The sequence below is a fragment of the Megalops cyprinoides genome, chromosome 3, assembly GCF_013368585.1.
Source record: "Megalops cyprinoides isolate fMegCyp1 chromosome 3, fMegCyp1.pri, whole genome shotgun sequence".
Taxonomy (NCBI): domain Eukaryota; kingdom Metazoa; phylum Chordata; class Actinopteri; order Elopiformes; family Megalopidae; genus Megalops; species Megalops cyprinoides.
The window spans coordinates 41,747,386-42,020,468 of NC_050585.1; the positions used below are offsets into that span (position 1 = coordinate 41,747,386).

General features: G+C 45.7%; 13 protein-coding genes, 1 long non-coding RNA gene and 1 other non-coding gene across 19 annotated transcripts in view; 4 read left to right on the top strand and 11 right to left on the bottom strand.

Moving 5' to 3' along the window:
* Positions 1 to 63,242: 63,242 nt before the first annotated feature.
* On the bottom strand, positions 63,243 to 70,281 carry LOC118775543 (receptor expression-enhancing protein 2-like). 2 transcript variants are annotated; one of them, XM_036525513.1, is made up of 8 exons: positions 69,799 to 70,281; positions 67,589 to 67,661; positions 66,826 to 66,902; positions 66,113 to 66,233; positions 65,898 to 66,011; positions 65,416 to 65,611; positions 64,182 to 64,339; positions 63,243 to 63,415 (listed from the first exon to the last, which is right to left on the bottom strand). In XM_036525513.1, exons 1-8 carry the CDS (start codon positions 69,828 to 69,830, stop codon positions 63,350 to 63,352), a joined length of 837 nt encoding a protein of 278 aa, XP_036381406.1. In that variant the 5' UTR covers positions 69,831 to 70,281; the 3' UTR covers positions 63,243 to 63,349. The 2 variants fall into 2 exon arrangements, with proteins under 2 accessions (XP_036381406.1, XP_036381407.1); XM_036525514.1 differs by having other exon boundaries at positions 64,182 to 64,306; positions 69,799 to 69,830.
* A 2,131-nt stretch (positions 70,282 to 72,412) lies between these two features.
* Positions 72,413 to 93,226, bottom strand: LOC118774537 (lysine-specific demethylase 3B-like). The gene is made up of 25 exons (XM_036523885.1): positions 92,847 to 93,226; positions 91,184 to 91,351; positions 90,679 to 90,792; positions 89,868 to 89,973; positions 89,302 to 89,426; positions 88,670 to 88,738; positions 87,949 to 88,158; positions 85,995 to 87,384; positions 85,578 to 85,785; positions 85,126 to 85,340; positions 84,632 to 84,784; positions 84,209 to 84,316; positions 83,951 to 84,078; positions 82,801 to 83,071; positions 82,024 to 82,298; positions 81,029 to 81,331; positions 80,230 to 80,401; positions 79,976 to 80,066; positions 79,515 to 79,645; positions 78,846 to 78,965; positions 76,628 to 76,651; positions 75,180 to 75,319; positions 74,521 to 74,697; positions 73,755 to 73,889; positions 72,413 to 73,215 (listed from the first exon to the last, which is right to left on the bottom strand). The coding sequence occupies exons 1-25, from the start codon at positions 93,012 to 93,014 to the stop codon at positions 73,138 to 73,140; spliced, it is 5,079 nt and encodes a 1,692-aa protein (XP_036379778.1). The 5' UTR covers positions 93,015 to 93,226; the 3' UTR covers positions 72,413 to 73,137.
* Positions 93,227 to 94,793: 1,567 nt separating this feature from the next.
* Positions 94,794 to 98,403, bottom strand: LOC118774538 (spondin-2-like). The gene is made up of 5 exons (XM_036523886.1): positions 98,382 to 98,403; positions 97,526 to 97,746; positions 95,850 to 96,041; positions 95,171 to 95,342; positions 94,794 to 94,981 (listed from the first exon to the last, which is right to left on the bottom strand). Exons 1-5 carry the CDS (start codon positions 98,401 to 98,403, stop codon positions 94,794 to 94,796), a joined length of 795 nt encoding a protein of 264 aa, XP_036379779.1.
* Positions 98,404 to 112,157: 13,754 nt separating this feature from the next.
* On the bottom strand, positions 112,158 to 130,766 carry LOC118775084 (C-terminal-binding protein 1-like). Of its 2 annotated transcripts, XM_036524797.1 has the most exons (11): positions 130,686 to 130,766; positions 129,176 to 129,264; positions 128,896 to 129,067; positions 118,028 to 118,182; positions 117,352 to 117,496; positions 116,773 to 116,979; positions 116,091 to 116,305; positions 115,292 to 115,422; positions 113,852 to 113,979; positions 112,784 to 112,904; positions 112,158 to 112,549 (listed from the first exon to the last, which is right to left on the bottom strand). In XM_036524797.1, exons 3-11 carry the CDS (start codon positions 128,951 to 128,953, stop codon positions 112,360 to 112,362), a joined length of 1,350 nt encoding a protein of 449 aa, XP_036380690.1. In that variant the 5' UTR covers positions 128,954 to 129,067; positions 129,176 to 129,264; positions 130,686 to 130,766; the 3' UTR covers positions 112,158 to 112,359. The 2 variants fall into 2 exon arrangements, with proteins under 2 accessions (XP_036380690.1, XP_036380691.1); XM_036524798.1 differs by lacking the exons at positions 128,896 to 129,067; positions 129,176 to 129,264; positions 130,686 to 130,766 and adding an exon at positions 123,350 to 123,399.
* Positions 130,767 to 132,440: 1,674 nt separating this feature from the next.
* Positions 132,441 to 141,227, bottom strand: LOC118775434 (protein FAM53C-like). The gene is made up of 4 exons (XM_036525348.1): positions 141,147 to 141,227; positions 140,826 to 140,883; positions 137,881 to 138,746; positions 132,441 to 133,175 (listed from the first exon to the last, which is right to left on the bottom strand). The coding sequence occupies exons 1-4, from the start codon at positions 141,225 to 141,227 to the stop codon at positions 132,888 to 132,890; spliced, it is 1,293 nt and encodes a 430-aa protein (XP_036381241.1). The 3' UTR covers positions 132,441 to 132,887.
* Positions 141,228 to 141,308: 81 nt separating this feature from the next.
* On the bottom strand, positions 141,309 to 144,172 carry LOC118774090. Its single transcript, XR_005004807.1, has 3 exons — positions 144,137 to 144,172; positions 143,205 to 143,263; positions 141,309 to 141,460 (listed from the first exon to the last, which is right to left on the bottom strand). It is a non-coding gene; the product is annotated as an uncharacterized LOC118774090 (long non-coding RNA).
* Positions 144,173 to 147,732: 3,560 nt separating this feature from the next.
* Positions 147,733 to 152,764, top strand: zmat2 (zinc finger, matrin-type 2). The gene is made up of 6 exons (XM_036525116.1): positions 147,733 to 147,770; positions 148,372 to 148,462; positions 151,057 to 151,180; positions 151,686 to 151,759; positions 151,855 to 152,000; positions 152,415 to 152,764. Exons 1-6 carry the CDS (start codon positions 147,753 to 147,755, stop codon positions 152,556 to 152,558), a joined length of 597 nt encoding a protein of 198 aa, XP_036381009.1. The 5' UTR covers positions 147,733 to 147,752; the 3' UTR covers positions 152,559 to 152,764.
* A 6,969-nt stretch (positions 152,765 to 159,733) lies between these two features.
* Positions 159,734 to 173,113, top strand: lcp2a (lymphocyte cytosolic protein 2a). Its single transcript, XM_036523887.1, has 21 exons — positions 159,734 to 160,436; positions 161,618 to 161,680; positions 162,292 to 162,338; positions 164,498 to 164,563; positions 164,705 to 164,733; positions 164,837 to 164,877; positions 165,308 to 165,527; positions 165,952 to 166,061; positions 166,624 to 166,687; positions 166,803 to 166,904; positions 167,690 to 167,715; positions 168,706 to 168,725; positions 169,303 to 169,419; positions 169,856 to 169,877; positions 170,160 to 170,172; positions 170,324 to 170,432; positions 170,602 to 170,675; positions 170,834 to 170,943; positions 171,076 to 171,150; positions 171,766 to 171,921; positions 172,469 to 173,113. The coding sequence occupies exons 1-21, from the start codon at positions 160,359 to 160,361 to the stop codon at positions 172,592 to 172,594; spliced, it is 1,668 nt and encodes a 555-aa protein (XP_036379780.1). The 5' UTR covers positions 159,734 to 160,358; the 3' UTR covers positions 172,595 to 173,113.
* Positions 173,114 to 176,319: 3,206 nt separating this feature from the next.
* syce3 (synaptonemal complex central element protein 3) lies at positions 176,320 to 177,605 on the bottom strand. Its single transcript, XM_036523889.1, has 3 exons — positions 177,552 to 177,605; positions 177,072 to 177,192; positions 176,320 to 176,477 (listed from the first exon to the last, which is right to left on the bottom strand). The coding sequence occupies exons 2-3, from the start codon at positions 177,181 to 177,183 to the stop codon at positions 176,320 to 176,322; spliced, it is 270 nt and encodes an 89-aa protein (XP_036379782.1). The 5' UTR covers positions 177,184 to 177,192; positions 177,552 to 177,605.
* Positions 177,606 to 179,522: 1,917 nt separating this feature from the next.
* On the top strand, positions 179,523 to 181,940 carry LOC118775255 (forkhead box protein I1-like). Its single transcript, XM_036525077.1, has 2 exons — positions 179,523 to 180,275; positions 180,814 to 181,940. The coding sequence occupies exons 1-2, from the start codon at positions 179,681 to 179,683 to the stop codon at positions 181,380 to 181,382; spliced, it is 1,164 nt and encodes a 387-aa protein (XP_036380970.1). The 5' UTR covers positions 179,523 to 179,680; the 3' UTR covers positions 181,383 to 181,940.
* Positions 181,941 to 199,552: 17,612 nt separating this feature from the next.
* On the top strand, positions 199,553 to 199,625 carry trnav-aac. Its single transcript has one exon. It is a non-coding gene; the product is annotated as a tRNA-Val (tRNA).
* Positions 199,626 to 200,554: 929 nt separating this feature from the next.
* Positions 200,555 to 202,796, bottom strand: LOC118775445 (H/ACA ribonucleoprotein complex subunit 2-like protein). Its single transcript, XM_036525373.1, has 4 exons — positions 202,609 to 202,796; positions 202,217 to 202,286; positions 201,902 to 202,007; positions 200,555 to 201,393 (listed from the first exon to the last, which is right to left on the bottom strand). The coding sequence occupies exons 1-4, from the start codon at positions 202,760 to 202,762 to the stop codon at positions 201,268 to 201,270; spliced, it is 456 nt and encodes a 151-aa protein (XP_036381266.1). The 5' UTR covers positions 202,763 to 202,796; the 3' UTR covers positions 200,555 to 201,267.
* Positions 202,797 to 203,415: 619 nt separating this feature from the next.
* grpel2 (GrpE-like 2, mitochondrial) lies at positions 203,416 to 208,060 on the bottom strand. Its single transcript, XM_036523890.1, has 4 exons — positions 208,056 to 208,060; positions 205,605 to 205,764; positions 204,873 to 204,954; positions 203,416 to 204,603 (listed from the first exon to the last, which is right to left on the bottom strand). The coding sequence occupies exons 1-4, from the start codon at positions 208,058 to 208,060 to the stop codon at positions 204,269 to 204,271; spliced, it is 582 nt and encodes a 193-aa protein (XP_036379783.1). The 3' UTR covers positions 203,416 to 204,268.
* Positions 208,061 to 210,649: 2,589 nt separating this feature from the next.
* On the bottom strand, positions 210,650 to 243,269 carry LOC118774357 (actin filament-associated protein 1-like 1). The gene is made up of 19 exons (XM_036523683.1): positions 243,189 to 243,269; positions 224,773 to 224,898; positions 224,063 to 224,146; positions 223,699 to 223,787; positions 223,460 to 223,571; positions 222,950 to 223,048; positions 222,623 to 222,834; positions 222,024 to 222,203; positions 221,489 to 221,581; positions 220,354 to 220,438; positions 218,538 to 218,693; positions 217,889 to 218,100; positions 217,058 to 217,203; positions 216,593 to 216,665; positions 213,333 to 213,447; positions 212,541 to 212,708; positions 211,836 to 212,011; positions 211,248 to 211,379; positions 210,650 to 210,734 (listed from the first exon to the last, which is right to left on the bottom strand). Exons 1-19 carry the CDS (start codon positions 243,208 to 243,210, stop codon positions 210,708 to 210,710), a joined length of 2,307 nt encoding a protein of 768 aa, XP_036379576.1. The 5' UTR covers positions 243,211 to 243,269; the 3' UTR covers positions 210,650 to 210,707.
* A 1,777-nt stretch (positions 243,270 to 245,046) lies between these two features.
* LOC118774805 (actin-binding LIM protein 3-like) overlaps positions 245,047 to 273,083 on the bottom strand; it is an 84,450-nt gene continuing 56,413 nt past the window's right edge. For 2 of the 3 annotated variants that reach the window (XM_036524323.1, XM_036524320.1), the window contains exons 6-22: positions 272,436 to 272,529; positions 267,803 to 267,890; positions 263,101 to 263,159; positions 262,338 to 262,409; positions 259,985 to 260,014; positions 259,011 to 259,146; positions 258,337 to 258,435; positions 256,777 to 256,827; positions 253,165 to 253,284; positions 252,603 to 252,667; positions 250,571 to 250,712; positions 248,981 to 249,010; positions 247,912 to 247,970; positions 247,302 to 247,362; positions 247,020 to 247,027; positions 246,164 to 246,244; positions 245,047 to 245,906 (exon numbers count right to left, since the gene is read on the bottom strand). In XM_036524323.1, the coding sequence (XP_036380216.1) occupies positions 245,793 to 245,906; positions 246,164 to 246,244; positions 247,020 to 247,027; positions 247,302 to 247,362; positions 247,912 to 247,970; positions 248,981 to 249,010; positions 250,571 to 250,712; positions 252,603 to 252,667; positions 253,165 to 253,284; positions 256,777 to 256,827; positions 258,337 to 258,435; positions 259,011 to 259,146; positions 259,985 to 260,014; positions 262,338 to 262,409; positions 263,101 to 263,159; positions 267,803 to 267,890; positions 272,436 to 272,529 (1,309 nt within the window). In that variant the 3' untranslated portion in view covers positions 245,047 to 245,792. Of the gene's footprint in view, positions 245,907 to 246,163; positions 246,245 to 247,019; positions 247,028 to 247,301; positions 247,363 to 247,911; positions 247,971 to 248,980; positions 249,011 to 250,570; positions 250,713 to 252,602; positions 252,668 to 253,164; positions 253,306 to 256,776; positions 256,828 to 258,336; positions 258,436 to 259,010; positions 259,147 to 259,984; positions 260,015 to 262,337; positions 262,410 to 263,100; positions 263,160 to 267,802; positions 267,891 to 272,435; positions 272,530 to 273,083 lie in introns of all 3 variants that reach the window. The other variant, XM_036524324.1, reaches the window with a different exon arrangement.

Here is a 273,083-nt window from a genome sequence, read left to right on the forward strand (position 1 = left end):
CAGGCAAGCTGCCACTGTGTCAGCCTGCTTGCCAAGTTTATTTCAATACACAAAAAAGGCATACCACTGTAAACTCATAGTATGACTCAACCTCACCCTTGTTCTGCCATGACCACGCTGTGACTTCACTGCTGTGAGACCCAGCGGACATGTGTAGATGAATGGATGCTTGACTGTTGATGTCACCCCATTAGCATGGCCTAATTTACTCATAATTATTGCATCTCAGTGTTTGAGATGGATTCAGAGATGTAGTGTTTACAGAGGGTGGGGATAGGGGCAGGGGCAAATCAGTATTTGGGGACTGGGTCTCTGAGGTTGAGCTGTGAAAGCTCTCTCAGTGCCACACTCTCCATTCATTTCTCCAGTCAAGGGTATTTGCTCTCCATCTGAGGCACCACACCCTCTATGGGTGGCACAGGGTATTGCAATGCAAGTCAAGCTGAACCCATGGAGTAGCAACAAATAAAGAGTTTGCACTATCAGCAAGTATGTAAATGTACCTCTGTGTGCATGTAGATATCTGTTGATACATCTATATGTGTTCATCTTTCTCTCCAATTAACCATTTGCCAATGTATCCAACTATCCACTTCATCTCTATCGACATATTTTGCAATGTTTGGTCAGTTTCAGTAAATGTGTATGGTCCCTTGCATAAAGTTTTAAATTAAGTTTAATGCAGAGAATGAAGTTTGAGAGAGAGCAAAGATGCTCTCCTCCTCCTGTGTTTATAGAGACAGGCATGGGGATACCAGCACCTGTTAAACCCAGCAAACTGGTGGGGGAAGAGACAAGAAGAAATAGGCATGTATCCACAGGGATGGCCGTGGGGGGGGGGGGGGGGGGGGGGGGTGCCAGTGACAGCACAGGAGGGAGAATAATTGGCCAACCATTGAAACCTGGCCATGCAGCACTTCTAATATTGTTGACTCCTTATGGTTTTTTTTGCTTGTGTTGTACTCTGCCTCACTTGTAAGTCACTTTGGATGAAAGTGTCAAATGAATAAATGTGAATGTAAATGTAAAGATGGGGAGGGGATCCCGGCCCCTCCCTGCCAGCACTCTGGGTCAGGGCACATCGGCACCTCTTCCTTTCTCTCCCTCTCTCTCTCCTTCCACCTTCAGTTCTGCAGATCTTTGCATTGAAGGTACCAGTGACACCAGCACACTCCTTCAGCTCGCCTCCCAAGGGAAACATTCTGTGAAACTTTTCAGAATTTAGGTGTCTATATGGAGCAGGCCAGTTTTATCTGGCCTGTGGTTTCAAGGGTACCTCCATCCCTTTGGATACCACCTGGCAGTGGTGCATGCATGTTTAGGATTTACCCATTTCAGTGGAAGGAAAGACTGTGCTGTACCAAAACTTAATTTTTCTTCTCAGTGCTCCAATATTTTGCAATTTCAGATGATCAGTAAAAACAAAAAGGAAGAGACATTTACATTCTAATGATGCCAAGACCATGCAATTATATGGTCACGGATCTACAGTGCACGTTTAAGTTTCCAAGAATAATATTACTGCACAATGCATATTCATTACAATTCATTTCAACCCAACCTTATCATAAAGATGTTTACAGAGGGTGCACATAATTTCAGAGCTCTAACGTAAAATGAAGAGACATGATTGCACTGCAGTCTCATTCGTACAAAAAGCTGTAATTACTTGACACTCCCTGTAATTAATCACAGGTAAGCAACGTAAAGAGCTTTTGGAAGCATATAGAAAAGAGCATTTCAGCATGGGGGTCATAAATAAACATGAGGGAGTGAGAAGGAAAGAGAGAGTCTGGCAGAGAGAGACAGCTGTGCTCAGAACTGAGCGCACCTTTGGGACTCACATCATAGAGCAATTATTTAACCTAGAAGGGGTGTCAAAAACAGAGCAGCGCATGCGATTGTTGAAAACATCCTTATAGTTCCATCTTTTTTTTTCCAGCATATTTTTGTTGAGTTTTTGTTGGCTTTTTTAAACAATGCAAACAAGAAGAAATCACAAAGGGGGCACAAATAAAATAAAAATGATAAAAATAGAGATACCTCCCATTGTGTTTAACATGACCACTGTCTCTGTGAAGCAGAGTACCTCCCAGGTAGCTGAGGAATGGAGTCTAAATTCAGAGAAAGGTTTTCTCTCTTAATTTGGAGCTTTTGTGTGTGTGTGTGTGTGTGTGTGTGTCTGTGTGAGTGAGTGAAAAAGAAGAAAACACAGAGGGGGCACAAATAAAATCAAAAAGATAAAATCAATAAATAGACCACAGTGTTTCACATAATCATCTGGCGTCACAGAGAAGCAGAGGCCAAACTCCGTCCCAGGTAGCTGAGAAATTGAATCTAATTTCCATGAAATGTTCTCGTTTTGCTGCTTAATTTGGGTCTTGTGTATCTGTGCATCTGTTTCTGGAGCAGTGCATGTGTGTGTGTGCCTGCGTGTGTTTGTGTGAGCCCTGCTCCCTCCTCACCTCTCGAGCACCTCTGTGTGTGTGTGTGTGGGTGTGCGCGCGTGTATGTGTGTGCGTATGCGTGTGTGAGTGTGCTGTGTAAGCCCCACCCCCCCCTCACCTCTCGAGCAGGGAGACACCTGTATGGGTGTTCTCCGCAGCAAGGTCAGCGGCTCCCCGGTGGCCTCCCTCACGCGCTGGCAGGCTGGGCGGGCATCCAAGGGCTTTCCCAGCGCGACAGGTGCGTGCTGGGAAATTACGCACAGCCCTGTCCACCCGGGAGATCAGCTGAGGAGTCACCTTGCACTCATCCTCCAGTGGGGAATACGGAGTCTTCTGCTTTTTTCTTTCTTCTTTGCTTTTTTGTTTCTGTGATGATTTCAGAGGTCAAAGATTAACTCCCTCCGGGTCCCCAGGAAGCAGAGAGAGTTCCAATCTCCCCCACCAATCAGATCGCATCGTCCCACATCGCCTAGTATCACTACGTTACATTAGTCAACTGTTAAGCGTACGCCCCTATCCCTGACCACTTACATGGATTACATTTAACATCTAGCTGGATGTCTTCTGAGGTAAATCAGGTTTGATGTGTTTGCACAGGCAGGACCAGAACTGCAACACTGGAGTTTGCCAAGGCCTGGCCTCCCCTCTCCCCCACACATGGCACACGGCCCAGGAGGAGCAGCATCTGAATCACACTCTGCCTTCATCCACACCTTTGTTTCCATTTTTTTTTCCCGTTGCATTGAACCTCTGCTTCCCTGTCTAGTTATAGCTGGTGGCACAGTGACAGGGATGGCTTTTGATCGGACAAGAACACTGCCACCGGAGGGTCGATTTGTCCACAAGCCATTTCTTTCCCCTGCTCTGGGATTACAGAAAACAAAACCACATGACACAAACTTGCATCCTTAATCAGAGCAACATTTTCAGCTCAGTGCAACCGCAGACACAACCAACAATAAAACAAAAACAAGCCCCAGCTACCAGCACCCTACTACTGCAGCCTGGCTGGATTCATCACAGGAACAACAAAGACAACAAGCTACACCTGGATTGATTAGCAATCAACCTCAGGTGCACAGGTGCCCACCTGTAAGGTTGCTGCTTTCCCAGGTCCTAAAGCCTCTCAGACTGTGGGACACCGACAGCAGCCCATTAAAACTGTGGGAGCAGCCCTCCGTACTCCCACTCCACCCTGTCTGACATCACATAGCTTTTAAATGTTGCCTTTTCTTAGATCTTGCTTTGGAATACTATTGTGCTTTGATGCTAGTTTTTGCATTACCACAGCTCTGGAGTCTGTTTTCTGTATGGCACCGTGTAACAGACTGTGTGGAGGGCACTGATTCTCAATCCTGCTCCTGTGGGCCCCATGGTCCGCACGTTTTGCATCTTTCCCTGCTCTACCTACCTGACTGAACTCATCAGTGGCACTTTTGACTAGCTGAGCACACCTGATGAGAGCATGTTAATCACACTAATTTCAATCAGATGCGTTTGGAGCAAGGATAGATAGAAGATATGCAGGACAGCGGACCTCCAGGAGTAGGATTGAGAAACACTGGCATATACCTTTGCCTCTCTACATGTGAGAATCTGGCATATGACTGAATATATGGTAAATATAAATATTTGTGCATGCATATGTTTGTTGATTATGGTTTCTCATTGTTTTGGATATGTATGTATGTATTCATCTGTGTGTGTGTGTGTGTGTGTGTGTATGTATGTAGACATGCGTGTGTGTGTGTGTGTGTGTGACTGTAGATTAAATCTATCTGTGTGGGATGGTGTATCCAGGGGAACCCCAACCTATCTGCGCTGTAATTGGAGAATCCCTCCCACTCACTTCATCAGAGTTTGGCCGGGGATCTCTCTCCCTCTCTCTCCCCCGCTCTTGCTGTCTCTCTCTCTCTCCTTCCGTCTCAGTCTTTTTCTATCCTTCTTTCTCCCTCTGCTCTCAGTGACTGGCATGCTGCCCAGCCTCCCCCTTTCATTTTACAGAATACTCCTAATTGCACTTTTAATTTACCTCATCATTTATGTATGTTCTACTTTGCCTCGGATGAAAGGAAATTTCTCCCTCTGTCTGAGACTCTTTCACTCCTCCGATTGCAGACCTCACCCCTCCCTGCTATCTCTCCTTTCATAGCCATGAAACAGGCAGATGCCTCTGGGATCAATTTGTATCACACAGAGAAATCCTGTATGAGCAAGTCCAATACATCATACCTCAATTAATTATTAAACTGATAGAATAATGAATGAGGCAGACAATCTGCAGAGAGCCGAGACACCAGAAACTGAGGACATGACAGAAGAAGTTTGGCCAAGTCTTTCTGTTTGGGGTAGCATTCAACAGGCTGTGAGTTCCTTCAGGGAGATATCCTGCACTCATTGGTAATGAAGCTGACCCCTCGTTAGGGCGAAGAGAAACTGACATAAAATTAAGAAAAAAATTACAAACCTACAGAAGCTGATCTGTTCTCTAAATTTCAATACACACAAGTCTACTTGTAAAATACATCCCCACATCAATTCTAGGTTGGTATTGTTTCCTCCAGAACTTTGTTTTTCCTTTAAGTTCTCTAGCAGCATGCAACACATTTAGGGATTAGTAAACACAACAAAGAAAGGGCATGCACATTCAAAAAATGCCCCTCAGTTTCCCTAATAAGACCAGAACGCAGTGAGCATCCATAGCTTTTGGGTCAGAGGGGTGTACTGTATTACTGTACATTATTCCACTTCTAAATGCAGTGTTTTAGAATACTGTATAAAATGGAAAAAAAGTGTTCTGAAACGGAACACTGTTGCTGGCCTTTGTCCCTCTTATAATTCTTCCTCCCTGTGGTGTTAAAAATGGGAGGCATATCTGACATAGCTGAAATTCTACAGTGGAAGAATGACCAGGAAGCTGACACATGAGCCAAGTGTGAGGATGGAAATGAAGGGGGCTATCAATGTCACTGAAGAAGAGAGGGAGGTGAGGAGAGATGGCAGGCAGAGCTAACAGGAGAGAGTGCAGGTATGTATGTGGGATGATTTTTATTGTGGAGGGAAAAAAAAAAAGAAAACTGGTACATAAAGTCAAGGTTATTCTCGTAAATTCTTGCCTTGAATCTTTGTATAAAATTGTGTGTAAAAATAATATGAAGCAAGGCAAGAAGCATCACTGAAATTAATAAATGAAAAAATAAAAGTGTCATGGGTAATGTTTACTGTTTCTGGTTAATATACTGCTACTCTGTTAGGCACTATGGGAAATACAATTGCAACTACAATCCATTTTTGTTTTATGTAACACTCCTCACAAAGAAATTGCCAGGGAGTACTTTGGAGAGGTGTGGCATGAAAGGACAATCTAAGTATTATTTAAGCGTATACACTTCTGTTCTTTTGCCCTGGACACCACTCTGGATAAGGGCACCTGCTAAATGAATGTAATGTAAGGTCTGTCTGTCTGTCACTCACTGTCTCCCCCCCTACACCTCTCTTTCTCCCTCCCTCTCCCTCTCTCTCTGTCTCCCTCCCTCTCTCTCAGCGAGAGACTGCCCTTTGAAAAGGTTAGATGTAGCAATTATGCAGGTGCAGTTTGAATAGACGTGAAATGATTCCGCTTTGAGGATCCAGATTGAACAGGATGTGCTGTCCAGCTGCACACAGTCTCAAGAACGGCGAATATCTCAATCAATTTGCCTTTGTCATCGAGACTCGGACAAAACGTTCCAAAACAAAGGAATTTCTGGTTCAGATGCTCTGCATTCATGCAAACACAGACACACACGAAACAAACATGCATACATTCAGTGAACTTTGAAATTAAATCATTTCATATTAAATAGCTTGGAGTTCTCTTTCTTTGGGGATGAAATCGTTCATGAATGTTGCACATACCAACATTCCGTAAACACATTCCAGCACTTTCTCTGCTGATTGCTCTCAGATTGAGAGACACAAATTAAATACTTTGCTGTACTTTGATGAAAGTGTATAAATGTAAACCATTTCATTAAATTCAGAAAGCCAAAAAATCATTGACAAGTAGTTCTACCAATCTCTCACAGCGGGCAGTGAATTCTAAGCCACTGACAGAGGAGTCCAATAACACGAATCGTTTTCACCAACTTCTTCATATACGTCTGTTGTCTGAGAGTTTCATTATTATTGATTCACATTCTCATAAGAAGAGCCCTGCCAAGTTCATAACTAGCAACAACAGTTTTTTGTCTGATTCATCGACAGAAGTCCTTAAGGCTCTCAAAGTTATTGGCCCTGGACGACCCATCGGACTCGGCAACTTGGCAAATTTTTTATAGCTTGCACTCCGACTTTAATGTGGAACCTCTGAGCCATGTTTCACCCGACACTTCGCAATTCCTAGTATATGGAAAGCAAACTATGTCCTTCCTCCTTTCAAAGGAAGGCATCCTACCAATTTAGATTACTAGTGTTTCATGTGCACACTGTCAGAACTCGCAAAAATTTATTGGAATCTCAATTCAATGCTCGATCTGTACAGCAACTGCGTGGCAACAACATTTTAAGTGCGATGCAGTTGGATCACAACAGCTGCAGCGGTAACAAGCACCGTAAGTACCATAAGTACTGTGGACAATAAACACTGTTATGTAGTATGTGTTGATCTCTTCAAAAGAATGTGAAACAGTTCACAACCTTTACAGCTATTCTTCCACGGCTGTGCTTTTTATCAGAAAGTGTGTTTAACATCATTGACATTCCGTGGATTCCTATCCAAAAATGTTTTTACTGTCATTTAACAGATGCTCTTATCCAGAGCAATTTACACAGGTTTTTTGCATGTTATCCATTTATACAGCTGGGTATTTAAGTGTGGTAATTATGGGTTTGATAGCCTTTGGGTTATGAGCCCTGCTCCTTATCACTGTGCCACACTGTCCCCCACACAAATTTAAAGGAGAATAGTACTGATGCTCAGTCAGAGGAATATGCATCAAGTTTCTGTATGGGCGTAAAGCAAGGTAACTGGAAGGACGCTGACCACACATTGCAACAAAAACAAAGACTTTGATGTCTTATCAAAAATGTTTTATTTAGTCAACTTACACTTAAGTGCAAAAAGTTGTTAGGTGAAAATATGTTCTGGGTTTTTTGTGTTCTGTTACTTTGCTGTTATCTGGAATGTGTTCACTTCTGAGTGCTCATTATTTTAATGAGAGTGGAGAGCCATGTATGACAGTCTCGAATTAATAGACATCACTACTTATGAATTATATATAAGATGGTGGCTTAATGATCTGGAAACACAAAGGCTGAATATTCAAATGATCCCAGGGCAAGGACCTTGGCTGATTTTTCATGTTATCTTTCAGGTGGCAGGTGAAAAGGTTTCTTAAGTACGGATACACCCTTCACAATTTTCATTTTCTGGGGACGAAAGAAGTTCTTGACTCTGTTGTGCAAAAGCGCTGTGCTTCAGAAGGACAGGAAATCCGTGATGGGACTGGCATTTGAGTTCCACTCTGCCTCCATCAGAAGAGTGCTCCATTCCTCGCTGGCATCTGGCAGGGGCTGGAAAATGGATGAGTGATTCACTTAACTGATCGTTAATTACTATTCTGTAAGGCAAAGTCGCTTCTTTGAGTGGCATTAAAAGTAGTGACACATCAAAAAAACCTATATGTAAAGGAAAGTGTGGCCTTCAGCCTTAAAATCATAGCTTGCCCCCAGAACATAATAATTTCTTCCTTGTCCCTAAAGGCAGTCATTTCACTGAAATTTTGTCAAAATCCACTCAAAACCCTCTTCAGCCATCCCATTCACAGGGAGACAGACAGAGAGACTGACACAGACACGTAAGGGGGATCACATATCTCCGGTTGTGCTGATCAGTGTTGGAGCTTATAAAATAATATACTTCAATTTTCCTGTGATGGTCTAAAATAAGGGTTTACATTATCTATCTTGGGGCGCCAAGATCCAGCAGGTCTGTTTGACACCCAAACAATTAATTAAGCACTCAATGCAATTAAGCATGTGATGCAAATAATTACTACTGTAGTGGAAGCAGTTTAACCCCTCCTGCAAGGTTTTACTGCTTGAATCTGGCCCTACAGCAAGTTTGTTGATCCCTGGTCAAAAGAGAGGAGGCTGGAGGGACAACGATCAGTTTGAGGCATTTATTATCTTACCTCATACAAAATTTCCCTCTAGAATAGCTCCACTACACTGCAAAAAATAGCCCTTCAAAAATAAGAAATAAAATAATTAATACAAGGTGTTTCTTGCTAGTAATAAGTGAAAAAATCTGCCAATGGAACTAGTGGAAATACACAGATATTCAAGATGCACCATCTAAAAACAAGTCCTTGTAGCTCAAGGAAAATTTGCTTGTTTGGTGACTGTGTCTTATATTAAGTGTAAAGAGATATTTTGACTTGAAAAGAGACAAATATGCTTGGTGAGATTTGGATTTTTCGCAGTGTAGGCACAGAAGATCATGTTGCGATCATGTTTGTGACTTAATGGTGTAGGTACTCCTGTGTACATGAGTTACATTTCACTTTTTTGACTTTTTATTTTTCTTCATGGTCTTCATGGAGGGCAGAGCACAGGGGGGGGGGGATAACAAGACTAGTTCCAGGTCCTTAACAGCTGACATATGACAAGAGGTTTAACGCTTTAAATGTCAAATGCAGGGATTGGCAAGTGGGACTAAGGGAGCTGCAGTGTTTTAAATTTAGTTCTGACAACAGAACCAGAAATGTGTTTAAAAGTTCATCTAATCAAAAGTGAATTTTAAACTGACTCCAAAAAGCATTTATTTGCACTGAGAGTGATAATCATGCAGAATAACCTGCCAGGATATATATCAGAGTCAGAAGCTCCTAGAGCTTCCCTCAAGACCAATAACAATAAATCAATGCAAGGTCACAGGTAAATGATGAGCTAAGACAGGCTAAATACGCTGTTCTCTTAATTATGTTGTCTGATGTTCTTCTGTTTTTTTTTTTTTCTAGCCATGAGGAAATCATTGGCCTGCAGGCAGTACTCTGGGGTTTGGATTTGGAGCAGTTTCCGAAATAGCAGAGAGGTGAGGTGGAATTGTACTGAGGTAACAGATGCTCGTTCTGCGGCCTCCAGATCTCCATGAGCAGGAGCTTTATATCCTCCAAACATGGCAGCTGGCCAAGACAACCAGGACAGTGGTGACAGAAAAACAGGCAGAAGAGGAATAGAGGGAGGGAAGGAAGTGAGAAAGGAGGGCTGGAGGGAGGGAGGGCTTTTTGCTCAAGGCGTGAATGTGAAACGATGGAGTGTGATGTGGAAGAATGCCAAAGCGTGGATCAAAAACTGTCCTCATCTATCACAGACCAAAAACTCACTCAGTCAATTGCATGTTTTTAGACCTTTGCAGCCGTGGCCTTTGTTGAAATGCAAGTTTTCTTTGGTCGTGTCAACGTATATTTATGATGAAGAGATTTTGCGGGTCTCTTGCCTTTGGTGCCTGTTTTGTACGTGAATGACAATTGCTGTTCGCTTTGAAGACGAAGCATGGCAAATTGTAATCACAGCTGTGTTAACCCCCCCCCCCCCCCCCACACACACACACACACACACACACACACACACAGGAATTTGATGCCAATTGCAATTGTTCTTTGAGAGAGCAGGGAATCTACCAGAAACATTCCTGCATTTCTTTGTTTTGCTTTGTGTTTGTTTGTGTTGCATTAAGGGGCAGGGATTATACCTGGCCACCTCTGCTGGCGAGGCTTGTGCAAATAGCCCCGTGGAATGCCATATCCTTGCCAACTCTCTGCCTGAGCTGAGGGGAAGGGAGGCCGTGCCTGTGCGGGCAAACACAGATGGCCTCTGAATAAATACCCTTGGAGGGGAGAACCTGTGGCAGCGACAGGTAGCCGCATCGTGTTAGCAGCTTGAATTCAGCCTGCGCCTTGAGACTTATTAGCAATGAGGATGTAATTAATACCACCGATGCTAATACTAAACTAATGCTGATGCTACTATTATTAGTGATGATGTTACATCTGCTGTATGCTAATGCTAAAGCTAATGCTACTGCCACTACTGGTGATGCTAGGTCTACTGTATGCTATTGCTAATGCTCCGACCACCAGTGGTAATGATGTGTCAGCCACATACTAATGCTAATGTTACTACCACTAATGGTAATGCTATGTGTGCTGTACGCTAATGCCAATGCTACTACCCTTAATGGTAATGCTGTGAGCTAATGCTTTCTCTCCTAGTAGGATTACAGTCTACATCATAAAATTACAGTGAAATGACAAGGTGTTATCACAATCACAACAAGGAGCTATCATTAAAAAATCTACAGTTTACAGAGACAAATTACCTGATCTGCTTGCATAGTGCTATATTACAGGTTGTCAAGAATTTGTAAATGTGAAATCATGGTAAAATTAGGAGAAGGACCTGGGTGTTGACACCCCATCATCACTGCGTAGTCTGGGCCAGGCAGCAGATGTGTCTAGTGACAGCTCAGAGGCGTGCTGTGTGGAACGGTGAAGGGCATTGTGGGTAAACGGTTGAAGGAGCCTCTTCCTGCAGCCTGCTCACAGATGTCCCTCCACTGAGCCCCTCCATCTGAAGCTGCTGAGGTAAGAAGATCGAGTTTTCCACTCGGCGGAGCGAGACAGCTCCCTCCTCCTCCTCCCCCCTGCTCTCCCATCAGCCCTTGAGCCGGGCATGTGTTAAAGGGACAGGAGGCCACACCCAATGAAGTGTGTGCGTGCATGTGTACTCATATTTGTGCTTGTGTGCATGCGTGCTTGTGTGTGTGTGTGTGTATGTGTGTGTGTGTGTGTGTGTGTATGTGTGTGTGGGTGTGTATGTGTTTGTGTGTGTGTGTGTGTGCATATTGTTTGCCTGTCAGTAGGTGTGTGTGTAGGTGTGTGTCTATGCCTACACATATATGCGGTTGTGTGTGGGTGGGGAGGAGGAGATGTTTGTGTGCATGTGTGCACATATTTTTTGCCTGTGTGCAGGTGTGTGTATGTGTGTGTGCGCGCGTGTGTATGTGTGTGTGTGTGTGTGTGTTCTTGTACCATTGTATTTGTGCAAGTGTGCGCACGTGTTTAAATTACAGTCCCAGCCAAAGAGACCTTTGTGGCAGTGAATGTTGAATTCCAGTAGAAGGGAGATGCTTTTACTGAAGATATGCGGGTGGAGTGGATTTTGGAGTGGCCATCCACGAGTCAGTGGGAATCAGGGCACTTCCTGTGAGTGTTATCTCTGTGACAGCAGTGCTCCACCCACCAGAATTCCACTGTGCAGCATAGCTCTCAAGCAGACAGAGAGCGACTTGGAACTCAGCGTCTAAATATGGAATAAACAAGTAAACAGGCCAAATGGACTTTAATGAAGATGGCTGAATGTGCACTGTGGCTCCTCACCATGACAGAATTTGATCCAATTTTACAAATACTGTGGATGTCATAACATACAAAAAAGCAAGATGGGAGCGACATTCATATATGCAGTAGGCGCACACTTCAATTCTTCATTGCCAATCGTACGGCTTCACTTTTCCCTCACCTTGACATTACAGAACAGCTTCTCACATTATACACTACATCATTGTCATTTAACAGATGCTCTTATCCAGAGCAATCTGCATAGGTTACAGTTTTATCCATTCATACAGCTGTACGTTTAGTGAGACAATTGTGGGTTCAGTACCTTTCCCGACAGCAGTGCCCCAACAGTGAATTAAACCAAAACCCTTTAGTTTATGAGCCCTGCTCCTTATCACTACACCACATTGCTGCCACACTTCAGTATCTCCTTATTTGTTTAAAAGCCTTTCGGGATGTCTTCTGTTTTATTCCCTGATCTCTGGCTGTGCATTTTTTTGCCAAGCCGCCAGGTTCTCTGCGGGTTCCCTGCGGGTTCCCTGCACCCTGTGTTCTGCCGTATGCGTGGAGCCCAGGAAATAAAGAGCCAGAGCGGCAGATTATGTTTGTTTGTTTCGAACAGCAGAAAAGAAGACATCGAGGGCGAGTCAAGAGGCTCTTCATGCTCGACAATGGCTGTGTTTTCCGCCGAGTTGACTCTCAGCAAGAGTGAGGCGAGAGGAGTGGAAACAGGTGTAGTTTGCGTTTGACACTCACGCAGCGTCTGCTCCCTACACTCTTCTCGCTGAGAGCTAAATGGAGGCGTGTTTGTCTGCCTTCCTGCGCAGTTAATGTAACGGAAATGCAAACAATGAGCGCTGCCCTCTGCAGTGAGTTTGTCACGCAAAGGCAGGCATTATGGCATGAGAAACTACATTGTGTCAAGGGGGTGAGATTGTTTAATCCAATCATGTGAGAGAGACACAGATTCAACCTGAAGGCATGTCTTACACTGACCCCACCCTCTTTCACTCATTGGTGTGCGTGCATCCCTCATATTTGTGACTTACAGATAAATAATAATAATCACTGTTATTGTAGTTATTATTTTACTGATGTTGGGCACCTTTATCCAGGGCAAATTACATAGCAGACATTTTGTCTATGTGCAATGTTTTATGATGTTTGACAAAGCATTTCAGGTTGACCCCTTTGTTCAAGGGCACAGCAGCCAGCCAGCTGAGCAAACCTGAAACCCTGAAGGCAGGTACCATTCCAGTGAGGCATCCAGAATTTGAACCTGCAACCTTTTGGTCATGCGCAAAGCTCCACAGACCTAACCATGACATCACACCGCCACTCGCAAGGTGAAGGGGTGAGATTCGTACCTCGGCTCCCTCGGCTGGGGTGTTCATCTCTTACCTCTCTAGTGGCTCACAGGGCAATGCGATGGTGCCTGTCCGCAGCTCTCAGAGATACACTGCTGCAGGCTGATCGTGTCTGTGACCAATCCCCGCATGCTCAGCTACTCTCATTTACAACTAAAAGCCTGTCTCGCTCGTTTGCGTTCACCGCACGCTGAGCTCCCTGCTTCTCTGCCTCCACTGTGTTTCTGGCCTTCCCTAAAGGGATGTGGTGTTTGCACAGCACCCAAATAACCCTCAGTCCCCCCCCCATACCACCCCCAGTCCCCTTGTCCTGCTCATGGACACACAGGTAATAGATCTTCCAGGTATCGTCGTGTTTTCGTGCAGATCTGGGCTCGGGGGTTGGGCATACAGGAGCCCCAAGCCAAATCATATGGCTTTACACACGCCATGTGTTTGCGGTTATGCCCGATTGCCTATTTAGCCATCATTGCCAATTGCTTGTTTGCCTCCCTCATATAACTCTGTGAGCACAACAGCTGCCATGCCTGAACCTGGCTGCATCCATGATCAAGGGCGTAATATTGCATATGGACGGTAGGGACATGTCCCTACCAATATTTGAGAGAACTCGTTCGCATTATCTTTGGAGTGAAGTCATACTACATAATTCCAATGTCCCCTCGGTTGTTGTGTCCCTACCAATGTTGAGACCAAAACTACACCCTTGTCCATGATATACTGTATTCAGGTCGGCCCGGGTTAATTCAGCTCTGAATTTAAACTCGTGGACATCTCAGTTTCCTTTTAGTTTCACTCTCCTTTTCTTAGACGGCAGTGACAGACTCATCCAATCAAATGAGTAATTGGGTGTAGTTCAGCTATGATTAGAGTTTAAGTTCTTTTGCATCATTCAGGAGAGGCATTTGATCGTTGGTGAACAGAGATTCTGTACTTCTTATTTTGATAAAGATACAGCATACAACATGTTTCAGCAATGTTTTACATGGAGGTTACAGTTAAATAAACAGATAAACAATATACAATAAAAATAATCATGCTCTTTAACTGAGTCATAACTTATTAGGTAAACAAATTCAAACACTCATTTTAAATGTATCTGGGACTTTGATTAACTGATCATGATTATGAGATGTCTGGTTAGAATGATTCCTTTTTTAAAAAATGATTCATTTTTAATTGTATTTCAGCTAGAAAAAAAGCTGATGTTGCCAGTAAAGAAATGTTACCCTATACTGAAAGAACTTTGAGAAATTAAATATTACTCATAAGATCATTACATGGTAGCATGCTGTAAAGGATTAACAGCAGTATTAGATTTTGCTGAATTGAGGCATTCTCTATGCTTCAGCAGTGGTATGATTGTGATAAAATTGTGATGAAAGCTTTTTTCTTCCATATTATGTAAGAAATTTATACCAGTAGGATGGACCACCTGGCTGCTGTTTGCCGAAGTCTGTTGTGTTAAATCATCGAGCACTCTCCTTCAGTCTTGGACAGCGATGGAGCGTGATGATGAATACCAGGGTGATGGAGGTGATTCCAGCTTAATACCCATAAGACTTATGACTGATTGCAATATCGATACCCCTTATTTAGAATTCAGCCCTTCGCCAGAGTCCAATTCAGGTTGGGCAGAATAGTCAGAGCAGGATAATAATTCAAAAATTGCTGTGCTGATGTTGCCGTTTACGATTCAGAGGATTAATTTGAGGTGCTTGTCGCCATCGTCCTGATCTTCTTCTCTCCCAACGGGTGGCTGGGGGTGGGACATCACACTGACAAAATTACAAGAAATTCAGCTCAGCTCAGATGACTTTGTTTTTTTTTTTCCCCTGAAGAAACTTATTGTGGGGCATACTCAAAGTCAACAGAGACAGCAGTGTGGTGTAGCGGTAAGGCTCAAGGCTGGTAACTGAAAGGTTGCAGGTTTAGTTTTCCACAGTGCTGGCAATGCTGTTGTACCCTTGGGCAAAGTGCTCAACCCACAATTGCCTCAGTAAATATCCAGCTGTATAAGTAGATAAAATTGTAAAATACATGTATGTAGGTCAATTTGGATAAGAGTGTCTGCTAAATGATAATGACCTATGCAGATGTATATAGGGAATCAATAAATATCATAAGAATATAAGAAGTTTAGAAGTTTACTGATGAGAAAGGGCCAACTTGGCGATGCATTCTGCCTGAAGTCTACAGTGTATAGCAATTTCTCAAGTCTGGTCTATGGTGACAATCGGAAGTGATGTAGGAACTGGATTTCTCAGGTTTGCAGCGTTGATTATCAGGTTGGACACTGGCAGTGTTCGTTTTTAGCAACATTCATGACCTGCATTACTCCAGTAAGTATCCAGCTGTACTGTGTAGGTAAGGATAATGCATATACTGTAATTTGCCCTAGACAGGGGTGCCTGCTCTGCAAACAAGCGAAGTGTGGCACAGTGTTTATTGTGGGTATTCATTAAAGAGTTGCATTGTGGGAAATGTCCAGGGTTCTGTCTCATTTGCGTTAAAACCACTGCAGGCTTTGCATTTTATTCGTCTCCAAATACTTCTTCCCAGCCGCATTAACAGTATTATCTACAGCATAATAATACTTTCAAAAAGAAAAAAAAAACTTTTTTTCTGGGTTGTTGATTTTTTGTTATCATAATTGGATTATTTTAATGGTCTCGTTCCCAGCACACCCTGGAGGACGCCGCAGCTGAATGCGTTATGTAAACTTTCATCCAGACGCCACGTTCGCATTGTTTGCAGAGCCAAACTCACGGAGCCCGTGACCCTTTTCAGAGGGCACGGGCCCTTATGTAAAGGCTCTTATTATCATAGAATATTTCAGCAGGCTGTCGGTTCAGTGCCCAAGCCCCGAGGCGCATCATTACCCTTGTTTAGCTTCCCTTGCGTGTCATTTACTTTTTCACTTCATACATGTGTATATGTTCCTATTTTTGAAGCGTGTTTCATTAGTTGATAGCTGTGCTTTTTTCCTGTTGATCCTGTTACTGTTTTATTCACATCCATGTCTGTGTGTGGAGGTTTCCAAAAAAGTGATATTGCAGAATCAGGTGGAAGTGTTTGGAACCTGGAAGCAGCTGTTTTGCGTGATCACCAAGGTGTGAAACAGAATATTTTCAGTCCTTCCTTTTGCCTAGCTCACTTTGTTAGAGCGTGCCCCCCCCCCCCCTTCTGTGAACGACACCATGTGATGACATCATGGGATCACCGCGGAGGACAGGTGTTTGCTTGGGGGAGGGGGTGGTGGGTGATTTTCGGAGATGAGGAACTGCAAACAGGTCTGTATTATAAATGGGGAGCACTTCTGTCTGCAACAAGGGAAAAAGGCCCGTACCCAAGTGTGCTTGGGGTGAGGATATTGGACTCAGTGTGGAACTGTGGATCTGATCTGGTAAATCAAAGGCCCCAAGTGTGTTTTGTAATATTTGAGTCCCTTCATTGACCATTGTAATTAACATGCCCAAAATCTCTTTCTCTCTTTCTCTCTCTCTCTCTATCTATCTATCTATCTATACATATACTACCATACACTGCCATATTTAACAGGTCAACAATGCAGTCTACGTCAAATGAGTGCTAAAGAAAGCAATGGAAAGAATCTATTTTTAACTGGTGAGGCCCCACTACGCTTTTGTGCCGTCCACACTGAGCACAGCGAAGAGAGTAACTGGGCGAAAAGGTATGCAATGGAAGATCAACAGGGGAACTTCTGTTCCTCTTTGTCATTGTTCGACAATTTTTTTTTTCCAAACAGCAAGGCCATGTGGGAAAACAAAAAAAATGCTCCAAAGGAAAGTCATTTGTCAGCTTGTTAGCGCATCGGTTAATTGGTGTGTAATTAATCTCCAAGGCTCTTTTGTGGAGATTCCCGGAAAGCAGAACCGACAGGCCTGCCTCTCTCTGGGCATCACTCACCGAGAGATGGACACGTCAGGGACTCTTACAGGTAATGATCTGGGGCAGAGCAAATCGACCAATCTGTTCTGTGTGAGCTTTAGACTATTCTCACTTTGCCCTGAAGGAATAATTTATGTATTGTTGTATTCTGTTTCGCTTAGCGGGAAGCTTCACACAGGGCAAATTATATAGCTGAATGTAAAAGAATCTTGCTCAAGGGTGTCAGACCTGGGAGTGAAGCCTGCAACCCCCGGCATTAAGCCAAGTTTTCCTGATAATGACTCCATGCTATTTCCTCAAGACACAAGGATATGAGGATGAGTATACTGGGAGAGACAGGGAAATAAAATAATGAATAATAAATGACTATAAAAGACGTGTTTAATTTTGAACATATAAAATCAATGGTCACAACATAGTGCATCATTTTACAGCTACAATGGTTAATCAGTGTAAATATACATGATTTAAAATGATTCATTTGTTATTGATTCACTGTTGTATTATGTGTCACACTTTGGTAATATTTAAAAAATGTATTTCATCCAATTAAAGCAAATTGACTTGACCTGTAATTGAATTGCATTGACCTGAAGTGAACTGAATCGAGCTGAGACGAAAGGAGAGGACAAGGGAGTATCTCAGAATGTTTTCTCGTTTTCCTATCTGCATGCAGCTCTGCGCGGTCGAAACGGCTCTATTCACACGGCAGCAGCGCTCTGAATAGAACACGACCCCTGACACCTTTGTTCTGCATTTCCTTATTCAACAGCTCAGGTGCACTGTGTGACTGAATGCCTTATGACTCCTCTGGGTGCTTTGCTTCTTTGCCTTTCCTTGATTTATGTTATATTTTCCCCCTGCGGCTCTATGCATGTGCTGTATTATCGCTCCACCGCTACTGTGCACCGTCCCCAGTTTGCAGTGTCCCCGTGGCGCTGTTAAGACCTGGCACAAAGAGAAACATGAACCTGTCAAGGATAAAGGAAAAAAAATGGAAACATGAATATTACACAATCCCTAAAGATGATCCTCTAGAGGTCTAGGACATTTAACAAGACATTTAGTAATTGAACAGTGGTGAAAAGCCAGCATCCAGCTGTTGTTCAAAAGTTCATTAAGTCGTTTAGTTCATTGGTTCATTGGTTTAAGTTCAAAAATCCCTTACTGTCAACGCTGGTGTTAATTTGGAGAGTGTGCACGTCCAAGGAAGGCTTAGAAAGGAATTATCTTTAAATAGCTGCACAGCCAAAGAATTCTCCCAGATCCCTCTGAGGTTGTGAACTTTGTACCACGATGGGCCCTCTCCCTCACACTTGCCTCTATCAGACTGAGGAATCATTTGTTCTTGACATAGCTGGAAGTTAGGGGGTGAAAAAAGAAATTTAGTTCACGTTTACTGTGCCAGACTCAAGCTCTTTTCACTAACTTTCCCTTCCGTCTCACTTTATTTTTCTTTTTTCTTTTTTTTTTTGTTTTAGAAACTCACCCATAAATAATTCAGGACCTGCCACATGTGGGACTGTACTTTGTTAAAAAGTAATGAGGCAGTTCAATAATAAAAGGTTACCTTGTGTTGTTCAACTAAGTGTCTCTCACAGTGAAGGGTGTTTCCTAGCCCTGGGTTCTGAAAAGGCTGTGGGGGGGGGGGGGGGGGGGGGGGCAAAACGCACCCAGGGAAAGGAAATAAAAAGAGATGGGAAAGAGGAAAGAGCAAAAATGACAAACAAGCACAGGAGTCGTTTTCAGCCGCAGAAATTAAAGGCCTGAAAGCTAAGATGGATTTTCATATTCATAAACAGGGGCATGTGTGCTGCCACTCCAATGGTACACAGAGCCCTTTGAAAGCAGACAGCATAGATGAATGGATCTGAAGATGGGGCAACAAACACCTGGCCCCAGTAATTAGAAGAAAATATGTAACTGTTATGAATATATCATTTATTCTGTGTTTGTCTTAAACATGTAGAAACATTCAAACCTCAAGCACATGAATAGCAGAGTATTATATATAAATCTGGCCTTCAATAAGTTACTAAGGAGGTGTTTTTTCCTGGTTGACCATCTTACGACCAAGGTCATTACTGCTCAACAGGACCTCATGCGAAAGCATCATGCTTAATTTTTACTTTTATTTCACTGATTTAATCTGTAATATGAAACATTTGAGTAATGATCATTACATCATAATCATTAATATTGATGAACTTAACATGTCACATGGGGCCAGTTGAAATGATCTTAAAAAAGGGTTTAAACAGTTTTGACCAATACATCACTGTACTGTCCTAGAATAATCAGTATGGAATCTGAGTTCAGACACAGCCATTCCAGGTCTGATACAGATCTGTGTTATGTGTTCAGTTCTGATAGTGTCCAGTGGTCTAGTGGTCCCAACACAAAGACTGAATGTCTGCTGTGTCACTGCGGCTGCATCTTGTCCGCTTATTTTACAGAGCTGTGATGCTACACTGCTACATTATGGTCCTTTTCACAGAAAGAAAAATCCTTTGAATTAAAAAGAGAGAGGATACTTAAAAATGTGTTCTTTCTGCTGAATAGAAAGACAGCGGGACCAAAAGAGGCAATAGGAAAAGAAAACACAGAAAGGAAATAGAAAGAGTTCCTCTTACTGTGCACCCCCCCCCCCCCCCCCCCCCCCCCAAAAAAAAAAAAAAAAAAAATTACGGACATAATAGTAATAATAACAAAAAGCCTTTGATCCCAGTAAAATTGCTGTCAGGACCATTGTTATGAGGCAGACACACATGTATGAATAACGCTGATGACCTGATGTCATCTCACTTAACAAGTCGGTGAGGGCAAGCAACAACAATCATTCATTCAGTGCTTTTTGAAAGGAGAAATAGAAATACAGCAATACCATGCTTTATCAAATAAACCACAATCCAGACATATGCAACAGTGGATTTTCAAGTACTAATGACTGATAGTAAACTGCTAATAAAATAAAAATGGAAAAAAATAATGCATATGTAATCTCTTTGAGTGAGTTTACTGACAGCAATCTGATGAACTGCATTAGATCCAGTTACAATATCCATGCTTGTGTAAAACCTGAAAGTGTATTTCATAGGTTTTTCCACAACTATAGGATTTAAAGGACTTCCATTTGAATGGATATGTTCGCAGGGTGAGTCAATGGTGAGGACACTGGTTTCTTTTACTATCAAATAATCTAATACATTTAATTGCATATATCTATGAAACAATCCTCTGTCTTGTCATGTGGTAAGATATATATTATACGAGCTACCAGTGTGCAGACTTCCATGGCCTCTCTAAAGGTCTTTTCTGAGCCATGCACCTCATTAGACCTGGATTTGCATGTGCTTTCTGATTGGCTGGCAGAAAACCTGATGTCCATCTGTCCATCCCTTACCTTCACTCTCCGAACTGCAGGTATGCCGTAGGACAACTCTTTTCAAGGTTGAAGCTGACTGAAGACCTCCTACAACTTACACACCAGCATTTCACCATTGAAAAACATTGTCATGAAATGATAATGAAGTGGCCTCTGATCTCTACTTATGCTCAAACTGGCATATTCAATGTATATCTCATAAATAATTTATATTGCTACGAGCACTAGATCATCAAAACTGACAGAATTGTGAGGAGACAAGGCATTAATGTCTTTGGGTTTCCCGCAGACCCGAGTGGGAAATGTTTCAGGAATACCCTTCTACAGATACCAGGTGATGGTATTCCCCAACCCTCCCCCGCCTCACCTATTGATTCATATCTTCCCGCCCCCTCAGCTCGTTAAGTATTAATTAAATCCAGATGGCATCTGAACCTCCAGAGACACAGAGAGATGGAGAATGAGAGAGAGAAAGAGATGGAGGGTAGGAAGGTCTCTGTGACTGCCCAGCACTATTTGTAATAATGTTCAGCCATGATCCTGGGGAAAAGGGTAAGGTTGTACCACTTGAAATTGAATCGAAACGACCTTGTCTCAAATTGAATGAGTCACGACTGTCCGGAAGTGGAAGAAAAAAAAATGTATTAAAACTTCTTGCACAAGAAACAATAACGCCGCAGACAAATGATATAAAAAGGCATACAGTTTGACAAAAGAAGATCTTGAGAGTGGGCCGTGAGACGAGATGAATTTAAAAAAAAAAAACAGAAGCTGAATAAGACCCAGGAATAAAAGAGAGGAGATGAACATGAAGACACAGAGAGACAGAGAGACTCAGAGTTTTGATTAAACCCTCTGAAGGTTGCCTTGTATTTTCAGAATGACTCCTCTGACACATGAGTTGGGGCAGGGGGGTTGGTGATGACTCACTGTCAAGAATGCCACACATTCCGTATCTCTTGTACATCTGTATGTTGTTTACCCCCCCCCCCCCCCAACATGTGCACACACACACACACACACACACACACACACACACACATGTTCACTCATCCTTGACCTTATAACATGCTAACACAGATGAGCTACCACAATGTAAATAATAAGCACACAAAGGAAGTCACACAAATAGAAGGAACAGTAATTACAGAAAGAGACAGAGGGTAGAACAGAATAGAATAGAAAGATACACAATGTCAAGAACTGGTGAGCAATGATAACCTTCAAAAGAAGAGTTGTGGACAGATTTTAATTGGTGGAAGCAAATTGGCTCACAATTGCTCAGCAAAAAAGTGTAAACAGCGAAGGTGTGTGAACAACATCAATTTGTTTGTGTTTTTGAGAGAGCATTTTGTAAGATTATAGTGCTTCTAACTTCTGACCAGACGTGGTTCAGAATCAGAGAACTGTTAACCTGATAGCCTTATTATCATAGTTACAAAGGAAGCTCCACACCTTGGTGCCACGCTACAGTTGGAGCCAAGAGCAATTGATTAAGGCAGGCAGCAGCCATCAAGTCTAGCATACAACCGGGAGTGGGCAATTGGCAACCATCACCACACAAAGACGCGGTCAGCATCAAAGGATCCCGCTTTGCATTGGGAACATAGGTTGATGCTGCAACAGTGTAAAACCTATTGTTTGTTGCCATTTGTCTCATGGTATAAAAGGCCGATCACGGTAACAGTTCTCTGAGTTAAAGCTTCGCAGGCAGAGATGCTGCCGGATTCCATCGCCGAATAAAGCTTTTTCTCCAAGCGCGCTTTTGGTCCGGTTCGTTTACTTTTAAAATTAGAACAAAATCCAACAATTTAAACTGTAGAGTAACAGCATAGGTTAACTGATGTTCAACATGTTCTGGGTAAGGGCATGGAGAACAAGGAGTAAGCCCATTCCACATTGTCAGACAGTTTGTGAATATGAAAATGCAGCACAGCTTTGTAACATAAGAGAAATGAGAACACAACCTTGTTGGAATTAGGGCTACACATTACATTACATTCATTTACCACACACTCTTAACCAGAGTGAGCTCCAGCACAAGAGAACAGAAGTGTATCCATCCAAGTGAAATGAGCAACAGTGTCAGACCAGGCTAACGACACTCCTAGACCGGTGAGTGTGAGCACAACACCATTCAAGCACTACCACAAGTTAAATTGTGCTAATCTGGAACTAGTCAGCCTAGATAACTATGGGAAGTCAAGTACATACACTACCATACATTTATGTCGGTGTTACTAGATCACGATATCCACAATGTACACACATTCCTCGCACCTTCACTTTTGCATAGGTTTATTTTTTTTTTTTGACTTGGCTGGCACTGCTCATGTCATTGTGTCATTAAGCAGCCCCCCCCCCCCAGTGATGTTAAAAGTGGGCCCTTCTGCTGACACAAGAAGGGAGAAAGATGCATGACAGAAAGGAACTGACTTCGGGCTACTGTGTTTTGGAATGCATTTTTTTTCGGAGGAGTATCACAGACCATTCGCTGTGGGGCTGTAAATCACTGTAGCCCTGATGGGTTCTGCAGAACTATGGGTTCTGAACCCAGCGGCACACCGTCCAGGTACTTAGTTATATGTTATTGATAATAGGTTACCGTGGTTTTACAGTGGAAAACACCATGATATAGGGTCACGCTACACGGTGAGCCCTTCTTATGGTTAGGACTAGTGGTCAGACAATAATATAAAATGCATTATGGGCATTCAGCAGATGCTCTTACACACAGCAACTTACATCAGTTACAATGTTATCCATTTATACACCTGGATATTTACCAAGGCAATTGTGAGTTAGGTACCCTGCACAGGGAATTGAACCAGCAACCTTGTGGTCACGAGTCTTGTTCCTTAGCTACTCTGCTATACTGCTTCCCCTGTAATGGACAAGGGTAATGCATCCACATACTTTCATAACAAGTATAAAAATGGCACCTGCTGTGCCACATTCCTTTTACATGCCAATCTAAGCACACATTTGTGATCTCAGCACTGTATTTAGTGCTGATGCTCATTCATGTGCGGCTAGAAGTGTCCTGTTTGTGCAACTTTTCATGCCACTTTCTTATATGCACTGTGTAAGTCCCTCTGGATAACAGCGTCTGCTAAATGACAATAATGCAATGTAATGTACTGACTGTTACTGTTTCATAATGAGTCTGTGCGTGTGGGTGTGTGTCTGTGTTGGTATTTCATCTTATTCTTTCAAAATGTCCTTTGGTAAGACTTCATCAAACTTCATCAAACCCAAACTTCATCATACGGTCCAGTAATCTGAGCCTAGAATCAACCTCTACCATGCAGAATTAAAAAGCTTTGAGTGTGGCTCCCGTTTCCTTCTTAGACCAGGACAAAGTCTGATCATCTCTCTTTAATGGAACAGACAGGAAATGACAAAAAAAAACTCCCATGGTCCTTTGTAATGCCACTACTCTTCAGTAGTCTCCCTTTGTGAAGGAGGGAGTCATCACTGAGACAAAAGAGACAGAATGTTTATGGTATTTTTTTCCTTCCAAATGAATAATTACTTAACTGGCTTGATAATTCTGCACATTTGACAAGAATGATTATCTAGTCTCCAGGCTAACCTATTGCTGAATTTAATGGACCTCGTCAATTCGCTCTCTGGAGGCAAAACCAAATTATTACAAAGAAAGTACAACTAATTGGATTTAAGATGAATTAGCATGAAATAAGAACAGATGAGGTCAACCAGGAGGTGATCTGTGTTTGAGATGTGCCTCACTGTGCTTTTCAGTAATCCTATCCGGCACAGTGTGCCACAGCAACAGCCAACTCTGCATATTTGCAAGAATTTCTCTAATCAGGAAGGCCTTTAGTGGCTGACTTGCCCGGTGTAACTCACCCATGGAAATTAGGGAACAGGGGAATTACTGAACTGTCTCTTTGTCCTTTTCTCCACCCAGGCGTGGTCTGTCCTCTCTTCCCACTCAATATTTCCTCAGGGTGCAGCAAATGAAACTTAAATTTGCATCTTCCGTTCCTCTAATTCTGCGTCCAGCCAGTTGTTGTAGATTTGTCCTGCCTGTGAAAGCCATGATAATATGAGTCTTCATCCTGTCTGGTGCCATTTGTACCTGAGGGGATAACAGTCATCACAGGACTTTTCTCGTCTCAGGATGCAGCAAATCAAAAATAAATTTGTGTCTCCGTTCTTCTGATTCCGTAAGCTGTTTCCAACCAGTTGTTTGGATTCCTACAGCCTGTGAAAACTGTGACAATATGTGTCTTCCTCCTGTTTGGTACCCTTTGTACCTGGGGGGGATGGTATTAGTCAATACCAGGGATTTCCTTGTCTGATTTGCACTTGTGTTGTGGATGAATTTGGGGCCTCCGGGGCCACACTTGCACACGGCTGTGTGACTGGCAGCCCCGCAGGAGCCCTGGATGGCCCTTTCACACTGCTGGCTGTGGTGGTGTCGGATCGCATCACTCACAGGACGGGGCAGTAGACTACAGTGACCAGCACCTTCCCATCTGAGCCCTAGGGGCGAACTCACAGAGGTGTTAGGTAAAAGGACAGGGGGTATCTGTGGGTTGAGGAGGGTGGGGGGGGGTCATTCACCCCCCCTGACAGTGACCTTTGACCTACATCCTCCTGTCAGCCACAGTTACATATAAGAAGTCATGCCCATGGAACATTGCATTCTGCATTGTTCTTCCCCCTGCTCACTCCTACTCATTTTATACATTTATTTCAATGTATTCTGCGTTCCCTGTCATAAATTTCTATGCATTCAGATGTGAGTTTGTCCTATTGTCCCCCTTGTGCATGTCACGTCTGCCTTCATCTGTTCAGAGCTGCGTTCGGCTGCTGCAGAGACTTTTGTCATTGGAGCAGAAGATGCAATCTTTTGTTTATCAAATGCATGCAAATTGCAATGGACCATCCATTCCCTGCTGTCCAGTAATCAGACCACAGAACCTCAAACCGCGATGGCCTGGGTCATGTAAGTACAGTGTGATGCCTCTTCGTGTTCAGACCAAGGGGAGGAATGAAACATCAAAAGGACAAATAGATACAAACAGGCCACATTAAGTTTTTCCCCTAATGTGACTTGACATCCTCTGACAGGAATGAAGCGGCTGAACTCTATACCCATAATTCTTAGCTAATGAATAAACAGGTCGATGAGTACAACTGCAATGCTCACTTCATGCGCGGGAAACTGTAACACAGATTATAGTGCTTTATCTCATACATGCTTCACAATAAAGTGCAAATGATGGAGCAGAACAATAACTTTGAATCGGATTGTGGATTCATTCCGGCCCATTGTACATCACATTAAGAGAACAGATTTCATCAAGTCAATGTGGAACATGCTGATTTGCACATTACGTTACATTACATTATTGTCATTTTAGCAGATGGTCTTATCCAGTGCGACTTACATAGATTACAATTATTGCCTATTACACAGGCAATTGTGGAGTAAGCACCTTTCCCAAGTTTACAGCCGCAGTGCCTGAGCAGGGAATCAAACCTACAACCTTTCCGTTAGGAGCCCTGCTCCTTATCACTACACCACACTGCCGCTTTTTTTTCCCTGTTCTGCACAACAGGGAAAAAAAGCTTTCCAGTGTTTTTGATTACTTTTTCTTCGCCTAAACCCTTTGTTGATAGATAACAAACTTCATGAAGAAAAGATGCTTGGTCAAACATACTCCTCAGCCATTCAACCTAAGGCCAGCACTTTAGCGCTCTGAAAAGCGCATAGTTTCCGTTTCCATGGTGACAGGGACCCCAAGGTCCAGGCAGTTAGGTGGATATTAATCTGGGCTAAAGGGAGAGCAGCATCAGAACATCCGCACTGATCTGCTCTCCATCTGACCGCTGACACACCGAGTCAACCCCTGAGGTCCACATGGGCGTTTGTGTCAGCGCTAATCGCAATGACATTTATCGTAACGGTGACGATAATGACTTTAAGTGAAAGACAATTTCTTTAGTATTCAGGATAAAACCTCAGGGATGTTTTATAACAGACAAAAAAATGGGATTTGACTATTCATTTGCTTGCAGGTTCATAAATCTCCTTGAGTCATTTTCAGCTGGGGTGAAGTGCTCAGCTGGGCCTGCTTCACACCGTTTTAGGTACATTTGGTGTGGAATATCCAGCCACTCTAAAAATGACTCGTGCCAAAGGAAAAGTGCCTAAAATTCAGTGGTCTGCATTGTTATTGGTTTTTAGGTTCAAAACTGTTTATGTTACACTAATCTACACCAAACTAATCAACTGTCTGTGTGAAGTTTGTAAATGTTTAAAAAAAACTCCAGGGAGAGCTGGGAGTTTTGGGTTAGTGGGTGTGAAAAAGTATTTCCAATAGACATTTCTCAGTATTTAGGCAAAAGAAGATATTCAATTTGTTAAAAAGACAGCATATCATCCACTGGCAAATAAGGTTTAGTTTTCTGAAATCCCATAAAGACTCATTCTCTGGATGCACAGTGAGTGATTCTGTTATCCCTTGGGTCGATTTGCAAAGGGAGCACCATGAAGTAAATGACATGAGGAAAATTAAATATGAAAAGAGAGAAAAAAAAACACAAAACAACAAAACTCACTGGCCCAGAACTAAATAAAAACACGGCCATCAGTCTCCCAATTAATCAGACACACAACTTTGTTAAAGGAAGAGACAATGAGCAAATCCGTGGCCTGGGGAAATGGAGTGCACAATTGCAGAAAACAGACAGAAAGACCAAACCAGGAAAATGAAACAGGCTTAATCCATAGAAACTAAAGGCCAACAGGATACAGAGGGAAGACATTTTCAACTGAGACACAATGACATAATGTATTATTCCTGGAATCACAGATCACTGATCACTGCTTGAAGTATGAGGCTGAGTTTTCATTTGACATTTAGTTTGGGTTTGTAAGTAACATATTCAAATTCAATTCAAATTAAAATGATCCTCCCTTGGCGTGGGCGTAACAGTACACTGTCACCAAACACATTAGTTGTGATACAGTCTTTCAGACTCCTCAGTTTATCCTCTTTAAGGTTAGCTAACTCATCTGGTCCTTCAGCCCTCACCTCAGGGGTTTGAATTTACATTACATTGCATTAATTTAGCAAATACTGTATCCAGAGCACAAAAGAACAGAAATGTATCCATTTAAGTTGGATAAGCAACCGTGTCAGGCCAGGCTAACAACACTCCCAGACCCGTGAGAGCGAGCACAACACCATTCAAGCCCTACCGCAAGTTAACCTGTGCTACTCTGAAGCTAGACATCCGAGAAAGTAAAGGAAGGCAAGTACACAGGCAAGAATTTGCTCACTGAATGCAACCCAGCAAGTCTCCAAGTGTGTCGCTCACTCTGAGACACAGACGAGGTTAAAGTGATCTAAACTGAATTGCACTCAGTGATTTTTGGTCAACTGCTTCCTGTAAGATGTGAACTACCTGTCATGTCTGTCAGCTCTGTCATCTGACTAGTTGAAAGGTCAGCTGCAGGGTAGGCAGACAGTGGGTATGTGTTCCATTGTTCCATACCTCAGATTGTAGCCAGCAACATCCTCCTACTGAAGCAAAGGCATCGTATTCAAACTGCTTGGAGGGTCGTGTGAACACTCCTTTTGGATCCTACTTCAGCTCTTATGAAATTCTTACGAACATCAGCCCCAAGCATCCAGTCAGCCTCTTGGCCTTTTTTCTCACAATTTTCATTTCTGTTTGTGATTAATCATGGCTGAGGGCTGTACATTTGCCATGTGTTCAAGGAATGGACTCGCTGTGGTTTATTTCTTGGGAAATGCAGGGGGCGTAAACGCATGCAGCTGTTGAGATGATTTTATCGAACATGTAGCAGTCACAGAGTTGAGTGCAAGGTCACGTCAGAGAAGCGGTAGCCTGCTCTGACAGAGAAGCTTCTCCTGATGGGTATGAAAGAGCTGCTGGCATTTCTTTGTGAAAACTCAAATTATACTGTATTTCATGGGCAGCAGTGTGGTTTGATGGAAAAGAGCAGGGCTCATTGCCGGTTCGATTCCTTGCTGGGGCACTGCTGCTGTACCCTTGGGAAACATGCATAGCCCAGAACTGCATCAGTAAATGTTCAGCTGTATAAATGGATAAAATGTGAACAATGTAAGTTGTTCTGGATAAGAGCGTCTGCTAAATAACAATAATGTAATGTAATTTTACTGGATGTTTAAACATAGGTTAAATGCTAAAACAGCAGAAGTCTCACATCTCTTAAAATGCTTCAAATCTCCTCTGAGAGAAAAAAAATGAGCTGATTGTCCATTTCAGAATCAGCAAGAGATGAATTTCTCAGGGTGTAGTTAAAATGGTGAAACTGGACATATGAGTGGTAATTGGGGAAATTTGTTATAAATAATTTGCTGCCATTTAACAAGGGTGTGTTGAAATTCTTAAGGGTCTGGAACGCCAAATAGGTTTATTAAAAATAGATTACATTTTTATAGACTCCATCTCATTCTTCAAACCTTTCCTGTACTGAGGGCAACGGCCAGCTCTCTAACAATAAGGGTTCAAAGGATGACCTTTAGTTCTACAGCTATGATTCATAAACTGATATGTATTGCTGCCACGTGTAAACAAAAGCTCAAAACACTTTCGGCAAAAGTTACTCACACCGGCTGACATTTGAACATACTTGTTGACATAGCGAAAGTTTTCAGAAACAGGATGTGTTTAAATCTTTGTTGAGACATGAAAGGAAATAATCTTTTTTTAATCTTTTTAAGCTTCTTTAAAAAAAAATAAACAAAAAAACAAATGAATAATCTAGATCCATGTGTTCTTCTTTAGATAAGAAATCCCCACCTGACTCTGACATAGCTGCTTGTGTTTCTTTGATTCTAGAAATATAAATGCTCAAATATTCATGTATATTTGTAAACTATATTTCTCCGCATACTTACCATTTAGTTGTAGACTGATGGAGAGGTTTCAGGCTTAGATCAAGGTATTGGTATTTGGTGTGACTTTTCTCATTTCTCTACCCTAGATTTAATCAGCACTCATCCTTAATTCTGATGCATAAGGAAATGCAATTGTTTTCTGTTTTTTTTTTCTTCAAAAACATAGCTTGGCCATCAACAGAAGTGAATGAAAAAAATACATTTGTACTGAAAAAGAGTAGCAATCACATTTATTTGCAGGTTAGAGTTATGGCCAAGTGTTGATTGAATTTGGGGGGGAAGTCTGTCACATTATGTTACATTGATGGTGAAATGGGGGGGGGGGGCTTTTAGCAGGGGAATTGTGGATGTCGCTGTTCTGTCCTTTCCCTGCGAAGCTGTTTCACAGATAATGAAGCCAGTCTGAACATAGCCACAAATAACACCTAATGCATTCTGCAGGGCTAGCGCGCATCGGCTGTCGCATTTACAGGGGATCGAACATGTGGAACTCCGCAATTCATCAGGAGTGGGCGCATTCATTATGCTAATGTGAGGCCAGGTCGGTAATCAGTGGCGGGAATGCATTGGGTGGGCAGGGTGCATTTAGCCTCTTCCACCAATTGCATTTGTAAAAGAAGTACAGACAGCCAAAAGGTGAGCTTGTCTTCCTCTGAAATGAGCATGCAGGCAAATGCCAGGGCTCCAGAGCTGTTCCCCAGCCCCATCTTTAAACCTGTGTGGACAGCAGCCTAGAATCAGAGCTACTGCTGAAAAGGAGAGAGTCAAAAGGTGTGACCTTTGAGACTACTGGGAAGAAACCATGCAACATATGTGTTAGGTGTGACATGAGATGTGTTCGTTTTTGTCACCAAACATTTGAGAGAACATGATACGTGATGTCGGGGGTCTCCTAGAAGCAAAAAGCAAGGTTCTGTCTGGGAAAATTACTATTGACGAATCTGCTACCAAAATGAGCTGGTGAACTCCAGCGGGGGATTCCGCATGTCATCGTTGCAGTCAATACCACAGTGAATCATTTTTACCCAATCATTGATAAAACTTGCCTGTTTTGTGATGTGGAGGTGAACTGTTGCCATTTATCTGGGGGAATGCCATAGGTTCATGTTACCCTTTAAAGCTGTAGATGATGGAATGTCAGGGTTTGGATAAAAAATAGTAAAATGAAAATAAATACTGTCATATGCTAATTATTACATTTACACTTCCGTTTGCGATCAAGCTAAATGTGCTGCTCCTCGTGCCTACTAAGATAAGCTAGCACACCACGGAACCCGGGATTCTGTGGCAACAATGAGAACACTGATCAATTTGCATTTAAATCTAGAGTCTGATTTCCATCAACTAAATGGCAAACGTTTTTGAGCTCTTTTAGATTAACATTTAAAAATTGCCAGCCTCTCTCTCTACCTCCTATCCCTCTACATTTCTGTCTCCCCCCTACTACTCCCTCCCTCTCCTGACCCTCGCGAACCCGCTCGAGGTGTCTTTCTTTTCTTTCTCAAACGACTCATTTAAGTCTTAAGCATTTCAGAGGGTGAGGAGAAAACACACGGTGAATTATTCATCCACATTGCAGAGAAGTTCTGACCCAGAGGGCCCCTGCCATGCTATATATAGTACCGTGTGCAAGAGAAATGCGTCCTGGGAGACCACACAGCCTATCCCCACTCCGTGGGCATGGGGGAATACCAGCGTGCTGAGCAAGCAGCTGACTGCCTGTGGAGACAGAGAGAGAGGAGGGGGGACATCCCATTTATTGGGATTCTACACAGCATCCTTTTTCACCTCATAACACCTCAGAGGTGCTTCGTATAGTTTAGTGGGTAACCTCTATCTCAGCACTGTAGGTTTCCTGAGGGAAGCAGGTTTCAGGTCAGGAGAGCCAATGAGAATTAGCAGTGGCCTTCGGACTGTGAAGTTAAATACACGGACGTGAATTCTGACCCAGTTCTGTTCAAAAGCTCCATTTACAAAACCGCCCTTTGATTTGAATGTGGTCACAAAGAATGGTGGAACTGCTTCCAGAGATGTTTGTGATAGCAGTTCCTTGGTTATATTATTCTATGATGTACACAGATTATTGGCTTAGCTCATCCATATAACATAAACAGCTGTGGATCTGCACAAGGGCAACTTAAAACCCATATCTGCGAAAACAAAAAAAGGTTAACTCTCACTCAGTTAATATGGGCTCACCCAAAATAACTCACTTTTGAAATTAAGGCATCATACATCAAATGGAATACCATCTTCTAATCTGAAATTGCCTTTCACATTTCTGTCTGCATTGATATGGTTGGGTGCTCAGAAACTGTAACATTCACAGAGGGTGTTGTTATCATGGCTGATTTTCCAAGAGTGCACTGTATGTGCATGCCCCCTTAGAGAGGACAGTCTAAGACTGTTGTCCACAGGCTCAGAAATACAACTGGCCCATAGCAACAGCTCACCGAGCCCACGGTTATGTCCCCATTAGAGGAATTACCCTGAGGGTCTCTGGAAATACCCAAAAGCATTGGTTTTCCTTCAGCAGCCCATCACTCTAATCTCTGCAGATCCTTTGAGAGAGAAACGGCAAGCCGATGGAAATGAGAAAAGCTCTGGTAATGAAGGGAAGGCTATGGGAGAGCACGACTCATAAAGTTAGAGAATCCTAGAGATGCAGTAGTGTGATGTGGTGGTAAGGTGCAGGGCTTGTAACAGCATGGGCGGTGCCAGGGAGGGGCTTGGGGGTGCTGTAGCTACCCCTAGGATAGCCATAGCACCCCCCTAGCACCCCCAAGAAATTTCTGTGGTTTATTTAGAATTTTTCATTTTTAATATGTGGCATTGTAACTGTCGCGGAGCGGGTACTGTGTATGTGCGTACATGTGTGTATGTGTGTCGGGGGTGTGGCAGTAGAAATTAAACTGTGGTGACTGACACATTAATGGGAAACCCCAAATTTCAAAGCACCCCTGCTGAAAAGTCAAACAACCCCATAGCACCAGCAAAAGAAAATCTCTGGCGCCGCCCCTGTGTAACAGGCAAGTTGCAGGTTCGATTCCCCACTGGGGCACTGCTGCTGTGCCCTTGGAAAAGGTACCCAGAATTACCTCAGTAAATATCCAGTTCTATAAATGGATAACATGTCAAAACTGTTACCTGTTTTGCTCTGGATAAGTGTGTCTGCTAAATAGCCATAATGTGATGTAAGTGGGGGTTTTGTTCTCAGAAGAGAAAGACCAGTTTGGCTGAAAGGCCAGTTTAAACTCTTGACTCCTCTCCTGACAGAACCAAAAAAAGCTCCCATGTTACTGAAGACACAAACAGAGCAGAGACCATGTCTGCATCTGGATGATTGCATCTGAGAGCTTATTTGGAGGCCCTCCTGTGCAGCAGTTATGACATTTGAGCTCCTAACTACATGGTCAGACCCTCATATCCAAGGAATGCTAATCTTTTAGAAATGGTCAATAGTGGTCAACAGTGGTCAAAATCTTGATTTCCAGTCTGTTCCCTGTTTTGGGTTAAATGTTTTTTTTTTCTTGTAATGAAGCCAATATGCTGAGTACCAGCAGACTTAGTTCTTTGCCAAAGGTAGATTCCTCATTAATCAAGAAAATGTCAGGCCAGCTACCCATACCAGTGTTTTGCCTGCACTCTGTCCCTTAGAGATTGGCTATGATTGGATATTTTCAGTAACTGGATACAGGTTGTGGCTGGGTATTGGCTGTGACTGGATGTTAGTTGTGATTGGCTTTTACCTGTGAGGGGCTGGCCTGTTACAGGGAGAAGTGTTCTCAGATACAGCTGGTACTTCTGATGCAAGGGTCTAAATTTAGGATCATTCCGAGAAATGAGCTGGGGCATCTATGAGAGATAGCCTCCACAGTGGAGGCTGGGGAGTGTTTGAACCAGGACAACAAGTGGTTCTCAGTCTTTTTTCACCATCTCTCCCTCATCCGCTTTTCCTTTCTTTCCCAACCCACAATCAAAACCTTCTGTAAGTGTCCCTGTGAACTCAATCCCCTGTCACCGTTCAAAACAAAAAAAACTTCTTTTCTTCTAATTGTTCAAGTATGGAACTCGCCTCCCCCTTTCTCCTCTCTTCCTCTCTTCCTCTGTCCTCTTTCTGTGTGCTTCTCTTCTTCACCGTAGAGCTCCTCTCCGCTCCACACACACCGTGTTTCTGCTCCCCGCCATCTCTGTGACTAAACTCCCGATAAAATCAATCTTTAATCGGGTTGCCGGAGGCCGCTGTCGGAAGCCATGGAAGCCTTTCATCTACAAAGGCACGCACTGGGACTCAAAGCGCGAAGAATCTTTCCCAGCTTTAATGGAATATTCCGGATCTGTCCCATTTACTATACAGTACGCACTCTCCTCCACACGGAAATTATAATAATGTCTGGGAATGGGATGGCCACTTCCTATATACATATACATTTACATTTGCATTTTGTCACTTAGCAGCACCCACAGCAACGTACAAGATGTGAGTTCATTTAACATCACATTTACAGTTTTGACATGCAGCAGATGCTCTTAGTACTTAGAAGTACTTAAAAGTGGTACGTAGTACATGCCATATGTACATACACACACACACACACACACACACACACACACACACACATATATATATATATATATATATATATATATATATATATATATATATATACATACATGTGTGTTTTATGTGCCTGCATAAGAGCAATCCTGATAAAATGAGAAAGGTTTTGCTGAGTACAGTGTCTGTTGGCGTGTGTCCATGTGTGCATGTCTTGATGAACAGTGTATTTTGTATCGCTTTGAGTGGTACGTGCCTCAAGAGACAAATCTCTTCTGTAAATGGAAACAATTCAGATAAAGCTGACCTTACGCAAGATTACTTCAGAAAACCTTGTGCAACAACACACTGTTAGACAACAGCCACATAGTTACTCATCTGGACCAGTGCTGTGAGTGACAGGTTTCCCCATGGAAAGTCCTGACAGCAAAGGATGATCTCACCTGCGCAGGTGTGAGCAGCCGCTCCCACCTTACCTGTCTCTTTCAGTGACATGTGAAAGCACAGGAGCAGCTATTCCATAGACCTGCGTCTCACAGAGTGCCAACCCCCTCCACCCCTCCCCTGCCGCCTCTCCTCATTAGACTGTAACGAAAACATCTCTCCATTAAAACTCTGGGAAGACGCTGAGAGGAATTCACTCTCTGCCTCGCTGTGACAGTTCTGAATAATAAAGCTTGCAGATATATTTGTGTCAGCCCCACCACCCCCCACCCCTGGCTCCCCAATCTGTCATTTCCTGTCCTGGCATTAAGCAGCTCCTGCCACACACAGACAACACCCCCCCCCCCCCCCCACCAACCCCCAAAAAAACGCATGATCAAATCACTAATTAAATTACACTTCCCTGTCACAACCAATTTCAGAAAAGCGTATTTATGAGTACTGGAATAATGTAACTGAATGTTTTCTGTTAGACTGTGTTCATTTTTTAATTTGAATTAACTGGCCACTGCTCTGTTCTACATCAGGCCAGTTTTTTTTTTTTTTTTGGTGCAAGGGACAAGTTGGGGAGTTCACCTGGCAACTGCCTGAGGACCTGCAGCTATTAGAACATAATGTTTGCAAAAACACTGTCCCTAAATGACTCAGAAATCAGAAGCAATTATCTTAATATGCTACCTCGAATGAGAGTGTGAGATGAGTGTGAATTTGCTCCCTCTAATTTGTTATGCATCATCATTTTAATTTGTTCTTTTAATTATGCATTTCATTCAGAAGGGACTCATAAAGATCGGGGCCTGAGCAGGGGAGATCACTGGCCTAATGAATAAAGCCAGCATCCCTGTTAAGAGGGGGTTTTTCTTTTGAAGTTCCAGGCCTGCGATTTACAGGGAGCCATTAGGCTGAATAAAACCTGGATGCATAATGACATTACATCAGCAGACAATCTTATCTAGAGACACTTATACAACTTACAATGTTGCCCGTTTACGCAGCCGGATATTTTTACGGAGGAAATTTGGGCAACTTGCCCAAAGAAACAACAGCATGGAAGAGAAGAGAAGAGGAAGGGACCAGGGAAGAGAATGGGAAACCATTGGGTTAAAAACCGAGCTCCTTACCACTGCACAATGCTACTGCTCCTCAGGGGCTCTTAGAAATTTCTGCATTGTTTTTATTCATTTGGCAGACGTTTTTATCCAAAGCGACTTACATTATTTGCCCCCTTATGAATTTGACACAGCTTTGTCACCTTTACATTTCCTTGAGAAAATAAAAGAATCAGTCAGACTTTTGACGCTTATTCCGCAAATTCCTATAACAGGTAACACATTGCTACTGAATTTACACGAGTTACATTACATTAGTAGTCATTTAGCAGGCACTCTTATCCAGAGCAGCGTCTAGTTTTATCCATTTATACAGCCTGATATTTACTGAGGCACCTCTAGATTAAGTACCTTGCTCAAGGGTACAGCAGCAGTGCCCCAGAAGGGAATTGAACAAGCAACCATTCGGTTAAGAACCCTGCTCCTTACCACTAAGCCACACTAAGCTGCTGCCACCATCAGCTGTCTATATCAAAGACACAATAGGCTTCCCTCATTTTCCTTTCCTGGCTTGACAAATGCTAACCCTAACCCAAACCCAAACCCTAACCCTAACCCTAATAAATAGCAGGCTTTTAATCTTTCGTGCCAACCCCAGGCTTTGGCTTTAGCCAGTGTCCCCTGCAAGCAATGCAAACATAACATGACTGTAACAGTTCTCTCCCAGCCACAGGCCAAACTCAGGTGAACAATAGCAGCAACCTGCTTGGGGTCTGTGTCACAGTCTGAGTCAGGGACCTCTGTGTCACAGTCTGAGTCAGGGGCCTCTGTGTCACAGTCTCTCTGCGAGCAATCGGAGATGCACGTGCAGACAAAATTCTTACTGTTAGCAATTAGAGCTATTGTAACGCAAGAGCTCAGAGCCCAATTACATCCAGGCGCTTTGTCGCCAATCAGGAAGGGGGTTCGACAATGGGGTAAAATGTGATTCAGAAATGTGCGTTCTAGCAATGTGTTATAGACGTGTAATGTGTTATTGATTTGCATGGCATTGGCATGAAACAAACTGAATTATGCATTTTGACAGGAGTGTCCCCCACTCGACAAAGGGGAGAGACTGACCATGAGGAGAGAGTGAAGGTGAGTGAAGGTCCTTTCTCCCTGACCTCTCCCCCCCACCCCTTCCCTGCACACCTGCCAGTGCGGGGTTTAGGGCAGAGCCCTGTCTTTGGTGGGGAGCATGACAAAGCAGGAGATTTCAGAGTGAAAGGCAGACACTGTCACGTAGCAATGGAACGGTTTAAACCAGGATGATGATCCGCAGTGGGAACCAGCCAGTACATCATACTGAGGGGAGATGCTGGTGATGGTGCAGAGAGTCAATGATGACAGATATATGAGACAACGAGACAAAATGAAGAAGAAGAAAAAGGAGAAGGAAAAAGAAGAAGAAGGAGAAGAAGAAGAAGAAGAAGAAGAAGATGACGATGATGAAAAAGAAGAAGGAAACATCTGAACTGGAGAAGCAATATTGTTGCCTGCACTTTCGTCAAGTAAGCATTCACACACCTTGAAAACTTTGAAAACCACAGCTTGTGGTTGTTTGCCTACACCTTATAGCACTGCATGATGTGCAGTATGGCTCAGACACATGTAATGAGCTGTAGCTGATTATTGCTGTTGGAATATTGGATTCAGCTAGCTGGGGTGTGATATTCATGATGACGGGGGATGGGGGCTGCCTTGGGGGGGGGCAGATGTATATTTAGAGGAACACCAGTGCTTTAATCGAGTCCCCAGGTATCGGGGGACTCTGACTCTGCTCTGGGGGCACACCACCTGGAGGATTTTTAGGAGAACGACCCTCACAATCTGTTCGTGTTCCCGTTCAGTATTTCAGCAGACCCCGCAGACCCGCACTGGATTAGCCCCGCCTCTCAGGCCCCTCCGGGCACGCTCCTTCTGCTCCGGTCACACGGTCCGGCTTTTTCCACGCCGGCCCACCCCGGCGGAGGATGCTGCCACGCTGGGGGCACAGTGACGCCCTCGCTGCGCTGGCACGGGCCGCGGAGCAGACGGCTTCCCTGATCTCGGCGGTCATTTCCACTCTCCCCGGGCGGGCCAGGGTGGAGTCCCGGCCCCGCGCTCCTCCCGCGGTCCCGACCATCTGTGGCGGGAACCTCACTGCCGGAGATGGCAGTGAGTCACTCAGTCACACACCTCCTCCTGGCACCTTTCCCCTCCACACATTCACCCCCCCACCAGTATATTCCGTACTCACTCACCCTTCCTCCTGGTTTCTCCTCCCTTCCACACCCCGCCTACTTCACACCATTTTCCAAACCCAGCCATCCACACCCAGCCCTCCTCTAACACAGGTGATTGGCTTCCGCTAACCCCTCACTGCCTGCCTCTCACTCATGGGATAGTCGTTACCCCACCTTCCCTTTACATTCACATTGACATTCACTTCGCAGACACTCTTATCCAGACCAACATACAAGATGAGCAACTGCATTTAACAATAAATTTACATTGTTGGCATCAAGTGGACACTCTTATCCAGAGAAATGTGGAAGTTGAGTGCATTTAATGATACATTTACATTCCTATATAACTTCCACAACCAATATTCCTCTGTCCTCTTGCTGCCTTCCTCACACCTGTGAGATAGTCTTTACCCCACCTCCCAAAACCCAGCCCTCCTTACACCACCCACCACAATGCCTTTTTTGACCACTCTCAAGCCTCCTGGTCCTCCATCCAGACTTCCACACACCACCTTCTTTACCCCATCTTCCACACTTGTAAACCTCTGCATTCCACTCTCACAGCTCCACTCCTGCATCCAATCAGGACAACCGGAACTCCTCCACCTCCACATTCTGCTCCCACAGTTCCATTCCTGCATCCAATCAGGATCACCAAAAGCATCCAACACCAACCTTATAACTACAGACAGAGCAACACTGAGGAACGCTCAACACATGCAGTGAGTAAAGGAACAGGCTCATGAGAGCTGTCACTATGGGAATGCTTATGTGACATAGAGTATTGCTAACCTTATACACACCCATATATCCTCTCTGTAAAACATATATGAGGCTCTTGACTTGCCTTGACATTCAGCCTGTCATTACAGTGTTCATCCACAATCATGGCAGACACGGTAAATGATGTATGGTCTTGCAGAGCGCTCCACACTCACCATGATGTGGCTGGCGCTGCTGTTGCCTTTAAACACGACCCCCCCCCCCCCCCCCCCCCGGCCCCCCGATTCTCTCTGGTGTCGTAATTTTAGAATAATGTGTCTGGTGGAATCAATGCCGCCTGTCTAATGATGCACTCTGCGCTCGGTGAGACCCTGCAGCTCCGATATCAGATGTCCACCCCTGTGCGAGTGTGTGCAGGATAATCAGGAACATCGGCTGCACGTGGGGAGGGCTTTTTACCTCAAATTTGACCAACAGAGTGAGGTGGAAAACATTTGACTTAATAGAAAAGAGGAAACACAGACAGAGAGAGCGAGAGAGAGAGAGATAGAGAGAGAGAGAGAAGGAAGCAAGAGAGAGGGTTTGCGGGGGTTTAAATAGTGTGTCAATCAGTTTACCATTCATCATCGGATATGAGACACATTTTGTTGGGGGAGGCTGCGAGTGGGATGGGTGTAGACTCAGATTTTAAGGAAATCAAAATTTCCCTGAAGGTCTTCTCCATGCAGTGCAGGGGAGATGGTCTGAGGGTGGCTGAACTGAGAGAAGGTACAGGAGAGATTTCAGGTCACTAACACAGGAAAGCACAGCGAATGGAATGTCACACACATCAGATTTGTCCTCATAGGCGCTTTTCTGTCAGTCCTCATTTGGGTTCCTGCTGTAATCACATCAGCTCAGGAGATCTCCATTTATCATTTAATTTATTGTGAGTGTTTGTGTGTGTGTGTGTGTGTGTGTGTGTGTGTGCGTGTGTGTGTGTGTGTGTGCATGGATGCGTGTGTGTATTTGTGAATATGTGTAGGTTTGTTTGCATAAGTGGGTGACAAGCATATCGACACATCAGTTGTATAGGACATATCATGGGTTTACAAGAGGATTTCAGCACAGAGACAGAGAGGTGTGTGTGTGTGTGTGTGTGTGTGTGTGTGTGTGTGTGTGTGTGTGTGTGTGCAGAAATGTGTAAGCGTAAAAATACCATCTATCTAATAAAGACAGTGGAATCTTGCATACATTAAAAATTGAGTGTGGATCTTTTTTGGACAAGGTTGCTGAATTTACTAATCTGTGCATGTTATTTAGTCTGCATTCTTAAATTAGAGCTCAATCCACGTCTATTAAACATATGATATATTATTTATTAAGCTCTTTTTTTCGTGATAGGAGAGGTCTCCACCTCCATTCCACCCCTGGCTTCAGGACTCTGCTCTCATAAAATGCTTTAATTAACGCTACAGGATTTGATTAGCCCCTGGGGCCTCTCCTAATGTCTGTGAGGCAAGGACTGATTCCTCCTTTTCCTCCCTGACCTGTTCCTTATTTCCCAGTTTGAGCCTCTCTAAACCCAGACCTGGTTCCCAGCTCCCTCTGCATAATCCATATGCAAGACCTCACAATGAACTTCAGCACGGTTTTCTCTTTAATCCAGCCTATTCTCATTCATTACATTTGGGTTTGAGAAATTAGTTATGTATGCCATGTTTGGAGCCCTCTTATTATGGGCATTAAGAATTCATTTTGGAATCATACTCCCATGCATTGAAACACAATCTCCAAGTATGCAAATACATGCAATTACATGTGTATTCCTGTATATGTGCACGCGTGTGTTAATTTTTGTTGACATGTGTGCATATGAACATTAAACATTTTTGAAAGTGAATTTTGAAATACAAGGTAAAAAATAAAGGTCAAAAACAAGTCACTATTTTGACTTCCCTGATTCCCCTTTAAACCCGTCTTTTTAGTCCTCAACAAACCTGAACAAATGCAAGGAGGACATTTCTTTGGTAAATCAGTCTGTCAGGGCTCCGCCCCCTTAGCCGCGGTGTTCTCGTTTGTTTCCCCTGTGTTTTAGCCCCGCCCCGCTGCCTGTCTGCTCACCTGTATTCCATCACCTCGTCATCCCTGCCCTATATCTCCTCTGCGTGTCCCTGTCTGTTTGCTTGTTCGTTGCAGTGAGTTTTTTCCTGTCTCGTCCCCGCTCTAGCTAACCTGACGTTTTTGACTACTGTTCTCGGATTCCTGCCTGATTCTCGACTTCGCCCTTCGCCTGCCGTTTTGGTTTCGTCTGCCTGATTCTTGATCACCTGGTTACCGACTCTGCCTGCCCCGACTCCTGATCCTGGATCTGCCCCCGGACTGCCTTCCCGTGTCTCTGAACCCTGCCTGCCCCTGGATTACGAACTGCCTGACGATTTGCAATAAACGCTTGATTTCGCTTACCCGGTGGTCCGCGCTTGTGTCCCGATCCCCGCCCGTGACAGAACGAACAAGCCAGTATGGACCCAGCGGACCTACCGCAGCTGAGGACGGCCCTGGAGCTCCAGGGAGCGCTGCTGGGGGGACACCAGAACCAACTGGATTCCATCAGCCGGTCCCTGGAGGGTTTCGCTACCAGCCTCGCCGAGGTCTCGGCGCGGCTGCAACAATTGCAGCTCAACCAGGAAAGCCAACCCTTTCAGCCAGCAGCTGCCTACCCACCGGCTCCGCCGGCGGCTGCCTATCCACCGGCTCCGCCAGCCCCTCCCGGCCGGGAGCCTCGGCTGCCGCCCCCCGAGTCATACGCAGGGGATCCAGGAACCTGCCGCTCGTTCCTTTCCCAGTGTTCCCTGGTATTCGAGCTGCAACCCTCCACGTTCCCCACAGACCGGGCAAGGATCGCCTACGTCATCACCTTGCTGACAGGCCGCGCGAGGGAGTGGGGTACCGCGGTCTGGGACGCCGGCGCTCCCTTCTGCCACTCGTATGCCGGTTTCGCCGACGAGATGAGAAGGGTGTTTGACCGTTCCAGGCAGGGCCGCGAGGCAGCGAGAGAGATGCTGCAGGCTCGCCAGGGGCGTCGGTCGGTGTCAGATTTCGCGATCGACTTCCGCACCCTGGCCGCCACCAGCGGATGGAACGCGGAGGCCCAGTTCGACGCCTTCCTCCACGGTCTCGCGGAGCCCATTAAGGACGAGCTGGCCACTCGAGAGCTGCCTGCCAGCTTCGAGGCCCTGGTGGACCTGGCTATCCGAGTGGACCAGCGCCTCTCGCAAAGACGCAGGGAGAGAGCATCCAGCAGCCTGCCCGGCCTCGTCCGTGAGCAGCCCCTCCCGATGGCGGCCAGGGGTCCTGCACCACCATCCCCGGGAACCACCGAGCCCATGCAGGTCGACCGCACCCGCCTGTCTCCCGCGGAGCGCCAACGGAGGCTCAGCACCCAGTCCTGCCTATACTGCAGGCAGTCCGGCCACTTTGTGGCGAACTGCCCGGCCAAGGGCCAGCGGTCCCCCGCAGCAGGGGGATTACAGGTGAGTGTAACCCCGCTGCGTCACTTTCCTCAGACCCGTCCCCTGTTCTCTGCCACCCTGCTCGTCGAAGGTCAGAGCCACGCCGTGTCCGTCCTGATTGACTCCGGGGCAGATGGCAGCTTTATCGACGCCGACTTGGCAGCCCGTCTGCGCCTGCCCCGCGTCCCCCTGCGCTCGCCGTTGGAGGCCCACGCGATCACCGGGGCTCCCCTGGTTCGCGTGACCCACGCCACTCCCCCGGTGAACTTCCTCGTTTCGGGCAACCACCGCGAGGAGATCGTCCTCAACGTTATCCGTTCCCCGCAGGCCGCCGTGGTCTTGGGCCACCCCTGGTTAGCTCGCCACAACCCCCACATCGACTGGGAGGGCAACCGGATCCTGGGCTGGAGCCCCTTTTGCCACTCCCACTGCCTTCGGGCAGCCGTCACCCCTGGATCGCCGATCGCTGCCACCACCGAGGACTTCCCGGACCTGTCGGCCCTGCCGCCCGAGTACATGGACCTGAAACCGGTGTTTAGCAAGTCCCGCGCAACATCGCTGCCTCCTCACCGCCCGTATGATTGCGCCATCGACCTGCTGCCCGGCTCGTCCCCCCCTCGGGGGCGACTGTTTTCTTTGTCGCCACCAGAGACCGAGTCCATGAACAAATACATCCGGGAGTCTCTCGCGGCCGGTCTCATTCGCCCCTCCTCCTCTCCTGCGGGAGCCGGATTCTTCTTCGTAGGGAAGAAGGACGGCTCCCTCCGTCCCTGCATTGATTACCGGGGTCTCAACGCCATTACCATCAAGAACCGCTACCCCCTGCCTCTTCTGTCGTCCGCCTTCGAGTCGCTGCAGGGCGCTACCGTCTTCACGCGACTCGATCTCCGTAATGCCTACCACCTGGTCAGGATCCGCGAGGGGGACGAGTGGAAGACGGCGTTCAACACCCCCTCGGGGCACTATGAATATCTGGTCATGCCATTCGGTCTGACGAATTCCCCGGCCGTGTTCCAGTCTCTGGTGAACGACGTCCTCCGTGACATGCTCAACCAGTTCGTATTCGTGTACCTCGACGACATCCTGATCTTCTCTCGCTCCCTGCCCGAGCATGTACAGCACGTCCGCCGCGTCCTGCAGCGCCTGCTCGAAAACCACCTGTACGTGAAAGCGGAGAAGTGTGCCTTCCATCAGCACACTACTTCCTTCCTGGGCTTCGTGATCACGGCAGGTAGCATCCGTATGGACCGGCAGAAGGTCCGCGCAGTGGAGGAGTGGCCGCGCCCCACCTCCCGCAGGGAGCTGCAGCGATTCCTAGGGTTCGCGAATTTCTACCGTCGCTTTATACGCAACTACGGCACGGTAGCGGCTCCCCTCACCGCCCTGACGTCGGTCAACAAGGCGTTCACCTGGCCTTCGGCTGCCGAGGAGGCTTTCCGCAACCTGAAGGCTCGGTTCACCTCGGCGCCCGTCCTTACCCAGCCCGATCCCGCTCGTCAGTACGTGGTGGAGGTGGATGCTTCGGATGTGGGAGTGGGGGCGGTCCTGTCTCAGCGCTCGTCCGCCGACAACAAGCTCCACCCCTGCGCCTACTTCTCTCACCGCCTTACGCCCACCGAGCGTAACTATGACATCGGCGACCGGGAACTGCTAGCCATCAAGCTGGCGCTCGAGGAGTGGAGGCACTGGCTGGAGGGGGCGAGTGCTCCGTTTTTGGTTTGGACTGATCACAAGAATCTCGAGTACGTCCGATCAGCTAAACGCCTCAACCCCCGACAAGCCCGCTGGTCCCTTTTTTTTTCCCGTTTTGATTTCACCCTGTCCTATCGACCCGGCTCTAAGAACGGTAAACCTGACGCCCTCTCGCGCCAGCACGCCCCCGCCGGGGACTCCCAGGAACCCAGCACAATCCTGCCAGCCCGATGCGTTGTCGCAGCGGCACTGTGGGACGTCGAAGCCGCCGTCCGCACCGCCCTCCAGAACGAACCGGGTCCCAGTTCCTGTCCCCCTAACCGCCTCTTTGTTCCCCAGCCTGTCCGTTCTCAGGTCCTGCAGTGGGGGCATTCATCCAGGCTCGCTGGCCACCCTGGAGCCCGGCGCACAGCGGCGTTCATTAGCCAGCGGTTTTGGTGGCCCACTTTGGCGGAGGATATCCGGAGCTTCACCGCCGCCTGCTCCGTCTGCGCCCAGAGCAAGACCTCCACCCGACCCCCCGCCGGTCTGCTACAACCCCTGTCTGTCCCCAGACGACCCTGGTCCCATATCGCCCTGGACTTCGTTACTGGCCTGCCACCATCTGACGGTAACACCGCCATCCTCACCGTCGTAGATCGGTTCTCCAAAGCCGTGCACTTCGTCCCCTTACCCAAACTGCCATCCGCCAGGGAGACCGCTCGGCTGCTCATTAACCATGTATTCCGACTGCACGGCCTGCCCTCCGATGTGGTGTCCGACCGAGGGCCCCAGTTTACGTCGAACTTTTGGAGGGCATTTTGCAAATTACTGGGGGCCACCGTCAGTCTGTCCTCTGGTTTTCACCCCCAATCCAACGGCCAGACCGAGCGGGCCAATCAGCAGCTAGAGACGGTGCTACGGTGCCTGACATCTCGGGAGCCGTCTGCGTGGAGCCAGCACCTCCCCTGGGTCGAGTACGCCGTCAACTCCCTTCCCTCTGCTTCCACGGGGCTGTCGCCCTTCCAGTGCTGTGTAGGCTATCAACCTCCCCTATTCCCGGCCCAGGAGGAGGAGGTGGGGGTCCCCTCGGCAACGGCGTTTGTGCAGCGCTGCCATCGCACCTGGAGACGCGCGCGCACCACCCTGCTCCGCTCCTCGGCTCGGGCTAAGCGGTTTGCTGACCGCCGCCGCTCCAAGGCACCCCGTTATCGCCAGGGCCAGCGGGTGTGGCTCTCCACCGGGACCTTCCCCTCAAGGTGGACTCCCGCAAGCTGGCTCCCCGCTTCATCGGCCCCTTTCCCATCGCCAGAGTAATCAGCCCCACGGCTGTCCGGCTGAAGCTCCCGCTCTCCCTTCGCCGTGTGCACCCCACCTTCCACGTCTCTAAGATTAAGCCCGTTGTCCGCAGTCCTCTCTGCCCTGCCCCCCGGGCTCCTCCGCCGCCCCGCCTGATCGACGGTGCGGTGGCTCACACCGTGCGCCGCCTGCTTAGGGTTCGACGTCGGGGGCGCGGTCTGCAATACCTGGTGGACTGGGCGGGGTATGGTCCCGAGGAGAGGAGCTGGGTGCCTGCAAGGGACATCCTGGACCCGGCCCTGATCCGGGATTTCCACCGCCGACACCCTGGCGAACCCGCTGTGACGCCCGGTGGCGTCCGTAGGGGGGGGGGTACTGTCAGGGCTCCGCCCCCTTAGCCGCGGTGTTCTCGTTTGTTTCCCCTGTGTTTTAGCCCCGCCCCGCTGCCTGTCTGCTCACCTGTATTCCATCACCTCGTCATCCCTGCCCTATATCTCCTCTGCGTGTCCCTGTCTGTTTGCTTGTTCGTTGCAGTGAGTTTTTTCCTGTCTCGTCCCCGCTCTAGCTAACCTGACGTTTTTGACTACTGTTCTCGGATTCCTGCCTGATTCTCGACTTCGCCCTTCGCCTGCCGTTTTGGTTTCGTCTGCCTGATTCTTGATCACCTGGTTACCGACTCTGCCTGCCCCGACTCCTGATCCTGGATCTGCCCCCGGACTGCCTTCCCGTGTCTCTGAACCCTGCCTGCCCCTGGATTACGAACTGCCTGACGATTTGCAATAAACGCTTGATTTCGCTTACCCGGTGGTCCGCGCTTGTGTCCCGATCCCCGCCCGTGACACAGTCACATAACGTGTGTGCTATACTAACAGCTGCTACCCAGTAATCTGCCTGTGCGTTTAAAGGCTACTCCTTTGCACTCTGTTTGTGTAACTACAGTGTACAAAATGCCTGTTGAGAATAAATTAGTTTTGCTTAAGAGCCCCACTCTCCCTATTGCCCCAGAGTGGGGTCATCTGTTGGGGCAGGGCCGCCCCCTGTGGGATGTCTTAACGTGGTCCTCTCCACAGGCATCACTGCAACAGGCATGATTTTACATGCGAGTTACTGTATTACTGGATTACTGCTTTCTGCTAGACACAATTTGTGCATGGTGCGGTCATGCGCGCCACACCGCATAACACGTTTCTGCATCCCGTTATTGCGGGTTTGCGTAAGGCACCCGTAACAGCTAGCAGGATTAGCAACAGGTGTCTGTGTCACTTCCCTCCTTTACTGTGTGAAGATGAACAGTAACCTGTATAAATAGAACCAGGATTCCATGGTGTAACACAAACAGGGGGAGGAGAAAAGGAAGGATCTCAAAAGAAACCGGGGGGGGGGGGGGGGGGGGGCACTCTGGTCTGGGACAGAACGCCTTGATTCCGTCATCTCTAAGGAACTGTGCAGTGCACATGCCACAGCACTGTCAGATAGGAAATGTCAGGGAGGGACACACAACCGGTGGCCCCTCTCCAGCCACCCCGAGCGCTAGCGCGGTCACCGCACACGCTCAGGCGTCGTAACACGTCCCCTAAAAGCAGTGATGGATGTGTGTCAGGCCACCTGTGAGTTATTCACCCTCCAGTGGTATTTAACAGGGCAGCCGCTGTATGCCAACACTGACAGCACATTGTGTCTGCTTTAATATCCATCTGCCTCTTAAGCTCATAGGTCTGATGATTTGTAAAAATGATAATAAACCTGATCACCTTGTCATATTCAGCTACTGTGCATTAACTACACTGCTTCATTCTATACATATACTATGGATCAACTCACTTGGATGTAGGTAGCAATAATTAGCTGGTTTCTTCTTCTGTTTGATTAAGCAGGCATTGAAATGATTGTCTCAGACAAAGTGTTTAACTAAATGCATTACATTGTGCATTTTTTCTGAACAAATGTATTTTTTTCATTAGTTTGCCATTCTGGGGTTTGTATCTTTTTTATCAGTCTAAAACTATAGCAGCTGTGATAATATACTTCGACACCTGCAGTAAAACAGATCAATCACAGCAATGTTCTTCTAATCTCTGAAAAGATTAAAAATTCCTTTTTTGAAATTCCTTTTCTTGTCATAAAAGGGATTAGGGCTGCTCCAACTGGCCGAACTCCAGCACATATCAAAGACCAGCGGGAGAAAAAAAAATCACACTTTAAGCAGCAGCGCTTCCTGTCAGATTTCATCGCGCCATTAAAAGCACCATCATCTGGTCGTTTATCGCAGCCCCCCGCACAGATCTTCAGACTTTTGTGAAAGTTTGCACGACTTCTCTGTTGCTGTTAACGAGAGTCGCAAATAATCTTTGGACAGGAAAGAGAGGAGGCCCTGATCGGCCAGACGGACCAGCCATTACATAAGAGCCCATTGAGATTCAGCACACTGTCTGTCCTGAGCTTTGGTTGCCGGGAGATGGATGTGCTCATAAACTCCTGGTTGGCTGCGGCTGCTGCTGTTGCCCCACCCCCCCGGGCTGCACACATTCCCCCGCCATCCAATCAATCAAGGCCTTGAGGCGCCAGTGGCAGGGTTCCACTGAGAAGCCTGTCTAATTTGTTGGCGCTGAGTCGGTTGGGGTGGCTGTGCAATGCAGGCGTGTGTAGAACGGAGGCATGCGTGCCGCTGCACTCCTGTGACATCACAGCCACAGCGCATCGCTGAGTGAGAGTCCCAGGGGAGGGAGCGATAATGTGGAAAAGTGCTTCAGCCCTGTGGTGGTGTAGGTGTGCAAGGTTGCAGCCAATTAGGGATGATCTAAGCCCTTGGGACTGACTTGGCGCTCCCCCCCACCTCCCCCTCTCTCTCTCTGGTTTTTTAATTCCCTTCCGGCGTGGGTGAGTAAGGAGAAATCCCCAGCCCGGAGGAGGCGGGGCCATCAATTGGTGTTCCACCGAAGTTGCATCTAATGAGGCTGCATGCCCAGGAATCCTGGCCTGACATCATTACCCACAATGCACTGCTGAATGTGCTCCCTGACTCTGCTCACCACCACCCCCTACCCCTCTCAGGGCAACAGGGGTTGAGATATATATATATATTTTATCTTCACACTCCACCATGGGGGTCTGTCTAATGATGCACTCTGGGGTCTGAGATCAGTGAAGCGTTCACAAGGCCAAGCCTGTCTTATTGTGACATCACAGTCACTAATGTGTCCAAACAACAGCTGATGGACTCGTGTTCAGAATTGCACAAGACAGATCTTCCTCTGCCACCGCGAATGGCATTCATAAACAGGGCCGCTGTAGCTGCTGATACCAAATATGGTCACATTCCAGTTGTGATTCAGTGGTGTTTTATCACACTTTTCCCTCTCTCTAAATCCTCCTTGCCGCTTCTCAAAATGGCAAGTGAGATGATGAGAAGTGATTCAGAATCAGATGGTGACAGCATTTGCCTGAACCGAGAAAGAGGAAGCCATTTAAGGCCCCACACTTTACAGCCCCCGCACAGCCCCCCTCCTTTGAAAAAAGAATAATTTAGCCGGATGTATTCGATCTTTGCTTTTGTCTTTTTGTTGCGCTTTTGCTTAAAATAACTGCTGAGCTGATAAAATTGACAAGATCGTTGGACCTCTGCAGTCCTTAAAATGCCAACCTAACATTCATTATAGAGTCTTATGGACAAAAGTAATGATCACAACAGGAATATCAATATATCTTAATGCTGATCAACACTGCCTCCAAATTACATTGCATTACATTCATTTAGCAGATGCTCTTATCCAGGACGACTTCCAGCACAATAGAACATAAGTGTATCCATTCAAGTTGAATGAGCAACAGTGTCAGACCAGGCTAACAACACTCCCAGACCAGTGAGTGTGAGCATAACACTATTCAAGCGCTACCACAAGTCTAAGGTAAATAGTCTTAACGCAGTTCCAGCCTGACCATTTTATAACAACCTTCTCCTTTTTTCCTAGATTTTACTTCTCTCACTGTGGCGCAGAAGGGGTTAAATTCATGGTCACCCACTGGGATACTCGGTAGCAGGGGGGACAGAGCTGTCTCTCTGATGTGCCCATGATGGTGCTGGGTTACCAGGCCATACACAGTGCTAACCTTGCAGGCTCTGGCATTGATGCTAAGTCCAAGAGAATAGGTCAAAGTGTCTGTAATGCTGCCGCAAACAAGATGCAGTCATAACACGCTGTACTCATGGAGATGTGCCAGCTCTGATTAAAGAAACAACACAGCAATGAAGTGATGAAGACACACACACACACACACAGGCACACACACACACACACACACACACACACACACACACACACACACACACACACAGACACACACACACAGCCAGGCTCCTGCTCGACCCAGTTCTACTGCAGCCCCCAGAGACTTCACCTCACTTCCTGTTTTATTCAATCCTTTCCCCCTTCCCTACACTGAAGTGGGGCAAAGACTGTATTGTAACAAGACACCCAAGACGGCGGAGACCCAGGCACGAGCACAGAGAAGGTTTCATATGAGGAAAGATTCAATAGACACAGAGATGCACAAAAGCAGAGGTTGTCCTCCTCTGAAATAGTCTTTTTATGGAATTGTCCTGCTGTGAAATTATTATGTATGTGTTTGCTATGTTTAGGACACTTTCTGCCTCATGGTATGCTTGGTATGGTAAGTTCCAGGCTTTTAGCCATGAGAAAATAGCAATGCCCTGGACAAACTTCATTAATCTCCCACTGAGATGTGCTTTTCTCTGCGCAATCTTAGTCTGAATCACTCTGAGGCTCTCTCCCACTCGCTCGGCACACTCTGCCTACGATTAGTGCAAGCGAAACTATCGCGGCACATCCGCTGCCAATTCCTAATTCTTCAGCTGCGTCCAAACACACATTACCATGTTCTGTGATAAATGTTCCAAATGCTGTGAATTCAGCTGCAATTGAAATCTAGAGCTGGACTCACGCCCCAAATGGATGCTGTTCCAAAGTGAAGCCTGGAGCTGGATGATTGGAGCTGGTTGACTGGCCCTGCATACAGGCCTGGTTAAGGCAGTCCTCAAGCCGAACAGTTAAGACCTGGTTTAAATCTAATCCAGGAGCAAAGCATTAACGTAGTCCTTTTAGAAAATGATTCCTCAGATGAGGGAATATGAAGAACACATTAGCAGATGATTCAATTTTCCATTCAATTGCCTCTAATGTGATAGCTTATCAAACGAAATCATTTTAGTCATGCTGAGAAAAAAAAAAACATTGTTATAATCTAGGGTTTTTTGTTGTTTGTTTGAGAAGGTTTTTTGTCATAATTTTAATGATTTAATGGGGCAGGCTCAAAGGAACTGTAAAGCTACAGCCACAGTTAGAAAAAAAGAAGGAAACAGCTACTAAGTACCGTAATCAGTTTAACAGTTCATTCTCTGCCTCCTCTGTTTATGATTACAGGTCATCACTCCTCTTCTGCATCTGAAGTCTATTGACTGGCAGAAAGTAAAGCCCTGAATCTCGACTCTCGCTGTTGTACCCCGAGGCCCTCATCAGAAAACACACCCTTTCAGTCACTTAGTTATAGATCACACTCTTTCTCATCCTTATCACGCTGTTTTTGTTAGTTTTGGGCTGTGTTTTTTTTTGTTACTGAGCATAAAAACATGTTGTAGGCGTTCGCTGGAGGGTGAATCTGTCTCTGCCTCGGCTTGCATGACTCATAGCGGCCTTTTCAGATCTCTCTTTGCTGCATCTGCCAGTGTATTTTCCCCAAGCTTCAAAAACATGACATATCTCTCTGTGCATGACTGAGGTGACTATTCTTATCCATCTCCATCCCCATTATCGTTACTCTGTAACGATGATTTGATTGGTTATTAAATGACTCACATGCACTGGTGCCAAAGCAAGAAAAGCACTTGAGTCCCATGGAGCTTTCTGATTGGAGGGTGACTTCTGGGTCGGAAGACAGACGTCTCCTCAGGGGGTGAGTATAGCCCAGCCTGAATAGGGGGAAACATACATTCTGCGCATTGAGGCTTTAAAGTGAATTGGTCCTGAGCAAAACATGTTCAATCTCACTCAAGTGGGAAGGCATGGGTCTGAGAGAGAAAGAGAAAGTGGGCAATGAGAGATTCCGAGAGAGGGAGAGCAAAAGAGAGAAAGTGAGACAGGGAGAGTAAGAGATGAAGAGAGGGGAGAGAAGGTAACAAGCAGTGAAAGCAGAGTTCGTTTTCTTTCTTGCCCTTTAGAAATGTAATGATTTTTCTAGGACCAGCACATCTTTTGGCCGAGCTTAATTTGTGGGCAAGGATTCGGTAAGAGGAGGGAGGCAGGGAGAGATTTCGTGTTTGTGTTCTTTCGGTGCTCTGTGTGGGCGGAACGGGACGGGGAGGGGAGCAGGTGGGGGCGGAGGGGACTCTCCTCAGTAAAAGCAGGTTGTTTGGAAATCTCCATCAGCGCGCTCCGGAGATCCCGCCCCCACACAGAGACGGTGGGGCTGAAAGCAGAGAGAGAGAGAGCGCGCTGTTTCTCCCGCATCAACACCGGAGTCTCCGCCGTCCCCCCGGGGATCCTGCAGGGTTCGGATCGGGTGGGGCGCAAGTTGGGGGGGGGGGGGGGGGGGCTGGGCGGGGCAAAGGTTGTCTCGCTATTGCCCTTAAAAAAACAGACTCCTGGGTGAGTCCGCCACAGGCGTTAATGATACCAACACTGAGCTTTTACTGTTTACTGCTGTGCTGCGCTTAGTATGGAAACGCAGGCATTAAGACATCAATATCCAGCTTCTACTGTGCAGTACTGTGATACGCTCAGCACAGAAACACAGGCCTCATCACTTTTACACACTGGCAGCTGCAGGCAGAGGGATTCTAACCATTTATGGCACATTGCAGGTAGATATGAAAGTTCTTCCTCAGAGCAACGTATCTTCTGAGCGTACCTCATCATCCGATGAGATTTAAGCTGTCTGGAGGAGGGTAGACAGGGGAGGATACATTGTGATGATGATGATGCTGACGATGATGATGACAATGACGATGATTAGAATTTTTATAGCACCCTTCACAGATCTCAGAGCGTTTTACAATGGTGACTCATCTCAGTCTGCACCTATGTGTAGCCCCCGCCGAGGTGATGCACATCAGCTGAAGTCTACAGAAAGATTTATTCAGCCAATTAGGAAGCAGGATGATTAGACAACCAGTGTGACAGAACCAGAGCTTATTGTCGGAGCAATAAGGAATCACTCATTAGAATATGTGCCAAGAGATCTTAAAATGGCCACAGTGAGACAGGACTTCAGTTTATAAACACATTATACAAAAACAGCACCACCTACAGCACAGTGTCCCTAACCCTGCTCCTGAGAATCAGAGACTTCCCCCGACTGGCCCAACAACACCACTCCCAGCCACACCATGGTCTTCTCAAGAGGTCTCCCATCCCAATACTAACCCAGCCCTGTCCAACTCACATTCACGTATCAGGCAGTCAAGGAGGACGAGGTGATATGAATTCTGGATACAGAGTTTTAGGAAAACCAGTGAACCCGTGGAACAACTGACCTGCTCTTTCAAACGGACCCTTAGCCTCTGTAAGATACTGGTGAAAGGACCACATGGTTTGTAGTTTATCTCTGGTTACTGGTAAAGCAATAAAATACAAAACAAAGCAAAAATAAAAAGTTTTGTACCCTCTGCTAGATGAGGATGTCTCACATCTAAATAAACAGCACACCCACACCAGTCAAGCGTGGCCAAGCTAAATAATGAGTTGCAACAGGGTAAGTATTTGCAACAGTTTGTATCAGAGCCAGGAAAGTGAGGCATGTATGGCTTAACGGAGGAGGTGGAAAGAAGGGGAGGGTTATATGAAATATATAAATGTCAGGTTATTGATGTAATATTTATGCTGTAATATTGTGAGCTCCGCGTTCAATTATTCAGAGCCGCGGGAGGGAGAGAGTGGGCGAAACGGAGCCGCTCCCGTGTTAATAGGCTGCAGAGACAGTGGGCGGAGAGAGGGTTTTCCCAGCAAGCAAACAACAGACAAACACCCTCACACTCACATGCACACTCACACACACACACAAACACACAAACTCATGTGCTCATACACAAACACGCTCACAAACACACATAGACACACTCTTGCAAGCACACGCATACACAAAAGAAGTTGCACAAACACACACACACACACACACACACACAAACACACACAGTCACAGAGACACAAACAGACACATGCACACACACTCCTCAGCCTTAGTGAACTCTGCAGCGTGCTGAATACTGCTTCGGTACAAAATTACCCAGCTGTCTCTGTGGTGTCTGAAGGTTCCGCCTCTTATAAGCATTTTCCAGAACAGCCATATTTCACTGTCACCCGGCACAACAGGGGACCCCAGCGAAATGACTGCCCCCCCCCCACCCACAGACTTTTCACCACTCTGTTCTGGACACCATGGCAGCCGTGATCATCTAAAGAACTGTCAGCACGCAGCTGCATCACTAACACTCATCTGTTTGTGTGTGTGTACACACGTGTGTTTGTGTCCCTGTGCGAGTGTAGATTAATCTATCTGTGTGGGGTGATGTATCCGGGGGAACCCCCCCCCACCCCCCCACCTATCTGCTCTGTATTAGGAGAATCCCTCCCACTCACATCGACCGAGTTCGCAGGAATCTTTCTCTCTCTCGCTCCCCCCTTCCCTCCCTCTCACTTTCTCCTTCCTCCCTCACTGTCTTCTCTCAGTGATTGGCACATAGCCCAGCCCTCCCTCTTTCATTTTACAGAATGCTCCTAATTGGGCTTAATTCAGCTCATTACGTATGTATGCTGTTGTGCTTCAGATGAAAGGAATCTTCTCCATCTACAACTTGTGCGTGTGAAAGAGAGCGAGAGAGAGAGGGAGAAGGAGAGTGGGAGAGAGAGAAAGAGAGAGAGGTAAAGTGGGAGACAGAGAGAGATTAATGTCGCTGCTCCTCGATAATGTAGTCTCTGTACATTAAGTATATAATGCTTACATTTCTTTTTATAATACCTCCATGACAACCCCCTTTGCGCTGACAAATACATCTGCTTCCCTGCCACGGCATGAGGAATAGCCCTCTTTAATTCTTGGGTTGCTTACTTAAATAATAGAGAGAGAGAGAGCCACGGGACAGATCCCAGGAGACTGGCGATGTCACTGTGCATTAGGCAGCCCTCTGGGCACCTCCAAGGAGCAGCTCATTAATAAACAATGAGTTGAAGATAAATATAGACCTCCCCTCTGCCTCGGTGGCTTCCTCACAGGAGCAGGGAGCGGAGCCCCCCGTTCAGGACCCTGGACAGCGTCCATGTCAGCAAGTGAGCCGAGGGGCTCGTGACCGGGCATCCCGAAACTGCCAGGCTTCGGACGGCGCCCCCCGGGGAGAGAGCGGTGAGCTCATCCTCTCCCCTCCCCGCTCCCCCCCTCCCCTCCTTCTTTCTCCCTCCATCTTTCCACCCCTCCTTCCCTGGCTCAGCAGGAGCGGCGGAGAGGCCAAATCGAACCCAACGCCAGACGCGCTACCCAAACCCGTTAAAGGTCAGGAGCACTCCTCTATTGTGCTGGCTGGCGGAGTGTAGATTACAGAGGCACTTCCTGCGCAGCAGGAGGAGAGAAAAGGGCCGGTATCGACCGTCTGCGTGGTGCCGGGATCGCCGTGGCCAGCCAGAGGGGGAATGAAAACCCCCCCCCCGCCCCTTTTTTGTGTTTTTTCTTTTTTTATTTCCTCTCGTTTGATTCCAACGCTGAGAAATCCTGGCAGATTCTGAAGGTCAGTCCCCGTGCCCCCCGAGCCGCCGGCAGCTGCCACGACCGCGCGGTCGAGCTGACCGCCGCAGCGGGACAGGACGGGAGACCCCCCCCACACCCACATCCCCCGTGGGACCAGGAGGGGAGGCCTCATCAATGATCCTGTCCGACCCCTCCGATTACTGCCGCTCCCGTTAATTAACACAGGGGTGAGTGTCGGTAATTAGCGGCATTGTGCCGGGAGACAAGAGGTTGGCTGCACCGGAGGTGCTCGTTACCATGGAGACCTGCGGTGTGCAGTGATGGCACACCGTGAGAGGAAGGGTAAAGAAAGATGAGTAACGGGCAGAACCGAAATACAAAGAGGACTCTGCGCGTATTTATAGCCCGGTTCACGAGGCCATTATGCTGTTAACATTCATGAAACGGGCACACACACAATCGTCAGGTGGAGAGCTGGCCGTGGCCTGGTTGTATTTCACAAGTAAAAAGTGATTTGCACTTTAACGTAGATTGTAGAGTGCTGTGAAAAAAAACGGGCAGGAAGTCCATATAAGGGACAGGTTTGCAGAGTTTTGCACAGGGAGGCACATTTGCATTTTAAATGCTGACTTTGTGAGAAGCAGACAGTGCAGCGTGACCCCCTTCGGATATCGATTCCAAAGCCTCGCACATTGCTGTTGTTATTTATATGCTTCGGAGACACCTTCGTCCGCGGTGACTTGCTGTACATAAAGTACATTTATACTCAGTCAGATGTAGCAAGTCGGGCTAATGGGCTCAGACCCAAACTGCAAACCCAGTTTCCATCCAGGTACCTGAAACGAAGTGACACATTTACATTACTTTATTGTCAGCAGCAGTGTGGTGTAATGGTAAGGAGCAGGGCTTGTAACCAAAAGGTTGCTGGTTTGATTCCCTGCTGGGGCCACTGCTGTTGTACCATTGGGCAAGGTGCTTAACCCACAATTGCATCAGTAAATATTCAGCTGTATAAATGGATAACGCAAGAATTGTAACTTATGTAAGACACCCTGGATAAGAACAAATTCTAAATGACAAAAATGACTCCTGTTCCCCCAGGAAGCCACATGGTGCCTGATTCTCTGAAGAGAGTGACTGAGAGTGGCCAGGTGATGACACAGTCACCCTGAGGGACTGTCCTGCCTCCACATGAGAAATGACTCATGAGTCCGGCTCTCGTGACAGAATCCTTCTGTGTCCCCAACTGTTGCTCTAGTGTCATTACAATGGAGCATGTACACAGCAACACACACACACACACACACACACACACACACACGTACACACCAGTTCTGATCTGCACTGGAGCACTTAGATGGCATTTCTGTGTGGGGAAGCACATTGCCAAGGCCTGGTTTATATAATCTAAACACCCATGCTGTCGGCTGAGAAAGCAGGTCAGAGCACCAGCAGTAAGGAGATTATTCTCTCCTGTGGCAAACCCAGGAAGCTGTCTCTCCTCTGCCACAGGACATCCCCCCCGCCTCCCCCCCCACCAGCAGCTCCAGCACTGACAAGTTACATAAGCAACCGCTGAAGCTCTTTGCTTGGCAAACCCCTGCTGTGCTCTGAAGTCATCAAAGAGCTGCATATACAGACCTACATTATAAATCTGATTCCTGCTTCTCGTTCCTGTGGTGGACAGAACAGTGCATGCATCTCAGCAGCACAAACAGGGATCAGAATCTCATCAGGTGCAAGCTGCCACTTGTCATGTTTTGCTGGTCCCGTCTTCACAGCTGAGAGAGGACGCTCTGCATTTTCCTGATCAAATGAGGCCCTCTGGTGGTAGGATTAAGAAATGTATCTCTTTTGGTGTTTCCCCTTTGAGATTCCAGCACTGAGGTAAGATGTAAGCAGAATGAAATGCCAGTCCACATGCATGATAGGGTACACTGCTCTTGTTTCTTGTTTGAAGGAGCTTAGGTTACTAAAATGAAGTCATCATTGGAGCTGGACTTTACATAATTTAAATAAAATGTAATTTACCACTCAAAACCTAGAGACTAGCCATAGCTGGGTGGATGTTATTTTACTTGGGGTAAGAATATCACTCTGGGGAGACTAGTGGGAGGCAGTCCACAGAGCCTTATTAAACTAAGACAGGAGAGCATGAGACAGCTTTTTTAAGCATTCAAGATTAATCGAATTTGAGTGACCTTAATGATCAAGCTGCAGAATTTCATTTTCCATGTACATGGAATAGCTCACTCTCAAGATTTGACTGAAATTACCTGGTAAGGTCAAACAAATTAGCCAGTAAGACTACACAATACGAATAAATGCCCGCAACAGATGCATCGCTCATACACACGTACACACACATACACACACAAAAATACATGTGCGTGCAGAGACACACTCATATATGTGTACACACATACACACATACCCATGCCACACCCAGAGGTTTCTCTGTGTGTCTCTCTTTATGTCTGTTATACAACAGAGCTGGTCTGACGTCACAGAATTCCCCAGTTCCCCGGGCTCTGTATCTCTCCACTCTGTCACTCCCTGCACCTCTGCACACTGTGTATCTGCATCTCTTCCAGGCAAGCTCGAGTGAAACACATATATGCACGTATACTTGAGAGCAACGGCAACCCAATGAGAGAGGGAATTAAAGGAGGTAACCGCCCGTCCAGAGCCCGGTTCTGCAGGAAGAACTTGCCAGTCTTGCCAGTCATGTGATACTTGTGTCCAGTCACACATGTGTATCTCTCCTCTTTGCAATTCTCTCCCCCTTTTTTTTATCCCATCCCTCCCTCTCCTGATGGTCCCCCTACCACCATCTTTCACTCTACCTCCTTGCCTTTCTCTTCACGTCTCTTCGTCCTTTCTTTTGCATTCTCATTTCAAATCAATTTCAATTCCACCTGTTTTAGTGGCATGACAAGTTTGTTCTTGTATTGCCGATGCACAAACAAACACATTGTCTCTGCATAAACTGTAACTAGCTTAGCCTGGTGCATCACACATTCAATGTAAAATGCACCCGCAGTCAGAGCACAGAGTTCCACAACCAATTGATCAAAGTGTCAGACCACGTTATTATGCTCCGAGGTGAGAATTTACCCTTGTCTTACACGCTAGAATTTTGTAGCCTGGACGGAAGTTGGCAGAAGTGCACAGAACAGGATCGATAAGCTCAGTGAACATCTGTCAATCAAATATATTTTATTTGGTGTAGCATTTTTATGATCAAATTGTCACAAGGAGCTGAACGAGGCAGGAGAGGATTCCATCACGAGGCAGGGCACTCCCCCGCCCGCACATCGCAGAGACGAGGAGAAACCCAGCAGCTCACGTGGATTCCTGGGAGATCCTGGGAGGAGGAGGGTGGGGGGGTGGGGGAACAGAGAGCTGGAGATATCCCTTCCACCCAGCCAGTGACGGAGGCCCCAGCTGCCCCCCCCCCCCCCCCACCCTCCCCAAAAAAAAAGCACAAGAGGCAGGAGCCAGAGCGGGGGTGTATTTTTGAGGGGGGAGGTAGAGGAGATCCCTCCTCCCGGCTCTTAACTCAGGGAAACCCCTCTCTTCCTCTGCTTGCAGTGCCAGTGTTCTCCCTCTAGGGGGCTCTGCAAATCTCCAGCAGTAATGAGATTCAGAAACTGCAGGCCCTTATGCAACCGCACACAAACGCACACTAAAAAGCACACCATCTCCCTCTCTCACGCGCTCTAAATGTGTGACTCCAATGAGCTTTATGGCCAAATCTCACACAGTACATAATTAAAATGGTATTACCAGTGATGGGATTGAGACAAAAATAACAGCTGTAATAATATAATTGCTTTCTCTATCAGTGCTGCAAGCAGTTACATTTTTCATTGTATCTACTTACCTTGGTCACATGGACTCATATAAAACAAAAATTTAAGACAAAAATTAAGCTAAACCACGGTCAGATATCTGCCAGGGTATAAATGCCTCAAAAAGACATTACCTACACTTAAGAGATGACCCAATGTGCTAATAATGTTTAGGATACTTCAATAGCAAGTGATCTTTTATCATTATTGCTGTGGGGAACAAGGTATTTACCCAAGGAATAAAAAAAATTATGTATAATATGGAGAAATGGCAAGATGATGGCATTGATCATTTTCAGTGCCTGTAATAGCCTGTAATGTTTGACAGAAATACGTAATGACAATATGACACCAAAAGTGCAACAAGTCAGTACACCTTCTTCAGATTTAGAGAGCTGCTTAAAAATGCTACTTGATTTGTGCTGATTTTGGACCCATGAAAGACTTTGGACAAATGTAAGATTCCCAACCTGCATCTTATCTAAAACCACGTATTTCACAAAAGGTAAAGATCTAATCCAAAGATCTCATGTCCACTAGCTGACTTTGCCCTTCCATAAATAAAATATGACTGAACCCCTTGTGATGGATGGTAGAGAGAAACTCATAGGACAGAGCAGATGCATGCACAAAACACCTAAATATTGAGAAACATCTTTTTCAAGTCTAACATCACCAAAATCATCAACAAAATGATCTGCTGTTATTATTAAAGACAGTGCATACATAATGATTGTTATTATTTTATTATTAACATTTGCAATTTGTACTTGAGCTTAAATCAGTACACCTTTATTAGCAAGTCTCCCAGCACAAAACTCAAATGTTACTTCATTTCCTTAATTTACATGAGTACCTGGCACAAATATCGTATATTTAAGTAAAACAATTGCACGGAATTACTGTATGGAAGTCTGGAATGTGATTATACTGCATAAAAACAAAATTAAATTAAAAATAAAAACATCATAGAAAAAAAATAAACTTACATTTGTAGCTTAAAGAATGCACAAGCACTTTGTCCCAGCAGAACTGATAATGCAGATCATCTTTTTTTAGTGTGATTATTTGCAGCAGATTTATTTTTATTACAAAAAAATTACATTCCTTTTCTCTTTGTTAAGCTGAGTACGTGACCCACCAGTGGAGACAGGGGAAGTGATGCGGTGCAGTGCAAATGCCTAGACAGAAAGAGATAAAAGGATTTGCCCTCAGGTTACTGTATGTCAGTATGGCTTCCTTCCACTGTCTCCAGGGCTGGGTTTGGGATCTTTAAATCTGTGCTTCTGAAGGGGGGGGGGGGGGGGGGGTACATGGTCCCACAGGGTGGTAGGTCAGGGGTGCATGAGATATGTATGAAGGAGTAAAACGTATATCGGGCGTATACAGAATTGGTGTGTGATAAGAATTAATAGGACTGAGTCACCACTATGAGGGGGTACTCAACACCATGTACTAAGTGCAAAGGGAAAACCAACAAAAAAAAAATTCTCAGCACCACTTCTTGACCTCAACAGCTGGAGGGCTGCAGAGAAATGGTCCTTTTCAAAAAAACAGTACAACGACAGTAAAACAGTAAAATAACTCAACAGTACAAAAAGAGACAAAAACAAAATGTCATTTAAAAACTCAGAGCGCACTGTGAATCAGAGAAATTCGGGCAAATCGCTGCTGCACTGTCACCTGAAACCTGAGGCTGACAGTAGTGGCATCGGGTTGCAGCCGAGGAACTTGGCTCGTAACTGGAACATCGCAGGTTCAAATTGGGGGCAGTGCACCGCTCTTCTCACCTTCCAGAAAGGCAATCAACCCAAGCCCAAACCCACTTCAGTAAGTAATAAGTTATGGAAAGGGATAATGTAGTATGCAGATTACGAGCGATTCAAGTCGCCGTGAACAACGGCGATATGGCGACTGCTTACTGGATAATGGTAACAGTTGCTGAGCCCATCGCACCTTGACTGTGGTCATTTTAAAATCCTAGCTCAAGCTCCAATGAAATGAAAGTATAGCACGCTTTAAAGCACCATCAACCAAGACAAACAAAGAGACTTTACTTTGAAATTATTTCTCTGGCAGTTTGTTCTGTTGTCCTACTTAAAAATGAAAGCTTTAAAAGCTAAAAACAACAGCAATCTCGTGAAGGGATGAAAGCTTATTCACAGACATCACTAATACTATGTCTATGTGCATACTGAGTTATCAACCATTCAGGAGCCTTTTTTTGCCCATTTAGTGTTGTTATTGCTCCCCCTGCTGTTCCCAACTGGCATTACACCTCAGACTTTAACAATAGACTGTCAAACGACTTCAGACTCCATCCCTAAAATAGCACTCTATACAAGTACAAAGCAGAACAGAATCTCCTCAGTACCTCCCCGCCAGTTCAAGATTCCGCAAGGTTAACCCGTGTGTGACCGCACCCTGTCAAAACTCCGATCTTCTGCAACGTACAAACTCAAACCAGCTAGGAGTCCAATTGCTTTAATCACCTCAATTGACTGATCAAACGGAAGATCGTGAGCTGAGATTTTTACTTGCAGAGACTGCGAAGGGATATGCGACAGTGTCCTTAACTGACCTAATTCAGTGTTCCCAGCGATTTCAGACACACACACAAAAGGAACAGATTTTAATGAGTCCTCCAGTTCAGAGCACTGCCGTTAATGACGGAGTCTAGCACGCACCTGCGAGAAACTTTTCTAAGGTCCCGACGGTGCTGCCAGCAAACCTTCAGGGCCTTGCTGCCCATGTGACAATACCAGGTGAGTCACCAAGACTCACCCAACCACACCTGCAGAACGCCACTCGTCACATGCTAACTACACTCCACTAAAACATACATTTTACAGCTCTCGTGTACAGAGGCTCGAATAAAAAGCACAGACCACATGCCTCCACAAAATGGTGTCTTGCTAACTAACTGTAGGGTACTCTGTTATACTAAAGCAAAATGTTTTTTTAAAAAAAAAAAGCCTATTGATGTTATTGCATTGGAAATCTAGTGATGACGTGATCAGTAGCTCCTTATGGGTAACTGACCGACACTGCTGAAGTGCAAGGCCAATGAGTGACACATAAGAGAACGGCATTTGGGTCATATAGAGCCCACAATAAATAGGACTGGATTTCAAATGAGATAAAAAAAACATCTGGGAGAGATGTCTCACAGGAACACTCTCCTCTGTACTGTGTATTGATCAGGAATGCCTTCACACCCCTACTGCTGCCCCTGAGATGCACCTCGCTCCAATGCCCAAACAGCACTCTGTGTACACAGCCACTCCCCTGGTTACAGACATGCTCTGCAGCAATGTCTGTGTGAGATTCACTTCAGACAGTGCAGTGCTTGGATGTGCTCTCTCTGCCCCGGCAAGCACTTCTGTAGTCAGTGAAGCTTCTCTACAGCGGGTTGTAATGTAAATGTTCAAACAGAAAAATGCTGCTCAATCAAACACAGCTCATACCACAACTTTGCACAGGGACATCTTCATTCCTGTACACAGCAAAGATCAATTGCAGAAAGTCTGCAGCGGCTCTTGTGATTGGACAGAAAGGAAGACAACAGCACAGCTGACTCTGATGTCACAATCGCTGTGTCTGACCAATAGGAGCCAGATTGGATGAGGAGGCATTTCAAACAGACGTGTTCCGGAAAGACTGATAGAACAAACCTCCCTTTGATCCCTGAATGCACACACGGCCATTATACAAGGAGAGCCGATGCTTCACAAGAAAGCAGAGGATATGGCACAGATAAAGTGTCATTAAAAATGAAGCAGCCCAAAGGGGACGTCACCACCTTTCCAGGCATTGGATCTATTTATAGACCTGTTCCAAGAAGATGCTCATTCGCTTTCAAAAACTCCACTGTATCAAAGGACAGTGCCTTTTTGTTTTTATCATTCTAGTTTTAAACAGACTGACAAACTGGAAGCAGAGCTTGTCTTGGTCCAAACAGGAATCCACGTCATGACTGTAGCTCTCCCTTCATCACTCTTTCTAGCATGCATCTCGTCGTTCCTGTCAGTCAGTTAAGGGTCCCACAGTAACTGTCCCATTTCTTTCATTCACAAAGGACCTAAGCTACCCACCTGATTAACATGCTGTCATAATTAGAAAGAAAGCTGACCCCAAATGCAATCTTCTCTTTGTACAAGTTTATAACCTTCTTAATGAGTAGAAACTGCTTAGTGTAGGAGTTGCTTCTCCTGCCTCAAGGGGGCAGTATGGAATAAATCCCCGGTGAAAAAGGAGGTTGAATGCCATGTTCGAAGCGGAATAAAGAGATGGGCATTGTTTCCTTTATGGACACGTGTGCGCGCACACGCTTACTTCTTGGTTTCAAAAACGATCCTAAACAGTCAAAGCCTAAACAATCATAGAGATGATGATGATATCATGGAATGCGTTCACTGAACATGCATGCATGGCGAGTCAAGCAAGCAAAGGAGGCAAACAGGAGAAGCTACCCGGGCACAACAGAGCATGACTGAAATATGTATTGTACAGGACCAGCGTGACCGAAGCACCCTCCTTTGAACTTTCGGTCCTGTCTGCATATATCCATGGCTTTATAAGCCCTTTAACTCTTTACTGTTAAATGTGTTAGCGCACAATAAAGATAATAGGAACTGAGCTGTTGGTGTGTGTGTGTGTTACATTTGTGTGATATACATACATGTGTCTGTGTGTGTTGTGTATACGTGCGTAAATGCACGTGTATGTGTATGTGTACGTGTGTGTTTCTGTAAGTCAGACAGACACACAGACAGACCCAGGGACAGCAGGGGTGTTGAGGTACAGGACAGGGGGAAGCTCAGGGTGTTTCTGTAGTCGGTGAGGTCTTCTTCTTTGGCTGTTTCTTCACCGTCTTGCTTTGAGTCTGAAAGAGGATGGAGCGGAAAAGACAGAGAGAGGGAGAGACTGAAAAAATTAACAGAAACAGAGCGTGCATAGAGAGCAAGACAAAAGGAAGACAAGAGCCAATTGTTCCAGACAGAGCTAGCAGCCCACTTCCACATTCACCACCAACAGCTTCCCAGAAGCACACTTCAAACAATGAATCAATGACATCTGAGAAAGCTTACCAATACTGCTGTCTGGCCGCCTAATTTCACCATCTACCCGCTCATTCCCTGAGGTGGAGTGAAGCCATGCTTTATAGTCTCTTTGCTAGCCAGCTGTAACCAAAACATCCATCAAATGTCCTAATATTATTATTACTAACTTTTATTTAATCTGGAAGTCTCTTTAAGTAAGGAGCTCTTTTTTGGAGAGAGCTAGCTGGAAAGTCAAATGTATACCACGTGGCAAGCAAAGAACACTAACCAACAGGTCTGCTGAGGTAGCAGTCTGTAAATAACTCAGGTATGTGCTAATCTAAAAAAAAACAGCTGGCATGGCAAGATTCACTTCTCTTTAACAACTTTGAGGCAGAAAGCAGAAGAGCTGATACTGAGAATCCAGGTGTTCATGGGGTTTAGACATGACTACTGATTCCATTTTTCATACTGGGAGTCGGGAATGAGTTTGATGGACAGGCTTTCTGTGCTTAGGTGTGCTTGTGTGTGTGCGTGTGTGTGTGTGTGCACGTTTACTCTCTGTTCATGGTACGTGTTTGCGTGTGTGTGTTGGGGAGATGGGGTTACCTCTGCCTTTGTAGTGGTTGGTTTCTTGGCCTTGACACTGGCAGTGCGTTTGGGGACCTTCTCTGCACCGTCCTCATCAGACTGTTCTGTCCTGGAATCCGAGTGGTCCCCGTCAGCTTTGGAACCTGGACGTGATTCGTCAGTAGGTGAGGCACGGGCTGGGGGGTGGTGCAGGGATGAGAGAAAGAGCATTGTGTCTGGGGACTCACTCATCTTCTAATTCCTCTCTCCACCCTTCTGCCTTCCTCCTCTCTCTCTTCACCTTCTCTCTCTCTAATGTTAACACAGACTTGGTCCACACACCTCTCTCTCTTATTTCTTTTTCCATTAACTGTACTGGCTGTTAAAATGGTTGCAAAACAGTGGTTTGTAAAGCTCACAAGTACTCTATGGAACCTGTGGTTCCAGACACCCTAAGACAGAATTGCTCAAACAACATTAAGACCCCAAACCAAAGTCACATGCCTACCCTGACACCCTAAGCCTTGACAGTCTGATAACAGTCTTACCCACCAATCAGTGACAGCCTCATTTACTTTTCACCCACCAATGCCTGAAACCCTAATATACCCTTATCTACCAATTACGTACAACATAGCACACTCACACCCATCATTTCCTGACAATCTGACTAACCAATCAATCACACTCTAATCCAGGCTTAATAACTGATCACAGCCTCCCCAATACAGTTACAAACACAAACATTTACACCCACTAACCTACAATTACTCACCAATCACTGTGCCCCTAACTTACTTACAAACACCTTATACCCACTCACCTGCAATTACTCACCAGTCATGGCAAATACACTTACAAACACAAACACACCCACTCACCTGCAATCACTGACAGATCACTGCTTCCCTAATAAACTTACACACAGAAACACTTACACACACCCACCTGCAACAACTCAATCACTGCATCCCTAATAGATAAAATAGACAAAAATACTTACTCACCCACAATTCACAATTTCCTTTCAACACAACCCCCACCCCCACATCACCACCAAAAAAAGTGACTTCAAAATACTGATAACAGAATGCTGACCCCCTCTCCCGCCCCCCCCCCCCCCCAAAAAAAAAGAAAGTAAAACAACAGCATTAGAGTTTTCACACTCCTGGTATAACACACTTTACATTCAACCAGCTATGGCTGATAACACCTTGACACCTTAAGTCGAACAGACTACACTACCCAGGAGCACACAGTACTCGTTCCGTACCTGGGCGGGCCGTGCTTTTCCTCGGCACTGTGCTGCCCCCGCCTCCCGTGTCACTGGCGGGATCCAGCAGGCTGGACGTAGAGCCGCGCAGACGGGCGTCAGACTTGCGCAGGCGCTGCAGCTCCTCCTCGTCCTGTATCAGCGTCAGGTCGTGCATGCTGAAGCTGCGCAGCTTCTCCGACAGCACGTCCTGCCCCTGCGGACCGCAGCACAACCTGTGACCACCCGGTGCCTCCCTGTGAAATCTGTGCAGCATTTACGAGTAGCAACAAAATCCTGAGTAAGTGAATCTGCGCAGAATCTGCGCATATACTGCAGAGTATGATGCCCTGGAATATGACCAGACCCACCTCACCTGCTGCACAGATCGGCTGCGCGCACCAAACATCTTACTGTCTGCGCAAGGCTTCACCCTGACACCCTGGAAACGCCACAGCCCTACAGCGGAGGTGACCCGGCCGTGCCCCGGGGCGCCCCCTCACCTTGGAGGCCGCCGTCACGGCCGCGCTGGCGGCAATGTTGAGGCCCCTCTTCCCGAAGCGCATCATGGTCTCGTAGCTGCGGTCCCGGGCCTGGCTGATGTACTCATCGATCTCCTGCAGCGCAGAGGGAAGAAGAGTAGCACGGGTCTGAGAGCGGGAAGCCACACAGGACAAGACGGGGGAACTAACTCCGGCGGTGGAGGAGCACGTCTCACCTTCTCCTTCTTGGACAGAGCGGGGTGCACAAACTTGCGGTAGAGCACGCTGGAGCCCTTGGTGTAGGGAGACAGGAGCCAGATGACGAAGGCAATCTTCAGCTCGAAGTAAAAAGGGAACCTGGAGACACAGAATGGCATGGGGACACTGAGAGAAGAGGCTGGCGCTCTGCCTGGCGCAGACACATTACATTATTGTCATTAAGCTGACACTCTTATCCAGAGAGACTTACATAGGTTACAATTTTCACGTTACCCATTTATACAGCTGGGTATTTACTGTGTGCTACTGTGGCTTTATTACCGTGCCCTAGTGTACAGCAGCAGCCCCAGTGGGGAATCGGGTGAGCTGGGATACAGCAGAACAGCCGGAACAAGCTCTTTGCCATCTCATTTTGCCAGCTGTGCCTCCCGTTTTACTGTTTTTACCTCCTGTTTTGTTGGGCTGTGCTCTGTTTTTAATCAACTGCTGTGTATTTTATTGTTAATAATTAATCGTGGATAATTATTCTAATTACCGTTTCTCATACACTGCACCTTCCTCAATGTTCTGTGGACCTCTCTGCTTTGAGTTTAATAAAGTGATACCTAATTAAAATGTGTCATTACTGATGCATTTGTAAAATATAAGGGATGGAAAGGGGCCTGTCTGAGTGGTACTGAGATGGTAACAGGGGCATCATGGAGAAACGAAAGCAAAAATGTCAACTCACCATGAAAGGACGATGTCTGTGAGTGTCTCTGCAGTGGTGAAGATGGCAAACACTATCCAGTACATCATCCACTTGACCTGAATTAAGACACACACACAATTCAGGATATTTAGACAGAATTATGAATCATATTTGACTCCAGGCAAGCAGGCCGTGGTCTGCGGTTATGCTGTATGCCTCCATGGAAGTAAACTCCTGTATTCACTGTGTCATTTTTGACAGACCTGGCTACACCAAGAGCATCAAGGATCTACACCCTCTGGGGACCAAGGATCTGGGAACAGGTAGATGCCAAACACTGATGGTTGAACACGTGCTGGTGGTACATAAACACATAAACAACCACCAAAGCGAGGGCCTCCCTCCCTTCCTCCTCCTCCTCTCAATACCGTCTCCCAGAGCAAACTGTTCCCTGGTTCGGCAGTTTCCATGGCAACCGGCAGCAGATGGCTCACTTAGCGGCACTGCGCAGAGGCAGCGGGTAAACACTGAGAATGCTCTTCCGCGGACACGAGACGAACCGGGAAGCAGCCCTTTCCAGGGTCCCCATGGATGACAAAATGCGTCACCTGCTCATATATCACCACCACCATCATCATCATCATCATGATCAAGTCTACTCATTGCCAATTCCACTAGCACGTGCCCCTCCCCTGCCCAAACAAAGCCTCACAGGGTTTCGCACGGTTGTTCAGACCCTGAGCATCATGGGAAAAAAGAAAAACACAAAGAGAAAGCAAGACTCAGAAGGCAGAATCCTCACATATTCTTTGACATTCTTCGTCTTCACCGCCTTGTAGGAGGAGTAGGCAGGGTAGAGGATCCCGAAAGACAGGCTGTTGAGGGAGAGAGAGAGGGGGGCGTGTCATCAGGTTTGTTACCCTGCGCAGATCGCATTGCCTGGACCCTGTCAAGACACCCACACTGGAAGTCCCGTACAGGGAACACTGGCAGACTGTAACATTCTGATGGTGCGTGACATCAAGACATCATGATGATTTAAAAAATCGTGTGATAACGGTGAGAAAACCGCAGTTACACTGACAGAATTTATGTGACCAGAGCTGTGCCACAACATGGGTAATTGTGTGAAAGGACCCTTCATAGTTTTACCTTGATGCACTGTGATAACAGTTAAAAACTCCACAAGTGTGCATGTGCATTTTCTTGATGTTAAATTTGCTGCCAAAACATTTCCTTTTTTGGCTGGGAAGTGCATCACACCTATTCTTACCCACTTTATATTCTGAATGAAAAAAGAGCAAGTTTAGACCATGAAAGATTTTTTAACTTTGTTTTCTTTGCATTGTGACCTGTTTCCAGTTGGTTAAAAAAAAGAAATTAAAATGACCCAATTCAGGCTTTCTTTAAATCATTTGATGAATAGTGCCTAGGTTTTTCCAGGAGAATGAACAAATGTTAACTATTTGGTGATGTTACTGGTTCCATTAAAAATAATAATAAATCACTGTGTAATTCTCAAAGATTCTTTCTACAGCAACCATTTTCCTACAGCTACACTAATATATATATTTAATATATATATTTGCCAAATTAGGTTGTTTCAAAACGGATTCATAAAGGGGACTGAAGATCCCATTTCAAGCTGAGTTTTGGTCTGCACAAAAAATAGTTACAGGTAAATGTCACACTGCTGCAGAGAGTTATTACGCATGCAGTGAGCTATTAATGCATGGCAGAGTATAGCAGGATTTGGAATAGAAGCAGTGTTTTCAAAGCTTACAGTAGACTGCAGGTGAAATGAGCAGCCTAACTGCACTGGATCACTTGATCTCTTTATTAAACCTCTGTTCTTATATCCTCGGGTTGGAAGAAAAAAAAACCCTCTCTCCGAGCATTTTTGAACATTGGAAGCAATTTGTTTTGTTAATGCACTTTGACAAACATTTCAGGTCAAGCTAATTGTTACTTTCCACTGCCTGTCTCCTTACACAGAGAAGCTCTATTGGTATCTATATGTGTAGGAAAACATCACAAAATCTGAAGAACTAAAAAAGAAAACACAGGACACCTCTTACTCCTACTGAAATTTCACCCATCTGGCCTTGACCGGAAAATATGCTTATTTCTCAGACAGGTGCTGGGCTCAAAAGCATACGCTACAAACCACTTCACATATTTTGACATTGTTGCTAGGGGCTAATAAAGAGCCAGCGATTGTATTTTACAGCACTACCTGATTTCTGACCACTGACTGGACCTCGGCGGCCTGGTCCTTTTGACCTGTTGCAGTCATTCTACTCAAACACAACCTAAACGCCTATGGTCCGTGGCCTTGTAGTAATTCTCACAGCAGGAAGAACCATACGCTACCAGCCGCTGGCTTGGAAAACTAGTGAAGACGCCATAAAAGAGATATTCTGTGAATTAAAATTATGCAAGGGATGCGTCTTACTGGGTCATCAAAATATGTCATCATATACTGTAGTTCATATGTTAGATTCCGCCTTTACGCTACTGAGAAATAGCGATATTATTGAGGCGAATTAAGGGAGAGTTGTTGCACCTGTAATGTCTATCAGCGCTGAGTTTGTTCCACGACACATCACCAAGCTAGTGCTGTGTGCGCTTCACATTTTCGATATTTATTTCTTACACGCATACATTAAATAAAACATGGCAATCATAAAGAAAAACGTCGAATCTGATTTGCCATGCCGCTCGCTCGCAACCGGAATGCGTGTTTACACTGTTAAATTACGGTCTCTATTGAGAAAATCAATGTGGGTGTTAGCTTGCTAGCTCATTGTCAGTAAGTAGCCATATGCTCGTTGTGTCCCTGTGAATGCAACATCAGTGAGTCATTCGAGCAATGGCACTTGTACTGCAATCGCTAACATTAGCTACCCAAAATCTTCCATAATATCGCTTATCATGCCGGCCAGGCAAGGGTGCTGTATCGACGGCGTTGTCAAACACGGGTCGACGGAACATGCACAATCAAATACTTACACCACTATTCTCGAGATCATCCAGGACACCATTTTGATCTTAATGTTTGCTTAATATCAAAGGAAAATTCCCCCCATTACCACACCGTCCTCTTAAAATAACGCAAAGCTACTCGGCAGCTCCGTTTCTCGGTACTGGCTATTTTACATGCATTCAGACCGGAGTCCTATCGTCACATTGTTAGGTGACTTGTTTCTCTCTTAAAGGGCACGCGCAAAGCGGCGGATTTTTTTTTAATTATTACTTTTTTTTACATTGCTAGCTATACGTAAATAGACCGCTGAAATATGTTTTTGTTTTTTTTTTCCATCGGTGATACGCCCTATTACGTTTTAAAGACGTGCGAATCGATATTAAGTATCCCCCGAGGCATCAGATAAGCCGCTTGTACACGTTGTACAGGTAGGTCTCTGATCAGAATGATTTTGCTATTTCCAGGAAGACGCTATTCCATCTCTGTCCCAGGGTCTTCCAACAGTCAATGGGAAAGGCGTTTCACCTTACTCATCTTGCTGACCTCATCTAGATGTTTGGGGGGTTGGATGAAGTGTTTTGGAATCTTCCATCGTGTCTTGTAAAGCAGAAAATAAAATGATCAGAAAAAAATGTCTGTATCAGTTTAGTACACCCCACACAGTAATATCAGGTGTTTTATTTCTTATCACACAACATAGTTGGAGTTAATATTGGATTAACGGTGTGTCTTCCCCCTATGTGTCTCAAGACACCTTTAGTGAAACAGAAGGGTTCTGTAGCAGGATCCCACATAATAGAAATATTCTGCAAATGGACTCCCTAGCCCAGACTCTGTGCATACATATAGCCTGGGAGGTCAGTAGAAGGCAACATCCCTCATCACGCCAAATGCTGAAGTTACTCAGTATGACACAGCCGCCAGACCAAAGTTCGCCAATGCCTCACTGTGTGCCTAGCACATATTGTGGCATATTGGCAAAGAGCAGGGCTTGTAACTGAAAGTTTGCTGGTTTGATTCGCACTGCTGTCGTACCCCTGGGCAAGGTACTCAACCCACAATTGCCTCAGCAAATATCCAGCTGTGTCAATGGATAAAATCGTAACCTGTGTAAGCTGCTCCGGATAAGAGCATCTGCTAAATGACAATAACGCAATGGAATGTGCCTGCAGCTGAACCTCGTACTTCTTCAGTGGCCACTGGCAAGTCCCTGGATTGGTCTGTGAGGGTGGAGACTGCCAAAGAGACGTGACAGAATTCAAACCAAGATGAGCGACTGCGCAAAAGGTAAGCCCTCTCTGAAGCGGCTGCACATTCAAACCGCTGGGCTGCAATGGAGGCAGGTGCGCTAACTCCCTCCTTGTGCTAACAGAGCAGAAGAACCACCAAAAGCGTCTCTAAATCCTACCAGAGCAGCACTGCAACTATGCCTCCCTTCAGCCTACTCAGAAGAGATATGGAACAGATCCCGAGTTTCACACCAACTCGTGTTCGGTTACAGCTCCAGTGCAGTATGGTTGCGTTACATCACTCTGGCGGGTGTGAAACACTGGTGACGGTTTGAGTGAGTTGCTTCCCTTCGTTTAAAGGCACTTCAAGACCCTTAAAGGTGGAATTTAAATGAAAATCACAGCTATTTGTTAACAGTGACCTCTGCTGGCCTCTTGCGGAAAAGGCTTGGTTACAGGTGCAAGGCAGCCCCAGGGAAGAGACCAAGGTACCTTTTGGGTCCGACATCTTCTGACTCATCAAATGAAGTACTATAAAACCTGGTGCACCAGCAACTCCTGATAGTACTATAGCAATTCATCAGCCTCAATGTGCCGTCTATTAAGCTCTTATCCACAGAATCAAAACCTGACCATCAAAATGATAAATGATGACAGCTAGTATTTATACAGAGCCTTTCATAGATTTTTAAGCGCTTTCTTGTCGAGGGGGTGACTGGTCTGGATGGCATCCACTTTAGTAATGCACGACAGCCATTTTGTGCCTGAACATTTACCAAATATTCAGCAATTATATGGAGGAGACGTCCATGTTGGGAAAGGGCTAGCAACACGCAAGGACTAACAATATCAAACCCTGCTCCCCTGCCACAGTGTCCCTTAGTCTACAAGATATGTCACACTTCAAACCATAGGTTGAAGAACCTCTTACCAAAAAGGTAAAATAAACATTTTTCATATGTACATATCAAATTTTTGAGTGCTGAAACTACACAAGGTCTTCACTATTTACATCATTACTATGTGACACTCAAAGAGCTTTGGCTTCACCATTATCTGCATCACGTTTAGATCAGAAAATATAGATTTAGATTATAAAAGATAAATTTTGCCTTATTTTGCCTTTGTGGTATTGTGAACCATTGAAAGGTATGAGCAAGATGGAATATTAGGTGTGTGCATGTGTAATAATATTCCAGATAGATTAATATTAAACATTTAATTCCCCTTTCAGTCAATTGCTCTAGAGTAACAAGAGACTTTACCCAAGAGGTACTTTTTTCTCTGTAAAATTTATTTCGTAACTTAAAAAAATCAGACTGTTAATATCCATACAGATACCAATGAATGACCAGAATTTACTTTTTTTGAATTTTTCAGAAATACTTGTCAGCTCTGTGACTGATCCTTAGACAGAGGGTGGCAGAAAAAAAGACAAGATCTAAAATGGATTATTTTTTCCATATTACTAGCTTTGTGTTCCGAAACAAAACCAGAAACAAAAAAAAGGCAAATTCCACACTTCAGCTCGAAAGAGAACAACAAAATACAGAACTTTGGTCTATTTCCCTTACTGCAGTCATGTGATGCTTCACTGCGAGAAAAGCTGGGGGGATCGGATTGAGATTCTCAGTACATGTCCATGGAAAAACGCAATCAGGTAAAGTGCTCTTCAATTGGGGTGGAGGTGTTGATAAAAGAGGTAAAATGATAAAAAAGGCGTGGATGAGGCTCTTATGTATTCAAAACGAGAGAAAACGCATTCCCAATGAGCTCCCACCTTAAAGGCACATTCACCTGCTTTCATCCAGAACCTTCCAGAAAAAAACACAAACCAATAAGGCTGACTTTAAATAAAAACGAAAAAACAAAAAACCAAAAAAAACTGCTGTTGTGAAAAAAAAATGTGTTTTAGCGGTTTAGTGTAACACTGACAAAGTTCTTTCTTCAGTCTAGTGAGTAGCCGAGTGCAGCCTCGCGGTAAGCGTCGATGAGCGTGTCCCAAACTGTCCCAGGCTCTCCCTCTACCACCGCAATGTGACACGGGGTTAACGTCATGCTAACGTCAGGTTAACGGCACATTAATGTTTCCCCGCAGTGGCTTGGCGTGGAGGCGACGACGGTGGGCATGGAGAGCTATCGTGAGAGCTTGGACTCATGGGCCTTCAGTGTTCCGACTGCATCCTTCACGGCGTGGTATATGATGTTCTTCACCTGCGAAGACGAGGTCACACTTAAACTGTGGAAATTACGTTACACTACATGACCGCTCAGCTTGACAGATGCACCTTTTGGGCTTAATTTAGCTTACATTTCACACAGTTCTTACGGAACGTCAAGGTTACGAGACTATTTCACTTAATCACCACACCAAAGGTCCACTCTAAAATTCAGGCTATGGTCCCCAGCAATTTATACACCAAATTTCCAACTTAAAATTTAGGCTATAGCAGTCATCTATTGAAGGTCCAGATGAGGAGCAGATGAAAGTTTGAGGTTTATGTTGCAACATCTGAAAAAACTGACCACTGTACCCTTTATACCTTTTATTTCCTTGATTAAAACAATCAATTGACCCCCACTCATGGAAAAAATACAATGAAAATTTTAACTCCCTGAACCAGAATGGTGGTAATTATGGTATCTTGGTATTACTTTCTGAACCAGCTCTGTGCATTTTTTGAAGCACTCTGTGATTTATATCATGTTGGCTGAAGACTGCGTGAGAGCAGGGCTGGTGCAGGTGAGCATACCTGTAGCTTGTCCTCATGATTGGTGTGTGTGGTGGACAGATGTCTGAACTCCTGGGTCAGTCTAAAGCAGTGTTTAATATGTTCTGGGGACACAAAGTCCTCAGCCACCTTGATGCAGCTGTACAGGTTGTGAACCTGAGAAAATGACAATAAGAGAGAGGTTTTAGCCAGAAAACTTGAAGTTCATTAATACTCTCAACATACTATGGTGAGGGACACGGCCAAGGCTGAACCAACAAAATATTCAATACATACAAGCATATTTAACTGTCATACACTTCACCCAATGAGTCCTATAAAAACTTCCATGCAACACGACCAGGCTTCCAAAAATGTTCTCAAGTTGTTTACCTTCCAGATTATTGTACCAATAGCTGAAAAAATAAACCCCGACAAATCCACTGAGTGATTTCACTGGCTGTATTGAGATGACATTTCAGTATGAATAGTTGCTCTAATCTAATCTATATTGATGAGCTTTTTAAAAACATTGTTCGTCTTTTTTTTCTTCTGGGCCGTCTCTGTCATTTGTAATCAGCAGAGGCGGTTATGAGCTCCAAACCTCTTAGTGACCAAATGCAATTGGCTGAGTACCTCTGAAGGAGAGAACACAATTGGCCGAGTTTAGTGAAACTCCCACTACTATGAAATGGAAATAAAATGCTGTCCTTCTTCACATCAGCCTTTGCACTGGATAATATTGTCTCAGCGTCCACAGGGCTTCTTGGACCCTAACCCTTGTGTGGCTCCAGACCGCGGTACAGACCTGGTGTGGCGCCCCCGCAGGGATGAAGACGGCGTCCCCGAGGAACTGCACAATGGACCAGCCCTGCACCCCATACTCCTCCAGCAGCCTGCGGCGTAGCACCTGGTCCAGGTACCAGCTCTGGTCGTGGATGGGGTCGTGGTCCGGGGGGTTCTCCTGGCCTTGCTCCTCCCCTACCTGCAGAGCACAGGTGCACCAGTGGCTTTGGTCAAGTGCATTGTGGGAAACTGGTGCCATTCCTCTGAAGACGGATTCAACCTAATGGCAGTGTGCTTTGTTTCTTATGAGGCAAGAGAACTTTGGTTGTTCTTTGAAAGACAAATGTAATCTGGTGTTTAAGATACTTTACTCAGTGTTAAGGACAAAGCTCATAAGGATTAGACTGTCCCCTCAAGTCCACAAAAAATGCATATGCTCACCTGAAATCAACAAAGCTCCTGCAGCTGAGGTCTGTGTATTATTTAATGAAAATTCATTAAAAAATAACAAAGACTAAACAGTAGGTCAAAATAAATAATAATGCATATAAGTGTAGAATAAACAGTCAAATAATGGAACAGAACAGAATACACAATGTCATCCCTGCAAATGGGCTGGCTAACCTTCACTGCAGCAAAACACTACCATGTAGTCACAACCTTTCACCTCTGAGCCCTGACCTTTCGGAGCAGCTCACGGATCTTCTCCGCGTCCTTGGCCGCGTAGATGTGCCACAGGGCGCCGGGCTTCTCCTTGGCCTCGTACACCCTCCGCTTCGTCATCTCGTCCACGTCGCCCTCCTCGATGGTCTGCATCACCTCTGGAGACGGCCAACACAGGGAGAGAGAGGAGCGGAACACACCTCAACATCTCAGTCTTTCACTCCTTCCCACAAATCAATCAGAGCCTTGTTTGCTGTGCTGCAGACAGTGGAAGTCAGTTGGGGAAACCAGTCCAAACACCTAAGATCACAGATGGAAGATTTGTTGTGGTGTTCCTGTATGTGTAGTTTGCATTGTGGTAAGGATGAAATGACTTCTGACTGATCTTTAAAGCCCTAAAATGATAACCATCAACTGATGAACCATCAACCCCCCAAGCCGGCTACAAGGAACACTGCAAACTGTTATCGCTAAGCCCAGTCATGTGATATCACTAAGCTACATATCTGACAGCTTCCTCTACATTTAAATCTGATCACTGTCATTTCCCTGAACTTCACTATCAAGATACAGAATGTTTCATTTCATTGTGCTCACAGTTTAGCAATGGTAATACTACTGGCAACCCACTTTCTGTGTCCCATTACTGTGACATTTAGGCATGTAAGCTAAAACTGATGAAGCTCATGAACAATGGGAATAAAGAAAAAGACAGGAGACAGCAGAAATACAACAGGGATATACAACAGTGCGCCCCGAACATGTGGAATTTCAATGAATAGCAGCATCGGAATTTGCAAAAAGGCAAATATACTATACTCTAATTGTCTGAGTTGAAAGAATGCTTTGGCTGTATAGACTCGAGCATAACTGTTTGATAGTGTTACAATATAAATTAAAATTTAAAAAGAAAAGGGAGACTTGTGGCCAATACCGTGTTCATTCTCTCAGCATGCCCTGAATTGTTACTCTACTGCACAGATTTTAAAAAAAGCTGTAAACATCTGAGCAAATATTAATTGGAACAGCGACTAGCCAATGAATGGAGTCAGAGACACACACTGACACTCTGGAACTGTAAACCCCCAACAAGAATTCCTTTTGGCATGATAAATCTGAGTTGCTGTTCCACATGTGAACACTAGGGGAGCCAGGGTCTGGCTCTAGCACTAAACTCTCAGAAGGCTGACTAATCAATTAGTGATTCTCAATGCTGGGCGTAAACACTGAGACAACAGAATAAAGGAAGAGAAAAGCTTAATTAACCTATAACTAATCAATTAATCAAGGGTCTGTTGAAAAAATAGGAGATGGAGAGTGACTGGGAGAGCCCCAGAGAACCCCATCAGAATGTGTTCACCATGACTGACCGCAGCTCTGGGGGTGGGGTGGGCTTGGGGGGGAGCAAAAAACACAGTTGGTCATAAAAGGGGCATGCCACTGAGAAGATAAGGAAATGCACACACCTTTAAATCCAGAGATTTCTGCTTCTGTGAATGAGAAAATTTGGCACAGTCAAAACAGTAATACAAAACTGTAGTACACTGGCCAGCTTGGCCGACAGTTTCCAGGTCCCCCTCGGCCCTGGTTATGGAGGAAGGGCTGGGGCTCAACCTTTGACTGTGGGGCAGCATTGTGACCGCTGATCTGAGTGGTGTGATGAGGCTGGGGGAACAGACTAGTTGAGCCAGCCTGAGGTTTTTGGGAACACTTATGAACATGAAGCTTTAGGTCAGGACTGGGAGGGACCACTACGAACGGGATTAGCCTTTAAGTATTGTATGTGTCATCAATTGGGACTGAGCCTGCCTGTCTGTGTGTGTGGGGACAGTGTGGCGTAGTGGTGAGGAGCAGTGCTTGTAACCGAAAGGGTGCAGGTTCGACTACCCACTGGGGCATGCTGCTGTATCCTTGGGCAAGATACTATAACACACAATTGCCTCAGTTAATATCCAGCTGTATAAATGATTAACACGTAAAAAATGTAACCTACAGTAATGTAACCTATTATATAATCTAGATGTAAATGTAACCAGTGCCTCTGGATAAGAGTGTCTGTGACAATAACGTAAATGTAATGTGTATATGTCTCTGTGTGCTTCTGGATATGGGTAATGAGCATAAACTGAAGACACGTAAATCACACCTCATATCGAGCCAAAGTGCCCCCAACTGCATTTAAATAATAAAACCATCAATAAAACAAAATTATGCCATGCTTAATGAAGAAGAATGACACAAAATAAGAGGAACATTCGGTATTTTAAGAAGCTATAAACACAAATATGAAAAGAAACTGCAACTCTTTGCAAATGTCTCAATTATGATTAGCTGTTTCCTAATATGTGCACTAACCCTGGCACTAGGACCAGTCCTGATCAGAGTGAACAGTAAGACCTTGCATCTTCATCATAATCAACACCAACAAACGAACATAATGCATTCACCTGCATTTAAACAGACTGAAAGGCTGGAAGATAGGTGGAAAGCAAGTGGAATACTGGCAAGTGTAAGAGGTGAAAGAAGGGTAAAAACCAGGTGAAACAGAGACAGGTGTAAGAGGTGAAAGAAGGGTAAAAACCAGGTGAAACAGAGACAGGTGTAAGAGGTGAAACAAGGGTAAAAACCAGGTGAAACAGACACAGGTATAACAGGTGAAAGACAGACAGGCAAAGGCATACGACAGGCCCAGAGCAGTTGGTCCATCTGCAGGGACTGCACTGGCACAAGGATGAAGAGGCTCACAGGTGCTCTGGTCTGATGAAATCAGGGATTTACAAAGTTCTGTACCTGTGTCTGCCTGCATGTAATCAGAAACGAGTTCCTGTTACCCCTAGGAATTATTATTGCGCTGTTTGAAGTTGGATCTTACTAGTTTCCCTATACCCTGTAGCTGTATAAATCAGAAAGTACCGTGTCCTCAGACAGACCTTGCTCTCAGCTGAGAACGGTCTCGTTGTGGAACTGTACACATCCTGTCCCCCTACTGTCGCTAATACTTACTGTATGCACTTTTGTACATCGCTTTGGATAAAAGCGTCTGCTAAATAAATAAATGTAAACTTAAATTACTTATATGTTCAAGTGGTTATAACTGCCTTGCTCAGACATGGGATATTTTACATGTCTGAGAGAGGGAAATATAACCAATAAGATGTTTTACAATAATTGAACGTTAGTTAGGACAAACAACTTTAATGTTTATTTCCAATTTAGTTGTGAAAATTCAAGTTAAATTGCATTCAGCTGTGTGGTGGAGTAAAAGCTGCTAATGTGCTAATGCTAATGTTAAAAGAGTCACCGGTAATGCTAATACATTCATTCTAATACTGCTAATATCAATGTAAATGTTACCTCAATTCATCGATTGATACTTCCTATATGTTATATGTTAAATGTTATTATTGCTTACATTCATACTAATCCTGCTTGCATCTCATCGCTAATGTTTCTAAAGTTACACTTTTAACATTTCGTGGTGTATTTCCGCGTATTAAGTGATCCAGTGTTTCTCCTTCTCACACACATATACTTGCATGCTCACAGTCTAACTCTCGTGCACTCCCTCTCCCAGTTGCAAAAACACACTCTGTACGACACCTCCCTCAGAGACACACACTCTTGAGTCCCACAGGGTGGAAGTCACGAAGTACACACACACACACACACATTCACTGTACTCACCCTTCTCTTGGTCGCCCTCATCCTCAGGGACGCCCACATACACCATAACGTTCACGGCGTCCGACACATCCAGGTGCAGGTTGGTTGTGCCCACCTTCCTGTCCTCCGTGGAGATCAGCCCTGCAGGGGGGGGTGAGAGAAAGGCGCACAGGGATTTTAGAGTAGAACCTGGTGAGGATGTCTGCAGTACCGGTTTGGGACCCAAGCTTGCAAAAACTGGAAGGCTGCAGGGTCGATTCCCAGAACACTCCTGTGGTATCACCAGATGAGGGACCAACCTCAGCGGTACTGCATCAGTGCTGGTAAAGCAAGTTACATGGGTAATGCATGACAGCAGTGTAGCACAGTGGTAAGGAGCAGGGCTCATAACCAAAAGGTTGCTGGTTTGATTCCCCACTGGGTCACTGTGGTTGTACAATTAGGCAAAGTACTTAACCCACAACTGCCTCAGTAAATATCCGGCTGTATAAATGGATAACATGGAAAAACTGTAACCTATGCAAGTTGCTCTGGATAAGAGTGTCAGCTAAATGACAAAAATGTAATGTAATGGTAAAACGTAAGCTATACACGCCACCCTGGATGCCATATGGGCCATCTGCTGAGGAAATATTGATCAAGATGAAGATGATGACACAGTTCAGATGCTGCATCTTCTGGGCTCCTCACCATAAGCATTGTACATCTTGGGACCCAGGTCGGGGCGCACAAAAAAGTTGGGCAGTCGGGAGGCCAGGTTGAGACGGCCGTCCCTCTTAGTATACTCTGGGAGGGGCAGGTTCTCCATGAGGTCATCAAACCTGGGACATAATGAAGGAACAACCCAATATTCACAGAGTGACTATTAAACCTGAGACAAAATTACAGCAGAGCCCATCAATAACCTGAAGACACCATTCATTTAACTGATTACAAAACTAGCATAGTTATACATTTACATACAGTTTGCAAAAAATTTTTTTTGAATGAATTTTTTTGATGAATCCATGCACTTATGTAATGCACCCCACTTAAAAAACACAATGGAGCAGGTAGGGTGTATGCAGAGAGTGTGTGTGTGTGTGTGCGAGTGTGTGTGTGTGTGTGTGTGTGTGTGTGTGTGTGTGTGTGTGATCCTGCTCGGATCTCACCTTGTGGGCATCATGTCTCTAAAGTCCTCCCCTGGGGGCCAGTCTTTCAGCTTCAGAACCATGGGCTGCCCATCCCCGCCCTGAAGACGCTCTGAAGCACACACAGGCTTTATGAGGAGGCACATACACACATACACACACACACACACGCACACACACACACACACACACATACATACACACACACACACACACATACACACACAGTGTGTTTAATAAACCCCCCATGGCTCGCCCTTGACAACAGCACTCACTGGAGATGACCTCGAAGCCATCCCAGAAGTCCCGGACCTTGACGTCAGAGATTATGGCGCAGGTCCTGCAGTTCACCAGATCCACATCCTGGTCGCCAAACTCCTGGCTGAAGGCCTCGGGTTGCCACAGACACCCCTTCAGCTTCTTGTGAACTCCCGCCACCAACACGGGCTGCACCACAAAACAAACAACCAAATCCCAGAATGAGGTTAGCGCAGAACGTTCTCTTTCCGGCAGCCTCCCCAGTGTGGAACCTGCCTGAAGAGATACAGAGCTACCCTCGAGAGCTCACACAAGCTGCCAGCAGAGGGCAGCAAACAGGACTTCAAAGTGCAGGAGAGAGGTTTTTTCCCAGTGTTGTCTCTGGGCTTGGGAGCTCTCTGCCATCAGAGACTGGGACACCTCTCCCAGACCCACGTCTAAAGACACATTTTTTTAAGCAGGCTTTTTCTCAACGTGCAAATCTTCGTATTTCCTCTTTAGTTGTCCTTTGTATGTTCTGATATCTGTTATATCTGATACTAGCTCTAATAACAATAACAGCATTGTTTATATTATCACTGGGGCACCGCTGTAGTACCCTTGGGCAAGGTGCATAACCCAGAATTGCCTCACTGAATATCCAGCTGTATAAACAGCTAATGTAAAATTGTAACCTACGTAAGTCGCTCTGAATAACAGTGTCTGCTAATTTCCAAGTGTAATGTAATTTAATGCAATAATGTTATCACTCTGTGCAATGCATCACAGTGCTGACGCTCTCGCAGCCTGTGCAGCTGCATACAGGTATCGCCTCACCTGGCCCTGCTTCCAGCACTCGCGGAAGATCTTCCAGTTGTTGCTGTTGCTGGGGTCCTGCAGGCAGAGGAGCCGCCCGTCACACAGCCAGGAGTGGGAGGTGTGGGGGTCCAGCACGCTCAGGCCCATCACCCCGTCCCGCCGGCCCACGCCCCCCGCCTCGCCCGACTCTGCCCCCACCCCCGTCCCCGCACCTCCACCTCCCCCTCCCCCCCGGCGGGCCTCCGTCTTCTTCGTCTCCACCACGGACGCGATGATGTGGTCCAGGAAGTTGGGCAGGCTGCCTTTCGCCTTGTCGGCCGTCTGAAAGAGGGGGGAGGAGGAGGGTGGGGAGTGAGGTCAACAACCAAGGATTGAATGTCTCCACGTTGCTCAAGTTACGCCCTGCGTTTTTGGCCCGTGATGAAATATTCAATAAGAGATCCACAAAATTCAAATGGCAGTTGTCCTGCCAGGGGAGCCACTGAAGGACAGAGAGTCTGCCCTGCTGTCTTCACTATTGTGAGAGTAATTCCTTACAGTAAACCAGACGAAGCAGGCAGGTTTTAAGCAAAGTCCTCCAGGGAGTACCTCAGTGGTGAAGCCCACTGATTTCTCAAACCATGCCACTCCGACAACTACATAGACACCAAAGGAAATACCAGCATCTGACATCTTCAAGGTCGATCCATACCACCATTAGCCTCAGTATTTTACCATTACAGAACTTTCATGTCGGTTCTTTTTTAACATCTGAAAACACTGAGAGCTTTTAAGAACAGAGTAGCGTGTATCCTTCAGGACACAGAGATGCCCCATATCCTGGAGAAGAAACATAAAATCTCCAATAATCTATCACAATTACCAAGCCATCTAAAAAAACAACAATTTCCCACACAACAAAGCTATTAGTATCATTTTTTTTTAATCAGCCTTTTGGAATCTGGTGAGTTTTGCAGGATCTCTCTGATTGGTTCAGGGGGAAGGTGGGCGGGGAGGCTCTGTGGGGTACGCACCGTTGACACCGTGGAGAAGACGGAGGGGAAGGGGACGCTGGTGTCGGTGGGGCCCTGCGGGAGCTTCCCAGGTCCGGAGTTGAGCAGGTCCCTCAGGCTAGAGCCCTCCCCCTTGGGCTGGGAGGAGCTGGAGCCCAGGAGCAGGCTGTTGAAGAGCTTGGGGCTGGAGGAGGACGAGGGCTTGGACAGCGAGCTGAAGGACTCCAGGCCGAAGGGGGAGCGAGAGTCCTGGGCGATCACCGAGCGGAGGGACCCCGCTTCTGCTAGAGGAGGAGCTAAAAAAGACAAAGAAAACAGTGAAGGAGTGAACCCTGTTTAATCTACATTACACTTCTGTTTAAGGACACAACAAGTAAATGTTTCTCTTCTCACTGAGGAGCCAATGAGTGCAGTGGTGGCAGTGTGGAGCAGCACAGTGGATGGTGGTCTGAGCTGAGCGCTTCAGGTGCGAAACTCAGGTTTTTTCGTACTTTTCAGCAAGGTGCTTAATCTGAATTGTTTCACTAAATAATCAGATGTATACTGCTTCAGTAACTTTTCAGCCATCTAAGTTAATAATGTTTTGGAAATGTAGGCTAGGTCATCCAGTCTGGGTAAGCACACTTAGCAAACAAACAATACCAAAGTAGTGAGGGGAAAAACGAGTGTGGTCATGAGTACGTTGTCTTAGCTTTGGTGGTCCTGGCTGGTTTTAATGTCTTCACCTGGAGATAAAGGACTGGATTGCACACGCGTGTGGGCGTTTTCCTGTCAGTTCCCTCTGCACATTTCACTCACCTTTGACCTCTTCTTTGGCCTTCTGTGTAGCGAGATCGGCCAGCCAATGCAGAGCGGACGAGGAGGCGTTCTCGGGCCCGGAGGGGCGGGGCTCCTTGGCCGCGTGGGGAGCGACGGGCGTTTCCGCGCCGTCCGCATCGCGGGCGCCCGTCACGGTTGCGCCTCCGCCGTCCAGAGAGGGCTCCGTTTTGGAGGCTGTGGCGTCCCCCTCGGCCTTGGGTGTGCTCGCACCCGCTGTGCCCCCCCCACCGCTGCTGGCGTTTACCCCAGACTGCAGACGGGACAGGGAACACCACATCACTGCCCTGTTCACACTTATCCACTAAACTAGGTCAAGATAACCCACGAGAGGCAAAACAAGACTATAAGACACCGCACAACCTGCTGCTAACTCCAGGCTATCTGCTTGTCGGAAGTTATGGTACCATTTTTAAGGCCAATAAACCTACATTATAATAAAATAAGAGGTAGCTGTTTACGATTCCACAATGTCAAGGAGAAATTATTTATGGCTATTGTTTATGTATTTCACAAGACGATCTAATTCAGACTTGCAAGGCTGCCACTGCCGAGATAAAAACAGTGATGATACGTGTTGCCAGTTTTATTGGACTTTTATTGCCTTTTGTTTAGTCTTTTAGCACACCCATCTGTCAGTGAGCAGGGGGTACACTGCCAAGGACTGACAGTGAAATACATGAAATAATATGAAAACAATTTTTGTACATGGACTTTTTACATTCTCATATACTGTAAATACGTACTATGCACATTTTGTGTGTTATTTTACATATTAGGTTATTATCACTGTTATTAACACTGTTATAAGTGGATGAACTTGTATTGAAAAGACTGTTATCACTGGCAATTTGACTCATGTCTACGTCATGTTCATCTAAGTCAAAAACTGTTATATGCTATATAGTACATGTTATATACATGTTATAAGAACAGGTATAAACACAGAAGCAGACCCACAGCATATAAAACACCCAACATGCTTCAAAACCCTTCTGGAGGTCTACGCCTATATTGTCTGTGTGTGTGTGTGTGTGTGTGTGTGTGTGTTTGTGCTGTGCTGGGTACCACTGCACCACCAGTTCAGGTTGCTGAAGTGCTGAACACTAAGCCCAAAATGAACAGTGTGTACCTGTGAGAGTCCATTTGGGGCAGCGGGACGCACCAGGGGCTTGGTGTGTCGGCTGGCACATGGGCAGTTGGCCTTGATGCCCCACTTCCCCCGTGCAGCATGCACCATGTCCCCAATGCTGTAGAGTGCTGAGAGAGAAAGTGGCCGTGTGCAGAAAAAGTAATCAAAATGGTGCATTATGTGAAATGGAGTCCAAATGAGGTAGAGCAGAAGTGATATGGAGCAAGGTGGTGTGTGGCGCGTGGTGTGGGGACTGACCCGTGCCAGGGATGATCTGAGTGGGCATGAGGTTCTGGGGCTCGTGGGGCTGGCCCTTGGCACACTTTAGCCAGGAGAAGACTTCCTCATCCGGGTTGTCATCTACCACTGAGGAGCAGACACAGGAGTTTTACACACACATACACACACACACACACATACAAAAGGGCTGCCATGGGTCACCCAGGCGGGTGAGGTGAGCCACCCCCTCCTTCCCCTTCACAGTGAAGTGCGCTGAAGCCCAGGAAATTCACTGAGTCATCCCGTACATTTGCATCAGGCTAGGAAAGGGAGACAGCTAGTGATCTGCGCCTGGTGGCAGTTACATTTAGGGGTAAGGTTAGGGTCAAGGTTAGGGTCAGGCTAAAACAGGGAGACGGGCGGAAGGTACATGCATGACCCGCATTTCCGCGGTGACCTCACCGTCCACTGGGCGGCTCTTGCGCAGCCGGTAGCAGTCCAGGCAGACGCCAAAGCCGCACTTGCGACACACCCAGTGGATGTTGAAGAGCGTGGTCTCGCACACGTCACACATCTCCCTGATGCCCCGCACCGCCCGCTTCCACGCCACCTTCTCTGCGGAGCCAGCAGACACAGAACCGTCAGTTGGCACAGCCTAAACGTGTCGCACGCAGCAGTTACACAAGTACAGAGCCCGCCCACGTATACAGGCACGGGACCAGCTCAGGTTAAAAGGAGGGACCTGATTGGAAACGAAGGAAAAGCAATAAAAGTCAAATGAATTCTGACTGAATGATTGATTAATAAAATGATTGGTTGAAACTGGAGGACAGACTGATTGATTAACTGACTGCTTGGTTGACTGATTGATTGACTGACTGAGAGATTGATTGATTTATTGATTAACCCACTGATTGACTAAGAAGAAGGACAGACAGTATAGGTCAGAAACATACGGTGAGGCTCCACCATCATCATGGCCTCCTTCTCAGACATGACGAGCTGGCAGAAGTGGTCGCCCACGTTGGCCAGGATGTACTTGGAGGTGTCGAGGTCCAGGCCCTCCTGGCCAGTGTGGGAGGGCAGCCACAAGCCCACAGCCTGTGGGTCGCTCTGTTGGGGGCTGAGGAAGCCCTCCACCCGCAACACGCCCTTACGCGTGAAGGCCAGTCTGAGGGGGAGAGGGCCGCGGTTAAACACACAGGTATGGAGGTATGTGTGTGTGTGTGTGTGTTTGTGTGTGTGTGTGTGTGTGTGTGTGGCATAGTGTATCATAGTGGCTAACGAGCAGGTACCCTTGGGAACAGTACTTAACCCACAACTGTCTCAGTAAATATCCAGCTGTATAAATGGATTGTGTGTGTGCATGCATCTGTCTGTGTGTGTGTGCGCCCGTGTGTGTGTGTACCTGCGGAAGTGGAAGAAGCGGCAGGCCACGGTGGAGTCGTCCTCGTCAGAGTCCTGCTCGCGGAACTTGCGGTAGCGCTCCAGCCGGCACTCGCGGCACTTGTGCAGGTGAGGAGCCACGTTGATGCAGGAGCCATCCTGCAGGAAGGACTCGCCCGACTGCTTCAACCTGCGGACCTTCGACTGGTCCTTCAGCACTGACTGCCCCACTGCAGGGAGAGAGGGAGAAGGGGAGAGAGTGGGGGAGACAGAGCGGGAGGGAGAGAAGCCGAGAGGGGGAGAGAATGAGGAAGAGGAAGAGTGGGAGAAATGAAGAAAGGGAGGGGGGAGAGAGAGGAAAATAGGAGCGTGTGAGTGAGAGAGACAGAGAGAAAGAAAGAAGCTAATGCTAACGCTAATGCTAACAGAAAGTTCTCACCTCTGAAGGGCTTGTTTCGAGGCCGGCTCTTACTCGCTGCCTTGCTCTTGTCCAGGAGCAGGGCCCCATCCCCTCCAGCGCCCAGCGTCTCCGGGATCCCGCTGCTGCCTGGCCCGTCCTCGGCCTCACTCAGGTCTGACAGGTCGCTGTTGGTGCTGGAGTCGGAGTCCTGCTTGCTGGAGAGGCCGCGCTCGTCCAGCTGGAACTTCTGAGGTGCCGGCTCAAACAGGGGGGCGTCCCTGGCCCCCGCTGCACCGCCGGCTCCACCGAACAGGGCGGAGAAACCAGATGGAGGGGGCGCCTGCTGCACTGCAGACCCCCCCTCTCTAGTGCCGCCAACCCCCTCCGCTGACGCCGCCACCCCAACCCTCTCCTTCCCTGTGCCGGGCAGCTCCATGGACGGAGGGGTAGCGGGTGGCACCTCTGGGGCCCCAGGCTGGGGGGCGGGTTTGGAGGCAGTGGCACCCGGGGAAGGGGACGAACCGGAGGCAGCGGACAGCGCGGAGAACGGGGAGGGCAGGAGGCTCTTGGGCGGCTCCGTCATGGAGAACAGGTTGTGCTGACTCTCTGCCGGGGCACGGGCAGAGTCCGTCCCAGTGGCGACAGGGCCAGAGGCTGTGAGGGAGAAGGAGGCGGCCGAGGAAGAGGAAGGGGGCTGCGGGGCGGCCCGCCCGCCGAAAGGGCTGTGAGAAACCCTCTCGCTGAAGACCAGGAAGGGGTTGCTGGCCTCCTCGGATTTGGGGGCCTGCAGGAAGAGGTTTTCGTGGGGCTCCGAAGGCTTTGCCCCGGACAGCAGTCCCAGCCCCCCTGCTGCGCCTCCACCAGCCCCCACGCCCAGACCGGAGCCTCTCAGGGCCCCAGAGCCCAGCCCGGTGCTGCCACTGAGGCCTGCTGGGAAGGCGGGGGACAGCTTCGGCATGGCGTCCCCTCCGAAAGGCTTACTCATCACCGCCCCGTTGCCGGGGGGTTGAGGGTCCTGTGTTTTGCATTGCTCTTTGGGGTCGGAGGCCAGGGTAAGCGGGCGCCCAAACAGCCCCCCTGCCGCAGAGGTCGGGATCTGCTTCTTCAGGGTCTCCGACGGGGCGGGGGGCTTGACAAGGCCAGGCGGGTCCTTCCCGACGCGCTCCGATACGACCGGAAAGAAGTTTGTGCCTGACGTCTGCCCCCCGGAGGCCATACACTGGAAGAACAGGTTCTGGGAGGACTGTGTGTCGGGGGCCGGCTCCTCCTTGCAACCAAACCCGAATCCGAACGGCCTGCTGTCTGGGCCCGGCGCCCCGTTGGACTGTGAGGGGGTCTGAGAGCGCCCCTCTCCGAAAACCGGTGTGCTCAGGGGCTGGGCCTTTGGCAGCTGGAATCCTGTTGTGGCCTGGATGGCTGGCTTGGAGCTCTGAAATGCAGGCAGAGGGAAAAGTTAACGTAATAAAATGTAGTAATAAAACACATATATGGAGTCTAAATAATGTCAACACTGCAATAAACCCCAGACAGACCCAACATTAAAACAGCCGGTTTAAAAAAAGATTGTCAATATCTGTACAGAGGGAGAGATATTTCGAGCCTCCTCCACCCCATAAGCGCAATAACTGCAAGGAGGGTCAGCACTTAACAAGAAGTAGAGATGACGTCACGTGTCAGGAACTTGTCTCACACTGATAACGTTTGGCCTTCTGCACTCCGTGCTTACACTTCTTTGGATGTGCCTCACTGCTTAATATCCTGACAGCCACACACGCCTCCACACACAGAATGGAGGGGTAGAAACCAGAGTAAATTTAGCTACTGTGACTGGACTGTAGCTATGACAGGTCATCCTTTCGCAGATGAGCAACGGGGCAGAACACTGAATCACAGACGGGATGTGGGTGGCTGTGGAATTGCAGGTCCTCAGGCTATGTCCCTTGGCGGGTTGGCTCTTGAGCGGTTAGGGGGAATCGGAGGCCCTGTTCCTTACCCCTCCTCCTCCTCCGGCCCACGTTGTCACGCCCTCCTCTGTCCCGGCGCTGACCCCGCCCCCGTTCTTGTCCTCGACGTCACCCTCGCCCCCGCCTTTGGGTCGCTTCAGCGCCACGTCTCCGTCCCCCTCCGAGGCGTTCCTGCGGCGGCGGCCATTCTCCCCCTTCCCCACGTCGCTCTCCTTCTGACCCCTGCACACCTTCCCCACCTGACTCCACACAGGGGAGAGAGAGAGGGAGAGGGAAAGGGGGAGAGAGAGAGAGAGGGGGAGAGGGAGAGGGAGGGAGAGTGAGTGGAAGGATAGGAAAAGATAGTGAGGGACAGAGAGAGAAAAAGAGGGGGTAGGAAGGGGAGAGGGGGAGGGAGGGAGCGAGAGACGGAGATGAGGGGATGAAGAGAGCAGGAAAGGTTGCTCTACCAATAAAAGACACCAGATTTCAGTTCCACACCATGAAGCAGAAGCACAACCTTTCAATGAGCAGCACTCTCCCATAATGAATAGAGCAGGAGAATTTGTTAGGCTTCCACTATGCTGAATTACATTCTGTTCAGAAAGCGTTCGAGCATGGAAATGAAATGTACGTTTTATATAAACTGTACCGTCTGTGACAGAATGTGAAGGCCAAACACTGAATTATATTTGAAATAGAGCATCATTTACACAGAAAGTGCTTAAAAAGAACACATTCATTCATTGACTCATTCACTCATTCACTCACCTCCTCAGGCAGATCTTCAGCCAGCATCACATGGATGACGCGAGGGTCTACAACCTGCACCTCCTCACTCTGTGGATGAAAAACATGCACTTTCACACAGCCCAAACTCAGCTTCAATTCCTCATACACTCTAGCCAATCAGGGTAACAGAGGTAGTTGATTGCTCTGAAAATCATTCATTGAAACCACAGGTAGGAGCTAATGGTGAGCTCTGGTCCATGTTAGTGGCAAAAGTCCCATTCATCAAATTATAACAACTATAACAATGATAAAAATGGTTAAAATATTTAATCATGTAATTTCAAATAAACAGTGCTGGTCAAACCACAACATCTTAAACAATAAGGCATTAAAAACTGACCCTGGTGGACAATGAAAGCTGGACTTAGGACCACAGTGAGAGCATTCTAGATGTCTTATCAGTCAATGCAACTTTAAAAAAATTATGCAGAAATCATGACAGAGTGAACGTAAGTAAGTGACTACCAGATGTCAAGCAAAAAGCAAAAGTCCTCTGGTGTGACTGCTAGCCAACAGCAGATCATTACAGTTAGAAATTACACTGACAGTTGACCCAGGACTGTGCAGAGTGAGAGTGCCCCCTGTTGGAGTGGGAGTGGAGGCAGACGCACCTGATCGATAGTGACCTCCATGATGTGGGAGACGGGGTCGTGCTGTGATACCAGGCCCACCGCCCAGGGTTCCTCGAACTCCAGCTGGTACACCCTCACCCTGCGGCCCTGGATCGTGTAGGACCCTGAACGGACAGAAACACAAATAACAGAGTAAAACTTTTCACCTGTGACAGCTCGATGCTTGCATGGGTGTCTGCATGGAGCGCAGAGATGGCCTCTTCTCTATGCTATGAATCGCTGCCTTTTTAAATGAATAGAAAGATTTGGTATGTGCAGTGAAACAACCGGATTGGTCGTCATGGAGTCAAGGAGTCTTTGGCAGCACATGACAGCTCCACCCACTTTGTGGGAGGAGAGGACATTCAGTGTAACATTATTTTTGTTTTTCAAATGACTCCTCCTGTCCAGGACAGCACTGAATCTGAGTCACGGCTGTGTGTGGGATCCACACAGGCCTCAGAGTCTGGGCGTCTGGGTGGCCAGGTGTTGAGCGGCGCCAGGCATCAGGGTCGGAGGGATGGGGGGAGACAAACCTGTTACCTCCTGGAGGAGACGGCACTCACCTCTCCTCAGGATCTCCTGCAGCTCGGAGTCTCTGTGCCATGCCCGCACAGCGGCCTGGAGGGAGGGCCGCTCTTGCAGGAGGGAGTGTCCCATGTCCTTCTCCACCTGGGACCAGGGAGAGACTGTTACACACTCCACGTCCTGTCATATAATGCATGTCCTGTATTCTCACATACTCTACATCTAACACACACTGCATCTCACAAACAGTCTTTCGCACACAACTTTCAAGATTTCACTTTTTTTTTTGGAATTGCCCATTGTACATTAGGCTCATCTCACTGCACTGGGGGCAGCAAATGCAAAACTACACAATGCAATACTACAAGTCCCACAGTGCACCAGGAGCGAAACCTGAATAGAGGATAGGCACATCTCCCTGACACCATCGGAGTGACTCACAGGCACCTGTTGAGCCGTAGGGTGCGATAAGGCTGCAATAACAGATCGGTGGCTGACCCCTGCAGAACGAAGCCAACTGTGTTCCTCTGCTAGGGATTCCTGGCCACTGTTGGCAAATGACACAGCTCAGGCTCGAACCCAGATCTGAGCTCTAGGACTCAGCCTGTTCTCAGAATGAGTGCCTTAGCCAATGAAGCTAACATCACTTTTTAATACTGTTGAACACCTACTGAAGCAGTTCAGGTTACGACCCTCTGTTAAAGGGTAAAGCAGCAGTGCCCGCTCTAGGAATCAAACTAGAAACTCTCTTGTTAACAAGCTCTCACTCTATACCATCTCACAATGCCACACTGCTGTCCCAACTAATTTCAAACTTAAACCACTAGGATCCATCAATCGCCACAGTACCTCAAATCTCTGCAGCGAGTCTCCATCAGGGAGGAAATGAAGGCTTTGATCCAGGAACGACTCCACAGGAACCAGGGATCCCAAGCCCACATGGTCCACCAGAGGCCTGAATGACTGGAGAAAGAGAGCGAAAAAGCCAAACAAACATCAGCTCCCACTAAAAGAGCCCTAAAGTGCTGCACCAAATTCCTCACTCATTAGATCACTAATGCTATGTTACCATTATTCCACCCACAGAAGGAGAAGAATACTGCACAATTCCTCCACACATGAGAGACTATAATTCAATCAGAGCTTTCTGAAAAATGACTGCTGGCAGCTCTCAAACAGCAAATGTTCGCACCCGCAGAATGTCATAAATTAATGCTGGCATTGATGATGCACTAGGTGATGGAGGGTACACCTTCAATTGTCTTGAGTCAGGATGTCCAATTCAAAAACAACACTGCCTCCCACGGCCCACCCATCTATGCCCCCCCAAAGAACAAAGGCAGAGGCTACTGACCAGCGCTGGCCATGCTGGGCCTGGTGTAGCGCCCCCTCCTGGTAGGGTGGGATTACTGTGAGCGGCCCACACCATGGTGTTCTCCACCAGAACGGCGCTGACGTCCTCGCCGTACACCTGCACCCATGACCGCTGCCGCCACGAGCACTCCTCAAACTCCACAAACACCTGGGACAGAGAAACGAGTCCAGGTAAAGAGAGGACATGACACTGATTTGAGGAATAAAATAGAATAGAAATATATGTGTACACACACACACATTTTACTGGGAATAAGAGCAGAAACATGGACACAAAGAATAAAGTCTTCAAATTCTGCACTGGAATGGAATGTGTGCAGCCCTTGACCTCAACATTTTGTGCTCCTCTACCCTGCTTAATATCGGCAAAAGATAAGCTTAGAACAACGAAGTGATACTAAATACAACTTGCTCGGTTATAACTGATTTGGACCGCATCGTTCTGTTTTGGTTCTCTGGCCACGCGATTTGTTGCTCAGCAGTGATTGGTGCACTGAGGAATGCAATTTCTTTCTCAAGGCTAAGCAGACACGCTCCTGAGAAATATTTTCGAACTGTAACTTCTGAACTGCAACACATTCCCAAAACATTTTTCCCACTCTGGATTAACCAGGCTGCTACAATAACCTGGCCAAAGTGGCACTGCCTAACTCAAGGTCGCTGTTAACAGTAGCTGCACAAATTTGCATCGCAAGTAATCAGAGAAGAGGGAGAGCATACTCGAGTGTGAAGGTAGCCTGTTGGCTGGAGTATAGCCATCGAACTTGACATCTTTAATGGGGCTAGTGTGACTGCAATGATTCCCTCTTAATTCTGTTTAGGACAATGCGCATCCAGGCTGTATGCGCCTACTTGGTATTTTGCGCGCATCTGAAAAGATTTTTAAATTCCCATTCGAGCTGAATTTAAAATGTCTACATACGATTAGAAAAATATAATCTATTGCTTATTTTAATTTAACCACGTAGGTTCGCCCTTGTTTTGCACACACTCATTTTATTCGTGAAAGAAACTTCTCCCAAAAGTTGATTGTTGGCTATTATCTGCCGAGGAGCGGGCAAGTGTATTTCCATTTTTCGGCAACTGTGTCAACGTTACGGCCAGCCGCACCGCAAGCACCCGAAATAAGGAACCAGACAGTCCATTCGACTTTATCTACACCTGCTTGCTGTCTGTTACCACACCTCGTTGCAATTTGACTCAACTGCAACTAAATGATGCAGATGCAATGCCACATGCAATTCGACCTTTACTTATCTGCGCGATGCACATTTCGCCTAGAGGCAAAAACACATGATTCAATATACGTGCGGTTTGAATCCCGTTTGTTTATGGTGGATAACAGGCGACAAAGTTGCCTACGACACGCCACAGTCACCGTGCATTCCTTCAATCAGCTAGACCTGCCAAGTACCTAACGTTAGCTCGCTAGCTGCGCCAGCGCAGGCACTTGCAACACTCATACAGCCTCTGCTACTGACAGCCAGGCAGTACGTGCGAACGCATTGGTTAGCAATGTCGCCTGGACGGTGCGTGAAGAGTTGCATGATAAAGTTTCCTCATGCTGTTGGCTGGATCGTCATTCTGTGGCCAAAAGCTGACCAGCAGCACCGCTACTGGGTGCTCCAGTGCGAGCCTCTCACCTCCACCCCCGGACTGGCCAACCCAATTACGCTGACCGCTCGGACTGTCCCCCGGAGCCAGTCACGGGTCCGTAGAGACTGGGCCGGCTTGGTTTCAGCTGCGCGATCCCCATCCCTGAAGAGAAGCAGCAGCCGTTTGCCGACCAGACCCAGAGAATCCCCCATCATCGCTTACTAGGCAAGTTAGCTTGCCTGGCTAGCCAACCTCCCCAAAATGAGCAACTTCTGCACAGAGAGCTCAGATACCTTGAAGGCCTTTAAACAGAGCTTCGCTGTGCCAAACCTTCATATGTATCAGCGCCTGCGCCAAATAATATGTTGGAAGAGATTCTAAACTTAATTCCACAGCAGTTCCGCAGCGCTTAAATGTTATTGTTCACAATGCAATAAGTCCACTCTGTCCGCCATTACCACAATCAAATCCGCTCGTTGTCACCACGGATCTGCGTACAACTGGATTGGAAGAGGTCATACTTGCGCCTGCGCACTGTGTGTTCGCCGAGGCAGTAAACCCGGAAGTGTTGGGAAAATAATTCAAAGCACCAAAGAACCCGTCTTGAAGGCGTGACCTGAAATCGATCCCGAACTCATTTGAACTACTATGCAGTGCAATGGTTTTGAGTGCCAGTCGACCCCAATGTGCCCTTTAAGAGAGCATGTGTATGGTTTTGTAACTTAGAGCCTTGTTTTGCAGGTTCGTTGGTGCAAAATGTCGGCCCCAGATTGTTTTATGTGTTAAAAATCTAAGTGGCATAACTGAACGACGCTGTAGAACATTGACCTGTCATCATTAGTATGGGGTCAGGCTTTAACAGTACCCTGCATTTTTTTTTTAACAAAACCTACTTTGACGCTTCGTTGACACTCACCACACCCACGCAAACTAGACCCACTCTAATACCTGTTCTGGGTGACGGAGGCGTGCACTCTGGTGCGTCCCATCCAGTTTGGGACAGAGAAACGCCGGTGCGGGAAGGGGGAATTTACCATTATAACCACTGGAGGGCGCACCTTGCACGAGTTTTCCTGAAACCGGCGTGTGTCGTATGTGTCGGACCAGTAAACGAGTGTAAAAATGTGCAGCTCTAACTCTATTAACATTTCTGGATTTGTCGCAGGAAATTTCAGTCTTCTGTTAAGAAAACGTTTCAATGTTTATTTGTCAGCTACACAAGGTACAAGAAAACAAATATACAAACTGAATGCTTTTACATTTTTAAGGAGTCATGACAATGAAATCTACATTAAAAGGCCTGTATTTCCAAGCACAAGAGTGTTATCCACTCATTTCATTTATAAGTGTGGGCAGCTTGGTTGAATGAAGGCTGTTGGGTATCAGTATAAAGAAAGCATTGATGATCTGGGCGAAGGGCAGGCTTGCTTTGGATGTCTGGGTTCAGCTGACAGTTAGGTCCCATACGAAGGCATAGCTATACCCTTTTTTCTCTCCTGAACCATCATCTGCTCTGTAGCCTCCAGCTTCCAAACTAGTTCATTGGTTGTATTTGAGTGTGTAATACATTATGTGTATCTATCCTGTTCTTTTTGTTAAAGAAAAAAATATTTGGTTGTGGGTGTAGTAACGTGGGATACAGGGTATATGTCCTCAATATACATTCATACCCCTGACAAAGTAGAAACCAAAACACGATGTAAGAGGAAAAAATTACATATTGGATATGTTGCCGAAAATATATATATTTTTAATGTTATGCGCTAATTTTAGAATTGCACAGAGCAAGGTGACTTTGGTCATAAATAATGTAGTTATTTCCACAGAAACCCAGGAAAAAACTGTCCAGTATGTACATTATATCTGCCATCTCCTGTTTTTTTGTTCTGATTTGGTCAGGGGTGTGAATGATTATGGAGGACACTATATATATACACATACACATTGCTGCATGAGTCTTAGTTGGAGTGTTGATGCGGGAGCCATTTTGGGGCTCAGTTCTGCCCGGGGCATTTGAGTGGCCTGCACTCAGCCTGTTCCTCCAGCTCGGGGCAGGGGGCGCCGCTGTTAGCGGGACGTAGCAGGATGTAGCGGGTGCGGTGTCTCACACCACCCCTGGCGCAGGACCCCAAACACAGGCCCCAGGACGACCAGAGAGACACCTCACAGTCCAACGGCGTTTCTGAGGAGCAGAGGCGTGTATGTGAGACACATGCTCCTACTACACACACTTAAACACACACACACATGCATACATGCTCACTCACACACGCTTACCCACACACATACACACACACAGATATACATGCCCATTTCCACACACACTCATATACACTCATTTCCACACAAAGACATGTACACATCCGCTCACCTGAGAAGCGCTGTGGTATGTTGGAGTGACGCAGGATGTGATTGGACAGGGGAGTTTGGTCGGCGGGGGTTTTACTCTGGCGTGTTAGTCTAACTGTGGCCAGCGGGGGGAGCTCTGACAGCCGAGGATAGTAGAAGGAATTGGCCGGATGACTTGGATTCTGGGAGGTGATCTGGCCAGTGAGATGAAGGGAAGGAGGAGTGGGAGAGAGATGGAAGTGGAAGATTAATGAAAGATGGCAGTGATGTGTCATGGCAAAAACATACAATGACTGCAGTTATACGCTGGACTTTGTGTGCATTTTATGTTTGTGTTTCATGTTGTCAAAATGCAATATGCCACTCTTTGGGGCTGTCAGCATTGTATCATCTAGGTTTTGTGGGTATCAGTGCTTCTGGGGGGCACTTGTTAACAAAAGAGACAATAAGTTAATGAAAGAAGGCACATGTCTTGTAGTTTGGAAAGTCTAGTCTTGGCTATGGTATTAGTGTGTCATTGGTGGGTAAGAGCATGTGACAGAGTCAGTGATTGGTTGGTAAGAATATATTAGGGAGTCACTGATTAGGGAGTAAGAGTGCATTAAGGAGTCACTGATTGGTGGGCAAAAGTGTGTCAGGGTTTTTTTTGGTGAGAGGGTTATTGCTGAGAGTGTAGTTATAGCTGAGACAGGTATCCTCACCTGTGTGATGTTCTCGGCGGGGTTGGTGGGGTAGTCAGGTGAGGAGAAAGTGAAGCCGCTGTCTGTGCCAGCGTCAAAAGGTCGGAGGTCAAGGGTCACTTCCTGCTGCCACTGATCTCCCTCACACAGGTTTAAACCGTCCACTCCCACAAACCAATCAGGGCTGGGAATCAGCTTTACCATCAGGGACAGCTATGGGCGCAGACAGACAGGTGATTCAGACATGGATGTAGTCACGTCAACATATGGAAAACAGCCAAACCAAGGAACATGCAGTCACACACACACTGCACCCTAAAGCCCTGGTGGGGAAAACGCGGTCAAGCACACAGGAAGTAGAGTTTCCTTCATGTATCCTATTTTTAAAATAGGCTTGTGAAGTCATTAAATGCTGCTGTGTGTCTCTGTGGCTGTTTCCACCACCTTAATCCCAGCATGAGCCTAAAATCCCTGCTATGCCTAGTGGATGTTTCCAGAGTCTCTGTGACATCATGCAGGAAGCACAGATGAGTTAGTACCGTCTGGAAGGAAGGGTACCACAGGAAGTGTCCTGTCTGCACCTGGGTGACTCACAGAATTGGTGTTTTATCCAAATTTTTGTGGCATGGAGCAGCCTGACAGGAGGCCAGTGTGTTGTAGGGAACTTACCCACAATCCATCTCTTTCATTGCTGAGTGGCAAGGGTAAAGTTTTTGGTGACGGAGGGTGTGGTGTGGATAGCATTCACAAACTTTATCCATCATGACGAACTCTAACCAAAAGTGCAATGCAGTCTGGGATAGTAGGTTGTCATATTGAAGACAGAAAACACTGAGGCCCAAAGCTCAGAAAGATGAAGCTATTTTGTGAATTGGCAAAGGAGACGCTGGAAGAGTCTGAGTCTGACCTCAGATCAGGGTACAGAGAAAGAGAAAGATACCTAAGGAAGGCCAACCTCCCAAACCAGGTCCTGCACCAGTGTTCATAGTTGACCATATCCTCCGACGCAATCAGCTTCCTTGATATCTACTTTCTACTATCACCCCTCCCCTTACAGTACCCTCCCCTTTTAGGAGTTTGTTATAACTGAGTTATAACTGAGTAAGAGCCACATTTTAACTGCAGCCATTGAATTGCCTTCCATGAGTTTGCTATTCTGAACTCCCTCTCTACCCTGTCATTACCCAGCTCCTAAACAGGTCCATAGGAGGACTGTGACACCAGAAAAGTACGAGAGCTGTGTGTGTGTGTGTTTGCATGGGTTGGCTTCACTCCCCTTTATAAATAGCCTCAAGGTCCCATTTGCTCCACCTCCCCAGTCCAAATATCCAAACATGTATCCCACCCCTGTCCCAGTATTCCCCAAATTCCTCCCCCTCTGTAAAAACAGACCAGGGGATCTGAGGTCACCGTTTCACCCGCTTGGGTATGACTGCAGTGGCAAAGAAAAATAAAGTACAGACGTGTGTGTGCAATCAGATGCTCCTGCTGACAAGTGCTCACAGAGACAGGAGTAACATGAATGACAGCCAAAAAGTGTAACTCGGTCTCAGACTGTCTGCTATCCTCTCATAATCCTGAGCTCAGTGCCGAAGACGAGTGTGTAGCCGCGTCCTGCTTGGTCTGTCATTGTGCTCAGCGCTGCACCAGCAGGGACCTGCAGCGCACTGTGTCGTCCAGTAGGGGGCGATGCTCACCTGGGGGTTTCTGGGCTGCAGCAGCAGCTCAGTGGAGCTGTGGCCGACGCCTGATGGGATGCCAGTGGTGCGGTACATAGCACCAACAGCCCGCCTCTTCCGCGCTTCGCGAGCCTCCTTCACTAGATCCACAGTCACGCCAAGCTCTGCAAAGCTGCGCACGCCTGCGCTCGCTGGCGCCCCCTCCTGCCACAGCCGGTACTGCGTGTTGTGGGTTACGGCTGCAGGCAGAAGGAGACATAGAGAGATCAAGCAGAGCTCATCCCTCCCTGTCCACTGTACGGCATCACTACTGCTGTGGCTTCTTTCTTGCCTGCCTTTGCTCTAAGTTTGTATCAGTTTTCTGATTTTATCCCTGACCTTTAATCCCTGATCACAAGACCATTTCTGTCCACCTTAAAATGTAACAAGACATAAAGCAACATTTTTCTTTATCAATTCCCAGAACCATAAACATTTTTTCAGTGTTTAGCAAAAAACATCAAGATTCATATGTTTTACTTAGTTTCTTTTTATAAAACAAAAGCTCCTCCTACAATTCTTTGACACTCTTCCAAAGAGTGACCAGCTTCCACTAGGGAAATCTCCACATCGTTAGCTACACTGAAAATCAGACAAACAGACAGAGCACAGAGATTTAACAGTGCAGAATCTGCCCAGGACAGGATATGACTGCAGGGTCAGAGGTAGGCGTCTAACATTCAGAAATGAAGACTGCTGGCACGAATGTCTGTTCTCAGGGCCAGGAGTCACACTCTCTCTCTCTCTCTCACACACACACACACACACACACACACACACACACACACACACACACAAACACACACACACACGCTGTACTGTAAAAAATGGAAACCTGTAGAGTTCCTGTTCATCATCTGGATGCAATTAAGCTGCAGACAAAATGACGGATGCTGGTTTTGTTACAGTCCTCATTACTGTACTCATTAGTACAGTACGCTGAACTGGGTTTCCCAGAAGGGCGCTAGGATGGGGGAGAGAGAGTTGGGGGGGAGGGTGGCAGGGCATGGGGGGGGGGGGGGGCTGAGTACAGTAAGAGTCACTGTAGGTAGAGGCCCCAAAAAACTTCATACCCTTCACAGATAAACCTAAAGAGGAAGGGGCTACCTCAGATTTAGCTTTACCTGTGTCTCTGGTCACATCAGAAAGGGGGTATAGTGTTTAAGGAGCTTGAAACAGAAGATCACAGGTCTGATTTGCAGGTTGAGCACTATTGTTATACTTTTGAGACAGGCACCTTGCTTTAATTGCTTCAGTAATATTCAGCAGTGTAAACAGATCATACCTAAAATGTGGACTATGTAAACTTCTCTGGATAAGTGCCTCAACTAACCAAAGAAATAATTATATTAACAATAATAATGATGATAATAATGAGTCTTGCCTATGAGCTTGGACCACTGCGCAGGGGGGCGGTACACCGGGTACTGTTTGGGGAAGGTCTGGGGGCTCCAGTGCCCCGTGAACACCAGGATGTAAGAGGCGGGTCCTTGTGCCAAACACGTCCTCCCATTGATCATCTGTGCGGGGCCCGAGTAGCATGCCGTGACCTTCAGCAACGCCAGCAGCAGCTGCCATTGCCAACCGCGGGGCAGGGGCTCTGCTGACATCATCTGCTGGAGACGGAATAGAGTGACATCATCAGCACTGGCACCGCTGTAACTCCCAGGAATTCTCATCTCCTTTAACTCACTTTACCACAGTGGATGACTGCGTGGCCTAATGGGCGAGGCGTCTGACTTTGGATTGGAAGATTGAGGGTTTGAGTCCCTTCTTGGTTGTTGCAGATGCTGCAGTTTTCACACCTCCCTCTGACACATGATTAAAACCACATGCCACAATAGGTGATGATGAGTGTGATTTTCAAGGTAAAGAAAAATGCACGAGTCATGAAAAAAGTAGAAAATTAGAAAGACTGAAAGTGACTGCTTTTGCTTAGTCGGGTTTTCTGTTCTCACTTCTTTCAGTTCCTGCCCCATTCACACAGAGGGGGAAGTAAGAGTGATTTTTATGGCGTGCACAGTAAAATACTCAGCTCCACATAACGCTGTGCTCCCAAAGCCTGCATTGTTCTCTGCTTCAATTCCCCCTCATCACACAGTGATTTACTGCCCTATTTATAAGCCTGAGAGAATCAGAGTAACATTAGCACAGGAGCGGGTGGGGACAGGATATTTTGAGAGGGTGTGCAGGGCTGTGAACTGTTTTCAGAGATGGCAAGGCTGTCATTGGTGTCATCAGCACTTTCCAAACAGGCCGATTGGTGCGTTACATTACATTATTGTCATTTAGCAGACACTCTCACCCAGAGCGACTTTTATCCATTTATACAGCTGGATAAGAGCACAGTAAGGTCAGGTCACTGACGACAGAGAGCAGACGGGAGGCTAGGTCCCATGGTTTGAGCTGCTTTCTCACCCCCCCGAACGATCAGATGTCGCTGCCCCAAAGGCACAAAGCTGCCCCTGGTGACCAGACGCTTTTATTGCGGCCATGAAACTTCGGGGCAGTTAATGTCACCGAAAGTAGAACGGCCAACAAATTCAGGCTCAGAGCAACGTGCGGGGGAACCTCAAGCTGCAGACATTAATATTCCAGTTTTTTTCTGTCCCTTTAGAAGTCCACTGACAAAAAGAAGGAGAAAAATATGCACGGTTGTGATGCAATGTTGGGATTTACGGGCATGTTGGGACAGTAGCAGAATGTTAGCCTGTAAATAGATTTCAGGGACAACACAGGGTGCTGATCAGCTGTTCAGGTGTTCACAAGCAGCCTCTTAAGAGCCTTGGTTCCCCGATCACCCCAACTCCCCCACCCCTGGATCTGCTCAGAGATGTATCTCAACACTGAGAAAACACCACCGTGCTTACATATAGGAAATGTAAAGGTTCAGTTATGGCTTCTTTCTTTCTTTCTTTCCTCATGTCTGCCAGTCCCTCTCTGTCTGACCAAAAGTGTCATCAACGAGCAGGAGCTCATTTTTTTCTAAAGCTAGCAATAAAAATATTCAAAAGCATTTTTTACTCCGAGGCTGACAGTATAATAGTGTGAAGCTTTTGAAAGCTGAGACACAGAACTGCTTACATTAACCATATCACCATACAAGAATATTCATAACTGCCAAACAACAAAAGCAGAAAGAAGTGATGAGTGACTGGGAAGTAGCAGCATGGCTCTCACTGGGATATCATAAACCAGAGGCACATGAGGGGTCCGCATTACACCTCACTCTCCACCAGTCTGGCAAAGCTGACCTAAGGCTGACGCCCCCCCAACACACACACACACACACTCACACACACACACACACACACACACACACACAAACACACACACACACTCACACACACACACACACACACACACACACACACACACACACACACACACACACACTCACACACACACACACTCTGGTCAGTGAGCCGCCACAAAAAGCAACACCCCAATCCAAAGGCAACTCCCCACCCCAACCTGATCAACCGGGACACAGACGGGCTGAACTCTCTGCCCACCAGAGACAAGGTCATTTTCCATCGGGCGTGAGGCTCGGTAAACAGAGGCGGCGTGGCTAAACGCCAGGGCATGTGCCCGCGGGTGCTCTGCAGCTTCCCCGCTGTGTAATTACACTGTCTCATCGCACTGCGTTGGGCTCCTTCCTGTAATCACAACCTTGTGTGGCGTGATGCACACACACTGGCGAAAAAAGACCAAGAAAGCCTACCTTTTTTTTCATGGCATGCAAAGGCCTGGCCACATCAAAGCCAACTGAGGTTAGACAGATAAAGGTTTGGAAAGTTAATAAAAGCAGCTACGTTCAGGTTCGCTGGTTGCCACACATGCAGCCGCTCATGAGCTCACGCATGAGCATTCTTTACTTTGAGGTACTGCGCAGGCTAAGTGCTGCAAAATTAGCATCCCCCTTCCCTTGTAAGGGGAGAAGAAGGTAAAAAGAGAGGCTTTGTGTAGGTTGAGCTGTGGTGGAGAGAGAGAGGGGGCACCAGGTCTCCCCCCTGGAGTCAGCGGAGTGGCCCTTACCTGGACTGAAGAGGAGGGAGAGAAGGGTCCGTGGAGCCACAGCTGCTCGGCAGTGATTTCTCGCTCTGTCTCGGTCTCTCTTTCCACAACCTGTGTCTGTGCCTACAGGCTGGTGAGCGGCTCTCCCTTACCCCGGTCTCTCACCTCTCTGCCTCTCTGTCTGCGTCTGTCTCCTCTCTCTCTGTCTCCCCCCTCACTCTCCCCTCCTCCCTCTCTCTCTCTGTCCCCTCCTCTCTCCATATGTCTCTCTCTCTCTTCCCCCCTTCTCCATGTATGGGAAAGCAAAACTCTGCCCTCTCTTCCCCCTCTCTCTTTCTCTCTCACACATATGCACTGTTCTCTCAGCAACTCCCCAAACTCCTTGCTTCCTCCAAAGCCCAGGGGAGCAATCTTGAAATCTACATCCCGACCATTCTCAGTCCAGCAGAGAGTGCACTGCTCACATTCCATCACTTCCTTGAACGTTCTCCTGGCTGCCTCTGTACAGCGGCTGGTTGGTCAATTGATTGATCGGCTTGTTGAGTGGCTTCCTGTAAGGTGACCAGAATGGAACACTGGCTGTGGGAGGGGCTTGTCAGTAATCACCTGAACCTGTACACCTAGAGCAGAGGGATGTCTTTCTACTGGGCATGCCCAGGTTTCTCTTTCGGCTAATGAACTGTAAAGCATGAGCAGGCAGGACCCACTGTCCCACCACTGGGCAGATTGCATTACATTATTGTCATTTAGGAGACACTCTTATCTGCAATTCTGGGGTAAGAATCTTACCCAAGGGTACGGCAGCAGTGCCCCGACAGGGAAATGAACCAGCAACTTTTCAGTTACAAGCCCTGCTCCTTACTACTATGCTACACTTCCGCCCTATTGATCTAGAACTCTGCTGCGAGTGCTATATAAGCATCTGTGCCTGCCCTGGTGATGAATTTGTAAGTGTCACATCTCTGTGGACATCACCATTAATTCATGTAACCAAAAACCCCCGAACAATAACTGGGTCAAGTCATCAAAGGGAACTCAACTCTGAGGAAGACGTTATCCAATGCAAGAAGTATGCTTTAAGCCCCTGCAGGATTTATTCAATCCCATAAGACAATAAAATAAAAAAGTTTCGCTTTTTTCATTATGAGTGCCCCTACACGGGGTCGTCCCATGCATAAGCACATTTTGGCCATGTGTTTTCTTCTTTGCCTGCACCTGCTGAAGCATGGAGACACACCCTTATTAAAGCACAAAGGTGTTAGTGAGGTGTGTGGGAGGGCTCTGCCCTCCCTGCTCCATCTGTGCTTCTTCCGCCGTGTCCATTTCCTCCACAGCTTCCGCTCAGAAAGCAGGCTACAGGAAACGCATCATCAATTACAGTCCTCGTTGGGCATTCACACTGCTGCAGGGCAACTCAGCATGGAGGCCTCTCTGGGACTGTGTCTGCTACACACCTCCTCAAATGACACACTACACTGAAACACTGCCCCCCCCCTCCCCCACCCCCCCCCAACACTGACTCTCACACACCCCCGTGCCCACACTGACATACTCCACTGACCTTCTTCCAGCTACCTCAAACACTCTCTCGTCTTCTCTGTCCTGACGACACACTACAGCGTCCCGCCCCTCTCCACTGCCACCACCCCCAATACACTCCACTGACCTTGTTCTAGCCCCCTCACATGGCACCACTGACACACTGACATTCTCTCCTTCACAATGGCACTCTCATGTGCTCCCTCTCCCTCCCCCTTCCCTGCCACTGTGACCCACTTATCCCCTCCCCGCCCATTGCCACTTCCCCATGCCCCTCCCCCTCAGACACACTCCATTGACACTCTTACCTCACATTAACCCCCCCTCCCCAATTACCCCACACACTAGAATACTAGTGTGCATACTAGTGCATACTAGTATGCATTATGCATACATAATGTATACTAGAAATAACAACCCCCACACACTCACACACACACACACACACACACACACACTACATGGCCAAAAGTATGTGGACACCTGACCATCACACCTATATGAGCTTATTGGACATTAATATGGAGTTGCCCCCCCCCCCCCCGCCCTTTGCAGCTATAACAGCTTCCACTCTTCTGGGAAGGCTTTCAACAAGATTTTGGAGTGTGTCTGTGGGAATTTCTGCCTATTCAGCCAAAAGAGCATTTATGAGGTCAGGCACTGATGTTGGATGAGAAGGCCTGGCTTGCAATCGATGTTCTGATTCATCCAAAGGTGTTCAATGGGCTTGAGGTCAGGGCTCTGTGCAGGCCACTGGAGTTCCTCCACACCAAACTCCTCAAACCATGTCTTTATGAACATTGCTTTGTGCACAGGGGCACCGTCATTCTGGAACAGGAAAGGGCCTTCCCCAAACTTTTGTCACAAAGTTGGAAGCATACAATGTCTAAAATGTCTTTGTATGCTGCAGCATTAATGTTACCCTTCACTGGAACTAAGGAGCCTAGCCCAAACCCTGAAAAACAGCCCCAGACCATTATCACTCCTCCACCAAACTTTACAGTAGGCACTGTGCATTCCGGGAGGTAATGCTCTCCTGGAATCTGCCAAACCCAGATTCGTCCATCAGACTGCCAGATAGAGAAGCGAGATTCATCAGAGAACACGTTTGCACTGCTCCAGAGTCCAGTGGCGGCGTGCTTTGCGCCATTCCAGCCGTCACTTGGCATTGCGCATAGTGATGTTGGGCTTGCGTGCAGCTGCTCGGCCATGGACACCCATTTCATGAAGCTCCTGACGCACAGTTCTTGTGCTGATGTTGCAGCCAGAGACAGTTTGGAACTCTGTAGTGAGTGATTCAACAGAGGATAGGTGGTTTTTACGTGCTACGTGCTTCAGCACTCGGCGGACCCGCTCTGTAAATTTGCGTGGTCTACTGCTTTGTGGCTGAGCTGTTGTTGCTCCTAGATGCTTCCACTTGACAATAATAATACTTATAGTTGACCGGGGCAGATCTAGCAGGGCTGTGTGAACTGACTTGTGGCAAAGATGGTGTCCTATGACAGTGCCACGTGTTAAGTCACTGAGCTCTCCAGGAGGACCCATTCTACTTCCAAGGTTTGTCTATGGAGATTGCATGGCTATGTGCTTGATTTTATGCACCTGTTAACAATCGGTGTGCCTGAAACACCTCAACTCAATAATTAGGAGGGGTGTCCACATACTTTTGGCCATACAGTGTATATCCCACAAACAGTCCCATGTACCAAAGTGTACCAAATCACAATTGCATGGCTTTAAAAGTGATACCTTTGTCTTTCTCACACACTGATAGATATAGTCACCGATGGATCGAGTCAATACTTTCACATGTTTATTTTCCATCCCACAGTCCTCCAAGAATTTCTCTCAACCACCCCAGGAAAAGGTGGCTGAAATTCCTGGAAAGCAGTGTGACGGAAAACAAACCGAGGAAAAGAAACATGCGAAAGTGTTGACTATATCCATTAGTGACTATATACATCAGTTCACATTAGATTACATTACATCATTTAGCAGACATTCTTACCCAGAGCGACTTCACTCCACTGCATCACTATGCTAAGACTAGTTATTGAGAAGTATTACAAGAGGTCAGTAGGATACTGAGTTAAGTGCTAAACTAGAGTAGAGTGCTTTTTATAGCAAATAGGGATAGATAGGATAGGTAGAGATAGATAGAGAGGAAGGCGGACTAGAGATACAGCTTGAAAAGATTTGTTTTCATACATGCATATTTCCAAAGACAGGCTATGGGCAAGTGAAAGTGCATGTGCATCTTGGCATCTGCAATGTGTGCTTGTCAGTGTGCGCTCCAGCTGAGTATTGAAGGTGTCTGTGGTGTTTGGTGTTCATGTAGGTGTTTCACATTGTATTCCTGCAGCTCATAAATAAAAGCTCAATCCTCGTGTTGTTAATCAGATTCTGACAGGAAGACCTGCCTCAACTGCACGGCGTTCCGACCAGAGATTTTCTTTTTTCCCCCCTCACAGAAATAGTTCAGGAGGAAACAGAATTCTTCCGGTAGTATGTGATCCCCCTCAGAGAGTTGCATTTTATGGAGTAATGTAAAGATGTTGCATAATGCCCTTTTAAAAATGTGGCCCCCAGCCACCCGGACACACCCCCCCTCAAACCCTGTCAGCAGCAGTCTTCCATTCCCATACTCCCCCCGCCCCCCCCCCACACTGACACACACATACCCCCAGGCCTAACGAGGGAGCCCTTTGCCCTTGCAAAAACACAGCTATTTTCACAGGCTAGACTTACAGCTGAGGGGTCTTCAGGTGTCACCTATTTGTCGGAAAGATTTATGTGGCGGGGGACATGTTTTTGCTGAGGCCCCTCCCCCTCCCTCGTCGCTACGAGACACGACACAGGGGCGCTTCACGGGGACCGTTATCATCCCCTCGGGCAGGGCGCCGCAGCCGAATTCGACTGGCTCGTCTTCTCGCTTCCTGGGGTGACTGATGATGCCCTCCCCCTCCATTTAGAGAAGCTGATGAGGTGTGCAGGACACTTCGTCCTGTACTCTCTGGTGTTCGGGCAGCAGCGTGGAGCCGATGATGTAACCCAAAGGTTCAGGTGTACTCTTGAGCAGTGGGCATAACCTGGTTCGCTTCAGTAAATATCCATCTGTACATGCAGATGATATGCACACCACTACAGGTAGCTGTACATAAGGAATAATGCAGTGTTACTGGGAATAGTGTTTCTAAGACTGGAGCTAGGCTCTCTGCTCTGTGGTACTGGGCCTGCCTGCCTGCCTGCGTGTGTGTGTATACGCCTGCAAAGTAGGCTAAGTATGCGTGTATGTAAGAATGTGAACCAAGACTCCCGGGTTATGCTGCGCTAATTTCGAACAATGAGACTATGCCAACCCCTAATAAAAACCCCCCACTGCCGTCTGGCATGCCGTCAACACAAACCAAAGCATCCCATAAACCCAATGGTATGGCAGTCCTTAAAAAAAAAACATGCACCGCTTAGAAGCCACAAGCCTCTAGCCCAGGTAGGTAACCAATGATCTAAAGCTTAATGATGTCACAATGGAAAGTTGCTATGAATGATTTATAAGAGCGTCATTCTGAACCTACAAACCTATAGCTCAGATATTCAATGATTTACAGCTTAGGGATGTCACAATGGAAAGCTGTCATGGATGATTTCCTACAAGAGTGTCATTGGCTGAGGAACTGCTCTGTTATGATTCAGTCAGTTAAACGGAAAAACCTCCCAATATCCATGCTAGTGCCAGCCAAAAAAATTCAGTGGAAGTTTCAGCTGGTGTGCCCAAGGCCCCCAGACCGGGTCAAAGGTCACAGGGGTCAGTTTGGGTAAACATCCTCTGGCGGTTCAGACAGTGGAAGACGTCTTCAGGGCAGAGGCCTGCTGGGAAGACTAATGGCAGACAGATGAAATATGAGGGCCAGGCACACAGCCTGTACTGCAGTTGGACCGTGCCACACAGTAAGCAGTAACACACAGAAGCAAACAAAGGCTTTCCTCTTTAAGATTTTATTAAAATACTTTATAGCGGAAGATACCATCACAAACATGATTGTTTTCTAATAAAAAAAGTAAAAAAAAAAAAAAAAATCTTTAAAGCGCCTAGTTACAGGGGAAACTTAACAGTGTGATGTCGGGAACCAATTCATAAAAAAAAAAAAAAAAATGTGTGTGTGTGTGTGTGTGTAGGAGGGACATACCACGTTTACATGTTGTAAAAACACATTTCCAGACTTCCATACTTCACATAAATCAACCCCTACATGTTAATTAACACTAGCTGAACTTGCAGTCCCACTACATTTAGATGTCAGTGCCACAAACGGTAGAAAGTTAGGAAAAATGAGGGAAAACTCTAGTATGCGCATACAAGACACTACAGCAGAGAACGGGAAAGAGAGAGACTAGGCCAGCAACGTCGTCCTACACCCCACCTCAGTTCTCAGCAGCTTCAACTTACTCTGAATCACAAGCTACATCAACACAGACTGGAATTCTACTTTTTTTTTCCACAAGGGTATTTACCAGCTGCTGGAAAATGGTCTTTAAATACAGCTTGGAGAGTTCTAATTCATTCAGACTTCCTTGGAAAGCAAGGACCTGGGGAGATGAGGAAGGTGGGGAATATAACAGATTGCTTGGGGTGCTGACTGATAGGGCTGTATTGGCAGTTTCGGGTTTGGGGGTTTGGGTACACTGGGTTTCGCGCACCCCTACAGTTCACTAAGCTCTACGGGATCGTAACCAGCAATACTGAGTCGAAATAAGACAAAGATTCAAACCCCAGAATGTCCTTCCTGTGCGGTAACTAACTTGTGCAGTCACTGCACCTTTGCTTAGATGTTGCTGCATGTCAGTCATGTGACCATCTGACAACTGCACTCTGATTATGCTCACTGCCTTATAGACCGCAATGCCCAGAGCTCACCAGCAGATGGCAAACTAGCCTATCCAGAGCATTCTGCCCTCTGTAGCTTCTGAAAAAAAAGAAAAAGAGGGCAAGAGGTCCACAACAGTCCATACAATCACATAAGCTACTAAATGACAGCAGAAATCATACAATAAAAGTACAAAATCAAAGATTACAAACAAGAAGACAGGTTGAAATTCCTCAGTACAACATGTTAAACAGCAAAAAAAGAGGATATATTCATACACAGAACTGCTCACAAGACACTGTGCACTGATGTCATCATAACCCAATATGTTTCTAAACACCAGAAAGACATCTACATACTGGTATCAAACAGGTAGGAAAAGAAAAAAGTGAACAGAATGGTGGGAAATAAAAAGAAAAATACATTAACATGTCACAGATAGTTAGGTCATGGAGAAAACTGTCAAAGTAAAGCACATATTAGTGAAAACAACTACACTGGCATCCCACACTACAAGGCAAGTGCCCGCCAATCAAAACTGAACACAAGGAGATGGCAAATGTGAAAAGGGCAAAAACTGGGAGGGTGGTCCACCATAATAGCAGAGCAACCAATAGCATTCCCACATTCAGCCAAGATTCCGTACCTCAAAGTCCTAAAACAATCTTACCCATTACTTCAACAAAGCATCACCTCCCCCCCCCCAAAAAAACAACTTTCATTTCATTCTACCTGTGACTATGATGATGACTTCTACACCTGTGCAAATCTGTTACAACCCCCCTCAGTGCCCATCCCTTGAAAGAAGAAAAAAAAAAATCAAGAGATGGTTTTAAAAAAAATTCTAGAATCAAGGTAAAATTCTACTGCAAATGTCACCAACTGAATTATTTTATAAAGCTGTGGGAAAAACAGTTCATCCAAAAGCAGATACGGTCCTAGCTGCAAGTCCTCACGGCGTGCCTTTCTCCTAATGGTGAACGAGATGGCCAAATGAGAGCTGTCCAAACGAATGGGATGATGAAATGGGTGTTTCTTCAACCCCTCCCAACTGCTCTTTTTCTCTGACATGCAAGCTGGCCCTGCATTATGCCCCGCCCCCCAAGCAATCTTCAGAGGAAACCAATGGGGACCACCCTCTGCTGGTACACAAGAGAACGACCACATGGCACTACCACACATGGAGGGGGAACAGTTGGGGAAGGCATTTTTTTCATGTTTTTTTTTTTGTTTTTTTAAATCAAATGACATCTTAATGACAAGAAAATCCAAATGACAAAAAGAGAAAAAAAATCATGAGTTTTAAAGCCTGAGACTTGATCATCGGTGAAAACACCCAGAGATGCAAGTTAAAGTATTTTTCTGCTTTTTGTCAGTACGGTGTTTTTTTGGATGGTTACCAGAACAGTTATCACCATTTAGATCATTTTTTTCATGTATAGTAAAGAGCATTGCAGTATCTAAAAAACTGTACACAGAGGAAAAAACTTCAGAGAATACATTCAATATCTGTTAATGAGGTACTAGGAAGGTATCCTTTTATCACAGAAAAGCGTTCACAGTAGAGTCATGTAATTCCCAGAATCTGCTCCCCTTTGGTAGAAATGCTTGTGTGTTTAAGTTAAGTTTCTTGTGCAGAGCTGGTTCAGTCTTTCACTACAGGATTCAGAACTGAAACACATCGCTAGGTCACATCATAAGTTCTGCAAGCCCACCAATGTGACATCGTAGTGGGTTCTGCATGCTTACACGTCAGGGGCAGAGGCTGAGGAAGGGGTATGGCCATTATATAGGCAGAAAGAGAGAAAGACCGTGTGTGGAGAAATCAAACCCAAGTCTTTGGATGTCAGCTGTGTTAATGGACATCACCGTGCACTTATAACGCACTGCTTTCTCCCCTGAGGCCATGCGGTGTACAGTGATCACAGAGCCGCCCTGGGCAGCCAGAGACAATCCCTGTGTAGCCCACGGTGTTACTCAAAGCATGCTGATAGGACTCTGACAGGCACCACCTGCTGGGCACAACACTGAATCACAACATGGGGGCAGGTGCTCTCTTCTCCAGTGCACTACCACTAGGCTCTCTTTACCGAAGCACTGGGATGCAAATGTGTTATTTAGTATGCAGGGGGAAACGGTCGATCGTCACCATTTCATAAACCCTCTCTGAATGGTGTACTTGCCAATCATGCCACAATTAATAGTTTCAGGCAAACATGAAGGCAAATCTCTTACCAGTGTTTGCAGGGGACCTTGTGTCACAAGCGAATTACACTGGCAGTTTACCACAGATCTTTTGAACCCAAGCTGGTCAGAAGGGGGCATTGACCTGAAGGCAGCCAACTATCCAGCTCGCCTGGTAACAAGCAAACAGCAACATACTATCGACTGAATTACTGATATATGGTACATTATTTGCCATGCAGGACAGTAGAGGATTCTGGAGGCAGTCTGGGACTACAGAAGAGACAAACCATATCATTCGTCAGTGGCCAAACCAAATATCTTAGTTCAAAACGAATTCATGACCCTCTTGGTCCTACGTCTGTCTGTCTGGAGCCCCCCCCCACCATACAGAGGGAGGTCCAGAGTTAAATGGGGTACACAAAGAGTACCCCCAGAGTATGAATGGTGTATCTACACACCTACACACAGGCTCTACAGGGCAAAATCGTACATGCGCTGGGCTTCTGATCTGCGATCTGAGGCTCTCAGTCTAGGACTAAAACCCAGTGCCAGTGTAAAGAGAGCCAAGAGTGTGTTAAAACTGTGAACGTGCGCCATCAGCTACACGTCTCTGATCCTGGGAGCCCGCAGGCCGAAGCGGGAGAGGGGTGTGCTGACCTCAGTGTCAGAGAGACGGGACCTATCAGGGAACAGAGCTTCTGTATAGTCAGAAAATGCCTGGAGGAGCTACTAAAGTCTAGCTGTTTGATAGAGAAATAAAAACCTTGTCTCTGGACACGTGGCATGCACCTGATGGCTGAGAGACGCCATTACATCAGCAGGCGGCACACACAGAGGATTTTAAAGGAGGGTGTCTTGTGGGGATCAGTGTGGAAAAAACATCCAAACTCTTATACTAGAATCTGGAAGTTTTCCACCCTTTCATCGCTGATCGTAGATGTAAATAATCTCCTCTGCTCTCCTGTGAGGGACCATCGGCTGTACGAGTGATTTTTAACCCTTGGAAAGAAACTGGGGGGATGTATGCATCGCTTTTGTAAACGTGCAGTGAAGCCTGCCTTTCCTACTACCCCATCCCCCTCCCCCATCCCCCTTCCCCGCCCCCTCCACTCCATCCATCTGCCCTGGGGGGGTATCTCGTTCTGCGCACACAACTTGCCATCCGATTGGTCCAGTGATTACACCAATCATGTTACAAACCCGCGGCCTGCCTTCCACAGAGTGACAGATGTAGGGCAAGGATCACCTAGTCAAATGCGTGTTGCCATTTTCGTTTCCACTTCGCATGAAAGAGGCAGAGGCGACTCCCCCCCACCCCCCCACGATAGGTACATCAGGGGTGCAGTGTGCACAGGGACAGAACGAACACCTTGTCCAGATGGCCTCTGACCTTAATACCGGAAGCTCTCCAGCCACAGGCACAGTGATGGTGTGGATATAGTAGGGGGATCCATGATTTTAACCCGAAAACGGAAATAAAGGTTCAGAAAACAAGTGTTACGAAAAGGACAGCTGCACATGGCTTGGGTTAAAAGCAGCCGGATGAAGGCAGAGCTCTTGGCCGGCTTTCTTCACTGTGCTCAGACACCATTTAAAATCTGTGTTCAACCCCACTCAATGGCAAAAAAAAAAATCTATGAAAAATTACAAAAACTGTAATGTAAAAACTGTAGCTAATTCTGAGCAACGGATCTCATCTGTTAAAACATCCTGTTGAAGGCTTTTTATACATCAGATTTTGAGCAATAAAAAAAAGACAATTCTTCTGCCACAACCTTACAGATGCTGTCCAAACCTTTCATCGCTGTCAACTGCACTGTTAGAGAATTAAAACCAGCATAGAGAGAGACAAGTCTATTTTCAGATACACAACAACAAAATACCTTGAACCAGCAGAGCTTCAGACACAAAAGTTAAAAAAAAAAAAAAAAAAAAAGAACGGAAAGATAATGTCTGAATCCTTGAGAAGACAGTTATTGCTTACAACATGGTGAGAGGAGGACAGAGAGAGAGAGAGAGAGAGAGAGAGAGAGAGAGAGAGAGGAGAGAGGAGGGAGAGACTGCAGACTGGTCCCTCCTGGGGGTGTTCTGTTCAGTTCTATGGGACCGGACCAGAGCTGGGAGATCTGGGGCAACGTTCCCGTGTGAAGGTGGAGGGTGTCTCCGTGGGTGCCGGAATGTGGCGGTGATTTTGGGAATGGGGGGCTATTGGTCAGCTGGGATGTCTCGGTCTGTCTCCGCTTTTGAGGGCTGGCCCGGCGAAGGGGTGTGAGGGGGGCGGGACACCGGTGCAATGCCGTGAGCCATGGGCAGGGTCCCCGAAACAATGCCTTCCACAGCCGCCCCAGCCCCGGACAGGCCGCCTGCTGTCACCCCAACCAGACCCGTGGGGAACCTGGAGAGAGGGGAGCAGCCGCGTCATCCCACCAATCTACTGTGCACATGTGTACACACATACACACACACACAAACACACATACAAATGCTTACAAGCTCACACACACGAATAGTGGCAAACACACACAAACACTAACCTGCACTCAAAACACACATGCGCGCACACACACACACACGGACACAGACACACTGAATGTAACCATGAGAGCTTGGGTCTCCCCCCCAGCCCCACCTGTAGGCAGCAGCTCCATTCAGCTCTGAGTGCACAGAGGAGGCGTCCATGCCAGTCCACTGAGGCGTGGCCATCAGGTACTCCTTGTTGACGCAGTTCTTCAGGCTGTCTGGTATGCGACCTGGAAAGAGGGACCATTAATATCCTGCTACACCACAACCTGCTCTACTATGCCCCCCCCCCCCCCCCCAGTACCTGTAATGGCTCTATACCCCTCTGCCCTCAGTACCTGTAATGGCTCTATGCCCCTCCCCCCTCAGTACCTGTAATGGCTCTATGCTCCTCCACCCTCAGTACCTGTAATGGCTCTATGCTCCTCCGCCCTCAGTACCTGTAATGGTTATACGACCCTCCCCCCTCAGTACCTGTAATGGCTCTATTCCCCCCCCCCCCAGTACCTGTAATGGCTCTATGCTCCTCCGCCCTCAGTACCTGTAATGGCTCTATTCCCCCCCCCCAGTACCTGTAATGGCTCTATGCTCCTCCGCCCTCAGTACCTGTCATGGTTATATGCCCTCCCCCCTCAGTACCTGTAATGGCTCTATGCCCCTCCCCCCTCAGTACCTGTAATGGCTCTATGCCCCTCCCCCCTCAGTACCTGTAATGGCTCTATGCTCCTCCACCCTCAGTACCTGTAATGGCTCTATGCTCCTCCGCCCTCAGTACCTGTAATGGTTATACGACCCTCCCCCCTCAGTACCTGTAATGGCTCTATTCCCCCCCCCCAGTACCTGTAATGGCTCTATGCTCCTCCGCCCTCAGTACCTGTAATGGCTCTATTCCCCCCCCCCAGTACCTGTAATGGCTCTATGCTCCTCCCCCCTCAGTACCTGTCATGGTTATATGCCCCTCCCCCCTCAGTACCTGTAATGGCTCTATGCCCCTCCCCCCTCAGTACCTGTAATGGCTCTATGCTCCTCCGCCCTCAGTACCTGTCATGGTTATATGCCCCTCCCCCCTCAGTACCTGTAATGGCTCTATGCTCCTCCCCCCTCAGTACCTGTAATGGCTCTATGCCCCTCCCCCCTCAGTACCTGTAATAGCTCGCCGCACCTCCCCCCTCAGTACCTGTAATAGCTCGCCGCACCTCCCTCGCAGCCTCCTCTCTGGCCTCGATAGACGCCTGCTCGCTGTACCAGGCAGAGTGAGGGGTGCAGATCAGATTCGGGGCGTCCTTTAATGGGCCCTGAGAGAAGCTGGGGAGGGGGGAACAGAAACGGATACGACGTGAGACACGTGGCTGTGTGTGTGTGTGTGTGTGTGTGTGTGTGTGTGTGTGTGTGTGTGTGCGTGTGTGTGTGTGTGTGTGTGTGTGTGTGTGTGCGTGTGTGTACGTGTGTGTGTGTGCGTGTGCGCGTGTGTGCGTGTGCGCGCGCATACAAGCACAAATGCTTGTGTGTGTACTTGGCATGTGATGGTGTACTCAGCTCACACTGTGACACATTTCATGGAGTACAGATGCAATATGATACAAAAAGGGCAATACCACTTTGTGACCAGAGAAATAATGTTAGGTAACAGTATGCTGTTAGTAAGAAGCACTTCAAATAAGTACAAAAGCACAAACATTATTCAAGAGGAGTAATGGACAAAAAAGAAAGTGAAAAATTCCACTGACATGACTTTGACAAAATAAAATGTATATTACTCTCAAGCCAGTTCTAACAGAAATCTAATTTGAATTTGCATTGAATTCAAGGGCAATGAAACATTTTGCTATTTCCTATTTTTTGCTATTTTGCCTTACGCCTAGTGCATAAACAAAGTGCATGCGAGTGTGTTTGTGTGCGAACACTTGTGTACACTGATCTTACACATAATAAGCAACAACTAAGGGCTTATCTGAACTGCTTCAGTTAGCCTAAAGGAAGAGCAAGCGAGGCAACTTGCTCCGTTCTAGCCTTTGTTCTAATCGTTAGAAGCTCTAACTCTGTGCCTGGTTGGTGCGTGTTCACTTCCTGCCTGCAATTCGATACAAGCACTTTAATGTGCATGAGACGGTTAATTATGCATGAGGATCCAAACACGATTCTCTGCTTGATGATATTCTTGTTTTTTGCACAGACCTCAGCCAGCTCATTCCCAATGCACACGCACTTCTATGCACACCATCTCTGCCAGCGATCCTATGAGATGAGCAACGTTCCCTGTTTTATTCATGCTAAATGGGGGCCTGGGCGTGTAAGCCCCCCCCCCCCCCCCCCAAACGCTTGGCATTAAATATTCACACGGCCACGTTATCATGGGCACAAACTCTGAAAAGCCTTTCTGAGCTTAAAAAAAAAGATATCTGCAAAACATTTCTGGGAAACGGCAAAAGTGGAGAAAACAACAGACCTTGTGATCAGCTTTAGAAACGATAGGAAACGCGCTGATAAAACTGGCTACTGCCAGCCATCGAGGTCAGAAGTGTAAATAAATATAAAGGAAGCGCAATGAACTGTGACCTCCAGTCCACTGGGGGGAGACAGAGAAGGCCTTCGGAAGGTGAGAGGCAGGGTGGCTGACCTGAAGGGCTCCGTCTCGTGGACGTCCAGAGCGGCGCCTCGTATCCGGCCTTCCTTAAGCGCCTGCGCGAGGGCCTTCTCATCCACCAGCCCGCCCCGCGCCGTGTTCACCAGGAACGCCCCCTGCCGCATCTACACACAGCAAAGAGAGGGTTACAGAGACTGATACATCTGTACAGAACAGAGAGTGGGTTATAGAGATCCAAATCTCACTGATACAGTTGCACAGAGCAGAGAGTGGGTTACGGAGATCCACATCTCACTGATACAGTTGCACAGAGCAGAGAGTGGGTTACGGAGATCCACATCTCACTGATACAGTTGCACACAGCAGAGAGTGAGTTACAGAGATCCAAATCTCAAGGAATATATCTACTGACATTTGATAAGACAAATCCATCAAGATTGGTACAAAAGTTTGGTAATACAGATTCATGTTACACAAAGCAGAAAGCATGTTAGAGAGATATGAATGTCAGGGGATAAATCTACACAAAGAGACACGTCTGTGGGACTCTGACACACGAGCACACAGATTCATTAGAGAAATCTCCATCACAGAGAAACATGGAGAGAGCTGGATTTGGGAGATCTGCTTTTCCAGTTTAGCTGTGGCTTGAATCCCAGACACGCATACAAGGATTCCACAGATAATCATGCTCACAGACAGAACATGATTATCTGTGGACAGAGCTGGCCTGCCGGAGTGATGGGTCGCCTTATTAGCATCCTGCTAGAGGATTATTAGCGTTGTTAGCGTCAGACCTGCTTGATGACTGTTAGCGTTGTTAGTGTCAGACCTGCTTGATGGTGAAGTCGTTGATGAGGTGGTGGTTGTGCTCGTTCAGGCTGCAGTGCAGGGACACGCAGTCCGAGTGGATGAGCAGGTCCTGCAAGGTGGGCATCCGCTGGAGGCCCAGGGAACGCTCCACGCCGTCCGGCAGGTAGGGGTCATAGAAGATCACGCCGAATCCAAAGGCCTTGGCACGCAGCGCCACCGCCTGGCCAACGCGCCCTGGAGGAGGGAGGGAGGAGAGAGAAAGAGAGAAAGAGAGGAAAGACAGAGAAAGAAAGATGAGGGTGAGAGTGGGGAGAAAGAGAGAGTTGGAGGGACAGAGAGAGAGAGACAGCGAAGGAGAAAAGGTGCAAGAAAGAGAGAGCAAAAAGAGAGAGAGGGAGAGAGAAAGAAGAGAAGGAAAGGGGAGAGAGAGCAAGAACAGGAGATACAGGCAAACAGGGAATGACATTGGGCAGAAGAACGAATGTAAGAGGAAAGAAAGAAGAGAAAGGGAGATGGGGAGAAAAGCAGAGAGAGGAGGGAGAAAAATTGAGAAAGAAGGCAGGAGGGAGATTGACACAGAGGGAGAGAGAGGGGGCGAGAGCAGTCAGAGTAATCAGATATGGTGGCACACCTGTCCCCTTCATCCTTCTCAGTATCCATCCCACTCCTTTCAGATCCGTGCCCCCCCTTGCCCCACTCACCCAGGCCGATGATGCCCAGTGTCTCGCCCCGGATTCGGGCGGCCCCACTGGCCACCTCCCGGATCTGCTCCACGCTGGAGGCACGCGTGCCCTCCCGCAGGGCCTGGTGCATCCAGGTGACCCGCCGGTACAGGTTCAGAATCAGGCAGAGCGCAGTGTCGGCCGTCTCCTCCACCGACGAGGACGGCACGTTACACACAGCGATGCCTGCAGGGGGAGACAGAGACACTGTTACACACTACAGCATTTTATATTGTGTGTGACTGCTCTGGTAGTACTATTTCAGGTTGTCTTGTCAACTCAACAAATAAGAAATAAGTGAGAGGAGGGAAGAGAGAGAGAGAGAGAGAGAGGAGGGAAAAGAGAGAGAGAGAATGAGCAAGCGAGAAAGAGAGAGAGAGAAATGAGCAAGTGTGAGAGAGAGAGGGAGGGGGGATGAGCAAGCAAGAGTGAGAGACAGAGAGAGTGAGACAGTGCTGAAAAAAAGAATGAGAGGGAAAGGGGAGAGAAATGCCCACAAGCAGAGCGTAGAGAAGACAAAAATGGGGAGGAGGAGGAGAGGAGAGGCGGCTCGCTCACCCAGCTCGGCCGCGGCCTTGATGTCCACGTTGTCGAACCCGCTGCCGATCCTGACGATGATGCGCAGACCCTTGAACTTGTCCAAGTCGTCCCGCGAGAGCGTGATGGTGTGGTACATGAGCGCGCCCACCGCCTCGTTCAGCACCTGCCGGGGGGAGAGGGCGTGACCCACTGCTGCTACACAATCAAAACTCGCTTAGACAGAGCACACACACTGCAAGCGGGATAATGCAGGCCACACAGAGATCTGCTGCAAACATACAGCAGACAGAAAGGGACATAGATGGAGAAACAGCCATCCAGAATGAAGGACAGGCAGACAGACAGACAGGGAACAGAAACACAGACAGAAAAGAGACAGACAGGGACATAAAGACAGGGAGACAGATGTAGAAACAGAGAGAAAGGGACACAGACAGACAGACAAATGGAAAGACAGGGCCTCAGACACATAGGGAAACAAGGACACAGACACACAAACAGGGAGACAGACAGAAACAAGTAATGGGACAGGGAAACGGGGCGGCCAGACAGACAGACAAGAGACAGACAGACGGACACAGACAGACAGACAGACAGATAGGGAGGGACTGAAAGAGGAAAAAAGGTGGGGAGGAACAGCCATGACTGCCAGCAGAAGGACAGATGGACAGGCTGAGAGAGGCACACGCAGTACCTTCTCGTGGATCTCCTGGGTGGATTGGGCATCGCAAAACGCCACGGTGGCCACGTCCTTGAGGACGGGCATCTCCACTGTGCAGTCGCGCCCATCGAGCAGAGCCACTAGGGGGCGCGGGTGCATCGGCCCGTTCAGAATTGGAGGGCGAATGCCTGGGGGGGAGTCAGCCCAAAAAGCACTGTGAGGCAGTGTTCAAGGATATTTTCCATTTAACTGCAGTAATCCTAAATGCCCATTGTTGACCTTAGTTAGAAAATGTGTGGCTAGGATAGGTGTTAACATAAGATTGTCATTTGTGTTCATTCCTGACCCTACACTGCATGGGATACCACTCACACGCACACACACTCATGCGGCCTGCAGCACCTCCGTTGACCCATCTCACCTGTAGGTCAGCGGTACCTGAGGTGACCAGGGACCATGTCAGAAAGGCCCAAGCATGACGGCAGTTTTGCCCATAGTCCAGATGACTCAGGAGGTAGAGTCAGCATGTTTCTCTTGTGTACAGTACCAGAGGAGGAGACATTTAGAAAGGCATTAGATAACTGCGTATGTAAGTAACTAAGTAACACGATATCGCTCGCTGATTTTTTCCGCAACATAAATATTTACCTGTCTATGATGAAATCCCATAATCAGTACTTTTTGTAGTGACCTTCCCCCATCTCCTCACAGGCTAACTAGCAAACTCGCAAATTTGCCCAGCGGCCTGGCTCACTTATTTACAAATGTGATAAGATCAGCTGTGGGCGGTACCAAAAAAGAAAACCCGCTACTCTGCAGCTCCCAAGGGATTTTATTTGCACATACAAATAACACGGACAGAGATCCCAACGGACAGATATGCTGTGCATGTTTGTTTGTGCAAATAACGCCATCAGAGCAGAATTTCTTCTTTTTGGTTCATGTTTCACTCCTGTAGTCATAGCTTTAAGGATGTGCATATGTCTAAGCTACAGTGTTTGGTTGCTTTTTTTCTGGAAATTGCTCAGTGGTGTGGAAGGCCTGGGAGGCGGCTTCCATCTCAGGGAGTCACGGAACACACCCAGGGCGGAGATGACATCACAATGGGTTGGAACTGGTTATGTAAATAACATCAGAGAAGCTCCACCACCCACACCAAGGGTGTAGGCCTTAGCAAAGCGCTTTCACACCCTCCGCAAGAGTGCCGCTACAAAGGTGTCGCCACATTACACACACGCTTAGAACACATTCTGCACTGATCAGGCTACCTGTATCACACAGATGTGTCCATTCCACACCATGCTCTGACTGAATAATCTGATTTTTTTATTAAAAATACTTTATGGCATGCTTAAGCAGAGGTGTTGTAACGTTCTATATAAAACCACTCTTATGCAGCAATACAGGGTCCTCCACATTGTTTACGGATTTGGTAAAACTTGGCCTACAAGGCAAGCACACATTCATTCACCCAATTTTAAAAAGGACAAATGGACTTTCATACAGAGCATGGCAAAAGGTTTAAAAACAAGAAACAAAATGTGACATTAAGGAGGTCAGGATATTCCATGAGATGTTAAGTGGGTTCATCTTCCCAATAGGGACAAATAGAGCAGTACTAAACAGTTGAGTTCTTAACACAAATCCTTTCACCCCCCCCCCCCCCCCGCAATAATCATTACCCCTCATCAGAGGTCCCAGGCGGCCGAGGTGTCTGATTGTGCGTGTGTGTGTGTGTGTGTGTATATGTGTATGTGGGTGGGTGGGGGGGGGGGGGATTGAGGGGGGGAGGGTTGTTTTGTGTCCTCATGACCTAAATTCCCCTCCGTCTGGAAGCAAAGACCCCTGCCCTTTGGCAACAATACACAGTCTGCCGCCTTAAACAAAGACGCGTCAGCGTTTGACACAAACCCATGTGCAGGCGCCAACAGACACATTTCCGCAAGCATGAAAAATCTTAGGCGTTCATACTTGCCTACACATGGTGTTCTAAACCACTGGATGTGTAAACATGTGCTAACACCATGTTAGCATTTAGGCAAAATATAACTATGGTACAGAACATGCAGAATCACCGCCTGTGCTGTGCATGAACACACCAATATGGGCAAAGACAAAGGACTGAAGCAATGACTTAAGCAGGGTCAAAGGTTGTCCAATAAGAAAGCAGGCAAATATTACCACCTCATTAACAGGGTTTCCAAAGCACCAGCTACACCCCAATTCATGCTAATGTTCTTACTAAGCAGGCGGATTTAGTTACCAGCATCAAGCCAAAACCCCGCTTGCGTGGTCTAGAACTGACTTGCAGTTTTTCCATTTCAACAGGAACAGCTCATTTCTGGAGTGTCCACTTTTCTGCTACTCAGGAAACGCACAGCGCTCATAAAACACTTCAGAACACCACTGCATGCACTACAAACAAGACCCAGTTTGCAGCTGTGTGTGTGTGTGTGTGTGTATGCCGCTCCACACACTGTTCCAGCACAGTTTGCATCACACACACAAAACACAATAACGTACTGTGTATAGGGCTACTGTGACATGTTGTGCATGTTTGTTTGTACTGTAACTTCTCCAAGCTCTGTACTTCCCGCATTACTATACGCTATCATATATTTCATGCCTCCTGATCACCGCAAATGGGAACTGGTTCTCGAATGTCCTTCCTGGTCAAAGGACGGTTAAATCAGTAAAATGGAGTGAAATAAAAGGTCGACTGTAAAAACATGAGCTCCGCCCACGGCCTGAACACAGCCCTTCGCTTCATGCATCCCCCTCTGTAATCTTATCCACGCTAACAAATTCTGAGCAGTGCGAATTCACAGAACTCTGCATGCAAAGGGCACTGCAACTGCGAAGCACCTCCACCAGCCAGAGCCCTTTCGCACACCCATATCCAGATTCAGAGGCATTGCTGGGGTGTGAAGTGTGCAAAATATGTTTCACATTGATTAATCAAAGCTGGTTTCATATTGGATACGTGCTCTCTGTACATATGGTGTAGCTCTTTTTAACTACATTTCCCAGCATGCAAGTATGTGTCACTGTAATGCCGAGCGCTAAGCTGACAGAGAGCAGATGGATTGTTTTTCTGAAAAACAGGACCGCCAAAAAACCCTCCCAAAAAAAGGGAACGGCAGCCAAAAGCCTGATTTGTGCCTGCTCTGCCCTGCATGTCTGGGCCGTCGCAATACTTTTAGGTCATATTACACAACCGCAAAGCAGAGGCTGAAGATCGGGAATCGTGTGCAATGACAAATGTCAGTCTGTGAATAGTGTGAAAAATGAACCGCTTCTAGCGAAAATTCAAGCAATTATCCATTCTTCTTCCTAATTAGAAACTTCATACATCAACAGAAACTTGTGTATGACGACAGTAGGACATGGAATTATGTGTGTTCCCCTTACGCATCTCATTTAATGTTTTTATTGCATGATCACATACGTAACTTGCTGACTCGCATGGGAAGCGTGGACCATAGTAATTCCTACCCAGAAAGTGGTTATTACTGACTCTATTTGAAAATCTACTCCTTCAGGAAAGGGCTAGCAAACAGATGTCTCACATGCACTCAAACTTCAAAGCAATGCCATTACCAGCATTTATGCGGGTACGCTACTTTGGTAGTCTACACATCATCATAAAAACTAGTAACTACACACTGTCTCTTCCCCCAGGGCCCTGTACACACCATCTCTCACTATTGTCAACTGCCTGGAATTTTGTTTGGCATAAATGTTAACGCTAGAAAAAGAACTTAGAGGCTCACACCCTAGATTACTTCCTGAAAGTACAACAGAGTTCATTCATTCACTCATTTGTCTCTACACTGATGGCACAACATAACACACCATCCCCCCTGCACAGAGACAGCGCAAAACTACATGCCATCTCCATCCATAAGACACTAAAGCTACACTCATACACATCATGCAAGCACATACATCATCTGCATACAGAAACCAAAAAAAAAAACTGCATACCATCTACAGACTCAGAGCTCAACATACATACAAATGACACACTGACTCCACGAAGGACATACAACTACACACTATCTCACATAAAGGTCACAAACCTACACAGCATCTCCACAGAGGGCATAAAACTACACACCATCTCCACACAAAGAACATTACACTACACACCTCCACTAAGGGTATAAAACTATAAAAGGGTATAAAACCCTAACCAAAACTACACACTATCTCTGCAGAGGGCATAAACCCACACCTCTTCAGGTGTTTGGGGTGAGATCGCACTAAGAAAAGAGCAGCGGCTCCTGTTCCCACGTGTTGGGTTTTTTTTTTTTTTGTTGGGGGGGGGGGGGGGGGGGGGGTGTTACGAAGGGGCAAAACAGAAGAGCTATGAGTAGGACATTTTCTCCCCTCCTCACAACCAAAACAGCAGAAACTCACTAACAGAGAGGGAGAGAGAGAGAGAGAGAGAGATACACACGTCAGAACATTCATTCAGGACCCTCTTACGCAAATGCACCTCCTCCATTCCATACATCTCTAGGGTCAGTCACTATGGAATGCCACTCAGCATCCCGCCTCTACTGCCCTCTGGACTCGAGTGTCCCGCGCCAAAAAGCCGCTAACTCCAGGCAGAAAATCACGCAGCCGAGCGCGGTTCCCGCCAACGCGGCCCGCGCACACACAGAGCGAAAGGCCATTCACAGACGCGTCGGTTCCATTAAGGCAACGGGAACAATGTGAGGGGAGCAGGAAGGAAGCCGTATCTAAAAACACTGCAGCACAAAAGGAGCGCAGGCAAGCGCAGCGGACCTTCCCTCTGACACCGCGGGGAGAGCTAACGCGCAAACAACCACAGCAAAAAAATAACCACGGGGTGGGGGGGGGGGGAGGAAGGCAGAGATAACGCACACATACCGCATGCGCTTGGAGACGTTTGCCTCATAGCCTGTGTACACGAGCGTGTGTGTGTGTGTGTGTGAGTGCGCGCAAGGCCTGCTGAATCCAAGAGCATGCACACAATACCATTCATTCAACGCTCATTCATTCTCCTTTGCCTGTCACACCAAGGCTGGGGGGGTGGGGGGTGGGGGGGGGGGTGGTTGCTGATAATGCGGCAATACCCCTCCTTCTCCCCTGTCACACACACAGAAATGCTCTGGCACAAACACACACACACACACACACACACACACACACACACAATACCTACAGCAGCTTCAAGGACAAATGCGTAGATAAAAATTAAAAAAAAAATGGAGCAGCGAAATCTCCCCACAGATGCTCTGTACCACGCTAACCCCACTCTCCCTCCCCTCCATCTCAACCCTCACCTCCTCAAAAACAAAAGGAAAAGCCATTCAGTGTCCTAACCTTGCATGCTGCCTTCTGCCAGCCCGTCTTCCTCTCACTCTCTCTCCCCCCTCCTCTGCACTTCAGTTACTGTTAGCCTGCTTCAGACTGTCATAATCTCAGTCACCTCCCCCTCCCCCCTCGCCCAATCAGAGACCACCTCCATTCAGCATCAGCCAACCAACACTAACCTCATTAGCATAAAGAGGTGGGACTGGGTTTAGAGGTCTGGGGGCGGTACCCCTGTTGTTTTTTTTAAAGGCCCATTGAAGGGTAATGCCTCAACGAGGGGTCACTGTCAGCCAAGCTTCTGCCGGCTCCCATGTCGGATTTGAAAAGAAAATCTGAAGAAGACAGAGCAAGACTACAGGCCACACATTAAATTCACAGCTGTGCTGCCCAGACCGGCTGCATCCACGTTAAAAACTATCACCGGTTACAGCGACTGCAACAAGAGACGCATATGAATCAACACATTTAATACAATTTGTCTTGCCTTATTCATCACAGTGGAATTTATGAGCGCAAACGCTACATCTGTTATCTGTGCAAGCCACAACAGAAGATTGTATCGGCAAAAGACAGCCTGCAAACTACGCATTGACCCATGCTTCGACAGAGCAGAAAATGCTTCGCAACTCTGAGGATGAGCTGGCTTCTTTCTTGTATTTCACACAAGACATAACTGGAGGCTCATTGGCTACTGGTCTGACGTAGGGACGACCGGGAGTAAACAGACTAAACACAAAATCCACACTCCCTTCAACCAATTAATCTCAGGTCCTCTGCCAATTTCTTAAATTTTGCACCACAGTTACGTGGTTGAGTGAAGCCCCTCGCAAAGTTTCACCAACTGAGCTTGCATCTAACCACTGTGCCAGCTTTCCTTCCTCTCTGCCATCTCCGAGACCCCCCCCCCCCCCCCCCCCGTCCCCCTCCTTTTTGACACCCAAAACGTCACCCTGCCCCTGTCCTCTCAGGCAACCCCACCACACCCCATCTACCAGTGAAGAGGAAGGAAGCGAGATAACGGACTGAACCCTCCCATGAAGCCCAGGCACCACCAGGGGTCACAGCCCTCCTCTCATTCATCATCTCCCATCCCCTCCTCTCGCTCCTGCTAATGGGGAAGAACCCACTCCTGACCGAGAATAAAAGGCTCTCACAATACAGCCCATAAAAACAATCCCTCAACCACCTCATAAACTGTCCCACGCAGATAAATTCAGACCGGCCTGGGCACATGGCATACAATAGCTACGATAAATTACAGTGTTCCAAAACAAAGTCATCGATCTAACAGACGTGGTGAAACAAGCATACACAACAGGAAGGAGAAGAAGCTAATATGACAAAACTGGAATCTTTCTGCTCAAGCAAATGCATTTCGTGACCTATTGGATCAGTTACAAAGAGAGGAATGTTAGTGCAGAAACAGACACTTTTGCAAGCAAGCTATGTCTACACAAAGCTATCCCTGCTGTGAAGTAGGTTTGCCCCAACTCCAGTGCAAAGACCTTGTGTTGGAAGCCAAATGGTCCCAAATTTACACCTCCCATGGTGCCACAGACTTACCACTTTCCTGTCAAACCCCATTTCAACTTCCCTGAAGTGTGCATGACTTCACACTCAATAAAATGAGCCATTTCACCCATACTCCATATAATTTCAAATTTCCTGTGAAGTGACTTGTGTTACTTCCCATTTAGTTACACAGCAGACTGAGACATCAAGAGAACATGTTTCTAACTGCAGTCCTGCCAATGCAAAATGTAAAATGTAAAATTAGAATTTGACTTCACTCCCTGAAGAAAAAAAAAGACAGGAGAAGTAAGTCCATGCGCCTATGCAAATGCACTTGAGTTTCAACTGCACCTGCTTCAGGCCTGATACTGCTGAACACATTAAAAATCTGCTAGGTTCATACAGAGCAGGACAGGCTCAGCAAAACCTCCTTCCTATATGAACAAGCAAAACCAGAGGTAGTAGCAAGATGCAAAAGACAGCTGGCAGTCTGTATATCTATGCGCTGCAATGGCTAACTTTAGCTAACAGTTTCGCCACTCCGGGCAGCTACATCAATGAGATTTTAATGGGATTTTGTCTTTTCTGGACTTTCTACCATTTTGGTGGGGAAAGGTCCATATCTCACTCTCTCCAGACTGGCTGTCAGATCAGAGTAATAGATGATTACTTTTGTGCTGAAGCTGTTGAAACACGCTGTCCACCATCACATATCGGATAAGTAAACAGGACCTCCCACTAGAGCATATTTTACCCACACTGGACATACATCATTACAGAAGTGGTTCACTAGCTCACTGCTCTTACCCTTAGAAACCAACATGGCTTACAATTTTTGTTATTCAGGTATAAAGCTGTAAATTTACTAAGGCAATTTGGGTTAGGTAGTTTGACCAAGGGTACAACAGCAGCTGCCTAATTGGGAATCTAACGAGCAACTTTTGGATAACAATTTATATTTCAATGTTGTTGTTGTTGTTAATAATATTAACTGAATATAAATAGCACAGAGCAGAGGATTCACACGCTGTCTTTTAATCAAATCAAGGAATACACCAGGAATGGGGCATCACACGCTCATTCAGAGAAACTGACAAGAGTACAATTTTTACATGCTATCCATTAACAGAATATAGCATAAAGCTTACCAGTGGAGCACTAACCAATTAAGGCAATTCAAACCAACCTGACACCACCTTTTAAATATTTTCAAGTGCAAGAAAGGACGTAACAGCCTCAACTTACACCTCACTGCATACCTAATGCGCAAGCAGTGGTGAGCACATCACCGATCAACACCACAGAAATGTTCATGGACAGCAGAAGTTTGAGTGTTCCTCTCACCCATCAGGTCTAGTGCTGCTTCAAAACAATAGCCACACACCCACAAGATACTCCTCCACCCAGTTCAGCACTCCTCGCTAAACATTCACAACCGATGTTGTTGTAGATGGAGTCCTCAAAAGCAGTAGCCTTGCGGTTTGGACCATTTTTCAAAGGTAATACTCTGCAATATTAGTCTGCCAGTGCTATACCAATATAAACTGTAACAGAGGCGACAATATATTCGCTATAATGAGAGGGATGGGTAAATAAATCAAAATTCGGTATATCGCGATCCAAAAATATTACGATCCATTTTGTAAGTCAGAAAATGATATCGCGATACTTGCTACTTTGTATTGTAGCCTAGCCTTGCCCAATGATGTGCTAGTAACTAGTTAGTGCAAGTAGAGTTTTTCCTGCATGTCAAGTTCACTTGTCTCTCGTTGCCCATTCACAACCAAGAAATATCTTTTCATTATTGCTTTTGGTCCAAGCTAACTTTAGCCAAAGATAGTCTTAGTGTTACCTATCATACTGGACCCTATCTCCACCACGTCCTTGGCAACGTATTTACGAGTAGCTAATGAAGTTGTGTAGAAGACACTCATTGTACATGTCCCTACAACGCCTCGACTGGTAGGCCTAGGTAGCTAATGTTTATTTCTGTCGCTGGTTTGCAGATTGCAAAGATACTGTATGATGTACTTTTAGCCATAAACGAACTTTAGGTTGACGCGTGACTGAGAAAACTAATTTATTCTCGTTAATGCAAAAACAAATAGGGTACACAGGAGAAACAGACATAATAAATTTATACTGTTTTACGTATTCCTCCCTTAAACTTGTAATTCGACAGGGTAAGAAAACCGTGCCACTCCACCGTAAACAAACAGAAAATAACGGCAAATTTGCTACACTGCATTACGTCAACCAACATCCGCGTCTTTCTCTTAAAGTGACATGCGCCAATCATGTTAACAATCGAATTATAAGGGTACTGCAATAAGCACTGTTACTTAGGAACACTATATTCAAATTACATGCAAGTACTTATTTTAATAAATGTGTATATTCTGAAATATGTTCTATCTGCCCAGTGCCGGCCAGAAGTAGACGGGCTCCCCCTCTGAGCTGGGTTCTGCTCCAGGTTTCTTCCTGTTAATTGGGGAGTTTTTCCTTGCCACCGTTGCCTTAGGCTTGCTCTCAGGGGGTCTCAGGCCTGGGATCAATGTAAAGCTGCTTTGTGACAACTTGTGTTGGAAAAAGCGCTATACAAATACAATTGAATTGAATTGAATTGAATATCAAACAACATGAATTTGGCGCTTACAGAGACTGATCGCAAGGGTGAGAGTGGATCAATATTTAATTTCGCACTAAATAATTTTTAATCGCAAACGCGAGCAAAACTGTCGCACTGTACAGCCCTGATATGCATGCACATACAGTGTGCGAGTGTGAGCTTCCAATTTAACATACAAAATTCAGGCTCTGTGGGACTGCTGGACCCCTAGTATGAATTCTAACCTTAGGTTTCTTCTGCTCTTGCATCTTTCTCGTTTTCTGTATTTTGTCACGTTTCCATATTGTTTACACATTATGTAACAACCAAAGCTGCCAAGTGTGTTATTTTTTAGGACAATTTTCATCTTTGTGGATGGTTGAGAGATACCGGTTTCCACTGGATCAGCCTAAATGTAGACAACTATTATTGAATGTTTATTTTACTTGTAATTTTTGATGTATTTACTCATTTATTTCTTGTATTTATGACACTTGTATTTCTGATCTTTATGAGAATTTCTGTTGTTACTTTGATCTCTTCATGTGTTGTCTAGTAGAGAACATTATTCAAATGAGAATTTAATTTGTATTTTGCATGGCTAAAAATTAAATATCAATTCTGAATATTCATACTTTGTCACTGAACTGTTATTAGGCTCTATCGAATTGTGGTGATATCGAATCGCGAACCTCATATCTTATATTGAACCGAATCATGAGATAACTATATTGTCCCATCCCTAATAATGAGCTATAATGGCATCACATGCACAACTTACTGAGTGTTATTTGAGTTCAGGTTCCTTTGCCATACAGATAGAATGTGTTACTACACACAGCCCATACACTCCTAGTTTTCTGAATCTTGGGCAAGACCAGCAGCACAGCACAGTGTGATAGACAGAAATGACAGTGGATGAAAGTCACACTCTTCTTGTGTTAGTCTGCCGTGAAAAAAACATGTCTCTCTAACAACACCTTAAAACACAATGTACGCACTGAGGTGAACATTGCAATAAATTTTAAGAGCATTCTTGGTCTCAAATTATAATCTACATTTACATTTATTAGATGCTTTTATTCACTTGTATGCATATATTATGTGAGGATAAATTATCTGTAATTACAACACAGGAAAGTAATCCGTGAACCACAGGGACGCACTCCTTATGTGTATAAGCAGGCTACAGAATTCTAGGGTAACGGTGTGTGACCATTTCAGCTGCACATGCTGAGTGAATGAAAGTGTGAACACACCCAGATGAAATGAACAATACTGGTCTGGGTTAGTACTTTGTATTTGAGTGAAAGAGCACCTACACACATATTTACATAGACAAACTGTGAATTTAAGGAACTCCTAAAGAGGTGGCCCGGTCTGTGTGCAGGGGTTGAAGAAGACATGATTAAGTGATTCCATGGCTGTTACTGACCTTCACAGATGCGGTCCAACCTCTGCCGTTTGACTTTGTGTTTATCCATCAGAGCCATTGACTGGCAACCCTCACTCAAGCCAGCGCACGACGACCTAAACTAGACAATCCACAACTCAAAAACCTCACGCTGTCCAGCAGGAAGAAGGAAAACAAAAAAAAGGCACAACACCTGCCAGGAGAGAGAAGACACAGAAGTCAAAATGAGGTCAGGAAATGCTGTGAGCATGTGAGCAACTAAGATCACCTTACACCAAGTAACACTGTCCGCAAGACTCACCTGGAGATCGCCTCTCTGTTCGTCTCTGTGTCTCACTGTCTGTTCTTTTGATTTAGTCCCTTAACATACCGTCCACTGTCACGAACTCCCTGTTGAGCCAAAAAGTAATGCAAGGACTTAAAAACAAACATCAGTACAAAGATTTTCACACTGAAACAATTGATGGAAAAGGGGAAAACAAGTTATGCTATTCTATTCTGGGGGGACAAAAAAAACTGCATCTCAAAATAAATGCCGGGGAAACGTTTAGCTGACGCACACGGCACACTTGCAGACGAAGGAACGTTCAGCTCTTAGCAGCTGACCCTGGATCGGGATTAAAAAAAATTACACTACCATGTTACAATTAGGTAGCTAGTTACCTACCGGAGTTACACCAAATTCCAGAGCTACCAAGAAAAACGCTCTGACTGCACACTATTGAGGATGCAAGTAGGTTCAACATCAACACCACCACTGTAACACAAGTATCAAATAAGGTGCCTAGCTATTACAAATGAAATTTTACGACCTACCCAACTGTAGACACAAAATAACATTGAACTAAATATTACATATTAAGAGTGGTACGACAAGAACCATGAGTTAGTGAAAATTAGTTAGCCTAGGTAACGTTAGCTAAACACCTACTTAATCATGCCGAAACATGCCCTGAGCTGAGCGCGTTAAGGTACTGTAGCAAGCTAGCTATCTCTCTTTGGGCTTTTTTAATTAATTAGTTGATTTAGTTATAAATTATTAATAATTAGTTAATGACCCAAGTAGTTAACATCAGCTAGCCATCCATATATTAATTCGGGTGCCTTGCTAGCTGTCTCTTAGTCAATTGTACAAGCACTCTACATATTAGATGGCTAACGCTAACTAGCTGGAAACACCCCTGTTAAATTAACGCAACACATGACTTACTAAAGTACCAAAGCAGTACCTAGAAGTAGCTAACTGGTTAGTTATCCAGCGTGTTGTAAAGTTAGCCGGCTCAGTAATTGGTTATCTGACTAGCTGACTATCTGACTACTGGTTAGCTAGCCAGTTCATACTATTTCATTATTTTAGCTAGCTAGCTAGCCATATACCCAGCGCCTCGTTTAGGTTCCGTATTTTCTGTCCAGTTAGCCAGCTGGCTAACTTCTTCGCTAACTTTTGAAGGGTTCGCTCGCTATACAGTTAAACCAATGGCGTTTAGCTAACGTTAGCCAACAACTACTGAAGAACAAATGCTATTAAAACGCTGCAGCTTGGTAGTTAGCCATCTTGCAACCAAACAGTAACTAGCTAAATTTAATTGCCTGCTAACTGATCATGCACCGAGGGGAAACCCTTTTCGCTCTCATTGTAGCCACAGCTAGCTAGTAGCTAAGTACCAGTAGCGCAAAAGAAAAGTAGCTGGAAATCACTTTTTCCCCAAACTAATTCACAAGAAAAGTTGGGTCGATTCCCGCATTTCCTCTGTCACGCACAGGAATCGAACTAACACGGTAAAGTGGCGATGCGTCGTTTTCTTAATTACCCCATCAAATCTCTCTGGATTTTTTTTTTTTGCAGGATCAGTGCGAGTTAGGTTCACGGCTTTCCCTCTCTTCTGATCGCCATGAAAACTGCAAAAAAGAGGAGGTAACCCGTCCGTTTGACGGAGGTCAGGTCGCTGCAGACGACTCGGTAACAGGTCACAAAAAGAGAGGAGCTGCAATAAAAACCGACCGAGCTGCAGATGGAGCGGCGCCTTCACGTCAGACAAGGGAGTACTGCATCCAGCGCCAGGTTTCTCTCATCAAAACGGAATGGAGATATTTCAACGCTTATGTAATACATTATTTGCAGATTTAAGATTTCGATCGACAGGTTTGCTCCGAGCTGACTGGATGAGAAGTCACGATGAAATGAAAACGTGTCTGACGTTATACAACCAAACGCATTTAATTTAGTGTTCGATTACCTGTGAGATCAATATAATCTACTGCTTGCCTCGTCGCTCTGACTTTTACAAAATTTTCGTAAATTAAGATTAGGTTAATTTTTTTTAATTTGTTTTGTTTTGTTTTAAGGACCACCATGAAATCCAGCAAGCGAGATCAACTGGGGGTTTTCGGAGTAATTCTGAACTCGGCCTGTAGTTGATCAACAAGTTCACTAGGGGTCATACTAACCACCCCAGCGGCCTCGCTTGCTTGCTTTTCATTCAAACATCTGTCAGCCAATGTCTAGGAGATGCTCACAATACAGGAGCAGATTAGAGGGAAATATATATATATATATATATATATATATATATATATATATATATATATATATATATATATATATAATGCTCCGTAGCTTTTTTTGTCCATTGTGGAGTAATTCGTGGCTGAATGTATATACTATGGCTCAGCATGAATCCAGGACCAGCATTAAAAGAAAAGAGGCACCAGTTTGTAATAGGTTGTTTACCCTCTCCACCCTGTCAGCCCCCACCCCTCGCTCTGCAGGTTTTTTTTTTTTAATCTCCAACCCCTCCCTGTGTGTAAATGCTGCAGACTGTATGCTTAAGGCTATAAAACTGCCAGAAACAACACAACAAATGAGCCTCCAGTGCTACCTTAGCTGCTCTTTGCTAGGTACAAACCAGCAAATCAGAACACCGCATTCTCTCACACAAACAAGGAGAAAGAGGCTCAAACATGTCCTCATAGACCACTGACCACAGGACATCCTTCCTTGTAAAATAATCTCCAATAAACTTTATTTGTACACAAACTGCATTAGATGAAATTCTCATCTTGTAACACATACAATAATAATAATAATAATTATAAAAAAAGGAAAACATCTCTAAAAGACAGTAACGACCTGCCCAGTCTCCCAGCTGTCACCTTCACACACACAAAATAACCTGTTTTAAACAAAAGGTAGCTGTACAATACAATATTACATTGTGCCCTTCAGAATACTACTGTAGCTTCTGTTTCAATGTAGGCCTACACTTTCAAACACAGTGCATCAATCATCCATTTTATACCTTTATCATTTTTTCTTTTTTTTTCAGAATTTGAGTTTGAGTAAAGACTTGAAAGGTTTTATGAAAACAACTGAAGAGGAAAATAAAACAAACATTTTGTAGTAGTACTGTTTCAGTAGAAAAAAATTCTGGCGTGTTGTTAAGGCTTATGCTATCAGTAGAAAGAACTGCAGAAAAAAATGTGCAATGGAGTACTGCCTTTTTGCATTTAAAAAGAAAAAAAAATGAACAACACACAGAAATTCATTATCATTCGAGAAAGAAATTTCCTACGGCCAAGAAAGGTCACAATTAAGAGGAAAGACAAAGAAAATAGAAAGCCAGGGACCAGCTGCGTTAAGCCATCCAGCGTTTCCTCAGGTTTCCCATATCAGCCCAAGTGTCCCTGGAGGACCCCCTCCCACACCATTGGGAACAGCTGGCATGTCCTGCACTCAGGTTATTTAACACTTAAGGGCCTTTCAGCAACTGATCTCAGGTCCTGGAATGTAATCCACTGGCGGGAGTGTGTCCATGGCTACCTGTATTCATGTTTGTTTTTATTATTATTATTATTATTTATTGTTATTATTATTATGACCATTTTATTGATGACCCCCTGCCTGGGACCCCTGGGAGGGCAGCTGTGTTCCTGAGAGCCTTTCCTGGGGGGGCCGCAGGGGGGTTGTTGAATGCTGGCAATGGAGGGGAGAATGGGCTTCTCAATTATTGTTCTCAATTCTCCTCTATGAGAGTCAAGTCCAGTTCTGTACAGTCCCTCTCGAAGACGCTCTGCTGCCCCCCGTCGCTATCGCTCTTGGCCTCCTCTTCCTCCTCCTCCTCCTCCTCTTCTTCCTCCTCTTCGCTCTCGCTCAGGGGTCCGATGCTTGACCTCCCCAGCCCCTCCGCCGGGGAGATGGAGCCCCTGAAATCTCCCAAAAAGGGCTCCAGGCCCACGTACACGTCTCCGCCACAGCCCAGCCGGCCGCGCTCCAGGCAGCTCAGGGGGTCCCCGCTTCGAGTCTGGGGAGGGGGGGAGAGAGAAAGAGCATCGGGAGGGGACAGTGAGCAGTCATCTCAGGCTTGTTTGATCTACTCAGCCAACATGTAAGCTCAGACGTTACACACTCAGAATGACAGATCAGTCCCTCAGCTCTTTACCCGGCTTGACAGCCCACAAAGACAGCATCTAGCGAACAGGGGCCTGATGTCAGCTCTGCATTTAAAACACAGCTCTTTATCCACACATACAGTGACACAAACTCAAAGTTCGGAGACACCTTACAGAGAATTGGCTTTTACGTGTACCCAAATGGGATTTGGCTTGATGTTTTACAAGAGTGCCCCAGTTATCTCCTACCCTGTACAGCGCAATTAAACACACACACCCCAAAGTCTCTGGGTGTTGCCCGGACTAGGCAGGCATAGGGAGAGGTTGCACAGTACTAAGTAATAGGAAGGTGACTGGCAACTGATAAGCCAGACACATTGCAGTAAGCTCTATGGCAGTTTTGACATTAGGGCCTTGCAACTGGTTGATGGCAATGAGCAGCGCCAGTGGGAGGAAACCTATGTGGCCTTTTCCCAGAATGCATCAGTGCTAAGAGCACCTCACAATGCATGCCTTTTCCCAGAGTGCACCTGTGTGAACATGCTTAGTCAGCACGTCAGCACTCTACAGCTGGTCTGCCCAACCGGTCATGCAGACAGACAAAGCCGCGAGCAAACACAAGCTAGACCCTGAGTCAGACGTCTCACACAAGCGAGCGCACTTTTTCCACACGTGCCGCAAGTGCAGCAGACAAGAGATGCACTGACCCCAGACACTGCAGGAGCTGTATCACAGTGAAAATGCAGTCGCATCTAAGTGAGCTACCTCAAAACCGCATCTGTCAACAGAAAATTTTCACTTCAGCAAATAACAACAAGGGCGAAACGTCCCCAGCAAGTATGTAACCATCAGAGGCTGTCATCAAGTACTGGGACAAGGGAAGTGAAAGTAGGAAGAGTGAGCATGAGCGAGAGAAAGAGAAAGACCGACTAGCTTTTTTTTTCTCCAAGCCTTTCAGTGTCAGCAGCTGTATGCAAAGCATATGCAAATGAAAGTCAGTGTGACTCCTGTCGTCCAACCAGCGTGCTGGCTGCTGTCAGGGAGTCTGGAGCCTTGCCAATCACGGCTCAGCTCAGGGGAGGAAGAAGGGGTAGGAAACAGAGAGGGGCTGGCATGCAACGTAGCGGGATCTTGAGGGGTGACAGGAGATTGGGGGGGGGATATGTACAGCTGCTTGATCAAGGCTGAGAAGCAGCAGGAGTAGAAGGGGCAGGTCTGGGCAAGAGGAGGGTGATCCTTCTTCTGCTAGGACCTCTCTGTACTTGTCAGTGTCAATCATCCATGAACCCCCCCCCAATTTGTCCACCCACTTTATGGGGATGATGGGGGCACAATAAAGCTGCAGGGTCAGTAGCACATGGTCACCTGACTAGCCCCATTGTGTAGGTCAATCTCAATGTTGAATGTTTTGGAACATTAACAGGTTTTTTTTTATAGATCTAACCCAAGACCCAAGGGTCTCACGCATAGGTGGTGAAGTGATGGCAGTTGTAACTACTGTACAACTGTTAGGTAGTTATTTCCAACAGCTGAGCATGACAAGTGTTTTAATTATGATTTAAAACTCAAAGGCCTGTTTTCACCGTAGTACCCAGAGCAGGCTAAATTCCTCGCCATACACATTTGCACTGCTGTATTTAGCCATCACACACTCCGCTATGAAGCCATCTGAAGCTGGGCTCCTCCTTGTTTACCACCGGAGCCAAAACCCTCACTTGGCTTTCCATTTCTAAATCACCTCTCTGCCATTTCTGCAAAACGGTCGTGGATTAACTGCCCAGCTTCCTCAATTCCAGTGGCATGCAGTGTTAGTGGAGGAGAGGAATGCTTCTCTCCAGGGGTAGTGACAGAATGCTGGCCAGAGAGCTGCACCCACCCCAACTCCTCCCCAATTCCTGTTTAGACAGGGAGTTTGCGGCTCTGCACTGACTGAACATTGAATGAACGAAAGACGGGGAAGCGCAAGTCTTCCAGCTCCTACATATTGTCTTCCTATTGATAATCCCAATGTAAATACAAGAACTCGGTGGTAGTGTAGCATAGCGGTAAGGAGCATAATATATGACCAGGTTGTGGGTTCGATTCCCCATTGGGGCAGCGCTGCTGTGCACTTGGGCAAGGTACTTAACCCAGAATTGCCTCAGGAAATATCCAGCTATATAAAGACAACATGTAAGACCTGTAACCTATGTAACTTAATCTGGTTAAGCATCCGTTAAATGACAATAATGTAATGCAATGTAATACAAGAACCGGGAGGGGGGGGTCCAGGCAAGACAAAGGAGAAGGGAAGAGGATTCTTAGACCAGATTCAAATCCTGTTCACACCAACCTGGTTCCAGTTAAACACCAGTTTTAATCACTTCTCTTCACTGCCAAAGGGTACAAGGTTTGAACAACACAACAACACTCATGGGAATTTTCAGTTTTGAGGCAGCTGTGGAAGTGTTAAAATGAAACCATCAGTGTGGTATGAATGAAACTGAAAATATCCCATGACATACGTGCATGGCTCCCCGATGCAGCCAACCATTTTCATGGGCCGCTTGGATTAGCCAATCACCGCCGAGCTCCAGCCAAAGGAGTTGAGCCTCATTGTTTGTGTGCTTTGCTGTCAGTAAACCTGCAGCCATTTTGATTCTGAGCAGTCTCGTGCAGATGCTCTGGTTCAGAACGAAACCTCGTCTGGTGTCCGTTCTGCATTTTCACACCAAAGCAAAGCGAAACATCACATCTGCCACAAAAAGAGCAAGCGACATGCATCTGTCTGCATCATGTGTGCATGAGAAGGTGTGAACTGAAGTGTTAGAGGTGTTCTGCCAGACTCAGTCATACTTCTTTGACTTTTGGCATTTGGCCACTATTGTTGGGTTGAAAAGGGCTTTACACCGGAAACCATACACTGTCTCACTTATTAGCCTATGCTTTAAAAAAATCACTCAGTCACACCACATTGCTTCTGTTGCTGATGTGGAATGGAGTGGGGTACAGCTGTGCATTGAGGGGGAAGGGGGTCTGGGGGGCAGTGCTGCAGGAACAGGGAAGTGGTCACTGTAATGGCTACCAGAGTCTCTGAGAGCCTTGGCAAAGCCCCTCACCTGACCTCTCTCCTCATCTTCCCTCTGTGGTAAAACATACCATCTCAGTCCCAGCTTAGGGTGCTTCTGTCATGTCCTTGAATGTGAGAGCATTCCTCTCATCCCTCCTAAGTGAAAGAGCGTTTCCACTCGCAGCCGTGGCAAAGCTCTGTTAGGCCTCTGCTGTACATACGTTGCGGGGGCATTTCTTTTGCATAGATTCCATCATGTGAGTGACAGAAGAGACTCTTTTTCGAGAGTAAACAGGAAACTGAAAGGCGGATCAGAGAGCGGGGGGTCCTCCTCTGCATGACTTTGAATCCCCTTTTGCTCCCTGCCGCATTCACCTCCACGTATGAGCACTGCGTATGTAAAACGAGCACAAATAGAAAGCCAAAGAAAAAGCCCCTGAGCGTGCGCTGATAACACAATCTTATCGCAAAGCCACAGAGAAGGGAAATGATAAAGATCAAGATCTAGTTTCCTTTGTCTGCCACATATACACACACACCCTACATATAACCGTACTCAAACATTGGTGGGGCATGAGGCTTCACCATTTCAGTGGTGCAAAAAAGGACATCAGTATGACTGCAATCAGATCATCACCTACCAGTGTAGAGTCCATTAGATTACCACTGTGCAGAGGCACTGTGCCAGACTCAGACCCTACTACCAGCCTCTGTACTGGCTGATCCAGCTACTTCATGAACCATCCGTTCATGTGAACGTGTTTCCTCTGACAGTAATGAACAATGGCAATGTGGTCATTACAAAAGTAAAAGAGAAAGCTACTGAAGCAACACACTTGGGGTCGGGCCTCTGTCTGTGTTTCTCTGCTGGGGCGCGTGAGGTACAGAGCTGTGTTGTAGCTGACATTCACTGATAGCAAGAGTGCTGTGCTGCTAATAAAGAGCCAGGCTCTGAACCAGAGCTAAAAATCACAGCGCTGAGCGCTGGGACACGAAGGCATGAATTCCACATTCCAGCCAGCACCCTGTCAACCTTTCCTGGAACGCCAGGGACCTACGGTCTGATCTCTGTCCCTAGAGCGCTCGGTGTTAAAGCAACAACTGTGCAGGCACGGCTCTTATTGGTTGCTACAATTCTGCTGCCCTTTTTGGTCTCTAGTGGTGAGATGTCATTCATGTGGGAGCTGCTCACTCAGTCATTACATTATGCTACATTATTACTCAGCAGATTCTCTTGTCCAGAGTGACTTACAATTTTATCCATTTACACAGCTGGATATTTACTGAGGCGATTGTGGGTTAAGTACCTTGCCCAAGGGTACAGCAGCAGTGCCCTAGTGGGGAGTCGAACCAGTGACCTTTCGGTTACAAGCCCCGCGCCTCACCACTACACCACACTGCTGTTCCTTGGAGGAAAAAGCAGAACTGAATGTTTAGGAACCCTTATGGTTCGCTGAGAGAGGGGGGAGGGGAGCCATGGTTATGAGCCCTGCGCCTTACCACTACAGTCACTCACTGTGTCGGTCAGACCCCTCCGTTTTTAGGGTGGGTTTCCCGCCCTCTCTCACCTGAGTCATCTTGATGAAGTCAAGGCCGGGCCGGGCGCAGGGGTGGGTGTCCGGGTCGCGCCGGCGCTTCAGGCCCGGCTTGCGGAGAAGCAGGTCGCACGGCTGGGAGTGGCAGCGGGGCAGCTGGAGGGGCGTGGCCCGCCGCAGCGAGGACGGGGTGCTGCAGGCCGAGGAGGGCGACGGGGGCACGGGCACGGGCGCGGCCGCGGCCGAGGGAGGGGCGGAGGGGTGCGGCGGGACCGGGGGCGGGGGCAGGAAGTGGGCGGCGGCCTCCCGTATGTGCACGGGGGAGAGGGAGAAGCGGCGCTGCGGCGGATGGGGCGGGCAGAGCGGGGAGGGCGAGGAGGAGCAGGAGGAGGGGGAGGGGAAAAAACAGCAGCACCCCCCGCCCCCGGCCGAGTCCGGGGCATCCCAGGGGAAGCCCCAGGGCAGGGGGGAGTCGGGCGACAGCGCCAGGCTACAGAAGGTGGGGCTGGATGATGAGTGTAGAGACGAGTTGAGGGATGAACTAGGGGCCCGCAGCGGGCAGGACCCCCCGGCCCCACCCCCGCTGTGACATCGCCGCTTCACCGGAGTCCAGATCTTGGAGGCGCTGGGCCGCCAGGTGTAGCGGCAGTGGGACAGGTCCTCCGGGACCGAGAGCGAGCGGCAGTGGCGTTTCGGGGGCGGCGGGGGAGGAGGGGGCGCGCCGGGGAGAGACAGGTCCGTCGCCGAGGTGCTGGGGGCCAGGGACCGGTTCGGGGCGTCCCCCTCGGGGAAGGACGCCGTGGGGGGGCCCAGGGGGATGGGGCCAGGGGGGAAGCTGGAGCTCAGCACCCCCTGCTGGCTGGGCTTGGAGGGAGGGCACAGCTGCAAATAACTACTCTCTGTGGAGACAAAGAAAGACACTATATTAACTACACCACCTCATCTACACCATCACCACCTAGCAACAGTGCCTGGAAGAAGTGAAAAATTCTGAGTAAAGGAGAAAACCCACAATGTGCAGAACAGCACAGCGGGATTATGCAATAGGGAAATGTATGCACTGTTCAAAAGTAATGGCTTTAGGTGAACCAGGGCAAAACAGAGCTGCAGAGGAACAAGACAGAAGATGTTTTCTGTTAATCTTTGTTAACCTCAACAACCACACCGTCAATTACATTACATTACATTAATGTCATTTAGCAGATGTTCTTATCCAGAGCGACTTATACTGGTGACAATTTTTACATGCTATCCATTTATACAGCTGGACATTTACTGAGGCAGTTCTGGCTTAAGCACTTTGTCCAAGGGTACAGCAGCAGTGCCTCAGCTGAGAACTGAACCAACAACCTTTCGGTCACAAGACCAGCTCCTTACCACTCTGCTACACTGCCGCCCTTAATGTATGAAATGTATACTATGACAACAAAATGTTGACATTCAGATTGTTTTGGAATTGCACACGGGGGTCTGTGGAGAGGTGTCTGGTTAAACTGCTCAGAGAGACTGCAGGTAACCTAGACCTCTCAGCCTCTAAAGTTACAGGAAAGAGAGCTAACAGCAGCCTATCTGAGCATCACCTCACACAGACAAAAGTGCCGAATGTGCTGTGATACCGCCATCGAGTTAGTAAAAGCTGCCTTCATCAGCGATAAACCAGACTTCATCCTGCAGTGCAATTTGCCCCATTTCAGCTTATCAACTTCAACAAGACGAGAGCAACTACCACTCAGCAGCTGAAACAAGAAATGCACAGAAAATGTGCTATGTGCAAAAGTGATCGCCCCACATGGTAAACCTCCCTTACTGCTGGGGTTATCCAGTGGGGGAGACTACACTACTACTCCAAGAGTCCATCTCCAGAGTCAGAGCCAAAAGTTCGCAGTGGAGCTGCATGCTTAAAACTGACAAAAGGCTGTTTTTACTAATCGTGATTCGTGTGGAAGTATAAGGTAATTTAAAATGACCTGTAACCACAAGTTTTAAGGTTCAATCCCAGACGGGACACTGTGGTTGCACCCATGCACTAGGCAATGAACCTGAATTACTTCAGTACACATCCAGGAAAAATGTGTCAGCTATGCAAGCCACTCTGGGAACAGGCACCGGCAAAGATGCAAAACAAAAGGCACCCAAGGGAGAGCCTAGCACCCAAAGCCTAGTGAGAGCTCACAGTGTTTCTCTCTGAGGGCACAGCGAGAAGGTGCGGTTTCACCTCACGCAACAGGGTCACTTTAAAGGTCAACTAAAGGTCAAAAGATGAGTAATGAGCTAGACCTGAAACATCAGCACTGCACTCCCCCTTTCCTCTTAGGGTTATGGGGGTCGTTTATACACCAAAGCGGGGATAAACCACAGCTTAAAACACTCCCTTTCCAGCTCGTGAACCTGAGTGACGCATTAACAGGTGAGACGGGGATATGATGGTTCCCAACAAAAACAATCAGGCAGGAAACAGGACTCCTCAGAAAACAGAGGACCCAAAAACTTATGGTGATCAAAAGAGTACAGCATGGAAAGACCCTTCACTAGGAACAATGGTGTGGACTGACTGTTTGGAAACTGGGACTGGAACCCAGTAGTTACAGGTTCAAATCCAGGGTGGGCACCTACAGTTAAAATGGTGCTTCTGGAAATATCCAGCAGCGCACATAGAAAACATGTACAGCTGTGAACTTTAAGTCACTCTTCAAGAGGGGAATCTGTTAAGAAAACAAATGTCATAAAGTAACACTGTGAAATTCTGTTCTGCTCAATGCGTGAGAACAGCCAATTTTACTTGAAGATCCATTTCAAGAGGACAACTACAGAATTTGTTGTAATCCCAGAAAAATCAAATTGGTATCTGTAGTTCTTTGTTGTTTTTGATGAATTTTTCACCATGGACAAAGTGAAAAAAAAAAAAGATGAAAGGATATGAAACCAGTGACAGAGGAAGGTATGAGAAAGGTGTCAGTTTTGTCACTGCAGAAACTCACCTGGCATCAATCCATATGTGGGCCGGCAGACTCCAGGGCTGTGAGGGTCTGGCATAGGCTAGAAGACAGACACATTCATTTAGCAGAAAGAAAGGGACAGACATTTAGATGGCTAAGACCAGCTCTCCTAAGTTTTAACAACCAGATGCAAGTGGCTGACGGGCAGACAGCTTGAGGACAATCACAAGCACTGACAAACATGGTGTACACTAACAGACAGGGAAAGACACATACCGGCAAGGCATCTAACACCTGCAGACATGAATGGACAGATTGTGGTCTAGTGTGATAAAGGACAGCACACGAACAGACCATCCTCACCAGGCAGAGAGAGAAGGCCCTGTGGTAGGCGTGGCCATTTAGACTCTGTTTCTGCAGTTGTTCAGTGATGAGTGTTACCATTGCAAGGCGGTGGAGTGCTGGAGAGGAGGGGGGTGGGGGAGGTGGAGGGGAGGGAGAGAGGGATGGGGAGAGGGAGGGGGAGAGGGAAGGGGAGGGGAAGGGAGGGGAGCGTCCGTCCGTCTGTCCGTCTGACTGCGAGCGCCACTCTGGCTCGGTCTCCTCCACACCTCCACTGGGCCAGGCTGGCCTTGCCTGCCCTTACAGCAACACTATTATCATCACCATCACCTCATCTGTGAGAAAAATACATACAAATATCACCTCATCTGTGAGAAAAATACATACAAATATCACCTCATCTGTGAGAAAAATTCACACCCAGAAACATCACCTCATCTGTGACAGAATTACACACACAGAACATCAAATCAACTCTGGGAGACTTATACACAATAATTATATCATCTGTGAGAGCATTACACCCACACACACACATACAAACACACACACACACACAAATTTCCTGATCTGTAACAGAATTTTACACACACACACACACACACACACACAAAACCAAATCTGTGAACATTAACATCACCTCATCTGTAAGACTTACATACAATCATATCAAATAATCAAATAATCATCACATCATCTGTGAGAGAATTACAAACAACAATAATGACATAATCTGTGAGTAAATTACACACACAGAAAAATCACATCATGTGAAAGAATTACACACAGAGAAATTAACCCTTCACCTGTTTGAAAAGAGTTGTAGGAAAAATACCCACCTTACCCGAATGTAACACACACAAAGTAACAGTCATGGCATGTGGAAGTCACAGCTAATAACCACCAACACCTCCTTGTTTTGCTCCTCCCTGAGCTGACCGTGCTAAAAGCATGGTGCATGGCCTCTGAGTAGCTTATGTCCAGACCTGGGGAATTCCAGCCTCGTATTTTAAATCTCAACCAGGTCAGAGGAAGGAGTAAAGATGTCAGACGCGAAACACTCCCCACCAGGCAGAGCTAAACACTGCCATATGTCCAGGCGGACAGACCTGAAGATAGCCTGGACCTAAACCCCTCTTTACCTCATCCACCTCCTCTCAGAGACCCTCTAATGCTGCCTGCCCCCCCGCCAACCACCCACCACCGAAAACACACACTGGAACCAAAGGGCAAAATAAGCACTCTGAAATTTCCGGTTAAAGGTCATGTTTTAGTTAAAACGAATACAGCAATGGTCTCTGCAGACTCCGGGGGTCTTAGGTTTATGAGCAACAGGATGCAACAAAAGCCCAGTTTAAAACAAACCACAACGCACTTCGTTGTCTTAACTTTGACCACTGAACATAACCAATGTGGTTTTTTTTTGTCTTTGTTCCTTGACAACACAGAGTTAATTTCAGCAACCACTGAAGTTATAATATCGTCACTGAAACACAAAAAGCAAGGTTTGTTAAAGTTCAGGAGAAAGCCCATTTTAGCTACATTGGATATGGGTAAAAAATTGGCGGCACGCTAAATTACGAGAAACTCCATGGCCAGTATTAAGCCTAATAACACAACTGCTGGAGTTTCTTCTGAAGTCAATAGCTCTGAATGGAAAAGATATACCATCCGATGAAAAAGATGTCTAACTTTTGGACTGTTCGCCGTATAAGTAAAGTACGCGAGGCTCCGGTCTGCGTAAATACAGCAAGCTATGGCTACAAATAAACCGCTTACAGGAAAAAATGCTTTACCTCGTCTTCCCCAACAGATCAAATTTGTAAAAAGCGGAATCGACATCGGCGCGGTGTTCATGACATACACGACTTAAAATGAAAACAGTTTCTCCGTAATGAATCAGATACGGGCGAAAGAAACGTTTCGGTTTTGGGGGTAGCTGTACTGGGTACTGTCATAAATGCACGCATTGAAGAATCAGGAACACGGGAAAATGTTAAAGCAAACTAGGTCGCTAGTCACATAGCTGGTTACTCGTAAAATGCATTTTCATTTGGGTATAGAAAATATCACTCTTACCGAGACGGTCCGCTCGAACCGATGCAGAATCTGTCTTAATGGTCCTCGCGCCCGTTGCCCTAGAAACGTGAGAGAGGGATGAGGGTGAGAAAGGGATGAAGCGAAAAAATGGGGAGGGGGGGCGGTTCCGAATTAGCATGGTAGCTAGCTAGCTACACAGCTAGAAAGGCAACCTTAAATATCTAACCAGCAAAGCCTTCGGCTAGGCGGTTAGCATCCCTGCTACCGAAACGTCCATGTCAATAACGCGCTATTAATAGCTGGGTGCCGTATTAGCCACCCATGTCTGCCTAACGTTAGCGCTAGCATTTGACGCCAGCTATAGCTAACATAAGCTTACATTGGTGTTGATTATCCAGAATCAACGAGGTTTATGCACTTTCTTTCCAGCATGTAGAAACTCATGCAGCTTACGTTTGCTGGCTTGCTTGCTCGCTCGTCATATTTGTAAAGCAATATAAATATATAGCTCGCTAGCAAGCCAGACAGCTAACTATAACGTTATTTGGTAGAAAACCTTTGCTTGGTTTACCGTCAGATATCTAGCTAGCGAGCAAGCTGACTGCCAAGCCAGCCAATGGTACAATGCGAGAAAACAGACGGCAAGTACTCGGTGTCCCAATTTCAAAGCCCAGGAGTAATAAATTGTGACAATGATCTCTCCCATATCGTTTTTGCCATTGCTAGCCAGCTAGACATAACACCCTTATTCGTAAAAATCTGACATCCAAAACGAATTGAGAATGCCAGTATTAGCAAGCTAACCAGCTAGCTGTTATTGCCCAGTTAACGTAACGTTACATGCAATCTCCATTAACGCTGAACAGGCATGCACAGAACTAAGTGAAACGTTTTAGTAATGCGGCATTAAATGGTTTAAATTATTTTCCAGTTTTAGCCAGATTTCTCGCTTGCTAACGTTAGCTACCTACCAGCCCGACGAGTCTCCTTAGCAACCACGATCAGCGCAGGACCGCAGGCCTTGAAACTGTACTTAAATAGCTACCAGCAAGGGATAGACCAACTGGAGGTGAAGATATCCTGATGCTAGCGAGCCACAATATGGACATCCGATGTTATAACTCATTAATTGCAAAACGCAATAACCAGCTCATGTATATATAAATGTATATAGCCATGTATTACAAATCCTAATTAGACATTAAAGACTCTTTTTTAAGTCTGTCTTAATTAAATACCAAATACCATATATTAATGCAGATAGCTAACTAACTGGCTAGCTACATAAAATACACACCATCGCCCATAAAAAAGGAAAAAAACATTCTTACGCCCTTAAGCGATTGGAATTCATAAAAAAATATTGGCGGCGAGGGGGGATTATTAACCAGTACTGATAAACAAATTGAAACGACACCTTTAAATACAACACTGTTACGACTACTGGTACACAAACAAATATACTGTAAATTATAACAATTGAGTTTGATATTAATAGCTACCACGTTTTTATATATTCCCTGCAATGGAACTCCTATGTCTGCTCTATGAAAATAAGTCGGTCATTGAACCGCACCGTTATAACAACACTTTAGGAATGATGGGAAATGTAGTTCATGGGAAAGCCGGACCTAATTTGTCTCCCAAGAAAGGAGCAGGTGCACCGTTCAAACAATTCAACACCAGTTGCGTTGAATTAATTAGTACCGCATTAATAAATAAAATGTAACTGATTGAAAAGGCTACATCGCCGAATTTAAGTAAAAAGGTAAAGGATGACGCAAAACTAAAAACAAGATAGAATCAGCATAAGCAGAACAATGAAGTGATGAGCATACCATAGTATGTCCATACAAAAGAGAGGGGAGCAGCTTTCTTAAGTAGACTGCCAGTCTTAACTATCTATCAGCCTAGCAAAGAGGTGATGTTTTGTGCAACTTTGAACTTCACCACTGAAAGTGTAGACTGCTGCTAGCAGCATCTGTTCTCTTTCATGTGAAAACCAAGTGCTGCCTTGTACTGCTAACCCTCTTGAACAACTGATAAATAGAACTTATGCGGTTCTTTTTTCATGGTTATCACCATTACGACTTCATGGTCATCGACCACGTGTCATACCAGAGGAGGCCAAACATTTTACACTCTATAGGCCTATCTGGTCAGAGTGTCACTAGTCTAGGACATCACTTGTCTTTGTAAGATGACAACTGATGCTTCCTTTTTAGGGCAAAAGATTGCTGTGGAGCAGTGTAGTTCACTGGGGAGTTTTAATAGTGTGAATTGTGTGCATTCTGGGTGCTATAAGATGGAAAGATTTAGACAGAGTACACCAGATGTAATTACTGTACATCATTGTATCCTGACTTATTATTTATGTAGTTACAGTGAAAGCAAAGGTTACCTGCATAACGCCTATCTTCTTCATTTGCCCCACATTTCAAACACACATGCATTTGTTAGTGAAGCAGGTCACCCAACACCACTAATCAACCAACTCACTGCAACACTATCTGTTGCATAAACATATTAAAATAAAAATGCATTTGGTGGGAAATGGTGCAAGTAAAAATAAACAGCGGGAAACATTATAAGAAACCGATCCATCTGAAATCTGAAATTCATTTTTATCAGTTTTGTTTTGCACCAGTAGTGCCAAGTGAGAAAGAAATTCTTCAAAGGCAATACAATTCCTTTAACAAAACCAAACAAGAACATTGAGATAAGACACTGGCAAAGCAGAGTGTGACTGAGACATGGATGAAAAACTGCATGCTGTTGTTGGTGGGCTCAGACCTGTTCTTTACTGGCCTTTCCCAAAGAGCAGAACAGATGGGGTGTGAGAAATCTAGTTTTTCAAAAATAACTAAACACATTCCTCCTGGGAAGTTCATAAATACATGTAAAAGCACAATTTGCTTGAAGATTGGGTGTCATGTACAAAACTGTAGCAAGAAGTGTGTGTGTGTGTACAATGAAAAAAAATTCTTGAGACTTGTCATATCCCATCCTTCAAAAACATATTTGCAAATTAATGCAACAGGCACAAGTCACAATGAACATGCTTACACCAATTAGTGACATCTTCTTGGCTTACATGAGCTAAATGGAATCAGTGTTTACCAAGTAGTCTGTTCATCAATTTAGATGATAATTAGGATAAAGCACATTACAAGACAAGACAGTTTATACATACATTAATGTCTGAGCTCATTGCATGTTACACAATACACATTTTAAATGGGAAAACAGTGAGTTGGCCCAGTCATTGCCCTTGTCACAGGACAAAACAGAAACTACAGAGCTATCAGGTACCCCAGGTGTGCATCTCTTTCCTCAGGACCTCAGTCATATCCACAGCCTCTTCACATTGCCATCAATGACAGTCCCTTTCTCTCCCCTTTAGAGTTTTTGGCCTCTGTGGCACCAGTTACAATAACTCTTGCTTAGCATCGATTGTCCCTTCTCTCTTGGATGAATGATGTCAGGTGGAAACAAAGCATCTCTGTCATTGTCAGAGTTGCATGTTCCAGGGGAGGTTAACCCCCCTCCCCCCCCCCACAACTCCTTTAATTGTACACCTTTCCATCCCTGGCCTGGCTGCTGTTTCTTCATCAACTAGAGTGACTCCCTCTTGTTCATTCTGCTCCTTCCCACCACACAGCTGCAGTTTCCTCTGAATTGATTGTAGCTACTCTCGGCCAAGGTGGTTTGTCTGCATCATAGCATACTCACCTGTATAAAAAACAGGAACCTCTACCAGGGAAGTATTCAGCAAGTATTCAGTATTCACCAATTTATTGACTATCATACAATGGGTCTATGTCTTTTTGTGAGTCATATTTGGGAAAGTGAAAAAAAATCTATTCATCATTAGTATTGATATACGAAAGCGGCCTGTGTCTTCCCTGAAAATGACAATGATCTCAATTTGGCTTACTTATAAGCAACTCATGCAAAACAAAGGTTATGGCAGCACATCCCTTGTTTCGCACAGGGCTGTGTCGACCTTGGTTCCGTCATTGAGTTCAAAATTGAATCAATTCGCACCGAAAGAAGAGGCATCATCGTCCCCATTTCAGATACTTTTTTCCCCACAGTTTTTCCAATGTGAAATGGGTCATATCATAAAGTGAACTCCCCTTTTCTCATACTTCAAGCATACAAAAGCATAACTTAATTGTTTGACAAGTAAAAGTAAGCGATAACTAAACAAACTGTTTTTTTTTTCGAAGGATCTCTGAATCGTTGGAATACAGTTATATTTCTGAGACAGAAATAAAGGGCATACGTCTCCAGTTTTGCATTACCACTGTATATTTGACTGATAGGCTATAACGTGCCTGACACATACTAGCGGAATGTTTCACGAACTGGATAACATTGTTATGGAATAAATGTGATAGAAATACAGTTAACGCACACGTCGGTGGGTGGCAGTGGGGAATATCCACCTGTTCAAACCTGCTTACTACCATTAACCACTAGGTGGCAGTAAAGCTACTTAGCGGGACACTTTGCTTTACACTTGAAACTACAATTTACGTTACGTCCAAAAATGTGCGACAGACGTACAGCGATACATACAAGATGGCGTCTGGCAGTGGGGTTAGTAGCATTAGCCGTTTGTTGCATTTTTATGTAATGTCAGTGTATTTTTACAGTAATGTCGATAGTTAATAACATTATCGTCTGTTGTTTTTAATGTACATTTGAAAAGTAAAAGTAAGAAAGAAATGTTAAAGTGACACTAGCGTGTTAGCTGATTCCCCAAACGGCCTATTGTTTTAGTGTTGTGGCTTGGCTAACTGGATCACTCGTAATAGCATCTGGACGTTGAGTTAGCAAGCTAGCTGCTCTGACCGGTTAAATCATGTTTCGTTATTCCGCGACGCGGAGCTGCTGTTTATGAAGGGAGTTGTTAGTAGGTTTTTAGATGATCCACTTCAAGGTATCTGCCATAAAGCTGTGAAGCTAGGTAGCAAAGGTTTGTGAAAGGTAGCTAGCCAACTGGCAAGCAAGCCAGCAAGTTAACCATAACCAGACAGCTAGCTATGGGTAGACCACCTGTTTAACAATGTAGTAAACTAGTTTGGTACATATTTTGTAAAAATGCGCGGTAACGTTACCCAGAGGTAGCTGGCTAGGTACTTAAAAATGACTAAACTAATGGATGAATTCTGTTGTTTACATTTTTTCCATTATGAAGGCAAAGAATGACTTTCGTAGAAAGTGGGATAAAGATGAGTACGAACAGTTGGCACAGAAACGGCTCACGGAGGAGAGAGAGAAGAAAGATGGTGAGTGTTGTATTCTTGTCATTAAACTGCAAGGGCAGTGTGAATTGTAGACATTGACCGCATATTCTGGGACCCCACACGCAGTCTATTTGAGTTTTTAAAAAATCATTTCGGGCTGTGAAAAACTGTTCAGTAGTCCGAAAATGTAACTGGAAAATGAAAATGTCTTATTTTGGTGCTACCTTTAGGTGAATATGGTGCCATAAAAATGTCGAAATCTTTTGAAAGTCATATGTCTTCAAGAAACTTTAAAAACTAGTATGCTTCATACAGGGGCGGAGCTTGACTTTCCTGCCGATGGGTGCGAATGATCAGAATCAGTGGAACAGTGGCTGTTCTTTTTACGCACACAACTTTCTGTCCCTGATAGTCTATAGACTACCAAAGAGAACGTGTTTGCACACTGAAGTCCGCTATTTTTAGACCACACTTGTCCTAATTAAGTCGTAGTTGAGGCTAGACAAATTGTTTGGTGGGAAATGAAATCAATGATCCACTCATTCAAAGTCAGTGAATTACATGAAGTCAACTTTTTTAGCTTATTATTTCCATCTGTCAGTGCGTGTGTTTTCTTTATTTACTGCGAACATAACAAACACGTGCTACAGCACACGCAGGCCGTAGCCATAATCATCATGCGCCAAGCGCAAATAACTGAACTGTGGACATAGGATAAAGGTAAAGAAAAGGGGGAAAAGACATAGAACAGATTTAATTTTCTACATATTAATTGTAGCAACATCAACCTGTCAAATTCACCTTGCGACATTTCATTCCTGCAAACTTGTTGACCACCTCATCCAAATCGATGTTTGCAGCTAACTCTCTTTCGATAAAAAGTAACGCAAGTTGTGAGAGGCGCTCCTTGCCCATGGTGGCACGCAAGTAAGTTTTTAACAGTTTAAGGCAGGGGTGGCCAACCCTCTCCTGGAGAGCCACATGTCCTGCATGTTTTAGATCTCTCCCTGCTCCAACACAGCTGATTCAAACAATCAGTTTGTTATTCAGTAGCTTCAGGAGTTCATAACAAGTTGATCATTTGAATCAGCTGTGTTGGAGCAGGGAGAGATCTAAAACATGCAGGACATGTGGCTCTCCAGGAGAGGGTTGGCCACCCCTGGTTTAAGGCGACTGAAGTAACAGTCTGCCTGTGCGCTACTCACAAAAATTGTGAGATATATTTTGTAAAGGGTAGTCAGATTTGGGGACACTCGGTCAATTGGCTACATGAAAGGCTAAAACCGTGTCAGTCGCATTCTTATTGGTGCTTGAAGAATGCATGTGCCGTTCCCATGGTTACACTCTAGATTGCTGCGGAACTGGAGCTTTCATTGTTTGTTTACAGGTGCAGAGCCCAGAGCACAGTGCGGCGTATTTCTCCCTCTGCAGGCAGCCATGAGTGTGTGTGTAGTTTAGTTAATACACCAGAAACTGTGGTTAACACGTTTGTTGAACATATCTTTAATCATACTATAAGCTATCAACTCTGCTGACTCCAGAATTTATTTTTGCTAGCCACGGGGCTCGGCCCTGCACCGACTGAAGCTCCGCTAGTGGCTTCACAGTAGAGCCCACCAGAAATTCACAGGTCATGTCAGAGGGAAAGATAACACACAAAATGGCAGTTTCTCGTGGCTTAACTCTTTTTAAGTGACTTTAGAATTGACTCACTGAAGTGTCTGCCCACAAAAGCCTACAAATGTTAGAGTAGGGATGAAAATAGCACTCCCAGTGCAGATCAGTGTGAGCCATGCTAGGCTGTACTAGAAGCATGCTAGAGTACCGTGTGTAAGCTTCAACTTGGCCTGCATCAGCTAAAACCTGGTATGGCTCTAACTGCTGAATACTTGAGAGTTTCCATTCACATGATGGTTTCATTGGAGGCTTGATGTCCTTTGGCATTGACATTGACATATACCCTTGTCATGTTTTCATCTTTTTCTTGGTTGCAATCCCAGTTAGCAGATTGCTGCCTCAATAGGACTCTCACTGTTCAGCAGGCCAGGGCCCCAATTTTTTTTTCCTTCTAAAGACTCTTCCAACAGGTTCTGTCCCATCTTTTTTTTCTTCCAGCCAACAAGGAAAGCTACTGAACTGAGTCCAGTTAGATATGTAATTATCACAGTTACAGTACAGATGCAGCAAACCCCTGCTATCCTCCAGTGCTGGATCTGAAAATCTCTGTTTTAATATATATTATCTACACATTTGAACATTTTAACTAAGGTTTCATATTTGGAAATGGTTGAAGTAATTTATTAAAATATGCCCCAATTTTATATTTCAACAGAATTGATAGTTACTTGCTCAGTGTGGTTACAAGCTTTAATATCTTACACTCATTTCTGATCCAATCAGGGAGAAAGATGACAGTGTTTAGGAAAGCAAGGGGGAGAGTCCCAGATGGGTCAAATGAGTTTGAACATCTCTGTCTTCTCAATGTCTGGTTAGTTCAGGGTCACTTAAAGGATTTGCGGCACTACACCACCGTCACCTCATACAGAATAACCCGAAAGTTGTTGCGTCCCAGCATTCCAGCTTGTTTTTCTGTGCTCTTCATATGGTCGTCTTCCTTCATCGTCTCCCTGTTCCAGGCAAGCCCTCTCCCCCGGTTAAGCGCGAGCTGCTACGACACAGAGACTACAAGGTGGACTTGGAGTCCAAGCTGGGGAAGACCATCGTCATCACAAAGACCACGCCGCAGGCGGAGATGGGCGGGTGAGTGGGCGGTCTCACTGACTTGAGGGTGACGCCTTCTCTCATGGCTGCTGTGGTCTGTCCTTGAAAATCCTTGAAAAGGTGTTTTTTTGTAATCCTGGGAAGTCACAGTAAAGTATACATCAGTGTTACTTGTTTCTTCTGCTAGATTTCATTTCAGTCATTTCATTTTCAGAGTCATTTACTGGCCAATCTGCAATTGTGCAGATGCTGATAAAGTATTGGGTAGATCACTGGCTTGAGCATTAAGCCCATTACAAAAGTCATTGGTGACAGGAGGTTTCTTCCAGAGGCTTCACATGAGCGTGTGTCAGTTCTCACTGTAAATATGGAATATAAACAAAGTTTTAATGTAATCCCCCCCCCACTCTTCTGTTTTCAAATCTCAGTTTTGCAGCTGTGAAAGTAACACATGAAAAACATCCATTTACACCTACCTTTTTACCATGTCATTGATGCACTCTCCCTTGTTTAATTGTGGTTTTTACAAATTGTTTGCACCCAGGTATTACTGCAATGTGTGTGACTGTGTCGTGAAAGACTCCATCAACTTTCTGGACCACATCAATGGCAAAAAACGTGAGTTGGCAGAGCTATAAATGATCAGTGGTCAGAGTGATGGTTTTGGGTGGGTGTGATCACCTTGATACATTCCCCACTCTCTCCACCTGCAGATCAGAGGAACCTGGGCATGTCCATGCGTGTGGAGCGCTCCTCACTGGACCAGGTGAAGAAACGCTTCGAGGTCAACAAGAAGAAGATGGAGGAGAAACAGAAGGAGTATGACTTTGAGGAGCGCATGAAGGAGCTGCGAGAGGAGGTCAGTATGGGGTGGCGTTAGCCAGTGTTGCAGTGTTCACTGTGTTGGATCTGTCCGGATAAATGGAGATTATCATGGGTGGCATTAGCCAGTGTGGTATCTGTGTTCCTAGTAGATTTTAGTTTAAGATTCTAGCGCAGTGCCCTGGTGCTTGATGTTCCAATGACTCGTTGGAGCAAAAGCACTACTGCTCCCTCCGTGCTGATGCTAGGCTTGTGCTCATATTGAGGAACAGAGATAGAGATGAACTGACCGCTGATAGGGGCCAATGTTCAGGACCAGTCTTCTGAGAAATGAACAGGAGCAGCTGACATGAATGTAGCCAGTCTGAACTGACTTAACCTGGAAGAAGGCATTTTTCTTCATGGATAGACACAACAGTAGATGCTTTGCTATTGTCTCTTGTCGCCCCAGGAGGAAAAGGCAAAGGCCTATAAAAAGGAGAAACAGAAGGAGAAGAAGCGCAAGGCGGAGGAGGACCTGAACTTTGAGGAAGACGACGAGATGGCTGCTGTGATGGGATTCTCAGGGTTTGGCTCTTCTAAGAAGGGTCACTGATATGGCCCTCAGACAGGCCGCGGCCCTGCACCCAGTGTAACTGTCTCCCCGCCCATTCTCACCCACTTAAAGAGGGAAGCAGCAGCAGTAGTAGTCAGTTCTTACTACAGCAGGCATGGGAGCCTAGAGCCTCAGTTAGTCCTTGACCTGATCCCAACCTTTGCTGTCACACACACACATGCTTTCCTCTCTCTCTCTCTCACTCTTTCTTTTTCTTTCTTTCTTTCTCTCTGTTACACACATACACACACACTCCCTCATACTCTTGCACCATACACACACACAAACACAGAACAGCCCTGGGTCTGGACAGGGTTACTCGTTTGAGGCATGGGGAGATGCTTTGCTTATTCTTATTTTCTTTTTGACTTGAGTAACTTAAGTTGGTTGCCTGTGCTCATTTACTTTTTTAAGTCTTTCTTTGTTTTTAATTTATGTCCACATTCCACAAGACCGACCAGCAGAAATTGTACAAAGCCTTGAATGGACATGTTTGATTTCTACCAGCCAAGCATGGATGTGGTGCAGTCAGGTTTCATCACACCATTTGCCTGTATGACCCTGTTTTTTTGCATTCAGGTCCCCAACGGGTCTAAAACACCCTGTCAGTGCATACAATTATTGTACATCACCTAGAATTACACAGGAAATCTTCCTGGAGTGAGAGTTTCAAATAAAAAATGTTAAACTTTTTGAGTGTTTCTCATTTTGTATTTTATTAATCATAGTTAAAATGACCAACACAGGATATGGATACACATCAGCTCACCTGGAAATAAACTTGCTAACCTCCACTTCAGGTAGTGTAAGTTGATGAAGGATGATCCAAATGAATGAGTTACTAAAATATATTTGTTGACCTGCAGAATATGGAACTGATTTTTGATTATCATTTATCTCTTAAGAATGCTGAAGTATCTGTAAGATAGCCCAAGATTCATTTATAACACTCTTGCTATTTTATACATGTACCAAATAATGGTTCAGCAGTTTTAAAATGCTAGATCTGAATTCAGACTTTGACATTTATTTCAAATAATTTAATGCCAAAAAGGCCAATAGTTTGTGGTCTCTGAAATACAGTTAAAAAGTTGGTTTTGGCTTATATTTGACAGCGCCCTCTTGTGGTTAGGGTGCTATGCTCTTAAGTTACGGCAGGTTGCAGCTCCAAATGTCTGATGTGACACAGCTGTTGTGCCCTGCATTGCTTGCATTAGAAAATGCATTAGAAGTATACATTGATAACAAAAATGCAGCTGTGTGTGTCATTGTGGTTAAGGCCGTTTACATGGAAAATGTGTAGCAGTTTAAAAAAAGACCTTGACTGACAGGATGTAACCATTCATCTCCACCCTCTTGGTAGCGGTTGGGAGTGCACCATGTTTGCATTATTTAGATTTAGTCATTTAACAGATGCTCTTATCCAGAGTGACTTACAAAGTGCGTCAAATTAAGTGGCACAAGAGACTACACTCCAGACAACACTGATCACACTCGGGAACATGTCCGCCCTAGCCAGTACAGAGATAACTAGAATTTTGATATAGAGGTGCAATGCAAGATGCCCTGTTGTAAGACTGCGGCACACCTAACAAAAAAGCTACAATGTAACCAACAGTAAAACGCCAGCAGACAGTGAAACAACACTGACACAGCAGAGGTGGGTCATTAGTCAGCGATGAAAAAAGGTCCGCGTTTTGACTGCTGCTAGAAGCTCGGCCCACCACACTGGACCCAGAACAGAGACGGTACAGCAGGAATGTGTGGCTGTGAAAGCAGCCAGACATGCTGAAGTTGCAGACGGAGAGACCCGGCTGGGTTCTTGTGTCTGATAATGGCTTTAAGATGGGGGGAGTTGTTCCTCCCTCCACCTGGGTTGAGAAGTGAATGAAAGGTGGAGAACAGTTTCTGGGGCATGGAGGATCACTCCTAAATTTATTTATGCTAGTAAGATACACTATATGACCAAAAGTATGTGGACACCCCTCCTAATTATTGAGTTGAGGTGTTTCAGCCACACCGATTGTTAACAGGTGCATAAAATCAAGCACATAGCCATGCAATCTCCATAGACAAACCTTGGAAGTAGAATGGGTCGTACTGGAGAGCTCAGTGACTTTAAACGTGGCACTGTCATAGGACGCCATCTTTGCCACAAGTCAGTTTACAAAATTTCTGCCCTGCTAGATCTGCCCTGGTCAACTGTAAGTGCTATTATTGTCAAGTGGAAGTGTCTAGGAGCAACAACAGCTCAGCCACAAAGCAGTAGACCACGCAAATTTACAGAGCGGGTCCGCTGAGTGCTGAAGCGCATAGCACGTAAAAACCGCCTATCCTCTGTTGAATCACTCACTACAGAGTTGAAAACTGTCTGGCTGCAACATCAGCACAAGAACTGTGTGTCAGAAGCTTCATGAAATGGGTGTCCGTGGCCAAGCAGCTGCACACAAGCCCAACATCACTGTGCGCAATGCCAAGCGACGGCTGGAGTGGTGCAAAGCACGCCGCCACTGGACTCTGGAGCAGTGGAAACGCGTGCCTACTGTAAAGTTTGGTGGAGGAGGGATAATGGTCTGGGGCTGTTTTTCAGGGTTTGGGCTAGGCCCCTTAGTTCCAGTGAAGAGTAACATTAATGCTAGAGCATACAAAGACATTTTAGATAATCGTATGCTTCCGACTTTGTGGCACAAGTTTGGGGAAGGCCCTTTCCTGTTCCAGCATGACTGTGCCCCTGTACACAACGCAACGTCCATAAAGATATGGCTTGACAAGTTCGGTGTAGAGGAACTCCAGTGGCCTGCACAGAGCCCTGACCTCAACCCCACTGAACACCTTTGGGATGAATTAGAACGCTGATTGCGAGCCAGGCCTTCACGTCCAACATCAGTGCCTGACCTCACAAATGCTCTTTTGGCTGAATGGGCACGAATTCCTACAAACACACTCCAAAATCTTGTTGAAAGCCTTCCCAGAAGAGTGGTGGCTGTTATAGCTGCAAAGGGGGGGGGGGCAACTCCATATTAATGCCCATGGTTTTGGAATGGGATGTCCAATAAACTCATATAGCTCATATAGGTGTGATGGTCAGGTGTCCACATTTATATAGTGTACCTTAGCAGGTGGCAGCGTAAATGATAAGGTAAAGGGGAGAGTGTACACCCTCCAGTTTAACGAACCATTGAACTGCTAATACGCTGCCACACTTCCTAATGGTAGTGCAGTGGAAGACATGACTGTCAGGGTGACACATGGGCCATGTCAGCCGTGCTTTCACAGGGGTCCGTTTCCACGACAACAGCACGCGTTTGTTTTCATCCACAATAACTCGATGGCGAAGGGCGCTTGCTGACGGACGCACGGCCTTTCATGACCTTTTGTCGGGGCTGAAACCACAAAGCGCAGCTGCAGCCGAGGCTGAGCGCTGAGAGCTGTGGCTGATGTGGGGGAACGGCGACGCGGCAGTGGGAAGGCGAGAAAAGAGAAAGAGAGAGGGGAAAAAGTTCCCCATCAAAGTCGGCCCAGTAACCGCTCCTCCTCTGACTCAGCATTCGCGTGGATCTCGACCCAAAGTGAAACGTTCGGCTGTGTCTATGAAGGGAAGGCCATCCGAAGTTCCATTCAGTCCTGCAGTCCCGCAACCTGCCTTCAGCTGTCTCCTGGATCAGCAGGCCCCTCCACCCCATTTCTTGAGCAAAACCATTGAAGGAAAACACCAAAGAGCAAATGTTGTTAGGGACTTCAACGTATTGATTAAGTACTCATGGAAACCTTGAACATTTTTTTTTAGGTTTAAGGGAGAGGCACTTTAATATAAGGTTTTTTGCTCGCAGTTGTACCAAAAAGTAGGCTTTACCTCATCTAATAATGACCATCTCAACAATCTTTTCCTTGCCACTAGATGAACAGAGGAAAGTGACAAACCCACCTCCCTTTATTCTGGGGAATCAAGTGTACCCTGCAAAGAAAGGTCACCAATGCTGCAATCCACTCACTCGCACTCGGGACCAGTAGGGACCAGGAAGTGGAAACTGCTCTGTTCTGAAAAGACATGCACATGTCACTAGCGTGCCATACGACCAAGCTAGCAAACCTTTTGTTCGCAGGTGGGTGTGTGTGTGTGGAACTTTCTGTGCCTTGGTGAGAATGTCGATGTGAATATAAGATCTGCTATTTCAAAAGACCTATTTTTATGTATTTCGTTGGCCAAATGCTGCTCCATCATCTTCTAAGACAACTGCGTACCTGATTTGAATCAACTGCCATTTAGTGAGGGGTTTTTTTTTTTTTTTTGGTGTGGAGGTGCAGTATTTCACAGAGCAGGTTCTTTCAAGCTTTCCCACTGTGGGCGTGAATTTAGAAAAGATTTAGGTCTGCCTGCAAGAATGATTCCACTTCCTCTCAACTGTAAAAAAAACACACCATTATAGGCATGGATATTAAATTACGTTAAAAGAATATGGGGGGAAAACCACAAAGAATGAGGACAGAGTAGACAGGGGAATGGCCTGAACAAAATACTCACGTTTCAAAAAACAGCTGTTCCATTTAACTTCTGTCTCCTACCCAATCTGAAACCGATATGCACATTCTGTTGATAATTCCCTTTTCTTCCCTAATTTTTAGATCTTTGTCATGTATTTCTCATTAGTATCTCATTATTATTATAATCTCATAATAATTATATGAATCAAAACACGGATGGGGGATGAGTGATTTTGTGTTATGGTTATTGCAAAGAGTGCAGTTTTCAACACATTAACTGAAACCATTCGTAAACACATTGACTTCATTTGCTGTGCTGTCCTCAAATGCTCCAGACTTCAGCACCACCCAGTTTCATGACTGCAATGAAATGTAAAAAGTAAAAAAACGTGTCTGAACTCTTGAATCACAAGTAGCAGTGGATTCCAAAGACGTTTCTATATTTGAAAATGTAAGCGTATTATATGCTTGGTGGAGGGGTCAGTTCTGTATTACATCACCAAACCGTGCAGACAACATAAACAGTTGGCTTTTGCTTATGCTGTACTCTGCCTCACTTGTAAGTTGCTTTGGAAAACAGCGTCTGCCAAATGAATAAATGTAAATGTAGTTCAATCAAACTGCTACATGCCCAATATTGGTAGGTTATTGACTGTTGAACAACTCTAATTTATCCTGCCTATAGTAATGAACATACACTCCTGGTTGTAGAAGTCACATTTGCATGTGATTACTTCCATGGCTGTGTGAGGATGTCTTTCATTCCTTGCTGTAAGAAGCGAGGTGGCCCTCCAGTCTGTGGTCAGTCAGAGCCTCTAGCTGTAAATGCTTAACTCTCTATCTTAACTAGTTTAGTATCATATCCAGCTAGCCCAGGCTACACACTTGTATTGTTGTCTACAAGGCTGAGAGAGAGAGCCTTGTGTAAAGCCAGGTTTTTACTGTTGTTATTGGATTCCAGTCAATAGTAAATGGTAGCTCGAGAACAGCTAAACTACTCCGACAACCCAAAGGAGATACTGCGCAAATCTGTTGATGATTTTAAGAAAGGAAAGTTACTCAAAAATTGGAAGAGCATTACTACATTTTGCTGGTGGTAACTATTAGCCACATTATGTGAAAACAAAGTGTGAAGCAAATTTTCTAAAAACATCCATTTGATCAGTACATCACAGTTGCCTAGCTTGTCCAGAGTGACTTAGTCTACATTCTTACAGTTTTTGGATATTGTTATGTTACCCTGTGCCCTTTACATGTTGCCATAATTTTTTTTTACATATTTACATAATTTATACATATTTACAAGTATACCTTCATTAAAAGACAGTCTTAAATGATTACTAGCTGGCAATGAGCAATTGAACACAGGTGAACATGAGATCAAAATGCTTTCAAATGAACTAGAACCCAAAGGCTACCATCCTTGTTCTCTCACATTAAAGATTAAAACGTATCCAATTCTGAAGAGGGCTTTTGAGAGATTTTGAAAGGCCATCTTTCTGGTTTCCACGAGCGTAGCCTGGAATTTTAAAAATAATAAACTATTAACGAACTTACAAGTTAGGCCAACCTATGCACATTTTACAGTGCGGCTGGCCAACTTGCTTCTCTGAAGTCAAGGGGAATTTTTTATTTGAATATTTAATTGAAAAAATGCAACATTCTCAGAATGTCTAGTTTCAAAAGAGCAATTAGGTAGTATGATAAAAATTTACCGGGCAAATGAGACCGTTTCTCTCATGATGTCACATGATTCTGATGTGGCCTGATCACAGCGATAATGTTTACAGAAACTGTAGGCGCAACAGTGTGGGGCATGCATGACGTGACATCAGCCTTCTGCCTGAACCCAGATATACAACACTTGCACAAAGCATTCTAATAAAACAAATACCTGTGGACAGGTGCAGACTAAAACATATCTACATCCACGCTGATTAACAAACAGTCTTAGCAATGTTTTGTGGAATGATGGACACGCATCACACATATCAAAATAATGAATTAAATTGTTGTGGCAAGAAATTAAACACTGGTTTTTCACAGAATTTGAAAATGTCTTTTCTGTGGCTAAATTTCTTTGTCTCATTGACAGCATGCTGCCCATAAATATTACTTGGCTGTCAATGGAATTCCAAAGGAATTCTGAACATTCTGAGGTGCTGGAGATCGGCCACACTTTTTGGTATTTAAACTTCATTGTTTGGCTGGTTTTATTCATGCAAACTGGAGTCAAAGACAAATCCACACATGCCACGTGGCAAAGGCGAAAGACACTGTGCACTAATGCCTGAATGCCAGAGAGGAGGTAAATCTGTCTTCACCAATCGCTTATTTAAAAATGCCGTTTGAGGGGGGAGAGGAAGCTCTGCACTGGTACAAACAGCAGTTAATGCACACCTACTGCTAATATGTAGGCCACTCTTCTCTCACTTGTTTGAAAGGTAAACTCTGCCCCACAGTCTATTGTGCAGCTTCCAACATTGCATCAATAATAAACTGTTAGGTTTCAGGGCTGTTAGAGTAATGAGTCTATATCCTTCACTGACACAGGGGCCGTGGCGTTCAATGTGATTTCTGTTATGTGGGACTGTACTTCCCCTATTTGCCGCTGCAATCATCAACAGGAAGCGCAGGAGGAAGTGTGAAGTTTTTTTTCTCTTCTGTCTTTTTCTCAGAATCCTCATGCAGCGCTTGATGGCCCGTGTCATGTCTGTCTGTCCATGACTTATTATTTTACATATCCATTTTTCTGCGCGGTGGTAGCAGGGGGCACGGAGTCATAAGACGAGGCTTTTTTGAACAACCCTAGGCCTCGCTTCTGGGCGTGTTTCTCGTCCTCACCTACAGCGGGAGGCATGTCATCACACCAGACGTGATTTCGCAAGAGGAAGGATTTAATCGAGTGAGCTGCAGTCCGCCCCTTTCTCTCTCTTTTTTTGTGTGCTAGCCCCTCGTCTCTCTCTCTCAATACCCGTTTGTGGCGTAATCGTTCTCTCGTCCGTGGTGTGCCGTGAGTGCAGAGGCCTCCTTGTTTTCTCTCTCTCTCAGAGAGCGCCGGTCAGGACTTCGTACTCCCCCCCCCCCACCACCCACAGCCAAACGAGGAGCGACGGAGGGCGTAGCATCCAGGCGAGGGGAGCCATTTTCTGAGCGGCCTCCAAGGGCGAGCATGACGGGCGGGATATAAATGAGCAGAAAGGGAGAGACGAGTCACCACCCAGCCCCTGCTCTCACCTTCACCCCGCTTTCTGCGCCCACTCCCCCGGGGTGTTTCTTTCCGACTCCAGAGGAGAACGTGAACAGACCAGGGGCAAGATGAGTTTTGGAAACGTGCCGTCCAAGGCGGAGGTCATGAACTGGAACCCGCCGCGGCTGGCAGACTACATGAGGAAGGTGAGGCTTTTTTAGACTCAATCTTTAGTCCCCACCATCTGTCTTGGGTTTGGTTAATGTTTCAGTTTGGGGCTATGTGGGGTAGAAACACAGCTGGGCTGTGGTACCGGGGGCCGCTGAAGTGGAGGGCCAGATCGGCTGGTGCCTGAACCAGAACCAGAGCTGAGTTTCTCAGAACAGCCCTGTGCCTCAGTTATTTTTCAGGCCTTTTTTTCAGTGAATGTGGATTTGAAAGTGGAAGTCAAATTTGTGTTTATTGATGTGTGTGTGTGTGTGTGTGTGTGTGTGTGTGTGTGTGTGTGTGTGTGTGTGTGTGTGTGTGTGCGTGTGTGTGTGTGTGTGTGCGTTTGTGCGTGAGTGTACATGCATACTAGAGAGTGAGATTGATATACTTAAATATACTTAAATATCTTCATAGGATGTGTTGAACTTTAAGTATCAAAAACAGCCATTTTAATCTTGTTGGGAGTTATATAGCAATTGATTTGAATGGGCCACAGAGCCAGATCCAGTTCAAGTCTCTGGTGGAGCCTTGACAGAGAAGTTTTCAGTCTATATCTACACCTCAGTGATTGATGGCCCCAGGTCATAATTTGTTAAGTGTGAAATCATAAGAGAACTGCTAGGTTAAACATATGATATTGGTGCCATAAGTCATGAGAAACTGTAAAGCACTGAATAAAACAGGCATAACCACAACCAATCACACTTTGGGAAGAGAAAGGCAGATGTTACATTTTACCACTACACTTATTTAGACAATCCCATTTCAAGTGCAAAATTTCTCACAAAGACATTCATGTTAGGTAGTTTGATCAATGGTCCTAACCTGCACTAAACATACATAAATATTGTATGCCCCTTTAAATATGACTTTTGAAATGGGAATCATAACAAATGCATCACTTTGGATTAAAGTTGCAAGCAAGTCATTATCCCCAGGGACATGACAAAGAGATTCCATCTTTTTTTTGGCAGAGTATCTGCTGTTGTCTTTACCTGGCCCACACTAGTTCTCCCAGTCTCAGCTTAGCAGTGCTCAAATGGCTCAACACAGGAAGAGGGAGTGAGTCCCTGAGTGTTGCACTTGGTAGCTGTGAAGCTAGCATGCATCACACCCATGCAATTTAAAACTACATGCTCTGCCCTTTACATTGACCCCACACCTTATGTGTTCACAGCTGGACCTGTCAGGATGTGACAAGGTCATCATGAAGTGCAGCATGAATGGGCCGAGGTTCCTGGTGAGTTGACAGCCATCGATACACACAAAGATATCCACATGGACAGATGCCATTTAATAATACGCATCGTACATATTTCCGACATTGTGGTATGAGTACACTGCATTTTTTGTTATCTGTCATGAAGCTGCGGTACGTGCATCTGCAAAACTGCAAAGGCCGACAATGACTACGATAAGTGGCAACCACAGCAACAGCAATGATAGCTCTTTTTTAGTTAATGGCCTTCAGTCGTCTCCATGGTGGCAGGTAGAAAATGTCGCCTTGCAGGGCGTTTCTGCAGGGCGTGCAGTGTGAGTCAGGGTGCCACAGACAGGGCGCATGGCCGAGAGGTGCCAGCTCAGCTCCACGTGCCGGGCGATGCCCAGTCACTAATGAAATGAGGAAATGCCCCCCCCTCCCCATCTCCTTTTACCCCTTCAGAGAAAAAGCTGCAGGATCCAGGGGGAAATGGATGTAGGAGGGATTTTACAGGCAGGGGTGTGACTAGCACTCATGATTTTAGTCATTTGCCGTTTAACGTCCAAAACAAAGGACAGACACTTGCTGGGATGTTGTTGGAACAGATGATCTGAGTAGCGCTCTTCCGTCTTTCTATCTTTCTTTTCTAGAACATGTCGGACAACGACCTTCAGAAATTCCCCAAACTTCACGCCCCGTGAGTACAGCCTGCTGCTCTTTGGCTACATCCATGTGCACCAAGACACTTCCATGTCAGGGACACCTTCATACCCCCATGTGCTACTCCCTGAAAAGGGCACGGCGGGAGGCGCCATGGTTGGAGTGACAGAGAAGTTGTCAATCTATTAAGAGACTTTATAAATTGAAGGCTGCACAAAGGTTGCCAAGCAATACCCAGGCATGAAGATGTTACAACAGCAGATATAAAGATTACATAAAATGTAAAACATATAAAAGCTCTTCTGCAATTTCATATAACTGAAGTCGCTCTGTGGTGCTGACAGTGTTTTTCCTTATATAGCCCTGGAACGTGAAACAGGAAGTGCTAATAGTACAGGCTACTTTAGAGCTGGAATGAAAAATCCTGGGAAATTGGGGGGTGCAGAGGGCATTAATTTAGGACTCTCACCACTCCTCTCCCGTTAGAGAATGAACAACCTCAGACGGTGACCTGACAATTCGATTGCTATTTACACAGCATGGCCCAACATTCAGAAAAAGGTTTTCGACTTATCAAATCTTGCAAATACTGAGAGGCCCATTTGTAGAGCTGGGACTTTCCAAAGGCATTCTGAGCAAGGACCTTTGCTCCATATCTAAACCCTCAATGTTCTGCTTTTAATTCAACAGGCCTGACTATTTTATGCTTTGTATGGTGGTTTTTAGGGGGTATGGGTTTGTATATATGGTAGGGCTGCTTGATTACGGCAAAAATCACCATATATTTTGATCAATATTGAGATCACGATTATTTAACACAATTACTCATGGACTGAAATATCATGCATTTATTGAACTTTTAAAACACTTGTCTTTTTAAAGGTGGATTTTCTTGAACTTCCTATCGCATGTAACTTATTTTATGCTATGTAGTGTGTGTACGTTGGTTTGTTATGTTTTTACATGGTTTGTTATGTTTTCATTAGCTTTATTAAGCTTTTCATGGTTTTCAGTTAGCATTTGCTATATTTTTAAAGTTAAATCGCTGTTTCCTCCAAGCTACAATTAGCTAGAATTTTTCCAGTCTAGTGTTCTAATCGCACCCGGTTTTATACACGCTACACGGCAAATCACACCGGTGTAACCATACGCGTAAAAGGGTTAATTATAATTTAACTGAAAAACAAATTTAAAAAAGTAAAAAAAAAAGATATATTATATGTATATATAGAATTATATATATACATATATCTCGATAAATAATGCGGCACAATAATTGCATTTTCTCGATTATCTTGTTTTCATAATCGTTGGAAGGCAAAATCGTAATTGAAAATAAGATTCGATTAATCGCCCAGCCCTAATATATGGCATATATTTTGTTTACATTGGCATAAATTGCGATATAGTACTGTACTTTTCCATAAGGGAGTTCAGCTGCTCTTGCAAAATGGTGCAAATTCACCGCCGGCTTGTGCTTTATGATGTCATAGTTCATGGAAAAAAACACCAACAATGAGCATCGTGTGTGAGAGAGTGAGAGATAAGAGAGAAAGACCCACACTCTTTTTCACAAACAAAATGGTGAGGAAATGCCGAATGCTCAGAGGCTGAAATCTGAAAGAATGAAAGGGTGTATGCTTATGGGCACAGTTTTGCAAGCTAATTTTAGACAAAAAAAGAGGGGGATGTGGAGAGAGCGCGCTCACAACAGAGCGGTCTGGTACACTGTTACCACATCCTGCCAGAACTAAACCTCCTGACTACAGGCAATCCTAACTCACCAATCACAGCCCTCGGAAATGAGCATGTGACCTGCTCCAAACACCTGAACACTTGAAATGAAGAAAAAAAAAATGCAACTGGGTGCTTGAACTCCCCTGAAAAAGTAGTAAACATTATATGGCAATGTATGAAATTCAAAAATGTAAGTAATTAATTACTACTTTAATGCAGCATCTAATGCAACTTTCTTCATATATTATTGCCAAAATTTAATAATATACATCAGTCTAAAGTATATTCTACAATATATGCATAAAACTATATTTATGCAAGTAAAAATTATATAATAAATATGCCCTGCATGTTTATATATATATTAAACACAACATTCAATTATTTTTTAGTTTAACACATTTTTTGCATGCTTCCAATCCCTATACATTCATGTGCATGCATGCATTCCTTTTGTAGGCTGATCTCCAAAATTTGCCAGGAAATCAACAAGAAAGAAGAGAAGAGGGGATTTTTTCAGAAAAAGTAAGTTTACTTTTTCATGTTAGCTTCTCAGTTTTACAGGATTTCCAGTATGTAATTTTGTCTTGAGACCACTGAATGCAAAAAAAAGGATCCAAGATTCAGTCTCAGCTCATAATCGATCGTTTTCTGATTCCTCCACAGATCAACACCGTATAAGTATACAGAGCCAGGTACAGGTGTTTGCATTTCTGAATGGTTACTGTGGTCACTGATCAAAATATTAAGCTGTCTACTCAGACACGGAACACGGGCCTTACAATGCTCTCTTTGTAGCTGCTGTTCCGGAGGATGTTGGCTGGGACTCTGAAGAGTTTGTGAGTTACTCTGTTGGTCTCTCTGGTTCTATATCATCCTCCCCAACTTACATTAGTGTCCTCTCTCCCTCCCTCTGTGATGTCATCTTAATGTGACATCCTATGTGATCTCCCTTTGTGGCTGTCCCTCTTTATTTATCCCACTCCCACTTCCTCTGGTTATACCTCTGAGTTATTCCTCTCTTATTGGATCGGCAAAGTGACATACTAGTTAAGGAACCTTGCTTGTAAGTTGAGGGTTGCAGGTTTGATACCCAGGCAGAGCACTGTTACTGTGCCCTTTAGGCATTAATTCTTTCATCTAATTGGATAAATGGACGATACATAAAAAGAATGTACTAATAAATATGATATGGGTAAGGATGCCTTAACGTCTACAGAAAGAAAATATAATAATCATAATAACAACCCTCGACTGTCACCGCCCCAGGACCCAAGTGACGATGACTATGAGAGCCCGAACGCAGACGACGATGAAGAGGGCAGCGGGGGAGATTATGAATCCCCGAACGAGGACGAGCCCAATATGGTGCGGGGAGGGGCTGAAAGCGACAATGACAACGACTACGAGCCGCCCCCATCCGAACCCCCTGATGAACTACCCCGTCAGATCTGCCCCGCCAAGCCTATGGAGGACAGCCAGTACATAGGTAATGTGGAGGGTGACGCGCTGGAGCGACACACCGGATGTGTCGGCGCCGTGTTCAGCTGTGCGGGGCAGGAAGTGGCAGCCGTAGGGCCTGGCAGCAGCTGCACAGTCGGTTCTCAGGGTTCAGTTTCCATTAAGAAGGCTCGCCTGGCCTCTGTAGAGGATTACACAGCAAGTATTGTTTAGAGAGATCGAGCAGTGTATTAATCAAATGGTTGTGTCAAACGCTGATTTGTGCTCTTGAAATTAATGGTGTGGTTTTAATATGTGTATATGCGTGTGTGTGTGTTTCTGTACTTGTGTGTGTGTGTGTGCGCGCATGTGTATGCTTTTGTGTGTATCTGCGCTTGTGTGTGTGCGTGCGTGTGCGTGTGTGTCTGTGCTTATCTGTGTGTGTGTCTGCGCTCTTGTGGTTGCGTGGGCAGATAATAACCGGAACCGTGGCATGTCTGTGAAGGCGCCGAACAGCCAGCCCCCCATTCCCCCTCAGCGCCCCAGCCCTGGACCGCCCCTCCCTGCCAGCATCCGCCCCAGCGTGAGTCCACTCTGCCTGCCACCTCTCACTTCTCACCACCTACACTGAACATACGCACCCATGCCTGCATAACATATCCCTGACACTTTGTAATCCAATATGCCACTCATTGCATCACATTACATTACACTCATTCAGCAGACGCTCTTAATCAGAGCGACTTCCTAACAAAAGAACAGAAGTGCATCCATTCAAGCTGAATGAGCAACAGTGTCAGGCCAAGCTAACAACACTGCCAAACCAGTGAGTGTGAGCAGAACACTATTCAAACCCTATCACAAGTTAAATTGTGTTAACCTGACTAGACAAGAGAAGCATATGACTATACATCACAGTCACTAGGTCATAGTGATGTTACTGTATCACTAGAGTGAGTCACTAGATCACAGGCACCACTCATACCTATAAATAGTATACCCCCCTACCTGTGTAATATGCCTCTTATACCCCTATGGGAGCTTGTTCCTTTGTAGTAACAGTAATAATGAAAATTGTACAGCCCTCATGTCAACAAACATCCTCAGTCTCCTCTCTGCCCCGCCCTCGCCCTCTGTCTCCACAGCTGGCCGGGCCCACCCCTCCCCGCCGCGAGCAGTCCCCTCAGAGGCCCCTAAGATCTTCCAAGCGTAAGTTTGCGTCGTCTCAGGCCGTATTTTTGTCTGCGGGTGTCAGCCCTTTCAAGCGTGAGGGTATTTCTCCTCGGCGGGCATTAGCAGGTGTGACAGAACCTCTGTCCCGCAGCCTCCCCCGGCCCCCCTGCCCCCCAGGTGGATCGCAGCAAGAAGCCCACCACTCTGGAGCGCTGTCTGCCTGGACTCCCAGAGAGAGAGTCCCCGCTGCCAGGTACTGCACACATACGCGCATACACACACACACACACACACACACACACACACACACCACATGCTCAAACACACAAACGCTCATACACACACACACACACACACACGCTTATACACACCACATGCTCAAACACACACAACACACACAAACACACACACACAAGAAAACTGCTTTCGTCTGATTCACCCTAGCCTGGCCTACCAGGTGTATGCCATGTGGCATGCAGGGTTATATTCACCATAATCGTCCCTACTCCCTATGAACAACACCAGACTTCATCTTAACTGCCAAAGGGAACAATATTCCTTCCTGACTGTGGCGCGTATACAGTTGCATGTCAGTGCCACAATTGTACTGACACATCTGCAGGCAACAGATACTTCCATTTCTCTTATCATTAAAAGCCTAGTTCCTGAAAAAAGACAGCTATGCCGTTTTTGCAAATTAGTAAGCAAATTAGTTAGCACTTATGTGTATGTTTACAGCTGACGAAATTAAAAACACTTCTGGAAAAAAAGTTCTTTTTTAACAAAAAGGACTGTTGATCAATCTTAACAAAGCAAGTTTTTTTTTTGGAGGGGTTTTCAACCAGCTCCTACCCAGAGAGACGTCTGATTTACGCTAGTTCAGGACATCAATACCTTCCTTATCAAAGTGAACCATGAATTGAGCGTATTGCGTCATGCGAGATACCATTGTCATTTACTGGTAAAGGGGTGACAGTGAACTGGTTATGAGAAGCTCTAAAGCATTCCAATACTGATGTGTTTCGTATGTCATTTCAGAAAGGAAGTCTGCTGGTGGTGGGAGGGTGAGTTCTGCTTCATCTCCCTGCTTTGTCTTCGTCCATTCACTCATTCATTATTTCAGTCACAGAAGCAATCATTTATAGATCTGTTATTTTTTCTATTGGACCTAGAGGCTTAAACGGTACATTAATTATTCATATAGCTCTTGCTACATCCTGTCAATAAAAGAAACATCCACTCGCTTTGGTGGATAAAGGCCTTGCATCCATGACTCAGGCTTACATATGTGAATTCAGTGATGATGAATTCAGTGAGGATTCAGTGACGGTGGACATGGAAATTCCTGTCTTGGGCTTTCAAAAGTCTGCCAGCATTTTCTTGTTCATCTTTACAGTGTCCTGTATTACTAGGCTTGAGTCGCTGGACTTGAGTAACGGCTTATTTATCCTGTTCTGTCAAAATGTGATCTCAGTTTGGTCTCCATTTATCCTCTTCATTAGCCAATTTTTATGTTGTGCTCAGCTGTACAGCTAAATTTCACACGGTGCTGGAAAGACATTTACTTTAATCTTATCCCTTTAAAAGTTTACATTTTCTGTTCATTTGAGTTATGGGACTACTACATGTCTACCTGCCATTGTTTTCCTTTTGCTGTACCCAAATACTGTGCTGTAAGTCACAGCAACATTTCAACTGTAAAATACAATTGATGGCTCTTACGAGCTAACGTAGATACTAACGGTCTCCACCGTGACAATTACGGGGCTAAAACAGACAGTTTGACCAAACAATGGGTTTGGTTCATGCTTTAGCAAATTCGCCCCCTGGTGGTACAAGTAACAATAATAATAGAAACTAATAGCAATAATAATGCGAATTATCCCCAGCATGGCAACCCAATGCTCTTTAGTATGTAGGGTCCACATAATGTTCTACATATCAGCCCTAATTCTGCTTCAGAAAAAAAAAAACATTCCCACTATTGGTGCACTTGTGTCGCCAGTATTGTCAACCCTGTTCTCATAATAGCTGTGCTATTTTGTGTCCCACAGTCTGGTACACCACCCAGGAGGTAAGGGGGTCATTTTTATCTGTGGTTTTGAGTTGGCTGCTCCTTAGCCTTTCAAGCTAACCACTGTGACGCTTTGCCCTTAAATTTGAGTAACAAATTGATGCAAGTGTGACATTTTTTTTTTTCCATTTCCCCTTCTCCTCCTCCCTCACCCTCACTAACATCTGTGCACATTCTCCCCCCTTCCTCTGCATAACACCTTCATATACCAGAATTCATCTCCCCCTCGCCTGTGTTTCTCCCCGCTGAGCATGCTAATGCTCCTCTCCCCTCCCACTCAGCTAATGCTGCAGGGCCAGAAGGTGTCTTTGGTCTTGTATCACTTCATTGCTGTGCATATAAGTGTCTGAAAGAGTGTCATGCTGTCGGGCAGTGCCTGACTGCATGTGTGCGACTGTGCTTGGCTGTGTCTGACTATGTGTGAACGTGTTTGCCTGTGTCTGGCTGTGTGTGAATACGTTTGGTTGTATCTGACTGGATGTGTTTGAATGTTTTTGGCTGTGTTTGACTCTGTGTGACTGTGCTTGGCTGTGCCTGACAGGTTGTGAGTGACTTTATTTCATTATGATGTCCCCAGACCTCCAGTAGTAGATAAACCCCGAGACCCACCTCTGATGATGGCCAAACCTCCCATCCCAGGACCAGCAGTCAGCAGGAGTGCCTCTTCTGTGAGCCGACAGACACTCACCACCAGGTCTGGACTGTGGACACAGACTGACAGACATAGAAACACACACTTAATGTCTGGTATGGACTTCAGACAGACAGTGCTAGCAGGCACACACTTAATACCAGGTCTGACAGACAGACAGAGAGTTAGACATAGAGACAGACACACCCCTTGATTTATGTACAAGGAAATATTCCATATAATCCCATATATTCCAAATAATTCCATATTTTATTCAAAACCATGCAGACCAAAAGCTTGTATACCAAAAATTCCTGTACTTTGTACAGTCAAGTGCTGAATTTGTTTTGTCATGTCTTCCTAATGCAGCCATAGGTTCTCACATTTTTCTGCTCACACTAATGATTAATGATTGGACATCCAAATAAAACAATCACAAGAAGTTTGCTCAGTTATGCAACAATAATGAGACATACAATGTATTTTTTTTATTCTGCAGGCCCTTTGACCAAAGAAATGACGTAAGTATCTTCCATATATGTTGTAGTTCAAATATGATGGAGGAGAAAAATGCGAGTTGAAAAATTAGCATTCATAATCTGAAAAGAGCAAAATTACAGCATAGAGACAGCGTCTACTACCTAACTCCAGAATGTGAGCATGTCCCTACCAAAGTCAAAACCACAAAAGAATGTATTGACGTATTTCAATACTGCACTGATCGACACAATACTTCTGTACCGTGTCACTGCTGCCTCTTTATGCTGATTTAATATGGTTTATTTCTCTTCTTTCAATTACAGTTTCAGGATGATGGTAAGTAGCTGTACGAAACTTTTGTGCTTCCTGTTTGAATTCACTGTCCTTCCTCAGTCTAACATGAAATGCTGAAACATAAAGCCTCACCATGGCCTTCTTTCACTGACTGTTCTCACATTGCCTGGACCGCCCCCTCTCTCTCCCCCAGTGCCCAAACCACCGCTTCCAGGTGCCTTCAACTCCAACACCTTTCCCCTCCCCTCCAGGAGCCTGCCCCCTCGGCCAGGGCTCCCCGGCGCCCCTCTTCCTGGTGACAGGTAACCTCCATCTTACTTGCCCAGACACTCCTAATTGATCCTTTGTAACTATTTGCGTAGCAGAATCCAACACACAGGGCAACTAGCGTAGCTTACGTCCTACCCATCTGTTTTGCTGGATGTGTCCTACCAGGGTATAAAGTAATACTGTGACTCTTCTTTGTGTCAGGTATGTGCCATCTCCCTCCAACATGCCCCCCAATATCCCTTCCAGTGCATCCCTCCCCTCCAGACTGCAGCCAGGTAAGCACTGCACCTGAACCTATGTCAGCTGTAACATTTCAGAAACGTGGTGAGAACATTTCCTGTCTCTAGGGTGGGGCTTCACTGAGCGCCCTCTTCCTGTGTCTGAGTGCCAGTGTCATTCTTCGTAAGGGTGTACGTTTTTGTGCTATCGACAGGTGTGAACGTTCACCGTTCCAGCTCGAGGGGTGAGGCGGACCGAATCCTGAGGCCGCCCCCACAACCCCAGCGACCTCCAATCCCTGACCCTGAGCCAGAGGACGAGCAGGTAAACAACCCAATGCACACACACTCACACACATGAAAGCAAATGTACTTTTGCCTTTCTTCATAGCTTTACTGTTTGGGCTTACTGGCCCTACAGTGGTGAGTCACTGTGTGTGTGTGTGTGTGTGTGCAGGATCTGGACCCCCACTGGTACGTTGGCCAGGTGACACGGCCGCAGGCAGAGGACTGCTTGAGACGGATCAACCAGGTGAGGTGTCCCCTGTTCTCTGCCCGCTGACAGGCCTGTATCACCTGTCATCACAGGCACGCAGCCACAGCTATGCAAAATTTTAACACCTTCCATTAAAAATGTGTAATGCCACTGTGATCAACATGATTTTTTAATTGTTAGTAAAGATCATCAAAGAAATAGTTATAAATAAATTTTTTATTTTAGTGAGAGACAATGCCTAACACATATACCTAATAGCCATATAATGTCAGAAAGAAACATTATTCTGTAATTCTCTAAATGTAAATGAATAAATGTAAAATTATTCTATCACTGTAATTTCCAATGCTGCATAAGTTGTCCTGATCTAGGGGATCTACTAAATAAATTAACAGCACATAGGGATAACAGTAACTGTAAGATGTATGTGTTGTTCTGGTTGCAATCACTGGTGGAGAAAATAAAGAATATATTGTAATTGTTGGAACTTGCATATCAAAGTGTGTGTGTGAATTTGAACGTGTGCATGAATTTGCAAGTGTGTGCATGTTGTGTGTGTGTGTGTGTGTGTGTGTGTGTGTGTGTGTGTGCGTGCATGCATGCATGTGCCTGTGTTCCGCGTGTACTGAGGGTTTGGGGTTTGTGTTTCAGGATGGAACGTTCCTGGTCCGGGACAGCTCAAAGCGCTCCTCCAGTCAGCCCTACACTCTCATGGTGCTGTACCAGGGCAAAGTCTACAACATCCAGATCCGCTACCACAGCGAGCAGGACTCCTTCCTGCTGGGAACCGGCTTCAAGGGTCGTGAGGTATGGCAGCAATCAGTCATTCTCACTGTGAATGCAAGGGAGGGAAAACTCACACCTGCACTACCACAGAATGAACACAGGGCGGAGCTCCAAACCCATGTGTTACAATGAAGAGGTCCGTCTCACTGATAGGCAGCCCTAGTCGTCCCCAAGATGTATCTAACTTTATGATCAATTAAGTAGATCAGTTATGTTACATTAGCGAAGGTGAAATCTGAAGCATCTCCATCACACCACAACCTGAATTAGTTTCATGTGATAACTGAATCACTGTAATTAAGAGCCCAGATGGCACAAAACAAAAACATCTCTGGCTCTACAGAGCCAGGGTTATCTACCTAGCCTACCTACCTAACCCTGAGATAGCAGATGCACAGTAGCCACTATGTTCTGCTAGATGGCATGAACGTTCTGTTAATTTGCCACTGGATAAGTCTGCCGATGAAAGTTAATAAGTGCATTAAATGTATTAACACATGGAAGTGAATAACTGTAACTGCAAAATGGACACATGCGCTGATGGGTGATTGGTTCATTCACTCGGCAGAACTTCCAGGGGGTGAGGGACATCATCGAGCACCACATGCACATGCCGCTGCTGCTGATCGATGCGAAGGACCGCGGGTCGGGACAACAGAGGCAGTGCTTACTGACACACCCAGCAGGTTACTGACCACCCCCCTCCATTCATCTGCGGGACAGGCGAGCCGCAGCACCAGATAGTCACATTTGGGATGGGTGCAACGGACAATTCTCTAAAATATTAAAAGGACAAAAGGCTTCATTTGAAGAATTGCTGGAGAGAGAACACACTGCTCTTAGCATGGTAAGTTGCTGTGTCTGGCTTCACAGGGTGTGGAGTCTGACACAGGCAGCCAGCAGGGGGTGCTCTCACACCAGTATGGCACAAATACATATTTTGATGAAAACATGTGCCTCTTGCCATTGACCACGACTAAATATTTAATGTTTTGTCTTTCTTCAAACCAAGTATTTTTTTCTGTAATTTAAGTTGATTTGTCATACTCATTTTGTAAAGGCTTGTGTAGCTGGCTACCCAGGTGCGTGGTGCTGAGGAGCATTCAAACTTCGTGGTGTGGCACAAACAATGAACACAGCAAGGCGAGTTCATAAATCTAACTGTAATGGCACCACACTATCTTTTCGAGAAAAGTGAGATGTACAAACTTTCTGTCACACAATAGAGCTTTCATTGCCTCATTCATGAAATTTAACTTTTTTTTAATCCAATAAAATTGTATTGCCTTGTGTGTCCTACTTACATTGATTTTGTGACTCTTTCTGAGATACGCCTGCGCGCTGCACCTGCAGACACCAGTCCTTAAGCACATGTTCATCCTGATCTGTCTGACTCAGCTGCAGATGCCAGTTGTTCCCCCTTTACCATCCAACGGCAATGAAGTTGCATCATTTCAGGCAGACTTTCAGCTTCACTTTCGCATGCACAGGCCAATGGTCACATACTGAAAACAATTGCCTTCAAGTCCAAAAGTTTCTAAGCTTGCCATTAAAGGGTAGCTGGCTCACAGTGATCGCATTGCTGTGGTTAGAGCGTGGTCTTAAAAGCTACATCTCAGGAGAGTGCAGGTCCCACACACAACCTCCTATAGCAAAAACATGCTGCCGGAGTAAAGTACAGTGAAATCACCTACTGCAGAGAGTATGACAGCAAGGTCCTGATACTTTTTCCAGAGGGAGCTGTTTGGTTGTGAGGTTGTGAAATATAGATGCAATTAACTACACTGACATTAAGTACATTGAGTGCTTCACAGAATGATAAAATCCCAGCACAGTGCAGCAACAGTGAAGCAGACAAGCTTGTTGGCACCTCAAGCTTTTGCATTGACTTATGCTCGGTTGCTTTATGCCTCGTGACAATGCAACTTGTAGCATTTATGGTTGTACAATTTAAGTACAAGTAATAGCATAAAGTTGTACGCCCTTTGATAGCATTAACCCCACTGTGGAAATGCTTAATACAATGGCACTGCATTTCAAGGATGGCACAAATGTTTTAGTATCTCTGCACCTAATTACCTAGGCCAGTGTTTCCCAAACCTCTCCTGGAGGACTGCTTGTCCTGCTTGTTTTAGATCTCTCCCTGCTCCAACACAGCTGATTCAAATGATCAACCCGTCATGAACGCCTGAAGCTGCTTAATAACAAAATGATCATTTAAATCAGCTGTGTTCGAGCAGGGAGAGATCTAAAACATGCAGGACAAGGGGTCCTCCAGGAGAGGTTTGGGAAACCTGACTGCTGACCTAGGCTATTGAATGCACTTTTATAAGTCACTCTGGATAAGAGCACCTGTTAAATGACTAAATGTAAATGCACTGATGCATTACAACCACCAGGTCAAATGTTCTTCAATCTTTACATGCCTGATCTATCTCTTTCATCTTTATCACAACTTGCACAGTTGTCAAAATACAATTTAAAAACACACACAAACATGATAACCTTGACACCTCCTGTGGGCAGTTTAGTTATTAAAAAAGTTGAAATTCCCTGGAGGGCTTGAGAGACAGACATGTGCTGTTATGTCTGTGTCTGCGGCAACGCTGGGGGTAAGGATTACCATAATCGCCCTCCATGCAAACTAACTGCTGTCTTTGGCAGGCTTAGAGACCTTTATTCCTGATTCATCAGACACTTGACCTGTCTATACGAGTAACTACAGAGACATAAGAGAAAAAAATAAATACAAAGCAACAGATATGTGAAGGAGTCCTGCCAGTTCCCAAATGAGCAGCATTAAGATATCAAACGGCCATCGTGTCTCCCGTTGCCAAGTTTCACAGACAAGGTTCACTTACAGGATAACCGCGCAGAAAGTGGCTTTGCATGCCCCACAACTACACAGTCAGATTGCAGTGCTGGCCCTGGAAAACTGTGTGTGCACTACTCCACTATCACTAAACACTATATTAACTACATTAAATATAAAATATCATAAACGAAACCCAGGAAATTCCGCTCCTGATCAATGCAGAGACCCCGCTGTCTGCAGCTGGCTATTACTGATAGTACTGAGATTTAGGCACAACAGCTTCAGCCTAGAGTTCTCTCAGATTAGCTCAGTTCTATTGTCCGCAAATAATAATTCAAAGAAGATTTGCTGTAAAAGTTTAAACCATGATGGGTGTACTAACTTTTGATGTTCTCTGTGCGTTTGTCTGCATTCTCTACAAATTATCACACTATACATCACTGCAAGACATTCCACTAGGATTTCACCCTGGTTGATTGTCAGTCAAGCTAAGACAGCTCATATGAAATTGATTACTACTGTTGATCTACATGTCTTCTACTATGCTGTAAAAATCCTCATTGCTTTTCATGTCTGCTCTACCTCAAATCGTTTCCATGCAATCCATTCTGAGACAATTCCTTCAAGGGTGCTCTATTAAATAATTGAAGGAATGTTTCAAAGGAAATTCAAGGGAAATTAGGGTAAATACAAGAAAAAGGTGCCCATATCTGCCATCGTACACACAGCAGGGTGCACACACTCAAGGCTCACAGGGTCTATTGGACAGCTCATCATTCACCATGCTATCCTCTGCTCTGTCCATCGCAAACACATATGCAAACACAAAGCCATCTTATCTTAGGTGTGTGTGGGTGCTTCAGGGATTATTCACCAACAGAAAACTTGGTTGTAAGACCTTTGGTAAGATGATATTTCACAAAAAAAGATCTATTAACTGTTTGCTGTCCTGTTGAAATTATTACTTTATATTATTGTCATTTAGCAGATGCTCTTATCCAGAAAAACTTAAATCAGTTTTATCTATTCATACATCTGGATATTTACTGAGGCAGTACAGTACCAGAGCCCCAGTGGGGATTTGAACTAGCAACCTTTGGGGGTACAAGCCCTGCTCCTTACCATTATACCACACTATTTCCCTGGTTTAAAGTTATACCTTAAAATAATATAATTTGTACCATCTGAACGTATACAAAAGCACTTCAGATTAAATGGATTCCCACAGGTAAAACAACAGCATTCCACCTAAGAATCAAACCTCTAACCTTCTCCCTTAACCATTATATCACACATTTTTGTAATCATATAAATGTGTTGATTGTGGTCTTCAGCCCGGACAAATCAGACAGGACAGAGCTCAATCTTTTATTTGGGCACAGTTCAATGCTGATCCATGAAAACACACTCCTTTGGCATCCAGTCTGCTCAGAGCACATGCCATCAAGAGCACAAAAAACAGGCCAGAACAGTCATATGCATAAGCTCAACGTTTATGGGCGCGCATCAGCGGCTGCCCTGGGTTTCATATTCGGAGAGCTGAACGCTCCACATACGGCATAGGATCTAAGCGGACTGAGCCACGGCACCATTGAAAATCCGCGTCAGTTACTCCTGCTGGACCTACTGCGGGCCTCCACGCAGGTGCTCTCCAGGACTGCCTTGCACTGGAGAAACTCCTCCTCCAGTCTCCGGAGCGATTCCCCTACCTCTGGAGCCGTGCGCAGCACCACCATGTCATACGCCATCCAGGTCAGCTGCACTGAAATCATGAAGGACAAGGAGGAGAAGACAGCCCGCATCGCCGTGCTGTAACAGCTCATTAACGAGGCATTGCACGGCTAGATCTACAGCAGAATGAAAACGTTAGACATTCTTTAAGACCGTTGCTCCTCGGGTGAAAGTAAACACCCTGTACACTCGTTCAATCCGGCTTTATCAAACTGTTCCATAAATCATGTCACACACCGGGGGATGTATATATAGCATATAGCTAACACGTAGCTGCGTAATCTGGGTGACACAGTAGGCCATGGGCCTTGTGACATGGTGAAATTCTCATACGCAGATCAACACATAAAGGGATGACCTGCCAATAAAGTTTCTAGCTAGGTAGCTAACTAAGATCCATCCAACAAGCCACCTAACGCTACATGTTGCCATTTCTCGTTCACTGTTTGTATAAGAACGAAAAATGTTGGCTGAAATCCACTTTTATTATTTGCATAGCTATATGTGGCCTAAGCCTACAAACAACCGCAGTGGGTGCGAATAAAGAGACCGTGGGGATTGTCAGTAGATGCTCGGCTAAGGCCGGAAAACTCCACAGAACTTCAATTGCTGGGGTTGTATTTACCTGATACATTTTCCATAACCTCGACCATTTTCTCGAGGTCCTTGCTAAATTCCTCCAACTGTTTCACGTTTTCTTCATGTAACTCCATATCCGAGGCCGGACAGTCAGCCATCTACGTTAGCTATAACGGAAAACAAGAACGATCAAAACTAATAGCTGGATTTCGCAGAATACGTAACGACAGCTAACTGTTGGCTAACGTTAAATCATTTTCTGTTTTATATTGTTAGCTTTCTCTAAAGTATTAGCGATAGCTTTGTCATCCGTTAACACGGCCGTTAGCGAGCGAGCGATGTCTGGGCGAAACATTTGGTAGATAGCCAGCAATTAATCTTTGATACACCCTTAAACGAAATAAGGGGCGGCACTAGTGTTTTTTATTTTTAATAATTTCTAATAAAAACAAAACAACAACAACAAAAAAAAAAACCCACATTCGTCCACTTTACTATTTGGACAGCAATATAACTGTAAAAGTACCTCAAATTTGGTCAGACGTCTTCCTCAACGGAAAATGCGCGTGAGGTGCCCCCGCTGTTCACCCGTTGCAGCGCGAGACACGTTACGCCAGCAGCGTTGCATCTCTGCGTGCCCGGTTCACTGAACTTCGCGTTCCCGTCTCGAAAAAAATGTAGTATTATGCAATTGTAATGTTATGTCTTCGTCAGTGGATCTGAACGTGAGCAACAAGCATTTGCCCGCAGACTTAGAACTGCAGGAATGTAGGCAAGACATTTTAAGACAGTAAGTGTTTCTCAGCGATATTTAATTGCTCACTAAAAACTGATGGTTGTAATGGTTACAGTGATAGCGAAACAAATTGTTCCAATTTAGACTGTTGATCTGGGGCCACCTTTCCTGGGTTTCTGTGAAAAAAGGAAGAAAGACCACTGTCACACCAATCAATGCGGCTTTAACAAAAGTTATAAAATGACATTTCTTGTTATCAAAATTCGCTGTTTACCCCAGTCTGACAGATCTGTGTTTAACCAGTTAACATTCATGAACAAAATGGAGGTATATTTTCCCATCATTTTTTTTTTTAGTGTCAGTAGGCCTAATTCTAAAGTGTACAGCCCATTCAGACAATACGCACAGTACATTTGGTGCAAGACAACCGCACTGACTGTTTTTAAACGGCGTATAAATTGTGTTCAAAAGAAGTAGGCCGATAATGTTGAAATCAACATACTTTGATTCGTTTTAATTTGCTCAGTGCGAATTGTAGGCTAATGTAACTGCATCTACGTGTAAATATAAATGTAAAATGTTAAAATAACTTAGAATAGCATAAATAGGTAAAGTCTACTTAATTCTTCAAGAAAACGGCAAAGTGTGTCTATGAATCAGAATAGATAAAATCTGTCTTTAACTTAAAATGGGCGATGTGGCGCGTGTCGTTCAGTGCTCGGGAGCGCTCCGTTGTTGTGTAAATTAGAGAGAAAACAGTTTGAATGAAGGGCAGATCGAATTCGACCGTCTCAGCTTCATATGGGCATTTTCTGCGATAAGGAGGTGTTGACGGGCAGTTAAATTTGAAACTATCTTCTGACTTCTCGTGTAGGGTTTTTTTTCTTTTCTTAAAAAAAAAACTTTCTAAACATGTACTGACACAAAACGCAGTCACTATGATACAAGTACAAGACCTCTCAGTATTCCCCATAAAGCGAAAAAAGGGCAATAAGACTTTTAGAACAGGTGGAAGGAGTTTCAGCACTGATTTTAATTCACCATAATCTTTCATTTCAAACGCGTGCATACCTATCAACAAAACACAGAAATGAAATTAAAAATCTACAATACAATGTGTTTGATATGCGGCACAAAAAATGAGACTAGTAACGGGATTTGTTCATTTGTTCATTTACAGAGGAACAAAAATTAGCACAGTGTGAATGCCAGTGCTTTTATTTATTTCTTTATTTTAAAAAGGGATAGAGATATATTCAAGGAAAACATGGAAGAAAGTTAAGAGAAACGCCTCAGAATACAACCTAAACAGACGTACAAAGAAAATGCTGGAAAAAGCAGTGGAACTGGTGACAGTGACAACTCTGTAATAAATAATACCTAATTATCTTCAATGTGATCAGAAGTATTGCGGTTTATGTGAATGTGTGATTCAGTTGTAATGTTTTGGAATTTATCCCTCTTCATTCCTTTATTTTATTTGACCCCATATATATACATTGTCAGTTTATACTGTAACTGGGAGCATGATATGGCAGGGCAAGGAAAGGGATGAGGAGAGCTTTGACACAGACAGTTCCAGGAGCCCCAATGGAATATTTCTCCCACATTGCCAGAGGGATTCCTCCAAACTGCATGTCATAGAGGAAAAAAATACAGTGTGACATGCACAGTGATTCAACCAATCAGGGATGCTGGGGGCGTAGCCAGAGCGCTATAAATAGTCCAGGTAAGGCAGGTGGCAGATTGTGACACACCTGACATTCCTACACTGGCTTGGCACAAGAGGCAGGGAGAGAAGGAAAAGAAGGTGAAAAGCTTCAGAGGAGATCAAGGTGCTGTAGAGAAATATCTTTCAGTGGGACCAGACAGACAGAGGAAATCACTTTGCAAGACAGAGAAAAGACTCTCGGGTGAGCATGATGACCTTTGAGCAGCAGGGCCAGTCAGCAGCACTTTGTGGGCCCCAGGTCCCCAACATGGGGCAGGAGCCCTCCGAACTCAGCCTCTACAGTGACAGCTACTACACCCCTCCATCTCTGCCCAGCCCCCAGCAGGTCGCTCCTTCTACCTACGACCTGGGGGACTATGGCACCCCTCCTTTGAACCCCTACCTGTGGTTCAATGAGCTGGGACTCAACAGCTCCCCTTATCTTGGTGGGGGTGCAGGAGCAGCTGGTGCTCCCTATGCGCCCCCGCACTTTAGCATGCAGAGGCCATATCTGGGCAGCAGCGGGCCAGGGCCCAGAGGAGCCGACCTGGGCTGGTTCTCCCTGCCCTCGCAGGAGGAGCTGATGAAGCTGGTCAGGCCGCCATACTCCTACTCCGCCCTCATCGCCATGGCGATCCACGGGGCCCCCGACCACCGTATCACGCTCAGTCAGATCTACCAGTACGTGGCCGACAACTTCCCTTTCTACAACAAGAGCAAGGCCGGCTGGCAGAACTCCATCCGCCACAACCTCTCCCTCAATGACTGCTTCAAGAAAGTGCCACGTGACGAGGACGATCCAGGTGAGTGCACTCTCTCTCCACTGTCTCCTTCATAGTCCAGAGATATTTTTACCCCAACTGTATTTTAACCCCAACTTCTATTTTAACCAACAAACTGTAAAGACGTTCAAATCTGAGACACAGTGAATTATATATGGAATGAATTTATTTGCCTTTTGAAGTGTTTTTAAAAAAGTTTATTTTATTTTATAAGAAGTCAGGAGTCGGGATCAGTCTAGACTCTAGTTGTGTCTTTATATTTTTTTGTGTGGAATGGACGGTGAATATAAACTGAATTAAAGATTATAAAATAAAAAATATCTACATTTTTGATTAGTGGAATGGAAATACATTTTGAACGGTACACATCTGGTGTCATAGTAAAAATGAGATGATTGTAGATAATGTCATATGATACCCAGTTGTTTACACTTGAATAAACTGGAGAGGTGTCATCTTACCCAGCAGTAGCAGGAGTAACCAGATTTTGCACTGTTTGAAAAAAAAAGATACTCATCAAACATTCTCTCTCTCTCTCTCTCTCTCTCTTTCTCTGTAGGCAAGGGTAACTACTGGACCCTAGACCCCAACTGCGAAAAGATGTTTGACAACGGCAACTTCCGTCGCAAGAGGAAGAGGAAGTCCGACTCCTTGGCTGCTGAGGGTGGGGAAGGAGGTTCTCTAGCTGCTGATTCGGGGGAGGGGAGTAGAGGAAGCAGCCCCAAACACCCCAATAACTCCTCCAACACCCCAGAAAGAGGTCCCTCCCCTATCCCCTCAGGCCCCTCCCCCTGCCTGAGCAGGTTCCTGTCAGAGATGTCTGGAGTGGCAACAGGGGTGGCCAGTTTGAGTGGGGACCCCCTGAGCCAACCGCTGCCCCTGGGCCTACCAGTGGAGGGGTCCCTGGGGGCCACACAAAGCGGGGGCTTCAGCTCATACTCCTCTGATGCCACAGTGCCGCAGTGGGCCAGCCCCCTGCCGCCACCACCTGCTCTGCCGTCCTCGCCCTCCCCCTCCCCCTCTGCGGGTGGGTACAGTGGCTCCTTGCTCGGGCAGTTCGGCAGCGATTTCTACCCCCTGCTGGACTCGGCTGGGGTGCTCTACCCCCGGGACGGCACCGAGGTGTGAAGTGATGGCATGAATACAAGGACCAGGGGACGGGTCCTTTGAGCTGCATGAAGGCTTTCACTGACACAGAGTGCAATGTGCCCCAGCAGAGAGTGAGGAAGAAAGAGCGGACCAGCCTGCCTGCAGGGCAGAAGCCAGCTCTCACAGGAGGGCCTGACTCAGCAAGTGAAAACGGCAGGCAGACGCTCCCACGTTCACAGTGCAAACACTCACACTCGCTGATCTCAGGCCAGCCGCTGACATCACCTCAACTGAGACAAGAATCCCAACCGCCTCCTCCCCCCTGCAATGGGCACTGCTGTCACTCACCAGACAACCACAAGGTCCAACAGCTTTTGACTTTGTGCACTTGCAGAATTTTTGGTCATCTACTTGTGGCCTGACCTCAATATCAATTAGTGAAGTGTAATGAAAGGTTGTTCAAGAATGGTAGCATGATTAGTTTTGATTAGGTTATTTATGAAGTGTTTTTTTTTTATTATCTTGTCAGGCTGTAATATATTTAAACTGAAATGCTGTCAGGGTGTTTATGGCATGGCTGTAGGGATAAATTGGAGTGCCTGTGTTCTAGTTTTTGTATGTTTTCATGTTGATCAGTTCAAAGAAAGAATATTTTTTTAAATAAACATAAAACATAAAAATGACATGAGTATGATGTTTTATTTTGAAATGGCATTAACAGAAGTACTCATATATTGATTGTTAAATGTGAGATGTGAAACCATGAATACATAATTTTGAGATTCATGTTCACATTTGGCAAGGCTAATACACTAATCCATGTGTAAAAGCTGACTCTTTTTGCCAAGCTCAGAAATGCATATCCTTGAATAACACAACTAAATGAAAAAACTAATACTGTGTAAGAGATTTGTGACAACACACACTACAGACATATATGGGGATATGTTGCGAGACTGGTTATTATAGGCATTAAGATGCATTTTGAACTTTACCTAAAGTTGGGGACCTTGACTACATCACCTTATGTTGTAGAGGTCAGAGCCTTCTTGGTAACCCAGTTATACTCTAGCCTCAAAAAGCATTCTTGGGGTGGCGGAGATGTTGTGGAGAAAACAATACCAAATACAGGAGTTTATTCCACATTGGCTGCAAGGCAGAGTACACATCGAAAACAGTTAGTAATCTATATTTGGCTGGATACAACACATTCTTATAACATACATATTTCATATTTGCTTCCAGTACAACTCATTCTTAAACATATTAATTGGTGCAACACCTCAACAGGGCCTTCATTTATAAAAATTCCTGCCTGTCCACCCATGAAAGAAAGACATCCAGCTACATTACATTACATTGCATTACATCATTTAACTAACGCTCTTACCCAGAGTGACTTCCAAATAAACTCTGAAAATAATCAGAATATGATGGAACAGCATACTTTTACAATTTGTCCTTTAAATGACATAGCATTCTCATTCCACTGAAAATATACCTATGTTCCTTAAAAAATATACCTAAAATATACTTAAGTCCACCTTTTCTTCCCTGCTCTTGTACCAAAACCAGTATCAGTTACTCTAAGAATGCCTTTTCCCCTGGCCCCGGTGCAGCCAACCCTGTTATACAGGTAGTCAGGTAGTAACAGAATCAATTGGCAAATGACATTGTGGCAAGCTAGACGACGAAGCTGGTGAAAGTGGATGCGGCTCAAAGACACGTGCACTCCTCTGGCCTGCTACACTCTGCTGTCTCGCTGCTATGCTGTGCTACGCTGCCGTCTGTCAGTAGAACCAGTGATCCGTGCTACAGAAAAGGGGGTGGAGAGGAGAGAAGGTAAGAAACCGTTAAACAACATGTTCAGAGACAGAGAGAGAGAGAGAAAAAATGACGGGTTTGACGGCAAAAAAAGAAGGGCGCTGAATGAGAACTAGTTCCTCCAGCTTCCCCTATCCTCTTAGCCACCTCTGCACACAGAGACTCTTTCTCTCTCTCTATTCCCCTTTCTCTCTCACTCATTCACTCTTTCCCTCTCTCTGTTCCCCTTTCTCTCTCACTCATTCACTCTTTCCCTCTCTCTATTCCCCTTTCTCTCTCACTTATTCACTCTTTCTCTCTCTCTATTCCCCTTTCTCTCTCTCTATTCACTCTTTCTCTCTCTCTATTCCCCTTTCTCTCTCACTCATTCACTCTTTCCCTCTCTCTATTCCCCTTTCTCTCTCACTCATTCACTCTTTCCCTCTCTCTATTCCCCTTTCTCTCTCACTCATTCACTCTTTCCCTCTCTCTGTTCCCCTTTCTCTCTCACTCATTCACTCTTTCCCTCTCTCTATTCCCCTTTCTCTCTTTCTTTCTCTCACTTTCCTGGTCTAAGTCTCCAAGATTTCAGTATATTTTGTGTTTCCGTTCTACACTGGCACTCTAACTACTTGTTAAATGTACTATTTTGTTTTGTTTTGTTTTTAATATGCTTAAAGTCTGGAAAAAGGTGAAGGGGGGGTGGTGTGGGTGGGCATGGGGGTTGGGGGGCAGGGCAGGGTGGTGTACAGTTTGGATGGCTTCTCCATTGATTTTTATGGAACTGCTAAGTGTATGTTACACCTGCACAAACAACGGCTGACAAAAGGGCATGCTGTTTCTAATTCTCACTCATTCAGTTGGAGATTCATTGACCTTATAGGATTAAACCTGCATTTCACTAACCTGTAACCCATTAGACTGATTGTGGCTTCATTGTTTTTAGCTGGTAATGTGATATAACCAAATACTATGGAGGGTGCTATTAGGGATACAACTCCAGTACCTTGCAGCACTCTGCCTGTGCACAAATCATTCTGGATTTTCAAAAACAATAAGCAGTGTCTGCATTATGCTTTATCTTCTCATTTTAGACAGCGCATGATCTGAATTTTAGCAGAGAGAGTGTGTGTGTGTGTCTGTGTGTGAGAAAGAGAGAGAGAGTGAGGGAGAGAGTGCTTGTTTTGATGCCCTAATTTGTCTACCTTCCATTCCAACTGTCTGTTATTTTTGTGGCTTGTCAAATGCTGATGTCATTTCCTTTTGCTCTACCTGCAAACACCGTGAGAACCAGCGCACCCCTACTCTCCCCACATAACTCCTGCCACTGCTCTGCCGCTGACAGGGCAAGTTTGGTGGGGATGGGGTGTGATGGGACAGAGGCAAGATACCGTTCCCGTGTCCCACTGAGGAAAGAGGGCGGTAAGAAGAGAGAGAGGGGAGAGAGGGGAGGCCGTGTTTGTTTTAGATCCCCCTCAGAGATTGGCAACCAGGGAGAGGGGCAGAGGGGCTGGCCAAGCACTCCAAACCGAAGGCCCCAGTGCTTCTCTATCCCTCCCTCCACACCCCTCATGTCACCCCCACCACCCCCACCACCCCCTCCACTCTTCTGTAATTTAGGAGATAGAGAGGGAGAGTTAGGGAGAGATGGTTCCCATGTCAGACCGGTGGAATTTCGGGTTCTCTTAATGCTGAAGCGGGAGATCAGTCTCTCACGGTCTCAGCAACATTCTCTCCTCCCTCGCCCACAGCAAGAAACATCTCCTCCACCATAAGGATTCCAGCTATGTGATCTTAAGTATGGGACAAAGCAGACAAACAAAAAGAAAGGAAGAGAGAAGGAAATAAGAGAGGGAAGAAGAAATGAGGATAAAAAGAGACAGAGATTTATTCCTTTATTGAAAAGATAGAATGCTTGCATAGGACTTCACTAGTGGCAATTCTGCTGCGTTCAGCATTGATAAACAAAGGTACAACAACCTTATTATAAGTCCAAGAGTCCAATACACAGCTGTCTGTACATCTAGGAGGACACAGTAGCTGGAAGATTACCCAGCTATGTTGTACAAAAATAATAGGAATGTAGCTTTTGAGCTTCCCCCTCATTTTTAAAATAGCATTGTGTATAAATGGTTCAACTCATACTCTCTAAGTCTGCTTGTAAAGGGGGTTTCTGCCGAAATAGTAAATTACATATAATAATAACTGTGCATGTGTTGTGTTTCTGTCCTCCCTTTGCTGTATTTTCGAGAACATGCTTTTGACGGCACTCATTTAGCTTTTCATATGCTAGTGCAGCCGAGAGAAGTTAGAGAGCTCAGTGAGACAATGCTTAGGGGCATTAGGAGGTTGCTGTCCTGCCTGCTATTTGCGAAATGGAAATTTTAACAAAAGCCTCTAACCCTTTATTCACGCATCTGAAAAAAAAAACAAAAACGACACTAAACACACGGTACTAAATTTAAGAGCTCAAGCAGTCACCTCTGATGGTATAGAATGCATATCTTAGATTCAATCTATCTGCAGTGAGGGGAAGGAGGATCAGTTCGAAATAATTAGAAGAATAAGGAGAATTACAGAGATGCAGCCAGTCACTAGAAGGTACCAGAAGGTCACTGTCATCAGAAGGTATGAGATTTATGTCCTGGGTGTGGCACTGCTGTGGCTCTTCTGCTTGGAGCTTACTGGCTTGTTTCAATAAATATCTGGTAGAATAAAATACTTTAGATAAAATATAAGTTGGATAAGGATGAAAAAAGAAACAATGCTTTCTGATTGACAATGAGTGTGGAAATTAAAGTGGGTGGCTATATTTAGCATCACATCAAGAGTCTGGTGATCATCAAGAATTAAGGATAATGAAAACCTAAGACCTGTTAAACATTGTTGATCAAACCCACGAGAAACCACATTGCAGTAGAATTATATCTGGCTCTGTGATTTGGTTTTTGATGTGCATTATGTGGTGACATTGATTGTAAAATTGTTGTTTTGTCAGCGGGTGTCTAAATGACAAATGATGTAAAAAATGAATGTGATCTGAATAGTTACAATGTAACAATATAATACTAATGATGTCATGGTGAGATGATGCATCCACAATAAAAATGTGATGATGTCACAATAGAATCTAAAAATCTAATAACATAATATAAAATAAATAAAAATAACAGAGATAATAATCCTAACATTAATCAGGGTACATAAAAGTGGTTGCCACTGTAGCAAATTAAATGTGCTTACAGCAGTGGTTAAAACAGGGGATATGCTGGCCGTCTTTCATCTCATGCTGAAGACCCATCACTACCACTTGGCTCCCCTACACAAGCATGCATTCTTCAAGAATATTTTGACGTTTTGTCTTGGGGAATATTGTATCTTTTCTGTTACATTGTCATATTAATACAGGGCATCTTGAATTGTATTTATGTGTGAAGTCAGGTATGCGCTAGTACTTTCAATATTGCCTGGGATAGATGTGGTCAGTTGTCTTGTATGTGTACAGTCTTTCATGGCACTGTATTAGATGGAATTTGAACTCATTCTTTGTAAGTTGCTCTGGATAAGAGCGTCTGTTGGGTGTCAAAAATGTAAATGTAATGTCTCCATGTCTAATTTAGCTGATTACCCTCTGAAAGTGCAGTGATGTTATTGGGGTGGGGGATGATCAGAAGAGTGATCAATATAACAAGAGAATGCTGATGATGTCACAAACAGAAAGGCAATGATGTCATAACAGAATGTATAACATGTCACAATAGAATTGTGAACTGTCCTCTTAACAAAAATTAAAACATAAAGATTAGAAACTACCTTCCTAAGAAAAAACCTTACATTTATATTTTGTCATTTGGCAGACGCTCTTATCGAGAGTGACTTCCAAAATGCTCACAAGGGTGGCTTTTGATGATTGCTACCCAGGTAAATAAATTACGGCAATGATGAAAAATTGTGGAATTGTATTTTAAAATTCACCTTATAATCCTAACAATTTATTTTTTCTTTATTATTATTATAATACCAAGAACAATGCAGGTGCTCCATCATGTCTACCCTCCATGCCTAATGGCTGATTACCCTAATTTGGCTAATTTGCTCGATACTCAAGCCTCAAGGCCCAGCCCTGTGTTAGCGCATGACAATAGCGCACTCATAATCACCACATCATCTCCGTCTCCTGATAAGACCGGCATGTGCCACACTTCACCCCCACCTCCCTCTAACTACCCCAGCACCCCAGAGCCCCACCCTATCACTGTCCAGGTGTTTATTGATACAACACCCCTCCCTTGTATCTTTCCCAAATGAAAGGGGCCTCTCCATTCACATTTATAGCTGTGAGGTGATTCCTCACGTCCAATGACACCACAAACAGCTGAGAGTGTGCCTCATGCTTACTGACACATGCCACACCAGCGTTTAACCTGCTGTCTCTCTGTAGGTAAACACAGCACTGATGCGGGCAGATATGAGCCCCTCTGATCGCAATGTCCTCCAGCTGACCACAGTTCAGCCCTGGAAAATACCAGTCACCTCCCCCCAGTACAGGAACAAGGTTGACATCATGATTGCCACGGTCTTTCATTTAAGTTTAATAATTGGGGGCTTCACATCAGGTATGTTTCACTTTGGGACAGGTGGGCACTTGCGTTCTCAGTGCTGTGTTTTGCACTAGTGCTTGCTTGTGTGAGCAACATTTCATGTCATTTTGTTGGATGCATTTTGTGATTGACTTTTAGAATCACTTGAATAAGAGCGTCTGCTGGATTAAAAAAATGTAAATGCACATTAAATATACTCGTGATTATACTTGTGATGCTATTGTAATGGAACAGTAGAATGTGTGTGATGTCACAATCAGAAAGGCAATGATGTCACAAAAGAATGTCTTCATGGCAAAATAGAATGTTGGAAAAAAGTGAATACAACATCAAGCAATAATAAATAGCACATCAACAAACTCCCTCACAAAACACCAAGGCGCCTATGGGTGATTTCCACTTAAATAAATTAAGGCTATTATGATATTATGTGGACTTATATGTCCAGATGCATCCTATAATCCAAATGATAGTCATTATTATTTATGTGAAGAACACTGCAGGTGCTCCACCATATCTACCCCCCCATGTTTAATTCAGCTGATTACCCTCTGAAACAGCATGGCACATGTCTTTCTCTCTACAGTCCCTCAAGGCCCAGCCCTGTGTAAGCGCATGACAACAGCGCACTCATAATCACCACGTCATCTCCGTCTCCTGATAAGACCGGCATGTGCCACACTTCACCCCCACCTCCCTCAAACTACCCCAGCACCCCAGAGCCCCACCCTATCACTGTCCAGGTGTTTATTGATACAACACCCCTCCCTTGTATCTTTCCCAAATGAAAGGGGCCTCTCCATTCACATTTATAGCCGAGAGTGTGCCTCATGCTTACTGAGGCACACTCATGCTTACATGCCACACCAGCGTTTAACCTGCTGTCTCTCTGTAGGTAAACACAGCACTGATGCGGGCAGATATGAGCCCCTCTGATCGCAATGTCCTCCAGCTGACCACAGTTCAGCCCTGGAAAATACCAGTCACCTCCCCTCAGTACAGGAAAAAGGCTTTTTGTCTCTTGCTGCAGTTAAACTACAGAAAAAAAACTTTACACAAAAAAAAGACATGATGATTGCCATCAGGTATACTGCGTGTAGGAGCCACTGCGCAATTGCAGAGCTGCTCTGGATAGGAGCATCTGCTGCATGTCAGAAATGTAAACATACATTAAATATGCTCACATCTTGTACGTGACTGGCAAGAGTGTCTAATGGATGTAAATTTAAGATAGAATGTACTCACATCTTGCACTTCGCTCTGGAGAAGAGCATCTATTGCTGGATGGCGAAAAAGACAATGTTAATGTAAATAATTAGTAGTTAGATTCTGCATTGATTTTATAAGGGGGTGATGAAATAGTAACTGTATGGTAATGACATAACAATAGAATGTGTGTGATATCACAAAAGAATTTCTTCATGGCACAATAGAATGTTGGAAAAAAAAATGAATACAACAAGAAATGCATCAAGGAATAATAAATACCACATCAATAAACTCCCTCACAAAATATTAAGGTGCCTGTGGATGATTTCTACCTAAAAAAATGTGTGGAGTTATAGTTCCAGATGCACCCTATAATCCAAGAAATGTTTATTATTACTTTTGTGAAGAACATTGCAGGTGAGGGTGGATGTCATTCAATGTCCTCCAACTGACCACAGTTCATCCCTGGAAAATACCAGTCACCTCCTCTCAGTACAGGAAGAAGGGGCGGGAGCTGGAGGAGAAGGAGCATGTCTGGGCGGAACGGCTCAGAAGGGTACTTTCTGCTGGAGGGTTTTGAGTTGCTTATTTCTAAACATTAGAGTTTCCATGGAGATTTTCTCAGAATTCCATGAGTTTCTGGTTTGAACAAACACTACTCTCATATTCCCAGTGCATTCTGGGCAATGACACAAACAAACCCATAGTGGAGCTGTCTCCTTCCCTCTGCTTTGGATAATCACTGTAATTCTGATCTTTTTTTTTCATCCCTGAGCACTCCTCATTCATAATACCTTAAATGTGAAAATGAAACCTTCCATTTAAATATAGAAATGAGTGGAACTTAAGTTTGTTCTGAGTGCAGTGTGAAGTCTGATAAACTAAAAAGGAATCAGGAATCTAAAAAATCAGTCTACCAGCCTTTGTGAGGGTAGACTGATTATAACTGCGTTTCCATATGAGTTGGTTTTATTTAATCTAAGTGTGAGGCTGCTTTGGAGCAATTACGCACATTTTACTTCACCTAGCTCAGATTAAAACAGAGCTTTAGTTATAGCCAGTAGCAAAAAGGGGTCGCTTAACTGTTCACTATGCCACTCTCACACAGTCACACATGAGAACCGAAGTGTGCTGATTTGCATACAAATTTGGGTAAAATGCCGTTTTGTGGTTTGTGGAATCCAATGTTATGAAATCTGTCCTCACTTGCTTGTGTAAGTCAAGGCGATCTCTGCATAGAGATACGTTGGTATGAGCTAACGGTGTGAGGTCTTTCATCACTAAGTGCAATACAGTTTTTTATGATTGCTTAGGCACGATTTTGAAAACAGGGCTCATTTTGTCAAAACACTACACACCATTCACACAATCACACACACAAGGAGCAGAACAAAATGAAACACTTCATTCAAAACTATACAATAATTTATAAACCCCCCCCCCCAATTTTGTCACCGTATGGCACACACATGGTTCATACGATCTGATTCTGTTTGAACCAGCTACACACCGCTGTGCTCAATCTAAAACACTTTTAACATTTCTACTTTTCTAATGATATAGTCAGGGTTTGATTTTTTTCAGAGATATTGCTAGACTAAAGTACATGAATATATTGACCAAACACAACACACAAGACCAGTACTGCACACTGATGAAAATAGCTATTTCTCTCCACATTGTAAAATCAGTCAATTTTACACTGAAAATCTGAACAGAACATATTCTAAATAGAATATAGTAGAAAAACACAGCAAAAACATTAGTGGAGACAAAAAGATAGCATGAATTTAAAAAGCATCATCTCTTTGCCTTTGTGCACATCACAGGCTATGTCCTCTCTTGCAAGACAGCGAGGGAAGAATCTTCTTGAATGGCGAATCCATCCTTGCACAGACCCTGCATCAATTTGGTCGCAGTCCTCCTCCATGGCTTGAATGAGGGGTATCCTGACATAGGGCTGGAGATCGTAAACCTTTTACTCTCTCAGAATTTCAGTAGAGTTGTTTCATCTGTATGTGATGTTTTTTAAGGACTCACCCCAGTGTTGATAGAGAGACCTGATGGACATTATTGAAAACTGTGTGGTCATTGAGGATGTTTGCTTGAATTTCTCTGAGGTGTATCGCATTATTGGCCAAAACCATGTTTACAATAGCTCTCTCTTGTTCCTCTGAGAACATGGGGCCCCTTTCTCCTTGATGTTCTCAACCCTCAATCCTATGTAGACCAATCAAAATACATGTAAAATGTCACAGGGTAGCGTACAAGGCATTGTTTCAAACATGGAATGCAGTGCATGGGTACCAAAAAGTTCTGATGTAGTGCATATAGTAGGCTACATTGTACTGATTTTACTGTAGACGGTAGAGGCGGTTGTTTTTCACCTGTGCTCTTGTCGAGATGTCTGAATTACTGTTGCAATAGTATATCTACTGAGGTTGGGCTGAACTCTCTGTTCAGCCTCTCTCAATGTCAACCCATGGTTTTCAATATGGTCAACCAATGTAGCTCTAATTTCATCTGATAAATTTGGTCCTCGTCTTCTTTGTCCATGTCCTCCTCCAGGTCTACCTCTACCTCTTCCTCTTCCTCTCCCTACCTCTCTTCCTCCACGGGCTCCCCCTCTCATCTTCTCTCTCCCTCTTCCCCTTCCATTTTTGTTGAAGACAGGTAAAGTCACCTGTTGCGTTTTTATAGTGCTTACGTCTGATTGGTGAGTTTACAATTAAGCACCTAAGTGTCTTTACACCTGACGGCAGTGTTTGATCAATTGGTTCATAGGTGTGGTATTTTGAAAGGCAGTGCTTTGAAATGGCAATGAAGTGACATCATGTTAGATTTCTGTGTCCAATGTAGAGAAATGTGTTTTGCAAAAAGTGTGAGGCTAATAATGTGCTTATAGTTGTGCAGATCTGGGCTAAGGTTTTGCTCCTTGAGTGTCAGGTTTCGCTAACTGTGTGTTATTTTTAATTTTAGTGTGTAAGCAATCGTAAAAAACTGTAAGTGCCTCTGGGTTGTGTGTGTGTGTGTTTGAGTGTGAGTGGGGGGTGGGGGGAGAGGTTTACTGTGTGAAATTAAGTGCATTCAAATGATTTGCGCACGTTTCACATTCTGTGTTTCGACATGCACCCTTATCGTTTGAAAGTGCCTTGGCTGTGCTCCTCGCCTGCTTCGCCAATTGCCAGGCTGGCTCTAATCAAACACTTCTGTACAGAGAGAGTGAGGGGGAGAAGAGGAAGACAGAGAGCAAGGCAGGGAGATGCCGGAGAGAAGGTGTGATCCGCTCGGAGGGAAAGAACAGCGGGATATAGAGTTAGTGAAACAGGGGACTGGGGGGGAAAGGAGGGTGTGAGAGCAGGCAGTTGAAAGATGACAAGACATGGAGGATGAAAACGAAGACGCACAAGGACACTCCACCCACCCCCCAGTCCTACCCCACCCTCCTCGCCCCTATCTGCGCCTCTCGAGAGTCGCATGGCCGTGTCCCAGCCTGTCTTGGTGACACTCAGACTGCGCACGGGGCTCGAGATCCGGTTCATAGCCCGTACCCTTCATCAATCACACGGCTTCCTCTCTCTGGAATAGACCTGCTGGGGCTGGGGGAAATTGTGGAGTCGAGCTCACTGAATGAAATGCAATCACACTGTGATGTAGGGTTATATGGTTTTTAGTGATCATTTTTAGGCTCTATGTTCATGTCAGTGTGACTGAAATATGATGCTTTTATACGAGATTGTTTGGCACTATGTTTTCATGCTGTATGCTCTTATAACAGCGTGTTTCAGGCATGACTCCTGATTCCTGTGTATCTGGCTGGTCTGTACATACAAGTACTTTTCCTTGTTCTCATGGCTACTGTGAGATTCCATATACTGTACCATGCCTTGTAAGTTGCTGAATGACAGCTTCAATCAAATAAATGAATAAATAATGAACACTCACACACACAGTTACACACCTACACACACATACACATTCTCAACATACACGAACATGCACACTCTCACATCCAAACTCATTTACACGCTTACACACACACACACACACACACACACACACACACACGCACGCACAAACTCACTCACATACACACACACACTAGCACGCACAAAGAACTCAATGACTGTCGCCAGTCAAACGAGCGCTGTTGTCGTCTGCGCTGAGGATTAAGTGTGTGACGCGCCTCCGATTCACGCCACTGACGAAAGACAAGGTGACGGAGTGCAGATCGCGCCGATACTCTCCCGGACTGGAGGCCATGCGGCAAGGGCACCCAAACATACAAACACAGCAATCAATCCGATCGAAGCCAGAGACGCTGCGGATTTCACACGGCTTTACAGTGCAGTGAGCTTACACAAAGGGAGAGATGTTTCAGCTGCTGTTCCTCTGCATGGCATTGTATTACTGGCCCCGTAGGCCAGGAGCATTTACGGGACATTTTCAAACAACTTCCAGCATCATGTCTGAGACACAACCATCACACATATACTAAGGTCACCATACCTGCACAGAGGCCAAATGAGATAGGTGAATATGAGGAACAGATTACAGCGGCCTGTGCAGACACAGGTGAGCTGCAGATGTTTGAAGGTGTGAATACAGGTGCTAGAGAGATGAAGGCACAGAAATGCTCTGAGCAGCAGAGAATCCCAAGGACTGTACAGCTCTGCCTTTCTAAATCGGTGTCATTTGTAGGTGTAGAAACAGAGCACATTGTGATGTCACAGCCAACCCTCCAGATTCCATCACATAGTGGGCTGATGCATCACAGCCCCCTAAGTCAGTTTTACATGGTTTTGCATGTTTCAGGTTGTTGCTGATTTCCTTAGTGTGACCGTAATGAATGCTGCATAAAAGAATTAAGATTGTGTTACTGTAGTAAATGTGACATTAAGGAATTGCATTAATGTAACGATGAGCGCTGAGTAAAGGAATTACATCAGGGTAAAGATAAACGAGTGCTACATAAAGGAAGTGCATCAGTGTAACTGCAATCACGGTGACAGCTGGGGTTTTAGAGGCCTGTTGCCTGTTGTTGGTGCCCTGTGGCTGAATGAGTTGGAATGACAGAGTGCCAGCTTTGGCCTGGAGCAAACCGCACCCTCTCATCCAAACTGCCTGGCAGGCTGGGCACACACTCAAGCTCTCACTCGAACCCTGGGGCTGACAGCTTGCTGTGCTTTGTTCACCCACTTCATGCAAAGTTTCCCATTCTTTTACACCACTCAGATGACCCTGCACCATAAAGAGAAACCCTTCCGTCCAGACACCTCAGTCGTACACACATCCGGCACCCACTTAATAGCTTTGGGCACGCTGTAATAGGTTGAATGGTGGTAAAATTAGCATGTAATGGCACTTTTTAAGGGAATGGTTGTCTTATTTTGTTTGCTGCTTTTGGCACATCTATTTCTCTGTAATTCAACTTTCCCCTATCCTCGATTCTTTCCCTTCATTCCTATTTTCTGTGCTCTTCATCCCTCTACATGGCAGAAAGGTAGAAGTCCATAGTCTTTCCCCAGTGAAGGGTAGAAATTGTCAGCCCACTCAGGCATAAACTCTAGAAACTTGTATAGATAGTTTATTATTTGTGAATTGACCTGGGTACATGACCTAACAGCATCCAGATGGAGAAAAACCAGGGGTGGCCCCAGTGGCCCTGATGGCCTTGATGGGCATATAACCTGAAGGCTGTGCACCAACATGGACGCATCTGCTCATCACACCTTGTCCACCAGGTAACAACTCCTGTCTCTTTTTGGAAATTTTCAAAGTCTAGATGACGCCAAGAAACCGCTGGTGGAAGCCACTCCAACTTCAAGTCCCTTTTCCCTTCTCCAGCAAGTCTCTCCATCCAAACCTCTGTCATCACCCATTCAGAGTCTTCTCTGGGGCTTATCACATACACTACACCTTTAACCACATACAGACTTGAGCTGTACAGATTAAGTGACTTCCTTAAGGGTGTAACTGCAGTTTTCCACCTGGCATCAGAGCTCGTGGCCCTCCGATCATATGTCTAAACGGCTACTGCACAAACTGCTCAAAGTCTCTTTGTCCCTCTGTATCCCCAGTGTAACCCAACACGATAAAAACACACATACTAGTACAGATACTTTCCCTCCTCCTTTAAGGTGAGGACCTGCTCGTCATCCGAGCCAATGAGGCCACCATAGTATTTTAGAGGATACTGCTGCCTTAATCAACCCCCCCCCCCCCCCCCGCCGCACCCCAGGGAGGGGAATTATTGCTCAACAGCATGTGATTCAAATCAATAAATCTCCAGCTGCACCTGCTCCCTCACCCATGGAACACATCCACACACCTGTCTGACAAATGGGCTGTGTCAAGTTCACCGATGAAGAGGAGAGGAGAGTAGCGCAGCAACAGAGGAAGGGAGAAAGAGAGGAAAGGAGGGGAAGCGAGAGAGACAGATAGAGTAAGACATAGTGAAAGGGAGAATCAGAAAGAGAGAGTAGGGAGAGACAGAACATCTTACAGGGGCTATTTATGCTGCTAGAAACATCATTTGACACATTACCATTAATGAAAACATATCTTCTTTTTGAAAAGGTAAATAAACAAGGTAGGTAAATGGGTAACATGATTTTCACTTTGGTTTCTGGTGTTCCACTGTGGTTGGAAGGAAGTAACTACGTTTTATATAAGTTCTATTAGTATTAATTCACCTAACATTAATTCATGGCAACATAAAAACATATCTTGATAGAGTTGAGTGCTGGTAGCCTAACAGACCCTCCCCAATCAACATACACAAAATGTAAATGATGTACAAAATGACAAAAAAGGATACAAAACGGCAAAAAGACTGTTTGACATACGAGTCAGAACAAAATAACCGAGCAAATCTCAGAGGTGAATTCCACCCTTGCCCCAGCCTGCATGGCTCCCTGGGTCAGAACTGGTTTTTTGTGGTCTGAGGCGGTTCGATGCACCATGCACTCCCCCCTCAGCAGGAAGACACTGTGCTATCTAGAGGCAGTTATTCCGCGGGTCCCTAATGACACCAGGACACAGAGAGAGAGAGAAAGAGAGGGGCGCGTGCCGTGTGCCCCAGTGACTGAGGGGCAGGCGGTAAGCGGCAAGCGCAGTGTTGACACTGTAAACACCCCAAGAGACGATGCCAAACCCCAAACACTCACACAGACAGAGAGACAGGAGACAGAGAGAGAGGGAGAGAGAGTGAGAGGGAGGGCGAAAGAGAGAGAGAGAGAAATATCCAGAGTGTTCTGTGTATTCCACGCATTGGTCATCTTATTTTAGGGATGAATTTTTATTCCGCCTTTTTTCTCCACCTGCATCATAATATCTGTGTTCATCTCGTAATATCTGGCGGTCATGTGTGGCGATACAGCAATGAGACAAAGAAAAAGAAGGGGGATGAACGGAGGCTGGAGAGGAGCAGGTGTAGGGGGAGAGGGAGATGTAGAGATGAGAAAGAAAGAGGGAACAGAAAAAAAGAGAGAAAATGTGAGAAAAGGGATGCAGAGAGAGAGAGTCTACCATCCACCACTCACCATTCACCATTCCAACACAGTCCCATCTGACAGTTTCTGTCGCTGTTACAAGACAGGCTATTGAACACAGCTGCATGTCCAGAGGTTAAGATAGTATGGCCTTGTCAGGCTGGAGCGGAAGAAACAGAGACACAGAAATAGAAAGACAGAAAGAGAGAGACAAGTTAGAATTTTAACTTGACTTTTTTTGGTACAAGTCAACAACAGCCATTGCAGTTCATACGGTAGACATATTAAGATAAAACCAACCATCAAGGAAGAAAGACAAAGAGAGATAGTATATGGGGCTGGATTCAATCAACATTTCTTCTTTAAACTTTGTAATTTTATTCTTCACAAACACACATTCTGCATGCAGTGATCACTGAAACAAATTCGATAAATTGTGTTTTACTGAAAAAGTAATACTTGCATTGGCTGTCAAATTTGGAGACAAATGGTCATTGAATCCAGACCTAAATTATGCAATGAAAATTGCCGTTAATGTTTCTCTGTGACTGACTGACACAAACTCCATATAAACAGTCGCTCAATGTCCAATCTGAATGTGCTACCTGGCCAGAGAGCTACTTTCTGTCATACTGTACTCACTACATCCATGTAATGTTAGTTTCATGCCACAAAGCATGCCATTTTTTTCTGCTGCTTTACGACTTAAAGAATGGTCACAACACCCATGACTAAAATAACTAACTATATTTAGACTGGGGGGGGGGGGGGGAGGGTTGTTGAAACATTTATATATCCTTCTTACCTGTAATTGTAAACATTACAAAGTATGGTCCACTTTAGTGGCGTCTGAAATCGTATTACAAGATTTTTCCAGGCATGAATATGGGAAATATATAGTAATATTTCCACTTGCAGGTAAGAAGGATATATAAATGTTTCGTGCACATTTGCGTCATTGAACACCCCCCTGGAGCGTCAGAACGTCCTCTACTTGCGTCCTTGGGGACGAAGTAAGAAGGTCGCCCTAAAAAGAAGAGCCGTGTCATCGACCAGAAAAAGCCCCAGTCCAAACCAACACACAACACACCTCACACAGCTCACTGTTTTAACCAAAACAGCGGCGTTCTGTCAGCTGTGTTTACCAAACTGAGAACGCGCAGGGTACCGGTCCTGCCACTCCTGCCGCGGACCGCTGGTGCAGAGTCCGTCCGCACCAACGCCCTCTGCCCCAAACTGCACCACACGCCCGGGGCGTCGTGTTGTGTGTAAGCAGTGACGTGCACCCAGACACACGCCCACAGGAAGGACACCCACACGCCGCTGTCCTTGCCACCTCCTTCCCTCCCGCACTCCTTTTCTGACTGTTCTCCTCAGTTCAGTGTTGTTCCCCAACAGGTGACACTTTGTAGCCCTGCTGAATGACAAGTCATCCTGACTCACTGAAACAATTGGACTTACAGAAGCTGCAGATGCTCTGTACAGTATATATATATATATGTATAATATGTATATAATTAAAATATATGATGAAACTAAAATAGAATTATAATTAACATGCTGTTTGGATACACTTGTAATAACATTGTTGAGGGTTTTAATACAGTAAGAGCTATATAACAAGGGGATTTTACATAATATTGTACTTACTTGATTCTACTGTGCAATTACATATGCAAAAAGCCACTATAATGTACTGCTACCTATGGTCTATTCAAACACTAAACACTCTAACCACACAAATACTAAACACTGAGAAAAAAAGAAAATTTATTCTAACTGATGATATTTTATTTGGAAGATGAATCAAATGAAAAAGAAAAAACACAACACTAATCACATGCAGAGGAATTTCCTGTGATGCCAAAAATTATTTCTCAGTCTATGACCTTTGACCCTCAATTATTTGTTCAATCCAGTTCCAGTCCTGCAAAGATCAAGGGCAGCACGGTACGATGTTTGAACTCCTCTCTGTCCTAATGATATTTTCCACAGTGATGTGAGCGGCAAATTCCAGAGAGGCAACACCCATCTGTCCAGAGAACTGCTATTCCAGTATCGTAAAGTAAAAAAACCTCCCAAGTCTTGAAAACAGTTCAAAATATTAAACAAAACAGATGCCTCGTCGTCACCAGAATCATGAAAACCAAGCAGCTTTCCAAAAGCAAATTTAAAAAATATATATACTGCATGGATTACGATGTCAGCGCGGATCAACATCCGACTATCCCGCCTTCTGATTCTATTTTGTTTTTCAGGATTTTAGGCTAGTGATCGTGGGAAACGGCAGGAGTGAACAGCATGCCTCAGACTCTGCTCCAAGCCTCTGAAAAACAGCTCTGGCAGCCCCAGACCCCTTTCCCCCTGGCTTTTATACATGATTAGGGGAAAATAGAGCCGAAACACAACAAACAGAGCCGGACAGAGCATTGGTGGTCATTTCAGCATAAAATATTTGAGATGTCAACATGGACTAAACAAAACGGGGGGAAAACAGCATGCTGTGAGTGTGTGAGAGAGAAAGAGAGAGAGGCAAGGAGAGGGGGCGCTGATGGCTGCAGGCTGGACACACACTGGAGCTGTTTATTAGTTTCAACAACTAACACGCGCTGTGTTTCCTCACCAAATATACACGGACACAAGCACACACAGCCATCCTCAAGTCCAGGGACAACACAGGATGTGTTTATACAAGGGTGTGATTCTCTGGAAAGAAGCACAGATACATGCGGTAGAACTGCACCTTTTGTCTCATCAACAGGTCTTTGCTGCGATACTGGGAATTAACACACGGAGGGGAAAAAAGTAAGAGAAGGCCTTAAAATAAAGGCGCTTTGTCTGACTTGAGATAAGGAGGACCTTCAATACTTGTGACATTGCTGCCACCTTGTGGTTAGAGGCACGAAACACAGCCCGCCCAAAGTAATCGCTACTGCGTGATTTTTGAAACTAAACAGGTTTAGGCTTGATTCTTGATTACTACTTGAATGAGAGACTTCCTAGGAAACCATGTTGCTACTGGAGATGGAGTGGGTGAGAAACTCTTCTCACTGGACCCTGCAGTAAGGCAGTATCGCAATGGAATCACAAGTATACCATGTAAGTTTCCGTAGTGTAGTGGTTATCACGTTCGCCTAACACGCGAAAGGTCCTCGGTTCGAAACCGGGCGGAAACATATTTTGGGCGGCGGTGTAGCATAGCGTCGAGGAGCAGCGCTCGTAACCGCTGGGACAGTATTGCTGTTCCCTGGGCAATGTACCTAACCCACAGTTGCCTCTGTAAATATCTAGCTGTATATAAAGGGTAACGTGTAAAATTTGTAACCTGTGTAGGTTGATCTGGACAAGAGTATCTGCTAAATGCCTGCAATGTACTGTGCAGTAGGGGGCACTTGATTTGGGATGAGCCGTTAAAACTGTGGTCCTGACTCTGTTCTTTAAAGACCTCATTTCCCTGTGTGATTCCCTGGTATCCTGGCTAAATTCCCAAATCAGGCAATTTCAGTCTGACCATCAAATAATGGCTAGACTGGCTGAAATAATTCCCTTTCACAGGTCACTGTAAGAGAACTGGTTCTTAGATGCCCCTACCTGATAAAATAAATGTTAAATAGAAAACATCAATAGGCAAGATCCATGCCTGGACCTTGATTTTACTAATGCATGCCAAAGGCTGATTTGCTTTGACATGATCATCCATTTAGCAAAGATTAATGACATAATGTTGCCATGCACATGCCTTTAGGTGCAGTACAAGTGGCAACCAATGCTTGCCCTGTACAAAGCAGATACATTTAATGAGCTGATCAGTCATTTAAATCCCTAATTAGCCTGCAAAACTTGCTATAATTAAGACAAAATCTAAACCTTTTCACTCAAAGACAAAAACAAAGCAGTCAAAAGTCATCTATATACTTAGGTTTATATGTGTATATATCTATATATGTGTGCAAGCAAACCAAAAAACTTAAAAGACCATTTAAATGTAAAATGAGTATCAAACAGGTGCCGTCCCAAAATAAAGACAAGAAGCAAAGAGGAAGTTTAATATGTTAAAGTTTACACAGAGTAACACACAGGGAGCAAAAATGTGAAATGATTGGCCGAGCAACAGTTTGTACCATGTATGATCTGGATATGTCCATTATCAACTGTGGCAGTAAGACATTGTCACAGACTACAGAAACTGGGGAACCCGTGGACCCAGCTGCATTTGTCTGAAATAAATGGGTAAGATCCCGGACAACAGTAAAAAAAAATTTTTTGATGGTCCTAACAGCAAATCCTCTGGTAAATATGCATAAACAGTGGAAAAAAAATCTCTCATTACTGAGCTCTCAAAGAGAATATCAAAAGCAGGTCAACATATTCTTAATTCACTACCTCAAAAATGGAAACATAAAAATATATCTCCCCTTATCCCTATGCTCTCCTGCTAATGAGTTTTGACTTTTTAAAAATTAAAAATAGGGGTTCATGATCATTAAGCAGAGAGAGAGCTGGTATGCATCACTGCAACACAGTCAGCATTTAAATGAACCTGATCATTCCAGCAGTAGTACAGAGAGAGAGAGAAGGACAAAAGGGGAAGGGGAAAGACCAGGAGACAGATGAGCGGGTAGACATGTTGAACTCCTCATTTTGCACACAGCTCCTGTGAATCCCCGTGCAGTGTCCATCTCTGGCCAGGTCCGTGTCCTGAGAGCCATCAGGGAGGGGTTCTGTGTGTGCCACCAGGGCCGAGTCTATGAATGAGTGACCACACCTTATGTGTGTGTCCGTGTCCATGTCTGTCTGCACAAGTGAGTCTGAGCTCGCTCAGATGGGTTTCGGCAGGGAGGATACCTCCTCCAGACACTCGTCGTAGGCCCCTTGGTAGTCCTCGTGTGGCTTGATCATGATAACGCAAGTGGGGCGCTTGGAGCCAGCCGATGACCCCAGGTCCTAAAAAAGGGACAATTTACAAGGTAAATGGCAAAATGCAATACAAATACAACAGACGCAACAAGAACAAGGGACGGCAATGCAGCATTGTGGTAAGGGGCAACGCTAGCAACTGAACGGTGGCTGGTTCAGTTGCCTGCTGGGGCACTGCCGCTATAGCCTTGGAGTGAGGTACTTAACCCACAACTGTGTCAGTAAATATCCAGCTGTATAAATGGATAACATGTAAAAATTGAAACCTATGGAAGTCACTCTGGATGTAATGCAAGAACAACAATATAGAGTATATGCCCCAAAGAGGCAGAATTACAGTAAATGGACATTGAGCCCCCCCCCCCCCCCCCCCCAAAAATGCTGAAATGCAAGCATACAAGAGTTTCCTTTAATGGTGAGAGAATGTGTTTTTGAATTGTGTGTGCCCTTGGAACAGAGCTTCTCTTAAATCCCAGAACATTCATCAACATGATAAAGCAGTACATACAGAGAAAGCATGAGAAACACGACTCACCACTTTGGAGGGGACGTAGGCATAGGGTAAGTTCCGGTCCTCACACATGATTGGCAGATGACAATAAACGTCAATTGGAAGAGTGTCTCCGGCCAGCACCACAATCCTACGAGACGACGTATATCTTAACACATTACAAACTAACATTTGTAGGACGCGAGGTACAACGATCGCGACCTCTCATTCGCACCAACGAGATTTACAGACCTTACTTGGTAGCCGTAACGATAAATCTCCTTGATTATAGGGCAAATCTACCATACACTTAGCTATACTGGTACTACCTCAAATAGAAATAGACAACGCCGTATTTACCCGTTTTCTCCCTTGTTAATAAACTTTTGGACTTCCTTCACTCCTCGGCGGATCTGCTTCACCTTGGCCGCTGATGGGAAAAAATGGGCAAGGTTAGCTTACGTTGGCTAGCTTGCTTAGCCACTGTTGCGATATATACATTCTACAAGTAACCTGTTAGCAAATCAATTAGTCCATTTCCAATACAACGTGGTCCTTTTGTAATGGCTACACCTTGGGGAACTCAACATTTGCTACTTAGCTAGCTGGCTATGCTAACAAAGTTAGCAAGCTATCGACTGCTAGCAAACAGTAGCTTCATTCAATTAACATATGTCTTTCTTTTCACACTGATGCTACTTTTGAACTGTAACAAACGGGAAGTAATGCATGTGTTAGTTATGTGGCTATACCTTTTTTGACGCATTTGTAGAGCTTCTTGCTGAGTTTCCTTGGAGCAAGCGGCTGAGCGATGGGGTTGATATTGGCGATCAAATCTTGGTACGACTTCTCTGTCCCCGTAGTCTCTTCCTCCGTTGTACTCTTCTCCTTCTTTGCCTTCGTCATTTTATTCCTTAATTTTTATTTTTGCTCAACCTTGTAGTTAGCTAGCTAAGAACCTTAAACAAGCTTACCGGTAAAAACGCAGGAAAGACACCACACGTGGTCGCTTGAACAGTAGCAGAGAGCGTCACTTCCTTTTCAAGCCACATGGCTTTGCAATACTGCCCCGTGTGTATGATGGATGAAGCGGCACTCACATTTGACAGTGCGGTGCATTTCTGTTGGGATAATTATCTGTTAATATATCTCTGACAAACGATTTAATTAAAGGACTTACTTGCAGAGGTAGAGCTCACAGTGCATCCGTAGTTGAACTTAGCCATTTTTGGAGGCGTAGCACTTAAATGCACATCAAAAAAGCAATCGTTATTGTAAAACTGCTGTAACAACAACACTTACTTAGGACCACAGACACAAATTAGACAAAATTAAATCACTTTATTAATACAAATTTCCCATGAAAAATTTCACCATTTACCAAAATGTAACCAATCATTTTGCCATTAGCAAATGTAAATTAAACTGTGGAATATCACTGTGTTTAATTTATAATTTAAAGAAAACATTACATTCTCAGTCAGGCCAAAAGGCAAGGTATTTTAAGTCAATATAATAAACCAAAGAAACTAAATTTCAGTCATACTGAAGGTCTCGGATTCAACGGAAATAAATTAGCACCACTTACACAAAAACAGAGTTAGTACTTAAAGGCTACTCCATAACTCTTTGGGGAATCTATAGTGCAAGACAGTATACACAAAAATGAATCATTCAGCATCTGTTCATGAATTACCATCTTTCACAAAACCACCACTAAACAAAATCAGAAAGAAAATCACATACAGCAAATACCTCTCCGCTTCTTCCACTTCTGAAAACCATGGTTAACATTACATACATACTTCCATTACAGCATTCTTTATCACCTGCATTACCACTCTGAGCCTCTCATTGGCCACTGCCTGCCTCCACATCAGAGCAAGCATATCACCATAGACATGACCATGCACAAAAAGGACGGATACCCCAACAACATACTCCCAAAGCCTGCAAGATGGCCACTTTAACAGGGCCAGATGTAGACAACTGGGAGAAATGACAAATCTAACCCACAGTGCTTTAACACAGATAATAATACTTTATAATACAAAAGGTTATGTCTCATATCTGTGTGGTTGTAAGGCCTATTTTAAAGGAGTGACACCATCAGGTTTCATGGTATAGTCTCAGCAAGTGTGACCACAGATAAATTGTCATATGCTTGTATTAATTTCAAATAAACAGACACGCTGATAAAAATTATAAATATGTACAAATCTCCATTAAAATGTACACAGCTGTCAACAAAATACTTAAATGTGACAATGAACATCTAAGTGCTCTAAGCTGTATTTGCCAAGTCACTGGAAGCAGAGAGAGTGACAGAGAGGGTGCGAAGGCAATGTTTCCAGAGTGACTCAGGAATCCAAACAGTGGCGGGGGCAGAACGCAGAACTCCAAAAGGAACGGTCACTGCTCTTGCGTCTCCATGGCGATGCCCACGTGGGCGTGGCGGATGGTGCGGCCGTGGAGCTTGTACCCATCCTGCCTGACCAGGGAGATGGTACCAGTCTCCGTTCCCTCGGCGGCTGTGTGGCAGACGATCTCGTGCTGGTAGGGGTCATACTTGCCCCCTACGGGCTTCATCTTCTCCAGGCCGTGTTTGGTGAAGACCTCCTGCAGCCTGTCCTGCACCCGCGCCAGCTCCTCCTGTAGCTTCTGTGTCCCCTCCCCCTCCAGCTCCTTCGCCGTTTGCTCCAGCAGGTCGGCCACCTCTACCAGGTCCCGGCAGAAGCTCTGGATCCCTGTGGGGTGGGGGGGGGGGGGGGGGGTGAGTGACATGGGTGACTATTCAACCCTGCAGAGTGTTAAATGGGCAGAACATAACACTACAGAGTGTACAATAACTACAACATACAACAGTGTGTAAATCATTACACAACAGTGATAAATGAACACAACAAAAACTACAGAGTGTTAAATAATAACACATTTAAACATTTAAAAGCACAACAGTGCAAAACACTGATGAAACACTGATGAAGCAGCTGAATAGAAAGCCATGCTTCCTTACCAAAAAGCTTGGCGTCTTCAACAAACTTCTGAGTTTTGCGACGCACTGTATCAGAGTCTGCCAGAGCTCGTTTGTACTTCTCCTGCAAAACACAATAATGTATGTATCCATGTTATATAGCTATGTATCTTTTTTTTTACATTTACATTTATTCATTTGGCAGACACTTTTATCCAAAGCGACTCACATAGGTTACAGTTCTTTACAATGTTATCCATTTATACAGCTGGATATTTACTGAGGCAATTGTGGGTTAAGTACCTTGCCCAAGGGTACAGCAGCGTCCCAGCAGGGATCGAACCGGCAACCTTTCAGTTATGAGTCCTGCACCTTAACCACTATGCTACACTGCCGCCAAATTTTTAACAAAATATCTAGTGGTTTTCAACTGAAGTCAGATCCTATGCTCATAAAATTGTTTTATGGTCATGACACTTTTCACACTGTGATTTTTTTTCCTGTATAAAAGTAAATAAATTTGTGAAAAAAAATGGCCAACATTAAACCATACTGACAGCCCTTTCCACTTAATTAAACACAGCTTCCAGTTTTCTTCCACCTGTAATTAAACAATGGTCAAAAGAAAGTGGAAGTGCTGATTTTTCAGTTACTGTCCCCTACAGTATTCCCTGCAGTAATACCTCTGCCTCTCCATGACCCCCCCCCCCCCCCTCCCAATGACCTCACCCCATGCGCCCCCAACCCCCCGAAACCGAAAGCCAGGACTCTTACGCTCAGGTCCCGGACTTGCTCCTCCAGCTTGCTCGCTCGTGCCTCCAGCATCCTCACGTTGGTGACAGCCCGGCTCCGGTTATCCACGGTGTCATCGCCATGGCAATCGTTGCCCCTGCTGCAGTGTTCTGCCGCTGTGCTGTACAGACCGGCGAGGGCTCTGGGCAGGAAAACGCATGGGGGGGGGGGGGGGGGGGACGGGACGGGTGAGGAGGGCTTATGGACTCACACATCTTCCTGGGATCACAGTCCCACCTCCACTCCATGCAGAGAGGTCAAGAAACAACCCACTGACTCCACAACAAGCAACGATGCACACTGACACCACACTGGCTTAACAACAACTGCACAGGTGTGGGGCAAACACTCTGGCCCAAGATCACGGACAGACACTGGATTCTACAGACATTTTCTGAGCCTGAGTGTGTTGATGCTGGAGAACACACATACTCGTAGTCACTCACTCACAGGCACAACCAGATTTCCAATTGCACTGCTCATCAAACGGACTTGCCCTCAGTCCAAATAAACAGCACATTTTGAACGCGGTCATACTAATCATTGTTTGTACAAAGTTAAATGAGGCACAGAATGCTACATAATAGAGTAGCATCAGCATGAAGCTCAGCCATTGGCCCATGAACATCCCTAAGAGAGAAAGACGTGGAGAAATCCAAACCGAGAGATTGCAGTTAATCCCTGCAGAGTTACCATTTAGTGACTGAATGTCACTCAGAACGAAAACTATGGGGAAACCACTACCTTATTATCTTAATTCCTAAACGAAAGCTTCACACTCCCAGTTGAAAATGCTTAGAAAGCCTCTTCTGCCCCTTCATTTTTGAAATCTTATACTGAAAGCACAGACAACAGCCCCCTGTCACTCAGCAAACACTCAAAGACGGAAGCTTTTGGTGGCATGTCGAACCATCGCCTGGAGGACAGAGCTCTCCTTTGCTGTGGCGCATTCGAGTCGTTTACTTTCCAGTTAGCATTCAGCGAATGCCAGCATGCCTCGTATTGTATCTCAGGCAGCACTACGAGGCCTGCCAATTGGTCAAGTGCCGCTATATACATTCAGTGGCCAGAGCCAGAATGCAGTCCTGCACAGGGTCTTCAGAGAGGCCATCTGAGGCTCTGCTGGCAAAGAGGGCGGGTGGGGGTAGAAGGGGGGTGTTCCACAGCAAGGCATCTGACCCACTTCTGTAACAAAGCCTCCTTTTCAATGTGCTCCCTATATCATGACACGGAGAGAGATGCAAGACCCCGCGAGTGCGGTTCTGGTAGAATGCCTTCAGCTGGGTGCAGCTTCAGAGAAATGCATCCGGGCACAGCTGCCTCCCTCTGTAGTGTTGCCGCTTGGCTTTGCTGTGTTAGTGTTCGGCTCGTCCTCGCATGACAGAGCTCCGCGCCAATCCATGTGAATGTGTGTCAGAACATGTAACACGTAACTAAAAAAAAGTAAAAAGCACAAATCCGTAAAGGATACAAGCGGTGGCGTCTGAACACCACGTCGATAGGAATCACAATGTTAACACAGCTGAAGAACGTTTGTAAACTGAGGGACCGCACGGAGGTTTTGTTAAATCAATTTCAGAGAAGTAATGCTGGATAGGAATAAAAATCATGCCTACCTATACACTGCTGCTAAGGGCAACCACGTGTGGATTCGTCTTTATTAGAAAAAGACTAACGATAACCACGTTTCGCTTTTCTAACTTGACCACTGCCACTTGACAACCACATAAAGATAATGGCGACTGACCCTTGAAATCCGGCCGCGAAGTCAACACAATTTCCGTTCACTTGTCATTAAAAGGCACAGGAATCACCTGACACAATTTAACCAGTAAATATGTGCGAGAACCGTTTATTTTGTAAAAATTTAATACTGTCTGTGGAAAGTTTGATTATTATCGATTGGATGTTAATCTCACAAAATTAACAAAGAGAGGTGTGAGAAAAGGGCCACGGCAGGGTATCAGACAAAAAGAACTATGCGATATAGCCTCCAAAGGTTTGCTCTCGAAAAGTCTTTTCTCACACCATTTCAGGACACGCACTATACTCCTCGCTAAACTTAACTTAACGCGATAAAATCATCGTTTGTCACGTATAATTGCAAAATACTGTCAATGCTACTAAACTGCACTTAATTTACACAGCGATTTTAATCACATCGAGAGGGGTCTTCATAGGGGACTGTATCTCATTCACCTGAACATTTCAATTGTTGCAAAGCTACTTGCTGTATTGTAAGATGTAAGAAGTGTACGTACCATGCTAAAATTCTGTATCATGGAGCCAGCGGCGATAAATATTTACTGATTTGTAAAACAAAAGACTTGGCCTGTATTAAATGCAATTACATTTTCTTATTGCCTACGTGAGTAACATTATTTTTGCTAACATGCTAACAATCTAAACGTAGAAAGCGAGAAAGCTCGCTACCTCATCGTCCAGGAATGTTTTAAGCAATACATCAGTGCAGCTGTTTTACACATTTGGTTAGCTAACAGTTGAATGATGGCGTATCAGTGAAGCCGCATATGCGTGAAATTAGCTGTCGGGTAGCTAGCTAACGTTTCAAAGAAACAAAAGCCAGCCAATCATCTTAAGTGTTGCATCGCATCCACCCCAACATCGCCATGCATACCCCGAAACAATAAACAGTTTCCCGAGATTATAATTTACCTGCTGTTCCTGGAAGTTGCGGTCTGTAATTTAACGATACCGCTCAGTCTGCTAACAGCCATTTCTTTCACCTCACGTTACATCAGCTGCAAGCAGGCAGTCGGTGCTCACGGGCAACGCGAGTTCAAAGAATCGCCGTAGTAACGAGATTCCGGATCTTAACGCTAGCTGCCAACTGTTGTAGCCATTGCACGAAATTCTCTCTACCCGGGGGTCCCCAATTGCCGGAACTTCACAAGCAACGCCAAACAAGTCAAATCCGGAACTCCTTAGTCGACCCCAAAAGAACGCATGTATATGAGCTCACTTTTTGCAATGTTTAGCTTTTTGGAGCCATAGAGCCGTGAAGAGGGCTGTGTTCAATACTGTGGCGGGTGGCGATTGCAGCGGCGGCGCGTGCTTCCAGGTGGCGTATCCTAGTTCCGAGTTCCAATAGGAAAACGAACAGTAAATTGTTAAGTGTATTTGGAAAAATTCAGTTGATTTGATCGTCATACCTATATGAAAGATATCAACAGCCACATGTCTAAAATACATACAAAAAATAGAAATAACAACAAATACCAAAGCGTCCACTTTATACACATTTGATTCATGTGGCTAAACGATTGCTGTCTGTATGGATGTCCTTAATGCATAACAGGCCTGTAACAGGCCCTTTAAATAGACAGTGAGTAGGAAGTAGTGAAACTGCTCTTCCTGCACACCGCTGTCCCTTCCACTGCCCGCGTCATGGCTCAGTTGGGAGCATTTGCCAGTACATCTGCATGCCAGTAATGTCATGCTTTTCTACGGCAGCTGACATCAGTGGCTAACGTACACAGCTTTGCCTCCAGTCTTCTGATCAAGTTATGCCAAAACAGGCAACGGGAAACATTGAAAAGTGCTCCCCTGTTTGAAAGCTCTGTTACCCCTGTGCATGTAAAGTATAACTTGGTTCACTGTTGTTTCTGCACTTTCCAGGAGGCACAGCAAATAACTGACTCTCAAAAACAGGCAAAGCAAACAGCCAGAGTGTGTGTGCAAGCAGGTTGTCATCTTGTTGAAAGCTTGCTTTCCTAAATCCTGCATCAACTTTCAATGTGTTTGTGTAGCAAACATCCTGGCATTCATAGTAATTTCACACAGTTTACATATTACCCAGTACCTTGCTGAAAAATACGATGGTATTGTGCGATATGGGGTTCAAACCTGCAACCTTCTGGTTACAGCTGGGTTCACTAATCATTGTCTCAACTAGTTATCTCAACATATGATTTGACAACACATAATGAAAAAAGCAATATATATTAAAATTGACACATTTTATGGAAATTCAGGTAAATTACACAGTCAAGGAAATGAGTGGAACTTGATTTCCATGTACATCTTCCCTTTACAATACCCAAATAAAGAAAATAAAACAACAAACAAAAACATTCAGTCAGTAAAGTGCAAAGGTAATCCAAAGCAAGAGGCTCATGTTAAAGTTAAAACCAAGGCTTACATTATCAGGAGACATGATATCACTGTCTTAAAAAATAAAAAAAAAAACATATTTATAACCCAAATTAGAGAACACGTTTGTGGATCAATGGAAGATTGATAACATACAGTATATTCAGAAGTCCAAGATAGGATCAGTGAAAGAACTGAGGAAGATTAAGTTGTGCTTATTTTAATACAGTCTCCCATCAGCACCACAGTGTTACAGCCATTGAATCATTGTCATTTTATGGCACGGTATGTGTAAGGCACAGTGGCAAAATTGCAGTGTAAAATATATACATAAAATACGTAATAAAGTCTTTCTCCCTCTCCAACACATGTACTAAAACCATTTTAAAGCATGCATTCTCTTTGGTCACTGAAGACTTTGAAGACCATAAGGAGTGAATCATTTAGCCCTGTGTCCCTGTGGTAACCCTTCCTGAACAGCATTCACACATTCCCAAACCCTCTTCAAAGCACACTTTTCCATTCTCCTTCTGTCATTTCCATAACCTATTTAAAAATTTCATTCGTCAATGACTAAAGATGGTCTCCGGACATTTGCAGGAGAACCCTTCCTGACCAGTACACGCCTCAGTCAGATATCCCCATGTACAGGAGAGAGTCACTTTTTTTTTTTAACAGTTGTGTAATGTCCGCACACATGCTCAAGTTGTTAGACGTGTAGGGTTCCTTCCGGTTCCGTCGCGATCTTGGATGTTCAGAGAAGTAAAGCTGCTGCATCTGCTCAGTGACCATGAACACGTGGTGAGTCCAACAGAGGAAGAGGGAGCCGCTCAGGTCGACGGACTATGGGATCTGCTTGCTCTCTCTCTCTCTATTGCTCTCTCTCTCTCTCGCTCTCTTTCTCTTTGGCTCATCATCCTCCATGCATTCCCAGAAGCAGCAGGTGGGGCATCTCACAGAATAGCATCTAGCTTAGGTTCCTTTCTTTGACTCCCATTCCTGCAAAGGGGAGAACAGAGGTGACTCATTTTATCACGACTTTGGAACATCAGGCAACAAACTTTCAAAAAAAAAAATTCTGTCCGAGAAAAGGGGTCAGGATTCATGGAATATGCTGAGTGAGTGCCCTCGCTCCTGATTGGGACTATTCCCAATCTCTCACTGTAACCCACAAGGTTAAGGTTTGGTCTCACGAGATGTCAGTATTCTCTGTGGTGGGTACATGATATCCTTTGCAATGCCCTTCCAGCCTTCAAATTTCAAACATAGTTATTCTAGGAATACTGGAATTGATTTGAAGTAATTCCATCATTTCCAAAAATGTCCTCAGGGCATGTTGCCAGTTGCATGGTACATTTGAACAGGAGTGCACAGACAAAAAATGATTGCATGTAAACACCACTTGCATAGAGTTTTACTGCATTTCACCTTTCAATGTAGGAAGCATATACAGGCCAGACCCAAAATCAGGGCTCTGCTTTTGGGTCTGGTTCCTCTGTGTGGGGGTCATACCTTGGCCTTCTGCATGACGTTCCCGCGGGCGGAGGCGTACATGGAGGGGGGGCGTTTCCTCAGCTCGGAGGCACAGTTGACCGGCAGGGTTGCCTCGCTGTAGGGACTCTCAGCCTTGCTCACCTGGACCTGCTGGTGTCAGGTGAAACGCTAGTCAGTCTCTGCATTTCAGACTCCAGATAAAGTGTTCTACTGAGAGCCCATGCACGTACTCAGCAATGATACGTAGTGGCTTTCTCCATTCCTTGAGCTTCAGGATTCCCAGTTTGCACCACAAGCATCATGTCTGTGTATCTGTGTTTGTGGTCAGTGCCTTGTCTCTCATGTTTGTGGTGTAATGGTATGGGTACAGCTTGACATTTGGCCAGTAGTATTCTGGCAGCAGTACTTTGTCTGAAATTTCAGTCCTATGGTGTTCTGGAGTCAGTGCCATGTTTGTGCTGTAGCGTTCAGAATCAGTACCTTGCCTGTCATGGTTAAGTTACAGTGTTCTTGGATCAGCGCCTTGTCTGTCACATTTGAGCTATTGTGTTCTCTGATCAGCGTCTTGTCTGTCATGTTTGTGCTGGGCTGTTCTGGGATCAGTACCTTTCTGGCAGGCTTGCTCTCTCCAGGTGCCCCCAGTGCCCCTCCTGCCAGGCACTTCTTTAGGTTCTCCTTCACCTCGGCCAGCCTAAGCTCCAGGTCCACCCGCTCCCCCTCCTTCTCCCTGCACCTCTCCTCCAGCTGAGCCAGGCGCTCCTCCAGAGCCTTCTGCTGCTTACCTGTACAGGTTACACACACACACACACACACACACACCATGTAAAGCCACATAGTGGTAAAAAGGAGCTGATGCATGCTGCCAGCATACACACTGCTGTTACACTGCAGAAATTTTTCCAATAATGCACAGTGTAAAAAGATATATAAGTTGCAACTATTGGACACAGCTATTGAACAGTGCAGCTGGGAGAAGAGCTCATATTCTGTGTCTTGACAGTAGGTGGCGCAAGAGTACCAAACAGCAGTGGTTCTCCTGCTCCCCAGTCAAAAATCACAGACTATGGCTGTCTCTTCTGGTAGGGGAATAACAGATTTGTTGTTTTTTTCCTTATTTATTGTCATCAGGTGAGGAAACAGTGACTCTATTCCGGATAAGCTAGTAAGTTGACAATAAACTGCATATTCACTTTAAGTGTGCGGGATAATGTACATTGATGTCTGTAAAAGGATGACAGTGACCTGCTCACCTGAATGTTTACATATGTGTATGTGTATAATGTTTGAGAGTAAGTGCAACCCCCCCCTAACCTGTGGCACTCTTCAGCTCCTCCTTCAGCCCTCTCTTCTCCTGCCGTAGCTTGAGCAGTGCTTTTCTGATCCCCTCCCGCTCCCTCTCCAGCTCCTCCTTCTCCTGCTGGTACCTCCGCGCGTCCTCCTCCGCCCTCGTCTTCCCATACTTCCCGTACTGGTTCACATCTGAGAGCGAGAAGAGAGAGTTACTACAGCGCCCCCTACTGTTATGGAGTGGGAGTGCCTTTAAAGAGACTCCATGTCTATCCAGAGGCATCTAGCAGAAATATATAATATGTAAACATGTATACAATACTAGTCAATATCCAGAGTACTGGGAGCCAGGGATTGGGGGCTGAAAGTCTTGTGAACCTTGAAGAAACTACATCTAAAGAATCCACAGGTCCCTCTGCCCTGCACTGAGTTGTAAGACGAATATAAAGGGTATTGTTTGCTACACTACACTTTTCACCTGTGAAAATATACAGTAAGTGTTTATTGGAGAAAAGAAACTAGCAATAGTAATCTTTTGAAAACAGATATCATATTCCTTATCTCTTCATGTAAAAAATGAAGAAGGCCCTGCAGCTTATCTGGCCAATGGGTCTGTCCAACAGATAAGCTTCTGTCTCACATTCTCTCACTCTCTCTCTTTCTGTCTCTCTCTCTCTCTCTCTCTCTCTCTCTCTCTCTCTCTCTCTCTCTCACACACACAGACACATACACACACACACAGTGGGGGCTATCAGCTTTCAATGAGTACTAAAACAAGTATTTCATGAGAGGAAAATTTTGACTGATTAAACTCACTGGACCCGTGTTGATTGATCGTGACCTGGGGTTGGACCTTCTGCATTTCTCTTCTAGATGGAGAAGCATCCTGCTTCGCCCCTGCTCCTGTCCTTAGGCTCTGCTCCTCGGGGTGCTGCTGGGTGGAGGGGGTGAGGTAAAGGGGTAGGATGGATTAGGAAGGGCGTAGAGAGGAGGGAGTAGGGAATAGCGGGGGATGGTTATATGCCTTCAACGCCAACAAGTGAATGTCACTTTTTTGTTAATCACATTTCATTAAAGCATTACATTACATTATTCTCATTTAGCAGACAATCTTATCGAGAGCGACTTACATATAGTAGGTTACGATTTTATCCAATTATAGAGCTGGATATTTATTGAGGCAATTGTGGGTTAAGTACCTTGCCAAAGGGTACAATAGCAGTGTCCTTGCAAGGAAGTGAACCAGCAGTTTTTTGGTTATGAGCCCTGCTCCTCACCACTATGCCACACTGCTTTCCCTAGAGCCAATGGTATCTTCCATGCCATGTGACCTTTTCCCTTGGTGAGATCCTTTTTTGCCACTGGGCAATTTCTGTTTCCCCATGGAAGGAAACTGTAGGACCAAGACCAGTACCAAAGTCACGTGAGGTCTGTGTCCCTGCTGTGGAGGGGGCGTTGTTAGAGGGCAGGCATTTCCAGGAAAGGTGGAGCATCCTTTTACCAACCCACTGGGTCAGATACCTGTGGAAGTGGGTGGTACACAGATGGTTCTCAAGCAGCAAATCCAACAAATGAAACCTATCAGTCCCACCAGGCTGCCAGTATTGCACAACATCATCACAGAGTTTGTTTTCAAGGCTGCGGGCCTTCACCAGTGATTAATACTTTCAGCTAGACAAACACAGATATAAGCATAGGCCATATGGAAAATGATATTTAGCGGGTTAGGCTTTGCGCATGGGATGTTCGTTTTCAATAAATCTGTGCTTTTTTAATGAATGCTGGGGCTCTGGTGCAATGTTAGAAGATGTTTATTTAACCAGCTTCAAAGGAGTGCATTTGAGGATAGGGAAACTTACAGCATGCAGACTTTTCTCAACTCTCTACAAACAAATCATTTCAAGCAGTGTTTTTCTGTGTGTGTGGGGGTTGGGGGGAGGGGGGGGGGGCGAATAACGCCTCAGAACAGAGGTGGTGTTTGTTTTAAAATGATTTCACCTCTTGCTTGGTGAGAAAATTAATGAAATCTCTGAAGTCTCAGAGGATTGTTTAATTCCTGTGCGTCTTGAATAACCCTCAGCTTCTAAGAGTCTAACTGCAGAACCCCCCGGCAGACGAACCTCCCACACACTCACACTCACAGTGGAGGCTATCGGCTTTCCGTGAGCACTACAACAGGCACTTATCTGACTCGAATTCCCATCCTCTGGGGTGGGGATTAGCTGATTAAACTTTATCTGCGAAACAGATCACTGAGCTCCCCCATTTACTCAGCCGGCTGGGAACACGTGAGTCAACAGAGCAAACAACAGCGATAGCACCTGTCACATTCTAATGGTGAGGCAATGCGGGAGGGTTTCAATCAGAGCGGTCAACACGCTAGCCTAGCAGTTCACACCAACAGCACTGAGAGTTTAAATAGATTAACAGCGGCACAATCTGACTCTTTGCTGGTGCTCGGCGTTCAGTCAACATTTCTGGCAATTTTCTTCTGCCTGATTCTTCTCCCTTGCTAAATTTGTTTCTGGCAGATTGTAATTGTTGTTGTAGAGGTCACTGAAAATTGTCACTGTATTTTGTCAGCAGCTGCATGGTGTAGTGGTAAGGAGTAGCACTTGTAACTGAGTTTCCGTAGTGTAGTGGTTATCACGTTCGCCTAACAGGTGAAAGGTCCTCGGTCTGAAACCTGGCGGAAACACATGTTTTGGGTGGCAGTGTAGCATAGTAGTAAGGAGCAGGGCTCATAACCGAAAGGCTGCTGCTTCAATGCACTACTGTTGTACCTTTGGAGAAGGTACTTAACCCATAATTCCCTCAATAAATATCCAGCTGTATAAATGGATATCACGTAAAATCGTAACCTACATAAATTACCCTGGATAAGAATGTCTGATAAATGACAGTGATGTATGTTAGTTTTTTATTGGGTCCTGGAATTTTTGAGCAACAGTGGAAGATAAAAAGCTGTAAAAAAAAAGCTCCAGCCAGTCCAGGCAGTGCCTGCTTAACCCTCCTGGTCTTTCACCTGCCCCTGCAGTGAGTGCAAACACTGTTAATGCATTACATCATTCATTTGCTTAGCCAAGGGCCTCACCAAGGGTGATTCACATAGCTTAGATTTTACACATTAACCATTTACACAGGTGGGTATCTGAGAATTCCAGCAAGTACTTTACTGAAGGTAGCTCCCTTCCGTGGGAAGTAGCATTAAATTCCATCGACTTCTGGACTGAGGTCAAGTTCATTAACCGCTACGCAACACAGCCGCATTGTTACCTCGCCTGTGACATGCTGCATGGTTTTAAGATGGATGGTGAGAGACTGTGCTTTTCCCATCACTTAAAAGGCCCCATAAATGAGCATGTAATGACCCAGACCTTGAGGGGTGGAGACGTGGGCAGACAATAGGGGGAAAGCCTAATCCTACATTCAGGCTGCAGGCTGTAATGCTCAATTCTGAATTGTTGCTCAGGTCTGATTTTTTTGTCTGATTGTTCATGTACATTTTTTAATGTGGCCCGTATCTCATGTCAGAATGAACGATCCTCCACTCTGACATCCTGCACAGACATATAAACAACCACAAAAGAGGTCACGTCTGTCTAGTCACAAAGAATTACAACGGCGAGGGTGACCTGTCACATGCAGAGTGACCTTAAAACTCGCAAACACACTAAATTCCGATTTGAGCATCGACTTACAAGTTGCATACTGGTCGCAAGTCTAGACATCCAATTTATTTCCAAATATTCATGTGGCCCAAATCAGAACTGAAAAGATGCACCTCTATGTGGTTTTTTTTGCTGTTCCCACTGTTTTAAATACATTCACATATGGGTGGGGGGGCGCAGTGAGGGTGCTGTGTGAGCGTGAGGCACCCAGCTAAGCAGGATGCCTTCTGTCTGACGCTCCACACCAGTCTCCCTCCAGGAGCACATGCTGTGCATAGTGAGACAGATACAAGGAGGCGAGCCCGCAGATCAGTGCTGTGGGCGTCTCTGACGGTCAGTGCTGTCACTGCCCACGTGGCCCATTTGGGTGACATGCGTGCCCCTGTGGAGGTCGCCTCTACGCACCTGCACCTTCTCATAGGGGACCTCGTCATACGTCCGGGAGTCTGTGGAGGTGCTGCTAGAGGACGTGGCCCACCTGAGGGGTGGGAGAGAGGAACACACACCAACCGAAATAATTACTGCTACTGCTTAATACACATGCCAAGAGCACTTACCCTGACTCCAGTACAACTTCACCAAATGAGCATGCTTACACTGACATACTGACACTAGCACACTGATACAGCATTTAAACTGGCAAAAGCAACAGCAACCTGACTACTACACTGACATCATAGCACTAACACTGTAACTAACACACTGACATCATAGCACTAACATCATAGCTAACACACAGGTATCATTACACTACCATTATACACATTAGAGTGTTGTCACAGATAATAGCACACTGACCCTACAGAGCACACTAAGAGCAGCAACACTAAAACCCTCGCCCCGTTGGCGCTCCAGCCCCTGCGGACTCACAGGAAGGAGTGTCGGGCCGCATCCCGGATGTTGGTGATGGTGTCCACGTCCACGTAGTCATAGTGCAGGGCCTCCGGATCGGTGGCACAGCCCGACTCCGCCAGCAGCAGCCCCAGCCACCGGCCCATCTCCTCCGAGCAGCTGGCCTTATGGACAGACAGCAGGACAGACAGTTAGCCTCCATCCGAACTGAGATACCACAGAAGAGTGGTGTGTCAGCTATTGAAAGTGTATTTCTCAAATAACTTGTGTCATCTTCTCTTTGTGCCTCTGTGAACCTGTTTATGACAGCATGACGATTTTCAATTGCCATGATTTTTATGGTGATTATGTCACAGTAAATTTTGTAAATATTGAAAAAAAAATTGTAAAATGTATATTATCTGTGGAGATATACTGCCACTATCTAGGTATTAAACAACTGAGAGCATTTTTTTAATCAGTGTGCTGACTGTTTTTATTTTTATTACATAAACATAAACAAACACTCAGGAAAGAGGCATACAGACATTGAAACTCACAGAGAGATGACAGACACATAAATACATATAAACTCAGCAAAATGACACACAGATATGGACAGCTGCAGAAAGACAAGGATGGATGTGCACACACACAAACAGAGCATCACAGGGGTAGCATTTGAGTGAAAAGTCCTGACCTGTAAGGTCAAAAATGTAAATTTAGACTAAACCACCTGGATTTCCAAACCTCGCAGCAAGGCTCGCTGGCACAGTGATCTTGACAGCTGCCCTTTGTTCTGTGAGTCAGTAGGGGGTTGTAGTACACAGGTGGAGTAGTGTAGCAGGGCGAAACTGGCTAGCGGCTTACCTCCAGCGCCGCCACCTCATTGCCCCCCCGCAGGATTCGGAAGGCGAAGGGGTGCTTGGGTCCCAGTCCAGGGGCCACTTCACAGCCTTGGAGGGCCACAGCGTTGATGCTGGTGCGTGGGTCGCCCCTGTCCTGGTGGAAGTGCAGGAAACCGCCCCGCACACAGCACCAGTGCTCTTTCCAGCTCTGGTTGACCAGTACATTTAGATAACCTGGAGCAAAGGGGACGAGGGGGAGAGAGAACCATTCTCACTGTACTGGTTCATTGACAGGGAGGAAAGTATGAGGGACCGAGGGCTTAAATCAATCAATCAACCAATCAAACAATGAATTGATCAATCAAACAACAAATCAGTCAACCAACCAACCAATCAATCCTTCAATTAACCAATGATCCAAACAACTAACCAACAAATCAATCAAACCATCAATCAATTAATCAAAAGTATTTCTTGTAATTCATTTGCATAACTGAATTGTCACAGTGCTGGACTGAGTATATATACTAATGAAATGAAAATTGACAAAAAATTGGAAAGTGATCCCCTGACCCCATGAAACAGCGGCAGGAGACGGCAGGTTCAGTTCATTCTGAGGAAGGAAAGGGGAGCAGGGGAAAGAGAGGAGGACGAAAAGAGGCCACCCTCACCACATCGGGGGCTGTAGTCGTCATGAGGGGACGTGAGGGGGTCTCCGGGAAGCGGGGGCTTCCTTTTGGAGAAGCTGATGATCCGGGTGATCTTCCGCCCCGCCGCCCGGCTCATTGACCCCGTCAGCTCTGACAGAGCACCACGCTTCACCTTCCCTGCAGAAGAATGTGCAAAGCATCATGGGAAATGCAGAGAGATAACAGAGAGCTGTGGGACTAGGACAGGAATATGCAAAGCATCATGGGAAATGCAGAGAGATAACAGAGAGCTGTGGGACTAGGACAGGAATATGCAAAGCATCACTGGAAGTGCAGAGGTAACAGAAAGCTTTGAGACTAGGACACCATGCTGCACAGATTACAGTATGAGAAAGTATCTCCGGATGGTATAATGGAGGAAAGGGAGCTGCTAGCTAAATGCGTTCCAGTGGTTGTGTGCTAAAGAGCTTTGTGCTTCAACAAGGGAGCATTGTCTACAGGCCATGAAAGCATGTTGTTGAGTAGTCTGCACTGACACTGACATACTTGTTATTTTAAAAAAAGACCATCTTTTCTCGTCTTTTCTTGTCTGTTTTTTAAATTTTTTTTTTTTGTAGGTTAAATGCGAATCACACCTTAAGGAGACTCTCCGCCAACAAGAAAGTGGTGTTTCATGCCTATTAAATAGCTACTATTTTTGCTCTGATGGTGTGAATTTGGCTCTGTTAACACAGATTGAAACAATGTAATGAATGTCTAGAGCTGACATTCAGAAACTGTCCGCTCCTCAGAGGATAGTTACTTCATGCCAGATTTATCTTGAATGTGTCAACAATCTCTATAGGGACTAGGGTGAGTGGCTCTGTCTCCAATTTATATTTATATTATATCATGATGTAGTTTGACTGCAGGCCTTTTTTGGATCTCTTCACAACACGAAAGGAAGCACAGTAATGATTTTAATGGTTGGATAGAACCAACACAACAAAACACAGCTGTAGGTGGAGTGCTCCTTTAACCCATCCATTTGTCTGGGGTTATCATTTGGAATTACAGGGTCGGTCTGGGTGCACAAGGCACTGTGGAAACCAATGAGCAAGAAATAGAGAAGACAGAGACCATTCCTTTAAACTCACTATGATTGTGAAGCAGTGATTAGCAAATAATTTTCACAATCATAAAAAGACAGCAAGTTACATTAAATAACCAATCGGATTACATGGATCAGTTTTTAACCAATTGTTGTTTTTCCATAGGACAGCGATTTCACTAATGCAGAGAAGAGATGCAATGGTGTAAAAAGAAATCAGATGCTAATGGTTGATCTTCATTTGAATTGACATACTTGTTAAAAATGCAGACAATCAAAACAGATTCAGGGTGAATACCAGTCCAGGAGAATGTCCTGCCCTATGTATACCTCAACAGTCATTACTGGAAAAGAACTTAAAAGGAGAGGAATATCAAGAAGAATGAGGGATGCCAGGGGCTGGGGATACTGCAATGGATCTTACACTTTGAACTACAGCAAAGTCACAGGAAGTTGGGTTCTGAACAGACACTCCCTTCCTGGCCACTGTCTTTGCTCAACTATGATGTCATGGTGTGCTAGGGAGTTACAGCTAAAAGAGGCCCAGGGAGGGTGCTGGCAGCAGACTGTGAGGAATCTTTAAAAATCTGCTAGATTTCCCCAAAGTCTGCTTCATGTAGCTCAGTAATTACAGAACCGGCCCAGTGAAACTACACTAATGGCAACAACGGAGGAGACACAGCCAAGCAGACAGACAGACAAGCATGCAGACAGACAGACAGCAGGGTCTGGGAAGCTGTATCTCACCATGCTCTCGGGCATGACTGGAGGAGACGTTGTCACCTGTGGCCACGCTGTCTGAGTCAGAGGTGTGTTTGTCAGCTGACAGCCTCTGTAGGATGGAGTGAAAGCACAGCACACTCAGGAACATGTGCATTACAACAACACAGTGAAGGACACCAGCAAACAAGCAGGGTCATCAGAACACACACATGCATACGCACACATGTGCACGCACACACATCCTCCCATGCATACATACCCCTACAATGAGACAACTACATGCACACAGACACATAAGCATGCAGACATGTACACACACACACGCACAGGCACAGGCAGGCCTGCACACAGGCACACAAACACAGGCACACGCAGTTGCATATACACACACACACGCACGTGCATGCACACACACACACATACACGCCTGCACACAGAGACACAAAAACAGGCACATGCAGGCATGTACACACACACACTCACACACACACACAAACAAACCAATCCATCTTGCCAGTGACACTCATAGTGTGGAAAAATCCCACAGAAATGCTTCCAGTCAGGAAACATACTCCCAGTAGCTCACAGCTCTCCAAAACCACAACTGTCTCTCGATTCCAGCCTCAACCTGAAATCCGCTCCTCTCTTCTCTGCTCCCAAAACACAGACTCCCAGACTGCGGTGGGGGTATAAAGCCATAAAATATATCTGTTTTTCTTTTAACAACAGTTATTTCTCAAAAACCAACAGTATCTGCTGCAGCATTGGAACAATTTACTGGCTTTAAACAGACAGCTTTTAATGGGAGCAGGCGCCGCCTCAGACCTTGCAGCCAGCCCTGGACGTCAGCCTTCCCAACGGTGTTTACGCTGTGCGGGGACACAGTATGGAGGAGAGCACCACCGCCTCAAACAGGTCAGACACAATGACACCGGGGGAGTCAGAGAGCAGAGGGAGAGACTGTCGCTTCTCTTGAATGATTAGCCCTCGTGTTTATCATTGGCTGGATACTTACTGAGCTGTAAGAGCTTGAGCTGAGATATCTGTGAAGGCCGCCCAGGGAGTGTAGGAAAGCATGGCTGGGAGAGTGTGTCTGGCTCTGTGGTACGGAAAAAGCACTGGGCCACCAGGATCTCTGAGATCTGGTGACCACGGTTACCTTGTCCAGCTCCAGCTTCCGGAGGAGCATGGGGGAGGTGGATTCATCCAATCCGACACCGCCTGGTTCCTGACTGCTCACCTCACGGATCACCTGGGCAAGAGACCATGGGGAATGAGTCAGTCAGCTGCTATGTCCATACGTAAAATATGACAGTCAGTTGGAGTGTCCATTCATAAAATGTGTCAGTCAACTGCAGTGCCCATTCATAAAATATGTAAGTCAACTGCTATGTAAATTGATAAAATACGTCAGTCAACTGCTGTGTCCATTCAGTTCTCAGTCAGTAGAACAATGTATTAGAAACAATCAGCAGTAGAAACAATCAGCAGTCATCTGTTAATGCTGCAGCAAGAGTGAGTTACTATTCCAGTCAGTGTAGTGGGTCAGTAAATCAGCAGTCCTCTGCGGGGTGTTGCAGTGGGTCAGTGAGTCAGAAACTCAATAAATGCTGTTGTGGGTCAGTGAGTCAGCAGCTCTGTTGGTGCTGTACAGGCTTGGTACTCCAGAGTGTGTGTGCTCTGCTGTGTGTTACCCTGAGCCAGCCCTCGGCCTGCTCCTTGCTCTGCACGGCCAGCACCAGGGCCTCCCCCCCAGGCAGAGAGAAACGGAGCTCATGCTTCTTGCGCCTCCCGTCCTTGGGGACGTAGATGACGTTGCACAGGTTCAGCGGCAGGTCGATGTACGGCGTGCGGTCTTTCGAGCTCTTATAGCACTAGGATGGCAGACAGACACACAGACAGTGTTAATTTATCACAGTGCTAAATTTCTCCACCAATACAGATTACCAGGCTAACAACAGAGGTGATGGTCATACAAACATATAAAAGATCACAGTGAATATGTAAAGCATTGTTACAACATCGTGGGAAGGAGGGACACATGTTCAGGGGTGGTCTGTCGTCCTTTGTATGTTCGGTCATAAAACTTTACTAGATGTGCTTTTGTACCCTTCCTCTGTAACTTGCTCTGGATAGTGCCTGCCAAGAGCCTGAATGTAAATGTAGGGATAAACACAGTCAGTGTTGTGGCTTTACTCTTGGCAGGCAGGGCTTGTTTCCTTAATAAAGACGGCTTCTAAGGCGAGTCTTGCTCTCACTTTTTGCAGCCCAGACCAACGGTTCAGAGCCTCACCAGCAGCCTGTTGTCGCGGACGACGGTCAGCTGTTTGGCCCACTGGCCGAAGCGTTTCTTCCGCAGCAGGAAGGCGCAGATGCGGCAGTCCTTCACAGGGCCCATGGAGTTCTCCTCCGACGGCCACTGGTGGGTCAGCTGCCGGGCCTTCGCCTCCTCGTCCTCCTCGTCGTAGGACTCGTACGAGCTGCTCAAGGCGTCGGAGTCATTGTCTGCAGAGACACAGACATATCAGTGTCACTGTGCAAATGGTCCCCACTTCGGCCTGTGCAGTGGGACACTGTCCTGAACACCTGTGGCACAGCAGCATGTGGTTATGGGACTTACAGGAGTTCTTGCGAGGGCCGTTCATGCGGGTGGTGGGGTAATTGTTGTCGGCGTCTTCGTAGTAGCCGTCCTCGATTGAGTTGGGTGGGCTGGAGCTTCCTGCGGGTGAGAGGAGAGCAGAGGGGAAGGGTCAGAGGTCACACATTTCCTTGTTTGCGAACACAGTGAAAGAACAATCCATATGCATGATGTGAGTGGTGCGTTGTGGGCAGAGCAGTTTGTCAGGGTGATTCCAGGGAGGAAAGGGAGATCGGTTATCAAAGGATCAGAGGTGACACTGTCCCATAAAGCCTGTCCCTTATTGCGCATTACATTACATTTAGCAGACGCTCTTTTAAAGAGAGACTTCCAGCACAATAGAACAGAAGTGTATCCATTAGATGGGCAACAGTGTCAGACCAAACTAACAACACTCCCACACCAGTGGGCTGCTGGTGCGCAGTCTGCTAGTGGTGCATTGTGGGTAGAGCATTGTGTCACAGAGACACCAGGGGAGGTGGGGGCACTTACTGCGGGTGGTGATGTACTGTGGGGACTTTCCCGGGCTGAGAGGAACGGCTTCTTCATAGTAATCCTCTGGGGGAGGTGTGGTGGGCAGAGGAGGGGGCGTGTCCACTGGACTCTGAGGAAGACATCAAACATAATCACCTGCGTAGAACTTTAGGCTGGGATGAGTTAACTGATAACCCCAAACACAACACAGAACAGCCAACTTATCTTCTATAGCAAGCAAACAATGCATATCTTACAGATTTAGAAGGGGGGGTATCTGGGGTTTCCTCCACCTCCTGGTCTTTTGGCTCCTCTGTTGTCTCTTTCAGGTCTCGGAGGTCACAGTCTGATGAGGAAAGAAAGTATACCTTCACGAGAAAGCAACCTGCTCATATATAGACCAAAAATACACTTTTTCAGTTTTGTAGCAGGAGTGTGGAGATTGATAATGTTTTTTTTCCCTAATTTATAATGGCCAGATTAGTCAACCATCTTGTGTTTGTTTAGCCCTGTATTTAAGCAAGGATTCTGAATACACCTAGCACACTCCAACACTGAAGAGAATTAAGAGCTGTATGTATTTCCAATAGCATCAGTGTAAAACTTTAATTATCCACTTACCAAACTCTTCAAAAAGGGATTCCACAAAGCTGGTGCCATTTCCATAGAGAGAGGTGTTCATATATATAAAATCTGTTCCATTCACTGCCATATAAAGAAATACAAAAGAGACACACTTACTTAGAGCTCTGTTTTATTTAAAAGATTATTTAATGGTGTGAATAAATACGACCCTTGTGTTTTCTGAAATAAAATCCAGCATTATTTTAAATCTTTTAGGTAGAAAAACTAGCCAATACATGTTTTTCCCTTTGAAATCAGGGTATACATAAACATGAGAAGCACTATTCATGCAGTGTATATATTGACCCCAAAAGCACCCATCTCTCCACGCTGTATAGGTATGAGCTATGCCCTGCCAGCCACTAACTTGAAGCCATACCATAACAGGCCATGCCAATGTAACAGCATATCCAGTGGTGGAACTGAGGGTTTGGAAATGTGGTTTTGTAATGCGGTCCCAAAGTTCATTGATCTCTTAAAGTTTCTTTGATGTGAAGGGGTGAGTATGACTCGCACAGTTCGTTCAGACTTAAGAATGTAAATGATTCTGGCTTTAGAATATAACTAATCCTGACTTAACAATATGGCTGAATGTTATTTAAGAATATGGCTGATTCTGACTTAACAATAGGGCTGATTCTAAATTAAGAATAGGGCTGATTCTAAGAAGAGTACTATCCATGCCTCATACTGCCCTCCTAATTCACCTGAAGGGTGCATCTGCTTCAGCAGGTTCCTGACGGTGCTCTTCTTCTCCTCTGTGATGGGGCTCAGCGTCTCGTGGTCCAGCATCTTCAGCAGGACGTTGAGCTCTGTCACCAGGTGTTCCATTGCTTCCAGGGGAACAGAGGTCAGAGGAAAATTCAGTAATGTTAACGGTTCATCACCATGGCAACAGCAAACTGTTACAGACAGGTTTCGTACTTTTTTACTTTTTCTACTTTTTTACTTCAAGAAGTATCCTATTTCAGACACTACACTTGCCAAAAGTTACTGCATCCTCTACTGTGAGTGAAGAAGGTTTTCCAGCCCCCATTAAATTAATGACATCCTCAGAAATGGGAGTAAATTAGTTCTGTCAAGTCCAGTGTGCGCTATGGCTACGACGACGATAGAAAAGTACATTTTTCTATTTCTAAAATATAGAGAAATAACCTTCTAACGAACACCTGATGTGTTAAGGATTTATGTAGCTTGTAACTGCTCCACTATTTTTCATCTGCATATCAGTAGCAATAAAAACACAATAGAGAAAATTCAAATTCAACAAGAAGAGAGAATTTTCAGTGGTAGATTCAGCCTCACCAAGAACATTTGCTGGTGTACCACTATGAAAAGGTCTTTACCTGAACACCTCCAGAATAAATCCTGCTGTATAAAGTGATTCCAGAATCTCTCAGTTTGGATGAAAGAGTATTTGAAACAGAGGACTGAAAGGACAGATGACAAAGACAGCTGCTTCAGATCCTTCTAGAATCCTTGACCGGGTGGGTTCCGAGTTCCGAGCCTCGAGTTCCCCTGGTTACCCCAGGATTCCAAACACGGTGTATAGCAGAATCAGGCACCTCCTTTTAGGAATTGCAGAACCACCCTGGTCACTGTGACGGCCAGAGAATTAGGCTCCATCCTTATTTATCTACCACGCGCATCAAGGCTGCATTCCAGCACATTAGAGACTCACATTCCTGCCCCCTTTGTCTCTGGAGCACTTCCTACACAGTGAATGTCATCCCTGCAACACCTCCTTCCCTGCAGACTGCTGGTGCAGGTTAAAAGACTGATGGATGAGACTCTGGATAAAAGCATTCACCAAATGGCAAGAATGCAATGTAATGTAACATGCACCTATAAAAGTCCGCACTTGTCTTTGTGCTCTGAAGTTAACAGCAACATGTTAAGCCTCACCTCCTGCAGCTGATGATGTAAAAACAAAAAAATTACATTGCATCTGCTCATTGTGAAGCATGACACAGTTTCCTCGCTAATCTCATTAAAACTGTTTATTTTTTGGGTTGTCATGCCAATTCCCTGCCTATGCCTTTCTCGAAGCTGACCTCCCTCCACTTACCGCCTCCATTAAAGAGAAGCAATGTGTCAGCCATCCTGATCAGAGCAGTCTGAGCTCCAGCGTCTCATTCCTTGCCCAGCGTGACTTCCAACGCACACAAAAACACTCAATCAAACAAAGGAACTGATAAAGGTCCTGACAGCACGTCATGTTTAAGCAATGTGTTTGAAACATCGTGCACACTTCCAGAGATGATGCATCCCCCCCCCCCCCCTCCAGCTTTGCATGGCTGCAGGCTACACACTCCCCAGTCCAGAGAGGAAGGGAGGAATGTGTGGGAGGTGACTGAGGAGTGAGGATCCCCACAGCCCCGCTGACCATCAGCCACAGCTCAGATTAACTCCACGCCTCTGAAACAGAGCAGCACGCAGCTGGCCCATTATCTACTGGACATCTGGATAAATTGGCTCACTGGCTGGACTGGGCTGGGATGGGGGGGCAGGGGGGGGATGGGGGGGTTAGGGGGGTGGTGGGGAAACCCTGCCAAAATATTCTATGTGAGGGCCTGACCACTTAGTGGAATGAACAGAGGAGTGCTAGGCCCTGTCTTGAATTCATGTTGAATGCCAGTCCCAGAAGTGAAGCCTTCAGTGGTGCACACACACAATGGCTGGACTGTTACTGCCCAATTCTTCACAGAACAGGAGAAGAAATGCCGGCGGGAGCGGGGGGGCTGCGTTCTGTGAGTACGAATGTGGATATCACAGAAACAACCTGACAGGAGTTTTTTTCTTCCATTTCCTCTTAGAAAACAGTCTGATATAAGACTAAAGGAGGTTTTGACACTCTTCAAAGCACACCTGAGCTCCTCTCCTACATTCCCACCTGTCATTTGTGATGACAAAATCTCCCCGACCCGAGACCACAGCTCATGCCTCAGCATTTCTATGCGCGGCTGTGACTCTGCCGTAAGCGGTCTACATTCCATCTTCTCCAACAGCGCTATCTGCCCTGTCAGTACTGCTTCGGATGACTAGGCTCTTAGATTACTGGCACTGTTTCAGTTCTGCCTGCTGAGCTGCTGATGTGAGGTTGCCATATCTGATAAGAGCCTGTGGGGCCTAGAGGTGGTAGACCACACACTGAGTGGAGGGTTTTAATGTTCCAGTGACCCGGTTTCAGTTTCCACTAATCTGGCAACCCCCATTTATACTGCCTGACTGCAGCTGCGCTGCCCAGTTTGGGAGTTCCACGGAGACCACACCGACTTGGAAACCAACAATACATATTTCAGGTTTTCAGCAGCCCGTTCAGATATCACACACCCAATTCCACCTCCTCCGGTTCCAGCCTGCTGATACCTGAGGTTTAAGGAATAATAGTGTGTGACCCTACTATCAAGATTAACCTTCTCCTGCAGAGACTCCCTTGTGTGGGAGTGTGTGTGTGTGTGTGTGTGTGTGTGTGTGTGTGTGTGTGTGTGTGTGTGTGTGTGAAGCCACGTCACACTACAGTCAGAGCGAGAGAGAGAGAGAGAGAGACGCTGTATTCCCAGGGCTGGAAATGAGCATCAATCACACCCCCTTCATCCTACCCCAGAACTGACCTGACAAATCATCACTGCAGGAGACCTACATCCACCTGCGGATCGCGCACCATAAATAAACCGTGCCGACATCTGGAGGAGAGAGCACATCAGGCAGTCAGGAAGAGAGAGCCTGCTGGGGAATGGGGAGTGTTTCAGTGCTGTTCCAGCTCAGGCCAGCCACGGCTAACTACACACAACTCTGCGCTAACCCGGAAAGCAAGGCACCGAGGACCATCTCCCTAAAATTACATTACATCCAGTTGCTGAGCAGACGCTCCTATCCAGAGAGACTTACATAGGTTAAAGTTTTACATTTCTACAGGTGGATGTTTACAGAGGCAATTCTGGGTCATATTCCTCGCCCACAAGTGCAACAGCAGCAGCTATGCCCACTGGGGAATTGAACTGGCAACCTTTGGGTTGTGAGTCCTACTCCTTCCCACTACACCATACTGCTGTCCTAACGCTCCATGACACCCAGTGTGCCACTGGAGCGAGGGGCTAACATCAAGTGGCCGTGAGTTCAAATGTTATCAGCGGCGAGGGACCGCATGCCATTGCCTCACTGAACCCTGCGGTGACAGACCCATTATTTTGACAAGCAAGACACCAGAGATCCTCCTTATCTCTGGCAGCACCTGTGGCAGGACTATCTCAAAGCCTAGTGAGGGGGGGGGGTTCCGCGCAACATCAAGGTCAGCCCCCCCCAAGGGAGAGACACATGTGGTTCGTTCCGATAACATCAGATCCAGGCTGCCCCATGGGGCAGAGGGATGAAAGAGGCATCGCAAAACCCAACCCCGTGAGCCCTCAGATCAGCATTTCGGGCTACCCGCGGCTCATTTAGATTAGCGGCCCGTGAGTCTCGGTACACGTAATCAGTCCAACATGTTCCTGTCTTGCTATGTTAGCTCAAAGGTTTGTTGCTCTTTCGCCATGCCCTCAGTCAGATCAAAACACCTCCTGGTTAACCTGCTGAATTGAGCCACCCCCCCCATCCACCTTGATCTCAAGGACCTGAAAACAAACACAGAGGGAGTCCCGTGAGAGTGGACTGTCAGCACCATGCTGCAAGACTTTCCCTCCTGCTGGAAAGGGCGATAAAACAGCATAAAACCCACAGCCTTACATTTTCTCAGAATCAAATGAAAACCACCACTTTGATCCTTTGCTTTTGTTAAGTTACAAGCGATTTCCCCGAAGCACCTCAAACTCCACAAACTGAACAAGTGCACACAGTGCCATCCTTTCCTCATTCCTAGCTGCAGTGGGGAGGGGGGGGGGGGGTGGTCACAAAAGGATGTCTGACCTGAACAGCACGCCTGTGATTGGAGTTGGGATGGACAGAACCAACATACCGTAATGACTGATCCCAGACACCAGACTTTTACAAGGGCTATTTCAATTAACATTTGAAAGCCAGTCTGAGGATATTGATATTTTTTGGGGGGATAACAGAGTCCAGAGAGGCAACAGTGTACCTCACACCTTGTTGTGAAATTCTTTTCATGACAGAGAAGGTCAGCACCTTGTTGAGAGGTGAAGGGACCACCATAAACCCTGTGGGTTTTATTCACTTGTAAAATACCGAGATGGCCACAGCAAAACGTGTCAAACACCAGTCTTAAACACATAACAAGAATTCTGCTAGCTCTGCTAATGATTTTTGCCAAGCCAAACATGGATTTGCTACAAATGATTGCTGTCATCTTACCAAATACGTACAGCTTTGCCAAAAAAAAAACCAACACAACCAATTAAATCCCCTTAACAAGCAGTAATCAGTCCAAACAGGGAAATGATGTCTTCTGTCGAAATTAAAGAGAGCTAGCAAATGTCATTACGAGGATTTTCAAAGTATTCCATGAGAAACACGCTCTCACATCCACAGGAAATTAACAGCTCTAATGTGATCAGTTCCAGTCTGCGCACAGAAACAACAGGCGGCTATCCCCAATCCAAATGTCACACTTCAGTTTCAGGGAAACCCCCAGACAGTCACCAGCAAAGGCCAGTGGGAGAGTACGGAGATGCAGAGAGAGAGGGGGGAAGCATGCGGTCAATTTGGTACGTACCCGTGGCAACAGCCGAGGAGGACGAAAGACCCACCATTTTCCAGAAAAAGAAACTGTGAGAAAGTATTAAGGGGACGCACACATCGCCTGTAGTCCTCTCCACCAGTCTTCCTCTGGTTTACCCACACAATGTGAGATGAGGTGTCACTTTACAGTTTTGCCCCCCCCTCCCCCACCTCTGTCACTCACACTCTCTCTCCTTCACTCTCCCCACTCCTTCTCTCTCCTTCTTCTGGTGGTATACAGAGCACTGTCTGGTATATTTACACTACCAATGACACTCCCTCCTTCTCCGTTTCCCCTGACAAACTCTCTCTGTTTGTTCCCCACACACTCCCTTTTTCACTCCCTCTCTTTTTCTCTCTCTCCCTGCTTCTGTGATAGATAGAGAGCTGTCTGGTACATTTATGCTACTAATGATACAGTCTCTCGCTCTCTGTTCCCCTAACAAAACCTCTCCTTCACTCTTCCCCTTGCTCTCTGTTTCTTTCTCTCCCTGTTCTTGTGATAGGTAGAGAGCTGTCTGGTACATTTACGCCAAGAATGATACTCTCTCTCTTCCCCAAATAAACTTTCTGTCTCTCTGTCTCTGTGCTCTTGTGTTGTATGGGCAGCTATCTCTGGTACAATCACCATCTCTCGCACACACTCTCCCCCTCTGTCCCCCTTCACCTCATCCCCTCTCCCTTTCTCTCTCTGCTTGTCTATCCTTTGATGATGTTCTCTCCCCCTCGCTGTCTGAAGTCCTGGGGGGGGGGGTCTGATGTATTTGGGGCCCACCCACCCAACCCCTCTACGTCTGTGTCATCAGAGCTCAGCCCTAATCCCAGGGCCTCCCGCAGTACCACCAGGGTCTGGAAGCCAGCCACCTCCAACACCCCAGAATTCCCCTCAGGGTTCTGTTCTATGTCCATTAAAACTCTCCCGGGCAGTCTGCCCCTCCCCAGCCCCTGAAGTTCATCACCTCAGAAATACCCGTCAGAGCTGTACCAAGAGGATCGAGCTCGACAAAGGCTTCAAAATGAACGAAAGACAGACTTGGAGGATGATAGATAAGGTAATTGCTAAGAAAAGAAAACACATCTATTCAACAGGCAGTTTACACAGTAAGCACGTGTGGAGGGGAGGGGGTCCTCATCTCTGACTTACAGTGATCTTTAAAGAAAGACGGAAAAACATCTTTGAAGTGTGTTTAATTTCAGTTTTTTGTAAATACTCTGTGCTTGACCCCTACTAGTAAAACCTCCTCTGTTTCTGTCAGGGCGGCAGGCCCATCATTTTCACCAGAGAGAGAGAAATGCTGTAGGAGTAAAGCCCTTGTTTTGAAGTGCTAAAACAAACACAGACAGTGTGTTGACACCAGTCCAGGGAGATAAGATTTAGGAAGACAAGGGCTCGATGATAATTGTCTGCTGGGAAAAAGGTTTTTTGAACATCTTATTACATTGAGAGTCGTGCAGTTTTACAGTTTCAGGGCGCCACAGAGATGATCATCATTCTTTCTGGTGTATTTAAACCTATGAAGCAGGTGAAGCAGTGGAAAAACAATTATTGCAGTGCAGCTCCTAAGAAGTCCCAGTCATCATTATGTTACTTCATTAACTGCACTTACAGCCTTAGTTACATGAACTGGGGAAAATTCAAGGGGGACTTGACCCCCCGCCCTTTTGGTCTTCAATTCAAAAGTTCTCTTTCCTGTCAGACCATCTGTCATGGTAGCCAGTGCTAAGACTAAGCCGGTGCTGTTTTCTTTTCTTTCTTTTTTTAATTTGAGCCCCTGCCTTTGAGAAAGTTAGTTGCCCTGACAATTGGCAAACCCCTCCTGCTCACTACATGCATTCCACCTTTCACAGTGAGCTGCAGTCCCACTATATATAGGTAGAGGGCTCTCTTGAGCCGATCTATATTTGCCGTTTAATCGATAACAAATAATATTAATAAGCAGAGACGTTACTATTGCAAGCCATGTAAGACATTCTACAGCAGGGGCTGGGCATTCAGGCACAGCAGAGCCACGGTGTCTGGGTGGTTTTCGTTCTGCTTGTCACGTTTTGTAACTGAGGTCATTATTTGGACGCGGAGTAAAATTACCAGGGTTTCCGAATAAGTTGCTAATTAAAAGGTAACTCATTAAGACCTGCAGGACTCCAGCTCTACAGACGTAGTTTCCAGTCTCATTATTCCGTGTCGGAGGAGCTGCGCTTGAGTGGACTAATGTGACCTTTCCTCTGGTAAACCTAGGGCTGAGGCAATGGCTTGGATCTTATTGCAGTCAAAACAGCTCGACTGTACAAAGGTTCCAGCAGATCTGAAAACTCATTGTGTTAACACTTGCTGCACAAGTCCATGTAAAATAATTTCCATCCCTTCACACAATACCTTGTTTTCTGTTGTAAAGCAGGCAACTAATAGCACGCCAGCATGAAAACTGGCAGGTGGCATCCATCCTGTATGACTAACACAACTCGAAAACCGCCGATCTTCAGACCCCACAACAGTACCATTCTGAATGGCGATCGCCGGAGCGCTTGTAGCTGGCTGCTCCTCAAACGCTGGAAAAAAAAAACATGACGGAGCAAAGGCGTGCCAGCGACCGCTCATCCTCGCACACTACCGGAGCGGAAAGGAAAGTTCTGAAACCGCGGTGACCTGCGTGACGGGGCGGTTCGGACGGGCTGCCCGCCAGCGCAGTCACACACAGCTGAACGGCGCTCGTCCCCCGTCCTGCTGCCTCACGGAAATATCCCTCAGATACAGCGCTCAGCGCAGGAAACAGCTCACGCCGTGGAAGGGAGGCGATTTTCTATCTGTCAGTTCATTCTTCCCACGGGTATTACATGATATGAGCTGTGAAAGGGCCAGAAACATCAGCAGCCAATAGCAAGCCAGGGGCCCGATAGCAGACATCACTGAATATCTATGAATTATTAAGAAATAATAGCAACAACAACTGAATCAATGGATTTTATTTTTACATTATATAACTGATGACCATGATTCCAACTTATCATTTTACAATAATAATGTGGAATATATTTATATTTATTTATATTTTAGATGTGCTGATATGTTTTACAAATGTTATTTATTTTTTGTGTTGTCAACCATGCTCTGGTAGTATTTCCAAATTGTTTTTCATACCAATAAAACAGATTGGATTAAAGTGTATTGATTATTAGAGGAGACTTCCACCGGAACGAAGCACCGTTTGATTTGTTGCCTCTCAGGAAAGTGCATGGATGTCCACACTCTTGTCAAGAAGGAAATTAAGAATGCTGGAAACAACTCATAGGCCTTCAGTTCTTTATTTCACAAGGACAAAACCGTGCCTCTGAGATTATCATGTTTAGGTAGGAGCCATGCTCAGTGCCTCACTTTCTCCCACACAGTGAATCGGCTCAGATGAGCTGGGAGGCTGTGTGCTCTTCAGCACTGAACTGCAAAAGCTTTGTCTTTCACCCTGAATACAGCTGCTAAGCAGGCTGGCTTGAGGCCAGATTCCAAAATGATTTTTTACAGCAACTGATTCCAAACTGAGAAATCTGTGAGAAACACACTCGTTCAGTGCAAATGCTTTCCATCAAGGCAGACTCATCAAGGCAGGCTTACTGAAAACTTGCCTCTTCTCCAACTACTGTAGCTGTGAGATGCTGAAAGCCATGTGGTTCCTTCTAGGAAATTTAGAGATAAAAGTGCATACTGTTAAGTTGCACACTCCAGCATGCTCTGGAGTCTACCTTCCCATTCATAAAAAGAACCTTCCAAATCCCCATTCATTACATTCATCATCTTTTTTCCTCATTTCCCTTTATCCTTGAAAAAAGGAAATGAATGAAGGAAAAACACAAAAGAGTAGAAAAAGAAGCTCAGCACAGCTGAGTGAAAGAGTGTGAGACGGGTGTGTATGTGAGGAAAGGAAGAGAGGAAGGCAGTTGAGCCGGAGTGGATTGAGGCGTGGCGCTGTGTAGGATGTTGCTGTTATTGTAGTGCACAGGGTGCAAATGCAACCCACGAATGGAGGTCTTTGGGGGGTGGGGGGATGGGGGGTACCATTGTCTGTGTGTGAACTCTACGGCTCTGTGGAAGGAGCGTCCCGACCCGTTTCCGCGCCTCTCCTGTTCCCATACAACGCCCTCCACCCCCGCTGGATCACTGTGTCAGGTTAGAAGACCCCCCCACCCCCACCCTCTGAGGACCCTCAGCTCTGATCAACCCCCCCCCCCCCCCCCATTCAGGTTCACCTCCCTCAGTGCCAGGCTCTCAGTACAAGGACTTAAATGCTATGACCTCTGACCCCTCCTGTGGTGTTGTGAGTTCACACAGAACCCCTGGTGTTGTGGGTGTGAGACACAACTCAGTGCTGCTCACCAATACACACACACACACACCAGACAGCGTTACTAATGAAAAACAAGTGCTGCAGAACACACACACACACACACACACACGGAAAACAACATCATTGATAAATACTGTTGCACACATGCACACGCACACCATGTACTGATAACAACATCAACATGCATTTAATTCTACACATTTTCATAGCTTTCAGAGGTTCAGTGGAGTGCACAAAGGTAACTTACATATACGGTCCAGCGCATTTGTGTGTGTACCTGCTTGCCTGAAAATGAAGCTCCTTGATGAGAAACTATTCAACAGTAAAATGGTCCGAGTGACCTTTATCAGCTGTGATATGGGAATTGCTCGATCAGCACCACCCACCCATTTTGTTAAATCATGCCAACCTCTCTCACCTGGAACCCACTGTATGGACAGCCTGGCAGGACCTGAACACGCTAACCACACTTCTTCCATGAGGCAGTTGACGCAGTACAGTAAAGACCCCAAAGGGAAGGGAGGGAATTGAATTTATTTTTACCCCGCCCCACCATTAAAACTTTTCCCTCTGCATCCTCAACATAAATGCTCCCAAATGCATAGAAGAATGGATGCGTATGCATTACAAATATGTGGCTGCAATCGCCTGTGGTCAAAAGGACTGCTGGTGGGCACTCGACAACTCGACTGACACAGTAATCTTAATAAAACTAAAACAGTTTCATTAATGCCTTGCAAGTCCTCCATAATTTCTTAACCAATCAATCCAAAACAAAACAAAAAAAAATGGACAAATATTCAAAGGATGAGAGGAGTTTCTACAGACGAGATCAACACATGTTTTCCAAGCTCCATTCAGTCAGGGTCTTCCGTACTTAACAATGCGGCATTGTTCAGGCGAAGGCCAGAATTAGCGAGCGACATGCACCAGAAGAAAGCGCGATACAATGCGAGCAGCAGACATGCAGGCTCAAACAAACAAAGCCCAGATACGGGCATGCGACTGCGAGTCAGAGATACAGCCCAGCGGCATTGTGGGTAAAGGATGTGTCCTGCAGCTGGGGCTTCCTGCCAGGGGCTGGTGACAGTGCACTCTATCAGCAACCTTCTGCTTCCTGTTCCACCCTGCCAGTCCCCCCCATAACCCTCCTCTCTCCAGGCTGTCCACTCCCAGTGCTCCCCACTCAGGGCTTCGGCCCACAGGAACAGCTGGACCCATCCCACCTTTGGTATGATAAAACACTTGTGCTGTTATGTCTTGTCTGTCTGTTGATCTATCTATCTGTCTGTGTCTGTCGATCAGTCTATCAATATGTGTGTGTTTGTACATCTACAGTATCTACCTATTTATCTATCTATCTATCCACACACACACACACACACACACACATACACACACACACACACACACACACAGTCTCCAGTGACAAACCTGACTCTATCTGTAAGGGATTCTTGTGTCTCCTGTGTTCTGTGTCAAAGCAGGTTGTCTCCTTTTTCTCCAGTCTCTACCCACAGTCCACAGACATACTACTTACATTTGTTAACATTCTTAAATGGCCTTTATGTGTGTGTGTGTGTGTGTGTGTGTGTGTGTGTGTGTGCCCTATGACTGACTAGCATCTCAATGTGCAGTACAAAGTGTGTGCACACTTGCTGAGTATGCCCCAAACCACGGAGGACACGGCAGGGTGTGGTGTTAAAGTGCTTACAGGAGAGGTCTCTGACACAGACGACATGAATGTCCCTGACAGAAGTCACTCAGGGGTCATGGCTGGGGAGCAAGAAGCTCATTCATGAGTAAGAAAAGTATAGCGTGCAGGAAATGAGACGATGATGTAATTTAATGTGGACCAATAATCTCCTCCTGCATCACTTGAAGAAAATCAACAGGAAACAGCATGGGGTGGGAGTGTGGGGGGGGGCTTCTCTTTCTGGTCATTGGCGTGAGGTAGGAAAGGGGAAGACAGCTCATCCACACACACACACAAATGCACACTCACACACTCAATGTTCTGTCATTCCATGTGGGTCAGTCCCTTGTAGAGCGACTCTTTCCTCAGACTTTGCCAACAGGAATTGACAGGCATCCTCTTTGTCAGGAAGATGCAACACTGTGAGGCTAACCAAAAAAAAAAAAAAAAAAAACTGCATAAACTTTTCCCCTTCTAGATTTTTTTTTTATTCCTCCATTTACATTTTGGATGCTTTGCCTTCATGTCCACATGGCTTAGTTTATTAGGAGAAGCAAAACCACACGGGACGCATGCCGGACCATCAACAGGAAGTTTACCCCAGCAAGAGAAACACACCGATCTGCAAACAACAGAGACATAAACCAGACCTGGTCTATGTGGATGTGCAGACCAAGCTGAGCTGTGAACCTATGTGGTAGGGAAGCTCTAGGTGGCCTCCCTGCACCTCTTCCCCCCTCTCTCACACACACACAAACACACATCTACAGATTTCACTCCGGGGACTTTTCAGAGGCCGGTCAGAGCCTGTGGAAAGGCTCACGACCCGGCCAGTGAACGACGTCCAGGCTCTGATTATGAAGCGCAGCTGAGACTGCATTTTCCTCCATCCGTTCAGAGTGGGAGAAATTACACTGCTCAGTGAAAACGGGCTATTGTTCACATGCTGTTGAACACTGAATTGGGGCGAACCTCAGGGCTTGCGGCTTTGCGATTTGTGGTTTCGAGTAGTTATGCCAAGAAGCACTCCTTTCCCACGCTCTCTTGCATGTATTTTATACATTTATAGCATTATTGCATGAATATACACATTCATCAAGTGGTTATTGGAGTGTTGCATTGTTTTTCATGCTTGGATTGTGGATGATTTGTGTCTGGAACCAATTCCCTTTATGAACAGGTCATATATTTTACCTTACCTTATTGTGATTTGGCAGACACTCTTACCCAGAGCGACTTACATAGGTTACAACTTAATCCATTTATGCAGCTGGATATTTACTGAGGCCATTGTGGGTTAAGTACCTTGCCCAAGGGTCCAACAGCAGCGCACTATCAGGGAATCGAAGCAGCAACCTTTCAGTTACGAGCCCTGCTCCTTACCACTGGGGATGGCAGCATAGCGTACTGGTAAGGAGCAGGGATCATAACTGAAAGGTTGCTGGTTCCATTCCCTGCTCAGGTTATTCCGTTGTACCCTTGGGCAAGGTACCTAACCCAGACTTACCTCAGTAAATATCCAGGTGTCTAAATGGATAACATGCAAAAACTGTAACCTATGTAAGTCGCTCTGGATAAGAACGTTTGCTAAATGACAACAAAGTAAAGTAACGTACACCACACTAGCCAGAGTTAGTATTATTACTAGAGAGATGGATGAGCCAGCCAGGGGCAGCAGGCGGTGCCCACAGCTCCAGTGTTATGATACTGAACTCTCCCAGTCAGCCATACAGGGATCACAAACCCTCTTCCACTGTGTGACCCAAGCTGTTTTTGAGGACACTGTCCTATGTCAGGAATGGAGCAGGTCCTGGGCAGCAGCACAGCACAGCACGGAACACTTCTTAAAATGACTGGGGATAAACAGGGCAGGAAGAGACCTGCCCCAGCCCAGAAGCCAGCCCCACGGGTCAATGTCCCGCTTTGTCCTCTCCGTTGCCGGGCCCGTTGGCCGCCCCGGTCTCCACTCGGCCGCCGACACGAGCGGGCCGGTCACAGCCCTCCCACACAAAGGGCCGCTTCAGCTCCGCCACCCCTATCTTCAGAACCGCCTCTGACCTCACCCCGCAGCTATGTCTCAGAGCCGCGCTCCGTGTTCCTGCTAATCTCTCAGTGCGGAGGAATGCCAGGGCGCCAGACACTGCCGGGCCTTGTGCTGAAACATCGGCCATTGTGGCTCCCCAAAGAGTGGCCGCATTGTCTGCCTCTCTGTGGGTATTTATAGGAGTGCGCCAGCACCCAGGAAACACAGGCAAGGAGAAGGGAGATTTCCAGAACTGGGGGTAAAATCCCGACCTCTGACCCGTTTTGATCCAACCACCAATCATTACATATTACCTTTATTAGCAGACAAGTCTTATCCAGAGTGACTTACATAGCTATCTTACAACTTTAATAAACAAGCTGTTTGAACAGCAATTTTGGTTACCCAAGGGTACAACAGCAGTGGCCTCACTGGAAAACAAACCAGCAATCTTTGAGTTATGAGCCCTGGATTTACCACTATGCCACACTGCTGCCTGAAACAGAGACCTGTGAGATCTTCTTTTTAACATTTGAACCAACTAGCGGCTGGTGCTGAGACTGAATCCTTACTGAGGGATACAACAGCAGCATGTTTGAAAGGCTAATGGATCTGGTAGACCCGATTGAGCAAAAACCCTCACAATGCAAAATAAAACATTGTGCTTGAATACAACCACCAAGTCCAATGCTTGGCTAGAGACTGCAAAATGTTTTGGAGTTAGTCCTTGTAATGCCTGTCTTTATGCAGGCTTTGTACTCGGAAACAAAAGAGGACAACCATTGACTGATCTGCTTTGCTGTAACTGCCCTGAAAAGGCATGAAGATATCTCCCTGCTGCCTGTCACCCATCAAAACTCCAGCGACTAACAGGGGTCTAGACTATCAGGACCAGCTGTGCTGCTCCTGCCAGGCCATGTTCAAATGAAGGCCCTCCGTTAAGAGGACATGCTTCATGTGGACGCGTATTCATATATCAGGAGTGACAGTTAGGCTGTGTCCCATCATGCAAATGAGCAAATTCACTGGAGTGCTTTATGCTCGTTGTCTCTGAACTCCTCCACATGAGGCTTGTTGGCCGTTTAACAGTGAAGACATTTTGCTCGACACCTACTCCATCAGAGCAAATGTGGGCACTTGGGACAACATCCTGTGTGCACAGTGACTCGTTAGGGCGATTCATTCACACAAAATGCTGGGGTTATTAAAACTGATGCCCCCCCCCATTTACTTACTGCTAGATGTCTCAGACTTTCACAGGGATGAAGAATATGGTTCATTTCAGTTTAGGAGGAACAGAGTCATGAAGACCATTCCCCTCTGAGATGTAGGCTTTTCTCCACCAATAAATCTCACACACAAATACTTAGACACACACTCACACACACACATAGCATCAAACACACACACACACACACAAACACACGCACACACACACACACACACACACACACACAACATCAAACAGAAACACACACAAACACAAACACACACACACAGCATCAAACACACATACACACACAGCATCAAACACACACACACACACGCAGTAGAAGCTTCCAGGTTGAGGATTTTCTATCCCCAGCTATCTGCAGAGGGAACAGAGGAAGGAAATATCCTGCAGTAAAGGAGACAAAGGAACTAAACCGCACAACTGCCGGCCAGCAACCCGCCTCCAGCAGTGATGTCATCTTAACTAAAAAAAGAAAAGGCATCCACACAGACAACAGTGTGGAGCTGTGGTGTGGGAACACGGCCTGAAACCAGAAGGTAACAGGTTTAAACCCTGGGTCTGACACTACTGTTCTGTCTCTGAGTAAAGTACATGACCTAATCTGTTTCAGTAACTACCCAACTGTACAAAGGTACCCTGGATAGGGGTGTCCACTAAGATGATAATAAAGGACGTCCACCCTGTGTTTGTGACAAATTCGTGAACTAGACAACTCAGCTTCGATGGAAGACAGAGACAGCAGCTTTCTGTGTCTCACCAAACACAAATGTATTGAATGGACCAAACCATTAAAAAAGCAGTTCAGCAGCTGATTCAGTAAGGGAAGTATGTTCCATTGAAGTGCTGTGGGAATGGTTTTATCCACTAAATCAGTCTGGGGGATAGTTGGTTTAAAGCTCGGAGGGTAAGCTTCCTAAATGCCGCAGGCGGCCGCTGTGTTAGTGTTGCGACAGAGAGCCAGGGGCGTGATCATCAGCAGGCATTACCATCTGAACGCCCTGACTTCAACACGCCAGCCGGAGATCCTGTCTGGCCAAAGGCCTTCAGCTCGGCAATTTACCTGAAATAGCGGCCACCTCTGCTAATTCCATCTAAACAGGAACCCGGAGGAAACAAAAGACGCTAAAAATAACAGACAAACAAGACAACCGCGCCTACGCAAACACGCACCCACGCGCACACACACAAACACAGGCGGACAGTGGAAGACAGGATCCCCTCCAGACATGCCCGGCGGATGGGTGCTTTTTCCGGGTGTTTGTGCAACCATGCAAGGAATTCATCAGGAAGCGTTTCCAGGACGTGGAACAAGGATGTTTACACACAGGCGCTAAACTCTCTTTGCATCCTGGCCTTCACCTGCCTCTGAAGGGGAGGAGCAGCCTCAGACAGGTGGAGAGAGGTGGAGGTTACATGAAGCAGCGAGCTGACAGAACAGGGGGGGAGGCTCAATAGTCCCTCCAACCCCCCATCCCGAAAAAAGCAAGGTACACACAGATTCTCTCAACACCCTGAAGGGCTGCCATACCTCACTCACCCCTCCATCAATGAAAACTGCAGCATATGTTGATGGACAAACCCATCCTGTGCATGGTGGCAGTGAAGTGCATTAAAGTGCTACACTAAGGCAGGTCAGCCTAGTCACCCAGGGTGCCCATTGACTGAGCTGTATGTCTTACTCCATATTCTGCCCTGCCACAAGTGGTACCTGACGAATAAAGAAACTGCCAATCAGCACTCATTACATTACATTATTGCTGTTCAACAGATGCTCTTATCCAGAGCAATTTAGGCAGGTTGCAATTTTATCCATTCATACTTGCCACTACCGCACCTGCCCGCTCACCTGCCTGTTGGCTGTTTGCCATTATGAGACAATCTTTTTCATTGCCCTTCACAAAGCTGGGAGAAATTCGGAGTGTTCTTCCCCTCACTGGGCCATTTGTTGGATGACAACACGCATCTCATCAGAGGACTGTGAGAAGAGGAGCGATGGCGCGCGGGTGGAGGGGCCTCGGAAATCGCAGCGGCAGCGGGAGAGCGCGTCCTCTGTTTGATGAACAGGAATCCAAAGGAGCGGTGGCAGATGTACAGAGCAAACAGCAAACGTTCGGGTCACGAACTTTCATGTGCTTCATATTTATGAAAGTAGATGCTTTGCAGATAACGTCGCGAGATCCCGCTCCGATCCGTCCTGTCTCCCTCTGATGGCCAGGGCGTATCTCGGAAATCAGCTCTCCTAGAATGTCAAACAGAGCCCGGGCTCTTGAGAGGCATCGTTTCTTTTTTCGATCCTAATCGCTGCCTCGCTGTCCTCCGCGTATTTATTTGTGCTCTCTCCGCCGACGGGTCAGCGAGATTCGGTTTCAGGAGAGAGGGGAGCTCACGCATGCTTTCCGCATGACCCCCGAAAAGATACTGGGTTAAAGCTGCGGGGTTTCGAGGGCAGGGGAACACACCGGAGACATCCTGCTTGTTTTTCGGACAGCGCAGGAACTATCCCATTGTCCCTGTGAAGCCGTGCAGCGGGGAAAAGTAAACAGGCCGACGGTCTCTCCTGCCACAGTTAAAATAAAACAGCCACCGCACACAACCGTCCCCGGGCTTAAAAGTGTTGCCAAGACAGCAACTAGAAAAACAGTAGGACCTCTAAGAGATCTTAAACCTACAAACCTCTCAACGTGGGGGTCCACAGGGGAACTTGGCTCTTTATGAAGTCGGACTTTACTTGCTACAAACACGAGAGAAGAAAGAAACACGGCCCAGCGAAGACAGTCCAAAAGAAACTGAACACAAGCCCGTACTATAAACCCGAGAACCTTTTCATCCCACACAAGATATGATTATTCTCCAGGTGTCCTCTGTTTGTCCTGAGCGTCTCATTTAATTGAAAACGTGCAAAAATATACTGTGGCTATCTCAGCAAAAGAGCCGTAAATGAGAAAGCTTTGTAATAAGGATTTACTGCGTCAACTCCGCTGTAAGTTATAAACTTGGAGCGATGAAAGTGATGCATGTAAGAAGGGCAGGAAATTGATATTATGATGAGGTGGATTAGCACCAATTAATTAGCATTAATTAACATCTGAGACTACTACTGCCAGCGCTAAGCATGTTGGCAGGGACCGGACTGGATCGTGAGTCCTTGCCTTTTATGTGGGAGCGCCAGGCACGCTGCAAGCAGCGACGTGAGCTGGAGTCCCCGGAACTTGCCGGAGAGAAATAAATGTTTGGATCACCGAGTATTCTGCGGGAGTACTTTACAACATCAACAAAAAGTAAATCTTGATGGAAAACTAAGATGTTTAAACACTGAGTAATACCGATGGCATAACTGCCAACCAATCCCTTTCAAAGAGATCACAAAGTGGTTTTACACAAGTTTTTGCACAAGACACTAAATGCATCTAGTTATCACGGTAAAAAAATGTATCACAGTAAATACAGACATAGATACAATCGCAAATACAATGAAGACAAATGATCTCTGAAATTCACACGTGCCTGGTTTGCTTCCCAGCGAGGGGCTGGAATGTTAGTGCAGGGCATTCATTGCCTAATTCAATAACAGTGTTTGCACACCAAGCAATCGCCACGGGCGGTGTCCTATTGCCTCACGTTCACCCTACCGTGAACAAAATCACCAAAGTGGACAATGTCCCTCACGGGTCGCTTTTTACGACCCTTTAAATACCCCGTTTCAAGTCAAATCAATATAAGGTTTAATGTGACATAGGTAATGTACCGGTAATGCCTCCGCAAGTCATTCAAACGGCAGGTTAAGATTACATGGGATGCTATTGCCCAGGGCGGAATGTATTATTTGTCTCCGTAATTGTTGTTATTATACCACCACCACTACAATCATCATCATCATCATCATCAAAAACAGCAACTCCCAAGTCAGACAAACGGTGTAGCCAGTAAACTGCCGTACAACTATAAAAACCTGCGCTCTAGGATTAACACGACTTGCTATACATTAGTACCAAAAAATACATACCCTGATCACTGCTAATAATGAATTTACCAAATGTGTGTAACAAATATATGAGTAACCGTGTTCAAAGTAAGAAATAAAGATTAAGACAAAAGGACCTAAACTGAGATTGTTAAGCATCCAAAATGAGGATAACAAGTAAAAGTTGTCAGTTACTTACAGTTAGCGCTATTGGTCTCCATTTTAGAGGGGAGTTCCTTAATTAACTTACTCTCCAAAATCTCACCGGGAACGCATGCTATCGCCCATGTGTAGCGCACAATTAAATGACACACAGTTGATCGGACAAGTGCGAGTGCGAGCGGAGGCGCTTACTTCCGTGCGGTGAAGAAAGCGGGTCCTAGTGCTACCGCCGTAAGCACTTAACAAGAAGGTTTAGAACCATTGTGTTCCCCCTACGTTTTAAGACACTACAACTGATATTAGTTTAGATTTGTTACTGAAGGTATTCCGGATTGATTGAGTGAGTCTGGATTAATTGTTGACGAAATCTGTGCCATTTTCATTTGACAGTTAACAGATCGCATGGGATGGAAGACATTGAACCAGAACACGCAGTGCCACGATTTTCAGAAACGTTCAACACAATTTGTCATCAGCACTGTTTGATGTTTAAAGTCAGCTATACCAAGGGCCAGTTTTCCCTTTCAAGGTGAATGCATAAATCCTGCATTGCGGTGGCGCGTCTTTTGCATGAACTACATGAACGTCCTGATTTGTGAAAGCGCAAGACGACATCACAAAAGCGTGCACATGAAAACAGCATTTTATTTAAATAAAATACATACTATGTCGAATAGTAGCGCTGACAGATAAAGTACAGTCAGATGATTGTACAGTTACAAAACGGAAAATATACAATTTAAAAATACCACTTTAATCCCCCGCCCCCCACAATATCTCGAAAACTTTTAATAATCTAGGTGTTATGTATACTGCACCTGATATTACGCCCATAAATACAATCGACCATCTACAACACAGCGTCAGCGACGCCCAAATATGGCAGGTTAATATTGTGAATGGCGTGAGGTTCTTTTCTGGACGTCATAATGAATGAATGGCAAACGTTCAGTGGTTCAGTAGAAATCCAGCGGTGCCAAAACAAACAGCCGTTTTATCGTAACGGTAGTATCTTTACTACTGAATGACTACCACATTAACTACGTCCCCTAAAAGCGGCAGCGAACAACAGCCTTGATGTATGTACTGAACTGACCAAAAACCTAGTTTTGGCAGAGTGGGACTTAAATTAATTCAAATCGTTCAACATGCCTGCGTTTCTGTATAATAAGCAGAATATAAACTTTTTGTATAAACTATATATAAACTGTTTCTGTTGAATTTAATTAGGGACCCATGTCAAATAATGACGTAATTTAAAACAAGAACGCAAAGAAAGCTAAAGGCCAACATAATTTAAATTTAGATAAGATGCTGATTCAGCAAATCACGTTTGCCACAATTATAATGCACAAAGAACTTTGGCTTAGTTGGAGCCACATCTTTAAATCCCAAAGCAGGGCAACTCTCCATTTGGTATGCCTAAATACTTGGGTAATATTGGTGTTATAAGTCTTTGTTATTTCATTCCTGTCATCAATATTCAAAGTAGACATGACTGCACCACGGCACGGAAGTGAACAGAGTTGTGTAGGACATTGGGTCAGATCCCATCTTACTAAAATTATTTGACACATGACACACGTCATTATGAAAGTGGTGGATCTAATTTCAAATCGCTGGAAGCGTTTTTCATCTACAAGCGAACATGATCGATGGAGTAGAAAGTGTAGGTTAGTCGAAACTGTTTTCTCGTGTATCAGCATAGTACGTCTACTTAAAAAAACCCTCACAAACAATTATTTAGACTTGTCACGTGAATGGAAATACTGTGCATTCTACAGATTTAACTCCATATTCAAAATCCTTTGCAAGAAATTTCACATTCAGTGCATAAAATTAAGCAAGTGATTGTCGAAGACAAAACAAAGAATATGAGATAGAGAGAGAGGGAGAGAAATTCCACACATTAAACAAATCATTTATGAGCAGTTGTGATGTGCACTTTGGAAATACATCTTGTCTCATACTTTCTTCTTCGTTACTTTGGTATGCATCCTCGTTAAAGCAAAATCTCACATCACGCGGAACACAACCTTCAACTGTAGACTGCACACCTGTACACTATTCCAGAATACACCAGGCCAACCACAAACCTGTTATGGGTTATGAAATATAATGGCAGTGTTGTGGGTAGGGGTGGGGGAGTGGAACGACACACCATAATAACTTTTATTCAAATTCATAACTGTTGAAGCATTTGGTTTAAAATAAAGTCAATCCTGCATTTTCAACATTCGATCCAAGTGACTGAGATGCGGTCAACATTCTAGTCATACGGTTTGCTGGTGCACAACTTTAACCTTTCGGGAAATAAGGCAGAACACAACCCGTCTCCAGCGAGCTCTGAGCTGGACCAGGAGAGGCGAGCAGACCTGAACCGAAACCAACGTAAAACAGATATACGATACTGCAAGGGATTAAAAAAAACTCTTTAAATATCTTTCCCATAATTCTTTCTGCTGTGCTTGTTTCCATGGCGGCTTCTCTCGGAGCTCTCTGACCTTGAGCCCCAGCTCGTGGCTGGGCCAGGGAGGCTTCACTTCTCGGAGCTACGGTAAAAACGTGAGTCCGGGGACCGGACGCGCTCCGATTGTCTGGGCTGGAAGAAAGGAAAAGAACCAAGAGCTCCTCTGCGATGTTAAAACAGCCTGGCTTGTTTTTTCAGCTCATTCCTCTTCCACAAAGCCAGCCGGTCGAACTCCGCCATCGTCATCCCAAACACCTTACAAAAGTCCTCCGGTGACAAGTGACGCTGCCAGCCGATGACACATTGAAAAAGAAAGGGAAAATTATCGTTAAATACACGTGTACGGTCTTCATAAAGTGCGAGGAGATTATTCATAATATTTGTCCGAAATGAATTCAATTATTTCCCTATGTCATGTTGTCTGCCATGCAGTTAATTTCTGACGCGTGGTGATGACATTGTTTACAACTTCTTTAAGTGCAGGTACATATCAATGTTCTTGAATTCAGGGACAGTCACATCTAGCATGATAAATGACTCACCTCTAACCTTGCCCTGTCTACATCATTTGGCAGTCTGTTTCGCCCTCTAGTGGTCACTATCAGCGCCTCATATGGGTAAATCTGGAGGAAAGGAGAAAGCCGTCAGGGCGAGTTTTAAGATGAGACCAAAAGGTTCTTAAAACCAATATGTAAGAAAAAAAGCAATGAATTCTCATTTCCCTTTGCCATAAAAAATATTGAAAACACTTCTTTGGTGTGCATTCTCATTGGCTGCATCATAAGTGAGTGTGTTTTCTGCACTATGAACCATGAAGACTTCCTGCTTGTTCCTGGTTTTGTCCCCACAGCTGTGGAAAGCAGGAAGCAGGGTGGGTTAACCCAGCTGGGCGTGGTTCTCTTCTTCTTCAAAAAGGCATTGGAAACCTCCCGCCCACCCCTGGGTGACACTTGGAGACCCCATGTGGAGACAGTGGGTAACCCCTCCTGTGGGACCCCCTGCAGGAACTGTGCCATCTGGAAACTCACTCTTTGGTTTCCTCAGAGCCTGGCTGTAGGAAGTATGCTTTAACCCTCAGTCTGGAAACAGGCCTGAGACTTCCTCGGTGACACTCATCACAGACCTGCAGACCTGTCCTTAACCCCGAGAGCTCACACCGCAACTCATTTCCAAACGGGTTTCCGGTATACCCTTCACACAGACGTAGGTCAGAATTTCCCTCCTTTCCATACTGTCAAAAACTGTGTCTTTTCTCTGTGCAGTTGAACACCTTGGCTAAACTCTGTGCCATGTAACACTGTGCCTATTCTCTGTGCTGTTTAAAGCTGTGCATATACTGTTCCTCTCTGCTGTTGAACACTGTTGCAGATTGATGCTCTTCCCCACACCAGCTCTTACCTTGTATTCTGTGAAAAGAAGAGAAATAAACATGATTACCACATGCTATCAACAAATATCAGCACTGGCTAACTCTTTTTGTATCTGCTGGGCTACATTAATCAATGCTGTAATTAACCATATGTCTCTACAATAATCGACAATCATTTGCCATCAAGCTGCTGCAAAAACTCTGTTGTGCTACAGTAGGGGGCAGTGTTACATTACATTGCATTAAATTCAGTTCTCATAAAAAATGTCATTCAGGTGCGTATTTTGCCTCTGGGCAATGAGACGGCCTACCTCTGATCCCCCAGTTCACCGCGTTGCCACTGTCATACTCATAATAATCAGCACTTTGTGGCTAAAAGAGAAGACAGAAATGATGGCCAGTTTTAATATGTAGAGAGACACATCACTCACAATCAACACGTGTAGTTTTTTGTTACGCTCCTGCTTAATCACACTATTATCACAAAATAAACAAAAAACAAACTCATCTCTTGACGGTGTCAATGTAAAACCACAATCTTCTGTCCTGTGGCCTACTAACAACAGCTGAGATGGGTTTGTGGTCTCCAGTTTATATCATTTAGTCTCCATGTCTGCCCTCTGACCTCTAGCCCCTAGCCACTAGCCCTTAGCCCCTAGTTCCTAATGCCTGGCACTTAAGTCTTACACACTAACCCCTGATGCCTAACCTCTAAGTCCCAGCCCCTAGCCGCTAAGAGAATCAGAATCAGACTTTATTGTCATTGCACGGTGGGGGTACAATGAAATTGTGGGTGGTCTGCAACAAAACTCCTTACTCCTAACTCCTACGTCCTAACGCTTAGGTGCAGGTCCCCAACCCCTGATCCCTAGCTCATAATCGCTGCCCTCTGGCCCCTAGCCCCCGGCCCTGGGCCCTCACCCTGTGTAGGCCGTTCTTGCCATACCCTGGCAAGGAAGTTGTCCCGGAGATGAAGGAGTCTACAAAAGAGCAAACACAAGTACCCTTGTCATTCAGTAAGAGTGAATAAAACACAGACACAGTGACCACGCGCTCACTGTACCTCAGTACTGCTCAGCATCTTCACTGCCCATGGGTGGCTATACTGCTGCTCTTTTAACAGTTTCACAGACAGACTTCTGATTTCATAGGAAAACAGCAGGGGGCGCTGGTGGCACAACAACTATAGCAGCTACTTTTCTGTCATCTTGGGTGGAGTGCCAGGCAGGCAGTGGGTTTTGCTGATGGCTTTTAATGTGCTGTCACTGTCACTGTTGCTGTCACCACATCCTGAGTGTTTATGCATCAACTATGTCCTCATTGCTTTTGAATTCAATCTCTGATGTTTTTTTTTTTAATTTCTCTCCAATAATCAGATTCTCATCCTTGCTGTCCACTTTTTAATTTTGTTCCCAGAGCAATTATTTTACAGTATTCTAGTCATGTTTATACACAGAACTCAGGTTTATCGTTTCTTAATCAAAAAACAAACATGATTTTTTTCAATACCAGAGTGCCTACAAATGAAGGCAACATGTAGAAAACACGTTGAACTTCCTTCCAGATAACCTCCAATTCTACTCTTAGCCTCCCCGAGGGCAGCCTTATGCTGTGAAGAGCTAGTAACTCATGTTCCCACAGTGTGACTGAGACAGGACACAGTCGCTAATCCAATTGGCCTTTGTGGTCAGAGCGGGCGGTCTGTGACTCCGTGTTCCCTGGAGAACAATCAGAGCGCTCTCGCACGCGTGCTATTTTCAGGACTCTAATTGTTGAGGCGTGCAGATTACAGTGCCACATCACTGGGCAGACAAAGAAACGCGAGGCAAAAGACTGAATGGGTCCGGCTTCCTGGCTCCTGGCCTTCTGCCCCCTCCGCGGCCTGCCCCGCACCACAGCGATGACTCCGACCCCCCCCGCCCCCACCACTGCAGTGACCCTGGGCTCTGTGGTAATGAGGACACACACGCACACACGCTGAGTCACTCACCACTGTCCGCACTGTACTGCGATCGAGGAGCTGAAACACAGGAGAGAGAGAGAGAGAGAGCACTCTGTCAGACACACGCTGTTGCCTCACTCCCCTGACAATGAATGCCATTACAGAGTGGGCGACTCTGCTGTGTGACAGGCCCCGGCCAAAAGGGTGTTAGCATGACAATGTCATCAAACTGTGTCTGAGAATAAATGGCTACAGTCCCAGTGATTGGTTAAAATAGCAATAGAACACTGGAGTGCAAAGTTCTGGAGTTCTAAACAGTCACAATCTTAGAGTGTTATCAATAATACATTTTTTGTTTGTTTCTCAATAGTGAAAGGACTGACAGGAAGTCCATGTGGGCAGAAACTGGTCCCCAGGCTGCCTGTTGAATAACTCTGCTGTACAGTGTGCTGGGTACAGTAAGCACGCCCTGCTATCATCTGGCCGGACCACAGCACACTAATGCAGTATGACTTGGCAGAGCCCTCTGCCTCAAACATATGAGCTTTCAGTCAAAAGGCGAGACCCAAATAAACAAGGTGAGCCCGTGGAATTCCCAATCTGGTACGAAACAACAACGCAGCACATCAAAGCTGTGAAATGAGGTTGAAAAGCGTCTTTTAGCAAATGCGATGCAGATGTACCGAGGGCTGAGAGCTCACGGGACTCAGCTGGGCCTTTAAGGTTTGTTTTAAGAACAAACAGATGAGCACGCTGGTGTTTGTGGAGGAGAGAGTTTCGTGCCCAGAAAATAAAGGCTGTCTTTTTCCCAGAAACACCCGTGAGAGGCAGACACACTCATCTTCAAAAGAATGCTTTGAAAATTGGGCATAGGAATATGTTTTTTTTTCTCCCCAGACAGAATTATTATGGTTTAAATTCTCTCTTAAAGGCAAACAAGCAATCAGTATCCCCCAAAATGGGGTGGCTGGAGGGTGTGCGGGGTACCCTCAGAGGTCCCTGTGGTTGAAACCCAAGCATTCCAGGGCCGCACGTCCCTGACCAATCGATTTACAGCAGGGGAGTGAGGACATACACCAGACTGATTCATTACTCAGCTCTCTTCCCAGAGCTGATTATTCCCTTACTGTAGACAGCCAGAGGAGTCATTGACTGTAATGGAAGGAGACTTTGTTTCCCTCAAACCCAGTGAATAGCATGCCTTGGCGTGCCATGTTGGCGGTACTCATCCTGCCAGTATGACTGACTGCACTAGAGAAGTGTTTAGAGGACTTTGTTGGTACCGTGGTTTCACATCTCGGAACACCGCTCCAGTTCAACATCAGATTGCATCTACAATATGTATGAAATGTTCGGAAAGTCACTCTGGACTCATTTGCCTGCAAGGCAATTAAATAATGCACTTCACTTCTCTACTTCACTGTCAAAAGCCAAGACCCTACAGACTCATGCTTCTTTCAAGCCTTTTTGAGAAATAAAACGTTTAAAAGATAAGACCCACGTAGGATTGTCAATGTGGCAACGTGACATTGTCAACTTATAGGCTGCACAACTTGCACTAGTACCTGTTGCTGTGATAAAGAACCATTTAGCTGCTATCACTGGTATTAAAAGTAAGAGTAACAGTGGAGCTCTCACAGCCATTTATGGCGCTGTTGTGCAGCGCCTCCTTGCTGCCGCTGCGGGAATTGCGTGAGCTGGCCCAGGGGTCGTTGTCGTAGGAACCTGATCTGGCTTTCATTTCCTCCTTCAGGATCATCCTTCCAATCCCACCCTGGACCTGGGAATAAAGAAAGAGGAAGAAGGAAAGAGGGACAAAGAGAGAGAGAGAGAGACACAGAGAGAGTGGAAGAGAGATAGTGATGTAAGAAAATAAGAGGATGGGGAGGGGAAAGTAGAGGAAGGGGGGGGGGGGGCAAGAAACACAGAGGGAGAAACAAGTGAGAGGTCAGCTGTAACCCTATTACATCACAGGACATATGGTTCTCCACACCCCTGGGAGTGTCACAGTGACAGTCAATGCGTGGGTGTTAAATGACCGCGTTGAACCTGAAAACCACTGAGCGCTTAGTGACGGCTTGGCAATAATGCTAATGACCCTGCTGAGGAGTGTGAATTCACCAGTGTAGGCAGAACCTTAGACGATGATGACAATGAAGATCTAAAATATCAATTGCATAACTCAACATCATTAGTGCTTATCTGCACAAGTACGGCCCACAGCATTGTGCTGTGCAGACCATGCTGTTGTTACCATATATCTTCCATGTGATGATGTGAAAAAGCAGCAAAGTTGTGATACTGCATAAAGAAGGAAAATAAGTTGAAATACTTTGAAGTGTGGTGTAGTGGTAAGGAGCAGGACTGAAAGGTTTAACTGAAAGGTTGCTGGTTCCATACTATGCAGGGGAAATGCCCCTTGAACGAGGTACTTAACCCACTGCAAATATCCAGCAGTGTAAATGGATAACATGTAAAATTGTAATCTCTTGGTAAGTCAGTCTGAATAAGAGTGTCTGGTAAATGACAATAATGTAATGTAATAAGGTGTTATAACTGATGCATAATTGACAAGGACTCTACAGAGTATCATCATCTGTAATCGCCAAATCCAGGATTGGAAGAGGAAAAAAAGAAAGCTGGCAGATGCCTCAGGTGTCTATCCATCAGCACTATGAAGTTTACTGTTAAAATCAGGACATAGAGGTGCAGTTGCCTCTGTTAAAAAAGGAGAACAAGACTAAAAGGCTAAATTACGCAGAAGGTTGTAGTTGTCCTTACATGTCAGAGAAATGTGTATGACGGTCGCACAGCTGTGCGTATTTAAACTGTTCGAATTCTGTCTGATCTTAAGAAATGGCTTGACAGAAGGAGAACAGAACAGACAGAGTCTCTCACAGCTCTTGGTGAGGCGGTTTCTTCCTGCAGGGCAGACTCATAAAACATTCACCACAACACCTTGTCTGAGAAAGCCGAAAACACACAGAAAGGGAAAGGCCAAATTTGTCCTCAAGGGTACTTATTTGCGCCTCTCAACGTGCTCCTTTTTATGTTTCTATCTCAGCTGTAATGTTTAGGTAACACTGTGAGCCATTTCTTTTTTTTTTACTGCTTCTTGGCCTTTTTCAGAGAAATGCACTTGTCAGAAACACACTTCAGAATGAGCGCAGCCCGAGCGGAGAGAGTGAAGGTATCTTATGTAACTCTCCCATTCCATTCTCTTCCATTCATCTGAGTGTAGCTGAACAGCGTCTCAGACCCTTACTGCATGCTCGCCTGCCTGTGAGCTCCTGTAACTGTGGCTCCCCCAGGTTTAACGGTGAGGTGTGCGAAGCTCGGCAGTGTGGAAGAGGCTGCAGATGGAGTGGGAGTGTTTGGTGTGAGTTTCCCTGTGTTTATTAAATGTTCTGTAAAAAAGAGAGGAGAGGGGGAGAAAGGGGGAGAAAAAGAGACAGAGAGAGATAGAGAGAGAAGGAGAAAAAAGAGACAAGAAGAGAAATGGAGGAGATAGAAAAAGGAAGAGAAAGAAGAGACAGGGAGAGAGAGAAGAGAGACAGACAGAAGGAGAGAGCGAGAGAGAGAAAAGAGAGGGGGAGAGAGAGTGGAGAGATAGACAGAGATAGAGAGACTGGGGAGGGACAGTGACAGAGAGAGAGTTTTGGTGCCGTACTCTGTTCATGCTGTGATTCCATCCATCCTCCTCTCCACCTGATGAAAACCTTCGAGCGCGAGGAGCTGTGTGGAGACACAGGCAGAGAGGCAAAAAGTATGCATCAATAACCTGTATTACCTAATGTATGTAATGTCACCAATTGAACATATTGTAATATTCAGTCAACATTATCTTCTGAAAGCGTATTCAGTTTGATTAAAGCTGGGGTAATGGGTTTCAGTTTTCTCATCAGAGCACTCAGTTATGAACCTCATATGTGACTTTAATTTTGTGATGCCCGCATTTTCTTCTGCAAAGAGACATTAATTTTCCATTAATTGTAACTTCTTATAGTTCCATTACTCAATGTTAAACACAAAAAAACTGCAGTTAGATGTACGCCTCAGTCATTTACATGAGATAGTCTAATCAGCTCACAGCATTGCCTCCTTGAGTGAGATAAGCATAATGACCAATTAGTGGGAATTAAGGAGTCACTCAATCAATAAATCAATTAAAGACATTAATTCATATCAGGGGCCTGTGGAGTCTGCAGCTGAACAGATTGCGTGAGTGTTACCTTTGGGGGACCCGGTGTAGTGGTAGTAGTCAGAGTCAGGGGGGTGGGGGTGGTCTGGAGAGTAGGGGGCGGAGAACTGGGAGGACTGGAGGATGTCATCGCTGGTCTTGCTTTTCGTGGCTGAAAATTCATCATCATCGTCTAGAGGGAAGACATATTATACATATTATTCATCGCTGGTGTGTGCCATTAGTCACTGACTCATATGAACCAATCATGAAGCTTTTTAGCTGCAGCGATTAGGGATTGATTTATATCAGTGGGTCATTGAGGGCATTATAGGTACACTGGCTTTTGGGGGTCATGAGGTTTCCCTCATATATATATTACCAGAATAGACAATGTCAGTGAACAGAGGACACTTTATAAAAGTGAAATAAATCTGGATTCAATTTACACAGAGTAAGAAAGAAAAAGCTGTAATACTAAGTTATGTCCTTCATATTGGTCCCCTCAAGATTTGCAATATTGTAATGCGATTTGGATGTTCCAACATGGCTTTATAACGGAGAGAGAGAAATAGAGTAAAAGAGATGGATAGATTGATATATAAATATGTAGACAAAGAAACAGAGACGATAGATACAGAGAGAGAGAGAGAGAGAGAGAGAGAGAGAGAGAATTTTCTGTCAACGGTGAAAGATAATAAACAAATAAAATCCATGACAAAGTTTAATCTCATTAACACACAGCCCTTGTCACTAAGACCAGCCATCACACATTGTCCAGAGATGAGTGACTCTGCCCACACTGCCTCAACAAGTTAAATGTTGAACAAAGTAGTATACAATAAAACACATAAAGTAACAATAACTTAATAACGTAAAATTTCCCAAAATGTGTATTGACAAGGCTGAAAAAGCATGGCATTATCCAGAGATGTGAGGCAGTCTCTGTGTTAGAGAGACCTGGAGGACAGAGTGATGGAGAGATGGACTAAACTAGCAGGACAGAGGGAGGGAGCAGGCCGGAGAGGTACTTACAGAGAGGACAGTTGGCCAGGGAGGGTACACCAGTGGGTAAAGGGAAGGAAAATTAAGCGATAAGAAAAATGAAAAATGAAAAAAGAAAACAGCTAGCATTATCGATGGTTCAAGAGCACACAGTTAAAAGAAGACAATTTGCTTCCCGCGTGGAAGATAAATAGCTAGCAGTGAAACCACTGAATGTGTAAATAAAAGTAGCTTGCTTTGTGGGAGCTCTGAGATTGTCTCATTGGGTTTATCTTCCAATGTTTTTTCAGCTTTGTCTGCTGATGATTGTACCAATTCCCGCTGACTCTCTGACTTCCCAAATCTATCCAAGTCTTAGGGTGCCCAGTATTCATCCTCTGCTCATAACTTCTTTGCTTTTTTCATATTGTATACCAGTTGGGAAAAAATTCTAGTACAGATGCACAATATACAACATAATTTGACTGACTGATCTCAAAAATACAGACAAATAGCTAATAGCTATAGCCTACTGAAGTATCAGTCAGCCAGGTAGTGAAAGCTTTAGCAAATACTGTCTCTCTTCCACAAGGGAAGCAAAGGGTTAAACAGATTTGTGTATTACAGGCTGGGGTTAAAAAGAAAAAGGTCCCAGTAATTCCCTTGCGCTATGGATGTACCTTCACCTGTGAAAATATGTTACAGGTTGTGCACTCTGGCCAGTGTTTGTGTGAAATGAAAGGATGTTCAAATAAATATTATATGGGTACTGAGGAAATTTTAAATTATATATTAATACCGAAGAACTTGTTGTAAACATTCAAAGAAAGGTCAAGGGTTAGTGCTAAACAGCAGAATAGTATTGCTGTTGATGAAGGACTACTACACAGTGTAGAGAACTAAAGGTGGAAGCATGGCATTGAGGTTAAGGAGCCAGATAAGTAACCAGCAGGTTACAGGGTGAAATCCTAATATATTTTTAGCTTATCTGAATTTTAAGATTAAGCTTAATTTAAGCTTCTCTGGATGAAGATATCTGCAATACAAATTCATACTGTAATGCAGATAGACTGCAAAGCATTCTGGAAATGGCATCCCTTGGTGTAATCCTGTAGATATCTCACAAATTGTTAGGGATTCAGTGCTATCTGTGTGGTCTTTGTGGTTCTGAAACCCGTATTGCGTAATTAATGTGGAAGGGTTTCTGTGAGAGCAGGACTGTGTATTATGAATAAAAATGCCAACAAGCATTTAAGGTTTTCTGCAGTCTGACATTTTCTCCCTTAGATGAGAAAAAGCAGACGGGTTTGGGCTTGTGCAAGAGTCTTTTCTTTTACTCTGCTGTTGAGAGTTAAACAGCAGACACATTGTTTCACACTTACCCATTTAAAAGCACAGAGGCTCTTACACTCTGAAGTGTGCTTTGGTTCACATGTATAACAGATTTCCTCAGATTTTAGCGTGTGAGTGTGTGTGGTGCATGTGTGTGTGTGTGTGTGTGTGTGTGTGTGTTCATGTGTGCGTGTAAGTGCGTGTGCGCACATGCCTCTTTGGAATGGAAGCCCTTACATGCTGTTCACTAAAAACAGGTAATGTGGTAGAGGAGCAGATAGAGACCACCTTGTTCTACCACATTCTAACACACACTAAAACAGACTCCTCTGTCCCCACTGCCACAGCAAGAACCAGCCTGTAACACACACACACACTGCAACACAGCCATACACTCAGCGGCACAAGACCACAACAACTCAGCCAGCAACATCAACACACACAAGGGCATGCAGGTGAAAGGTAAGGATGCACAACACAGAGATTCAAAACTAGGACAATTAACATGTGAAAAAGGACTGTCCACCTATACCCACTACTGCTCATGAACAGTTTCAAGCTCTGCAAAGTACTCAGACAATAAGCTCTTGCAAAAAAAAGGTCATGCAGCGATATCCTCTAAAAGTCCCTATTAGCATTTAAATGTATTTTGAACATAGAAGAGGTGCTATATTTATACAGTGATGAATCGCATTTTAAAACCACCGGGAGATTTGCAGAAATTACAGCTAGAGGCAGAACCTTGAACACGCAGCAGTGCTCTTCAGGTGACGAGTCCTGCTACCAGTGCAATGCTACACTTCCGTCGTTAATAAGCCAACGGTGGTAAATGTTTTCAGATTATGAAAATAACAAACTTATTGTTTGTATGCAAAAGGTCACTGGTTTGATCCCCAAGTAGATGACTGCTCTTGGAAATTTAGTGCACCCCCAGCCACATACTGTAAAGGAAAAATTCAGTAAAGGAAAGGTATGCCAGTCACCCGGACAAGGGAATCTGCTAATAAATAATAATCACAAACTGTCTCATCATTTGGCCTGTATGATCACCACATCAATAAAGGCTTCATATGATATCAATAACAGGGTGCAGGATGGGAGCAAGGCAAGTTGTAACAAAGCCATTGCAGAGCTCGGGCAAAGGAAGCATGGATCAGGGACCGATCACTGTTGCCTAGCATTGCGGTATCAGCTGACTGTCATCACTCCTCCTACGAGACTGCGACACTCAACCAGTGATTTTTTGAAAACGTGGCACAAATTCTTCGGTTTTGAAATATGTCTTCCCAGAGAAAGCACGGCCTGACCCTGAGGGACGCCACACACACACAATCACTGCACACAATACCGTGTCTTTTATAGATGGGAGGCCGTCTGTAGATGTTGTACTCTCCTGTCGCTGAGGACACAAAGAGAGAGGAAGTGAAAACACAAAGGACAGGACAGGACAGGAAGAGGCGGGGCTAAATTTAAAGACAGGGGACAAGACAAGAAACTTGGGGGAAAAAAGTAGTGTAGTAGTATAATAGTATTAGATTTACCCAGATATTTTATTTTTCAGCCTGCAAATACAGATGAAAATATATGATTAACTGCAAAATATTGTGTATTTGTTTCTCTATATGTTTCTAATCATGGAGTATATTAACTGAACATATTTGGACACATATTTTCTTGCAAATATGTATTTTATAATATCTATTTGGGGATATTTTTTAAATTATTCTACAAAAAAATTTAATCTTTTGGATTAAAAAGCTATCAAGCGTAATATTCACTGTATATTCCTTGCAGCTGACAGCACTGTGTGTGTTCTGAGATCTGCCTCAGACTGCGATAAGGCGCAAAGACTAATTCAATCCTCTATCGTCCTAAGGCTGATATCAGCCTGTTAGAAATGCAGAGAGGACGGGAGTGAAGGGGAGGAGGAGGGAGGGGAGGGAGAGGAGGAGGATGGTGATGAAAGAGCGGAGCAGTAGGGCCAGGACCCAGGAGAGCTGGGTTTGCGGCAGCTCTACAGAAAACCTCTCCTCCCTCACTGATTCCTGTGGAACAGTGTGGAAAGCTCCAAACCCTGAGAGACATGATGCACTGCAAACTTACACCAGGCTGGGGGGCGAGAAGGTAACAGAGTGTTTCACTCAGTGAGACATGGGGGTGGGGTGGGGTGGGGTCTCACTTTGCCAAATCTAAGCCAAAACAGTGACAGCACAGCAGTGCAAGAACCGTCTCCACTCAAGACGACCGCATCGTAGCTACAGCTGTGTGTCACGCTGGTGCCATTTATCTTGCAATTGCTCTCTTTGATCGGCAGCGTGCTGACCCCTGACCTGAGCTATCCTGCATTCTCATTGGTTGATTCATTCTCAGTATCCACATTTACACTGGTTGCGTGTTGCGTTCGTAATTCAAAAGCAACCGACTGCAGATCTGAATGTGGCTTGCACAAAATGAATGTGGAACAAAATAAAAGACCTTGTTCCACACAACAAAGCACCAGTTCATTGGTTCAAGTCACAAGTAACACACGATAGCCCCACCCATTCCGGGGCCTTGTGAAGCCTCATTCCTCTATCACTGCTGTACATGTACTCTGTTCTGGATGTGTATGGTAGGAATGAATCAGACTCAGAGTAGACTGGGACAAAGTCCAAATGAAAGAAAAACAAGGAATGAACCAGATCACGGGGTGAGTACCTCTGAATGTCATGGCAACAGAAGCACAAAATGCTCATGAAAAGCAGACAGAAAAATGATGAACTTATGATGAGAGATGGGCGAGTGCCTGTGTTAGTGTGAAAGCAATGCAGAAAAAAACACAGGCCTCAGAGCCACTTCCAGCCTGGAGGCTCCTGCGGACAGGGGTGAGAGAGGTGGGGAATGAGAGGGAGAAGAGCTGGAGGCCTACCTGGCACATGGAAATGCTTGGGTCCCTGGAAGGTAGTGGGGGTGCTGGACCTTGCCTCAGGCTGACCATAGTAAGGGGAACTCCTGCCACTCTCCGTGCCTGCAGGAAGACATTAATTTGGATTTAATTATTGCTATGAAATTTAACAACAATGAAAAAAACCATAAGGCATCTGTCAAGGTTGTAACTTGTGTTACGATTAACATCAGGTAGCTAGACACGATCTGCTGTCTCAAATATGATTATACATGGCTTGAATAAAATGGCATTTAAATTATGATTGAAATTCATGTTCATCATGTCATGTAATGTGCATATCGTGTAAGACCCCCATTACAGGCAATCTGGTTGTTACATTTACCTTACTGTCATTGAGCAGACACTCTTATCTAGAGCGACTTACATAGGTTACAGTTTCTAAATGTTATCCATTGATACAGCTGGATATTTACTGAGGCAATTCTAGGTTAAGTACCTTGACCAAGGGTACAGCAGCAGTGCCCCAGTGGGGAATGGAACCAGCAGCCTTTCGGTTATGAGCCCTATTCCTTACCACTATGCTATACTGCTGCCCATACTTGGCATACTTTATTATGCATAACTTGGTTTGTCTAACATGGGTTTAACACTGGGGCGTGTTCTACCGGGGGTGAGGGGGCATCTCCAGGACTCACCCGGGCGGTAGTAGTGCTGGGGGGAGCGGGGCGTGGTGGGGGACATGCCCTGGCGGCTGTACGCGGGCGAGTCGATGTACCCGGGGCTGGAGGAACGCCGCAGCCGAAGGTCCACGCTCATGCTGTCATAGATGTCCTGTGTAGGGAGAGACGAGGCAGGGGTGGACTGTCACACGTCTGCTGCACATCACAGACCAAACACTCGCATCCCACAGTGCTAACTGTCTTTAGCATTATGCTGGAGAGTGATGCGCACACAATATGTGTGCATCCCCATGTGCAAAGATCACATTACACTATCTCAGCATCTGTTCTTTCCCAGAGTGACTTACATAGCATACAATTTGCACATGTTATTTATACAGATGGGTATTTACTGAGGCAATTCAGGTCAAGTACATCAACAGAGCTCCAACTGGGAAATGAACTGACAGCTTTTGGGTTACGAGCTCTGCTCCTCACTATTCCACACTGTACCAGGTGAGACCAATGGATGTTAATGTGTCGGTCACTGATTTAACTATCCTCGTTTAGCTCAACCCCATTTAACATTTTAAGCACAAAGATGTGGTCACTTGGATGACAAATGAACTGATTTAAATTTCAATCCTGGAGCTCTGGGAAGTCAGGGGGTGCAGACATTTTTGGACATTTTTCCCAGAAATAACTATCTCTGTCGAGAGAGAGGACACACAACAGACTTGCAACAGAGCTGCTATCTTAGACCAGCAGCTTGTTTGCAGACTCTTGCACCTTCGATACGAGAAGTTCACGTGCAGATACAGAACGACAGGCTCAAACCCATTGCTGATGGGTGTGCCCAGGCTTCAGGGACAGGTTCTACAGTCAGAAGACACCCTGAGAGGTGCAGTCATTCTCACGTTGTTCCACCCACACACTAAGCCCCTTCCTACCCCCGTTGTCATGGCTACCACTCTTCCACATGCTCCCAATAAGAGCGCAGGTGTGATTACCTGAGAGTACGGAGACAGTGATCCCAGAGACTGCATAGAACAGAGTGAGAAAGAAAGGAGAGAGTGGGAGTCAAGGCTCAAAGCTCACAGAGGGTAATCCATGCGATCTCAACCACACCAATCCTCTGAACACAAATCACATGCATCCTGGACTTAGGGCGGGGCAGGGCTATATCACCCCCTGCCTTCTAACAACTCTTTATTACTTACCGTGTTTCTCTAGACACACACTACACCACAGTTGATTTGTACCTAATTCAATCCATATGTAATTACTATGTAACTATTGTTTATAAATTTGTAATTACAGTTCAGGGGTTTACATGCAGAGAGTGAAGTGTAACAGGGTGCTCTTACATAGCATTCACAGAGTGCATCTGTATACAATGCTGTTGTAAAGTTCCATGCCATCTTACACTCTGTGCCACCAAGTGAGTGACCGCTGTCAGCCATACTGTTCAGATAGTATTTTAGTAATATTATTACCAGTACAGTTTGATACCTGTGTCTGTGATTTATATCAGTGTTTCACCACACCAAATGGGTGCAGATAATAAGGAATGCAAGGGTCTCTAGAGATAATGGTACACCTCCTGAGCAGACAACACAGTGAGCGTTTGAGTACGTTCATATGGTGACATAATCCACACGGCTGCTTGGTTAGGTACAGAGACACACAGGGTTGCACAAATGAGCAGCACACATACAACATCCATCTGATAGGTGTGTCCGACTTTGCCACATTGCACGCACCGGCTTAATGGGTCTTTGGATGAAGCGTCCATTAGCTTATAATGACTGTGCCATGAAAGGTGAGAAAGCATTGCTTACGATGTTGATCAGTGAACACAGAGCTTTACAGTTTAGCCTACTGTAGCTAGCACTGCAGCTACACTGGCTTTCTACAATGCACTTAGATGATGCAGGACAACCGCAAGTTAATATGATAAAGCAGGCGGGACAGAGAAAGAACTGCATTTACTTTCTGCCCTTTGACAACAGAGCTACGATCAGCCTACCCACCCTGAATCCCAGCCCCAGTTGTTTAGTGCAAAATCGTGACTCTGAGCCAGGATCAGTGGCTAAGGGCAGAAAGAGGACAGAGGATGACGAGGAGGAGGTTCATGATGAACATGAGGACAATGGCAGGACACGCAGACGTCGGGGGAAGGGGAACGGGTCACATGCACACGAAAGACGAGAGCAGTACCAGCATCTCAGTACCTCCCCATAGCTGTAGCGATCTAGCCTGTCATCGGAAGTGTATCTGTGAAAGGTCTCATAGGCCATGAGCTCGGGCCTCTGCATGTCATAGATAGCTTTAATCTTAGGCAGAGCAGCAAAATCTTTGTATTTAAGGATCTCGCTTGCCACTTTGTCCTGTGGAAAGAGAGGACACAAGAACAGAAAAACGACAAGAAAAAAAGCAGGTGTGAGTGGAAGCTTGCACAAACGAGACGAGCGATCCATGGGCCGTGGGATCGGCTGCAAGCGAATGAGTTTGACCACAGGAAATGAAAGGATGGAGAGGACTCTGAAACAGAGGGGTTTACCTGCAATGAGGGACATGTCACTACACCACATTGGGGGAGGTTAACAGAGAGCACAGTCTGTGACAGAAACGCAGCTCACAGATACAATACCAGATTCAACTCAAATCAGGCCTTAAACACCCAACCAAAAATCCATCATTTAAAATAAATAAAAATGCATTTGTTATAGTGGCCTTTGACCACTGCACTGCTGCCATTAGAGCCCTCAACTCATGTCAAAAAAGGGCATCCTCTCACATCTTCTCTCTGGAACATTTTGGAATTTACCTGAATTTGCTGCAGGACATTCACATCACAATGCAACACTGACCTACAGAGAAGCTGTTACCCGCACAGCCAATTTACATACAGGACACTAACATGATGTATGACGAAGCCACAGATAGGCATGATTGTAATAATTACAGATCAGCCATAAGGACAAATAATGATCAACGGTAACTGAAAGACTAAAAAAGAGCAGCGGTGGCTCGGTTTCAACGCCTCTGGCATCCATGTTAGTGGCTCAGCAGCGAAAGTGAGAACCCCTGGACACAGATGGGCGTGTAGAAGAAAGAGGGAAAGGCTCCCTTTAGAGAGAGAGAGAGAAGAGGTACATCGTAATGCTGGCCCTTTTCTCCCTGCCTGCTGTGATGTTAAACGAGCCAGGCACTGTCAGAGAAGCAGGGTGCTTGGGAGACAGGGGTGTCTCCGCCAGGCTGTGGGCGACAGCTCAAGGAGTGCCACTTCCAGCCGAAGCCAGACACAGAAGGGGGGGGGGGGGGTGTGGGGGGTGATGTCAGGGCGATGCTGGTACTCACGCAGATGACTCGACTGGGAGAGCCGATGCTGGAGCCAGGGGGGGAGATGGAGGTCTCCGAGGTGCGTCTGTGCTGTGGAAGCAAACACACAAACAGAGTCAGAGCCTGCCCTTGTCACACGATGGCAGCTGGTGAGAGCAGACAGAGGCAAAGCAGAGCCTCGGCCAGCACTATTGGAATACCCCCGCTGCTAATCAGCTTCATATTTAAACATTATACATTATAACCATTACTGATTGTATAGTTGATGTTGGTGGAATGAGGCTTCTTATGCCCCCAGAAATGAGAGGAACTAGCATATGCATATAGAGCAACTTACTGATTTGAACCAATTGTAATGCTTTGGTTTGGAGAGCAAAGTCTTTCACTTGGTTCATGCCAGTCAGTGATTGACACCCCTTGGCAGCTCCATCCATACCTGGGTTCACAAAGCTTCACTCTTACATCACAGATAGATATCCCCCCTCATAGCCAGTTAGCTCTTTCTGGTTTTACATGCTGTTCCTGCAGATCAATATCAATAGGAAGTAATGTGGGTTACGTTCTTGACTCAAGGATCCCAAAGAAGTGGCATGGTTTGGATTCAATCCTGCCATCCTGGGGACACCAGCTCAGTCCCCCTCTCTCTACTGCACACCACTGCCTCACAGAGTCCTTGCACCTTGTCATCCTTTCATGTTGCATCAGATTCAAAGCTGAAGATGTTTGTAGAAAGGAAAAAGTTTGATGGCTGAAAGAGGTCACCTCCCATTGGACTGCTCACCTTTAGCTTTTTCTCTGTCCGTGATGCTTGCTTGCACAGTGGATGCCACACCTCTGACCCTACAATGGAGACAGGAGGAGGGTTTTCATTCATCAAAGCCATGCAAATGCAACCTGGACTTCAAGGAGTACATTGCTCGCACGTCACGGGCCTGCCGATTCCTCCTCCACAACATCAGGAGGATTCGTCCGTTCCTGACAACATACGCGACGCAGCTCCTTATCCAGGCCACAGTTCTCCCTCGACTGGACTACTGCAACGCTCTCCTCGCAGGCCTCCCAGCCTGTACCACCCAGCCTCTCCAGCTCATCCAGAACGCAGCTGCCCGACTAATCTTCAACCTCCCCAAATTCTCCCATGTTACTCCCCGGCTTAAATCCCTCCACTGGCTTCCTGTCGCTGCCAGGATCAGATTCAAGACCCTGATCCTCACGTTCTCTGCAATCAACAGGACAGCCCCTGCCTATCTCCAAGAACTCATCCAGCCCTACACACCAGCCCGACCCCTGCGCTCAGCAGCAACTGGACGCCTCGCTCCTTGCATGGTCAAGGCAGGAGGTGCTCGTTCTGCCAGACATCGGCGTTTCACCTACATCGCTCCCCAGTGGTGGAACGAACTCCCTGTCTCGCTATGGACAGCTCCTTCACCCCATTCCTTCAGACGGGGCCTGAAGACGCACCTCTTCAGAATCTACCTGGACTGACCCAGCACACAATTGCTGCCCCCCCCCCCCCCCCAATCAGTGCTGTTGTAAATTGCTGTGCTTTTTAAATTGTGCTTTTTAAATTGTTCCTTGTTGCCGCCTTTACCCTGATGCTCATTGTGCCGTTTGAAGTTGTTGAAGTTTGCCGTTTGAAGGTGTATCGTATTAGTTGCCCTATAGGCTGTAATTGTACAAATCTGATGTCCTCAAACAGACCTTGCTCTCAGCTGAGAACTGTCTCATTGTGGAACTGTACACATCCTGTCCCTGTACTGTCGCTATACTTGCTGTATGCACTTTTGTAAGTTGCTTTGGATAAAAGTGTCTGCTAAATAAATAAATGTAAATGTAAATGTAAATTTAATTGTATAGTATTACTTGTACAGTATATGGATCCACTGAAAGAGCAGGGTTGGCCACCCATTAGATTTATGGATATACAGTACATATATTCAAACTGTCTGCTCCAATGGTGTCAATGTGAAGTTAATTGAACGATTACTAAAACTATCACGCTCTGTCAATCACTGACTTTCGTTAACCAATCAAATATGAGTAGATGGTTGCTCCGTCCATGCCGGTGTCCTTGAAGTCTCACTCTCCCATCACTCCATACTTTTGTTTGTCTTTATTATGTCACGCCCCTTCACCAACCATCACCACATCCTTCCAGCAGTACACTGACTGTCTCTTACCATGCTAGCACTCCAGTGATTCATTTTTTTTGGAGAGCTTCCCAAAAACAAGAGGGCACCCTGAATGTGACATATATTTCCAGAATCCCCTCCTAAAAAATAGTCCCAGCATGCACTGTTGTCAGGATTGCACTGGAGGGGACCGTGACACAATTGTGCCATGTCAGAAGGACTGATAGTGGCAGCTGAAGAAGGAGTCTTTGCCCCTACAGAGCTCAGCTGAGGATACAGCAAAAGGGACTCTATCCAGCAAAGTCAATACACATTGGCTTTGTATTTAACAATACAAAGATAGCAGAAAGTAGCAGATTAATCCTTGTTGCCGTACAGCTTAATCAGTGCAAACTGGAGTAGCTGGGTTATCAGTCAAGCCTCTCTTGCAGAATTAGGCGTGAGAAAGTTAAACATTGCCCGTGCCCCTTTTCACTGTTATTAACTGATTTAACTCACTTGTCAACTAAATCACTTACATTGACATTTATGCAATCTTTTACAAATTGAGCTGACAAGCTAAATGCAATGAAGTGCCCATAATTGTAAAACCTGATGCAACTGTAAGTTTTCCTTCTGTGAGCAAATCTGCGCTGTCCACCAATTAACCGCTTAAGTATTGTTTAAACAAGGGGCAATGTTACTAACAACATTTCCTGTTTGTGTTCTAATACATTAACTTACTATAAATTAACATGGGCAAGTGGTTTCTGAAAAACATGACACTTTTGAGAATGGGGATCTCAGATACTGAGATACTGACTGCATAAGCATGGAAATCACTAGTATTGCAGTTGATTGGATGACTACATAACATTACATTCATATAGCAGATGCTCTTATCCAGAGTGACAAAAGAGCACGAACGAACAGAACTGTATCCATTCAGTTTGAATGAGCAACAGTGTCAGAACAGGGTAACAACACGTTCAAACCAGTGAGTGTCAGCATAACACTATTCAAGCCCTACCACAAGTTAACTTGCCCAACCGAACTTGACAAGGGAAGCCAACTATACTACCATACATCACAGTCACTAGATTACGGAATCCAAAACACATTGCGATATGACATGTGAAATAAACAGCAAGTAATATAAGAAGCAGGTGTTATGGGGGGGGGGACTGAAGTGGAATTGATATGCAGTCTGAAGAAGTCTAAATCAAAAACTGACACTGAGAGGCAATCAAAGAGAGTTTTGGCATGTTTTCCCCCTGGGGGAGGAGATCTCTCTGGCCTGACTCTGCCCTCAGCACAGAGAGTTTTCCATCCCTCACAGCACTCATTAACCTCCTGTCACCTGAGCTGAAGCTCTCACCGAGGCATTGGTCCCGGTGGCACTGAGATATGAGTGGCAGCTGCCGGCCAGGCATGATCCCACAGCAGGGGCAGAGAGCTACAACGCCCCCTCGCTTTTTATCTGTCTCCTCCTTTTCCACTCACTCTCAGTCGCTTCCTTTATCTCTCTCAGTCCTTCTCTACTCTTTCTCTTTCCTCCTCTTCTCTCTCTCTCTCTAACAAACACATAAACCCCCTCTCTCATCTTTCTCTTTCCTCCTCTCTTTCTCTCGCTCTCTCTCTCTCTCTCTCACACACACACACACACACACACATACACACATACACACACACACACGTGTGTCAAAAAAAGTATTTTTTTCTATTCCCTTCACTCCTGGAAGACATTTAATGTTAACAGAGCTGCTTATGTCATGATTCACATCCAAACAATTTCAGAGAAAATGATAATAAGATGTTTTGTGCTTCTCTGTATCCCGTTCCTGCCTGAGGGGGAGGAGCTGTGCACAGCACTGTGGTTTCATCTCATGTTCTATGAATCACTGTGAGAAATACAAAATTCAATGCAAATAACTTTGGGAGACATCCAGTTTGGGAGTGGGTAAACACACACGGACTATTGCACCAACAGTAAAACTTTAATTTATCTGTTTATAATACAAGCCTTTCACGACTGACATACCTTATGCTGAATAAGCTCCATTATTTCTATATGTATATATATATATATATATATATATATATGGGTGCTGGCAACCCATGCACATGAAGACTTTATTAATCCTGCCAAGGTCAACCACTGATGCTGTGAATCTGATTTTCCACTACAGCCTGCACACCAAACATCATACTTTTCTTATTCTAATCCCCTGTCATCCAATCAACCTCAGTGCTTTTGTGCTGAATAAATTTTGGAAGACATACCTGCAAAACCCAACACCATTTGAAAACACAGCAGTGGGTCTTTCCGACTAGTCCATTTCCTCAGCAGGTCCTTCTGCTTGGGATTGTGCTCGGGAACAATGAAAGATGCTGATACTGTGGGCTGTTCTGATTGGACTGTGCTACTAAAGGATGGAAAATGCTTCTATTCCTGATTGGGCTGAGCCCTTCTGTTTGGGCAGTGATTGGTAAATGATTAAAGGCAGGTACTCCTGATTGGATGGTGTTTTTTTACATTATGCGTGGGCCCCTCTGATTCCTGAAAGACTTGGCAGGTAATGGTGTTCCTGTGATGGGACCCACAGGCTTTAACACTGTGACAGTGCTTCAGCAGGCCAGTGTATGGAGCGTGAAACAGGCCCCTCGACCTTACAGCACGCTCAATACCACAATGATCGATCCAACTGTGAGACTCTTAATGCAAGTGCCACGCTTCAAAGGCCGCAATGACCCAGGAAACATGCCCTTTAAATATCACAGGGAAGAATGTGCTGATTCAAATTAGAGTTGGGTTGCTGCTCACATGTAAATGCATAGCCACACAACACTGAGACCTAGCCTATATTGCTATTCTACAGAGTACATCCTATCCAAAGTTTCCCACTCCATGACCTGCCCTGCTTGCCCAGCAAAAAAGAAAAACAACTACCCTACAGCCACTGAATGCAATTAAACAGCATATGAAGAGATCAAGTGAAACACAACAGAACAGCACAGTAAGCACTTATTGACAGGATGAGCTTAAATGGTCCCTCATCTATCATATGGAAGAACACCTGGGGTCAGTTGAATAGCAGTGATAAGCTGATCAAGACAACGGATTATGTTGCCTGATAAACCAGCGTGTTTCTCTCCTTCACTTCTGAGAGCTGTGGCTCTCACTCCAGAGTCGACACAAGCACTGCACACTCTTAATTTCTGAAGCATCTGCTTCCTTTGTTCAGATTTATCTGGATGAGAGCGTCTCCCGAACGATGAAATCTGAATGTAAATTTCATCAGGGATTGAGCTCTGGTGACGTGAGATAGAGCTGAATGGGGGAGTGGCTTCCCGCGCAGGTGTTCCGCTCACCTGTCAGGTACATCTCCTCTCCTTCCGTGAACATCATATGACACCGGGCACAGCGTGCACAGCTGGGGTGGTAGTGCTTTCCGCCGGCCTATGAGGGAGAGAGAGGGAGGGAGAGACAGGGAGAGGGGGCAGAGAGGAGAGAGAGAGAGAGAGAGAGAGAGAGAGAGAGAGAGAGAGAGAGAGTGAGAGAGAGTGGAGGGGGCAGGGAGGGGGGGAGGAAGGATGGGAGAAATGGAGGAGAGGACAGAGAGATGAGAGACAGAGAGAGAGGTAAGGAGCGATGAGGGAAATGAAGAAAGGGAGAGAGAGAGTATGAGAGTCAGGGAAGGAGGTAAAGAGAAAAGGTATGACAAGAAGTTAGGTGAAAGACAAAGACAGAGGCAAAGAAGGTGAGAGAGGGAAGAGACAGACAGCAGAGGGAAAAGAATGAAAAAAGAGAGGAGGAAGTGTAGCCAGTGAGAGAGGACAAGGGAGATGAGTAGAGTGAGAGAGAGCAAAAGATAGAAAGAGAGAGAGAGAGAGAAAAGTTGTTAATGACAGAAGATGAGAGGATAAATTCTACAACTTCTATAAAAGATTTGTCAGCAATTCATGACAGTTTTGATGACCCAGCTGCCTTTTTTTCAATAAACAGGGAAGAGCCACATTATTCACAGTTTAATAGTGGAAATAACGGTGTTCCTTTGCAACAATCCACAGAGCAATAGCAATAGGACAGCAGAGCGGTTCACACACAGGCCTGTAATAAATCAAGTGTCAATAGGCTCCTGTAATAATTATGACAGTTTTACTGCGGCCTGGAGTCAATTTCATTGCAGCAGCTCAACAGTACAAGCTAATTCATTTCTTAATAGTCCCCAGATCACCACAACATTACAATAAAGCCTTAATACCCATGCATTTGCAATTACGAGATCCCTGTGGGCTGGTAACATGATCAGAGACAGGGGCAGGAGTGGAAACATTACAGGACAGATGCTGCTGTCGCACAGCGAGACGCAGCAGAGTCCAAACACGAACCGGGGAGGAGTACTACAGCAGACCCATGGGATAATCCGCACGCCGTTATATTAGATTACGGCTTTCATTGCTCTCTATCAAAGCGGGGATTAATGTTTTTCATCTCGCAAATGTTCCATGGCCCCGTTCGAGCAGGTGATATTTCATTGCAGGGCATACCCCGCAGCTCATTGGCCAGCACAGCGCCCTGACCTCTCTCTCTCCAGTGCCACGCAAGGACACTGGAAGGTGAAGATCAGGGCATACCTCTGGGAATGCGGCCGCCACAGGTACATCCTTAAGGTGTTCAAATCACGGCCTGTGCTTACTAACAACGGTGAAAGTCCCCGAGGCGCAGGAGACCCGAAACGCGACGTGACAATGAGACGCTGCATCAGTCGGATCGGATAGCTCCCGTACAGTAGGATTAATCTAATTAGAGCCAGTCAGGGGCAGTAATGCGCCGGTAGGACTCTCGCTGAAGGTGATATCTTTCTCCGGAGGTCAGCAAGTCCGTTTTATTTTTGTGCTCGGACGGCCGTGCTCATCTTTCTCGCTGGCCTCTGCAGCTGAACTGATCTCTCTCTCTCTCTCTCTCTCTCTCTCTCTCTTTCTCTCTCCTTCAGGTACCGAGCTATGAGCTGTCAGACGCGCTCATGTCTGACCACGATGACAGCACATTAAAAAAAGGTGCCTATTTTTAGACCTCTGACAGAGAATTCCCTGAACACATTCCACCTCCCATCTGAGCTCAGCACCTTTTACACACTAAGGGAGATTCTAAGCAACAGCATTAGTTGAGTTCGAGGGCATCCGGAGTTGTGATTGACGGCCTCCCCCAGGATTTTCTTTGCACTTTTTAAACTCAGGGACAGGTGGGCCCTGCAGCTTCCTGAAGGCATGGAAGGGAACGGGTTAAGTGGGCATGAACAGGAAACACAGAGCGTTCTTTAGGTCACATGACCTGGTGTTTAAATGGCCCACCCCTTGCCTTGGGTGTACGTAGGAGGACACCACTAATTTAAATGGCATGCTTTTAAACCTGCTGATAAGGACAGGAATGCTCAGCTGCTTGTGGGCCCTGTGCTTCAGGTGAGGGTGATCTCTTTTCTCACCTCTGTTTTCCCTCTGAGTCTAAAAACAGTTCACGTTCACAGAGTTCACGTCCAGTTCCGTTGAGTACACCGAGGAAGTGCACATGTTTACCGTGATGTTATTTGGAGCATGCTTTGATCTGTGTGCCACGCCCAGCTGTCAATCACCATGGGTTTGGGACAAACCCCCCTAATGACTGTGGATGAAGTGAACTGCAACTAATTGAAGCAAAATTAGATTCATAAACTATGGCGGGTGACAAAGGAACACAGAGCACTTAGCATGTGGCTTGTGCCTACACAGAAATCCATGCTACGGAATGCTTTATTGCATCACTATGGAGCGGCGGTTAGCTCTTTTTGAATGCATCATCGGATACACAGTAACAACTGTGTTCAGTTAGAAAACACTCTTTACAGTGAGCTGTAAACAACAGCCACTCAAGTGGAGTTCTAAAATATTAAAGAGGAACCGCATTACAAGACATTATTCATACGTTTATGTATGCATGGTGACTTTCAGTGCCTACAGCCGAATGTCTTAAATAAATGGCTGGAATTTACCTCAGCACCTGAGGCAAGAGTGCTTGCCCAAGATTGCATAGGACATATCATATGACACTATCCTTGCTTGGAACTGTTTGTAGGCCTAATAAAAAGTGAGAAAAAACTAAATACCTTAAAACAATGGGAAACCCAAGTAAGGTATCTTACTTAAGTCATCTGGATATCACAGTTTTATCTCAGCTTGGAGTGACTATTGGGGTTGGGAGGTCCTATTCATTAGGAAGAAGCCTTATTTGACAACAAGTGTGAAGCAAAGTGTGCTCTCAGTCTCACCTCCAGCACTTCCACTGATGTACCTTTCACACGTTTCACACGTACATCACACGTACATCACATGTGATGTACCCCCCACCCCCCAAAGGTGCAAGCTATCACCTGCACCAGGTGCACAGCAAGGACAATCACAGCCAAGGTGCTGTCAGCACTCAGAGCAGGCCAGGAGGACGGGCGCTTCCTAAACGCTTTATCCTCACCTCCTTTTTTAGCAGCCCCCTGTCGATTCTCCCCCATCCCAACGCTGCAGTGCCCAGATCAGTAAATTTACCTGACTGCACAGGGGGGCAGAGTCCGTGTGCAGTCAGCAGAACTTCCTCACGCATGGACGGTACCCTTGGGATGGGTTAATGCCAGCACTTGACACCAAAGCTAAGCGTGGAATGCATAAAATTTTCATAGCCCCTCTCAACAAGGCGATATCTGAAATGAAAAGCTCTTTCAAGCTGTTTCTCTAAGTTCTGCAGCCACAGGCTCTGAACTGTAGCAATGAGAGACTTCATGAATGGGCAGAGCTAGCACTGACTCACTGGCCTGACCATGTTTTGCTGAGGAGAGAAAGATGATTTGATTGGCTCATAGGAGTCAGTGATTGATGCTAATGAATTGTAGAAACTGGACTGCTAGCTCTGCAAAAAGATCGGTCTTGAAACAACAGCCTCTCCCATGCAACAGTGACCTCATCGTCTCAGATCTCTCTCCAACTCCCATCGAGTTCAAGATGAAAGGGGTTTGTGCTCAACACCCCAAATCTGCCACGGGGCGGGGGTGGGGGCGGGGGCGGGGGGCAGCAGGGAGGGAGAACAGATGTATAAACAGAGGAGGCTGGGAGAGAGGGTGAGGGCATGAGAAGGAGACGAAAGAGCATGGTGAGGAATGTAGAACTGATAGAGGGGGATGGAGGGATCAGGACGGAGGGGAGGGGAAATGAATAAAAATAAAGACCTGGATGAAGGGATACAGAGTCCCAGAGGAGACCACCACCTGTGATATTGTGGTAGACTGACCGCACACACCCACTTCACTACAGAGTCAACTCCGAGCGGGTATCCGTGCAGTTTGAAGAACAGCAGATATGCTGCATGATTTTACTCTGATTCTGAAAAAGCTCAGTTTATGCCATATGAATATCTCAATGGGCTCTTCTGGGAAGAAACAGACAGTAGTGTGAAACAGCGGTGGAGGAGTTGGATAAATAAGAATCAGGTTGCAGGTTCAAGTCCCTGGTGGACCACGAACAGTGTATCATTGAGTGAGGTTCTCAACTTGAATATCTTCAACAAGAGTCCAGGTTTATAAACAAATAATATGTATACGTAAAACATGTACGGTAAGTCCCCTTTGGATGAGTAAGCAGAGAAAGCACAAGAAATTTTGTGTGGGCAGCAGGCTACATCCAAGGAGGCATGAGCTCCTACAGCAGAATTACTCAATCCTTGCTTGGAACTGTTCGTAGGCGTAACAGAAATTATAAAAAACTAAAATAAAAATCCTTAAAAACAATCGGAAACCCCAGCTACAGTGATGTCAAAATACAATTTAAGACTAGGTATCTTACTTAAGTATCCCTGTCTTATCTCAGCTTGGAGTGAACTAGCGGGGCTGGATGAACCTGAATCTGGTATGTAGTATGATCCTATCCAGTATGTAGCGGCTGTGTTTGTCCACAGGTGGGAATCAAGGTGCGCTCTCAGTCTCACCTCCAGCACTCTTCCACTGATGTACCTGTCGCACGTCTCACACTTGATCCCAAACTGGGCGTGGTAATCCGACTCACAGTAGGGAACGCCGTCCCTGGAGGAGAGGAACACAGGAAGACTGTTTCAGGACCAGCTTCCAGCACCTCTGCAGACATTCAGATTATGCCACCAAACCCTTGTACTATGCAGGATTAGAGAGTGCCTCCTCAGTTCTAATCAAGCCCAGGGCTCTACTGCTCTAAGGTTAGGCTTAGTGTTCAGTGCTTACGGGGGTAGCAGTGTAGTGTAGTGGCAAGGGGCAGGGCTTATAACCAAAGGTGTGCTGGTACAATTCCCTGCTGGAGCACAGCTGCTGTGCCTTTGGGCAAGATACAGTACTTAACCCAGAATTGTCTCAGTAAATAACCAGCTGTATGACAGGATAACATATAAATTTGTAACCTATGTAAGTTGCGCTGGATAAGACCATCTGCTAAATGACAATAATATGATATATTCTTTTACCTAAAAAGAGGTTGGAACACCTGCAGCCTGAACACACAAAACCAGCTACATTACATTACTGGCATTTAGCAGGTGATCTTATCCAGAGCAACACCCAAGTATACGGCAGCAGTGGCCCAGCAGGGCATGAAACCAGCATCCTTT

Coding starts and splice junctions, on each gene's coding strand:
- LOC118775543 (XM_036525513.1), bottom strand. CDS start 69,830: ATGGTGTCCTGGATGATCTCGAGAATAGTGGT. Junction 66,234..66,825: donor ACAGACATCGTCCTTTCATG/GTGAGTTGACAT, acceptor CTGTGTCTCCAG/GTTCCCTTTTTACTTCGAGC. Junction 66,012..66,112: donor CTCTGTCCAAGAAGGAGAAG/GTGAGACGTGCT, acceptor TCTGCGCTGCAG/GAGATCGATGAGTACATCAG.
- LOC118774537 (XM_036523885.1), bottom strand. CDS start 93,014: ATGATGGGGGATTCTCTGGGTCTGGTCGGCAAACGGCTGCTGCTTCTC. Junction 78,966..79,514: donor CAAGATGTACAATGCTTATG/GTGAGGAGCCCA, acceptor CCCCCCCTGCAG/GGCTGATCTCCACGGAGGAC. Junction 74,698..75,179: donor TCCGTGAGCTGCTCCGAAAG/GTCAGGGCTCAG, acceptor TGTGCTCTGCAG/GTAGGGGAGGAGCAAGGCCA.
- LOC118774538 (XM_036523886.1), bottom strand. CDS start 98,403: ATGATGAACAGGAACTCTACAG. Junction 97,747..98,381: donor GATGAACAGGAACTCTACAG/GTTTCCATTTTT, acceptor TTCTGCCTGCAG/CCGTAACCCACAACACGCAG. Junction 96,042..97,525: donor TGCAGCCCAGAAACCCCCAG/GTGAGCATCGCC, acceptor CTGCGCCCATAG/CTGTCCCTGATGGTAAAGCT.
- LOC118775084 (XM_036524797.1), bottom strand. CDS start 128,953: ATGGCTCTGATGGATAAACACAAAGTCAAACGGCAGAGGTTGGACCGC. Junction 116,980..117,351: donor CAAGGCCGCGGCCGAGCTGG/GTGAGCGAGCCG, acceptor CTCCCCCTGCAG/GCATCGCTGTGTGTAACGTG. Junction 113,980..115,291: donor CACGAGACGGAGCCCTTCAG/GTCAGCCACCCT, acceptor CCCCCTCCCCAG/CTTCTCTCAGGGCCCATTAA.
- LOC118775434 (XM_036525348.1), bottom strand. CDS start 141,227: ATGGTAACACTCATCACTGAACAACTGCAGAAACAGAGTCTAAATGGC. Junction 140,884..141,146: donor GGGCCTTCTCTCTCTGCCTG/GTGAGGATGGTC, acceptor TCTGTCTTCTAG/CCTATGCCAGACCCTCACAG. Junction 138,747..140,825: donor CACATATGGATTGATGCCAG/GTGAGTTTCTGC, acceptor TTGTCTCCACAG/AGAGTAGTTATTTGCAGCTG.
- zmat2 (XM_036525116.1), top strand. Junction 148,463..151,056: donor GGAGAGAGAGAAGAAAGATG/GTGAGTGTTGTA, acceptor TCCCTGTTCCAG/GCAAGCCCTCTCCCCCGGTT. Junction 151,181..151,685: donor CCGCAGGCGGAGATGGGCGG/GTGAGTGGGCGG, acceptor GTTTGCACCCAG/GTATTACTGCAATGTGTGTG.
- lcp2a (XM_036523887.1), top strand. CDS start 160,359: ATGAGTTTTGGAAACGTGCCGTCCAAGGCGGAGGTCATGAACTGGAAC. Junction 162,339..164,497: donor TTCCCCAAACTTCACGCCCC/GTGAGTACAGCC, acceptor TTCCTTTTGTAG/GCTGATCTCCAAAATTTGCC. Junction 170,676..170,833: donor CCCCTCCAGACTGCAGCCAG/GTAAGCACTGCA, acceptor TGCTATCGACAG/GTGTGAACGTTCACCGTTCC.
- syce3 (XM_036523889.1), bottom strand. CDS start 177,183: ATGGCTGACTGTCCGGCCTCGGATATGGAGTTACATGAAGAAAACGTG. Junction 176,478..177,071: donor GGTTATGGAAAATGTATCAG/GTAAATACAACC, acceptor TCATGATTTCAG/TGCAGCTGACCTGGATGGCG.
- LOC118775255 (XM_036525077.1), top strand. CDS start 179,681: ATGATGACCTTTGAGCAGCAGGGCCAGTCAGCAGCACTTTGTGGGCCC. Junction 180,276..180,813: donor ACGTGACGAGGACGATCCAG/GTGAGTGCACTC, acceptor CTTTCTCTGTAG/GCAAGGGTAACTACTGGACC.
- LOC118775445 (XM_036525373.1), bottom strand. CDS start 202,762: ATGACGAAGGCAAAGAAGGAGAAGAGTACAACGGAGGAAGAGACTACG. Junction 202,287..202,608: donor CTACAAATGCGTCAAAAAAG/GTATAGCCACAT, acceptor TTTTCCCATCAG/CGGCCAAGGTGAAGCAGATC. Junction 202,008..202,216: donor ATTAACAAGGGAGAAAACGG/GTAAATACGGCG, acceptor GTCGTCTCGTAG/GATTGTGGTGCTGGCCGGAG.
- grpel2 (XM_036523890.1), bottom strand. Junction 204,955..205,604: donor AGCAAGTCCGGGACCTGAGC/GTAAGAGTCCTG, acceptor TGTGTTTTGCAG/GAGAAGTACAAACGAGCTCT. Junction 204,604..204,872: donor TGAAGACGCCAAGCTTTTTG/GTAAGGAAGCAT, acceptor CCCACCCCACAG/GGATCCAGAGCTTCTGCCGG.
- LOC118774357 (XM_036523683.1), bottom strand. CDS start 243,210: ATGGAGACCAATAGCGCTAACT. Junction 223,049..223,459: donor ACAGTACATCACCACCCGCA/GTAAGTGCCCCC, acceptor TCTCACCCGCAG/GAAGCTCCAGCCCACCCAAC. Junction 216,666..217,057: donor GCGGCCCGACACTCCTTCCT/GTGAGTCCGCAG, acceptor CCCACCCCTCAG/GTGGGCCACGTCCTCTAGCA.